This window comes from Papio anubis, chromosome 17 (assembly GCF_008728515.1).
Source record: "Papio anubis isolate 15944 chromosome 17, Panubis1.0, whole genome shotgun sequence".
NCBI classification, from domain to species: Eukaryota; Metazoa; Chordata; class Mammalia; order Primates; family Cercopithecidae; genus Papio; species Papio anubis.
In genome coordinates, this window is record NC_044992.1 from 49362057 (window position 1) to 49647411 (window position 285355).

Below are 285355 nucleotides of genomic sequence, written 5' to 3' on the forward strand. Positions count from 1 at the left end.
GCCAGTCACAGTGGATTAGAGGTCCTACCCCACTCTAGTATGACCTCATCTTAGCTAATTGCATCTGGAAGGACCTTATTTCCAAATACAGCCACATTCTGAAGTGCCACGGATAAGGACTTCAATATATGGATTTTGGAAACACCAGTAACAGGTGTCTTTGACTGGAGTTGCAGTAAAATCTTGTCCTGCTCCTGCTTAAGAATGTCCTATGCCTCTGTTACCTACAAGATAAAGTGCAAAGCCTGATGATTTGTGAGAGCCTTTGGAGCTGGGCTGCACTGACTGTAACCGTGTTGCTTCCTGAGCCTCTCCACTCCCCACACCCTATACCCCATGATGCAACCATTCTGGATGACTCATTGTTGAAGTTCATATTCCCTGCCTTTTCAGCAGGATTGACTCCCACCCCTTCCTAGCTGGATTCTGCTCCTCTATGCAGCTTGCCTTCCTTTCCTTTCCTTTCCTTTCTGCTTTTCTTTTTCTTTTCTTTTCTTTTTTGGACAATGTCTTGTTCTGTCGCCCAGGCTGGAGCGCAGTGGCCCAATCATGGCTCAGACTCAAACTCCTGGGCTCAAGCGATTCTCTCGCCCACCATACCCCGCTAATTTAAAAAACTTTTTGGAGAGATGTCTCACTCACTATGTTGCCTAGGCTCGTCTCGAACTCCTTGCTTCAAGCGATCCTCCTGCTTTGGCATCCCAAAATGCTGGTATTACAGGCGTGAGCGCTGCAACCGACCGGTTGCAACCTTTCTCGCTCTCCTTCCCCTTCCGCATCTCTGGGTGAAGTCCCCGCTACAGAATGCCTAGCAGAGCATCGTGGGGGTCCCGCATGCCCCGATCCAAGCATGCACCTGTGCAGTTATCTCTGTGCCCCAGGGCCTTGCACTGGGAGCTCCCCAACCAAGAGTGTTTTCGATTCAGCCAGGCAAAAGCCAAGGCTGGTGCCTCAGAGCCGGGCTTCCAGGCCCTCCCGCCCTCCGCAAGATGCTCTGCCGCCCCATAAGGGCAGGACGCGACCGCACAGGAACAGAGACCAGTCACACGAATGGAGACTCGTCTTTATTGCCGTTTTTCTGGGGGCTGACGCTGGGTGGGCAGAGGGCAGAGGCCTGGGCCAGGACAGGGCCCGAAGAAAGACTCAGATCCCGGACTGTCCCCCGGGCGCGACGGATGTGGCGGCCGCAGCGGGACAGTGGCGCCCGAGGCAGGGGCGAGGCTCTGGCTCTGCGCCTGCGCGGCGGCCCATGGTCAGGATGCCCGCGGCGTGGTTGCCGCTGGCCTGCAGGAGGCGCTGCAGCCGACCCTGGAGGCCAGGGGGCCCGGATCGCCGCTTGCCCAGCGTGAGGATGCCGGCCGCGTGATTGCCCGCGCCATGCAGCAGCTCGTAGAGGCGGCAGGAGCACGTCTTTTGACGACAGCAGTCGGGCAGGGGCTGTGCAGCCGCCCCGGGCGACAGCAGCGCGGGCGGCAGCAGCAGCAGCAGCAGCAGTAGCGTCACGGCGGCCCAGCAGACCTAGGGGAACGGAGACAGGGCGCTAGGGGTTTTCCCACGGCGCCCGCCACAAGCTCCCACGCCCAGGACCTACCCTGCTGGCTCCGCGCCCCCTCCGGGCCTGCACTTCTCTCTGGCTATCACTTAGTTCTCCTAGATTTGCGCCCTTGCTGGTATCGGGCTACTTTACCTGCTTCTCCTTCAAGATCCAGCAGAGCATCTCCTCCAGGAGGCCTTTTGAGACCCCCTGGGCAGAGTGAATCCCCCTCTCCTCTGGAGACTTAGGCCACTGTGCCCCCACTAGGGCACTTACCACTCCACCTGAAAACAGGTGTGTCTGTCTGCAGAAGAAGTTGTAAACTTGGGGAAAACCGGGCCCTACTGAGTGCCCGCCACCTCCTCTCCACAGCAGGGAAACACGTGGAAATCAGGAGCTAGCAAGACTCCAGAATGCTGTCCCATCTGCCTGCCCCCTTTCTGGAGTAACTGAACTCCGTGGCTTTGAACCAGTTTCCTGCCCTTTCTGAGGGCACAGCTCCCTTACCTGTAAACTGGGTATACTAGAAATAATTCCTACTCTGCAGGGCTGCTGGGAGGATGAAAAGAGCTGACAAAAAAAAAGAGCAAACAGAGCACCTGACACACAGTAAGAGCTCAGCAAACACAGGCTCTTAGCAAGACAGCACCCAACCCAGTGTGAGCCAAGGCAGGTGCTCCTGCCTCAGAGCACACCCGGGAAAAGACCAAGAGTGGAGACACCCTCGGCCTTTCTTCCAGCCCTCTGAGCAAGCGCTAGTTTTGCTTCTCCGGGATGGTGAATCACCCCTCCGTCCCTGGGTCTTTACCTTTGTGGAAGGAAGGTTCATGGTATCTGGTGCTCAGGGTGGGGCAGCCGGGAAAGGAGATGTCTGCGGTGGTTCAAAAAGCCAGGAACCTTGAGGCTGTCGATTGTGACCCTCTCCCAGGGGTCTGGGGTTTATAGTGCTCTGAGGTGGCAGGGAATTGACAGGCACTTGCGTCCACACCCGGGCCAGACAAAGGCAAGTCTAAGATTAGCCTCCTGCAGGGGGGCCGTCTCCAGGCTGGGCCCAAGGAATGGCCGCTGCTGCATTCAGAGGCCAGGGTTGGATCACTGTGCCCCTAATCACCCCCTTGTCTGTCCGCCTGCTCCCTGGAGATGGGGCGGTCTCCGGGCACTAATGAGGCCACCTTGCACCCAGGCATCTGGGAGCACAAAAGAGGCGCTGGCCTGGGACAATATGGAGGGAGGCAGCTACTAATTAGGGGCAGGAGAGAGGCAGACACGCAAGACCCCACATTCTGTGTGTAGGGGGTGGAGCAGCCAGCAGCAGTCCTCTCTCTCCCCTGCTTCTTGTCACTGCCCCTGGGGACTATTAGGCTCCAGGACCTTCTTCCTTCATGGAAGGTTCCTTAGCTGCCCCCCTCCCCCTAGCTTTCTTCTCTCCTTCTGCCCCTTCCACTAGCCTCTGATATGGAAAACTTTGAAAACCCAGCCTAGGCAGTAGGAGGTAAGAAGCTAAAACCAAGCCAAATTTCTCTTTCTTCTCTCTTTCTCTCTCTCTCTCTCTCTCTCTCTCTGTGTGTGTGTGTGTGTGTGTGTGTGTGTGTGTGACTAAATTTTGGTCTTGTCGCTCAGGCTGGAGTGCAGTGGTATGATCATCTTGGCTCACTGCAACCTCTGCCTTGGGTTCAAGTGATTCTCCTGCCTCAGCCTCCCGAATAGCTAGAATTACAGGTGCATACCACCACAACCAGCTAATTTTTGTATTTTTTTTTTTTTTTTGAGACGGAGTCTCGCGCTGTGTCACCCAGGCTGGAGTGCAGTGGCGCGATCTCGGCTCACTGCAAGCTCCGCCTCCCAGGTTCAGGCCATTCTCCTGCCTCAGCCTCCGAGTAGCTGGGACTACAGGCGCCCGCCACCACGCCCGGCTAGTTTTTTGTATTTTTAGTAGAGACGGGGTTTCACCATGTTAGCCAGGATGGTCTCGATCTCCTGACCTCGTGATCCGCCCGCCTCGGCCTCCCAAAGTGCTGGGATTACAGGCTTGAGCCACCGCGCCCGGCCAATTTTTGTATTTTTAATAGAGATGGGGTTTCACCATGTTGGCCAGGGTCGTCTCAAGTGATCCACCCACTTCGGTCTCCCAAAGTGTTGGGATTATAGGTGTGAGCCACTGCGCCCATCCTCTTTTTTTTTTTTTCCTTCCTTCCTTCCTTCCTTCCTTCCTTCTTGCATTTCTTTCTTTCTCTCTCTCACTCTCTCCCTCTTTCTTTCTTTTTTTTTTTTGAGACAGAGTTTCGCTCTTGTTGCCCAGGCTGGAGTGCAATGGCGCAATCTCGACTCACTGCAACCTCCACCTCCAGGGTTCAAGTGATTCTCCTGCCTCAGCCTCCTGAGTAGCTAGGATTACGGGCATGCGCCACCATGCCCGGCTAATTTTGTATTTTTAGTAGAGACAGGGTTTCTCCATGTTGGTGGGGCTACTCTTGAACTCCCGACCTCAGGTGATCCGCCTGCCTCAGCCACCCAAAGTGCTGGGATTATAGGCATGAGCCACCATGCCTGGCCTTCTCTCTTTCTTTATTTTCTTTCTTGACAAGGTTTGACTCTGTTGCCCAGGCTGGAGTGCAGTGGGGCAACCATTGCTCACTGCAGCACCGAATGCCAGGGCTCAAGCAGTGCTCTCACCACAGCTACACAAGCAGCTGGGACCACAAATGCGTGCCACCATCCCTGGCTAATATTTAAATTTGTTTGTAGAGACTGGGTCTCTCAGGCTGGTCTCAAATCCCTGGCTCAAGCCATCCTCCCCCTTTGGCCTCCCAAAGTGCTGGGATGACAGCTGTGAGCTACTGTGCCTGACCAAACTCGGTTTCTACCAGAAGCTGATAGAAAGCTTCTACCTCCCCAGCTTTCTCCCTGGCTCAGGCTACCTGGAGGGGAGGGATGTAGTCCCACTCTACAGTCACCACGGAGTGAGCCACCATGCAGTGAAGAACACATGTCATCTCCAGGTCTAAGCTTCTCTTATTCACAACCTCTTTTTTTTTTGAAGACAGAATTTCACTCTTGTTGCCCAAGTTAGTGTGCAAAGGCTCACTGCAACCTCCACCTCCTGGGTTCAAGCGATTCTCCTGCCTCAGCCTCCCAAGTAGCTGGGATTACAGGTTCACGTCACCATGTCCAGCTATTTTTTTGTATTTTTAGTAGAAACAGGGTTTCACCATGTTGGCCAGGCTGGTCTCGAACTGCTGACCTCAGGTGATCTGACTGCCTCGGCCTCCCAAAGTGCTGGGATTACAGGTGTGAGCCATGGTGCCTGGCCTACAACCTCTTTATTGAGCTCCTGCTGTGTGCTACACCAGGCACTGGGCATGGGGGCAACTGTGCACAGGACCTGGCCCAGTTTCCAAGGAGCTCATCATTCCAGGTGGGAGGCAGTTCAGGCATAAGGATAGTTCGGTGAAGGAGAGGACTTCTGCCCACGTGAGCAAAGTTGAGCCAGTCACTCTGCCTGGGGTGGGCCTGGTAGGGGGTCCTCAAAGGCCTTGCATGAAAGCTAGTTTACATCAGGGGCAGCGGGATGGAGGGCATTACATAGAAGGGACCACTTGAGCAAAATCCTGGAGTTGACAGTGCTTAACAACCCTTAGATGGGGGGTGAGGTGTGGTCCTTAGTCCAGGCCTTCTTTCCAGCAAGGGGAGAGAGGCAGCTGGACATGTAGGTGAGGGCCAAGGTCAAAGGGTTTAATAGGCCAAGCTGATTGGTCTGAATCCTGTGGGTGATGGGGGCTACCATGGGAGGATTTTTTTTTTTTTTTTTTCCGAGATGGTCTCGCTGTGTTGCCCAGGCTGGTCTTGAACTCCTGAGCATGAGCCATCCTTCCACCTCAGCCTCTTGAGTAGCTGGGACTACAGGCCCATGCCACTGTGCCCAGCTTCATGGGAAGATTTTAATAGGATGGAGTGACAGGCTGAGGTGGGGGCCGGGTGGGTATGCAGCGAGGCCCTGGATGTAGGACATGGAATGGAGAAGTCATTCAAAGGCATCTGGAACTGGTGCTGCCTCTACTTAGGAGGAGCTGCAGGGTCTTGGTCTGCCCCTCCCACCAGCCTCCAAGATGGAAAACCTTAAAAACTCAGCCCGGGCAGTGGGAGGGAAGGAAGCCAAAACCTAGCCCAGTTTCTTTTTTTCTTTTATTTTAGCCTCTACAACCTTGTGGAGGCTGCGTTTCCTCATTGGTATGGAACAGTGAACCCAGATGGTCTCTGGGGTTGCTTCCTGGGACGACGCCTTACGATGTGAAAAATAGCTGTCCCTTCCCCACCGCAGAAGTGGTTTGTGGGTGCTGGCCTGGGATGTGCTAGGAGTCCCCAAAGGCTCCTGTGTGCACATGCAGCCTCGCCAGGCCCAGACCAGAATGTTGGGGGAAAGTCCTGGAGCTCAGTGAGGGAATGGCTGGGCCGGGGTCCACTCCCCAGTTTCCCCAAAGCAGACTCTGAGGCAAGAATCTGGGTGCAAGAGGTTTATTTGGGAGCCATCCCAGGAAGCCCAAGTGGGGAGTGGGGAAGAGAGGGAAGGGAGGAGCAGGAAGTACATGAATGAGTGGGTTACTGCTGTGGGCAACTGGGACGCCATCCTGCTGGGCATCCTCTGAGAGTTTATGTAGAATACACTTCAGAATTGTCCTGCTCAAGGACAGTGAAGCTGAGGTCCTGCTCCTTATTGACTCAGGGTTGCTCCTGGAGACATTAACCCCCCGACACTTCCAGCTTGCCCAGTGCACTGACTGAGCACACAGCAGTGGCTGCCAGAGAACCCCCTTGGGCTGTGATACAGGAAACCATTGGTGTGCATGGTAACTCTCTAGCAGTGTCCTCCATGCCTGGACACAGGGACACGGGCAGGCACTGCTGGTGTCTACTAACCCCAGAGGCCCATACCTTAGAACTAGTCAGCTGGGCCAAGGCCTCCCTAAGGTCCAGCGGCTCTCATGGGCAAATGTCAGGTGACAAGAGTCAGAAACCCCGGCCAAGGACTCCCCATCCAGAGAGGTCCCAGAGGGAGGAGCAAGGTGGCCTCTGGGGGAAGCTGGGTGGTGGGGCAGGCCTTGACTCAGGACACCACCCTCTCCTGCAGGCACTGGGCCAGGTGCCTGTGCCGAAGGACCCGGGGCATCGCAGGCGGGAACGGGGAGGAGGGGCAGGCAGCGAGGGCTGCCCGGAGTGCTCGGAAGGCCCCTTGCCCCACCAGGTGGACTCTGGCAGGGCCCACGCTGCCCCAGAACCGCAGGGACTTGTAACGGGGAGAGGCTTCCTGAAGGCAGTGGTCCAGCTGGGAACAGAACAGCGTGAGTGAGCTGGTGTGTGACCATGAGTGTGCACACGAGGCATGTGTGGCTGTGTCCAGGCTACATGTGTTTAGAAGTTTTGCGTGGACAGGTGTGTGTCTGTGGGACTCAGCGCTCCCCTCCCAGAGCCCCAGGGAGCTTCCCCTCTGCTGCCGCTCTCCTCCCCATCAGCCCTGATCTCCACGCACCCTGGGAGTGTGCAGAGTGAAGGGCTCTACAGTCAGACCCTGTCCTCGTCTCCTTTACCTTGTCTCGATTTTCCTCCGACAGATTCCTCAGCCCCCTCAGCGCCACAAACACCTCGTAGTGGGGAGCAGAGCCCGCAGAAGAATCTGTGAACAGACCCCATGTGCACACATACTTCCAGTGAATGGGCAACTGCCAAGTCTAGTGTCCTCTGCCCCATCTGTTCTTCCCCACTCTGAGGTTTTAGGGAAAAAAGAGTTTCCTGGTGGGGAGTGGGATAAATGGAGAGGAACCTAGAGTTTGATCCTAAATAGGAGACAGATCAGGAAAGAAAATGGGTAGAGACTGCAGCAGGATGGATGAGAGTTAGATGCAGAGAAGGACTTTTGTAGGAGTGGTAAAAGAGGCTGAGTGTTACCTCTTTCCTAGCAGTCCCCTGGCAGAGGAGGTAGAAGTTGAAGGGTAGCCCAAGGATGGTAGGCAGGAGCCAGTGGGGAAGCTCACCCAGAATGCTGCTCTCCACACAGCCGTGGTCCAGCAGCTTGGCCCCCGGCCACTGCCCCACTGCCCGGCCCAGGGCCTCAGAGAACAGGTCCTCGCCAATATCTTCCCCTCGCACACTCAGGGTCTGGCCCAGCCTGAAGAGGAGGAAGGGAGAGGCAGTGGAGCCCAGGACACAAGGATGGCCCTTTAGCTCCCCGGGGTCACCTACCTGTAGATGAACCTGACGACTGGGCACTGATTGTAGACACCAACCACTCGCACCACATCACCCAGGCGGCACCTGATGGGGTGCAAGTGGGAGTGAGGTCGGGCCCAAGGGCTTCTGAATTCACGCGCCAGGTCCCCAGCATGGTCCCATAGGGCCCCAGGTAGCAGGGACTGTGCAGCTGATCACCTGGTGAGGCTGGTGTGGTCCGTCAGCACCAGCTCATACTCCTTGCCCTGCTGGGCCTCGGTCAAAAGGAGGGTGGAGGCAGCTTCCTTCTGGGTGCCTTCCTTGACTGGGAGCAGCTCGATAAAGGGGGCCCCGGGGGGCAGTAGGTAGAGTCCATAGGGTTGCTCTGGCTGTAGGTTTAGGCCCAGTACCCCTGTGGAAGCAAAGCAGCCTCCTCAGTGTCTGCTGGTGCCATTGCTTTCTGCCAGGCAGTAGCCCCTCCTGGACCCCAGGCCTGATCCTCTGAGCACCCGATCATCCTGCTGCCCTTCACCGCATCCTTCCTGGCTCTGCTAGGCTCAGCAGGCTGCCTCTTAGGCCCTCACTGGAAAGAGGCAGAGTGCTGTGGTCCTGGAGGGGGCAGACCTGAGAGTGAATCCTGGTGTCACATGAATTTGTGCAAGACTCTTTTTTTCTCTCTTTTTTTTTTTGAGACAGAGTCTCGCTCTGTCACCCAGGCTGGAGTGCAGTGGTGCGATCTCGCCTCAGTGATTCAGTGAGTCCTAGGTTCAAGTGTTCTCCTGCCTGAGCCTCCTGAGTAGCTGGGATTACAGGCGCCGGCCACCACACCTGGCTAATTTTTGTATTTTTAGTAGAGACAGGGTTTCACCACATTGGCCAAGCTGGTCTCGAATTCCTAACTTCAGATGATCCACACGCCTCAGCCTCCCAAAGTACTGGGATTATATGTGTGAGCCACTGCCCCGGCCTTTTTTTTTTTTTTTTTTTTTGAGACAGGGTCTTGCTCTGTCATCCAGGCTGGAGTGCAATGGCGCGATCTCAGCTCACTACAACTTCTGCCTCCCAGGTTCAAGCAATTCTCCCGCCTCAGCCTCCCAGGTAGCTGGGATTATAGGCATGCACCACCACGCCCCGCTAGTTTTTGTATTTTTAGTAGAGATGGGGTTTCACAATGTTGGCCAGGCTGGTCTGGAACTCCTGACCTCAAGTGATCCATCCGCCTTGGCCTCGCAAAGTGCTGGATTACAGGTGTAAGCCACTGCGCCCAGCTACAAGATTCTTAACCTAGGTAAGCCTGAATTTCTTCACTTGTGAAAGGAGGCTGCTGTCCCTAGCATGCAGCTTGTTGGGGAGGATTAAATGAGATGATTATGTAGGGCCCAATGCATGGCTGTTAGCCATGTGACCTCTGACCCTTGCCCCCACCTCGCTGCCCTTGAGTCCCACTGACCTCCCGAGGCAGCATAAGCAGGAGAGAAGAAAGCTAGTCCTTGGCACCACAAGGCCCCGAGGGCAGCCACAGCCTCGGCCTGGCCTCCTGCATCCAGAGTCACCACCACCTGCAGCTTTGGCCAGAGCCGAAGGGCCAGTCCGCGGGGCCCCTGCTCTAGGGCCTCCCGCAGCTCAGCTGCCCGTTCAGGGAGAGGTGCTCCAGGGTTCCCGGCAGCTATCGCCCCAGCCAGCTCTTCACCGTCAGCCTCCAGACCCAAGAAAACATCCAGGAGTTCGACCGCCGTCCCAGCCTCCAGTGCCCTCAGCCCTGGGGACCTCAGTGCGTCCAGCAGCAGGGCCCTAGGGTCCTTGGTTCCACGGGTGCCCACCCGGTCCAGGGTATTCCCAGGCCAAGGCAGGGGTTGGGGCCAAGGGGATGTAAGGGTCAGGCGGGCAGTGCCTCCCTGAGCCAGCACTTCTGGGTAGGCCTTGTTTAGGGCTACCAGACCCAGCACGGTGGCCTGGAGGAGGAAAGAGAGTGTTGGTCTGGTGTCAGAACCAGACCCAGAGCCCCCATTTGAGGGTTCTTTGCCCACCATGATGGGAGGGTTTGGTTGCAAGTCAGAGGTCTCTGGTGGGACTGGGCTCTGGCCATCCTAGATTACCTGCAGAGAGGCCTCCCCCAGGTCCTGGTTAGAGGTCGGGGGCAGTGGCTGCTCTCCACTCTCTTCCTCCTGGGTCTGGCTGGCCTTGGTCAGAGGGAGATGATTCCGGAAGGTGCTTATGTCTATAGCCCCAATGACAACAGAAACGCCTCAGGAAGCCAGTTTTCCAAGAGTTTCAGGCAAGACTGGTGAGACCCTTGAGGGAGGCACTGAGAATAGGCCTGGGGTAGAGGGGCTGTAAGGACCCAGCATGGGAAATTGATCTTGGACAAGAGAGCCAGTGCTGGGTCTCTGTGTCAGGCCACTCGGGTGGCAGTGGAGGAGGTATGGGGGCCTTCAGGCTCTGGAATCTCATGGTCCTGTGGGATTTCTTTCTCTTTGGGTCACCTCCCCAGACCCTGGGAAACACACCTGTGAAGGAACAGTGGGGGCGCTGGGCTCCCTGTAGACACCACCTCAGGGCCTGCTGCTGGCTCTCGTGCACGTGGAGCGTGCTCTGCTCCAGCCTCCATCGCTGCCAGGTGGCTGCCCAGACCAGGGCCCCCCATGCCACTCGGTGCTGGAGGCCAGCAAGCCAGGACAGCCTGGCATCCTGGGACCGCTGCTGCATGAGCAAGGCCAATGTTGGCAGCAGCAGCAGCAGCAGCAGCAGGAGTGGCCACAGCAGCATCTCTAAGCAGCTCCTGGGAGAAGGAAGGAACCCAGATATGGGGGCATGCGGCAATTACCCATTCCTCCCCCCACACTCTACTGCATACAGGAAAACCAAGGAAAAACGAAGTTTTGGAAGAAGGCCGGGCCCTGTGGGACAGGTGATGCGGAGGAGAGACTATCAAAGCTTTGGAGTCCCACTGACCTGAGTTCAGATCCTGCCTCTGCCGCTTGTTAGCTGTAGGGCCCTGAGCAACTTAGCGGGCTGCACTGAGCTCCATTTCCTGATCTGCAAAATGGGAATAAGAATAAGAATGCCTCTTTCAGAAGGTAGGGATGGGCCGGGCAAGGTGGCTCACACCTGTAATCCCGGCACTTTGGGAGGCTGAGGCAGGAGAATCACTTGAGCCCAGGAGTTCGCAACCAGCCTGAGCAACATAGGGAGACTCCATCTCTACAAAAAACTGAAAAACTAGCCCAGCATGGTGGCACACCCATAGTTGCAGCTACCTGGGAGGCTGAGATGGGAGGATCCCTTGAGCCCAGGAGGTCAGGGCTGCAGTGAGCTGAGATCATGCCACTGCACTCCAGCTTGGGCAACAGAGTAAGACCTTGTCTAAAAAACAAACAAACGAAAAAAAAAAAAAAAAAAAAGAAAGAAAGAAAAAAAAGACAAAGAAAAACAAGAAGGCACCGGAAGGGAAGGCACAGGAAGGGTTTGACACAGGGTTGATCGGGCCACAGCAGCTGCGTAACGACATCTCTTGCCCACTCCCGAGCAGCTTTGCTTTCTCTCGGGATCCACCCTGTCCCAGCTCCTTGTCCCTCCTGAGCCCCGGGCTGTGGAGTCTATGCCCACATGCACCTGTCACAGCCCACTTCTGCCTACTCCCGGCACGTGACGGAGACCCCTGGGTGACTCTGGGTCTCAGCACACATCCGGCCAGGAAGAAGGAGCGATGGCTTTAAAGGGCTGGGTCCCAACTGGGAAATCCGGCCGCCAGGCCTGAAGGAGGAGCTGGAGGAGGGGGGTGCTCTTAAAGGGGCAGGTTGCCTACGGGACTGCGGGTCAGGTGCTAGCCCAAGTTGGCAGTTCGGGGAGTTAGGGCCAGACTAGCATGGTCCTGCAGGTGAAGGAACAGAAAGGTGTGTGTGGGAAAGAGCCACATTAAGTCACTTGAGCTGAGAGAGGGGCAAACTTTACCTTCAAGCAGGCTCAAGCTTGAGAACTCTTAAAACCCCAACGCGGCTGGGCACAGTGGCTCATGCCTGTAATCCCAGCACTTTGGGAGGCCGAGATGGGTGGATCATCTGAAGTCAGGAGTTTGACACCAGCCTGACCAACATGGTGAAACCCCATCTCTACTAAAAATACAAAATTAGCCAGAAGTGGTGGCACATGCCTGTAATCTCAGCTACTTGGGAGACTGAGGCAGGAGAATCGCTTGAACCGGGAGGCAGAGGTGCCACCATGCCTGGCTAATTTTTGTATTTTTAGTAGAGACGGGGTTTCACCATGTTGGCCAGGCTGGTCTCAAACTCTTGACCTCATGTGATCCACCCTCCTTGGCCTCCCAAAGTGCTGGGATTACAGGTGTGAGCCACCATGCCCAGCCAGTCACATACAGTTTATCTTAACTTTATGTGGTTATTGGGTGACCATCTGCGTTAGCTTACTGGCTTTATCCCAAGGAAAATTACAAACTTTCTTTTTTTTTTTTTTTTTTGCAGAGTTTTGCTCGTTGCCCAGGCTGGAGTGCAATGGCACGATCTCAGCTCACTGCAACCTCCACCTCCCAGATTCAAGCAATTCTCCTGCCTCAGCCTCCCGAGTAGCTGGGACTACAGGCGCCCGCCATCTCGCCCGGCTAATTTTCTTGTATTTTTAGTAGAGACGGGGTTTCACCGTGTTAGCCATGATGGTCTTGATCTCCTGACCTTGTGATCCGCCCGTCTCGGCCTCCCAAAGTGCTGGGATTACAGGCTTGAGCCACCGCGCCCGGCCTTCTTTTGTATTTTTAGTAGAGACGGGGTTTCACCATGTTGGCCAGGCTGGTCTCAAACTCCTGACTTCAAGTGATCCACCTGCCTCGGCCTCCCAAAGTGCTGGGATTACAGGCGTGAGCCACTGCACCCAGCCAGTCACATATAGTTTATCTTAACTTTACCTGGTTATTGGGTGACCATCTGTGTTAGCCTTATTGCCTTCTCCCCAAGGAAAATTACAAACTTTTTTTTTTTTTTTTTTTTTTGAGACGGAGTCTCGCTCTGTCGCCGAGGCTGGAGTGCAGTGGTGCAAACTCGGTCAGCTCACTGCAAGCTCCGCCTCCTGGGTTCACACCATTCTCCTGCCTCAGCCTCCTGAGTAGCTGGGACTACAGGTGCCCACCACCACGCCCGGCTAATTTTTTTGTATTTTTAGTAGAGACGGGGCTTCACCACGTTAGCCAGGATGGTCTCTCAATCTCCTGATCTCATGATCCACCCGCCTTGGCCTCCCAAAGTGCCGGGACTACAGGTGTGAGCCACCGCGCCCGGCCTGTTTTTTGTTTTTGAGACAGGGTCTTGCTCTGTTGCCTAGGCTGGAGTGCAGTGGTGTGATCATAGCTCACTGCAACCTCAAACTCCTGGGCTCAAGCCATCCTCCTGTCTCAGCCTCCCGAGGGGCTGGAACTACAGGCACGCACCACTACACTCAGCAAATTTTATTTTTTGTTGAGACAGGACCTCCCCATGTTGCCCAGGCTAGTGTGTTCTTGACCTAGGTTCTCAAAACACTAAAACCACTCCCTTCCTCCCCTCACTTGCCCCTGGATAACTTTGAGAAGAGAGCTACTACTTGCTGAATACCTCTCTTCTCTTCACAGCTGAGCTTCTTTCAACAGGTGTGTTCTCACTCTCTGGCTCACTCACCTCACTTTTACGTTTCTTCTTGCTGAGATCTTGCATTTGCTTTTATTATTAATTTAGAGACAGGGTCTCCCTCTGTTGTCCAGGCTGGAGTTCAGTGATCTGGTCACAGCTCATTGCAACCTTGAATTCCTGGGATCAAGTGATCCTCCCACCCTAGCCTCTGAGTGGCCAGGACTACAGGCATGTGCCACCACACCCAGCTAATTAAAAAAAATTTTTTTGTAGAGACAGGGGGTCTCACTATGTTGCCCAGACTGGTCAGGAACTCCCGGTCTCAGCAGTCCTCCTACCTTAGCCTTCCGAAGTGCTGGAATTACAGATGTGAGGCACTAGGCCTGGCCCAATAACAACTTTATTAGATATAATTCACATACCATACAAATCACCCAGTTAGTGTACAATTCAAGATCTAGTAGATCCAGAGATATGTGCAACCAACACCAGAGACAATTTTATAACATTTTCATTACCTCAAAAATAAACCCTGCGGAGTCTCTCTGAGCCTACTCTGCCTCGGGAGACTGCCCAATTTGTTAAATAAATAAAATAAAATAAAATACCCCAAACATGGGCTGGGCGTGGTGGCTCACACCTATAATCCCAGAACTTTGGGAGGCCGAAGCAGGTGAATCACCTGAGGTCAGGAGTTCAAGACCAGCCTGGCCAACATGGCAAAACTCTGTCTCTACTAAAAATACAAAAATTAGTTGGGCGTGGTGGCGGGCACCTATAATCCCAGCTACTTGGGAGGCTGAGGCAGGAGAATCGCTTGAAACTGGGAGGCGGAGATTGTAGTGAGCCGAGATGGCGCCACTGCACTCCAGCCTGGGAGACAGAGTGAGACTCTGTCTCAAGAAAAACAAACAAACAAAACCCCCCAAAAAACCCAAACCCTGTATCCTTTCACTATTACCTCCAAACTCCTTCCCAGCCTCTAGGCAACCTCAAATTTACTTTGTCTCCATAGATTTGCCTATCCTAGACATTTCCTATAAATGGCATCATATAATATGTGGTCTTTTGTACTTGACTTTCCTTTTTCCTCGCTCTGTCACCCAGGCTGGAGTGCAGTAGCATGACCACAGCTACAGTGATCCTCCCACCTCAGCCTCCTGAGTAGGTGGGACTACAGGGGTGCACCACCACGTCCAGCTACTTTTTGTATCTTTTTGTAGAGATGGGGTTTCACTGTGTTGTCCAGGCTGGTCTTGAACTGCTGCACTCCAGTGATCCCTCGCCTCAGCCTCCCAAAGTGCTGAAATCCCAGCCGTGAGCCACTGTGCCCGGCCTGGTTTCTTTCATCTAGCATGTTGTTGTCAAGGTTCATCCATGTAGTCCTGTGTGTCAGCACTTCACTCCTTTTTATGGCTGTACATTCCATTGTACAGATATACCATAATACATTTTGTTTATTCATCAGTTGATGGGCATTTGGGTTGTTTGTTTCTGCCCTTTGGCTATTACGCATGATGCTGTTATGAACATTTATCAGTGTTTCTGTAAATATATGTTCTCATTGTTCTTATGTAGATACATACAAGTGGAATGGCTGGGTCTTTTTTTTTGAGAAAAGAGTCTTGCTCTGTCGCCCAGGCTGGAGGGCAATGGCGCAATCTTGGCTCACTGCAATCTCTGCCTCCCGGGTTCAAGCGATTCTCCTGCCTCAGCCTCCTGAGTAGCTGGGATTACAGGTGCGTGCCACCACACCCGGCTAATTTTTTTGTATTTTTAGTAGAGACGGGGTTTCACCATGTTGGCTAGGCTGGTCTCGAACTCATGACCTCAGGTGATCCACCCACCTCGGCCTCCCGAAATGCTGGGATTACAGGCGTGAGCCACCGTGCCCGGCTCTATTTGTTCCTTAAGAGTCAGCTCCAGGCTGGGCATGGTGGCTCACGCCTGTAATCCCAGCATTTTGGGAGGCCAAAGCGGGTAGATCACCTGAGGTCGTGAGTTTGAGACCAGCCTGGTCAACAAGGTGAAACCCCATCTCTGCTGAAAACACAAAAATTAGCCAGGAGTGGTGGCACCTGTAATCCCAGCTACTCAATTAAAACAAAACAAAACAAAACAAAACAAAACAAAACAAAAAAACTTCGAGTTGCGCAGTGTCCTTCCTGCATGTTCTTTTGCATAATGACTTTGGGATGCCTTGATTGCAGCAGGAACTGATACCCTAGCATAATCAGTTGTGGTAGCTGCCTTTCTCCAACTGTGAGCCTCTGCCGGGAAGGAACAATTTCTCATCCCACACACAATGCTGAACTCAGGGTCAGATACTCTAAATGTGCTGAATCTCAAGGACAAGCTTTCGGCTGGGCGCGGTGGCTCACATCTGTAATCCCAGCACTTTGGGAGGCCGAGGTGGGTGGATCACAAGGTCAGGAGATCGAGACCATCCTGGTTAACACGGTGAAACCTTGTCTCTACTAAAAAATACAAAAAAATTAGCCAGGCGTGGTGGCGGGCACTTGTAGTTCCAGCTACTCAGGAGGCTGAGGCAGGAGAATGGTGTGAAGCCAGGAGGCAGAGCTTGCAGTGAGCCAAGATCACGCTACTGCACTCCAGCCTGTGTGGCAGCTGGAAAAAAGAGAAAAGAAAAAAGGACAAGCTTTCTGGAGTCAGGAGGCAAGAAGATGAGACCATCATTCTAATTTTCAAAACATCACATGAGCAGGAAGGTATGAAAGACCCCATCTGCCATCAGAGCTAATGACGTGCCCTCTGAGGCTGCCAACTCCCAACCACCCAACCAGTTCCCTTTTTCAGGGTCACGCTGATGATTTGAAACTTATCCCTGTGTTCAAGCTGCCCTCCCTTGGCACGTGACAGAAAAAAGTAAAAACAGGACTCAATACCATCCCTTCAGAGGAAGCCTTTATTGTAACATAAAATACACAACTTTGTGACTGCCCCAAATTGTACACAATACTTTTTTTGGGTGGCTAAATAACTAATCTGCCTTGACGCTAAAATATGTATCTGAAATAATTTCACAAAGTTTTAAAAAGAAAAATTATAAAAAGTATACTTTCATTTTAAGTTATATTCATTTTGGTCTCTCCCTACCCCCTAGAAAAACCCTGCACATCCCACACACGGAGCTGAAACCTTTGAGGACTTGTGTGTCTGGGAGTGCGTGAGAGGCTGATGGGGTCAAGACACACCACTACCTTTTCTTGTGATTTGCAGGAACAGGGAGGAGAGAGAAGATAGAACGCAGAGAGCGAGCACACCTTTCATCAAAAATCTCTACTCTCTAGGCACAGCCTCAGTAACACCGAGGACAGCTCACAACTGGAACTGGACAAGCAGGGGAACCCCACGCTCAGGGAAGCCACACTCATCAGCTCTCTTCCTCCCCAACCCAGTGCCAACTGCAAAGTGAGCTCGAAGCGGCCCGGGACGGCCTGGCTGCTCTGTCCTCAGCAGGCCCTGGGGTGGGTCCACTCCCAACCTGAAAGTGTATCAAGTCTGACCCCCCACCAGGGTTGCTGGAACAGACAGCGAGGTCTCAGAGGCAGGTGTCGGTGAAGCATCTCTGGGTGACGGGCAGGGAGGGGCTCTTTGAGCCTAGGTCCCTGAATAGGCAGGCTCTCCTTCTCACCCTTCCCCAATGCGCCCATCCTCACGGTTGGAATTTTCATCAAATCTTGAGGGGTAGGGAGGGACTGAGTGGGATGTGGGTAGCCTGCTCCTCAAAGGCAGAGAGACTCTACTGCCTGGCATAGAAAAATAAATCAGTGTATGAAACCAAGCCAAGGCAAACGGCAGCTTTAAAAAAGTCATCTTCCAATAAATAATTTACTATAGAGGAATATTTTTCTTTAACAGCAAAACACTGATAAATTCAGAAGTTATTTTTGTAAAAAAAATATCTGTTTATTTACTCTCATGTATAAAAATAAGGTTTTTGGGGCCATCCTCTCCTGGGGGTGCTCATGCCCTTCTTTTGGAGAGGGGGCCGAGGGGTGACCTTTTAGGCCTTACCCGTAAGCTATTTTAATACACCTGCTCACCCCCGCTTCCCCCACTGCCTGCTGTAGCCCATTCCTTCCTTCTGGTGTAAAGCTACAGAAGAAGTCGTGGAACAAAATTATACCGAGGCTTTTGTTTTGTTTTGTTTTTATACTTTCATCAAACTCCCCAGCAAACCTGCTGACTGCATTTCCTCACATTACCAACACCCGCCAGGACCCCACAGCAGGGTGACCCACTGAGCAAGCTGGCCTAGGTTCAGCCCACACTGCTGCCACCTACTCTTCAAGACATCAGGTGTGAACAGAGAATGGGAATGAGGTGACCTGGGTTCGAATGACCCAGGGCCCAATGCACAAGAGAGAATTTTGATGTCAAATTAGGGTGGGAAGGGGAAAACAAAAAAGATCCAACTTAGAAACAGAAACATGATTCAACATTTGCAAAAAGCATTATTAATAAGCCTGAAGAACACCTCCGACTGTGCATCCGCTGGCTCAGAGAAAGGCTGGGCAGCCGGAACAGCACCTTCCTGGGTAACCAGGCAACAGTCTCAGCGCCCAGGAGTCAGGGCTGTGCGCTCCACTCTGGCCAGAACACAAACGGCGGCACTGTAAGCGCTCAGTTACATGGCCCTCTTTTCTCTCCTCTATTTCTCCAAACATGTGTGCACACCCAGAGGAACTGAGTGGCAATTCCAGGGTTTGGGCAGGCAGGAGGGGAGAAAGGACAAAGAGAGAATGTTAAGATGAGCTAAGTGTTATGTGAAAAGCCACCGCCCATCCGAAAGCCTGTGATTTCCCTTGCCCCAACAATCTTTGTAGGTTGCCCCCTTTCCCATTCCTACCCAAGAACACAGGGGTAGGGGAGAGGGAAGGCTCTCTTTGTCAAAAAGCAGTTATCTACATTTCAGAAGAAAAGCAGAGACAATCACGGTTATATATCAATTGCTTGGCAGAGTGACGAAGACTCACTGGAGCACACGTGCTTTCTCCTCCCTTTGTCCGTCTCTTACTCAAACAACCACATGTCAAAGTCCAGCCACTCTTAAGACACATGGCCAACTTCCAGGCTTCACGAAACTCACTGCCTTTTTGCACAAAGTAAAAACCACCACAGCCTCTGTCTGTGGCCTCTTTGCTACAACTGAACTCTTGGACAGTGAGAGGGAGAAACACCATAATGTGCAAACACACACACACACGCACACACACAAACACACAAACACATACTCGCACTCCCTTTGCTGGTGCCACCATGCACAGAAACACTAAGGTCACAACTAGTATTAACACTTCACATTATGAGTATTGTTTCCAAAGAGAAGCGATTCATGGAATTAAAACATCCACAAGAGTGATTCCTCTGGTGAGGATGAAGAAGCTGAAGACGGAGAGGTCGCGGGGTCACGACTGTGCGTGTGGGATCCACTGACTGTCCATTGGCCGGCCCAGGAGCTCCTCCACACGCCGTGCCACGTCCATTGTGTCCTCCAGATCGAAGTCCCCATCGGTGTCAAGGACTGAATCAGGGCTTGGGAGGGAAAGAGGGATGAAGGGAGGGGGAAAGGCTGTGAGAGACCACCCCAAGCCCCACAGGCCACCAGGGGAGCAGTCTGAGCCAGCCTATGCCCTCAGCCTGGGGCTTCATGGGAAAAGAATGACCATTCGAACAGCTGGCTACACAGCAACTCAGACTGAAATGCCCTCCCCAGTTACCTCTCACAACGGCTGTCCAGACACAGCATAACTCCACTCAGTCCTTAGAGCAAGAAAAATCTCCATTTTGAGAGAGGGGAACAGATGACATTTGCCCAACCCAACTCTAAACCACCAATCACTTCTGGTCAAATCTCTCCCTCCCAAAGGCCAGAGCCCAGGCCAGGGCTGCCTGGTCTCAGATCTAGAGGAGCTCTGGATTCCTTTGCCCACCAGCCCTCCAGGGGTCCAGCCTGGGGCCAAGCCCCCAGTTCCTCCCCTGTGGCCCCCAACAAGAACGCCACCTACTTCTGTGGGTACATGTTATAGTGAGCCTGGGGGCACACAGCTGGGGAGGGGGCCTGGTCCATGTACGTGGCGCTGCCGCTCCCGGCATCTGCAGATGCGTTCACAAACCTGCAGAAGGAAGAGAACAGCTTCAGCCGCCAGGGAGGCCGGGGCAGCTGACGGGGAGGGGACCGAGGGGCATGTTTGTCTTTCTCGGGGTGTAGAAGGACAAAGTGCCCACTTGGCCCTGGAGCTCCAGCTACAGGAGTGGGCACTCAGGTACTGGCACAGCGTGACCAAGCCCAGGTCCCTCCCCAGGGCTGAGACAGGTTTCCTGGGGGAGCAGAAAGCTGGGCCCAGGATCAGGGTGGGAGGCAGGGTCTGGGGAAGGAGGAAAGAGGCAGAAGGAGGGCCAGAGCCACCTGGCCACTTACTCAGGGACCACTTGCTTGATCTGTGGCTTCACGTATCCATCAACGGCTTTAGCTGCCAAGGGGAGAATGTGGTGAATCAAAGTGCTCAAGTGAAATAAAAATGTGATCTTCCTTATGAATCACATCTTTTCTTAGGACAGAACACAACCACCTAACTTATCTAAGGATATGACACAAGCCCTTAATATTTCTTTTTTGTTTTGTTTTTTGAAATAGTCTCACTCTGTCATCCAGGCTGGAGTACAGCGGTGCAATCTCGGTTCACTGCAGCCTCTGCCTCCCAGGTTCAAATGATTCTCATGCCTCAGCCTCCTGAGTAGCTGGATTACAGATGCACCACCACACTTTGGCTAATATTTGTATTTTTAGTAGAGATGGGGTTCCACCATGCTGCCCAGGCTGTTTTCTAACTCCTGACCTCAAGTGATCTGCCCACCTTGGCCCCGCAAAGTGCTGGGATTACAGGCGTGAGCCACTGCACTTGGCCAAGCATTTAATATTTCAATCTGTTAGGAAGACCTGGTAAAGGAGAAGGTCAGCACTAAAACTGAAATTCAAGATGTCTTCCAAATTGGCTTGGATGTTTCAATAAATTCTTCAAACCACGGAAACTATGTACTTCAATACAAATCTAAGTCAAGCACTAATTGCGTACTAATTAAAAAAAAATACCTTGAAAAGCTTAAAGTCCAAGATGCAGCAGAGAGACAGGATTTGCTCTACCTGACCCAGGGGATAAAATCAGGACCAGGAGGGGCAGGTCCTAAGAGGACAAATGTTCAGCCATGTAGGGAAGGATGTTCTAAGTAGAACTGCCCAGAAAAGAAATGATTTATCTTAGGAAGGACTGATTTCCTTGTCACTGGAGGTTTTCTTTTTTTTCTTTTTTGACAGAGTCTCGCTCTGTTGCCCACGCTGGAGTGCAGTGGTGCGATCTCAGCTCACTGCAACCTCCACCTCCTGGGTTCAAGTGATTCTTGTGCTTCAGTCTCCCGAGTGGCTGGGATTACAGGTGCGTGACACCAAGCCCAGCTAATTTTTGTATTTTTGGTAGAGATGGGGTTTCTTCATGTTGGTCAGGTCTCAAACCCCTGACCTCAAGTGATCCACCGTTTTGGACTCCCAAAGTGCTGGGATTACAGGTGTGAGCCACGGTGCCTGACCATCATTGGAGGTTTTCAAGCAGAAGGTGCATATGCACTGGTCAGGGATCCTATGGAAAGGCCTAGGCACTGGAGAGCCACTGATCTGACCTGATGATGTCTGAGGTTCCTCTAACTCTGAGTGTCTAGTCTTTCAGGGAAGGGAAGGCTACTTTTCCCAGCACGTGCACGCTTCTTCACGCCTGGTGCTTCCGCATTTGGGGTACTTTGATGTCACTAGTCCCAGTGAGTGATGTTGGTGCCAAGAATGCGATGTGTCCTTTGCTTCCCACAGAATCCCCACTGGGATGTGGCAGATGAGCAGATAAACCTGCACATGATCTGGATGACCAGTTACCTTTTCAGAAGGCTGACTATGGAAATCCAGGTAAGCAGGTAGTAAGAATGTGATATCTGACATGGGAGAATGAAGTCTTGTTTCTGGGTATGTGAATACAGGAATCAGTACAATGTTAATTATACTAGGCAAGGACGATCCCACTATGATTACAGGACAAAGAGCTTGTCATTTAAGTAGCCCAAGAGGGTGAAATGCTGCAGGGTTCACCAATTGCTTGTTACCCTAATCTTCTTCTTCCAGGGCTTCCAGTGTCAGGAGTGACCTTTTCATAATACCTCATTTTTTTTTGTGCTTTACAGTGTATAGAGAATTTTATAGATTGGCTAAGAAGCTAAAAACCAAAGAAATGCTGCCAGAAATAGGACTTTTTTTTTCTGAAACAGGATCTTACTCTGTCATATATGCTACAGTACAATGGCACAATCATAGCTCATTGCAGCCTCTAATACCTGGGCTCAACCAATCCTCCAGCCTCTGCCTTCTGAGTAGCTGGGACTACAGGCATGTGCCACCAAGCGCAGCTCACTTTCATTTTTGTAGATATGGAGTCTCACTATGTTGCCCAGGCTGGTCTCAAACTCCTAGGCTCAAGCAATCCTCCTTCCTTGGCCTACTAAAGTGCTGGAATTACAGGCATGAGACACTGTGCCCAGGCCCAAATTATAAGCATCTTAAATAACGAACATGTAACTCACCATAATACAATGGGACTGTAGGCAATCATCAAAATGGTGTTGGAAGATTACATTTACTGAGCTGCAACTCTGCACAGGATATATATATTTTTTTGCGGCAGTCTTGCTCTGTTCCCAGGCTAGAGTGCAGTGGCGTGATCTCGGCTCACTGCAACCTCCGCCTCCCTGGTTCAAGCGATTCTCTTGCCTCAGCCTCCTGAGTAGTGGGATTACGGGTGTCTGCCACCACGCCCGGCTAATTTTTGTATTTTTTTTAGTAGAGACGAGGTTTCACCATGTTGGTCAGGCTGGTCTCGAACTCCTGACCTCAAGTGATCTGCCTGCCTCGGCCTCCCAAAGTGCTGGGATTACAGGCGTAAGCCACCATGCCCAGCTACCTAGGATATATTTCCAAGTGAAAAAAATAAAAAGTCACAAAAAATTATATATAGTATGGTCCAAACCCCAACCTTTTACCCTGAACTCCAAGGCTGGAGTGCTCTGACCTCAGCTCTTACCACTTATCTTCCCTGCTGAACAGGCTCCAGCCTCCCTGGCCCTCCTGAGGCTTTCCAGACATGCCCATTCTCAACCCAGGATTTTTGTACTTGTTCTCTTGGCATAGAATGTTTTTTCTCTAGATCTTTGTATGGCTAGCTTCCTCACTTCATTTATGACTATTCAAATATCACATCCTGGCTGGGTACAGACTCACGCCTATAATCCCAGAAACTTGGGGGACTAAGGAAGGAGCACTGCTTGAGCCCAGGAATTTGAGACCAGTCTGGGAAACATAGCAAGACCCCAGATCTATAAAAATAAAATAATTAACCAGGATTGGTGGTGCATGCCTGTAGTCCCAACTATGTGGGAGGCTCAGGTGGGGGGATCCCTTGAGCCTAGCAGTTGGAGACTGCAGTGAGCAATGTACTCCAGCCTGGGCAACAAAGTGAGACCCTGTCTCAAAAACAAAAACAAAAACAAAAAAAACATGTTCTCAGAGAAACCCCCTTTGACCACTCTAGTAAAATAACACCTCCATTCTCCTCCCTGCCACTTCTCTATCCCTCTACCTTGCTTTGTCTTCAGAGCACCCATCACTAAATGAATACATTTGTGTTTTGTTTGTTTGTTTTTGAGACAGAGTCTCACTCTGTTGCCCAAGCTGGAGTGCAGTGGCATAATCTCGGCTCACTGCAACCTCTCCCTCCCTGGTTCAAGTGATTCTCCTGCCTCAGCCTCCCAAGTAGCTGGAATTACAGGCACCCGCCACCACACCCAGCTACTTTTCGTATTTTTAGTAGAGATGGGGTTTCACCACATTGGCCAGGCTGGTTTCAAACTCCTGACCTTGGGTGATCTACCTGCCTCAGCCTCCCAAAAGGCTGGGATTACAGGCATGAGCCACTGTGCCTGGCCTGAATATATGTTTCCTTGTTTATGGTCTTCATTCTCCTGCTAGATTTAACCTCCAAACAGGAACTTCAAACATCAGGTGATGCAATGTATAATATATACCTGTTTAGAGAGTGCAAGAATAGTCACTAAATCATCCATAGAGGTTAATCTCTAGATGAGAGATGTTGTGTGGTATCTGTTTTTTTGTTTTTGTTTTTGAGATGGAGTTTCACTCTTGTTGCCTAGCCTGGAGTGCAACAGCACGATCTCAGCTCACTGTGACCTCCACCTCCTGGGTTCAGCCTCCCAAAGTGCTGGGATTATAGGAGTGAACCACCACGCCTGACTTTCTTTCTTTTTCTTTTTTTTTTTTTTTTGATCCTGAGTCTCACTCTATTGCCCAGGCTGGAGTGCAGTGGCACAGTCTCAGCTCACTGCGATCTCCACCTCCCAGGTTCAAGTGATTCTCATGCCTCAGCCTCCCGAGTAGCTGCGATTACAGGTACCCACCACCACACCTAATTTTTGTATTTTTTGTAGAGATGGGGTTTCACCATGTTGGCCAGGCTGGCCTGGAATTCCTGACCTCAAATGATCCACCTGCCTTGGTCTCCCAAAGTGCTGGGATTACAGGCATGACCCACCGTACCTGGCCTGTTTTCTTTTTCATGCCTTTATGCGTCTTCTGAAAATTTTATAATAAATATGTAACACTTCTAAACTCAGAAAGCAATAAAACTATCTCTGGCATGAAAAACAAAATTTTACCTCTCTAATTTTGTTTGATCTAAGCTTGTATTAAAAAGAATGTTTTCTTCAATTTGATATTTGGGATTAGTGGCAGATGTGTTTTCTGCACGACTGAAGAATCCAGCCCAGGGTTTACATCTGCCCTGGAAAATGCTCAAACTGCTCTCACTGAATGGTAATTGTGTGGGTTTTCATGCAAGAGAGATAACACACGCACACACGCATGCACGCACACAGGCACGCGCACACACACACACAAAATCAATTCAGAATGCGAACACTGTTACCAGTAGCAGACTCGCAGGGAACTGGTGTGTAGTATTTGGAGTATACTTCATCTTTCGGCCGATCAGGAAACACGTAGATAAGGTAATTCAAGTCTCCCAAGCGGTCGGCTAGGGACCGAATGGAGAAGTCTCTGGTGGTAAAAGGCATCAGATTCCAAAACATTCTTTCCTCTAGATCAATAAACAGAACAATCACATTCTAAACATTGATTTCTGAATAGGAAATCTTAAAACCCAAACATACTATAAATTCAAACTTGCCATTATAATGGCTCCAATAGAAATCTCCATTTAAAAATAACCATGGGTTACAGGTGAAGTATTTTTATTCATTTATTTATTTACTTATTTTGAGATGGAGTCTTGCTCTGTTACCAGGCTGGAGTGCAGTGGTGTGATCTTGGCTCACTGCAACCTCCGACTCCCTGGTTCAGGCAATTCTCCTGCCTTAGCCTCCCAAGTAGTTGGGATTACAGGCACGTGCCACCACACCCAGCTAATTTTGTATTTTTAGTAGAGATGGAGTTTCACTATGTTGGCCCGGCCTGAAATAGTTTTAAAAGCCATGGGTAGGGGCCAGGCATGGTGGCTCACACCTGTAATCTCACACTTTTGGAGGCCTAGACAGGTGGATTACCTGAGGTTAGGAGTTTGAGACCAGCCTGGCCAACATGATGAAACCCCGTCTCTACTAAAAATACAAAAATCAGCCAATTGTGGTGGCGCTCATCCGTAGTCCCAGGTACTATGCTGAGGCAGGAGGATGGCTTGAGGCTGGGAGGTGGAGATTGCAGTGAGCTGAGATCATGACACTGCACTCCAGCCTGGGTGACAGAGACTCCATCTCAAAAAATAAAAATAAAAGCCATGGGTAGATAAGCAGGTAATACACCAATCACTTTCCAAGAGATCCAATAATCTCAGACGTTTCAAGTTCAAACAGTATTCCGGTCCTCAGTAGAAGAAACAGTTCTTACTGACCCCCGATCCCTGATTCCCTATACAAAGATATATAAGAGCTAGGAAGCATGCCCACAACCAGAGAAAGCATAAGAGCTATTAAAAGTGATTTTTTTTTTTTTTTTTTTTTTTGAGATTTAGTCTCGCTCTGTCGCCCGGGCTAGAGTGCAGTGGCACCATTTCGGCTCACTGCAAGCTCTGCCTTCTGGGTTCATGCCATTCTCCTGCCTCAGCTTCCCAAGTAGCTGGGACTACAGGTGCCCACCACCACACCCGGCTAATTTTTTTGTATTTTTAGTAGAGATGGGGTTTCACCGTGTTAGCCAGGATGGTCTCAATCTTCTGACCTCATGATTCGCCTGCCCTGGCCTCCCAAAGTGCTGGGATTACAGGCGTGAGCCACCATGCCCAGCCTTTTTGTTTGTTTGTTTATGAGACAGGGTCTTACTCTGTTGCCCAGGCTGGAGTACAGTAATGTGATCATGACTCACTGTAACCTTGAACTCCTGGGGTCAAGTGATCATCTCGCCTCACCCTCCAGAGTAGTTGGGACTACAGGCGCACACCATGAGCACCACCATGCCCAGCTAATTAACTTATTTATTTATTTACTTAGAGACAGGGGCTTGCTATGTTGTCCAGGCTGGTCTTAAACTCATGGCCTCAAGAGATCCTCCCGACTGAGGCTCCCAAAGTGCTGGGATTACAGGCATGAGCCACCGCACCCAGCCAAAAGTTAATAAAAACTTTAATTCACAGAAAACGAACTAGCAAGCTACCCTTATTGTGAGGGTCAGAGGTGAGAACTAACATTCTTGATGCCCTGGTGCAGTGGCTCACGCCCGTAATCCCAATACTTTGGGAGGCCGAAGCAGAGGATTGTTTGAGCCCAGGAGTTCGAGACCAGCCTGGGCAACATACAAACAATTTAAAAATTAGATGGGTGTGGTGGTGCATGTGTGTGGTCCCAGCTAATCAGGAGGCTGAGGCAGGAGGATTGCTTGAGGCCAGGAGGTCGAGGCTGCAGTGAGCCATGTTTGTGCCGCTGCACTCCCGCCCAGGCAAAAGAGTGAGACCCTATTTCAAAAAAAGAAAAGAACTAACATCTTGGGTAGAATGATTGATGGCAATATCCGTATGTTAAAAGGAATATTTTTACTACTGTAAGAACTCCAAATCATCCAAGTAATTCTTCACTGAAATAAGCTTTATGCAGAGTAATACAATAAAGCAAACATTTTAAGAGGGCAGCAACTGAGATTCTGCACAGACTCTTGTATCATAGGTAGCCATGTCATGGTTTAACTTTCATGTATAACCATGTTGCCATATACTTTCATGCATAACCACATTAGTAACTGTGTTTCCCATATTAGTATTTTTCATAGGCTGCCTTATTAAAAGTATGTCATGGCTATACATTTGTGTTTCCCATAATTAGAACTGACCCCAACAAATAGTAAGTACCCACTAAATTATTTGTTAAAATAATTTTGTAACGAAAGCAGCAAACTTTGGACATAAGGGAGGGGCACTCACGAGAATCAAACTTCCAAGCAATGGTGATGCCGCCAATTTCTGAGTCACTGAATCTCAGCAGGAAGGTCCCATCTGGCTTGTTAATGAGTAGGTCATGGGCCTGTTGCTTGTTTACAAACCCCAAAATGGCCCTGGATCACCAAGGACAAAGGACAGAAGCAGAGTGTGACTTATGATGCCAGAAAGAAGACCTTCAGACTCTGTTGGTGCCTTAAGAAATAATGATTCTCACCCATCATTCCAATGAGGCTTGAGATGTTTTTTTAACACTTCCATCACACCGTCAAACCACTGCCAGAAAGTGTAATTCCGTCCTGGTAAATTCTCCTGGTTGGAGATACAACAGTAAACACAAGAAAACAAGAGTAACACTTGGAATATTATACATATATTTAATTGGAAAAATTAAATGGGGAACAAACATCTACCCTTGTCAGAAGTGTACAAACATCCCCACCTACCTGAGTTTTACCTAATGGTCCCATGGAGAAGAAAAGAGGCAAGAAGGGGAAAATACCACACTGCAGTTACCAGCACCCAGTGGGGTCCTGCTACAGACACTTTTACCTGGGGCTGGGCTGACCCGTCCCTTGCTAGTTTTGATGTGTGGTCTGTGACCAGCAGCATCAGTGTCACCTGGGAGCTTCTGAGAAATGCACATTGTTAGGCTCCAAATTAAAGACATTTAAAATACCTTGGGGGTGGGGGCGGGCAGGAAAAGAAACAAAAGTTAAATTAAAATCAAAGTGACGCTGGGCGTGGTGGCTCATGCATGTAATCCCAGCACTTTGGGAGGCCGAGGTAGGCAGATCACTTGAGGTCAGGAGTTTTGAGACCAGCCTGGCCAACATAGTGAAACCCTGTCTCTACTAAAAACACAAAAATTAGCTGGACATGGTGGCGGGTGCCTGTAATCCTAGCTACTCAGGAGGCTGAGGCAGAATTGCTTGAATCTGGGAGACGGAGGTTGCAGTGAGCCGAGACCGCACCACTGCACTCCTTGTGACAGAGCGAGACACCATCTCAAAAATAAATAAATAAACAAAAATAAATAGGGTGGGTGCAGTGGCTCATGCCTGTAATCCCAGCACTTTGGGAGGCTGAGGCAGGCAGATCACCTGAGGTCAGGAGTTCGAGACCAGCCTGATCAACATGGAGAAACCCCGTCTCTACTAAAAATACAAAATTAGCTGTGTGTGGTGGCGCATGCCTGTAATCCCAGCTACTTGGGAGGCTGAGGCAGGAGAATCACTTGAACCCAGGAGGCAGAGGCTGTGGTGAGCCGAGATTGTGCCATTGTAGTCCAGCCTGGGCAACAAGAGTGAAACTCTGTCTCAAAAATAAATAAATAAATAAAAATAAAATCAAAGTAACATCTGAATTAGCAGATGCTAGAGGAGAAGTTTCTTTCATCAGCATCCCTTTGCGTGGGCTGAGGGTCCCATAGGAGCCTGATCTGGCATTATACATGGGGAACACAAAAGAGTGAAGGGGAGAGAGGCCCGGAGTTCGCATCCCCTCAAAAGCTTTGCTTCTCATGAGCTATGTTAACGTCTGTTTTGCTCTATTTCCTTTACAAAGGAAGAAAATGCGGCCGGGCGTGGTGGCTCAAGCCTGTAATCCCAGCACTTTGGGAGGCCAAGGCGGGTGGATCACGAGGTCAGGAGATCGAGACTATCCTGGCTAACATGGTGAAACCCCGTCTCTACTAAAAATACAAAAAACTAGCCGGGCGTGGTGGCGGGCGCCTGTAGTCTCAGTTACTTGGGAGGCTGAGGCGGGAGAATGGCGTGAACCCGGGAGGTGGAGCTTGCAGTGAGCCGAGATCACGCCACTGCACTCCAGCCTGGGAGACACAGCGAGACTCCGTCTCAAAAAAACAAAAAAAAAAACAAAAAAAAAAAAACAAAGGAAGAAAATGCGTTAACTGTAGACGTTTTCTACATGTGACCTGGGTAACTCTCAAGTTGTCCATCTAGTCAGAAGCTTCTAATACTTTTGGTACATTTTATTACAGACATGAAGAATAAGGGCCCAGGGCAGGGAGACTCCTGAGAATGTCTAGTTGGGAGGGACAGATCTAACAGCTGCTGGTGGCCGGGCCCCTACCCTGTTGAACTGGGACCAGGACACGGACAGGCCGCTGTAGTCCTCCAGGTGGCTGCTGCTGTTGTTGAACAGTTTCTGCGCCAGGAACACAAGGTTCTCCTTGGTCAGGCCCCGGTTGCTCTGCACTTCGGCCTTGAATTTCATGTTGAGCGCCTCACACAGCTGTGGCCACAGCACTTTGTCAGGCACGGCAAATGGCACCCTGCCCTGAGAGGGAGAGAGGCCAGAATCTGATGAGAAAACAGTTGCATGATTTATTCCCTCAAGCCACAAAAGAAAAACACTGATGGCTGGGAGTGGTTACAAACATTTGTCTTGCAGGGCCTGAGGATAAATTTGGACTCTGCCGGGGTACATAGTTCTGTGAAATTCAGAAGGTTCCGTTTCACCTTCTTTACACACAACTAGAAGGTAACCCATGCTATCCATGTTGTTTTGTAAATGAGCTGCTGAACTAACAGTCAAATCCTTTGTTCTAACAGCCACAAACCAAAACATAACCAAGGTCCGGCTTTTAGACTGTAAACACCTTGGGAATTTAGAAATCTGAAAGACTGGTTCTCTAGGTACAAACAGAGAGAGTATGTGCATATGTGTGTACACATGTCGGCATGTGTGTACACAAGTGGAATCCTTGCCCTCAACTCCTTCTGCCAAGAACTCTAGCTCAAAGTAAAACAACTTGGTATGGAAGAGTGGAAATTTTGAGTTGGATGGATTTATTGAGAAATAGGTTAGAACATTAACTTTTAATAAACTGCTTTTCAACCCGTTCGACCACAGTATTCCATTTTATTTTGTTATAAACCTTTTTTTCAATAGGTCATTTTCACATTATTTAAAATTCAAAAAGCATAGATGGCTATACAGTGAAGTCACTCCCTATCCCTGTCCCCCAGCAACCCAGTTCTTTTCTTTAAAGGCAGCTAACACAGTTTCTTGTGTATCCCACCAAAGATATTCTATGCATGCCAGCGATGACATATACTTTTTCCTTTTCTTCATAAATGGTAGCACAAAATCCACATGTTCTGCATTTTCCTCTTTTCACTTAATCCTCTATCTGGGAGACCTCATATCAGCACATAAAGAAATTTCACCAGACCCCCATAGATGGGCATCAGTGTTATAGCCTCATCTTTAGCTATTAACTAACAATGATGCAATGTTCTTATGTTATTTGACCCATAGGACACATAGGCAAATACATCTGAGGAATCAATTTCCACAAGTATTTTATTTTATTTTTTAGGTAAGATCTCGCTCTGTCATCCAGGCTGGAGTGCAGTGGCCCAATCTTGGCTCATTGCAACCTCTGCCTCCCCGGCTCAAGCAATTTTCCTACTTCAGCCTCCCCAACAGCTGGGACTACAGGCGTGTACCACCATGCCTGGCTAATTTTTGTGTTTTTTGTAGAGACAGGGTTTTGCCATGTTGACAAGGCTGGCCTCGAATTCCTGGGTTCAAGAGATCCACTTGCCTTGGCCTCCCAAACTGCTGGGATTGCAGGCATAAACCACTATGCCTGGCCACAAGTCTTTATTTTTTATTTTTTAGTTTTTTGAGATGGAGTCTCACTGTGTTGCCCAGGCTGGAGTGCAGTGGCACCATCTCGGGTCACTACAACCTCTACCTCCCGGGTTCAAGCGATTCTCCTGCCTCAGCCTCCCGAGTAGGTGAGATTACAGGCACGCATCACCATGCCCAGATAATTTTTGTATTTTTAGTAGAGATGAGAGTCTCACCATGTTGGCCAAGCTAGTCTCAAATTCCTGACCTCAAATGATCCACCCGCCTTGGCCTCCCAAAGTGCTGGGATTACAGGTGTGAGCCACCGTGCCCAGCTGCAAGTCTTTATTTTAACATAACATAAGGTCAGCTGGGTGCAGTGGCTCACGCCTGTAATCCCGGCACTTTGAGAGGCTGAGGTGGGTGGATCACTTGAGGTCAAGAATTCAAGACCAGCCTGGCCAACATGGTGAGACCTGGGCTCTATTGAAAACATAAAACTAACTGGGCGTGGTGGCATGCACCTGTAATCCCAGCTTCTCAGGAGGCTGAGGCAGGAGAGTCGCTTGAACCCAGAAGGCAGAAGCTGCAGTGAGCTGAGATAATGCCACTGTACTCCAGCCTGGGTGACAGAGCAAGACTCCGTCTCAAAAAATTAAAAAAAAAAAAATAGGGCCGGGCGCGGTGGCTCAAGCCTGTAATCCCAGCACTTTGGGAGGCCGAGACGGGTGGATCACGAGGTCAGGAGATCGAGACCATCCTGGCTAACACGGTGAAACACCGTCTCTACTAAAAATACAAAAAACTAGCCGGGCGAGGTGGCGGGCGCCTGTAGTCCCAGCTACTCGGGAGGCTGAGGCAGGAGAATGGCGTGAACCCGGGAGGCAGAGCTTGCAGTGAGCTGAGATCCAGCCACTGCACTCCAGCCTGGGCGACAGAGCGAGACTCCGTCTCAAAAAAAAAAAAAAAAAAAAAAAAAAAATAGCATAAGATGTAAGTAGTCATTAACATAATTGAGAATGTCAAAAATGTTTATTTATTTAGACAGGATACTTCAGTAATTACATGGTGCAGGAGATGCCAAAGGTACACAGGGAGTGAGATCTGTGGACAGGCAGGGAAGGAAATGAGAGATGTAACAATCTTATCCAGTAGGCTTATTAGGACAAGAGGCAGACAGATAGTTTCAAACAGGAGCTTCTAATTCAGAGTCTGTAAGTGAAGCATGGTAGAATATCTTTTAAAAATCTCACCTTTGCAGTGAAATACTTTTTCTCTAAAGAGGACTGTTGGAAACGTTAAGCCTCTCCACATGAGCCAGAAGGTTCTATTTCACCTTCTTTACACACAACTGGAAGGTACCCCATGCTATCCATGCTGTTTTGTAAACGAGCTGCTGAACTAACAGTCAAATCCTATATTCTAACGGCCACAAAACAAAACATAATCAAGGTTTGTTGGATATACTTAGAGAAGGACATACTCTTATGTCCCAAATGATAACCCTTTTATCATGCTTTTACGGGCTAATCTCTACTGGAAACATGTAACAAATGACTTTTGTCTACTAAAAAATTTTTTTTCTTTGAGACAGGGTGTTGCTTTGTCACCCAGGCTGGAGTACAGTGGCGCAATCTTGGCTCACTGCAGCCTAGACCTCCTGGGCTCAAGATCCTCCTGGCCTCAGCCCCCAAGTAGCTGGGACGCCAGGCTGGTGTACCATGCCCGGGTAATTTTTTGGTATTTTTTGTAGAGACCGGATTTTGCCATGTTGCCTAGGCTAGTCTGGAGCTCAAGGGATCTGCCCGCCTTGGCCTCCTGGAGTGCTAGGATTACAGGCGTGAGCCACTGCACCCAGCCTATGAGATCTTTAAAATGCTCATCGAGCAGCAGGCTAGTGGGATTCAGATAACACTTGGGGGCATAAATCCACCAAATTATATCTTCCTTGATACAAAGCATCTCATTCTTCATGAGACCTGGAATGAATCACAGAAACTAAAATTTGGAAAAGACATTTAATAGCATCTTCATTTATTGAAAGGAAGAGGATATGAAGCAACTTCTATGCTAAAGTAAGCCTCTCGAGAGATCTAACCTCTGGACTGAACCTGGGAGTCCCAAATCCCATTCATAGTTTCACCCAAGGATTCAAAATAATATTGACTGGGTACTGACTGTGTGGCAAGCATTTTCTATGTTATCTAATTTAATCTTCCTAACAGTGCTGTGGAGCAACAGTATCCCTGTGCTGCAGACACCTGCTGGAAGCTCAGGCTCAGAGAGGTAAAGTGAACTGCCCGTGTGTTCATGGAGTGAGGAAATGGTGGAGTCTCAGTTCAAACCCTGGCCCGACGTCAAGCCCATGTTCTTTCCACTTTCCACATTCTTTCTATTCTGCCTCCCACTAAAGAAAACAGCGTCTTTTTTCCTATCCTTTTTTTTTTTTTTTTTTGGTTGTTTAATTGAGATGGAGTCTTGCTCTGTCACCCAGGCTGGAGTACAGTGGTGTGATCTTGGTTCACTGAAATCTCTGCTGCTCGGGTTCAAGTGATTCTTGTGCCTCAGCCTCCCAAGTAGCTGGGATTACAGGTGTGTGCCATGATGCCCAGCTAATTTTTTGGTATTTTTTAATAGAAATAGGGTTTTGCCATGTCGGCCAGGCTGGTCTCGAACTCCTGATCTCAGGTGATCCACCCGCCTCGGCCTCCCAAAGTGCTGGGATTACAGGTGTGAGTCACTGTGCCCGGCCTTTTCCTGTGCTTTTTAAAGGGATAATACGTGAATGAGATTCATGACACTGGCATTGATTTGGGGACCCACATGCCCGAGGAATCCACTCACAGGCTCTGCAAAAGCATTGTCCCAGAGAACGGTGGCCGTTGCATTGTTGTCCTGGCTGCCATGAACGATCACCACCACTGGCAGGGACAGGGTCTAAAAAGACACAAGAGAAGGCTGAGCGCCCACGAGCCTCAAGTTCTTCTCCTTCCCTGCTTTTTTTTTTTCTTATTATTACAACGCTTTTATTTTCCAAGTTTCAGTTAATGTTCCCCTCACACACAGAATCTAAATGGCCCCAGGAATAATATGACTTTTCACACTGGCACAATCTTAGAAATTTTAAATATTTTACAAGCAATGTTGCTTAGGTATTTCTGAAGGATAAAGTTTCTCAAAGTTACATGGAGAACAGGAGAGAGAAAAGAGACTATTGGAGACATTTCTGGGAAAAAATACAAATAACAAATTTAAAACTTACCATAATTTTTACTCAAATTCATCCCGAGTAATGCTTCTCATAATCCATTTTGTAGTCTCTCTCTCCAGCTAGTTCAGTTCATTATTGTTTGTTCATGTTTTATTTTTTATTTTTATTTTTATTTTTTTGAGACGGAGTCTTGCTCTGTCACCCAGGTTGGAGTGCAATGGCGCAGTCTAGGCTCACTGCAACCTCTGCTTCCCAGGTTCAAGTGATTCTCCTGCCTCAGCCTCCACAGTAGCTAGGATTACAGGCACATACCACCACACCCAGCTATTTTTGTATTTTTTGTAGAGACGGGGTTTCACCATGTTGGCCAGGCTGGTCTCAAACCCCTGACCTCGTGATCCACCCGCCTCAGCCTCCCAAAGTGCAGGGATTACAGGTTTGAGCCACCATGCCTGGCCTATTTTTTATTTTATTTATTTATTTATTTATTTATTTATTTTTGTCGAGATGGGGTCTCACTATGTTGCCTAGGCTGGTCTGGAATTCCTGAACTCAAGCAAAACTCCTGCCTTGGCCTCCCAAAGTGTTAGGATTACAGATGTGAGCCACTGCACTGGGCCTTGTTTGTTCGTGTCTTTTTTTTTTTTTTTTTTAAAGACAGGGTCTCACTCTTTTGCCCAGGCTGGAGTGCAGTGGCACAATCTCGGTTCATTGCAACCTCAGCCTCCCAGGTTCAAGTGATTCTCCTGAGTAGCTGGGATTACAGGCATGTGCCACCAAGCCTGGCTAATTTTTGTACTGTTTAGTAGAGATGGGGTTTCACTGTGTTAGCCAGGCTGGTCTTGAACTCCTGACCTCAAGTGACCTGCCTGCCTCAGCCTTCCAAAGTGCTGGGATTACAGGCATGAGCCACTGTGCTCAGGCTTTGTTCATATCTTAAGAGAATCTAAGTGATACAGTTCTCAGGGTGAGGTCGGTCTGTTTTCAGTTTACCAGTAGTCAAAAAGAAGATGCTATGTGATTAAAAAAAATTATTTTGTAACATAAAGTACACCACATACACACACGCGCGCGCACGCGCGCACATGCACACGCAGAGCTTAGGGAAGGCTTTACCTTGACTTGAAAAACCAGCTCATTTCCACCAACACTGAACTGGGATTCAAACAGGATTGTAAATTTTTCTTCTGTCACTGACTCTGCCCCACGACGGTCTGATCTCTTAATTCGTTTCAGGGACTGCAAAGGAGAAATACAAGATGAAACATCAGATGAAAGTTGTTCTCCTCAAAGAACAGGGAAAAATTCATTCTTCCTCTTCTTCCACCCTCACCATATTCCTGAAGTGGGCACTAAGAGTGCCTGTGGCTTGGTGGTACTCCATGACACAGCAGTTGTTCAAGATCTCGCCACTGTAATCACTGCAAATCAGAGAGAGACCAGCTCCAAACCCATGCCAGGGTCTCAGGCCATGCGGAGTCAATAATATAATTTGGGGTAGCAGGAAATAGAGAAGTTTGCTAAAAATGTACGTCATTTAGAGGAAATGTTAGCTACATAACATATACATGTAAGGTTCTCGGACGTATCTCTACAAAATGAAACAAGATCAAACTATCTTTACAGAAAACAGTTCCTAGGAGAACTTTTCTTTTCTTTTTTCTTTTTCTTTTTTTTTTTTTTTTGAGACAGAGTTTTGCTCTTGTTTCCCAGGCTGGAGTACAATGGTGTGATCTCAGCTCACTGCAATCTCTGCCTCCCAGGTTCAAGGGATTCTCCTGCCTCAGTCTCTCGAGTAGCTGGGACTACAGGCGCCCACCACCATGCCCGACTAATTTTTTGTATTTTTAGTAGAGATGGGGTTTCACCATGTTGGTCAGGCTGGTCTTGAACTCCTGACCTCAGGTGATCAGTCTGCCTCAGCCTCCTAAAGTGCTGGGATTACAGGCGTGAGCCACTGCGCCAGACCCAAGAACTTCCTTATATTCCTTTGCTGATGCCCAGAAGAGGCCAGAAGGGCAAACAGGAATCTGACACAGGAGGCAGAATTCTTTTTTTTCCTGTTGCCAGGACACGAGACAAGTAGCAGGGAATGAGAAGAAGCTGCACAATTACTTGCGCGTGTTCTCGTTCTTGAGCAGAGACTTGGCCTGCTGCTCACTGATGATGGTGGCCTTCACCTGGGGCGGGTTCATGTGCACGTTCAGCTTCCCGCCCACCAGCAGGCGCACGGTGGCTGCAAACTTGGTCTGGGTCTTCAGGACCTGAGGAGGCTGCTTCTCAATGATGAATGTGCTGCAGGGGACACAGGGACAGACGTACGATGAGGGGTTGGCACAGGGGAAAGGGCTCTCAGTCCTCCTGTGGTGGGGGTGGGTCTGCCTCCCGCGGGGCTCAGGAGGTGAAAAGCACGGGCACAGCCTCTGTTCCTGGGGAAGCCATGAGAGTCCAGGGAAAGGATGGAGAGGGGAGTAAGATAACACAGCAGCTGGCATGGGCTGCGGCCCAAGGGCATCTCTTGCAGTGTCCACAGGAGAAACTGGGCAAGGGCGGCACCCAGCAGCCACAGCAACTGGAGACGGAGTGGGGAGGGATGAGAGGCACAAAGCGAATCTGCTGGTCTGGAAGGCACCTGCGGCCCCCCACACGCAGTCTGGAGCTGCCCCAAGCTCCTGGGCATGGCCAACAGGCAGCAGTCACCTGGTCACCAGGGCTGAGATGATGTCCGTGATGGTGGCGTTGACCTCAGCCAGCATCTCCTCCACTGGGCCAGGGATGGGCAGCTGCTGGCAGAGGTGCTCAGCCCTGCGGATCTGCTGCCGGTTCTGCCAGATGATCTCGGCCAACTTCTCACACCTGCACGGGAGCCCCAAGGCCAACAGGAGGACAATGGCTTCTCCGCACAGACGCCAGGCCCCAAGACACAGCTCCCCCTCCTGCAGGAAGGCTCTGTGCTTTCACCACACCTCCCACCCATGGGAAGAGCAGAGCTCTCTGCCTCCCAGAATTAGAAATGTACACAGGAGGGGCGACCCTGTCTAGGCCCAAACAGCCCGAGCATCACCCCACACCCCCGAGCTCTCTCCCACCCCCAGGACAGCAGCCCCCTTCCTGGGGGAGGTGCACAGGATGGGGGACCAAAGTCTGATTCAGGAACCAGGCCCCCTGGAGAAACAAGAGCTGTCCCAGGATGGAGGGGGCCTGCTGCAGGAGCCAGCACAGGAGGCAGAAGCAGCCAGGGTCCCCACCAGCCCCTCCTGCCCTGCCCTCTGGCCACCCCACACCATTACCAGGACTGTAGCACGTCCAGGCTGCCCTCGGGGGGCCCGCCGTTCCCGGCCAGCTGCTGCCGCCGCTTCCACTGGATCAGCTCGTCATCTAGGATGATGGTCTGCTGCTTCCGCAGCAGCTGCAGGGTCTTCTGGTGCTTCTCGGCCAGCTCCTAAGGGAAGGGAGGAGAGCAGCCCCTTCTGGGCTCCCAGAGAACACTGCGGGGCCTCACTGGGAAATGGCAGAGCAGGGCCCAGGCCATTTCCTCTCCCCAAGCTGCTCTGCCTTGCATGGCTCCCAGAAAAATATGCCTCCTGCCCTCCCAGGTTCTGCTCTCATCCGGGCCCCAGCCCTCCCTCAGGTCCCCAGAGACTGACTTCATGGCACCCACGCCCAGGAGAAGACCAGGACCCCACTCACCACGCGGTACTGCTGCAGCGTCTGTGCCTCGCGCTGCAGCCACGCCTCCAGGGACACCTGCTTCTGCTGGAGGGCTGTCTCCCGGCTCAGACGCTCCTGGGGGCTCAGCTGGGCCAGCGGGCCAAACTGAGCTAGAGGAAGGGATAGGAAACTATGACCGTCACCTCCCAGTGTCCAACAGGAGGCCCAGGGAAGCGCACTCACCCGTTCTGGAGCGAGACTCTCCCAGGCTCAGATACTGCATCAAGGGCAAGTCAGGGTTCCTGACAGACAGCGGGGGCAAGATGAATGGGCGCCTCAGGAGGTGCCTCTGGGCCCTGCTCGCCGGCCTCCTGACTCTGAGCGTCCCCTCTGGGGGTACCCAGGTGCTGGGGCAGCTGGGGAAGAGGCCCGCCTGTCTGCTGCCCACCTGCAGCACAGAGCTGCCAGCCCTCTTCTCACAGCCCGGCATTGGTCTAGGCTGTCTGGGGTGCAAGTGTGCCCATGCCCAGGGTGAACCTGGGCAAATCACTTTCCTTTCTGTGCCTTGGCTTCTCCACATGTAAAACAGGAGATTCTTGGCACCTGCCTCAGTGGGGCGCTTGAAGATTAAATACATGAGGACATGGAAGATGCCAGAAAGCTTCCTGGCATGGGTGAGCTCTGTGTGAGGTTCGTCCTTCTTGGTTAATGGGGAACAGGACAGAGAGAAGAGGTGACAAGATAAGCAGTTGCTCGGCCCCATCCCTCCCGCAGCAAGGCCTCCTCAGGGGCCCCCGGCCCCGGCAGCTCTGTCTCGTCCCTGAGCACAGCAGTCCGTCCTCAGGAGAGGATGAGATTCTCGAGGGGCCGGAAGGGGCCCAGCATGTTTGTCCAGGTTGGCTCACTGTTAGCCCAGCCGACCAACCAGGGGAGACAGACAGACAGACAGCAGAGGAGAGCATGTCCAGGGCCACTGGGGATGCAGAGCCACCAAGATTCTCTCAGGAAAGGGAGGCCGGAGGGAGGTGGCTTTTCTCCACACCATCTGTGAGGAGTCATTGATGGTGGGGCAGGGAGTAAGTCAGGCCTCACTACCTTTTAAAAATTACTATGAAATAGGTAAGACACAGGGAACATGGAACACAGGAGCACCTGTGTATCAATAACCCAGCCTAGGCCGGGCGCAGTGGCTCGCGCCTGTAATCCCAGCACTTTGGGAGGCCAAGGCGGGAGGATCACGAGGTCAGAAGATGGAGACCACCTTGGCTAACACGGTGAAACCCCGTCTCTACTAAAAATACAAAAAATTAGCCGGGTGTGCTGGCGGGCGCCAGTAGTCCCAGCTACTCGGGAGGCTGTGGCAGGAGAATGGCGTGAACCCAGGAGGCGGAGCTTGCAGTGAGCCGAGATTGCGCCTCTGCACTCCAGTCTGGGTGACAGAGCGAGACTCCGTCCCCCCTCCCAAAAAAAAAAAAAAAAAAAATAACCCAGCCTAAGAAACTAGACATGTCCACAGTTACAGCCACCACTAGCAGACCCACCCCACCCTCCCAACAACAGCCCCTCTCCACCACACTGGGACTATTAATCCCTTCCCATTTCCTTCTCAACAGCCCAGCATCCTTGCTTGAGCTGAGTCAGAAGATGCGCGCATCAGCATGTCTCAGTACTCCTGGCTGGCCCCTGAGGGTCATGTCACCCTGACCCCAGCCCTGCCCCATGGGATGCACAAGCTGGGACAGACAAAAGCAATTCTATGTAGCCAGGAACAGCCCAGAGCTAGAACTCAGAAATATGGCTCCAATATCACTGCAGGTATCAAGCAGGAAGAGGATCATCCAGGCACGGACGGATCCGAGGTGTCTGCATGGCTACCACGGGAATCCTGCCCAGCCACAGGGAGGGTGGTGGTGATCCCAACACCTGGGCCCAGCCTTCCTATGCAAGGGGCCCAATTAGGTCTCTCCTGGAAATTTGCAGAAGCTTTTGGGAAGGAGACCAGGGATACAGGAAGCAATTTCCCTACTCCTCTGGAGGTAGCTGAGCCTTCCCTGGCAAAAGCGGATCAACAGTCTTGTGTTTCTGCTGAGTGAACTTGACAAATGGGACTGAGAAGACACTGCATGATGGATCCAAACCTAATCCACCACCACACACAGGAAACAGAAAAGTCAGGCACGGGATCAGAAATACTGTCGACAGTCTAAGGACTTGGGTAGGAATAACAGCCCCAAATCTTCTGTTTCCATTCTCAGAAGGAGCTGCCCTTCTTCTGGGGCCAGTCTAGGATGGGTTCAGATAAAAGGAAGACATGCTAGAATCATCCTTTCAACCTTTACTCAATAACTCTTATGTTTCAGGCATTGTGCTGGCCTCAGGGTACACAGATAAAAGATATAGTCCCTTCTTCAAGATTTATGTTCCAGTGGAGAAGAGAAAGAGTAAATAAATAATATCACTATAGACATAAGATGGAACCTACATACATGGAATTAGAGGAGCATGTGCTATGTGTGTGTGTGTGCTGTGTGTCTGTGTGCGTGGTGTGTGTGTGTGTGCTATGTGTGGTGAGTGTGTGTGTATGCTGTGTGTCTGTGGAGTGTGAGTGTGCTCTGTGTGTGTGTGGTGTGTGTGTGCTGTGTGTCTGTGTATGGGGTGTGTGTGTGCTGTGTGTGTCTGTGTGTGTGGTATGTGGTGTGTGTGTGTGTTTGGAGGGGCTGGGTGGTTGAGCCAAAGCTTCTCTGAGACTGAGCTGGGCATGGAAGCATAGAGAGGAAACTATTAAAGCTCAAACTGCCAAATTGCTACAGGGTCAAGAGGGGGCGCTGGTGGGGCTCCACAGCCTCACCACAAACTGAAGCTCTTTGTGCTCTAAGTACTAAGCAGGATTTATACCAGGCTAAGGGAGCTTTGTCCATAAGGGCTACCTAAGGAGCGTTAAGTGTACTCTGCTCCAGGAAGACCTTTGTGAATAACTGCACAGAACATTAGAAATCAGTTACTACAAATACGGGTCCTTAGTACTTACACGTCCCTGCTTAGAAAGGTTTCTTTTCCTCCTTAGAGATAGGGTCTTACTATGTTGCTTAAGCTAGTCTGAAACTACTGGCCTCAAGTGATCCTCCTGCCTTGGCCTCCCAAAGCACCAGGATTGCAGGTGTGCAAAACCACTCCCAGCTTATAATTTTTTTTTTTTTTTTTTTTTGAGACAGAGTTCTGCTCTTTTTACCCAGGCTGGAGTGCAATGGTGATATCGTCACTCACTGCAACCTCCGCCTCCCAGGTTCAAGGGATTCTCGTGCCTCAGCCTCCCAAGTAGCTGGGATTACATGCATGCACCACCATGCCCAGCTAATTTTGTATTTTTAGTAGAGATGGGGTTTCACCATGTTGGCCAGGCTGGTCTCGAACTCCTGACCTCAGGTGATCCACCCGCCTCACCCTCCCAAAGTGCTGGGATTACAGACGTGAACCACTGTGCCCAGCCAGAAAATTTTTTAAACATGTAATTATATAATTTATATTTATCATTTCAGTAACGCTCAACTTATAATATGCCTACTATATACAAAAGTATTGCCTGCTAGTGTTTATTTAGACTGTGAGCTCCTTCTCAAAAGAGGAAATGTCTTCTGTGGCAGCTCAGAAGCTTCCTGGATGTGGGGACCTGAGTGAGACACGCACTCAAGGGCAGGCGCCCTGCCATCTCCCCTTCCTACATCTCATCCTCTCAGTACTGTCTTCAATGCAAATAAATCCCTGCTACTCAGAGAAAGGTTGCTGCCTCCGAATGGAAAATGGGCTTTCTCCCAACCCCACTGGAGCTGCTTTCCAGTCCCCATGCCCACCCTCAGGATGCACACTGTGCCTCCACTGCGCCTCACCTTGGATCCTCAGGCTCTCCTGGTACTGGATGATGAAGTACTCCTGAGTCTGCTGCAGCTTCTTCAGCTCATTCTCTGTGTCCTGCGTGACCAGTCGCAGCTCCTCAAATGTCTGGTTGATCTGGAGGTGTTTCTGGGACATGGCGTCAGCAAGGCTTCCAGCTGGAGAACTACCCTGGGAACAGATGGGGGGCAGTGCAAGGTGGTGGGAATGGGAGGAAGCCTGAGGCCTTAATCCCCAGGAAAAGCCTATGCCAGATCCTGCAACTGGGCTAAGACCCCAAAAGGTAAATTTTGAGTCGGGAGGAATAGCAAACGTCATCTGTGAGACACAGGGTGGAGTGGGAAAAGTGAGAAACAGGGGAGCGGACAGATCACGGTTCAGATCACAAAGCATGGGAGAAGCTTCCATTTCAGATCTGACCTCCACCAGAGTATCCTAAACGGGGTCCATTGAATTACCTTTGGAGAGACTAGAACATAACCTGTTCCAGTGTCACGTGGGTTTTCCTACTAATGAGGAGGTGGAGTGATTCCTCTTCCACTCATTGACCCAATGCAAGGACAGCATTAAGCATTAAGGAAGCCATGGGGAGCAGGGCCGTGTGAATACACATCATCTGTGTCCTCACTCAAGATATTCTCATGATGGAATCATTTGCTTCCACCATGGAAGAGGCCAGACCTCTCACAGGCATCCTGGAGACCCCAGGATGAAGTGATGGGGTGGGCATAAACAAGGTCTCTGTGGACCCAGCCCTGTAAGTGACCTGGTCAGACCACTCCTTCCACACCTGATTCAGGGCTAGGGAAAAGTCTTTCCTAAGTATTCTCACCTGAATATGAAGACGCCTTTACTAAAAAATTACTCAGTTGAGGTTAAATTACTTTGCACTTGTTCATATTGTTTTGTGGTTGCAATCTCATCAAGGTTATAAATCAGTTAAGATCAAAGACCATATCTTCTATTTCTTTTCTTTTTCTCTTTTTTTTGAGACACGGTCTCATTCCATCACCCATGAGTGCAGGGGTGTGATCATGGCTCACTGCAGCCTTTATCCCCTGGGCTCAAGGGATCTTCCCATTCAGCTTTCCGAACAGTCAGGACTACAGGCATGTACCACCGTGCCCAGCTAATTTTTTTTTTTTTTTTTGTATTTTTGGTAGAGACAAGGTTTCACTATGTTACCCAGGGTGCTCTTGAACTCCTGGGCTCACGCAATCTGCCTGCCTCAGCCTGCCAAAGTGCTGGGCTGCAGTCAGTCACATCTCCTATTTCTTTTGTGCCCCTTAGGACGATGCTCTCTTTAAAGAGACACCAGTAGTGCACCCTGAGTCACCTTGACAAAGGTGGGTCTAGAGGGAGGTGGGTAAGAAGAGACTTCCCGACTGCCCTCCCCACACATATGGGACACTCACATTGTTGGCTTCTCGGACCAATCTCTGCTCATTGTACAATATATGGCGGATGCAGCGGACCAGCTCCATGGGGCAGCGGTCATACGTGTTCTGAAAGAATCCAACAGCAGACATCAATTTGTGCCATTCCATACTATGGGCCCTAACCATGCCTCAGGATGGGGAGCCTCCTGAGGGACCTCGTGAATCACAGGAGACACTGTTCCTCCAACACCAACAGGAATAAGAAGGCACATCATGGAAACCCAATTACAGTGAAAAGGTAAGACTGTTTTACTTCTTTTTTCCTTTTTTTTTTTGAGACTGAGTCTCACTCTGTTGCCCAGGCTGGAGTGCAGTGGCACAGTCTTGGCCCACTGCAACGTCTACCTCCCGGGTTCAAGCGATTCTCCTGCCTTAGCCTTCCGAGTAGCTGGGATTACAGGCGCCCGACACCATGCCTGGCTAAGTTTTGTCTTTTTAGTAGAGATGGGGTTTCACCATGTTGGCCAGGCTGGTCTCAAACTCCTGACCTCAGGTATCCACCGGCCTTGGCCTCCCAAAGTGCTGTTTTATTTTTTGCATCTTAATTTGCCTAAAGTATCTGGGGAACATTCTTAAAAATGGAATAAATAAGTTTTAAAAGCCTCGCCAGAGGAGACACTGGACACCACCCTCAACTGGGCAATCAAAACTACTACCACCAATGAGGGGACGAGGGACACTGCCCGTCTGGATGTGATACCCGAGAAGGACACAGCGTCACCTACAGTTGTCCCTTGGTATCTTTGGGGGCTGGTTCCAGGACCCTCTTGGATACCAAGATCTGCAGATGCTCAAGTTCCTTATATAAAATGGCATCATTTTGCATAGAACCCATGCAATCCTCCCATACACTTTAAACCACCTATAGATTGCTTATACTATCTAACACAAAGGAAATGCTATATAAATAGCTGTTCTGTCATATCTTTGTATTTTTTAAATCGTTGTATTGTTACTTTTTTTCTTTTCCTATTTCTGAGCTGCGGTTGGTGGAATCGGAGGATGCAGAACCCACGGACGTGGGACAGTCAACTATATTTAAAAGTCGGCTCGGAGATGTGCAACGTTAATGTAATCATGAGGAAACATCAGACAAACCCCAAATGAGGAACATTTTATCTTTAAAAAGCAGGGGGTACATGAATTATTATTATTATTTTTTGAGATGGAATTTCGCTCTTGTCACCCAGGCTGGAGTGCAATGGCACGGTCTCGGCTCACTGCAACCTCCGCCTCCCAGGTTTAAGCGATTCTTCTGCCTCAGCCTCCTGAGTAGCTGAGATTACAGGTGTCCACCACCGCACCCAGTTAATTTCTGTATTTTTAGTAGAGACGGGGTTTCACCATGTTGGTCAGGCTGGTCTTGAACTCCTGACCTCAGATGATTCGCCTGCCTCGGCCACCCAAAGTGCTGGGATTACAGGTGTGAGCCACTGCACCCAGCCTACATTAATTATTTTAAAATGTCAATGCAATGAAAGACAAAGTAAGGTTGCAAAACGGTTCCAGATTAAAGGAGATTAAAGAGGCATGATGACTAGATGCAGTATGTGGTCTTGGACTGGATTCTTGGCTGCAGCGGGAAAATACCCTAAAGGACATGTTTGCCAGAAGAGTACCTAAAAGTATTATATCAATGCTAAATTTAGTGGAGTTGATCAGTCTATTATAACCACACAAGACAAGGTTCATTCTTAGAAAATGCACAGAGGGGCCGGGCAAAGTGGCTCATGCCTGTAATCCCAGCACTTTGGGAGGCCAAGGCAGGCGGATCACCTGAGGTCGGGAGATCAAAACCAGCCTGACCAACATGGAGAAACCCCATCTCTACTAAAAATACAAAAATTAGATGGGTGTGGTGGCGTGCACCTGTAGTCCCAGCTACTCAGGAGGCTGAGGCAGGAGAATCACTTCAACCCGGGAGGCGGAGGTTGCGGTGAGTCGAGACTACGCCACTGCACTCCAGCCTGGGCAACAAGAATGAAACTCCACCTCAAAAAAAAAAAAAAAGACAATGCACAGAGGGACCGGGCATGGTGGCACATGCCTATAATCCCAACACGTAGGGAGGTTGAGGTGCGGATCACCTGAGGTCAGGAGTTCAAGACCATCGTGGCCAACATGGCAAAACCCCGTCTCTACTAAAAATACAAAAAAAAAAAAAAAAAAAATTGCCAGGCATGGTGGCGGGCGCCTGTAATCCCAGCTACTTGGTAGGCTAAGGCAGGAGAATTGCTTGAACCCAGGAGGCGGAGGTTGCAGTGAGCTGAGATTGCTCCACTGCACTCCAGCCTGGGTGACAGAGCAAGACTCCGTCTCAAAAATAAATACATAAATAAATAAAAATTAAAAAAAGAAAATGCACAGAGGTACTTACTGGTGCAGGGACACAAGGTATGCAACTTACTCTCCAGTGACTGAAAAACGTGTGTGTAGAGACAGCGAGGAGTATATGACAACATAAAAGTCAACAGTAGGTGAATATGGGCATATGTGGGGAATCTTTGTATGATTCTTGTAACTTTCTGGAAGTTTGAAATTATTCTCAAATAAAAAGTAAAAAAAAAAAAAAAAGACCAAAACCAAACGACAAGAACCTTATGCATGTACATATAACTCAACAATGCTGGACTGAAGGAGAGAAAGAAAGTCTCTACAGGAAGAAGACCCCTGAGGGAAGATAATTAAGTGTGACCCCAGAGCCCACGCCCACCTGGAGCTGCGTGGCGTAGTGCCCCAGCTTGATCTTCAGTAAAAACCCATCTTCCCCGACCTGGTGCTCCGCCTTCTTCTGCAGCTCCTGCACCAGGCCCTCCAGGAGCTGGGTGGCCTTAATGTTCTCCTGTGGATTATCAAGATCTATTGAGTCCCTAGGGGAAAAAAATTACATAATCTGTATACATACATGCACATGAGCCTGTATAAATGCAGCCTCAACACATCCCACTTTTTCTTCAACTAAAGTGATTTTTTTAGTGCTCACTGCAAATTTTAAGAAACAGCCCAACAGAAATGGACTCAATGCCTATATTAATCTATTTGTAATTTACTAAATAGTTGGATTATACTGTAGCTTTCATTCTTTTTTTAAAAAAATTTTTTTTAACAATGTGCTGCCCTTCCTCCTTTCTCTCAATGATGTGCTTGGTGCTTATGCTATTTGCTCCGAGAAATGCAAGGAAAAGGAAAGGGTTCTGTGTGCTCTGAAGGAAATAAGGACTTGGATAATTTCCTATTTATAGTTACCCCTCACGGGTGGAAAGGAGGCACAAGGCCAAGACTCTTCTACATGTCCTTTCCAGCCTCGAGGAGTTTGGTATCTGCAGGTTTCTTAGGTAGAGATAGGTGAAAGAAGCTATTGCTACTTCTAAGAAGCCCTGGAAATGAGACATTCAGGCAGACGGTGCCTACAAGCATTTATACGAGTCAGACATATCACTAGTTGCAGACCCAGGACCTGAAGGCAATGCCAACTTCTCCGGTAAACAAAGGAAACCACGCTACAGACGCTGCATTGATTTCGAGCTATTAAACTGATGACAGGGATTCAGATGGTCTCCCTCCCTCCTTTCTTTCCTTTTTTCTTTCTTTCTTTCTTTCTACAACTTGGGCAACAATTGACACTGGGAAGTACCAAATTACTTAGTCACTGAAGAAACCAAACAGCTGTCAGACTGAAATAACATTCAATAACTGCTGACTGGGTCTGCAGCCAAACAAGATAGTGGTAGCTAAAAGGCTCTGCCATCCCTAAGTCCCTGAAGATAGCAACTAATTTCAAAAAGAGGCACCAACAGGTGTATCAAAACAGTGATACCGGCCCAGTGTGGTGGCTCACGCCTGTAATCCTAGCACTTTGGGAGGCTGAGATGGGCTGATTACCTGAGCTTAGGAGTTGGAGACCAGCCTGAGCAACACGGTGAAACCCCGTCTCTACTAAAATACAAAAGAAATTAGCCGGGCATAGCAGCGTGTGCCTGTAGTCCCAGCTACTTGGGAGGCTGAGGCAGGAGAACTGCTTGAACCCGGGAGGTGGAGGTTGCAGTGAGCCAAGATCGTGCCACTGCACTCCAGCCTGGGCAACAGAGCAAGACTCTGTCTCTACAAAAACAAAACAAAACAAAACAAAACAAAACAAAACAAAACAAAGCAGTGATACCATACCCCATCAAATAGTACACCCTAATCTGCACCTTGAGAAGGCAGTTAAAGCAAGTCAGATTTTAAATATGTGTGCCCTATGTATTAAATAGAATATGTATTAAATGAAAGGCTGGAAGGAATGAGGGCAGCCTGTACCTCTGTTTCAACTGGCAACAATGCCCCTGGTCTGGAAACCCACTCTTTTTTTTGAGATGAAGTCTCACTCTGTCGCCTAGGCTGGGATGCAGTAGCACGATCTCAGTTCACTGCAACCTCCGCCTCCTGGGTTCAAGTGATTCTCCTGTCTCAGCCTCCCAAGTAGCTGGAATTACAGGCGTGCACCACCATGCCCGGCTAATTTTTATATTTTTAACAAAGATGGGACTTTACCATGTTGACTAGGTCTCAAACTCCTGATCTCAAGTGATCCACCCGCCTCAGCCTCCCAAAGTGCTGGGATTATAGGCATGAGCCACCACACCCGGCCAGGAACCCACTCGAGAGGATCCAGTCTTTAAGCAAAACTCATAGAAGTCACGTATTTGTTCTTTACTTGAAACCTTAATTCTCTGTTAAAAAAAGACTTGCTTAGATGGCTTAAACATAAAGAATTGAAGATTTGGCTGGGCCCGGGGGCTCACACTTGTAATCCCAGCACTTTGGGAGGCCGAAGTGGGCAGATCACAAGGTCAGGAGTTAAGAGACCAGCCTGGTCAATATGGTGAAACCCCGTCTCTATTAAAAATACAAAAATTAGTCCGGTGTGGTGGCAGGCACCTGTAATCCCAGCTACTTAGAAAGCTGAGGCAGGAGAAAGGCTTGAACCCGGGAGGCGGAGGTTGCAGTGAGCCGAAATCAAGCCACTGCAGCCTGGTGACAGAGGGAGACTCCGTCTCAAAAAAAAAAAAAAAAGAAAAAAAGAATTGAAGATTCTTCATTAAAATCTTTATATTCTTAAGAAAACCAAAGCTAAAAAAATTTCAAGTTCTCCTTAATATCAACACAAGTCTTTTAATTCATTCAGTGAGAACACCAAACGGGAACTCTGCTAAGTGAAATCTGAAATTAACAGAAACTTCCTACTCATGTTTTTCTAAATCCTCCAAATCAGGAAAACAGGAGAGAAAATGAAAAGGGAGGGGAAAGCACTAAACAAGGTACAGCTGACATTCTCATATTTAACTCATTTTTTCCCCTCACTTAATTACATGAAGCTGAGATTTTTTTAATTGCCTAGAAAATTGCCTTTCTTTGGTGATCTTTAGTTTCTGAACGGAAATTTGCTACTAACACTCATTGTGATTATTCTAAGGCAACATTACTGATAGGTAGGTATACGGCCCTCTGCAAATAGCAGCATCAAAGCTGGCTTCTCTGAGGGACTGTAAAAGAGGACCCCTGGCTAAGATGGTGAGGCTTGAAGTATCAAATGAATATGCCAGATCGACTGACAGACTTTAACTAAGCAGCAAGCTCCCAGACCCTGAGCAGTGTACATCCTGCTGCCTGGTGTGTAATAATGATACTAATTAAAAACCTGCGCTGTTAGTCGACTGCACTGTACTAATTCTAAAAGAAATTTAAAACAACTCTCCCCTCCCCCAAGTATGTAATCAGTAATCTGGAAAATAAAGAAAAATTGGCCGGGCGCGGTGGCTCAAGCCTGTAATCCCAGCACTTTGGGAGGCCGAGGCAGGTGGATCACGAGGTCAGGAGATCGAGACCATCCTGGCTAACATGGTGAAACCCCGTCTCTACTAAAAATACAAAAAACTAGCCGGGCGTGGTGGCGGGCGCCTGTAGTCCCAGCTACTCGGAGGCTGAGGCAGGAGAATGGCGTGAACCTGGGAGGCGGAGCTTGCAGTGAGCCGAGATCGCGCCACTGCACTCCAGCCTGGGTGACACAGCGCGAGACTCCGTCTCAAAAAAAAAAAAAGAAAAATTAAAAAGCTTGTCAAATCTACCACCAGAATGTAATTAGTGTTAACATTTGGGTATATTTTCGTTTAGTGTTTTTTGTTTTTTGGTTTTTTTTAAAAAGGCAATCTCACTCTGTTGCCCAGGCTGGAGTACAGTGGTGTGATCTCGGCTCACTGCAACCTCTGCCTCCCGGGTTCAAGCGATTCTCGTGCTTTAGCCTCCGTGTGGAGTAGCTGGGATTACAGACACCCGTCACCACGCCCAGCTAATTTTCTGTATTTTCAGTAGAGACGGAATTTTGCCGTGTTGGCCAGGCTTGTCTCAGAACTCCTGGCCTCAAGTGATCTGCCTGCCTCGGCCTCCCAAAGTGCTGGGATTACAGGCATGAGCCACAACACCCACCTAATTTTCTTTTAGTCTTTATGTGTATATATAAAATACATATAAATTAAAAACACCAATGTCTCCACTGTTAAATTATTTTTAGTTTTTTGTTAGATGTAAATTTATTAAGAAATGTAAAATAATTTACATTTAATAAAATAAACTATAAGAAATAAATTATAATTAAATTATATGCATATTCACACCTATCTGCCCCATTAAACACAAATTATTATTATTTTTTTGACATAGGATCTCGCTATGTTGCCTAGGCTGGCCTCAAACTGCTGGGGTCAAGCAATCCTCCCATCTCAGCGTCCTGGGTAGCTGGGATTACAGATGTGCACCACCACGTCCAGTGAAACACTGAATTATTTGGAGATGAGGGCTTTAATTTTGTTTGTTTGTTTGTTTTGAGACAGGGTCTTGCTCTGTTGCTTAGGCTGGAGTGCACTGGTGTGATCATAAGTTACGGCAACCTCTGCCTCGCAGGCTCAAGCGACCCTCCCACCTCAGCCTCCCAAGTAGCTGGTACTACAGGTGCACACCACCACACCTAGCTAATTTTTGTATTTTGTACAAAGACAGGGTTTTGATATGTTGCTCAGGCCTTCCTTGAACTCCTGGGCTCAAGCAATACACCTGCCTTGGCCTCCCAAAGTGTTGGGATTACAACACAAGGCTGGGCTTTAATTTTTTTCATACAAATTCTATTACTTAGGACACTGCTAGGCATCCTATGGGCACTCGAAACATATTTGTTGGCTGCTCTTTATTAGCAGTAATATTCTTTTTTTTTTTTTTTTTTTTTGAGACGGAGTCTCGCTCTGTCGCCCAGGCTGGAGTGCTTTGGCGCGATCTCGGCTCACTGCAAGCTCTGCCTCCCGGGTTCCCGCCATTCTCCTGCCTCAGCCTCCCAAGTAGCTGGGACTACAGGCGCCGCCACCTCGCCCGGCTAGTTTTTCTTCTATTTTTTAATAGGGACGGGGTTTCACCGTGTTAGCCAGGATGGTCTCGATCTCCTGACCTCGTGATCCGCCTGTCTCGGCCTCCCAAAGTGCTAGGATTACAGGCTTGAGCCACCGCGCCCGGCCCTATTAGCAGTAATATTCTAATGCTTTTAGACAGTATTTACTATTAAAGGGAACAAATCCTATTTTAAAAATCCCAACAGTTATTCCATCCCCTCAATCTAAGATGGGGTTAAATACTTTTCATGTATAAAAAGAAAATTTTTAAAAAATACCTTTTTATGGATCACATTTAAAAATGTTTAAAAATACAACTTTGAAAGTTGCCATCATGACATCTTTCTAACCAAACTCCAATATTCTTGTGTTTCACAAAATATGATGTAAACATCCTTGTTCACCTACCAGGCTTGGCTTTCAATCCACTGGGATAAATAATGCCGCACCTCAATGGGAAAATGCTGGCCGTACAACGCTTGCATCTGATGAAGGGCTTCTCCTTGGAGCTGCTGAGCTTGTATCCACACAGCCATGGTTTACAATCTGTTGAACAAACAATCAGTGCTTTCGGTGTTTTTTCTTTATTTTCCCCTTACATCCACCAGAGTAAATATTCACATAGTTACCAAGGTAAATGTTTTTATTTTATTATTTATTTTTATTTTTAATTTTTTGAGACAGTCTTGCTCTGCCGCCCAGGCTGGAGTGCAGTGGCACAATCTTGGCTCACTACAACCTCCGCCTCCCCAGTTCAAGCGATTCTCCTGTCTCAGCCTCCTGAGTAGCTGGGATTATAGGCGTGCATTACCATGCTCGGTTAGTTTTTGTATTTTTAGTAGAGATGGGGCTTCACTGTGTTGGTCGGGCTGGTCTTGAACTCCTGACCTTAAGTGATCCTCCCACCTCAGCCTCCTAAAGTGCTGGGATTACAAGCATGAGCCACCATGCTCGGCCAAAGTAAATGTTTTTAGCCCTTTTGATAGACTGAAGACAGTATTCTTGATTTTAACTTTAAAACGTTTTCAAAATGTAGACACTCGGCCTGGTCATGGAAAGATACACAGTTGGGTCTATGAAGCTCGGACTATGAAACGCACTAAGGTCTTATAAGCAAAAGTACAAAAGGAGTATTAGGGAAAGAATTGCTAACTTTGACATCGTAGACATATTCTTTACTTTTGTTCAAAATTGTCAGCCATGGTAAGCAGCATTTCAACAGTAATAAATAATTAACAGAGAGTTTTTTTTTTGAGACAGAGTCTTGCTCTGTCGCCCAGGCTGGAGGGCAGTGGCACGATCTTGGCTCACTGCAACCTCCGCCTCCCAGGTTCAAGCAATTCTACTGCCTCAGCCTCCCAAGTAGCTGAGATTACAGGTACCCACCACCACACCCAGCTAATTTTTGTATTTTTAGTAGAGATGGGGTTTCACCAGGCTGGCCAGGACAGTCTCGAACTCCTGACCTCAAGTGATCCACCTCAGCCTCCCAAAGGGCTGGGATTACAGGTGTGAGCCACTGCGCCCAGCTGAGAGATTTTTTTTTAAAATCACGTGTTTTAGATTTGTTATTTTGACTTCAGAAATATAACAAACATATGTCGTTTTGAAAAAGCCCAGTAAAAGAAAAGTAAAAGCATCTAAAGCGTGGATTGAACTCTATGCATTATCACTGGTTACCTAAGCAGCAATGCTTTGCACACACAGAGCACAGATTTATCTGGAAAAAATGCCCCAAGGTTCACCACCTGAGTTACTGCTAAGGAATTTATGAAGCAATGTTCTGTTAAATTATAGCATTTACAAATCTTTCAGACACAAAAACAATACATTCCACCTAAGAGTTAGAAATATGAACCATTATGCTCCAATAGCAGGTAGTCTCTTTATTTTTTTTTTCTGAGACGGAGTCTCGCACTGTCGCCCAGGCTGGAGTGCAGTGGCATGATCTCGGCTCACTGCAAGCTCCGCCTCCCGGGTTCACGCCATTCTCCTGTCTCAGCCTCCTGAGTAGCTGGGACTACAGGTGCCCGCCACCTCGCCCGGCTAATTTTTTCTATTTTTAGTGGAGATGGGGTTTCAGTGTGTTAGCCAGGATGGTCTCGATCTCCTGACCTTGTGATCCGCCCACCTCGGCCTCCCAAAGTGCTGGGATTACAGGCTGAGTCACTGCCCCAGCCAGTAGTTTCTTTTTTTAACATGCTCTTGATTTAAAAAAAAAAAAAAAAAAAAGGCTTTATAAAACTACCATGATGCCCCCTCAGACTCACCTGACAATTTTTAACTCATTTGGCAGACACTCTTCAGGTTTGACCAGATTAGAGCAGAAACATTTGGGTAGACTGGGAAGGGACTTCAAGTAACTATAAGGACTGAAAATGAATCTTGCTCTAACACTATTTTCCATAATGTAGAGTTTGGTATAAGGCAGGGTTATCTTGAATTCCATCCCACATGATTTGGCTACTGATTTGCACAACTCTCCTAAGAACTAGGTTACAGTTAGGGGCTGGTGACTTGGACTTGGATTTTGTTTACTACCAGAGACTGCACAAGTGTGTTAGGAAGCAAAAATCTCTTCTGTTAGTTGTAGTTGTCTGATCACATAACACTGAGCTATTTATGGGACAAGTCAGTTAGCCAACGATGAGGTGTAGGGGAGTGCCAGTCATCTATTTCAGACTTCTGCAATGCTATAGAACACTTGAGAAGTGTATAATTTTATTTAGGGCTTTTAGGCATTAAGGCTGGGATCACTGTAAGACCCAATTTGACCCAAGACATCAAATTTCAGTGGCTGTGAGTTCACCAAAACACTTAGGAAAAACAGGTCTTTCCAGAAGCAATTCCACTTTATAATTAAACACTGGAAGTCACTTAACTGCACAATGTATTTTTTAATCAAATAAATCATATCACAAGATTTTGGAAAACTAGAACAGATACCAAATCATGATTTTTGGATGAACGATAAGGAACGGATGGCCAGGCATGGTGGCTCACGCTTGTAATTCCAGCACTTCGGGAGGCTGAGGTGGGCAGATCACCTGAGGTCAAGAGTTCGGGTCCTGCCTGGCCAACATGGCAAAACCCCGTCTCTACTAAAAATACAAAACAATTAGCCAGGTGTGGTGGCATGTGTCTGTAGTCCTAGCTACTCAGGAGGCTGAGGCAGAAGAATCGCTTGAACCTGGGAGGCAGAGGTGGCAGCGAGCCAAGATTACGTCACTGCACTCCAGCCTGGGCGACAGAGCCAGATTTTGGCTCAAGAAAAAAAATTATATAAGGGATGGATGAATGAAGGTGCTTAGGCACTTAAGTATATGGAAGAGTGATAAAAGAATGAAGAGAAGAATTCAGGTGTTAATCTTCCTAAGTAGTAAAGAATAAGAAGTAGGACCTCACCATAGCTCTCAATGAATATATGAGTGATACCAACAGATACATTCTCTTGCATCTGCATTCATTAGGTGAAATGACTCAAGAGACAAAAGAAGGAAAGCTATGAAAACTTTTATCTCCCCAGAGACTCCTTCCCAGCCCACTCAAATAAAATGGCATTCTGGTCACTCTCTATCCTCTTAATCTGCTTTATTTTTCTTCTTATCATTTAGCAATTCCTGATATTGATCATATATTTGCTTACTCACTTCCCACCAGGGTGAAATCACCATGAACACAATGACTTTGTTTTGTTCACCATGCTTTCTCCTGGGTCTAGAACGGTACCTGGCACATAAGCATCATAATTATTTTGTTGCATAAATAAAAGTATACATACAATTTGACCGACTCCATCGGCTCTTTTCAAAGTTATAATAGAACAATATACCAGTATGAAATACCAAGGCATGAAAACAGAACAGATTTCCATTTAAATAATCAATTATTTAATTTATTATTATTATTACTATTATTTTTTCAGTCGGAGTCTCGCTTTGTTGCCCAGGCTGGAGTGCAGCAATCTCAGCTCACTGCAGCGTTTGCCTCCTGGGTTTAAGCGATTCTCCTGCCTCAGCCTCCTGAGTAGCTGGGACTACAGGCACACACTGCCACGCCCAGCTAAGTTTTGTATTTTTAGTAGAGATGGGGTTTCACCATGTTGGCCAGGATGGTCTTGACCTCCTGACCTCATGATCTGCCCTCTTCGGCCTCCCAAAGTGCTGGGATTACAGGCATGAGCCACCACGCTCAGCCTGGAGCACATCTTATTCACGACTGTGTCCCCAGTGTCTAGTATGGTGGCTTGCCCATGAAAAGTGTTCAAAAAATACTTGTGGAGTGAATACATAAACAAATATTTAACATGCCCTGCTGGTCAAGCATATTTAGGAGCCTATTACTGTTTTAGGAAAGAAATACTGTGGTGATATACCATACATGTAGGGGTATTAAAAAATGTCACTCTATTTTGCCTTAAATTTTAGATTATTTCTTAGTTTTCATCAAAGAGTAGAACGCTGAGCTCTTAGAATTTGTCAGAATATTTTTACGATTCTAGTTGTGAACATGCCATAATAATTATTTTCTAAAATAGCATGCCATTTGAAGGATAATAGCTGGTAAATACCAAGTGGCAATCACCTTATTTTGATAAATACAATATAGTTTCACTACACATAAGTGCTTTGATAGAGTTGGAGAGTAGATTCTGCTCACTGCTACTCAAAAGTATAAAATAAAAGTACACTAACTAGTACAGAGTCATTTTTATTTTACTGTTAAACTGAAAATTATCTATATGTGAAATATGAGATGACTTACTGAGACTATCATAAAATTCTAAATACCCAGTTTAGGAAAAACCCAACTGTTTTCCCAGTTATGTGAATAACACCTAGAAGCTATGTAGTGGTTTTTTGTTTGTTTGTTTTTTGAGACGGAGTCTCACTCTGTCGCCTAGGCTGGAGTGCAGTAGCATGATCTCAGCTCACTGTAGCCCCCGCCTTCCGAGTTCAAGTGATTCTCCTGCCTCAGCCTCCTGACTAGCTGGGACTACAGGCGCCCGCCACCACGCCTGGCTAATTTTTTTTTTTGAGACGGAGTCTCGCTCTGTCACCCAGGCTGGAGTACAGTGGTGTGATCTCGGCTCACTGCAAGCTCCACCTCCCGGGTTCACGCCATTCTCCTGCCTCAGCCTCCCGAGTAGCTGGGACTACAGGTGCCCGCCACCACGCCGGCTAATTTTTTGTATTTTTAGTAGAGATGGGGTTTCACCGTGGTCTCGATCTCCTGATTTCATGATCTGCCCACCTTTGCCTCCCAAAGTGCTGGGATTACAGGCGTGAGCCACCGTGCCCAGCTGCCTGGCTAATTTTTTTTTTAGTACAGATGGGGTTTCACCATGTTGGCCAGGCTGGTCTTGAACTACTGACCTCAGGTGACCTGCCTGACCTCCCAAAGTGCTGGGATTACAGGCATGAGCCACCATGCCTGGCCGCTAAGTAGTATTTTTCTTCATACATGTCAGAACACTTCACCCCCTTATCAGGCTATGTCCACATGCCTGACATGAGTGGCATTCATCTAGCCGACATTCATTCTTCTAACTGGCATTCATCCAGCCATCGAACGCTACTCTGCATCCACAAGGACTGTACCTCTGTCCTCAGGACCCGCCCTCTTCTGCTTATTTACGGGTAGCTCCAATTTCAGTGCGTGATGTTCAGACAAGGGAAGTGGTTTGTTCTTTGGTAAACCATCACAGGGGATTCTCTAAAGACTGGGAAATGGATTCACAATCTTATTTTTAGGCCGAAGATAAGAACTATTTGAGCTCGAATGAGTTGCACTCTGTGTTCACAAGCATTTCAGAACAACCTAAAACAGCCTTGGATGCAGAACACTGTACTTTCTGAAGGCATAAGGCACCTACCTCAACCTTATATATCTGGATATACCCATGGGCTTGGAGAGCCAAATAAATCATTCGGGCCCTCAGGCACTTGTTAATAAAAGTTTCAAAGTCTAATAGCTCATAATGTTACAGGCTTACTGAAAAACCATAAAAATGAATGTCTACCACATAAATAAATGATATAAGTGAGTGGGATTTGGAATAATTTTGTCTCAGTCATAAATATCTTTTCTCAGATGCTTTTCCTTTCTAAAAGTAAAATATAAACTATAACAAAGAAAAACATCACTCTCTCTGAGGACTTCCAGAACACTGTGACCCAAGGTCTTGCCCTAGCTAAACTGCAGTGGAGAGTAGTGTATGACATTAGAAGGCCCACCGTGTATCTGCCAACTCAGCAAGTGAATTCTAGCGTGGGGTGGGAGTAGAGGATTAATATGAATAATATTATGAACAATATGAATATAATAATATGAATAATATGAATCTAGCAGATTTGGTCTGCTGGATTCGTGTGTATAATTTAAAGCATTTTATAATTCCGATTCTCCATCCTACCTCCCCATCCCAGGGCCAAAGTCTCTAAACTGGGGTTAAACTTTTAGAGATAATGCTGAACTCACCTAAACATGGTTCTGTCAAAGACAGCCCGTTAAGTCTCTCTGTGCCTCAGTTTTCTTGTTTGTACAATGGGAATAATAATACTTATGCCCCTTAGGAGGCTGCTGTAAGAATGAATTAGTTTTATGTACATACCTAAAACGGTGTCTGGCTAAGAGCAGGTGCTCTGTAAGTACTCACTACTGTTCTTACTGTTGCCTTAAACTTACAAAACCAGCTTCTCTCTCCCATCTCTAATTTTAACTCAATTTAACAAACTTTCCAAAAATCAATCCTCCACAAATAGCTCTTGCTATCCTTCTCTTTAACCAGTATCTCCAGTATAAACGTTTCCATCCATCCATCCATCCATCCATCCATCCATCCATCCATCCGAGACAGGGTCTTACTCCATCACTCAGGCTGGAGTGCAGTGGTGTGATCATGGTTCACCACAGCCTCAAACTTCTGGGCTTGAGGGATACTCCTACCCCAGCCACCCAAGTAGCTGGGACTGTGGGCACATGCCATCACACCTGGCTAATTAAAGAAAAAAATTTTTTTTTTTTTTTTTTTTTTTGTAGAGACAAGGTCTTACTATGGTGCCCAGGCCAGTCTCAAACTCCTCACTCAAGTGATCCTCCCAAGTCAGCCTCCCCCAAAGTGCTGGGATTACAGGCATGGGCCATTGTGCCTGGCCCTTTTTTTTTTTTTTTTTTTTTTTGAGGCAGAGTCTCGCTCTGTTGCCCAGACTGGAATGCAGTGGTGCCATCTCGGCTCACTGCAACCTCTGCCTCCCAGGTTCAAGCAATTATCTGCCTCAGCCTCCTGAGTAGCTGGGATTAGAGGTGCCCACCACCATGCCTGCCTAATTTTGTATTTTTAGTAGAGACGGGGTTTCACCATGTTGGCCAGGCTGGTCTTGAACTCCTGACCTTGTGATCCACCCGCCTCAGCCTCCCTAAGTGCTGGGATTACAGGCATGAGCCACCGCACCCGGCCGTACTGGGCCCTTTTAAAAGATGGTATTCTTATTTCTTAATCAATTTCACTGGCACAAGGACTTCTACAGACAGGAACTTTTGGGAGGTGGTGGAAAGGTACTGTGAAGTCTGTTCTCTTATCTTTGAATGAAAGAATGGAGAACTGTGAAGGGTGAGGGTAGTACAGTAACAGCAAGGCTTTGATTTTGCCTTATGCATACTAAACTCTATTTTTTTTTTTTTTTGAGACGGAGTCTCGCTCTGTCGCCCAGGTTGGAGTGCAGTGGCTTGGTCTCGGCTCACTGCAAGCTCTGCCTCCCAGGTTCACGCCATTCTCCTGCCTCAGCCTCCAGAGTAGCTGGGAATACAGGCACCCGCCACCACGCCCGGCTAATTTTTTGTATTTTTAGTAGAGACGGGGTTTCACCATGTTAGCCAGGATGGTCTTGATCTCCTGACCTCATGATCCACCTGCCTTGGCCTCCCAAAGTGCTGGGATTACAGGCGTGAGCCATGGTGCCCAGCCTAAACTCTTTAAAAAAAAGAAGAAGAAGAAGAGGCCGGGTGCAGTGGCTCATGCCTGTAATCCCAGCACTTTGGGAGGCCGAGGTGGGTAGATCACGAGGTCAAGAGATGGAGACCATCCTAGCCAAAATGGTGAAAACCTATCTCTACTAAAAATACAAAAATTAGCTGGGCGTGGTGCCATGCTCCTATAGTCCCAGCTACTCAGGAGGCTGAGGCAGAAGAATCGCTTGAACCCAGGAGGCAGAGGTTGCAGTGAGCTGAGATCATGCCACTGCACTCCAGGCTGGTGACAGAGCAAGACTCTGTCTCAAAAAAAAAAAAAAAAGCCTGTAATCCCAGCACTTTGGGAGGCCGAGACGGGCGGATCACGAGGTCAGGCGATCGAGACCATCCTGGCTAACACGATGAAACCCCGTCTCTACTAAAAGATACAAAAAACTAGCCGGGCGTGGTGGCGGGCGCCTGTAGTCCCAGCTACTCCGGAGGCTGAGGCAGGAGAATGGCGTGAACCCGGGAGGCGGAGCTTGCAGTGAGCCGAGATCGGGCCACTGCAATCCAGCCTGGGCGACAGAGCTAGACTCCGTCTCAAAAAAAAAAAAAAAAAAAAAAAAAAGAGAAGAAAACTATCCATTCCTTCCAATATGTTCTTGAACAGAGAAGGCTAAGCCAGCAGGGAGCCATGCCTTTACCTATTCCTTCCAAGGACATATCTGACTTTTACTAATTAAAGTACAAAAAACAACTAATGAAATTTGAAGTTTTCATTTATTATACTGCTTTATGAATTATTAGCAACAAACATTCCAATTCATCTAATAAATAAAAATAAACTTCAGAAATAGGATGAGAAATAAATAACAGTTATCAGTGTTATTATTATCCCCCATCCAGATTTAAGAGCTAGCTAAGCACTTCCTATATTACTTATAACAAGTGCTTTTATGAATCTACTCTTAATCCTAAATCCCTCAGACGTAGGCACTATTGTTATCCCCACGTTATAGATGAGGAAATTGAGGGTCATCAAGATTAAGTAGAATTGTATCGTGGTGAAACAGTTTTAGAAAACTATCTGGCAATTCTACAAAAGGGTAAACATACAGTTACCACATTTCCAGTAGTTCCACTCCTAGGTATATGCCTAAGAGAACTGAAAACATGTGTCCCCAAAAAGTGGGTATACAGGCCAGGCGCAGTGGCTCATGCCTGTAATCTCAGCCCTTTGGGAGACTGAGGCGAGTGGATCCTGAGGTCAGGAGTTCGAGACCAGCCTGGCCAACATGGCAAAACACCATCTCTACTAAAAACTTTTTTAAAAATGAGCCGGGCACAGTGGCGGGTGCCTGTAATCCTAGTTATTTGGGAGGCTGAGGCAGGGGAATTACTTGAATCCGGGAGGCGGAGCTTGTAGTGAGCCAAGATCTGTGCCACTGCACTCTAGCCTGGAGGACAGAGCGAGCAGAGCAAGACTCTGTCTCAAAAACAAAACAAAACAAAAAAACAAAAAACAGATACACAAATGTTCACAGCTGCATTATTCATAATCATCCTCATAATCACCCCAAAGTGGAAACAATTCAAATGTCCACCAAAGGATAAACAGATAGGAATGGATAAATACAATGAATAAGGTAGAATATTATATAGACGTTAAAAAGGAATGAAGTACTGACGCATACTACAGTGTGGATGACCTTGAAATCACTATGTAAAGTGAAAGGCATGCAAGGGAACATACTGTAAATTCCATTTTTATGAAATATCCGGAATAGGCAAATCCATAGAGACAGAAAATAAATTGGTGGTTGCCAAGGGCTGAGGGGAGGGAGAAATGGGGAATGATTGCTAAAGTGTATGGGCTTTTTGAGGGGATGATGAAAATGTTCTGGAATTAGACAGTGGTGATAATTGTATAACTCTGAGAATATACTTCAAAGGGTGAATTTTGTAGTACATGATTATATCTCAGTAAAGCTATTTTTAAAAAAGAGGTGAACCACTTGCTCCAGGTCGGTCCCATACTACTAAGGGGTACTATCTGGGCTGGACCTACCTGAGAACCTGCACTTACTTGTACCACTGCACCAGGCTGCATGCATGTTGAGGACTTAAGGTGGCCTGCCATTTTCTATGTACTTTTCTTATTTTTTTTTTTTTGAGACAGAGATAGAGACGATAATATTCTGGGAAGACAATCAGTCATTAATCTTTGTCACAGCCAAATCATTGCATATTATAATGGGAAGAACAGAGAACGGAGGAGAGGAAAAGGGTAAAGGAGGGAAGAAAGGAGAAGGTAGAAAAAGGACCTACTTACTAAATATAAAAATCAAGTTTCAATCAGCAGGTTACCATATATTTAAAACTCTCATCTAAATATAGGATATAAAGTCTTGGCCAAAAATGCACAATCTCAAAAATAAAGAGAGTAGACTCAGACAAGGATCATCACAGCTGCTAAAACCATTAGGTGACAGTTGTTGGGGAAGAACATTTAGTCTCAAAGTACTACTCACATATTACTTATTATTCACAAAGGGGAAAAGAGGCATTTCCGTGGATAAATCTGGAGGACAATACTTTAACCGAGTGATCAAACATCCCCAATCATGGGATAAACTGACATGATGTGCCTCCAGATATGATTTGCTGAAAAGAATACACAAACTAAATCATGAAGAAACAATCAGACAAATCCAAATTGTGAGACTCTCATCAACGATCCCACGCCCACCCAAAACAGGTGGAACTGTTCTAGGTTAAAGGAGACTGCAGAGACACAACCACCAAGAGCGTAATTCAAAAACAAAAACACGACTGGACGAGGTGGCTCATACCTGTAATCCCAGCACTTTGGGAAGCCAAGGCCGGCCGATCACTCGAGGTCAAGCGTTCAAGACCAGCCTGGCCAACATGGTGAAACCCTGTCTCTACTAAAAATACAAAAATCAGTTGGGCGTGGTGGCGCACGCCTGTAGTTGCAGCTACTCGGAAGGCTGAGGCACAAGAATCTCCTGAACCCGGGAGGCGGAAGTTGTAGTGAGCTGAGATTGCGCCACTTGCACTCCAGGCTGGGCAACTGAGTGAGACTCTGTTTCAAAACAAACAAAAACATCCACAGCTCTAAAGTCCATTATATCATTATATATTAGATGTTGTTATATCACTGCTGAATTTCTTGTGACAATGCCATTGAGGTTGTGTAGGAGAATGCCCTTGCTCAGAGTAGATACAATGTCAAGTATTTGAGGGTAAATGGTCATGACGTCTACAACTTAACTTTGGAAGGAGAAACGGAAGAGTGACAGTGGTGGGGAGTGTGGGAAAGTAAATCTAACAACTGTGAACACTGGCTCAACCTAGGTGAAGTATATGTGAGTACTCATTGTTCTATTCTTTCCACTTTTCAGTCATTTACAATTTTTTCAAAATCAAAATTAAGGGCAAAAATTCCAAAAAAGAAAAACAAAGCAATGAGAGCAGAGGTTTGACTCTCACTGTGAAACTGTCCCTGGTGGTAAATAAAAATCTGGACTTCTGAGGCATTGTGCTGCAGCTTGTAGGCTACCAGCATGCAAGCTGGGCTCTCTCATGCCATGGTGGCCCACAGTGTATGTGTGTTATCATTATCTCCATGTCCAAATCCAGCCAGCAACTTCAGCCATCCCTTTGGGAAGAAGCTACATCTGTATCACTTTCCAGATGACTAAAAGCACTTGCTGTAGCCCAAAAATAATGACCATCTCCATTATGGAAAAATAAGAAATGATTTGAAGCTGGCATGTAGTCCTATGTTAGCTTCAGAATTTTTTTTTTTTTGAAACATAGTCTCACTCTGTCGCTCAGGCTGGAGTGCTATAGTGTAATTGCTGCTCACTGCAGTCTCAACCTCCTGGGTTCAGGTGATCCTCCTCCCTTAGCCTCCTGAGTAGCTGGGACCACAGGTGTGTGCCTCCATGCCTGGCTAATTTTTTTTTAAGAGATGGGGTCTTGCTATGTTGCCCAGGCTGGTCATGAACTCCTGGGCTCAAGCGATCCTCTTACCTCGGCCTCCCAAAGTGCTAGGATGACAAGTGTGAGCCACCGCACCCAGCCAGCCTCAGAATTTCTAGTGAAGGTTTATATTTGTACTGTAATTCAAGATCAACTCATCCTAGAATGTGTCTCTTGGACAATTCAAATCTTTTAGTTCAGGAAAAAAACCCCTCAGCTACTACAATACCGTTTCTATACTACTTAAATGAAATATAATCCCTTTCCTCTTGTTTGAAAGTTAAAAACAAACAAAACAGGCAATTTATTAATAAATCTACATGTTACCAATATTTTCCCCATTAAAGTTCACGGCCTCCCTCTTACCATTGAGAATTACAATATTAATTTCTACCTAGCAAAATTTTCTTTGACGAGTGCCTTGATTTAGGCCCATTCCCAGGGATATATACCATTGGGAGAAACCAGAAATAACCAAAATGTCCAGAATAGGGGGATGATTAGACTATAACATATTAATCTAACAGGATATGGTGCAACCAGTTAAATTAAATGTAAAAACTATGTTGAAATATAAAACCATGTAGATGCATTTTTAAATTTTGATTTGATTTGATTTATTTTTTTGAGACACAGTCTTGCTCTTTCAACTGGGTTAAAGTGCAGTGGCACGATCTTGGCTCACTGCAACCCCCACCACTCGCATTCAAGCAATTCTCTTGTCTCAGCCTCCTGAGCGGCTGGGACCATAGGCACCTGCCACCAATGCCCAGCTTATTTATTTATTTATTTATTTATTCTGAGACGGAGTCTCGCTCTGTCGCTCAGGCTGGAGTGCAGTGGCGCCATCTCCGCTCACTGCAAGCTCCGCCTCCTGGGTTCACGCCATTCTCCTGCCTCAGTCTCCTGAGTAGCTGGGACTACAGGCACCCGCCACTTCGCCCGGCTAGTTTTTTGTATTTTTTAGTAGAGACGGGGTTTCACCAGGTTGGCCACGATGGTCTTGATCTCCTGACCTCGTGATCCACCCGTCTTGGCCTCCCAAAGTGCTGGGACTACAGGCTTGAGCCACCGCGCCCGGCCTATTTTTATTTTTTTTTTGAGACGGAGTTTTGCTCTTGGTGCCCAGGCTGGAGTGCAGTGGCGCGATCTTGGCTCACTGCAACCTCCGCCCCCCAGGTTCAAGCCATTCTCCTGCCTCAGCCTCCCGAGTAGCTGGGATTACAGGTGCCCGCCACCATGCCCGGCTTTTTTTTTTTTTTTTTTTTTTGAGATGGAGTCTCACTCTATCGCCCAGCCTGGAGTGCAGTGGCCTGATCTTGGCTCACTGCAAACTCCGCCTCCCAGGTTCAGGCCATTCCCCTGCTTCAGCCTCCTGAGTAGCTGGGACTACAGGCGTGTGCCACCACCCCTGGCTAATTTTTTGTATTTTTAGCAGAGACGGGGTTTTACCGTGTTAGCCAGGATGGTCTTGATCTCCTGACCTTCTAATCCGCCCGCCTCAGCCTCCCAAAGTGCTGGCATTACAGGCGTGAGCCACCGCACCCAGCCATATTTTTTGTATTTTTAATAGAGACAGGTTTTCACAATGGCAAGGCTGGTTTCAAACTCCTGACCTCAGGTGATCTGCCCACCTCGGCCTCCCAAAGTGCTGGGATTACAGGCGAGAGCCACTGTGCCCAGCCCTAATTTTTTTATTTTTAACAGAGATGGGGATTCGCCATGTTGGCCATGATAATATCCAGGTTATAACACTGTCTTACCTGGGCAGCCTTGATTTTTTTTTTTTTTTTTTTGAGACGGAGTCTCCCTCTGTCGCCCAGGCTGGAGTGCAGTGGCCGGATCTCAGCTCACTGCAAGCTCCGCCTCCCGGGTTCACGCCATTCTCCTGCCTCAGCCTCCGGAGTAGCTGGGACTACAGGCGCCCGCCACCTCGCCCGGCTAGTTTTTTGTATTTTTTAGTAGAGACGGGGTTTCACCGGGTTAGCCAGGATGGTCTCGATCTCCTGACCTTGTGATCCGCCCGTCTCGGCCTCCCAAAGTGCTGGGATTACAGGCTTGAGCCACCGCGCCCGGCCCTTGAGCCACTGCGGCCGGCCACCTTGATTTAAGTAGAACATGAAAACGGTAAAAATTCAGAATTATAAAAAAAAATTTTAAAGAAATGCAATTATTTCACTTTCAAATATATAGTGCCTTAAATGTGTTTTCAAGTAGTGATTTAAGACTGTTAATAATAGATTAATTTGTAATTCTGACATATATTTATATATATTAGTGGCTCTCTTTCATCTTTGGTATGATTAAGCAAACTTGTACCAACTGTAAACATGACGAAATACACAGAAATCCACTCACAACAGTACCAGAATTTCTTTAAAATAAAAAACTTTCTAGCTGGGCATGGTGACTCACTTCTGCAGTCCAAGCTACTCAGGAGGCTGGGACAGGAGCGCTCCCAGGAGGTCAAGGCTGCAGTGAGCTATGATCACGCCGCTGTGCTCAAGCCTGAGCCACAAAGCGAGACCCCATTTCTAAACACAAACAAACACATCTCTTACCTCTAATCACATACCTGAACACAATTGGTTTATGTGAAGGCCCTTGACAGTTCAAGAGTAACAATTCAAGGCCTCTAGAAAGCTATCGTTACAAGAGCAGATCACAGGAAACCTCAGCTGTTGGTTCCTAACTTTGCTCCTACTCAAAGGCCAACAGAACTGGGGGGATATCTTCCTGTTTTGTTGATATCAATTTATTTTGTGACAACCTATACCTAAAACCAACACAGGGTTTGCATTCCCCCTGGATTCTTCATTACCCCAGGAAAGTGGGACAGATCAGACCAGTTTCCAAGAATAGAAGCACTGCAGGGCAATCTTGCTAAGGCGGCCCTGAGATGTTTCTCTCTGTACTAATCTCTACGTCTTCTATGTACATCAACACAAACCTTCACCCAACCATCTCTGCCATCAACAGCAAATCTAGGGAAGAGACCAATAATACCTTAGAAAAGCATACCTATCCACCAAACCAAAACTAAACGCAGAAGGACATGGCAGTTCGCCCCATTTTCCAGGTAGCTGTGTTCTCTTAATTTGCCATGAACTAAAATCTGTTTCATTTTTACTTAGACATAACTTGAATATGTCACTTAAAATAAAATAAAAACTGAACTGAGTATGTTTTAATTAAAACAATACAAAACTGAAATCTCTTTTAAGAGAGAAATGCCTCATCAGCCGGTTAGTTTCCTTGTTTGCTTACTGGGTGATATGAAACCTAATTATAGCTTTCTGAAAATAATCCCAAGTTGTGGGGTGTCCAACTACCCGTGTTTAAGTAAAACAAGTCCTGCATAAAAAGTGGATCCAATGAGTAGCAGGTTTGTTAAGAAACTAAACATTGGCCAGGTGTAGTGGCTCACACCTGTAATCCCAGCACTTTGGGAGGCCGAGACAGAGGATCACCTGAGCTCAGGAGTTCAAGACCAGCTTGGGCAACATATCAAGGCTCTGTCTTTACAAAGAAAGCAAAACAAAAAGTAGTAGCATATGGTGGCACACACCTGTAGTCTTAGTTACTTGGGAGGATGAGGGGAGAATCACTTGAGCCCAGGAGTTAGCAGCTGCAGTGAGCTATGACTGTACTACTGCATGCCAGATGGATGACAGAGCCAGACTCTGTCTCTAAAAAAAAAGTATGAAAGAAGCAGCTAATTCTGGGCCAGGCATAGTGGCTCATGCCTGTAAACCCAGCACTCTGGGAGGCCGAGATGGGAAGATTGATTAGGCCAGGAGTTTGAGACAAGCCTAGGCAACATAGTGAGACTCCATCTCTAAAAAAATTTAAAAATTAGCCCCGTGTGGTGGTACATGCCTGTAGTTCTAGCTACTCAGGAGACAGGCAGGAGAATTGCTTAAGCCCAGGAGTTTGAGGCTGCTGTGAGCCGTGATTGTGCCGCACTCCAGCCTGGGTGACACTGTGAGATCTTGTCGTAAAAAAAAAAAAAAAAAAAAAGAACCTTATTTTAATTCTGAGAAGATCTTAAATAAGAGCTTATGTCTTGGCAAATCGAAATGTTTGTCCTCCTAGGGAAAAAAAAAACAAACAAACAACAGCAGATATCCAGGTACAAAAAGCAATTAATTACCAGGACATTTAACATTAAGATGAACTGAAATTGTGCACAAAATAATTGTCCATATTTACTATAGCACTCATAGTGGGAATAAATAAAATGCAATTACTTTTGCTAAAGTAAACTACTTTTTCTGGTAACAGACTGTCTCTCACTATACCTCTAATAGTGCATCTACACACAACTTAGCATGGTGTAGGAACTTGAGTGCATGCTCTTACAGCACACAACAGATGCACTGAAAGGCTCCCACCTCAACTAACAGCTAATGCTGCAAGGCATCAGCCAGGATAACGGCAGAGCCCTTCTGTGTATGTGTTCTTTCATAGGCAGCACTGTTACCGGAAGAAGCAAAGAGCAGCGATTTCCTTCCAAAAGGTCAGCTGCCTCAGACAGACCAAACAGAAAGCAGCGAATTCTTGCCAACTTCCCCTCCTGCTTCTGCAGCTAGTACGCAATAGCATTTAGTTTCCAGTAAAGCTCCAGATAAAAACAAAGCAAATGTGAGACCCAGAATCTATGCAATGTCAGTGTCTCGCTTGACTGAATGAAGGGCAGTAAGATCATACGGAGCTATACCTTTTCAACAGTGGTGGAAGTGTTAGGAAGGTGAGATTAAACATGAGGAAAAGGTCAGGACTGGAACCATCTAGATTTTATACCAATGTCCAGAAGTCTCCATCTAAAAATAAGACGGTAGGCTGGGTGTGGTGGCTCAGGCCTGTAATCCCAGCACTTTGGGAGGCCAAGGCTGGTGGATCACTTGAGGTCAGGAGTTTGAGACCATCCTGGCCAGCATGGTGAAATCCCGTCTCTACCAAAAATACACGAAATTAGTTGGATGTGGTGGCATGCGACTGTAATCCCAGCTACTCGGGAGGCTGAGGCAGAAGAATTGCTTGAACCTGGGAGATGGAGGTAGCAGTGAGCCAAGAATGCGCCACTGCACTCCAGCCTGGGCAACAGAGCGAGATTCCATTTCAAAAAAGAAAAAGAAAAAGAAGATAATATTTTAGAGATAATAAATGCAGCAACAGATAAGGTCCCTAGTCGACTGATAAAAAACGAATAAATTTTGAACTTTCTTATTCTCACAATAAAGTCAAGTCAGTCATTGTACAACATGCTAGGGCACAGGCAGGGTTCAATGCTGACAACCAGTAGGCATATATACAATGAATATATAAGTTTCTTAGATTAGACATGGAGAAAAGACTGCAAAACACATAACAAAAAGGGGAAGAGAATAGAAAATATAATTTTTTTTTTTTTTTTTGAGACAAGGTCTCACCCTGTCACCCAGGCTGGAGTGCAGTGGCGTGATCTCAGCTCGCTGCAACCTCCGCCTCCCAGGCTCTAGCAATCCTCTTGTAGTCTCCTGAGTAGCTGGGACCACAGGTGTGTGCCACTATGCCTGGCTAATTTTTTGTGTTTTTGGTAGAAAGGGGGCTTCATTATGTTGCCCAGGCTGGTCTCGAACTCCTGAACTCAAGCGCTCCACCCACCTAGGCCTTCTGAAGTGCTGGGATGAGAGGCATGAGCCACTGCGCCAAACCCAGACTTCTTTAAATTAAGAGAGTTTTAAACTACATGAAAGCCTATGCATTCAATCTTCCTAGAGGAGCAAAATTAGGCCCTTCTGAGTATAAAAGTGTAGGAGAAGGAAGGGAAAATGATGATTTTAAACGTTTTCTCAACCAGATCAGTTCCGGGCTTAACTATCTACATAAAACTTGCGAGAAAATGTTACGGGCTCCTACCGAATGTCGTGGGCTCTGTGTGGTTTCTAACTCGTTAGTTTCAGGTTGTGGTGGCAACAGAGATACCAGGGTTTTTGTGAGACAAGCAAGATCTTCTAAAAAGTTTGGGCTTTGATGATGGAGAGTATTTTAACCCCACTCTGAGAATACCTAGTTTGAAATGAAGATAGTATGGAGTTCAAGGAAAAACGTATTAGTTTGTTATGTTAAATTAAGCTACCCACACACCCACACTAGAAACTGTTTTGTGTTGGAAACAAAATAAATGACTTCATTTCCAAGCCCTTCCTATATTTAATCACCAAACCTTAAATAACAGCAAAGCATGGGAAATAAGAAAAATAAAGTACTAGTAGCAGTAGTAATAGAATTATAGTAACAGTAGTAGTAATAAATATTCAAGGAGTTTTGTCCACCTTCGGAGCTCAGGCTGTGAACCACAGTGCTTTAATTATTGAAAATCATCACCAGGCTGGGCGCGGTGGCTCATGCCTGAATCCTAGCACTTTGGGAGGCTGAGGCAGGCAGATCGCGAGGTCAGGAGATCGAGACCATCCTGGCTAGCACGGTGAAACCCCATCTCTACTAAAAATACAAAAAAATTAGCCAGGTGTAGTGGCAGGCACCTGTAGTCCCAGCTACTTGGGAGGCTGAGGCAGGAGAATCACTTGAACCCAGGAGGCGGAGGTTGCAGTGAGTGGAGACTGCGCCACTGCACTCCAGCCTGGGTGACAGAGTGAAGTTCTGTTTCAAAAAAAAAAAAAAAAAATCATCACCTAGTCAAATGAGTTTTTCCTGACAGAGATACTTGCAGTTTAAGATTCGTTTATAGCATGTGCCACAAAATAAATTATCACAAAATGCAATTCACAAATGGATACAAAAAGATTATTTGACAATCCAAAAACAAGGCTTTAAATGAGACTCCCCTCAGGGTAAGCAACAAGAACACAAACCTCCAAACACAACCAAAGGACGCCATATTTGGGGGGTGGGGGTTCACCTTCATTCTTTTAAATCAATCAGAAATTAGCCAAAAGCTTTAGATTGTAAAAGTGAGTGGGAGGAGAATAACGAGAACTGTCCTGGGCGTGGGTAACTTTCCCATAAGGCCAAAACCTAGATCCTGACCACTTGTGGTCAGAATTAGCAATGCAACATTTCCTATAAGAAGCTGAATTGTTAACTTTGTTAAACTTGTTCGCAAATTCCTTAATGGGTTTCCACTAGTTACATTATTATCCATCACCAATATTTATCATAGAACATCTGAAACTCAGGCTTTCTAACGGCAGAAAACATTTTGCATACAGGGGGCAATATCATTAATAGAAATGAGAAAGCAACTTGTAAAACATTCCAGTGTGTAAGACAGGATAACAAAGGATACTGAAGTTAGCTGCCATCTGGATACCTGTTCACATGATACCAATAACTAAACAGCAACTTCCCTGATGCTACTGTGCACTGGGTTGGAGACAAGGTATATATGATAAATTCCTACTATAATTAATACATGTTAAAATGAAAATATACAAATAGATTGTGCACAGTGGCTCACACCTGTAATCCCAGCACTTTGGGAGGCCAAGGCGGGCGAATCATAAGGTCAGGAGTTAGAGACACGCCTGGCCAACATGATGAAACCCCATCTCTACTAAAAATACAAAAAATTAGCTGGGCATGGTAGTGCATGCCTGTAATCCCAGTTACTGGGGTAGCTGAGGCAGGAGAATGGCTTGAACCCAGGAGGTGGAGGTTACAGTGAGCCGAGATTGTGCCACTGCACTCCAGCCTGGGCTCTGTCTCAAAAATAAAGAAGAAAAGAAAATATACAAATAACTATGTTACTATTGATGTACATTAAATATGAGTTGAATGCTAGGAGATCATCTGGGTTCTCCAAGCTATGCCATCAAGACAAAGAAACTCTGATACAGAAGGCAACATCTGAATTTAACAGTGCTGTGCGATATGTCAAGGGGAAATTTGGGACAAGGACGCCTGGCAGTTCCATAAGCCTAGGAAAGGTGCCTCAAACAATCTTTAACACCTTTAGCTAGAAATAGAATCAATACAATATTTGTATCCAATGTCTTTGATCATTTTGATCATCCTATTTTTAAAAGATGGGATGTTTTCCTCCTTTAGAATTAGAATTTACCCTACACTCTGGGCATAAGAACCAAACAACTAAGTTATCTGCTGGCCAACTAATAGACTGTAAGCCATCCAGGAGCGAGGACCATGTCTCTCTGATTCATTTTGATCTCCCTAATATAGTACTTCACACACATGGTTGGTATTCAGTAATTGTGTATGGAATACAATTTTTATAGACCTCCATGTTACAAAAAGGACCTAAATTGGGGGAAATGGATGGTAGGTCAGTTATTTCCTTCAGGATATTTTTAACACTGTGGAGGTCATTAACTTGAATCCTTATTACAGGAATAATGGGAGTGAATCACACTTTATAGAAACTATGACGGAGATTTTGACTCATCATTGGTGCTAATCAAGGTAAACATAAAGATTTTGACTCATCATTGGTGCTAATCAAGGTAAACATAATAGCAAGCTGTGCCACCCTCGTAAACATCGTGACAAGTTTGTAAAATAGAGCTAACACTTTATTGCAGCAATTTCAAAGAGAAGAATTACATGAAATATGATGATGCTAAGATGAGCTGAAATTCCAAAGAAAGCATCTTCTCTAAGCAAACTAACCTTTCTTTTAATTATATCTCAAGAAAGAAGCTGAGTATAAATGAAAAGCACATTTGTCAACAATTCACTCCTTCAGTTACCATGTATGCCACTAACTACAATCCAGAAAGATTTATGATTGTGCCAAAACAAGATGATGAGGTTCTATACCCAGAATGTAGATTAATGTTAGAAGGATGACTCAGGACTTATGGCATCAGTCTGATAGACACTGAACCTCTTTCTTTCTTCTTTTTTTTCCATCTCTGTGAGTTCTTCAATTATAGGATAAGAATGCCAACTTAGGAAGATAATTCAGTAAACACAGCCACCTTTGACTACAGACTAATTTTTATCCAAGATGTATTTTCATGTAGCAAAGTAAATTTAGCAAATGAAAATATAGTCCTGACTTGCTATGGATGTCCCCTATCTCTGCCAAAAATGACAAGCTGCTTGCTCAAAAGCTGTCACTAATTAGCAGCTGCTGCTGTAAAGAAAACCAAAGTAAGTGCCAATAAAAGCATATTGAACTGAAAGAGGGCCCTATGACAAGAAATGGGAAATGCAAGAATCTATTTGTGACTAGTAAACTTACATAAATACTAGCAATCTAAATTTGGGAGAAGTAGAGGCAGGGCAATAATGGCAATACATACCTATTCATATTTAAACAGGAAGGACTGAAAGAGTCTCCTAACATCCTGAAAGCCAGAAATATCAAGGTATGGGTGTTGCTGAATTCCACCACAACCATTTCCACCTTTCCAGTAAGAGCCGGTCTTGGTTTTGGATGATGATGATTATTTTTGGAGACAGGGTCTTGTTCTGTGGCCCAGACTGGAGAGCAGTGGCATGAACACGACTCACTGCAGCCTCTGACTGCTGGCCTCAAGTGATCCTCCCACCTTTGCCTCCCAAAGTGCTGGGATCACAGGTGTGAGTCACCGCGCCTGGCCTGGTTTTAGATAATTTCTCGTTGTCAATACTTCTGTCTCTGGCACTTTAACACCTGCATTTGTAGACATTGTAAAAATAAATTTTAAAAATAACTTTCCTATTCTATGGGCTTTGGCCTAAACTCTGATGGTTCTGAACTACCTGTTGACCCTTCATGTTACAGGTTGAAACTATGAAGTCAAGCAGAAGTGATCTGCCCAATGTAAATGAGCACAGATACAGTGACAGAAAATCACTTTACTAACTCTATTTCAAGAGGCTCTAAAGGAGTCCACAACATCCCAGCACTTTGGGAGGTTGAGGCAGGAGGATCACTTGAGGCCAGGAGTTCAAGACCAGCTTGGGCAACACAGCAAGACTTCATCTCTACAAAACAAAAATTAAAAAGTAGCCAGTCGTGGTGGTATGTACCTGTAGTCCTAGCTACTCAGAAGGCTAAGGTGGGAGGATGGCTTGAGCCCAGGAGTGTGAGGCTACAGTGAGCTATGATTGCACCACTGCACTCTATCTCTTAAAAAAAATAATAATAATAAAGTAGTCTACAGCCCAAGATCCTGCTTTAAAGCTAAATTCCATAGATTACTTTTCAAATAATTCTTCAAAGCTCTCCTCTTTCTCTTTGTTCCTACTAATCAGAACTCCCAGTATATTTCTCTTTTTCCTCAACGAGTTAGTTTCTGTCCTTAAAAAAAAAAAAATTAAGAATATTTCCCCTTCATTTTGGTTCTCTTACTCTCTTTTTCTCTCTCCCTCCAGGTGAACTGCTAGAGAGCTATGATTGTTTCACCTATATTTGGACCCCTCAGGTCAGGCTGTGTCTTTAGCAACTACTCAGAAAAATGAGAATGAAAAAGAAAGAAAAAAGGAAGAAAGAGAGAGAGGGAGGGAGGGACAAACTGGAAGGGAAGGGAAGGAAAAGTAGGAAGAAAGGAAGATGTAATGAGAATAGAAAATTTTTAAAAATGAAAAACAAAAAAGAAGAAGGCCGGTGTGGTGGTTCACACCTGTAATCCCAACACTTTGGGAGGCTGAGGCAGGCGGATCACGAGGTCAGGAGATTGAGACCATCCTGCCCAACATGGTGAAACCCCGTCTCTACAAAAAATACAAAAATTAGCTGGGCGTGGTGACATGCGCCTGTAGTCCCAGCTACTCCGGAGGCTGAGGCAGGAGAATTGCTTGAACCCAGGAGGAAGAGGTTGCAGTGAGCCAAGATCGCGCCACTACACTCCAGCCTGGTGACGGAGCAAGACTCCGTCTTAAAAAAAAAAGTTTCATAACTGTCACTTCTTAATGACACGCAATCAGAACCTTCCCTGCAGCTGAGGCCCCCTGTGGAGAGTATGTCTCATTGTCTGTATAAACAATTACAATAACGTACCTGTAATTTTCCAGTTCATAATCAGGCTGTAAGAATGAGAACAATTCGTTTTATGAAACATGGAGAAAGACTAATCTTTGCTATTACTGTCAGTGCAGGTTTATCAGCAAGACTTGAAGTAGATAAGCCACAGACATAGAGATGAGGAATCACATTTTCAAAGCTTTAATAACCCCCTAGTGGTATGCAACAAGCTGCTGAATTAACTTGTCTTTGCATACTTGTTGCACATGCATCACTGGCCAGGTCTAGGTACAAAGCAAAAACTAAACAATCAAAGGAAAGGAAAACTGTGAAGTCTCCAAGCAAAAGGATCATATTGAAAAAAAGGAATGAACACAAAGGGGCAGACAGTGTATGATTCCACTGATATGAGATGCCTGGAGTAGTCAAACCATCATAGAGACAGAAAGAATGAATGGTGGTTGTCAGAGCCTGCAGGGAGGGGCAAATGGAGAGTTTTATTCTCATTACTGTTTAATAAATACAGGATTTTAGTTTAGGATGAAAAAATTCTGGAGATGGACCAGGTGCTGACGGTCACACAACAATGTGAATGTGCTTAATGCCACTGAACTGTACTTTAAAATAGGGAAATGGCCAGGCGCAGTGGCTCACTCCTGTAATCCCAGCACTTTGGGAGGCCGAGGCGGGCGGTTCACCTAAGGTCAGGAGTTCCAGACCACCCTGGTCAACATGGTGAAACCCCACCTCTATTAAAAATACCAAAATTAGGCCGGGCGCGGTGGCTCAAGCCTGTAATCCCAGCACTTTGGGAGGCCGAGACGGGCGGATCACGAGGTCAGGAGATCGAGACCATCCTGGCTAACATGGTGAAACCCCGTCTCTATTAAGAAATACAAAAAACTAGCCAGGCGAGGTGGCGGGCGCCTGTAGTCCCAGCTACTCGGGAGGCTGAGGCCGGAGAATGGCGTGAACCCGGGAGGCGGAGCTTGCAGTGAGCTGAGATCCGGCCACTGCACTCCAGCCTGGGTGACAGAGCGAGACTCCCTCACAAAAAAAAAAAAAAAAAAAAATACCAAAATTAGCCAGGCATGGTGGCGCGCACCTGTAATCCCAGCTACTTAGGAGGCTGAGGCAGGAGAATCACTTGAATCCAGGAAGTTGGGGTTGCAATGAGCTAATGCCACTGCACTCCAGCCTGGGTAACACAGCGAGACTCCATCTCAAAAAAAAAGGTTAAAAATGGTAAATGGGCCGGGCGCGGTGGCTCAAGCCTGTAATCCCAGCACTTTGGGAGGCCGAGACGGGCGGATCACGAGGTCAGGAGATCGAGACCATCCTGGCTGACACGGTGAAACCCCGTCTCTACTAAAAAATGCAAAGAACTGGCCGGGCGAGGTGGCGGGCGCCTGTAGTCCCAGCTACTCGGGAGGCTGAGGCAGGAGAATGGCGTGAACCCGGGAGGTGGAGCTTGCAGTGAGCTGAGATCCGGCCACTGCACTCCAGCCTGGGCGACAGAGCAAGACTCCGTCTCAAAAAAAAAAAAAAAAAAAAAATGGTAAATGTTATGATATATATATATCTCCACAATCTTTAAAATGGGGTTAAAAAAAAGTTCTTGCCTAATAAACTCACATTTTTTTCCATCTTTAATTCTGAAATCCAAAGGAAACAAAGAGATATTTGCTGTCCCCTCTCTCTTCTCCCCCATCCCCCCAACTTTTTTTGAGATAGGGTCTCACTCTGCAGCCCAGGCTGGTCTCTAACTCATTGGCTCAAGTGATCCTCCTGCCTCAGCCTCCCAAAGTACTGGGATCATAGGCATGAGCCACTGCACCCAGCCCCCTCTCTTTTCTTTCTTCCACAGTAAAAGGCACACGTTCAGTCCTTCTGAAGGTTGAAGCTCTCTGGACACACCTGCTATATTGAGATTAAAGGGGAATACAGTAGTCTTTCCTTATCTGAGATTTTGTTTTCTATGGTTTCTGTTAACCACAGTACAGCATAGTAAGATACAGTATTTTAAGATAGACTACATTCGGCTAGGCGCGGTGGCTCAAGCCTGTAATCCCAGCACTTTGGGAGGCTGAGGTGGGCGGATCACGAGGTTAGGAGATCGAGACCATCCTGGCTAACCCGGTGAAACCCCGTCTCTACTAAACAAAATACAAAAAATTAGCCGGGCGTGGTGGTGGGCGCCTGTAGTCCCAGCTACTCGGGAGGCTGAGGCAGGAGAATGGCATGAACCCGGGAGGCGGAGCTTGTAGTGAGCCCAGATTGCGCCACTGCACTCCAGCCTGGGAGACAGAGCGAGACTCTGTCTCAAAAAAAAAAAAAAAAGATAGACTACATTCACATACCTGTTGTCACAGTATATTGTAATACTTGTTCTATTTTATTAGCATTCTTAATCTCTTACTGTGCCTAATTTATAAATTAAACTTTATCATAATTATATATGTATAGGAAAAAACTCTCTCTCTCTCTATATATATATATAGGGTTCAGTATTATCTGAGGTTTCAGGCATCCCATGGGGATAAGGCAGGACTACCATACTTATTTAACAGATACTTATTGAGTAACTATTACATGTCAGGCTCTGTTCTAGGTACTAAGAATGCGGCAGTGAACAAAAGACATGCTTTATGGAACTTAGATTCTGGTATGTAATATTAAATACTTTAAATAAATAATTGCACCCCTGCTATACTTTCTAGTTTTTGTTTTTAATCTTCTTCTCTTTATTTCTATCGGGGGAAAACAGATACCACCTGACAACTGAATCTTACAGGTCAATAACAAAGTCTGTGCATTTAAACCAGTATCTGGAAAAAAGTTGTAAAAGCATCTCCACAACGTCAGACTAACAGGGGGATTACTGGCTTTTGTGAAGTCTTGGAGTTGCAAAAGCAATTTCTGATAAAATCAGAACATCTGTTCATCTCTGCTGAAAGCCGATCATCTTTATGGAGCTATTGTATGTGCAAAACAAATGGGGTCCAATCAAGGATTCCACAGTTAAGATCATTTCAGTGTGGCATTATTCCAGCTTTGGTCCAGGATGTACAGTTTTATTTAGAGGATAAGTTTCATGCTTGCCACAATCAAATCAAATCCTCTATTTTTCAAAGATGATTTGCAGATTCAATCTTCACAAAGCACTACAACTATAGAGCATGGAGTTAAAAATTCCCAATGGGATCACAAACAAATAGCAGTACAGAGTGGCAGATGGCTAGCCAATGTTTACTTTCTTCTTTTTCCCATAGAATAAAATATAGGTCAAATTCTACTAAAACGGCAAATACCATCACAGTGAAAACCTAGGTATAACAAAAATATTTTGAAATACTTAAAAATGTCCATGTGTGGCCGGGCGCGGTGGCTCAAGCCTGTAATCCCAGCACTTTGGGAGGCCAAGACGGGTGGATCACGAGGTCAGGAGATCGAGACCATCCTGGCTAACATGGTGAAACCCCTTCTCTACTAAAAAAATACAAAAACTAGCCGGGCGAGGTGGCGGGCGCCTGTAGTCCCAGCTACTCGGGAGGCTGAGGCAGGAGAATGGCGTGAACCCGGGAGGCGGAGCTTGCAGTGAGCTGAGATCTGGCCACTGCACTCCAGCCTGGGCGACAGAGCGAGACTCTCTCCAAAAAAAAAAAAAAAAAAAATGTCCATGTGTTTCTTAGTTCAACACAATATACTTTTGTAGAATCGATATAATGAATTTTGTGAGAGTGCTGAATCCTAACCACTAGACAACCAGGGAATTATAATGAATTTTAAATCAAAAGAATGACTCCTTAGAGCATAACAACTTCATGTCTGCTCTTTAATTTTCATCTTTAGGGACATATTTTAAATATTTCAAAACAGGTTGTCATAGTATATTTGGAAGAAAGGAATTTGTTTCCCTTTATGGAAATCATCCTCAAATTTATTGAGGAATAATTAATTTTACGTTCAATAAATTACATCAGAATGTTTTTCAATGTTATAATGAACCTACTTTTGGCAACACAGTAAAATAAAGGGGTCCCTAAAGCCCACCCGTTAGTAAAAGTTATTGAATATTTTATTTAACATTAAAAGGTCAACTAATTTGGCTTAGATGCCAGGCATATCCAAAGAAACACAAAAGTTCTAGCCATTTCTTCAAAGGTTCCTTCTGAAATCAGGTATCCTTTAAAAAGACCATTAAGGCTGGGCATGGTAGCTCATGCCTGTCATCTCAGAACTTTGGGAGGCCAAGGCTGAAGGATGACTTGAGGTCAGGAGTTTGAGACCAGCCTGATGAACATGGCGAAATCCCGTCTGCATTAAAAATACAAAAATTAAGGCCGGGCGCGGTGGCTCAAGCCTGTAATCTCAGCACTTTGGGAGGCCGAGATGGGCGGATCACGAGGTCAGGAGATCGAGACCATCCTGGCTAACACGGTGAAACCCCGTCTCTACTAAGAAATACAAAAAATAGCCGGGCGAGGTGGCGGGCGCCTGTAGTCCCAGCTACTCGGGAGGCTGAGGCAGGAGAATGGCGTGAACCCGGGAGGCGGAGCTTGCAGTGAGCTGAGATCCGGCCACTGCACTCCAGCCTGGGCTACAGAGCGAGACTCCGTCTCACAAAAAAAAAAAAAAAAAAAAAAAAAAATTAGGCCAGGCGTGGTGGCTCACGCCTGTAATTCCAGCACTTTGGGAGGCCGAGACGGGCAGATCACGAGCTCAGGAAATCGAGACCATCCTGGCTAACACCGTGAAACCCCGTCTCTACTAAAAAATACAAAAAACTAGCTGGGCGAGGTGGCAGGCGCCTGTAGTCCCAGCTACTCAGGAGGCTGAGGCAGGAGAATGGTGTAAACCCGGGAGGCGGAGCTTGCAGTGAGCTGAGATCCCGCCACTGCACTCCAGCCTGGGCAATAGAGCCAGACTCCGTCTCAAAAAAAAAAAAAAATTAGCTGGGCGTGGTGGCACATGCCTGTAATCCCAGCTATTGGGAGGCTGAGGCACGAGAATCACTTGAACCCGCGAGACAGAGGTTGCAGTGATCCGAGATCATACCATTGTACTCCAGCCTGGGCGACAGAGCGAGATTCCATATCAAAAAAAAAAAAAAAAAATTAAGATAAACTAAGTAGGAAGTGGCATTACCTAGATTCCAGAATCTCTCTACAAATCTCCTTTCTGAAGCTCCGTTTGTTCAGTATTCCTCACACAGTGGCGTTACCAGTCATGGTGGGAACTTGGCAGTTTAGGGAGGCTACCGCCTCATCTAAGGGAAACTAAAAATGATTCCCCTCCCTTAAGTATCTCCTAAGACTACAGCAACTCTGGGGGAAACTCTCTTCTGAAAGGAAAAATTTCACCTGTAACTAGAGCCCCAATTTTAAGCATCAACTTGATGTATTTCATAAAAATGAAGAGTAGCTAAGACCAAAAGGTGAATATGATCCTTTTCTAGACAAACTCAGTTTCAAAAATAAAGTAAAACAATACTCTGAAACAAAACAAAAATAACAAAACACCCTGCCTAAAAGTGATTTGACAGTTGAGTTATACCTAAAACAGGGTGGCCTGCTTATTTTTATTTAGAATTTTGTTTTCAGAGATGGGATCTCACTATGTTGCCCAGGTTGACTTGAAACTCTTGGGCTCAAGCGATCCTCCCACCTTGGCCTCCCAAAGTGTTGGGATTACAGGCGTGAGCCACTGCACCTGGCCAGAGAGGGCTTTTCTACTCCCAAGAAATGAGAGGTCCTCTGAAAGCAGGAGCTCCAAGGACGTGGGTAATGCTTCAGTCATGCAAGGGTGCAGCAGTTTTCAAACAAGAGGGTGCATCTATGGATGTCTGGCTGTGTCTTGGGGGTGGCGGTCTGGTAAGAAGCTTTAAGGGCATCACTTTCTTTGGGTAAGAGATACTTATGTGCTGGGCACGGTGGCTCACACCTGTAATCCTAGCAGTTTGGAAGGCCGAGGTGGGTGGATCACCTGAGGTCAGGAGTTTGAGACCAGCCTGGCCAACATAGTGAAACCCCATATCTACTAAAAATACAAAAATTAGCTGGGCATGGTGGCGGGCACCTGTAATCCCAGCTACTTGGGAGGCTGAGGCAGGAGAATCACTTGAACCTGGTGAGGGAGGCTGTGATGAGCCAAGATCATGCCACTTTACTTGGCAAAAGAGTGAGATTCTGTCTCAAAAAAAAAAAAAAAGAGAGAGAGAGAGAGACACTTTTGTTCCCTACAGAGCAGCGGCTTCACTTCCCACAGGGCAAGAGACCCTATTTGTTTTGCTTTAAGTTCCAGGATACATGTGCAGGATGTGCAGATTTGTTACACAGGTAAACATGTGCCATGGTGGTTTGCTACACCAAGCGACCCTATTTGTATTTGTTGATTGTAAGCCAGATGTTATAAAACAGGAGACAGCCTATATTTCATTTCCCTTCGTTAGAAGGCCTATAACCACACTGTCTATTATGGTAGCCTCTAGCAGCATGTGCTACCTAAGCACTTGAAATGCAGCTAGTGTGAGTGGGGAACTGAATTGCAAATTTCATCTCATTTTAATTAACTTAAATGTAAACCTGGAAACTGGTGTTCAATTCAATACTTGGAAAACCTTTCAGTATGTTTGGAACACCTTGAGTATGTGAATCTCAATCAACTAAAAGTTTTATGAAATCTGAACACAGTTCTTGCATTTCTGGTGGAAATTTGGTGGCTAAATTGAGAGATTTTATAAGTGTAAGATAAACAACAGATTTTGAAGCACTCATACAAAAAAAGGAACGTAAAATATCTCTGTGTTTTTGTGGTTTTTTGGTTTTTGTTTTGTTTTGTTTTTTTGGTTTTTTTTTTGAGATAGGGTCTCACTGTGTTGCCCAGGCTGGAATACAGCGGCACAAACATGACTCACTGCAGCCTTAACCTCCTCGGCTCAAGTGATCCTCCCACCTTGGCCTCCCAAGTAGCTGGGACTACAGGTGCACATCACCATGCCCCGCTTTTTTTTTTTTTTTTTTTTGCTAGAGACTGGATCTCACTATGTTGCCCAGGCTGGTCTCGAACTCGGGGACTCAAGTGATCCTCCTGCCTTGGCTCCCCAAACTGGCCCAAAATACCTCATTGATCAACAATTTTTATATTGATCACATGTTGAAATGACAATTTTTATATATTAAGTATATTGTTAAAATTAATTTTATGTTTATTTTTACTTTTTATTGTGATACTGACTAAGAAAATTACAATCGGAGCTCACATTATATTTGTATTGAACAGTGCTGGTCTATAACATAAATATTCTACATACTCTGCACAATTCTTGCTTAGTTTCCTAGTTCTAGTTTGTAAGTCTCACTTTTTTTTTTTTGAGACGGAGTCTCATTCTGTTGCTGAGGCTGGAGTGCAGTGGTGCAATCTCAGCTTACTGCAACCTCTGCCTCCTGTGTTCAAGTGATTCTTCTGCCTCGGCCTCCTGAATAGCTAAGACTACAGACATATGCCGCCACGCCTGGCTAATTTTTGTATTTTTAGTAGAGACAGGATTTCACCAAGTGGGCCAGGCTGGTCTCGACCTCCTGACTCAAGTGGTCTGTCCACCTCGGCCTCCCAAAGTGCTAGGATTACAGGCGTAACCCACCATGTATGGCCAGAAAACATAATTTTGAATTAAATGACATTATCACGTTTTTAGGAAGCAGAGGAGGTAAGAGGTGATAAGCAAAAAAGAACCAAAAAGAAGAGAATGATTTATTTATGTAGGCATATTGAACAATATATGTTTATAGTTTTATCTTTAATACAGAAAAACACTTATTAACTTCCTGCATTTTAATTAACTACTTTATGGATTTAGGTTTTAAAAGCACTAAAAAGTACTATGTGATTTTTAAAAATGTTTCGGTATTCCCCAAACTGGCTTAAAATAAAATTCTGTTATAGCAATTTCACTATAATAAATTACAAGGCACAATCCAAGTTAAGATAGATCTTTTATTTTTTATTTTTATTTATTTATTTATTTATTTAATTTATTTTTTGAGACAGAGTGTTGCTCTGTCGCCCAAGTTGGAGTGCAGTGGCCTGATCTTGGCTCACTGCAAGCTCTGCCTCCCGGGTTCACGCCATTCTCCTGCCTCAGCCTCCTGCCTCAGCCTCCCGAGTAGCCGGGACTACAGGCGCCTGCCACCATGCCCGGCTAATTTTTTGCATTTTTATTAGAGACAGGGTTTCACCGTGTTAGCCAGGATGGTCTCAATCTCCTGACCTCATGATCCACCCGCCTCAGCCTCCCAAAGTGCTGGGATTACAGGCATAAGCCACCGTGCCCGGCCTATTTATTTATTTTTGAGACAGGGTCTCACTCTGTCATCCAGGCTAGAGTGCAGCGGTGCAATCTCAGCTCACTGTAACCTCTGCCTCCTGGGCTCAAGTCATCCTCCCACCTCAGGCTCCCCAGTAGCTGGGACTACAGGCACGCACCAACACGTCCAGCTAATTTTTGTATTTTTATAGAGATGAGGTTTCACCATGTTGCCCAGGCTACTTTTGAACCCCCGGGCTCAAACAATCAGCCCACCTCAGCCTTCCCAAGTGCTGGGATTAAAGGCATAGGCCACCACGCCCAGCCAGATATTTTCTTAATATAAAAATAAAGATGGGATCTCATTATGTTGTCCAGGCTAGTCTCGAACTCCTGGCCTCAAGCAATCCTTCCCCCTCGGCCTCCCAAAGTGCTAGGATTACAGGTGTGAGCCATCTCACCTGGCCTAAAATAGATTTTTACTTAAATTTTACATGAAATAAGTAAGTCTACTGGGCTCAAAAATGTCTATTTTTAAGGTTGTAATTTCATTTAAATTCTCTTAAAATATCAACTCATAATTTACTTTCATTCCTCTTCTTTAAACTCCATAAAGTGTTAAAATTCTTTTATTTTTATTTTGAGACAGGGTCTTTCTCTGTCACCCAGGCTACAGTACAGAGGAGCAATCACAGCTCAGTGCAGCCTTCACCTCCCAGGCTCAAGCAGTCCTCTGACCTCAGCCTCCTGAGTAGCTGGACTATAGGCGTACACCAGCACCCTGTGCTAATATTTTTCTTGTTTGTAGAGATGAGGTTTTGCTATGTTGTCCATACAGGAAAATTCTTTTAAACACTAATTCTAGTTACAAAGAAACTATTTAATGTAAATTTAATTAAGGCAGAACATAAATCTCTGGTATTAGCAATGACTTATACCCAAGAGAAAATATCTTTCACTAGAGATTTCCTTTACCAGATATTCCCAAATGAGTACCATAATAAACATTTAGAGAATTCATTAAGTGTGACTAATGGAGTTATAAGAAAAATAAATTCATAGCCTAGCAGCCTTCAAAGGTACTACGATGAAGGGGAAAAGCCAATGCAGAAAATATATTGAAATAATACAAAGTTCAAGGTTAAAACAAACTCGACCATTTTTTTCAAAACATCTTCAATATGAAATGAATAGCTTAGCAGAGCATCTATATATATATAAAACCAAAAACAACAGTTTTTTTTTTTTTTGAGATGGAGTCTCGCTGTGTCCCCCAGGCTGGAGTGCAGTGGCTCAATCTCGGCTCACTGCAAGCTCCGCCCCCCGGGTTCACGCCATTCTCCTGCCTCAGCCTCCTGAGTAGCTGGGACTACAGGCGCCCACTACCACGCCCGGCTAATTTTTTGTATTTTTAGTAGAGATGGGGTTTCACCGTGGTCTCGATCTCCTGACCTTGTGATCCGCCCGCCTCGGCCTCCCAAAGTGCTAGGATTACAGGCGTGAGCCACTGCGCCCGGCTTTTTTTTTTTTTTTTTAAAGAGAGACAGGGTTGCCCGAGCTTGGGAGTACAGTGGCACCATTATAGCTCACTGCAGCCTCCACTTCCCAGGTTCAAGCAATCCTTTAGTCTCCCTAACAATTTATTATATTATAAAACAATAGAATTCTCCATACACTTCTGTGTAAAAATATACAGGCTACCACCAAGCATAGGAAATAACACAGTCCTGAATTTCAAATTATTTTAACTCTAAAAATGTTAAATGAAATTATGATGATTTTAATATAATTCGACAAAAGATGTCAAAGAACAGGATACTACACCAAATAATTAACAAAAACATCACAAACTCCTTTTTCTGCTTCTAAAAAGAAAACACTGAAAACAAAAAACAAATTCTACATTCTAAGACAAATCAACACACACAGTCATTTTAAAGATAACCTTTTTTTCCTGATTACAAAAGGATTCCCTGTATTACCATCTGGTCTTTTGTTTTGTTTGTTGTTTTTGAGACAAGGTCTCGCTCTGTCACCCAGGATGAATGCACTGGCTCGATCACAGCTCACTGTAGCCTCGAACTCCCAGGCTCAGCTGATCCTCCTACCTCATTTTCCCAAGTAGCTGAGACCACAGGCATGTGCCACCACGCCCAGCTAACTTTTAAATTTTCTGTAGAGATAGGGTCTTGCTATGTTGCCCAAGCTGATCTTGAACTCCTGGACTCAAGTGATCCTCCCACCTCAGCCTCCCAAAGTGCTGGAAATATAGGCATGAGCCACTGTGCCCAGCCATAATCTGTTTATTATAGAAAAATGGAAAGATACTACAAAGCACGTGCATGTGCGCACACACACGGAACTCCACGACCCAGAAGAAATCTTTTTTCAGCACCTGTTCTTTTTTCCAGGCACAACTGTATATGATTGTTTGTAATTTCATTTTTAGTAATACACAGTGAATTCTGTGTAGGTCATTAAATATTGTTTTATAACATAATTTAAATAGCTGGACAGTATTCCATTGGATAGCTATACACAGGTGTAATAAATGATTTAGTTTATTAAACCTCTAATGGAAACAGCAAGATTTTTCCAATTTATTGCTATTTTAAGATTTGTCCTTTTTTTTTTTTTTTTTTGAGACGGAGTCTTGCTCTGTCGCCCAGGCTGGAGTGCAGTGGCCGGATCTCGGCTCACTGCAAGCTCCACCTCCCGGGTTCACACCATTCTCCTGCCTCAGCCTCCCAAGTAGCTGGGACTATAGGCGCCCGCCACCTCGCCCGGCTAGTTTTTTTTTTTTTTTTTTTTTTTGTATTTTTTAGTAGAGACGGGGTTTCACCAGGTTAGCCAGGATGGTCTCGATCTCCTGACCTCGTCATCCACCCGTCTCGGCCTCCCAAAGTGCTGGGATTACAGGCTTGAGCCACCGCGCCCGGCCTAAGATTTGTCCTTTTGTACAAATCTTTAAACGTATTTCAGATGTCCTAGAATGAAATTCATCTAAATGAAACTGCTAAGTCAAAGGGTATGTACTTTTTTTTTTTGAGACGGAGTTTCACTCTGTCACCAGGCTGGAGTGCAGTGATGCGATCTCGGCTCACTGCAATCTCTGACTCCCTCAACCTCTGACAACCTCAGGCTCCCGAGTAGCTGGGATTACAGGCACGCGCCACCATGCCCAGCTAATTTTTGTATTTTTAGGAGAGATGGGGTTTCACCATGTTGGCCAGAATAGTCTTGAACTCCTGACCTCGTGATCTGCCTGCCTCAGCTTCCCAAAGTGGTGGGAATACAGGCGTGAGCTCCCATGCCCGGCCTGAGTATGCACTCTTAAGACTCTCAATACATATATCAAACTGCCCTCCAAAAAGAGCACCAATTTACATTTCAACCAATGAGCATGAAAGTATCACATTCCCAAGCAACACTGCCCTTATTTTTCAATATTTTTAGTCTTCATAAATCTGTTAACTGAAAAAACTTGTCATTTTTATTTGCATTTCTTGATTTCTAGTATAGGCGAATACTGTTTCACATGATTATTGGCTATCTGTAGTTTTTCTTTTGTTCATTTTCTATTACTACTTATATAGATTACTTATATATTACAAATATTTACCCACAATGCTTTGTCATATATGTTAGAAATATTTTTCTTATTTTGTCACTTAGCTTTGGTTTCTGGCATTTTTTGGCATAAAGAAGTTTTAAATATTTATGTATACATATAAAAAGATGTATGTATATCTATAAGAAGATATATCTTCTTTTATTAGTTATTTATTAAAGCCACTTATATCCTGTTCAAATTTACCAACAAAACTGGAATGTAATGTTAAGTTCTGTGCAAACTAGACCTCTTCATATTTGGGTAATAAAAATTCAAAACTAGCCAGGCTCACTGGCTCACACCTGCAGTCCCATCTATTCTGGAGGCTGAGGTGGGAGGATCACTTGAGCTCAGGACTTTGAGACCAGCCTGGGCAACATAGTGAGACCTCACTCTTTAAAAAATAATAATAATAAATTAAAATAATAAATAAAATTCAAAACCATACATTTTGAGAATATCACATTTTGGACAAAATTTTAAATGTGTGTCTAAAGTAATAAGTTTTCTTATTTAAGGACCCATTCCTGGCACACTTCACTCATCCTGGGCAACAGAGCAAGACACTATCTTAAAAAAGAAAAAAAAGAACTCATTCCCTTAAAATTATATGCTTTTTGGCCCAGTGCAGTGACTCATTCCTGTAATCCCAATACTGTGGGAGGCTGAGGTGGAGGTGGGAGGGATCTCCTGGGAGACACAGCAAGACCCCTGTCTCTTTTTTTTTTTTTTTTAATTATATGCATTTTTCTGGTATTGCAAAGTCAAGGGATGTTGCTTCATCACCAACTCAGCATGTGAATTGTAGCCATGCCACTCAGGAAGCCAAATATTTTCTATTTTGTTTTGATACCTTCAACATGAGGAGAAAGGCCAATCTCTTCATACATTAAAATGAAATTAGTATTTTTAGTTGACATCTGAACTCACAGCAAGATGGCCCCATTTGTAAAACATGACTACACTCAGGGTGGGTTTCCATATATGTAGTCAGGTACCACGTAATGACGTTTCAGTCAATGACAGACCACATATATGACTGTGGTCCCAAAAGATAATAAAATGTAGCTGAAAAATTCCTATCCTCTAGTGACGCTGTAGCCATCATAATGTTGTAATGCAATGCATGACTCACGTTTGTTGCAATGCTGGTATAAACAAACCCACTGCACTGCCAGTCATGTGAAAGTCTAGCACATACAATTACGTGCAGTACATAATACTTGATAATGATAATAAATGCCTATGTTACTGGTTTATGTATTTTCTATACTTTTTATCATTATTTTAGAGTGTACTCCTTCTACTTACTAAAACAAAAAAGTTAACTGTAAAACAGCCTCAGGCAGGTCCTTAGGAGGCATTGTTATCATAGGAGATGACAGCTCCATATGTGTTACTGCCCCTGAAGACCTTTCAGTGGAACAAGATGTGGAGGTGCAAGACAGTGATACCGATGACCCTGACCCTGTGTAGGCCTAAACTAATGTGTGTGTTTATGTCTTCACTTCTAAGAAAAAGTTTGTGAAGTTTTGAAAAATTAAAATTTTTTTAAAAAGAGATAAAGTAAAAGAATAAAAACATAAAGAAAGAAAATACTGTTGTACAGCCGTACATGTTTATGTGTTAAGCTAAGTGTTATCACAAAAGAATTTAAAAGTATAAAAAAGCAAAGAGTTGGCCGGGCGCGGTGGCTCAAGCCTGTAATCCCAGCACTTTGGGAGGCCGAGGCGGGCGGATCACGAGGTCAGGAGATCGAGACCATCCTGGCTAACACGGTGAAACCCCGTCTCTACTAAAAATACAAAAAGAAATTAGCCAGGCGTGGTGGCGGGCGCCTGTAGTCCCAGCTACTCCAGAGGCTGAGGCAGGAGAATGGTGTGAACCCGAGAGGCAGAGCTTGCAGTGAGCCAAGATCGCACCACTGCACTCCTGCCTGGGCAACAGAGCGAGACTCCATCTCAAAAAAAAAAGTAAACAGCTGGCCGGGCACGGTGGCTCACATCTATAATCCAAGCACTTTGGGAGGTCGAGGTGGGTGGATCACCTGAGGTCAGAAGCGCCACTGCACTCCAGCCTGTGCGACAAGAGCAAGACTGCATCTCAAAAAAAAAAAAAAAAAAAGTAAAAAGTGTACAAAGTAAAAGTATTACAGCAGGCTAAGGTTAATTTATTATTGAAGAAAGAAACAATTTTCAAGATACATTTAGTGTAGCCTAACCAGACGTATTTTTAAAATGTACAGTAATGTACAGTAATGTCCTAGGCCTTCACATTCACTCACCATTCACCCACTGAGTTGCCCAGAGCAACTTCCAGTCCTGCAAGCTCTGTTCCTGGTAAGTACCCTATACAGATGTACCATTTTTTATCCTTTATGCCATGTTTTTACTGTACCTTTTCTATATTTAGATATGTTTAGATACACAAATACTTACCCTTGTGTTACAATTGCCTACAGTACTCAATACAGTAACATGTTATATGGGTTTGTAGTCTAGGAGCAATAGGCTTTATCATACAGCCTAGGTGTGGAGTAGGGTTTACCATCTAGGTTTGTGTAAGTACACTCTATGATGGTACCACAATGACAAAATCGCCTAATGCATTTCTTAGAACTTTGTCACCATGTATCATTAAGTGACACACGACTATAGTTATATAACAATAACCAAAGGAAAATACAAAAAGAGGGACTATTTACATTGTATCCTTACATATTAAACCTTCCATACCTTTTGGGATAAGAATCTAGTATCCAGTTCTCACTACACATAGCTTTCCCTCACTTTCTATCAGAAATGAGATAGGAGTCTCACCTTTCTGGCATCAGAAACAGATCACAAATCCTGAAAACAAATTCACAGGGTAAACTGTTTCATTTTTAAAGAGCTGTAGATTTCTGTAGATCTCTAATTTGCTACTTTTCCTAAATCTAAAAGATGGCCAAAAGATTTTTAGAAACACTAAACAAAAAAAAAGAATTAGCATTATTTCTAACAGAATATTTTACCTATTTAAATATACTGTAGAATGAATGCTATATTACAAAACTGATGAACCAATTTTTAGTACCTTAACAGATTAAATGTTCAAGTGTCTTTTTATACAGGCTACAATGACATGTATTAATGTAGCTTAACATTTAGCCCAGGTTAGATTTTTTTAAAATCCCACTCCTCCAAAAACAGTGACTTGCCACCAGCTATAGGTTCTGAAATTATTTATTTTATTTATTTTTTTGAGATGGAGTCTTGCTCTGTCTCCCAGGCTGGAGAGCAGTAGCGCGATCTCAGCTCACTGTAACCTCTGCCTCCTGGGTTCAAGTAATTCTTCTGCCTCAGCCTCCTGAGTAGCTGGGATTACAGGCGTGCGCCACCACACCCGGCTAATTTTTGTATTTTCAGTAGATATGGGGTTTCACTATGTTGGCCAGGCTGGTTTCCAACTCCTGACCTCAAGTAATCTGCCCACCTTGGCCTCCCAAAGTGTCAGGATTACAGGCGTGAGCCACTGGGCCCGACCTAGGCTCTGAATTTTAGACAACAGAAAATAGTTTTTCACAAACTTTTTAACTTACTCTCACCTAAAGGCTGGAAAACCCCAGTGAAGGCTTTTAAAACTCATCAGACACAGAAAAAAAGAAACAGCTTCAATTGTAGGATCTCACTGACACAAACATAAGGAAATTCTGAGTTATAGATACCTCACATTAAGCTTTTTCCACTGACATTGTAACTTCTGTCAACATTCAAAGAAAATTCAACCCTGGTCAAAGGTGACAGTTGACAATCCTGGAAGCTAACATCCTCTGTTTATTTGAACAAGTTTATACTCTCTGCACAGCGAACTGAAGTTCTTCTTGTCTGTGACTTGATCTCCCCAAGTTAAAGCACTACACTTTAGGGTTGTGAATTCTGTCTCCAAGACTTAACTTCACAATCCACTCCCAAGGAAAAGTGCTGAGAGAAAGTAACTATCATAAATGGAAAAAAAAAAATAAAAAAATCTGAGACTATTTTCTAATGGCCTTTGCAGAGCTCTAAACATAAAATAGTTCAGTTGTCTTAAAAATTGGCCCAAATAGGCCGGGCGCAGTGACTCACACCTGTAATCCCAGCACTTTGGAAGGCCGAGGCGGGAGGATCTGAGGTCAGGAGTTCAAGACCAGCCTGGCCAACATGGCAAAACCCTGTCTCTACTAAAAATACAAAAATTATCTGGGCATGGTGGCACACGCCTGTAGTCCTAGCTACTTGGGAGGCTGAGGCAGGAGAATCTCTTGAACCCAGGAGACAGAGGGTGTCCAGCCTGGGTGACAAAGCGAGGCTCCATCTCAAAAAATAATAATAATAAAAAATTACCCCAAATAAGTAAAATTCTTAAATCTATCTCAGAAATCATGACTAATAGCTCTAAAAAGCTTTAATGCAACAAGAATCGGACCAGAAATCCCCTCAAAATAAAGTTGTAAATAAAATGAGTAGGATTGTTGAGTTCTCAGTACAGATGTGTATGTCAACACAAACCCACTACACTGGCACAAATGATCCTTTTGTTTGTAAACAGAGGCCAAGGAGACAGCTTATAGCTCTTCTTCTATGATGTATATGGTAATGCTAGGGGAAGAAGAACGAAAGACAACTTATAATAAAAATTAAGACTTTCTCTGCTTTAATATAATTTCCACCAGAATTATATACCTTAATTGGAAAAATATTTATCACCATCTTCATCAACATTAAAAAAATCCTAAACATATAAAAATATTTTCTATTCAAAAACCAACAAGACTCCATTTGGGAACACAAAGAAATATAAGCCTCAAAGAAACAAAATGCCTTATAACAAAGCGGCAGTGGCCAGCTTGCCTTTGCTGTACACTAGGTTAGGGATGCAGCCTCTGGAATCAGCCCTGCCAAGACCAGTAATGTGACCTTGGACAAATTACTTAACTTCTCTGTGGCCATTTCTTCATCTTCCATCTGGGAATAATACCCACTCCTCTGAGAATCACGAGTTAACACACGGCCAGAACTGAAAACAATGTCTGCCCAGCACACTGTCAGTGAACGGTAAGCATTAAGTAATATTTTTATTATTTTCATACTTGAAGGCATTGGAACATTTTCTCAAACTCTAGGTTTTGAACATAATTTGAAGGAGTTGTTCATTGTCTGCTCACCTCTTGAAAGATGGCATCATAATGATTAGATACATAATCAGAATATTTTCCCAGGTGAGCCGTGGTAAGCAGAGCTCTAGCCCAGAATGATGAATACTTATTTTTAATACAAATCATGGATGTGGCTGTTACTGGCAACTTCGGCCTGATTTCCCATATGCAAAGAAATCCCCTACCAGGGGAAAACAAGCAATGTTAGAAAGCTGTTGGGTTTGTCCTGTTATCATTACAGGGTAAAGCCAAATTCACATTTAGTAGCCTGATGGGCATTAAAAGTATTAGTCACCAAATTAATCCCAACAAATAACAATAATTGATTGGCTCATTGATGTATTTCCCCTTGTCTTCCCCAACCTTTCTCTAACTAGTCAGAAAGGAAAGTTTTCATATTTTCTGAGAATCTCATTACTGCTCTCAAACCATGCTCTGTATCTTAGTATAATTTAAAAAATGAGTCAGCACAAGCACCTCAAAAAACTAGCATAGAATATGAAGCTATTTCTCTTCATAATAGGTGCAAAAATTTTTAAAAAGGTTATTCAGGGTACTAAAGGTAATAGAAGAATACATGAAGAGTGAATGTTGTAGTAGATTTTGCAAGCTAGCTTCCAAAAGCAGGTAGAAAAAGATGAATGTTCCTTATCAATCAATACAAGTATTCATCATCTCAATGGTGTCATCCATGTGAAAATGGACATAGTCATTAAGAATAAACCTAAAGAAGAAACTATCTTGTATGTGACAAATTATAACTTCTCCTTTCTTGAATATTGGGGCAGCAGGGGAATAGGAAGTCAAGATACTCCAAGTATTAACTTCATTTGCAAATTGAATTCTACATAATTATGCACCATGCTAATGCAATACTGTTTTTAGTAATGTGATCCAAATGAAAATTTAGAAAAGGTAAACTCCCCCTGAACTGCAAACACATCTGAATGTCAATTCAATTAGGAGTCTATTTAGTCATTACACTTCTTAGAATAAAGCGAGTTAAAGGCCAGGAAAAGAACACTTGCTTTAATCACTGAAACAATCTACACATATTTCTCAAGGTTCCACTTAACTCATCCTGCAACATTTATATTAAAAGTGACCTACCATGGCTGGCGTGGTGGCTCAAGCCTGTAATCCCAGCACTTTGGGAGGCCGACAGGATCAATGAGGTCAGGAGATCGAGAGACCATCCTGGCTAACACGGTGAAACCCCGTCTCTAATGGGCTAAAACACAAAACTAGCTAGGCGAGGTGGCGGGCGCCTGTGGTCCCAGCTACTCGGGGAGGCTGAGGCAGGAGAATGGCGTGGGGAGGTGGAGCTGCAGTGAGCTGAGATCTGGCCACTGCACTCCAGCCTGGGCAGCCTGTGAGCGAGACCTGTCTCAAAAAAAAAAAAAAGTGACCTACCACATAAGTTATCCAGGAGAGTCAGGGAAGAGTTTTAAGGCTGAAGGTGATTCCTCCTCGGCTCTACTACCATACCCTAAATTTCGCCTCGTTCTTAACTCTTTTCCATGACACTGTGTATGGCTTTTAGGCGAGTCCAGAAAAATGGCTATCATTACTACTTAATATAAACCATGGGGTTCTGTATCATGTAAACCCAGGGCAACTCCTCTTTTAAGCACCGACATTCAAGGCTCTACATAACATGTTTCAACTCTATCTTAGTGCTGTACATTTTCCAAGTACCTGCGAGGAAACAGATAGCAGCACCTCCATTTTTCTGTTAATTGTGCTTTTGTTGCTGTTCTAAGGCTGTTAAACTTTGAAGAGAGTTGGGAAAAGACAAGAACATCTTGCCTTCCCGATTGGGTATTCAGGCTTCACTCAGTAAAGCTGTCATGAAGTAGCGCAAAGGGTCAGAGACAAACCACATGGCATCTGATGTTTGTCTGTATAAGTTTAAAATAAAAATGTGACACTACAAGAAGGTTAACATGTGGACCTAATTTTGAAAATACAAACAGGAAGCACCCCCACCCCAATATTACCATTTAAAAAAAAGGAAACCAAACCTCAAAGATACCTTCCAAGGAAGTGAAGGGTGTGACCCAAACTAACAAAAGTAATAAATCGTCGTTTCAACTCTGAAACCATCAAAAGTGAGGGTCTCATTCAACCAACTAAAAATCTAACACCTGTAAATTACTCTTCTCTTTTGATTGGTAAAAACGGCATAGATTTAGACGTGCAAAATCTTCTCCAAACTGACATAGGCTTTTCAGTAGCAGAGGATCATCACTAATAAAACACCCAATGTCAAGATTTTACTTCAAATAAGGCCACTATAATTAAGAGTGAATACAGTTTTTAAAAATGTTTATCACTCTGATGCTTACAACTTAAATTTAAGTACAAAAACTGTCTGATCAATGGAAACTAGATTGTTAAGTTTGACTTTCTTATTCCCAGAAACAAGCATAAAACTGTTGTTTTTCCAACATTGCAGGGGAAAAAAAACACTTCTGATTTTAGAAGAGTTCTATTCACAAAGCGCAGAATTAAAAACATTTTCTTCCTTTAAATACCACACGTTTGAGGACAGCAATAGTGTGGAGCTAACTCTGAAGCATTACTTTTATTAAGTTGCACAGTTAAAGTATTTTGATACTTTGATACGTCATAGTATCAAAATAAAAGGATATTCTTCTGAAGAGTCCAGTAACCTGGAATTGCCAGATAGCTTTTTAAAAGAATAAGTTTCAAATTATCAGAAAAATCATACAAACTAGGGTTATTTTGCTTCCTTTTGTAGGAATAATGCAGTAATCTACACTCTTAACAGAAAGGGAAAAAATGTGTCACAGAGAGAATGTCCAGAAATCTGTGAATAACTTTATGAGATACAGACATGTTTGTAGGACATGAAAACAGTCTTCCTTCGATTCCACCTGTAACCTGCATCTAATCTTGAGCATGTTATTTACCTATCTATAACGTCTTCCTTTTACCATAAGACTACTGTGTCACCTGCCTACATAACAACAAGCCAAATAAACCACAACAAATGGATTCATAATATATAAGCCTAACAAAAATTACAGACAATTTGAATACTAACAATACTATGATGTGAAAAAACTAGACTTAAGTATCAAAAAGTAATAAGCGGCAACTTTAGTCTTGATGTGGCTTTTACATATGTAAATGACATAAAAACAATCAAGAGAGGAAGAAAATGGAGATGAGATGAAAAGTCAGAGCAGGATAGGAAGTGTTGACCAAAATATTTATGTTGTAACACTCCAAACGATGATAGCACATTTTTCTCCTACTGTCATACATACTAGGAAGTACACACCTTAAATTTCTTAACACAATCCATATTAACAACCTGTGGGCAAAAAAAATGCAAGCACTGAAAAGGTGAGAACTGATGAGAAGGTGGGATAGTTCATTTAGTTGGGTATACAGCAAAGATTTTGTGCAGAGTTTAGCTTCAAGTTATGCAATAACCAAACTGCTGGTGACAGAAATCAACTTTTTTTTTTTCTGATGGTTTGCTTTACAACAACAAAAATCTCCATTCCTTCCCTGTGTCTCAATCTGGAGCTTGAAATTTCATCTTCCAGAGGCTACAGTAGCAAACAAGTCATCTCCTAGATAACACACTTACCTGACCCAAGGCGTGGTGTTGTTTGAATTAAATGTAACAGATAACACAAATTGTCACATAGGAAGTTTTTCTTTAAATCCACAGCCCCTTCTCTCATTTAGCCCTGTCCATTCCAACAACTATGATCTTCCATGAGATGGAAACTAGTACCCAAATGAATAAACAAAACAACCCGAAGCCTTAAAATAAAATCAATCAATAAGATTCTCCTCATTTGAAATGATCAGAACCACTCCAATATTTACAGTGTCACAAAATGAAATTTTAAAACAAGAAAGGCACACTCAATAAAATACATCCTCACGTAGGAACTGACAGGCAATGAACATAACGCAAATGGACAATAACAGAATGTTGGGGAGAGAGGCACAGTTCTATTATCTTAATTGAACGATAACAAAATTATCTGAAATAATGTAGACCCAACAGCTGAAAGCTTATTATGGCCCAGGCAGCTATCCAACAGCTTTGGAAACCTAAGATCCAAGCAGATCATAAACACCACTTGAAGACTGAAAAAAATGACATAAGCCCAAGCATGATATTCGGTGTCACGCTGGCCCTTTCAAAGGGCATTCCCTGAGGACACTGCAGAGAAAATGTATGGAATTGTATCTAGGCAAAGATCTATATACTGCATGGTGCTTTGGGAAGAGCACGAATCTCAGTCCTTGAAGTTTCCTGGATACTCAACAAACAGCCATGTCACCCGAGCAGGTCACTTACTCCACCTATCTGGGCCTCAGTTTCCTCATTTGTACAAGAATGTGGCATCATCGCTGGGTTCCTTTCCAGCTCTAACATTCTTTGACCCACTTTTGGCACCATTTATTTGATACAAGCTATGGCGGGATCACAGGGACCAAGAAGAAAAGAACTGACTCTGGCTCTTTGGGAAAGAGAGAATCGGTATCTCTTTTAGCCTTTAAAATTCTTGTGGTTTTCATTAATCCCGTCTTCCTAAAAGCTGGCACTTGTTTTTCTTCTTTGCCTTTTCCATCACTGCTGGCTACAAGTGTTTGCAACCGCCTCTTGCTCCGTGTGAGTTCTTTCCTCTTTGATCACCCCGACCATCTTGCCAGATTCCTTTAGCCTCAGACCAGCTTTTGTGATACAACAACTCCCCTTCCGACTCTCCATATCTACCCCCGACACCAGGAGCACTTTTAACCCTTTATCCCTGACTAGAAAGAAAAAGCACACTGCATCCCACGGCCACACGAACGAGCCCAGGCCTGGCGGGTCCTGATGTGGGATCCCGCCCCCCAGAGTCTTATCGAAACGTTCGTATTTGTTGTCTTGACTCCTTATAAGGCCCTGTTTCTTGAAGCTTTGCTAATACCCCCCACCGCACCAGGCACCCCCGCAGGCTCATCCCATCCCCGGAGTCCCGGGCACCTCTTTTGAAAAAAAGAAGTTAAAGCAAGGAAGACGGCTGGGGCTATTCGGAATTGCAACGTGAAAGTGTGAGGCGGCTGACAGCAGCCCCCTGAGCTCCTAGGAGGTCGGCGCGGGGTCCCCACACACCCACTCGGACACACGCGCACGCAGCCTTTAAAGCGCACGCCCCCCAACGCGCCGCGGCGTTCGCACGTCCCCCTCGCGCGCCCCGCATTGCCCCCAGCCTCCCCGGCAGCCAGCCCGGACCCCCTCTCCCCGCGCGCGCCCCTCGCCCAACGCGCAGCCACCGCGGCCCGGGAGCGATGGCGGCGGCGCGGCCCTGACGGGTGGCTGAGCGGCTGGAGAGCGGGCCCCGCCCGGGCTGGCTCCCTGGCCTGGCTCCCCCGGCCCCGGGCCCCGGGCTCGCCCCGCAGCGCCTACCTCGCTCGGCCCCTCGGGCGCCCGCGGCTGCTCCGGCCCCGCTGTCTGGCTTGCCCGACCGCCCGCTCGCTCCCTCCCTCGGCCGGGCCGCCGCGCGGAGTCGCCTGCGCTGGGTCCCCGCCCGGGGTGACGGCTCCGGCCGCCGACTCTCCTCCCGCCGGGGCCCGCGGGGGCGCGCGCGCCGCTCACGCGCGGAGGCCCGGGTACGCGCGCCGCTGGCAGCCCGGAGCGCGCCCCGCTTCCTGGTTCCGCCCGGCGCGCGCTCGCCAGCCCTCGGTCGCTCTTAGTCTCTCGCGCCCCCTCCGTGGCCGCTCCTGAGGGACCCGGACCCCCTCGGCGCACCCGAGGTGGCGGCGCGCTCGGCGGGGCGGTGCCGGCGCCGCGCGCACCCCCTTTCTGCGACGGTGGGGTGTCTTCCCGGCTCGGCTCCCTAGCCGACCCCGCACCGCAAGCACATGCTGCTTTGTTTGGGTTGAGTCGACCACCACCGGCAGGGCTAGGGCGCACTGTCGTGGTCGTGTTGATTGGCCCCCTCCGCGGCCCGCCCACCTCCCTCCCTGGGAGCCCAGGCCCGCGTTCCGGGTCCTCTCCCTCCCAGGCCGAGGTCAGAAGTCCACAGCGGCCCCGATCAATAATTATCCTGGGTTTGCCCCCGGGAGGGCGTCTCAGCCAGGGCTCCTGCCGCCTGCATGGGCACGGCAGGAGTTCACATTCACCCAGGCCGAATGCACCTGTCAGTGTTCCAGGGTGAACCTACAGGGTACGGGGCGTCTGGGGCCGGTTCCCTTCCTGGAGAAATCTGGCTGGCTCCCACCAGTCAGAGCTGCGGGAGGGACTGCTCTCTCTAGAGAAGAAAGAATAAACAGGGTCACCTGTAGGATCCAGGGGAAGGGGGTCCCCCAGATCCTTTCCACGTGCTGGGTAAGGGGTTGTGGTGTGTGGGAAGCCAGCCTGAGTCACCCACTCTCCTCCCCTCTGCTTCGTCTCTCTCCCGGAGCTGGCCAGCGGTTTCCCTGGCAACCCTCCAAGGACTAGCACCAAAGCAAGACATAGGAAAGCTCCAGAAGCCCAGCTGCATGGGCCAAAAGAGAGAGAAGGACCCCTCCTGGCCCCACTCAGACGCACACAGCTCCCCTGTGTGTATGCAAAATGTTCATGTCCAGAGATGGCCCAGAGTTGCAAGTTCTCCCATAGTCCTCCCTGGGCAGCTCTTTCCAGCGGCTTTTTCTTCACCTCCAGAATGACACCAACCACAAAGGTCTCCAGCTGGTCAAAAAACCCTTGTCCCCTCCCCAGGCCACTGCTCCAGTCCCACACTCTGGGCCAACACCTGGCACAGTGCTTTGCACAGAGTAGGTTCAGGGAGCTTGGAGGCCGGAGAAGGAAGCAGGAAGCAGGATGGATGGGCCAACCAACCCCAAGCTCTCTGGCAACCTCCCTGACAGTCACTGCCCATGCATGATGTTTTGACACTCAGGCGCTCCATGTTCTCCTTATTTCTTTTTTCTTTTCTTTTCTTTCGTTTTTTGAGACGGAGTCGCTCTCTGTTGCCCAAGGCTGGAGTGCAATGGTGAGGTCTCAGCTCACGGCAACCTCCGCCTCCCAAGTTCAAGTGATTCTCCTGCCTCAGCCTCCTGAGTAGCTAGGATTACAGGCGCATGCCACCACATCCGGCTAATTTTTGTATTTTTTTAGGGGTTTCACCATGTTGGCCAGGCTGGTCTCGAACTCCTGACCTTGTGATCTGCCCGCCTCAGCTTCCCAAAGTGCTGGGATTACAGGCGTCAGCCTCCGCACCTGGCGCATGTTTCTCTTTCTTGTGAGCTTTCATCCCTGCACCATGCTGTTCCCTCTGCCTGGAATGTCCTGCCTTCTTGTTGCTTGCAATTCCGTGACATTTGCTTCAGGCAGCATGACCTCCCTCCTTGTTTCCCACTGCGTTGTTCATGTCTCTATTACAGCGCTGCTTGTGTTGAAGGACAATTTCATGTTTTCATGTTTCTGTCTCTATCCCCAAGGGCAGACACAGTATCTTATTCACTTTTAAATCCCCCTACTCATGTTCAAGCCCAGAACAGACACTCAATAAATATTTTTGGTACAAATCTTATGCTCTAGGAATGGAAATGGAGGCTACAAGGACTATGCAGTCATTAAGAGTACAGGGTCTAGCCCAGTGTGGTGACACACACCTGTGGTCCCAGCTACTGAGGAGGCTAAGGTGGGAGGATCACTTGAGCCCGGGAGGTCAAGAGTGTGATTATTTTTTTTTTTTTTGGAGACAGAGTCTCACAAAAAAACGTCTCAGTGTGGTGGCACAATCACAGCTCACCGCAACCTCCTGGACTCAGCAATCCTCCTGCCTCAGCCTCATGAGTAGCTGGGACCATAGATGTGCACCACTACTCCCAGATAATTTTTTTAAATTATTGTAGGCTGGGCGCGGTGGCTCACGCCTATAGTCCCAGCACTTTGGGAGCCCAAGGTCAGGTGTTCAAGACCAGCCTGGCCAATATGGCGAAACCCTGTCTCTACCAAAAATACAAAAATTAGCTGGACATGGTGGCATGCGTCTGTAGTTCCAGCTACTCAGGAGGCTGAGGCAGGAGAATTGCTGGAACCCGGGAGGCGGAGGTTGCAGTGAGCCGAGATTGCGCAACTGCACTCCAGCCTGGGGCGACAGAGTGAGACTCCATCTCAAAAAAAAAAAAAAAAAAAAGATTTGTAAAGACACGGTCTCACTATATTGCCTGGGCTGTTCCAGAACTCATGGCTCAAGCAGCCGTCCCCCCTCAGCCTCCCAAAGTGCTGGAATTACATTTGTGAGCCACTGTGCCCAGCCTGAAGCTGTAATGAGCCATGATTGTGCCACTGCTCTCCAACCAGGGCGACAGACAGTGTGAGACCTGTCTCAAAAAAAAAAAAAAAAAAAAAAAGTACAGGTTCTCAAACCAGACTCTGTCAATTCCTTGAGCCAGGTAATCATGAGTGTGTTTTCCTCTATCTTCTTGTTTGTAATGTGGTGATAGAGATAGTACCTACCTCATCGGGTTGCGAGAAGTAAGTGTTTACTACACGAAGGTGCTTCCCTGTAAAGCACTATATAGTGGTTAACTATTACTGTGGTGTTTAGTAGCAGCTAAGATGAATACTCCTCTTCCCAAGACCCGCCAAGGTCTAGGACTCAAGCCAGCTGGTTTGTTTAAATGTCCTGAAGGGGACCAGGCGCGGTGGTTCACACCTGTAATCCCAGCACTGTAGGAGGCTGAGGAGGGTGGATCACCTGAGATCGGGAGTTCGAGACCAACCAACATGGAGAAACCCTGTCTCTACTAAAAATACAAAATTAGCTGGGCATGGTGGTGCCATTACAGGATTACATGCCTGTAATCCGAGCTACTTGGGAGGCTGAGGCAGGAGAATCACTTGAACCTGGGAGACGGAGGTTGCGGTGAGCCAAGATTGCACCATTGCACTCCAGCCTGGGCAATAAGAGCGAAACTCCATCTCAGAAAAAAAAAAAAAAAAAATGTCCTGAAGGGTGGGTGGGAATGCCTCTTGATTCTTCCATCTCTAGGCACATCTCTGACTGATGGTCACCGGCACCAAGCTAGACCTGGCTGAGCTAGACCTGGCTGGGTGTGTGCACAGATGCCAAGGACAGAACGTTCTGGGTGACTACCTCAGCAAAACAGAATGTTGTCATCCTGGGACGGGAAGGCCTGACACCTGCTTCTCTGCTTGACAGTTCTGATGGGGTGAGACCCTCTTCTTCTAGGCCTCGGGAACATATTCCCTTAAGTTGAGGGGACACCAGACTTAAGACATGACAGAAAGAAAGAAATTGAACAGGAAGCTAGGATCCTGAAAGACCCCACAGTCCAACCCAGAGGGAATGACCCAAGGAGGTACCTGGAAGATGCAGCAATGTCCACTGGAGAGCCTCATCCCTTAGTGCACTGGCCTGAGCCAGGAGAGAGGCTTGGGGGAAGAACCTGGGGGTCTAGTCCGCAGCTCTTGTCCATGCATGCCCCTGCTCTCATCCAGGACTGCCCGCAGCCTCCTCCCCTCTCTCTCTCATGGATGAACACATGGCTCTCAGAGCAGGCAGCTCCCCTACTTCACATCTTCCCTCACTCCTGCCTCAGAGATCATGAGGTCATTTTCTGGGAACATCATTGAAGCCACAACCATGATCCCCTGCGGCCAGAAACCAGAGACCTTTGTTATTGTGGCTTCCCTCCTGCATCCCAGGAGTCAGGCTGACCCTGGGCGACCACTGGCCACACATTTGCTAAGAAAGGGCACTGTGGGAACATCCCTTTTTCCCTATGGGGATGAATCCTTCCATAGGGGGATAGGTCAGTACAGGACCCTGGAGCCATGTGGATACGATATAGGACACTCAACAGATAAGAAGGTGGGGCCACCAGATCTCCAAGGCCTCAGAATGGCGTGGCCTCGGTTTGGAACGGGCTCTGCAGTTTTGGAGGGCTCTGTCAGTGCCCCTGCTTACTTCTGCCAGAGAATTGGTGGTGAGAAGTTAGATCTGGTTCTAAATCCCAGCTCTGCTAACTTACTAGCTGTGTGACTTTGGTCTAGGTACTTAATGTCTCTGAAGACCTCAGTTTCCCATCATGTGTAAGTCATAGTGTGGAGGTAAAGTGTAATATCTGTTTTAAATGCACAGAATCCTTCTGTGCATTTAAATGCACAAAAGACCCTAGCAACTGTTGTTGCCCCTCCAGAAAGGCCCTGGGGGACAGGAAAGGGCAGAGACTAACTTTTCACCACATACCCTTTTGAATCTTTTGTTACAAAATACATACCCCATGTGCAGATGCTCCCTATTAAAACATTAGGAAAATGCACGGTTTTTTTAAAGGAAAAAGGAGAGTATTTGTGAAGGCAACTAAGCACCGTGCCTGGCACTTGATAAAAAAGTATTTTCTGTCTTTCTTTCCCTCAGCCCAATCCCAGCCAGTGTGCTGGGCCAGGAGAGAGCCGGTGCTTTGTCACATGGAGGGGAGGGGAGAGGGCAGGAGCGATGGATGTGCAGATGCATGGAGGACTCGCCACCTGGAGAGTCTCACACACCCGCTCTCAGTCTTGCTCCTGTGTGTCTCACCGATCTGGGCTCCCTTCCAGTCAGAGCTAAAGGCTAAAGGGTTGGCTCTCTGGAAAGGCCAAGGATCCCCGACCCCGCCTCTTGGGACAGGGTCACTGGGCCCTCTCCACCCAGAGTCCTGGGGAGATGCAGCATTATCCAGGGAGGGTGGGGCAGACACAGAGGAGGGAGCAGAGTGCCACTGCAGCCAGTATCTTGCTGGCTTGCTGGGCAGGTTAAGAACTCAAAATTCAGCCCAGCACCAGGCAAAGATGAGGCTGCTGCCGCCACTGTGGATGGAAAAGCAGGTCAGTGGGACCAGAGCAGGCAGAGGCCAGGGCAGCCGGAGGGGAGCCTTCTGGGAACCATGGTGGGGGCGGTCAGTGAACAGGGGGCTGCCCTGAACTGTCAGAGCTCCGGAAGTTCTGTGCTGTTTTAGGGGCCTTCATTAATCCAACAAATATCTATGAAGCCTCTATTGTGGACAAGCAGTGGGACATAGCCCTTTAGGCAGTGTGTTAGGGCCATAAGAAGGGGCCTGTAATACAGGTGGGATTGAAGGGCAGAGGAGAAAACACCCAGCTCTACTGGCCAAGGCCTCTGAGCACCTACAATGCACCAGGCACTGACTCTTTTTTTTTTTTTTTTAGACAGAGTCTCACTCTGTCACCCAGGCTGGAGTGCGGTGGTGCGATCTCAGTTCACTGCCACCTCCGCCTCCCAGGTTCAAGTGATTCTTCTGCCTCAGCCTCCCAAGTAGCTGGGATTACAGGCATCTGCCACCACACCTGGCTAATTTTTTTATTTTTAGTAGATACAAGGTTTCACCGTGCAGAGTCTGCGCCAGGTTGGTCAGGCTGGCCTCAAATTCCTGACCTCAGGTGATCCACCCGCCTCAGCCTCCCAAAGTGCTAAGATTACAGGCATGAGCCACTGCGCCCGGCCTGTGACTGGGTCTTAACAGAAATCCTGGCAGTGGGTCTTGCTATTTCTTTACAAGTGGAGGACGCTTAGATCCAAGAGGCAGACTCACTCATTCAAGATCCTACAGCAGAGCCAGGGTCTGCACCAGGACCTTATGACTCCAAAGCCTTTGTGTTTTCCTCTAGGCCACACTAACCCTAGGAAAGATGAAGCCAATTTTACCAGGTGGCCAAGGGAGGAATGACATTCCAGGTAGATGGAATGAAAGGGGCTAGTGCTTAGAGTTGAGAGGCCAGTGTAAGGGGAACGGCCTGGCTGAAGCACTTTTTTGAGGCTTGGAGCAAGGAAGATGTGGGTAGATCTGAGACTAAAGAAACGAAGAAACAATGAGAAACAGATTGTACAGAAAGGAATCCCCTCCAGTCATAACAAAGGAAAGTGGCAGTGTACTGGGAGGTGTCGTGAAAGATGCTCAGCCCCCTCGCACACAACCCTCAGAGGGCTTGAGATCGGGTCCTGGGCCTGCCGAGGCACAAAAGATTTCTTGTTGGGCTGTAAGGAGGAGAAACTAGCTCAGCGGGAAGAGAGGCCTGATAGTCATCATGGATGAGGATGAGAAGCCAGGTTTGACCCAGGGCCGTTCAGGACACTGCCAATTCCACTCAGCTGCCTGGCTCTGTGTGCCCTCTCTCATCTCTCCAGGATCCTGGGCCTGGCCCTGCGATGAGGGGGCTGCAAAGGGTGGGCTCCTCCTGCCCACCTGACTGGCTGGGAAATGTGAACCTGGCACAGACTCTGCATCCTCTTCTCTTTGTCCAGAAAGAAACCGGCCTACAAGCCTCTCCCCCAGGCAGGCAGGCTGGGCAGCTGGGCAGAGGAGGCAGGACTCCCCTCCTACCCACCCTGTCCAGCCCCACACCCTTCCCCTCACGCTATTCCCAGAAACAGAGGACAGTCACTATGCCTCAGGCAGGATGGCCTGTGTTCTCTTGGTGACTTCATTGTAAGGCGACTTCCCTGAAGAGTGGTGGATAGGGGACAGCTGCAGGAACGGGCTTCACCCGAACTCCAGCAGCTCCTTCCCTTCCCCCAAATGTGCAAGAATTCCTCACCCTTTTCATATAAACACACACCCTCCCTAGGTCCTGCTCTGTCTTCATGGACAAGAATAGGGGTGGCATTTCTACAGGGAGGTCCCAGGGCCTGGCCTCAGAGGTGGGGTGTACTCTGAGCATGGGCCCATGGCCCCACTTCTAGAAGCCTTCTCCGGAAGGGCTGGCGTGCAGGTAGACTGTCCAAGCAGAGGCAAGGTGGGGGTGAAGCGGATGTTTAAGTGCTCCAGGGCTTCTCCCCTCTGCCGCAGGGCAAAGAGATACTTCCTAGAAAGCCTCCAGCTTTCTTGGGAAGGCCGTTCACCCCCACCCCACCTCCCCTCTGGCTCCCATGTAACAGGAACTCTCCTTGAAGAAGGGACTTGGAGCACAGGAAACAAAGGCATCTCTGTACACCTCCCTCCACCCCCAAGGAAGGTCAGGTCAAGGTGACCTCAGTCTGTTCTCCCCAGGGTAGGGGCATGGGCAGACCTGATCGCCAAGGGCAAGGTAGAAAGGGGACCTGGGATAATTCTCTCTTTTTCTTTTTTGAGATGGAGTTTCACTCTTGTTGTCCAGGCTGGAGTGCAATGGCGCAATCTCAGCTAACTGCAACCTCCACCTTCCTGGTTCGAGTGATTCTCTTGCCTCAGCCTCCCAAGTAGCTGGGATTACAGGCATGCGCCACCACGCCCAGCTAATTTTTGGATTTTTAGTACAGACGGGGTTTCATCAGGCTGGTCTTGAACTCCTGACCTCAGGTGATGCACCTGCCTCGGCCTCCCAAAGCGCTGGGACTACAGGTGTGAGCCACCGCGCCTGGCCCTTTGGGATAATTCTTTTAATCCATAAACTCAAACCCACCTTCATGTAAGTGTGCACAGAGCACACTGTCCCACTCAAGAGAGCAGAGGTGTAGGCTGGGTGAGAATGGAGGTGCTATGCTCCGCACCACAGAAGAGTGGTGGGCTAGCCCAGCCCAGGGAGGCCTCTTCACTCTCCTGGTGTGTGCCTGGCTTGGGGAACCCTAGAAAGGTTATACTGAGACCCTGCTAACAAGGCCTGGCAACTTGGATCCTGGTGCCATATGTGCACTTACTGGCCAAACAGCTTTGGGCAGGTTTCTTTCATGGACTAATCAAAGGGTGTGATTCTGGCTCTGACTGCCTTCAAGGTTATTGAAAGGATCCATTGAGTTGAAGAGCACAACCATGTTTGTACACAAATGCGCCTCAATGTAGTTCAGGATACGAATATAGTGTGCCAACTGCAGCCTAGGCTGCAGACTATTATTATTCCTAATAAAATATAGGAGGTCTTCTTTTGGAGAATATATTTCTTTTTTTTTTTCTTTTTTCTTTTCTTTTTTTTGAGACGGAGTCTCAATCTGTTGCCCAGGCTGGAGTGCAGGGGCACAATCTCAGCTCACTGCAACCTCCGCCTCCCGGATTCAAGAGATTCTTGTGCCTCGGCCTCCCAAGTAGCTGGGATTACAGGTGCGTGACACCACGCTCGGCTAATTGTTTTATATCTTTAGTAGAGACGAGGTTTCACCATGTTGGTCAGACTGGTCTCAAACTCCTGGCCTCAAGTGATCCTCCCACCTTGGCCTCCCAAAGCGCTGGGATTATAGGAGTGAGCCACTGCACCCAGCCTGGGAAATATATTTCTGTAAGATTTCTAAAATCTTTCCTCACTCCCCATCTAATGCTGTGACTTGGATTTGGGGGTGAAGAGCAATTAGGGGCAAGGAGGCCAGCCTCAGACCCCAGCTCAGTAAGACCCTCGACAGTTTCTGATCTTCCTGAACCCCCATCCCGTGGCCTCAGTTTTCTCCTCCACAGTCTGGTTCCCCAGAACCACCAGGGTACTTTGTGGTGGGAAATCGCAGAGGCCAAACCAGGGGACTGAAAGCAAAAAGAAACCCCAAATTTGACATTTTCAGGTAGTTGTGTTATCTCAAGCCACGACTACAGTCACCTCTTCCCTTAACCCAACTCTGACACCCTTCCCTCTACTCCCTTGGGTGCCCTTTGCCCATCTTGGGAAAGTTCCGCAGCTCCTCCTCCTCCCCACTGCATCTCAAAGGGAGAACAGGCACAAAGAAATGGAGAGAAACCTAGACAGAATCAGAGAACCAGATGGAGACCTAATGAGACAGGGAGAGACACAGAGAGAATAAAAGCCAGAGGAGGGGCTGGGCGCAGTAGCTGATGTCTGTAATCCCAGCACTTTGGGAGGCCGAGGCGGGTGGGTCACCTGAGGTTGGGAGTTCAAGACCAGCCTGACCAACATGGAGATACCCTGCCTCTACTAAAAATACAAAATTAAAAATACAAAATTAGCCAGGAGTGGTGGCATATGCCTGTAATCCCAGCTACTCGGGAGGCTGAGGCAGGAGAATCGCTTGAACCTGGGAGGCTGAGGTTGCTGTGAGCCGAGATCGAGCCATTGCACTCCAGCCTGGGCAACAAGAGTGAAACTCTATCTCAAAAAAAAAAAAAAAAAAAAAATAGCCAGAGGGGGAAATATGCAATGAAAGACACAGATATTCGGGGCCTTATAGTCAGAGACCAAATGAGGAGACTGTCAAACAAGGGCACAGCCACTGGGCACAGGGTCAGGGGGTGGGTGGCATAGGAGGGCTCTGAAAACACAGCCACACACCCTTTTAGGCCCATCCTTCCCGTTCTGTTCTCTGGCATCTCAATGCTAGCTTTTTAGGACCTAGGACTACCCACACTAAAGCCAAGCCCAGCCCAACCAAGACAGATGTTTGGTGGGTAGGGCTGCCTGCTGGAGCAACAGGCCTCTGCAGGCCCTGGAGGAGGAGTCTAGAGAGGCAGCTGCCTGGAAGAGAGCAGGCAGGACCCCCTCTCTTAAGCAGGCACCCCCACCCTGTCAGGTGCCCAGATGTCAGTGCATGGCAAGGGTGGCCCTCTGCCCTCCAGACCTGGCCGAGAGGACTTGAAAACCTGAGGAATCTGCTCCCATCAACTGACTTCCACACCTGCCTGAAGGGAACTGCTGGAGGGCACAGGTGCCAAGTGGGATCCACCCAAATGTGGCAATGGGTTTGTATCCAGCCACCGACAGGCTGCATGACAGTGGCGAAGTCACTTCCCCCGTCTGGCCTTTGTTTTTCCACTTGTAAATCATCTTTATGGTCATTTCCAGCTGTGGCACTTGGCTTTCATTCCAGGTGACCCCCTAGCTCTGTGTCTGACCCTCCCCTGCCAAATCCATTGCTCAGAGTGGGAAAGGAGAGGAGAGGGGCTATACTTCCTCCTCCCTGGGGCCCCCTGCAGAGTATCTGGGAAGCAAGGCTTCCCTACATCCTCCATGCACCCCCTTAGAGTTTTCAATTCCTTTCCTCGTGATCCTGCCAACGAAGACACTGTGACCACACAGGGAAGGTGGGGAGAACCCAGACATTTTGGCTTCTGCAGCTTTAAAGTTCTTTTTTTTTTCCTCTGAAGTTAAAAGAATGAAACCAGGAGAGGTAGTAAGGGGCAAGAAGGGAGAGTGGGAATGGAGAGAAAAGGGCAGCTCTGAGAAGCAGATGGGGAGGGAGGCAGATGAGATGCACCCGCCCCCCACCCCCAGCCCAGGACATGAAGTCTTGGCTCAGCTGTGCTGTGAGTGGGCAGCTGGGCTGGCCCCTCCTCTGGTGCTGCCAACCCGCTGCCAGGCAGAGGGGAGGCCCAGAGGAGAGGGAAGCTGGGCAAAGGGGATGGAAGGCGTCCAGCCCGACCTCACCAAACCCCTTGGGCCTCGTGGGAAGGGGCCTCTTGGAGAGGGGGACTGAGACTGTAGACAGGATGTTCACTGCTGTGGCAAGGCCTGTAGGCAGTTTCGAAGTTGGGAGGACTCAAGACGGTCCCTTCCTGGACTTTTCTGAAGGTAGAACCAGCCTCATAAATAACTAGGCTGGGTGAACGGGGGCTTTAGCTAGTTTATGGATCACAGTCGGCTGGTGAGGTCACGCGCCCACTGTGTGGCCCTGGGTGGCCCTGGGCAAGCCCCTTCCCCTCTCTGGACTTCCACTTCTTACCTGCAAATTATGGAGAGGGGGAGGGCTGAAACACATGACTGCCAAGGTTCTTTCCAGTTCCTCCGTCAGGGTTGAGTTTAGATGGCGGGAGTAAAAGAAGGAGGGAGGTGCTGCGGTGGTGGGCTTCTCTAGAATCCCCAGTCCTTCCCCTCCCTACAGTTTTGCCTCTGAGGTCACAAAACTTGTGGCCCCCAAGACACACACGCGCACACACGCGCGTGTACGCACACACCCCACACATTTGTTTTTTAATCTAGGGGCTCAAAAGATGACACTCGTCAGAGCTGGAAGGCATCGCCAATTGGTCCACCCTTCCCTCCTCCCTTTTTGCGGATGAGAAAACTGAGGCCCAGGTTTGGGATTTCCAGAGCCCGGGATTTCCCAGCGCCCCCTACCAACCACATTCCCCCGGCTATTCTGACCCGCCCCGGTTCCGGGACGCTCCCTCGGAGCCGCAGCCGAGGGCCGGCTGGGACTCCCGGGGGACCCCGCCGTCGGGGCAGCCCCCACGCCCGGCGCCGCCCCGCCTTGCAGCCCGCCGGAACGGCAGCCGCTGTTGCGCACTCGCAGGGGAGCCGGCGACCGAGGGCGGAGGCAGGGAGGGAGCGAGCGGGGCTGGGAGGGGTGCTGGCGCGGGCTCGCGCGCTGTGTATGGTCTATCGCAGGCAGCTGACCTTTGAGGAGGAAATCGCTGCTCTCCGCTCCTTCCTGTAGTAACAGCCGCCGCTGCCGCCGCCGCAAGGAGCCCCGGCCGGGAGCGAGAGCCGCGGGGCGCAGAGCCGGCCCGGCTGCCAGACGGCGCGGCCCCACCAGGTGGGTGGCCCGGTGGCGCGTCCTGGGCGGCGCGCGGAGAGGGGACACTCGACTGCCGCCCCGGCACCTCCGACACCCGGAGCCCGACGGCCGGGCGCAGCGCGGGGATCAGTCGCGGGCACCGCGAGGGAGTTGGCACAGCGCAGACAAGGGAGGAGGGACAGGGGTCGGGGATGAAGGGCGGTGGCCAGGGAGGGCGCCGTCCTGGCACGCATCGTAGAGGGAGCACTGTCGGGCTGGACCCGGGGAGACACTAGTGCGCAACTGGGGGAGCAGCTAAAAAGGGGAGCGCCCAAGTCCCCAGCCCTCTCTCCTGAACAGCCCCAGCCACGTGCCCGAAAAGCCCTAGCCGTCGAGTGGGAGCTGTCGGCGCTGGCCTAACTTTGGGTTGGAATATCTCCCCTTCCCAGAAACTGGGCCCGAGGCGGGCTGGGGGGATCCTTGCAGCCCTCTCCAGAGGGCCTGTGGGCCTCCCGCCTTCAAGTTTCTCTTTCAGTTTCTAGCCGTACCCCCCACTGGGGAAGCTCCGGTGGGGCAAGGGGAGAGGAAGACGGGGAGGGCACCTGCTTCTGCAGAGCACCTTCTCCTCCCCTTCAACGGGTTCCTCGTTGGAGGGGATGGGCTGCCCTCCATCTCTGTTCCCGAACAAGAAAGCTGTCTGTGGGAAGGGAGGGGCCTGGCCTGACCGCGGTCCAGGGATAGGTAGGCATGGCAGGGCCAGGGGCAGGCCCGGTTCCTTGGCCTCTGGAGAGGAGAGCACTTCAGCGCTCGGCTCGCCCTAGGTGAACAGCCATGGCAGGCTGGATCCAGGCCCAGCAGCTGCAGGGAGATGCGCTGCGCCAGATGCAGGTGCTGTACGGCCAGCACTTCCCCATCGAGGTCCGGCACTACTTGGCTCAGTGGATTGAGAGCCAGCCATGGTAGGCACGTCCCGCCCTGCCCCTCCTCAGAGGGTCCCTACCATCCAGGCCCTTTGGCCTCTAGTTCTACTCATGGTGGTTTGGTGTGACTCTGGTCCTGCCTGTCCTTCTCTGTGCGGAAGGGGTGGTGTCCCTGTGAAAGGGGAAGCCTGGGAGGACAGAGAATGGTTTTAGACTCGGATGTCTGTGGAGCTGCTGGGAACAAGTCTTGTGGGCCCTGGAGTGCCCTCGGTCATGAGCCTGGGGTCTCCACTTTATTCTGGGTCTCTGACCTCCTTGCCCAAGGAGGTGCCACAGTAGATTTTTCTCTCCTGCCCCGCCCCAAGGGATGCCATTGACTTGGACAATCCCCAGGACAGAGCCCAAGCCACCCAGCTCCTGGAGGGCCTGGTGCAGGAGCTGCAGAAGAAGGCGGAGCACCAGGTCGGGGAAGATGGGTTTTTACTGAAGATCAAGCTGGGGCACTACGCCACGCAGCTCCAGGTGGGCGTGGGCTCTGGGCCACCTACGGGGAGGCAGCATCATCTTGTTCCAGCATCAGAACCCCTGGGTTTTTTCCTGGCCTGGCCACTGACTCACCATGTGACCACGAACTTATTGGGAAGTTTTCTTTGATTTCCCCCACCCCCTCTTTCTAAATTAGACCTGTCAGATTTCTTTAGCATATTGCAAAGCAAGGGTGGGAGGTGTTTATTGCCAACAGAGGGAGATGGGTGAACTGGCCTTGTGGAAGCAGCAGAAGGGATGGAGGGAGACTGAGTCAGGATTCCTGGGTTGGAGAAGGGAAGACCAGCACTCTAGAAATGAGGCAACCAGACCTCCCTCTTGGGCTTTTTTCAAGGTGAGAGAGGAGCTGTCCCAGAGACAAGAGCTGGACACAAGGGCTTTGAATTGAGGGTTTAGAAATAAGATGTAGCTTCTTCTTTACTTGAGGAGTAGGGGTGTGGAGGAAGAGAGGGAGTTTTTGTGGAAGCAGGAAAGGGGTGTGGGTAGTGATCACAGTCAAGCATTTATTGGAACTCACTTATGTTTCCTAGAGAGCCCTTCAATACAGACAGCGGGGTGCCAGGGAAATACAGGTTCATCCCAGAAGAGGGGAAAAACAGGAGAAACCTGAGGGGAACCAACATAGGAGGCCAGGGGCAGGGTGGTGGGAAGTACCTTGACCTTGGCATCAGATGTCCTGAGTCTGGAGTCATCTGCTTTCTCACTTGGTTGCATCTGGACAAGTACATAATGTCTCTCAGTATCAGTTTTCTCATCTGTGAAATGGGGATTATAGTTTCTGCTTATGTCCTAGGGTTTCCATGCTGTTAGTGCAGTGGTCCCCCACCACTTTTTGGCACCAGAGACCGGTTTCATGGAAGACAATTTTTCCATGGACCGGGATTGGGCAGGGAGGTGGTTTTGGGATGATTCAAGGGCATTACATTTATTGTGCACTTTATTTCTATTATTATTACATTGTATTATGTAATGAAATAATTATACAACTTACCACAATGTAGGATCAGTGGGAGCCCTGAGCTTGTTTTCCTGCAACTAGACAGTCCCATCTGGGGGTGATGGGAGACAGTGACAGATCATCAGGCATTAGATTCTCATAAGAAGTGCATAACCTAGATCCCTCGCACGCGCAGTTCACGATAGGGTTAGCATTCCTATGGGAATCCAGTGCCACTGCTGATCTGACAGGAAGCGGAGTTGAGGCTGTAATGCGAGCAATAGGGAGCAGCTGTAAATCAGATGAAGCGTCATTTGTTTGCTCACTGCCACTCACCTCCTGCTGTGTGGTCTAGTTCCTAACAGGCCACGGACCTGTACCAGTCCATGGCCCAGGGGTTGGGGACCCCTGTGTTAGAGTCAAAAGAGATGGTACATTGAAAGTGCTTCATAAGACCAGGCGCGGTGGCTCACGCCTGTAATCCCAGCACTTTGGGAGGCCGAGGCAGGTGGGCCACCTGAGGTCGGGAGTTCAGCCCGACCAGTGTGGAGAAACCCCGCCTCTACTAAAATACAAAATTAGCTGGGTGTGGTGGTGCATGCTTGTAATCCCAGCTACTTGGGAGGCTGAGGCAGGAGAATCGCTTGAACCCAGGAGGCAGAGGTTGCGGTGAACTGAGATCACGCCATTGCACCTTTAGCCTGGGCAACAAGAGCAAAACTCCGTCTCAAAAAAAAAAAAAAAAAAAAAAAAAAGGGAAAGTGCTTCATAAACTGTGGGTTTTTAATTCACTCCAAACCAGATATGAAGATGTTGGAGGGGAAGATGAGGATGAGGAACAGAAAGATAGAGGTGTCTGGGAGGCTTTCTGGGAAAAGCTGAGGCAGAGGCTGAAGGAGAGGAAGGGCTGGGCATGGCATGGGACTGGCATGGCTGGAGCAGAGGTTGGCTGCTGGAGGCTGCTGTTGGATTCTTTCAGAACACGTATGACCGCTGCCCCATGGAGCTGGTCCGCTGCATCCGGCACATTCTGTACAATGAACAGAGGCTGGTCCGAGAAGCCAACAATGTGAGTGTCCCTTGGGGATGGGGAGGGGTGTTGAGAAGTCCTTCCATATGCCTTTCTCTCCAGAAACAACTGTGTTTATAGAAAACAGCAGCACGAGGAGAGCACCAAGAAGATGAGGGACGTGGGCAAGTGTGAGAGGTGGCAGCATTGCACGCCAGGGTGGAGTGACCCCCTAGGTCCAGTCCCTGGCTCTACCACTTAACTAGCTGTGTGACTTGAGCAAGTTGCTTAATCTCTCTGAGCTTCTGTTCCTACTGTCTTTCTTTCTCTGTCTCTCTCTCTCTCTCTTTCTCTTTCTTTCTTTCTTTCTGCCTCTCTGTCTTTTTGACACAGAGTCTTGCTTTGTCACCCAGGCTGGATCTCGGCTCACTGCAAGCTCCGCCTTCCAGGTTCATGCCATTCTTGTGCCTCAGCCTCCCGAGTAGCTGGGGCTACAGGCGCCCACCACCATGCCCAGTTAATTTTTTGTATTGTTAGTAGAGATGGGGTTTCACTGTGTTAGCCAGGATGGTTTCGATCTCCTGACCTCGTGATCCACCCGCCTTGGCCTCCCAAAGTAGTGGGATTACAGGTGTGAGCCACTGTGCCCGGCCCCTACTGTTTTTTTTTCCCCTGAGACGGAGTCTTGCTCTATTGCCTAGGCTGGAGTGCAGTGATACGATCTCTGCTCACTGCAACCTCCGCCTCCCAAGTTCAAGCAATTATCTTGCCTCAGCCTCCCGAGTAGCTGGGATTACAGGTGCCCACCACCATGCCCAGCTAATTTTTTTTGTACTTTTAGTAGAGACAAGATTTCACCATGTTGGCCAGGCTGGCCTTGAACTCCTGACCTCGTGATCCACCCGCCTCAGCCTCCCAAAGTGCTGGGATTACAGGTGTAAGCCACCACGCCCGGCCTGTTCCTACTCTTGTAAAATGGAGATAGCAATCCTACCTATCCGTGTCAGAAGAACTAACACAGGCAGGCTCAGAGAAGTGAGGCCCTGGCAGGGGTAACGGGGACGCATCTCCCCGGTTCTGAAATAATAAGAGCACTGGGCATCTACACGGACAATGGCACAGTGCTCTACTATCTGCAATAGAGCAAAAGGAATTTCACAACATGACGTAACAGTTAGAAATCTTAGAACAGTGACCACAGCAAAGGTCATATTATTTATTTATTTATTTATTTGTTTATTTTTGAGACTGAGTCTTACTCTATCATCCAGGCTGGAGAGCAGTGGTGTGATCTCGGCTCACTGCCACCTCCGCCCCTTGGGTTCAAGAGATTCTCATGCCTCAGTCTCCGGAGTAGTTAGGATTACAGGGACCCACCACCATGCCTGGCTACTTTTTGTATTTTTAGTAGAGACAGGGTTTTACCCTGTTGGCCAGGCTGGTCTCGAATTCCTGACTTCAAGTGATCCACCTACCTCGGCCTCCGGAAGTGCTGGGATTACAGGCATGAGCCACTGTGCCCGGCCTATTATTTATTTATTGTTGTGGACACGATTTCAGGATTTACTCAGTAGACATTTACTGAGGTCTTACTGTACATCTGATGCTGGGCTATCATCAGAGAAACACGTAAAGCCCTGGTTCCTGCCTGGAAGGAATTCTGGCAGCGATGGATTCTCTAGAGATGAGCTGAGTGCTAAGCGGGCCTACGTGGAAAAAGCACCCAACTCAGATCGGGGCAGGCTGGCAGGGGAGCGTCCTGAGGACAGGCATGTCTGAACTACAGTGGAGAAAGGCAGGAGAGGAGGGATGAATTTTCTAGTGAAAAGACAGCAGCTGTGAGAGCAGGAGGGCATGAATCTTCTTATCACGTTGGAAGACTTGTAACTGGTCAGTGTAACTGGGGAGAAGGAACCAAGTGGGGGGTTGCCATGGATAAAAATAGATAGAGACACCCAGGCGCGGTGGCTCACGCCTGTAATCCCAGCACTTTGGGAGGCTGAGGCGGGCGGATCACCTGAGGTCAGAAGTTCAAGACCAGCCTGGCCAACATGGTGAAACCTGGTCTCTACTAAAAAATACAAAAAATGAGCTAGGCATGGTGGCGGGCGCCTATACTCCTAGCTACTCGGGAGGCTGAGGCAGGAGAATCGCTTGAACCCAGGAGGGGGATGTTGCAGTGAGCCAAGATTGCACCACTGCACTCCAGCCTGGGCAACAGAACGAGACTCTGTTTCGGAAAAAAAAAAAAAAAAAAAGAGAGGGGTTAGAAACCAGGTCACAAAGGGTCTTCCAGCACAGCCCCCATGTCCGTGACCTGTTGCCATCACAGAGCTACATGCAAACCTAAAAATGACTTCAGCCTCATTGACAAATCCATGTCCATGGTGCTGGTGGTGTCATGGTCTGGCAGCTCATTCCTTCCTCCAGCCATAAAGCTGTTCCTGAACACCGCTGGTGTTCTAGGCCTTGTGGATTCTGTAGCACACAGGAAAGACAAGGTCCTAGCCCTTGGGAACCTCACAACCTTGTGCAGGCAGACAGACAGAAACACGTAAGCAAACACAAGAACAACACACTTTCAGCCAGGAGCAGCACTACTGTGAATTGGCTCATCAGAGATGACCCCTCTGCAACGGTACCAGTTAAAGTGCTTTGCCTCAGGAGGATCTGATACCAGAATGTTCCAGACTGTTGGAACAATAAGTGCAAGGGCCCCAGGGCAGGAACATGCCTGTGTGTTCAAGGAGCAGACACAGAAAGCACACATTCCCAGGGAGCTGGAGATGGAGGTAGGCAGGGCTATGGCCAGCAGACACCATGGGAAGGGGTTTGGATTTTATTCTGAGAACAGTTCATTGGAAAGGCTCTGAGGACTTGGTCACCTTCAGCCATGCGCTGCCTTCCTTTGTGACCTGGTTTCTACCCCACTCTATTTTTGTGTGTGTGTGTGTGTGTGACAGAGTCTCGCTGTGTTGCCCAGGCTGGAGTGCAGTGGTGCAATCTCGACTCACTGCAACCTCCCACTCCTGGGTTCAAGCGATTCTCCTGAATGTGCTGAAGGAATGGCTGGATCCAGGGAGAGCTTGTTGATGCCTCTCCCCTAACTTCATTTCGGGGTCTCCAGGATGCCTGTGAGAGGTTCAGCCTCTTTCCTCTTCCTTCGATCACAAGGAGGTCTTAAGTGAGATGACGTGTGTTCACAGAGCCCTGTTCTTCCCTGTGTCCCTAGGATCTACTGCAGTCCACGGCATTGGGTCAGCAAATAAATGTAGAGCGAGGGGTCATCATCATTAGTGGGAAAACCCAGGTGACACCTGGGACGTGTTGAGTTCTAGTCCCTGGGAGGGAAATTAGATGGGCCCTGTTTGGATACTCTGGTGGAGGCAGCTCTGACATAGACGTTTGTACTTTGAAGGTGCCGTTATCTGCTGTTATCTGCCAGGTCACCTGTTTCTCCTCTGTCTTTCCCTTTTCTATCCCAATTCTGGCAAATGACTCCTTCTGATGCAAATGACCCTCCCTTCTTGCCCTACTTTGGGGTTTGGAGTCTGTAGTATTGGTGTTTCCTCCCATCCTCTTTTCCCCGAGTTATTTCCACTCCGTCTGTCTCCAGTGCAGTTCTCCGGCTGGGATCCTGGTTGACGCCATGTCCCAGAAACACCTTCAGATCAACCAGACATTTGAGGAGCTGCGACTGGTCACGCAGGACACAGAGAATGAGCTGAAGAAGCTGCAGCAGACTCAGGAGTACTTCATCATCCAGTACCAGGAGAGCCTGAGGATCCAAGGTGAGGCGCGGTGGAGGCACAGTGTGCATCCTGAGGGTGGGCGTGAGGAACATTCTATGGGCTCCTGGAGGGTAGGTCTTGGTCAGTGTCCATCTCCTCAGCACTTTGCCCAAAGCCTGGTAGAAGCAATGGCTCCCGGTGACTGAGCCCCTGCCGTGGGTCACACTTGGCACACATTATTTAATTCAACCCTTTCAACAATCCTATGAAGTGAACAGTTGTGTTATCCTTTCTTTGGTAAAAATGAGGTTCAAAGAGAACAAGTAACTTGGCCTAGGTTGTCTGTAAGTTACAGAACTGGATCTCAGCTAGAGATATATCGTAAAATTCCTATACTTTATTAACCAATATTCTCTCCTTAATGGTATATATTCTGTAAATATCTACATAAATAGGTAAATATGAACTGTGCTCCCTAACCAGAGGGAGGACTTGGATTGGAAGTCTTCTGGTTGAACCGGGCTGGGAGAGGTGGAACTTCCAGAGTGGGCCTTCTTGAGCCTCACGGATAGGATGTGGGCCTGGGAGAAGAGGTGACAGTAGAAAATTCTCCTGTGTCCTAGGTCCATAGTTTGCCAATGGCTCCCATGATAAAGATGTAGGGAAATAAAAAAATCAAGTTAGCTTGGAAGGAATTAACCCCAGGTACAATTTGAGGAGTCATGGGACGTGGTCCATCTATTAATATGTCCCATTCCAGACTGACCCCAGAAATGTACCACCCCTTCTTAGTGAGAACAAGGGGCATCAAACTGCTTTTTCCTTTACTCTTTTTAATCTGGTTTCTTAAGGTAGACCTTAAGTCATTGATTTTAGACCTTTCTTCTTTTCTTTTCTTTTTTTTTTTTTTTTTTTGAGACAGTCTTGCTCTGTCACCCAGGCTGGAGCACAGTGGCACGATTTCGGCTCACTGCAGCCTCTGCCTCCCAGGTTCAAGCAATTCTCGTGCCTCAGTCTCCCGAGTAGCTGGGACTACAGGTGCAGGCCACCACGCCCGGCTAATTTTTTTAGAATTCTATTGTAACTATTTAAGCTCTCTTCCTAACCCTGCACTGTCAGTGCTTTTTGTATACTGAGACCAGCTCAGTGCCTGAATGTTGTAGCTATTATGTAAATACTTGCAGGATAATTCTAAATATTTATTTATTTATTTATTTATTTATTTATTTATTTATTATTGCCCACGCTGGAGTGCAGTGGCATGATCTCAGCTCACTGCGACCTCTGCCTCTCACGTTCAAACTCTTCTCATGCTTCACCCTCCTGAGTAACTAGGACTACAGACATGTACTACCACGCCTGGCTAATTTTTTTTTTGTTGTTGTTGTTTTTTTGTAGTTTTAGTAGATACGGAGTTTTGCCATGTTGGCCAGGCTGGTCTCAACCTCTGGCCTCAAGCGATCTGCCTGCCTCAGCCTCCCAAAGTGCTAGGATTATAGGCGTGAGCCACTGAGCCCAGCTAATACTGGCAGGATTATTCTTTTTTTTTTTTTTTTTTGAGACGGAGTCTCACTCAGTCGCCCAGGCTGGAGTGCAGTGGCGCGATCTGGGCTCACTGCAAGCTCCGCCTCCCGGGTTCATGCCATTCTCCTGCCTCAGCCTCCCAAGTAGCTGGGACTGCAGGCGCCCGCCGCCACGCCCAGCTAATCTTTTGCATTTTTTGTAGAGACAGGGTTTCACCATGTTAGGCAGGATGGTCTTGATCTCCTGACCTCATGATCCGCCTGCCTCGGCCTCCCAAAGTGCTGGGATTACAGGCGTGAGCCACTGCGCCCAGCCCTGGCAGGATAATTCTAAGAGAACTTCCCCTCATCTGAATCTATCCCAGACTGACCCCAGAAGAAGGGCAGCTCCTTCTGAGAATGGAAATGGAAGATTTGGGGCTGTTATTCCTACCCAAGTCCTTAGACTGTCGACAGTATTTCTGATCCCGTGCCTGGCTTTTCTGTTTCCTGTGCTGCGTGGTGTATTAGGTTTGGATTCAGGTTGGGTTTGGATCCATCATGCAGTGTCTTCTCAGTCCCATTTGTCAAGTTCACTCAGCAGAAACACAAGACTGTTGATCTGCTTTTGCCAGGGAAGGCTCAGCTACCTCCAGTGGAGTAGGGAAATTGCTTCCTGTCTCCCTGGCCTCCTTCCCAAAAGCTTCTGCACGTTTCCAGGAGAGACCTAAGTGGGTCCCTTGCATAGGAAGGCTGGGCCCAGGTGTTGGGATCACCACCACCCTCCCTGTGGCTGGGCAGGATTCCCGTGGTAGCCGTGCAGACACCTCGGATCTGTCCGTGCCTGGATGATCCTCTTCCTGCTCGATACCTGCAGTGAGATTGGAGCCATATTTCTGAGTTCTAGCTCTGGGCTGTTCCTGGCTACATAGAATTGCTTTTGTCTGTCCCAGCTTGTGCATCCCATGGGGCAGGGCTGGGGTCAGGGCGACATGACCCTCAGGGGCCAGCCAGGAGCTCGACTGAGACATGCTGATGCGCGCGTCTTCTGACTCAGCTCAAGCAAGGACGCTGGGCTGTTGAGAAGGTGATGGGAAGGGATTAATAGTCCCAGCGTGGTGGAGAGGGGCTGTTGTTGGGAGAGTGGGGTGGGCCTGCTGGTGGTGGCTGTAACTGTGGACATGTCTAGTTTCTTAGGCTGGGTTATTGATACACAGGTGCTCCTGTGTTCCATGTTCCCTGTGTCTTACATATTTCATAATGGATACTTTTTGGTTTTTTTTTTTTTTTGAGATGCAGTCTTGCTTCTCCTTGGCTGGAATGCAGTGGTGCTCTCGGCTCACTGCAACCTTTACCCCCCAGGTTCAAGCAATTCTCCTGCCTGGGCCTCCTAAGTAGTTGGGATTACAGGCATGTGCCACCATGCCCAGCTAATTTTTGTATTTTTAGTAGAGACAGGGTCTTGCCATGTTGGCCAGGCTGGTCTCGAACTCTTGACCTCAAGTGATCCGCCTGCCTCAGCCTCCCAAAGTGCTGGGATTACATGCTTGAGCCACCACACCTGGCCACATGATGGATACTTTTTTTTTTTGAGACAGAGTCTCGCTTGTGTCGCCCAGGCTGGAGTGCAGTGGCCCAATCTCAGCTCACTGCAAGCTCCACCTCCCGGGTTCACACCATTCTCCTGCCTCAGCCTCCCTAGTAGCTGGGGCTACAGGTGCCCGCCACCACACCCGGCTAATTTTTTGTATTTTTAGTAGAGACGGGGTTTCACCATGTTAGCCAGGATGGTCTCAATCTCCTGACCTCGTGATCTGCCCGCCTCGGCCTCCCAAAGTGTTGGGATTACAGGCGTGAGCCACCGCTCCCGGCCCCATGATGGATACTTTTTAAAAGGTAGTGAGGCCTGACTTACTCCCTGTCCCACCATCGATGACTCCTCACAGATGGTGTGGAGAAAAGCCACCTCCCTCCAGCCTCCCTTTCCTGAGAGAATCTTGGTGGCTCTGCATCCCCAGTGGCCCTGGACATGCTCTCCTCTGCTGTCTGTCTGTCTGTCTCCCCTGGTTGGTCGGCTGGGCTCACAGTGAGCCTACCTGGACAAACATGCTGGGCCCCTTCCAGCCCCTCGAGAATCTCATCATCCCCTGAGGGGGGACTGCTGTGCTCAGGGACGAGACAGAGCTGCCGGGGCCGGGGGCCCCTGAGGAGGCCTTGCTGCGGGAGGGATGGGGCCGAGCAACTGCTTGTCTCTGTCACCTCTTCTCTCTGTCCTGTTCCCCATTAACCAAGAAGGACGAACCTCACACAGAGCTCACCCATGCCAGGAAGCTTTCTGGCATCTTCCATGTCCTCATGTATTTAATCTTCAAGCGCCCCACTGAGGCAGGTACTGAGATTCTCCTGTTTTACACGTGGGGGAGCCGAAGCACAGAAAGGAAAGTGATTTGCCCAGGTTCACCCACAGTCAAGGGCACGGGCACACTTGCACCCCAGACAGCCTAGACCAATGCCGGGCTGTGAGAAGAGGGCTGGCAGCTCTGTGTGGCAGGTGGGCAGCAGACAGGCGGGCCTCCTCCCCAGCTGCCCCAGCACCCGTGTGCCCCCAGAGGGGACGCTAAGAGTCAGGAGGCCGGCGAGCAGGGCCCAGAGGCACCTCCTGAGGCGCCCATTCATCTTGCCCCCGCTGTCTGTCAGGAACTCCGACTTGCCCTTGATGCTGTATCTGAGCCTGGGAGGGTCTCGCTCCAGAACGGATGAGTGCGCTTCCCTGGGCCTCCTGTTGGACACTGGGAGGTGATAGTCATGGTTTCCTATCCCTTCCTAATAGCTCAGTTTGCCCAGCTGGCCCAGCTGAGCCCCCAGGAGCGTCTGAGCCGGGAGACGGCCCTCCGGCAGAAGCAGGTGTCTCTGGAGACGTGGCTGCAGCGCGAGGCACAGACGCTGCAGCAGTACCGCGTGGTGAGTGGGGTCCTGGCCTTCTCCTGGGCGTGGGTGCCATGAAGTCAGTCTCTGGCGACCCAAGGGAGGGCTAGGACCCAGATGAGAGCAGAACCTGGGGAGGCAGGAAGCATTTTTTCCTGGGGGCCATGCGAGGCACAGCAGCTCGGACCTGCCCTGCCATTTCCCAGTGAGGCCCCGCAGTGTTCTCTGGGAGCCCAGAAGGAGCTGCTCTCCTCCCTTCCCTCAGGAGCTGGCCGAGAAGCACCAGAAGACCCTGCAGCTGCTGCGGAAGCAGCAGACCATCATCCTAGATGACGAGCTGATCCAGTGGAAGCGGCGGCAGCAGCTGGCCGGGAACGGCGGGCCCCCCGAGGGCAGCCTGGACGTGCTACAGTCCTGGTAATGGTGTGGGGTGGCCAGAGGGCAGGGCAGGAGGGGCTGGTGGGGACCCTGGCTGCTTCTGCCTCCTGTGCTGGCTCCTGCAGCAGGCCCCCTCCATCCTGGGACAGCTCTTGTTTCTCCAGGGGCCCTGGTTCCTGAATCAGACTTTGGTCCCCCATCCTGTGCACCTCCCCCAGGAAGGGGGCTGCTGTCCTGGGGGTGGGAGAGAGCTCGGGGGTGTGGGGTGATGCTCAGGCTGTTTGGGCCTAGACAGGGTCGCCCCTCCTGTGTACATTTCTAATTCTGGGAGGCAGAGAGCTCTGCTCTTCCCATGGGTGGGAGGTGTGGTGAAAGCACAGAGCCTTCCTGCGGGAGGGGGAGCTGTGTCTTGGGGCCTGGCGTCTGTGCGGAGAAGCCATTGTCCTCCTGTTGGCCTTGGGGCTCCCGTGCAGGTGTGAGAAGTTGGCCGAGATCATCTGGCAGAACCGGCAGCAGATCCGCAGGGCTGAGCACCTCTGCCAGCAGCTGCCCATCCCTGGCCCAGTGGAGGAGATGCTGGCTGAGGTCAACGCCACCATCACGGACATCATCTCAGCCCTGGTGACCAGGTGACTGCTGCCTGTTGGCCATGCCCAGGAGCTTGGGGCAGCTCCAGACTGCGTGTGGGGGGCCGCAGGTGCCTTCCAGACCAGCAGATTCGCTTTGTGCCTCTCATCCCTCCCCACTCCGTCTCCAGTTGCTGTGGCTGCTGGGTGCCGCCCTTGCCCGGTTTCTCCTGTGGACACTGCAAGAGATGCCCTTGGGCCGCAGCCCATGCCAGCTGCTGTGTTATCTTACTCCCCTCTCCATCCTTTCCCTGGACTCTCATGGCTTCCCCAGGAACAGAGGCTGTGCCCGTGCTTTTCACCTCCTGAGCCCCGCGGGAGGCAGACCCACCCCCACCACAGGAGGACTGAGAGCCCTTTCCCCTGCGCCAACCCCTCATCGTACGTCTGTCCCTGTGTCCCCTGCAGCACATTCATCATTGAGAAGCAGCCTCCTCAGGTCCTGAAGACCCAGACCAAGTTTGCAGCCACCGTGCGCCTGCTGGTGGGCGGGAAGCTGAACGTGCACATGAACCCGCCCCAGGTGAAGGCCACCATCATCAGTGAGCAGCAGGCCAAGTCTCTGCTCAAGAACGAGAACACGCGCAAGTAATTGTGCCTCTCCCTTCCCCTGCCCAGACTTAGGTGTGGGGGACCTGCACCCCCTCTCTTTGTCCTTGCATCCAGCCATGTCTTGTCCCCTAGTTTACCATGTTGCCCAGGCTGGTCTCGAACTCCTGGACTCATGCAGTCTTCCCATCTCAGCCTCCCAAAGTGCTGCGTTGACAGGCGTGAGCCACCACGCCCAGCCGAGTATCAGTTCTTTACCCTGGGGATGGCGTGGCTGCCGGAGAGCTGAGGCTCACTGCCACTGCCCAGCATTGTGAGAGACTGTCATACCACTTTCTCCTGAAAGTGTGTTGCTTCACACCATTGTAAATTCAATCATGTCAAACCATCATTAAATCTGGACAGATGGTACACTGCCCTCCTCCTACTCAGAGACCATCCCGGTTCCTGCAACAAGCATGGTGCTAGGCTAGATGCGGTGGCTCACCCCTGTAATCCCAGCACTTTGGGAGGCCAAGGTGGGAGGATCACTTGAGCCCAAAAGTTTGAATTGGACAACACAGGGAGACCCTCATCTCTACAAAAAATTTTAAAATTAGCTGAGCATGGTGGTGCACGCACCTGTAGTCCCAGCTGTTCAGGAGGCTGAGGTGGTAGGATCACTTGAGCCTGGGAATTTGATACTACAGTGAGGTATGATTGCGCCATGGCATTCTAGCCTGGGCAACAGAGTGAGACCCTGTCTCGAAAAAAAATCACACAAAGTATGGTGTTGCAGCCGTGTTCTAGAACCTGTGCTACGCACCGAGGACGAAACTGTGATCCCAACAGAATTGGGCTGTCTCCTTGCTCAGCGCCTTGACCAGCAGAGCAGGCAACAGATGCTGGGAAATGCCTGATGGTGTAGCCATGTGGCAGGGGGACGTGTAGGGCACTGAGAAAGGGGGTCTTGATGCAGGAGTAAAGAAATGACAGTCTTAGGCTCCTGGTGGAATTAGAGGTAGCTAGTGATAGGGAGGGAAGTAGCAGAGAGAGAGGACTTTCAGGCAGAGCCCATGTGCCGCGTCCTGAGGGAAGAGTACAGAGAGGCTGTGTGTGGCAGAGTGGGGAGGTAGTGTCCAGTGTCAGGGCAGGCCACCCACAACATATGCAGGGGGTGAATGAATGAGTGAGTGAATGAGTGATGTGGAAGACATGGCCCCATCCCCTGTCATCCAGTTAAAAATGTTTACTGAGGCTGGGCGAGGTGACTCACGCCTATAATCCCAGCACTTTGGGAAGTGGAGGCGGGTAGATCACTTGAGGCCTGGAGTTCGAGACCAGCCTGGCCAACATGGTGAACCCTGTCTCTACTAAAATACAAAAATTAGCCGGGCTTGGTGACATACACCTGTAGCTCCAGCTACTTGGACCTCTAGTCCCAACTACCAACTACTCTGAGGCAAGAAAATCACTTGAACCCAGGAGGCAGAGGTGGCAATGAGCCAAGATTGTGCCACTGCACTCCAGCCTGAGCGACAAAGCGAGGCTCTGTTTCAAAAGAAAGAAGGCCGGGCACAGTGGCTCATGCCTGTAATTCCAGCACTTTGGGAGGCCGAGGCGGGCGGATCATGAGGTCAGGAGTTCATAACCTGCCTGACCAACATGGCGAAACCCCGTCTCTACTAAAAATATAAAAATTAGCCCGGCGTGGTGGTGGACGCCTGTAATCCTAGCTACTTGGGAGGCTGAGGTAGGAGAATTGCTCGAACCCAGGAAGTGGAGGTTGCAGTGAGCCAAGATCGTACCATTGCACTCCAGCCTGGGCAACAAGAGCAAGACTCTGTCTCAAAACAAAACAAAAAAACGAAAACAAAAAAACTTTACTGATTTCCTACCATGTGATCTGGGGTGAAGATGAAGACAAATGATCTTCTCACTGCCTTTGAGCTTGCACTGCAGCTGGGGAGACTGATGAAAATACACTTTAAAAGATCAGGCAGGGCCAACCCAATGACAGACAGTGGAAAAGAAGTTAAGACAGAGCAATCTAGGCCGGGCGCGGTGGCTCACGCCTGTAATCCCAGCACTTTGGGAGGCCAAGGTGGGAGGATCATTTGAGGTCAGGAGTTCGAAACCAGCGTGGGTAACATGGCAAAACCCAATCTCAACTAAAAATACAAAAATTAGCCAGGTGTGGTTGCACGTGCCTGTAATCTCAGCTATTTGGGAGGCTGAGGCAGTAGAATCACTTGAACCTAGGAGGTGGAGGTTGCAGTGAGCCGAGATTGCACCATTGCACTCCAGCCCGGGCAAAAAGAGCAAAGCTCTGTCTCCAAAAAAAGAAGAAAGAGCAATCTGCTAGCATTGGAGATGTGTTAAAGGCGGGGGTGAGGGAAGGTCAGCCTGGTAAGCTTCACCAGATAAGTGGTCCAGGAAGGCCTTTCTGGGGAGCTATCTGGGCTGAGACCTGAAGGAGGAGAAGGCTAAGAGCGTTTGGGGTGACAGGAAGAGCAAGGGCCAATGTCCAAGCCTGGCATGTTCAGCAGACAGCCAGGGCCAATGGGGCTTGCGTGTCCTGAGTGAGGGGAGAGGAGTTCAGTGAGGCCAGGGAGGTGGGTAGGTGTTAAACATAAGGATACTCATAGACTGTGGTTGTGGTTTTTATCTTAAGTGCATTAGAAGCTACTGGAAGTCCCCAAAGCCCCTCACATCAATCTTTGTATCTGAGGAATTTCTAATAATAGATCCAGACCTCACCATTGGAGACCTTGCCTTGGGTGCTGGGCACCAGGTTGATGGAGAAGTCAACCCAGAAAGATGCCAAGAAACACTCTTAGGGGATGGGGGCAGGGGCTTTTGGCAGGGCTGACCTGAGTGAAGACCCCAGCCCAAGGTGTGGACAGGACCATGCTCCTGGCCTGGGGCCTGTGTGGAGCTGGGACTCCCCTCTCCATTGCAGCGAGTGCAGTGGTGAGATCCTGAACAACTGCTGCGTGATGGAGTACCACCAAGCCACGGGCACCCTCAGCGCCCACTTCAGGAACATGGTGAGGACAGGGCCCACCCTCAGAGGGCAGGTCTGCCCAGAGCCGAGTCCTTGTAAGCAGCCGCAGTCTCCCTGTTCCTCTGTCACCTCCCACCCTGCAGTCACTGAAGAGGATCAAGCGTGCTGACCGGCGGGGTGCAGAGTCCGTGACAGAGGAGAAGTTCACAGTCCTGTTTGAGTCTCAGTTCAGTGTTGGCAGCAATGAGCTTGTGTTCCAGGTGAAGGTGAGGCCCCCAGCCCTCCTGCCCCAACTGCTGCAGTTCACCCAGGAGGTGGAGGGGCCTGCCTTGGGACTCCTGGCTGCATTGCCACCGGACAGCCTGCTTTGACTCTGTGGGTACCTGTTTGCTAGGTTATAATCTGGGACTAACCCAGACAATTTAGGCAATGGGCTAAAAAGAAATTGGTTGTAGTTTTTGTTTGTTTGCTTGTGCCTACGTTTTGTTGGGAGGGGTTTGTGTTTGGAACTGTGGGTGAGGAAAGTGGGTTGGGACCAGGTGTGGTGGCTCTCACCTGTAATTCCAGCATTTTGGGAGGCAGAAGAGGGAGGATTCCTTGAGTCCAGGAGTTCAAGATTAGCCTGGGCAGCATAGTGAGAACCTGTATCTACAAAAAAAAAAAAAAAAAGTCAGGCATGGTGGCATGCACCTATAGTCCCAGCTATTCTGGAGGCTGAGGCAGGAGGATCACTTGAGCCCAGGAGGTCGAGGCTGCAGTGAGCTGTGATTGCACCATTGCCCTCCAGTCTGGATGACAGAGCGACACCCTGTCTCGAGAAAAAATAAAGTGGATTGCGGCCACACGTGGTGGCTCATGCCTGTAATCCCAGCACTTTGGGATGCCAAGGCAGGTGGATCACCTGAGGTTGGGGGTTTGAGACCAGCCAGACCAACATGGAAAAACCCTGTCTGTACTAAAGATACAAAATTAGCCAGGTGTGGTGGCGCATGCCTGTAATCCCAGCTACATGAGAAGCTGAGGCAGGAGAATCGCTTGAACCTGGGAGGCAGAGGTTGTGGTGAGCCGAGACTGTACCATTGCACTCCAGCCTGGGCAACAAGAGTGAAACAATGTATCAAAAAAAAAAAAAAAAAAAGCATTAAAAAAAAAGATTGGGCACATTGCTTAAGCAGAGGGCACGTGGTGGTCACGCCCCATCAACTTGGGTTCCTCTGACTCCTGTAGACTCTCTCCCTACCTGTGGTCGTCATCGTCCATGGCAGCCAGGACCACAATGCCACGGCCACCGTGCTGTGGGACAACGCCTTTGCTGAGCCGGTGAGTCCCCGTGGGAGCCCTACCCCAGCCCCCCCACCCCCCGGGCCCTAGGACTTGCCTGGGGTCAGCCCCACCCCAGGGCCAGCCCAGAGGTGAGGTGAGGCCAGAAGGGCCGGGGTGCTGGGCGCCTACCTTCGGCCATGGCCTTGGTACTCTGTCTGGGTTCCAGGTTCCTGGACTGGGGTCTGTGAGGTCTGTGAGTTTGGTCTTTGGATCCTGGTCTGGGATCCTCCTTTGGCAGATGGCTTGGGTCCTTGCTGTCTGTCCTCTGTGCCCCCACCCCCTGCATCAGCTTTCTTCCCTGCAGGCTGGGGTTGCAGCGCACGCTAGTGTATAAAAGCCGCCGCATTTCGTACCCTTGCATTTGTGTCACCTTTCTGGATATGTCTCAGTCTCCCCCTGTCTCTCAGTGTCTGTGTATCTCGTGTGTGTGTGAACATTTCCAACTCCCTTAATCTACCTTTTCCCCTCTCTTCTCTCCGTCTCAGGGCAGGGTGCCATTTGCCGTGCCTGACAAAGTGCTGTGGCCACAGCTGTGTGAGGCGCTCAACATGAAATTCAAGGCCGAAGTGCAGAGCAACCGGGGCCTGACCAAGGAGAACCTTGTGTTCCTGGCGCAGAAACTGTTCAACAACAGCAGCAGCCACCTGGAGGACTACAGCGGCCTGTCCGTGTCCTGGTCCCAGTTCAACAGGGTGAGGGACCCGGCCACCAGCCGTCCACCAGGGCCCATGGGGGTCTGTCGCTCCTCTGCCTCACAGGTTACTGCCTGGTCTAGCACCCCACTCTCCACCCCCAACTACCCTCTCCTACAACCAGGAGAGATGGGGGCCCCTAGCCTCAGGAAATGCAGGCAGGGGCTATAGGAATTGTGCTCAGTGATGAAGCCAGAGTGAGATGACGGAGGGCCCCAGGGCTGGAAGTCGGGATCCTTGGGTTCTGGGCCTAGATGTGTTTGCTAATTTTCTCTTTTTTTTTCACAGACAGAGTCTCACTCTGTCACCCAGGCTAGAGTGCTTACTGCAACCTCTGCCTTCTGGATTCAAGTGATTCTTGTGCCTCAGCCTCCTGAGTAGCTGGAATTATAGGCGTCCACCACTATGCTGGGCTAATTTTTGTATTTTTAGTAGAGACGGGGTTTCACCATGTTGGCCAGACTGGTCTCGAACTCCTGACCTCAGGTGATCCGCCCACCTTGGCCTCCCAAAGTGCTGGGATTACAGGTGTGAGCCACCACGCCTATGGCTCTGGTTCTGCTTCTGCCTCTTTCCTCACTAATTTTTGAAGACCCATCCATTCTCTGTGCCTCAGTTTCCCCACCTATAAAATGAGGGGATGACTTTGGAGGCCCCATCCAGCCTGGATTATTTTCTTTCTTTTTTTTTTTTTTTTTGAGACGAGTCTCGCTCTGTCGCCCAGGCTGGAGTGCGGCAGCTGGATCTCAGCTCACTGCAAGCTCCACCTCCCGGGTTCACGCCATTCTCTTGCCTCAGCCTCCCGAGTAGCTGGGACTACAGGCGCCCGCCACCTTGCCTGGCTAGTTTTTTTTTTTTTTTTTGTATTTTTTTAGTAGAGACGGGGTTTCACCGTGTTAGCCAGGATGGTCTTGATCTCCTGACCTCGTGATCCGCCCGTCTCAGCCTCCCAAAGTGGTGGGATTACAGGCTTGAGCCACCACGCCCGGGCAGCCTGGAGTATTTTCTACACCTCTTACTCCCACCCATGGGCTAGTCTTGGACCCTAGTGTCTTAGAAGCAAGTTTCCTCTCTGGGTCCCTAGGGTACAAGTTGGGGGCTGTGTCACTTTATGGTCTGCTGGAGTGTGGTGGCAAGCAGGGGTGAAGAACTGGGAGAGGGCTGGGTGGGGGCAGGAGGGCCCTGACTTTCGTGGGCTACCTGTGACCTGGGGCACCAGCCCTGACTCGGGGGTTCCTGGGCCCTCAGGAGAACTTGCCGGGCTGGAACTACACCTTCTGGCAGTGGTTTGATGGGGTGATGGAGGTGTTGAAGAAGCACCACAAGCCCCACTGGAATGATGGGTAAGGAACGGGGGCCACAGGGTCAGTGGGCACAGAGGGACTGTGGCTGTGGCCCAGTGGTGACGCTCAATGCTCCATGCACCCAGGGCCATCCTAGGTTTTGTGAATAAGCAACAGGCCCACGACCTGCTCATCAACAAGCCCGATGGGACCTTCTTGTTGCGCTTTAGTGACTCAGAAATTGGGGGTATCACCATTGCCTGGAAGTTTGACTCCCGTGAGTGCCCGCTTTGCCCACACTCCAGCCCCAAGGCCCAGTCTCCTGTTCCCTTGCCCCCACCCCCTGCCCTCCGCATCGGGCTTGTGTCCTTAGAAGGTACCCAGTGGGAAGCTTAGTATGAGAGGGCTGTGGCTTGGAAATTCCCTTTCTATCGTTTTCCATTCTGGAGAACCTGAAGTCCCCAGCCCCATAGACTCCAGGACGGTTGGGCGAGTTCTCCTGCAGTTTCAGCTCTCCCCGCTCTGCCACAACCCAGCCTTGTTGGTATCTGCTCATCTGGTTTGCTGAGTAGAACATCCTGCATCGGCTTTCTTCCCTACAGGCTGGGGTTGCAGCGCAAGCTCGTATATAAAAGCCCATATTTCTCTTGCAAGCCTGCCTTAAAGCCCCACAACCTTGGTCCTCCTCCTGCTGCTGGTGGATTATGGGAATGAGGCTGTTCTTTTCACAGCGGAACGCAACCTGTGGAACCTGAAACCATTTACCACACGGGATTTCTCCATCAGGTCCCTGGCTGACCGGCTGGGGGACCTGAGCTATCTCATCTATGTGTTTCCTGACCGCCCCAAGGATGAGGTCTTCTCCAAGTACTACACTCCAGTGCTGGGTGGGTACTGCCCCAGGACCCTGCCGGCTGACTCCCCCGGGCTCTTCCCCAGCCCATAGACAAAGCCTTGGGTTGCGCCGTGGGGACTCCCCAGGAGGAGCCCAGGGGCCATGTCCCCTGTGGGTTTTGGCCCATGGGGTGACGGAGAGGACTTCAGGGCTCACAAATGAGAGGGAACGACAAACCTGTCCCAGCTCTCTTCTCTGCAAAGTGAAAGCTGCATGGATTCTCACTTCTGCACCCTCGGAGGAAGGGGTGGCAGTGCTGTAGGGAGTGGCCGGGATCATTCGAGCCCACAGATAGTGCTCTGCTCCCCACCTCACCAGCTGCTGTCTCCACACCCTGCTCACAAACCTTCCCCCGAGTGGAGTGCAGGCAGCAAAAGGGAGAAGTCTTTTTTCTTCCAGCTGCCCCAAATCCATTGATTGGGTTTGCTTGTTCATTCTCTCTCTTTGACGGGTGAGGGCAGGGAGAGGGAAAGCAAATGGCCAGAAAAGGAACCAGGAGAAGGGATGGGATTCAAGCCAGGGGTCTCAGTGACCCTCAGGCAGGATTCATCAGCTGGTGTTTACTGGGGGCCCTTGGGAACGCTCATCCCAGCTGAGACCACAAGGTGATGTGGACAGGAGGGAGACTGCATGGGGCATGGACTTCTACCCCACTTGGGAGTTCCCAGAGACTTTGGTTCTCACTGCGGTTCTCCCCTTGGCAGCTAAAGCCGTTGATGGATACGTGAAGCCACAGATCAAGCAAGTGGTCCCTGAGTAAGTGGCCAGGTGGCTCTGGCCCTCCTTCTGCCTCTTTCCTCCTTCCCCAGACCCTGCCTCCTGCCTCCCACCCTGATCCTGGGCCCAGCTTTCTGCTCCCCGAGGAAACCTGTCTCAGCCCTGGGGAGGGACCTGGGCTTGGTCACGCTGTGCCAGTACCCGAGTGCCCACTCCTGTAGCCGGAGCTCCAGGGCCAAGTGGGCACTTTGTCCTTCTACACCCCGAGAAAGACAAACATGCCCCTCGGTCCCCTCCCCGTCAGCTGCCCCGGCCTCCCTGGCGGCTGAAGCTGTTCTCTTCCTTCTGCAGGTTTGTGAACGCATCTGCAGATGCCGGGAGCGGCAGCGCCACGTACATGGACCAGGCCCCCTCCCCAGCTGTGTGCCCCCAGGCTCACTATAACATGTACCCACAGAAGTAGGTGGTGTTCTCATGGGGGTCCGCAGGGGAAGAACTGGGGGCTTGGCCCCAGGCTGGACCCCTGGAGGGCTGGTGGGCAAAGGAATCCAGAGCTCTGGTTAAGCCCCGGTCCAGGAGGAGTGAGATCAGCCAGGAAGACGGAGCATTTTGAAGCTAAACATAGCAGGGTCCAGTCCTCACTCTAGGACCAACTGTGCAATCTTGGGAAAATGATTGAGCCTCTCTGAAGCTCAAGTTTCCTTACGTGTAAAACGGAGGCAAGAATGCTTGCCTCATGAGAACGGGAGGAGCATTAAAATGAGACACTGTGGGTGAAGCATTTCCACAGGGAGGGGCTTGGAAGGGCTTGATACAGGGTAGCTATGAATGGGGTGGTTGTTCTTGAGTCTGGTGGGAACAAGGTAGAGAATTAATTCCCTTCCTCACTGTGGATGGCCAGGGCTGGATGTCTGGGAGGTACCACCTTCCAGTGGGACCACTGAAGATCGCAGGTTCCAATCCGGAGTCCACCACCTCCCAGCCAGGTGGCCCAGAGCAAGCTTCCTGACATGGCCTTGTTTCCTCGTCTATAAAACGGGGTCAATACCCACTCTCCAGGTGGCTGTAAACATTGGAGTCATGTGCCTACCACGAAGCTGAGCATAATTGCAGGTGGGCGGAGCCCACTGTGTCAGTCACCTGGTTTTACAGATGAGGACAGGGAGAGGGGAAATGAATTCCCTAAGATTATTCAGTGAGTTAGCAAGAGATGGGAATAGAGTGGGGGTCTGCAGAAGCCAGTGGGCTGCTACCCAGCTCAGGGTGGGGTGAGGGCATCCAGCCAGAACTGGTCCTGTTCTCATGAGACGAGTTTGAGTGGAGAGCAGGCTGGAGGCTGTCCCCAGGGAGCTTGAGGCTGTGAGAAATGCCAGCTCCCTCTGACATCCCCCTCTCTTTACCAGCCCTGACCCTGTCCTTGACCAGGATGGAGAATTCGACCTGGATGAGACCATGGATGTGGCCAGGCACGTGGAGGAACTCTTACGCCGACCGATGGACAGTCTTGACTCCCGCCTCTCGCCCCCTGCCGGTCTTTTCACCTCTGCCAGAGGCTCTCTCTCATGAATGTTTGAATCCCACGCTTCTCTTTGGAAACAATATTCAATGTGAAGCGTTCGTGTTGTGAGCTTAGTATGGCTGTGTACACCGACACCTTTGCAGGCATGCATGTGCGTGTGTGTGTCCTTGTGCATGAGCTACGCCTGCCTCCTCTGTGCAGTCCTGGGATGTGGCTGCAGCAGTGGTGGCCTCTTTTCAGATCATGGCATCCAAGAGCGCACCGAGTCCGTCTCTGTCGTGGTAGACACTGAGCCTCTGTCACTGCAGGCACTCAGCGCAGTCAAACCTATTCCTTCTGTGCCCTTCATCTGCTCAGCAGCTATTTGAATGAGATGATTCAGAAGGGGAGGGGAGATGGGTAACGTTTCTAAGCTGAAGTTTCACTCCGGAGTGAGAAGCTTTGCCCTCCTAACACAGTGTGTGTGTGTGTGTGTGCACGTGTGTGTGTGTGCGCGTGTGCGTGTCTATGTAAATGCATCTGTCCTCATGTGTTGATGTAACCGATTCATCTCAGGAGGGAGGCTGGGGTTCATTTTTGAGTAGTATTTTATACTTTAGTAAATGTGGACTCCAGACTCTCTGTGAACCCTCGGAGAGCGCGTCTGGGCCTGGCCATGTCCTTAGCACAGCAGGGCCGCTGGTTTGAGTGAGGGTTTCTGAGCTGCTCTGAATTAGTCCTTGCTTGGCTGCTTGGCCTTGGGCTTCATTCAAGTCTATGATGCTGTTGCCCACGTTCCGCGGGATATATATTCTCTCCCCTCCTTGAGGCCCCAGCCTTCTTACCTTGCCTCTCTGTTCGTAACCTTGTCTATGAAGAGGAAGAAAAGATTGGGTCTAGGATATGGTGGGTGGACAGGGGCCCCGGGACTTGGAGGGTTGGTCCTCTTGCCTCCTGGAAAAAAAAAAAACTGCAGTGAAAGACAAGCTGCAAATAGCCATGTGCTGCGTGTCTGTGGAATCTGGAGTGAGGGGTAAAAGCTGATTTGGTTTGACTCCGCTGGGAGGTGGGGCCAGGAGCAGGCCTTGCGATGTTGCATAACTGGCTGTGATCTGGGAAGGCCTTGCTCCCAACCACACACGCGCCTCCCTCTGAGGCTGTAGGACTCACAGTCAGGGGCAGCTGACCATGGAAGATTGGGAGCCCAAGGTTTAAACTTCTCTAAAGGGAGGTGGGGATGAGAAGAGGGATTCTTTTGTACTTTGTACAAAGACTACACATTTGTGTAAACAGTGTTTTGGAATAAAATATTTTTTTCATAAATTTGCTGCTATGGCTCCTGGTTGGGGTGTTGGTGGCCTCCCTGGGTGATGGGAACCCCTGGAGCTGGGTTGTTCTGTTCCTTCCCCCGTGCATGCCTGACGCTGTCATTTTTAGTCTTAAATTTTAACTCTGCCCGCTTTGCTGTGGTTTTCAGGGTGCTGGCCACCCCTGGAATACTGTCAATGCTTCTCAGAGGGGTGAGGGGCCAGTTTAAGGGGCACAGATTCCCTAAAATGCAGGGGACTCGAGGTTTGGGGAAAAGATGGAGATGGGCACGGGTGGGCAGAACTCTGACCCAGGCCTCTCCTTAGCAGCTGCTGCTCCCAGCAGCCTCGAAGCTGGCGGCTGAGGGCCCGGGGCCAAGATACTTCTCAACCCTCCAGGCCAGGGGCAGTCCCAGAGCCACAACGTCCCATCCTCCTCCTTCCCAGAGACCAGCAGGTGGCACCACGCGGCTGCGCTTTCAGCTGGCTGCCGGCGACTGTGTGAGGCGGGGGTGCAGGAGGGGGACTGGCTCGCCCCGGCTGGACCCCCGCGCCGCTGGCTGCGGCCAGTCTCTGCTGTCGGTGGGGCCCTTGGGCGCAGGAACACGCGCTCCCCGGGCGGGGCTGGGAGCCAGGTTTGCGGGCAGGTTCCTTCTGAGCTCAGAGCTCAAGTAAGGGAGGGGGGCGGCTCGTGGGCCCCAGGAGGGAGGCGCAGGGGGCCCAGAGCAGGGGGCAGGCGGGGGTGGGAGAAGAGAGGAGGGGAGGGGAAGGGCAGGTGCCACCGCCCCACCGGGCTAATCTGCTCCATCTCTGCAAGGGAAGGCGCTAGCTCCTAGCTCCCAGGCGCGTCTCCAGGGCGCTGGGGCATGTGTAGGGGTGGGGAGAAGCCCTGTGGGTCCCCGTGTAGCTGAGATCAGAGCGCCTTTCCCTGCATTATCACCGCTGGCTGCCTGGAGGCCCTGCAGCCACCACCGGGTGTCTGCCTGTTGTCCCCACTGGGTGAACTGAAGGCAAAGTGATAAAGGAGCCAACTGTGGAAGGGGAAGCCTTGGTGCGGTGGGAGTATCTAACCCCCAACCCCGCTTAGGTGGCTTATCTGACTCCAGACAGGACGAGGCCGCTCTAGGGGGTAGGAGGGGGCCGGGGAGGGAGGCCTCCACTCTTACACCTTTCTGCCGTTGGACTATTGACCTCCTGCTCCTCCAGGCACCCCTTACCTCCGGGCTGGTGGCTAACATAAGGGGGTGGGGTGGGGGACTAAGGCAACCACCTCCTCTCAAGACCCTTTCCGGCCCCCATCCCAGGCCCCGCCTGTGTGTGAGGCCTCCTCAGAACTTAGGCAGGGGAAAAGGAAGCCTCCACCAGCCAGACAGAGCTGCCATGCTATCAGACGGTTCCTATATAACGTTTATTTCTGGAAGTTAAAGTAGATACAGCAATATACCAAAAAAAAAAAAAAAAAAAAAAAAGACAAAAAACCCCACAATAATATAAATTTTTACACTATGAAGTACACATTGGAATTTGAATGCAGTGGCCAGGACAGCAGCTTATAAACCACCTTATAGGTAGGTAAGCAACCCACGGGATTCCCTCAGCTGGGCTGGGGACGGGCAGGGGGGCAATGGACAGGAAGCGGGCAGGGCCTGAGGACCCTGTTCTTTAAGGGGCCAGAACAAGGCTCAGCTCCTCTCAGAACTTTTGCTACAATCAGAGTTAAGACCAGATACACAAGCTACCTAAGGCCATGAACTTGACAATATCTGCTCCAGAGAAGCCCAAACCCTTTCCCGAGGTCCCTATGATTTAAACCCAATGGTAAGCCCAAGACTCACCTTCCTAAATATTCTCTCTGTTTATCAGTTAAGCTTATTATGTACTGAAGAGTGTTGCTGGAGAAGCAAGAGCTCTGCAAGACACATCAACTGTCTCCAGGCAGGAGGACTGGGGCGAACCCGGTTCATCTTAGAGAAGGTCCTCTCCCACTTAATTCAGAGACCAGCTAATTTGATCTAACAATCAGAATTCCACAGAAACTCTGATCCGCTGAGGCAAGGTGGTTTTGAGTCGCCAAATTCGGCCATGCCTCTGGGTCAGAGGCAGCCCACCCAGCACGTGCTAGGTGTTCCCATACGCACAGGAGAGGCAAGCTAGCTGGCCAAGGCGGGCAGACGGGGAGGCCCTCTACCTGTTCTGCCTCACCTGTGGGGCCCCAGCAGGGAGGAGTCACCAGCCTCAGAGGGAGGCCAGCTATAACCCTCATATGAGGGCAGACTCAAGTTTATCAGTAAGCCTTTGCCCTGCATGAACTGAATGAAGACGCCATTACAAATGCCGCTGGAAATCACCAAGAAACTGGGCTAAGAACCATATTCCCTGAGCTCAACCAGACACGTCGCTGGGGCCCCATAATCTGCATCATATCCAACTGGTAACTTTCTCCCCCTCTTCTTCCATGAGGTCCTGAGACCAGGATTCCTAAAACAAACAGGACGAGGGACCTTCAGACATGGGAGGAGACATGCCACTAGCAGGGTCAGGGGAACTGGGGTCGGGAGGGCAGGGCTAGAAGGAAGCCCAAATCAGAAGTATCCCAGCCCTGATAAGGCACCCATAGAAACAACCTAGCCTCTGAAACAGCAGATCAAGTCCAGGGAGAAAGGGAGTCAAGGTTGTAAGCACCCTCTGCCCAGCCTTACCCACTAAAAGACCAATACATTACAAAGGAAAATAAAAGTCTATTTATAAAAAAAAGTCTAAAATGCTTAGATTCTCCTTAAACCTTCCTATTTCAACACCAAAGGCCAGGCTGCAGCTTCAGATGTCTTTTAAGGGTTTGACCTGAAGTCTGTTTCAGGGGTTATATAAATTATCAACCTGAAGGAAGCTGAATGCTTAAAGCACCAAGGAGGCTGTTAACTGAAGTTTCTTTTTCTTTTTCTTTTTTTTTGAGATGGAGTCTCACACTGTTGCCTGAGTTGGAGTGCAGTGGTGTGATTTTGGCTCACTGCAACCTCCGCCTCTTGGGTTCACGCCATTCTCCTGCCTCAGCCTCCCGAGTAGCTGGGACTACAGGCAACCGCCACCACGCCCGGCTAATATTTTGTACTGTTAGTAGAGACGGGGTTTCACCGTGTTAGCCAGGACAGTCTTGATCTCCTAACCTCATGATCCACCCACCTCGGCCTCCCAAAGTGCTGGGATTACAGGCGTGAGTCCCTGCGGCCGGCTGCTGAAGTTTCTTAAATACAGAAAGGCTATGCTGAAACAGTGTTTTTTGCCCTTTAATTGTTCTTATTTCTTAATTTAAAAAGAAACCTAGGGCTTAGATAGTCCTATCTTCTATTTGGATGTCAGCAAGGTTAAAAAGTGCAATGCCAGGAGTATGTAGCTACAGGTGGCCTGTGGCATTTGCTTACAGAAACAGGCAGAAGGATGCCGCGGGCACCAGGAGGCACTTGTCTAAGAACAACAACAACAATAACAAAAAGCTGCTGAGAAAGGAGGGCAGGGGAACAAAACAACACAAGACATTTCCTTTTTCTCCCTCTAGCCACCCCCCGCCACATCCCCCGATCAGGGGTCTCAGAGAACACATCCTTATTTGCATTTAGATAAAAGCAGATCACCCACATTCACTCATTTCTCTATTTTTAAAAGTGCCCAGATTGCTCAAAGATAGCAGAAGTAGGAGATTAAAAAAAATCTGGAACCACAAAGTTAGTAGTTTCAGATGATCTCGGGTTTGGCTGTGTGAGGGGTGGCGGAACACAGGTAGGCGCCTCAGTCGTATCTTTCTGCAGCTTCCGTTCTCAGCTCCTCACATGGGGGAGGTAGCACACTCCGAGGTCAGCTCCATGTCAAAGGTGAGGGACTCTGGAGGGGCAGACAGGGAAAACTAGTTCAGTTGTCCACCCTCTGCAACTGGCAGGCCACGCCCCCAGCCCTTCAGAGGATAGGACCCAGGCTACAACTGCTATCCAATCTCCTGTCCCTTAGGGCCCAGGGATGGTCAGAAAAGCCAGATTTACTCTCCTCCCTAGAGGACCCTGCCTCTGGAAGGGCCCTTTCTCCTTCCTCCCTTAACCAATTCCCAGATCTCCACGTTTACAGAAGATCTAAGGCTGTCCTTAGATCTTCTGTCCTTGATCTACTGTTTAATTCAGGAGCCCCGAGACACACGTGGCCACCAAGCATTTGAGATTTGGTTTGTCCAAACTGGGCTGTGCTGTGGCTGTCAAAAGCCCACCGGATTTTAAAGACTTAGTATGAAAAAAAGAGTAAAAAAAAGGTCTCAACTTTTTCTTTTCTTTTAGTTTAATTTTGTTGTTTTGAAATGGAATCTCACTCTGTCACTCAGGCTGGAGTGCGGTGGCACGATCTCAGCTCACTGCAACCTCCACCTCCCAGGCTCAAGCAATCCTCCTCCCTCAGCCTCCCGAGTAGCTGGGATTACAGGCATGCGCCACCACGTCCAGCTAATTTTTGTATTTTTAGTAGATATGGGGTTTCACCATGTTGGCCAGGCTAGTCTTGAACTCCTGACCTCAAGTCATCCACCCGCCTTAGCCGCCCAAAGTGCTGGGATTACAAGCGTGAGCCACCCACCCAGCCTCAACTTTTTCTGAAATGTTAAATTTTTTTTTTTTTTGAGAGGGAGTCTTGCTGTCACCCAGGTTGGAGTGCAGTGGCGTGATCTCAGCTCACTGCAAGCTCTGCCTCCAGGGTTCACGCCATTCTCCTGCCTCAGCCTCCCAAGTAGCTGGCATTACAGGCGCCTGCGACTGCGCCTGGCTAATTTTTTGTATTTTTAGTAGAGACAGGGTTTCACCGTGGTCTCGATCTCCTGACCTCATGATCCGCCTGCCTCGGCCTCCCAAAGTGCTGGGATTACAGGCGTGAGCCACCAAGCCTGGCCTGAAATGTTAAATTGACAGTATGTTGGATTTACTGGGTTAAATAAAATATACTGTAAAAATTAACTTCGTCTATTTCCAGTGTGGCTGCTAGATTTATACCCGCACGTGGCATTCATACCATTCCTTTTGGAAAGCAATGCTCTAGAACCTCCTACCATTCCGAGTGACCAGCTCTCGGTGTGTACATGTGAGAGCATCATACAAAAGGGACCAACTTCCCTTACAGGGACAAAGTCTGTCAACCAAATACTCACCAAACTGCCCTCCTGCTGAGGGTTCAGCACCTTCACCATTATTTCCAAACTGCATCAATGAATCTAAAGTGCGGGGGGACATCGGCAGGTCAATGGTATTGCTGCAGGTCGTTCTGTAGGAAATGGGGGGCAGCAGGAGGGGAAACGGGGGGTTGACAAGACACAATGGAAAAAAAAAAAAGAACAAAACACACACACACAAGCCATCAAACTCTGGTCTCCAACAGAAAAATAAAAGCTCAAGCTTTTTAAACACACAAGGTCACTGTGAGTACTAAACATAGCCCAGGGGCTTCCGAACCTCAGCAGATTAACTCTCACCCAGTGTCCTACTCCCAGGGATAACTGAGGATATTAGAAATGAAGGCAAAATTGGGAAAGGAAGCCACTTACGGTGTCACACAGATAAACTTGGTCTTCAGGTATGGGGCGGCGCCTGGGAAGAAGAAAACCAGTTTTCTTACTGACTGTGACTTCGCATTCAGTAAGCAGAGCCGGAGGAAGCCATCTGCCTCAGCTGGACTGATGTGAAACTCACTCCATCCTCATGCCAAGATTGTCTGGAAAGCTCCATCCGCCCCTCAGCGTTGCCCGCCCTCATCTATACTATTTGATGTCCTAGGCACTAGCAGCTTTGAACCTCAGTTCTTTGCACAAAGCTGTCCTGAGCTGCAGAGGCTTTTCAGCATAACCTTTTCCCACCTGAGCCTAGACTAATGCCAACCTTGTGTCCATTCTTTCCCTAGATTATGTAAAAGTTTAACAGCCTCCATGTAGTCTAAGGATTCTATTCTAGCCTGGTCATATCTCTTAGATAACTTCTCTGAATGCAGGAACCAAGCCTGCGTAGTCTTTGCATGGTGTACCAACATCACCGAGTCTTTAAAGAACATGGAGACTGCTAATGCTTGTGGTTCCAAAGCTGGTTCCTATTCCCACCAGCACTAATCTGGCCTCTACCACATTTTTGGATGAGGGCATAAGTAACTTCCTAGTTGGATAAATACATCAATCAGGAAGCACCAAAGAGAATATGACTTTGTAGGGCAGTACAATTGCTTCAACTAGACCGGAGACCTGGGTCCAGGTACATCTTCAATAGCTAAGAGACCTGGAGCAAGGCATGGTCTCTCTTTTGTTGTTGTTGTTTTGAGACAGAGTCTCACTCTGTTGCCCAGGCTCAAGTGCAGTGGCACAATCTCAGCTCACTGCAACCTCCTGCTCCCGGGTCAAAACCATTCTCCTGCCTTAGGCTCCCAAGCAGCTGGGACTACAGGTGGCGCCACCATGTCTGGCTAATTTTTGTCTTTTTTTTGAGACAGAGTCTTGCTCTGTCACCCAGGCTGGAGTGCAGTAGCGCCATCTCGGCTCTCTACAACCTCTGCCTCCAGGGTTCAAGTGATTCTCCTTCATCAGCCTCCTGAGTAGCTGGGATTACAGGCATCCGCCACCATGCCTGGCTAATTTTTTTTTTTTTTTTGTAATTTTGGTAGAGACGAGTTTTCACCATGTTGACCAGGCTGGTCCTGAACTCCTGACCTCAGGTGATCCGTCTGCCTCACCCTCCCAAAGTGCTGGGATTACAGGCATGAGCCACCACGCCCGGCTTAATTATTGTATTTTTAGTAGAGACGAGGTTTCTCCATGTTGGCCATGCTGGTCTCAAACTCCTGACCTCAAGTGATCCGTCCACCTCAGCCTACCAAAGTGCTAGGATTACAGGTGTGAGCTATCATGTCCCAGCCTTGGCCACAACGCCCAGCCCATGTTCTCTTTTATGTATAAAATAAGAGGGAGGGGGAAGAAAAGGTTCCAATTTTCTATGAGCTTTGTCATTTATAATTCTTGTTCTACAGTTAGAAATGCAATGACGGGAATAAAATGAATTTTAGATGCTGAATGCTTACACCAAGAGGTCAAGGAACCTTGGAGATACTGACATGAAATCTGGGGAATTCAGATGAACAAACCATTGAGAAGGCATGGGGCAGGGTGGGGTGGGCTGAGAACAGCACAGTCATAAAACATGAGGCTTAGAGAGAACCTGAGGGATCAGAAAGCATGATGACCATGTGAAAGAGGGCACTGCAGAGTGGCTCTTGGGCCGCCATCTGAGTTTACTTTGGGCCAAGAAACTGAACAATTCAGTGCAGAATTCAAAGGAGCTACTGAGGCTGGGCTCCAGTGTCTTATAAATGCAACCGTTTTGGCCCAGCCCTTAGGGAGCTGACACTCTAGACAGAAAAAGATTTAATTTTCCAGCAATCAAGATAGCTGAGGCCGGGCACAGTGGCTAACGTCTGTAATCCCTGCACTTTGGGAGGCTGAGGCAGGTGGATCACCTGAGGCCAGGAGTTCAAGATCAGCCTTGCCAACATGGCGAAACCCTGTTTTTAATGAAAATACAAAAAGTAGCTGGGCGTGGTGGCATGTCTGTAATCCCAGCTACTCGGGAGGCTGAGGCAGGAGAATCACTGGAACCTGGGAGGCAGAGGCTGCAGTAAGGTGAGATCGCACCACTGCGCTCCAGCCTGGGAGACAGAGTGAGACTGTTAAAACAAAACAAAAACAAAAACAAGGCCAGGCACCATGGCTCACGCCTATAATCCCAGCACTTTGGGAGGCCCAGGTGGGAAGGTCACTTGAGGTCAGGAGTTCGAGACCAGCCTGGCCAACAGGTGAAGCTCTGTCTCTACTAAAAATCCAAAAATCAGCCAGGCATGGTGGCACATGTCTGTAATCCCAGCTACTCAGGAGGCTGAGGCATGAGAATCTCTTGAACCCGGGAGGCAGAGGTTGCGATGAACCCAGATCACACCACTGCACTCCAGCCTGGGCGATAGAGTGAGACTCAGTCTCAGAAAACAAAACAAAAAAAAGCGGAGAAAAATGGCTTCATGTGTGGCTGTGTACAAGGCTGTAAACATACTTTATCTAATTTGTGAGTGGCTCCGAAACTCTCCCTCAAGCCATAAGGAAATGCTGTGTGGGCTTCCAGTAGAGAAGGAAGACAGAAGAGTCTTGGGACGATAATCTAACCTTGGGACTCTCATACCATAATACTCTTATGATGGAAATAGAGAGGAAATGGTCACATGCTCATCTTCCTGAAGGCACCCATTTTATAATAACACAGGGACACCGCCACACCCGTCACTACACTCACACGGAGTCCCTCAGGGCATACTCCTCTCAGCAAGGCAGGCAAATTACTCAAGTAATTAGTTCCTTTCTCCTGATGAGTGCCTTGGCCCCTGAGGAAAGGCTGACATTGCTGGGCAGGAAAGGACCTGGCCTCCCAGCCCACAGGAAGGGTGATGGTAATGGAGGATGCGGCCTCAGACTGGGAGGTGAGACTGTGAAAGCAAAATGAGTCAAAAGGACCAGCCGTGGGACCCCAATGTCCTCTGCAAAAGGAACAAAGAGCCGTGTGGCAGGGGCTGATAAACAGATCTCCCAACTGAAGCACACGTGGAAAGAGAGATAGGCGGCAGACAGGAAGTGAGCAACTCCTACAGCGGGAACAAGACTCAGGACCCCAGCAAAGGAGAAAGGCAACGGTCAATTAGCTGGAACTCCCTCTTCCCCATTCTACCCCATCCCAAGAAATCCCTTGGAAGGAATTCCTAGGAAAAAGTGGGGGGGAAGTTTGCAGGTTTCTGTGTGTATGCCATTTGGACAAAAACAGTTTTTTCAACAGCAACTGGGGCAAGGCACCAACCCTAAAGGATCACATTATAAGAGCCCATCATTAGGCCAGGCACAGTGGCTCATGCCTATAATCCCAGCACTTTGGGAGGCTGAAGCAGGTGGATCACCTGAGGTCAGGAGTTCAAGGCCAGCCTGGCCAACATGGCGAAACCCCTTCTCTACTAAAAATATAAAAATTAGCCGGGCGCGGTGGGGGACGCCTGTAGTCCCAGCTACTAGGGAGGCTGAGGCAGGAGAATGGCGTGAACCCAGGAGGCGGAGCTTGCAGTGAACAGAGATCGTGCCACTGCACTCTAGCCTGGGCAACAGAGTGAAACTCTGTCTCAAAAAAAAAAAAAAGAGTCCATCATTGGCTTTATGATTATAGAAAGTTAAATAAAACAAAGAATGGCAAATCAGAGACTCCCCATCAGGACCTGCACAGAGAACCCAGAGAGTCAAAACAGCAAGTGCTGAATGGGAACAGACAGGGCCGCCCCCCCGACACTGAGGACAGCTCCAGAGATTATGGTTTTTTTTTTCTTTGTGTGTGTGTGTGTGTGTGTGTGTGTGTGTGTGGTGGGGTCTTGCTATGTTGCCAGGCTGGTCTTGAGCTCCTGGTATCAAGCGATCCTCCTGCTTCAGACTCCCAAAGTGCTAAGACTACAGGTGTGAACCCCCATGCCCAGCTGAGATTACAGGTTTAATGTGTTTTTAATTTCTGGGTTTTCAATTAATTCAATTAATTTTAATTTCAGTGTTTTTAATTTCTGGGTTTTTTTTTTTTTTTTTTGGTGAGACAAGGTCTTGCTCTGTCACCCAGGCTGGAGTGCAGTGGTGTAATCACGGCTCACTGCAGCCTCAACCTCCTAGGCTCAAGCACCAATCCTCCCACCTCAGCCTCCCGAGTAGCTAGGACTACAGGCACAAACCACCACACCTGGCTAATTAAAAAAAAATTTTTTTTTTGTATAGATAGGGTCTCACTATGTTGTCTAGGCTGGTCTCAAACTCCCAGGCTCAAGTGATCCTCCCACCTGGGCCTCCCAAAGTGCTAGGACTACAGGCATGAGCCACTGTGCCCAGCTAAAATAATTTATACGTAACATATAAATACATATCCTCTTACACATTAAAAAATACCTTATTTTCAATAGTTGCACATTCTAAATACCAATCCCTTGCCCCTCCACCCAGTCACTGTCTTCCTCTTCAAACATGATGCTCCCAGCTCTTCTACTCTGGTGTAAACCATACTCCCATGCGGCTAATAATAATTTCCTCCAGAAACCCTTTCTTCAGACCACCTGGCACACTGACATGGTTCAGTGACAGGCAAAAAGCCATAGGCTGGGCTGAAATCTGGGCCTCAAACCTTCTAGCATCGACTAAGAAGCACTGTGCCAGCTGAGCATCCTGTTAACTGCCCTCACTTTCTCTTCTCGTGTTTTTGGCATGTTTCGGGGGACGTATGTGTATTAATCCCCTCCTTATTTGTATTTTTTGACACAGTGTCTCACTCCATCAGCCAGGCTGGAGTGCAGTGGCACGATCACCGCTCACTACAGCCTTGAACTCCTCGGCTCAAGTGATCCTCCCACCTCAGCCTCCCAAGTAGCTATGACTACAGATGCGCGCCACCACACCGGGTAATTTTTTTGTATTTTTTGTTGTCCAAGCTGTATCCCCTCTTTAGACTCATGCACTCTCTGTGGAGCAGGAACTGCACTAGTCTAACTGATTCTGATTCTCCTCTCAAATCCCATCGGTCACCCCAACAAAAGCACTCACTACAGTTCTTTCCCATAAGGAGAAATAATGATCCCCCAGGTTATTCAGGCATTTGCCTATCTATCCTCCAAGGATCCCCAAATTTCTAACTTTTCCCAAAAATTAAATGCCAGGAACGTGGAAAATCAACAACTACCTGGGTCAGCTTCAGGATGCTCCTGGCTCTCTGGCCGACAATACTTTCCGAATGCCTCCTCCTTGGGAATGTCAGGGTAGAGATAGACCAGCGGAGACACCAGAATATTGGTAGCATCCATGATCTTATAGCCCATGATGATTTCAGCAAATGACATGTTGTTCAACTGCTGCTTGGTGTATGGTTCCACGGACTGGATCTGGGTCTTACCTGTCACGGGACATGGGAAGGAAAGATCATGGAACCTACAGCTAGGTCATCTCAGAGAAAACTGCCCATTTTTTCTTTCCTCGAAGGGGAAAAAACTTAAGCCACCCTAGTGTTGAGACCCTGAACACCCTGTTCAGTGAGTGGCCTGGCACAGTGTAAATGTTCAGGCTGGCTTCTAATTTAGAAGAGGCTACCAGTTGGGTCATAGAAAATAAACTTGAATGTAACTACTTGTGTAAGATATATTAACAGGACTAAGTAGAAAAAGGGATGAAGAATACAACTTAAATTGCAAATTTCTCAACAAATAGTCACTGGAGCAAGCAAAACAAAGACAAATCAATCCTTCAGCTAGAAGGATTTAGAAGTCACCCAAATGTGTTTTGCGAGTCTGAGTGAGGCAGGGAGTCGGGGCCATCTCCAACCACAAGGGGGCAGTAGGTGCTCAGAACTAGCAGCAGTGATGAGGCCTCAGCAGCCGCCAGCAGGTGGGGTGGGTGGGAGCCTCCCTTACCACTGATGTCCTTCTCCACCCAAGTGAAAGTGACGCCGCCTTCTTTGCTGCTTTCACTGAATCTTAGCAGAAAGGTGCCTGGAGGCTTGGTGCTCAAGATGGCCCGCTCCCGCTCCTTACTGATAAAGCCCATGATGTACCTGGAGCCAAGGAGGAGGAACAGTGTTGTTACTGCTAACAGGGCATCCATCCCCTGCCACTGGCTTGCTGAGAGCAGGGGACTTGGTTACATCTGTGCACACTCTGTCCAACCTACCCTTCGTTCCAAAGGGCTAGGATGTACTTTTTCACAAGATCAATGATATTGTCCAGCCAGACCCAGAAGGAGAAGCCCTTGCCAGCCATGTTTTCCTGCAGAAAAGAGTAATGGGAAAGCCAAGTCTGCTGCCATCCCAGCCTTTCCCTTCCTAGGGGCACAGTGCACCACCCAACTCCTCAGGCCCGTCTACCCTCAGGCAGGTCCTACTGGCTGCTGGACCGAGAGTTCAGGGCCTTCAAGCCAGACAGCCGTGCAGGTAGGCATTCCCATTCCCACGAGAATTTTACAAGATTGCTTACTTTGCAAAATTTAGCCCATGTGATCTGACACCCTGAATAATTCACGCCAGGTCCTGAAGGAAAAGAAAAAGAATCAACTAGTACATTTTCCGCTTGGGGTCAAGAGGTTATTTCTTAAAGTAGAACACATACACACATTGGTCCCACAATGGGCCACAAAATCATTGGCTTTCACATCTTTGAGCGTGGCCACCGTTGTGTGTGTGCACACATGAGGACAAACGCTACCCCATCATTTGACCCACTTTTGTTGTTGGGTAGCCCAGCACGGATAGGGGGTGATGTAACAAGTCCCCCTGCTCTTCCCAGCCTCGGGTGGCGGGCTGGGGACCAGCAGCAGCACTAACAAGCTGACATCAGGTGTCAGACAGGTGTATTTGGTGGCAACAGCTTTATTAGGACAAAGCTACTTCTAGCCCAGGTAGCACATAAAATATTCCACTAATTCTTTTTTTTTTTTTTTTTTTGAGACGGAATCTCGCTCTGTCGCCCACCCACCCTGGAGTGCAGTGGTGCAATCTCGGCTCACTGCAAGCTCCACTTCTCGGGTTCTCGCCATTTTCCTGCCTCAGCCTCCTGAGTAGCTGGGACTACAGGCACCCGCCACCGCGCCTGGCTAATTTTTTGTATTTTTAGTAGAGACGGGGTTTCACTGTGTTAGCCAGGATGGTCTCGATCTCCTGACCTCATGATCCACCCACCTTGGCCTCCCAAAGTGCTGGGATTACAGGCGTGAGCCACCACGCCCGGCCTAGGCTAGGTTTTTAAAAAATAATTAGTGGAGGCCGGGCGTGGCAGCTCACGCCTGTAATCCCAGCAATTTGGGAGGCCGAGGTGGGCGGATCACGAGGTGAAGAGATGGAGATCATCCTGGCCAACATGGTAAAACCCCATCTCTACTAAAAATACAGAAATTAGCTTGGCGTGGTGGTGGGCGCCTGTAGTCTCAGCTACTTGGGAGGCTGAGGCAGGAGAATTGCTTGAACCCAGGGGAGGCAGAGGTTGCAGTGGGCCGAGATCGCACCACTGCACTCCAGCCTGGGCAACAGAGCGAGACTTGTCTCTCAAAAAAAACAAAACAAAACAAAACAAAAAAACCTAGCCTGTAGTTTATTAAAGAAATGGACAGGGAATGTCAAGCCTTTAGCGCCACCTTCCAACACACATTTAAAAGATCTTCTAAGGTCAGTTGGAGTGGGTGAATGAGACAGCAACCAGGAGAAAAGAAATCCACCTCCCACCTCAAAAATGATCACCTCGACTGAAAACTGCAAACTGTCTCTGCACCCCAACTCCCCAACTCGATGGAGCCCCTGTTTCCTGGCACCAGCACAGCACCTTGCTCAGGAAAGAAACATGGCCTAACGCTCAGTAGACATGACCCAAATGAACAGCCCTGTGGGCCGGATCCCTTTTCTGGGCGGGCAGGAGGGAGAAGGGGTGAAACGCAGACCCAAGAGTTTCTCCGCCAGTGTAGTCAGCTGCTCGATGCTCAGTCCTCGCTTGGTGGTGGAGGAGAACTGCCAGCTCAGGACCTCAGCCACTTGATCCCAGGTTCCGATTGGGGGCTTGGTAAAAAAGTTTACGTTCTATTGGAAAGAACACATTTGCTTGTTTAGATGAGGGATGGTGCTCATTGTCTGTACTAGGTACCCATACATCGCAAGAGATCCCGGGGTACCAACTAAAAGGAGGGGGTACTAACCTTGGGGTTGTTGGTCAGCATGTTGTACCACAGGATGGACGCCCAGGCATTTGGCATCTGACAGATGTTGGAGATCACCACAACTGGCAAGGAGTGGGTCTGCAGAGGAAGTGGGGACTGAGCTGAGGAGGCAGAGGGGCTCTCACAGACTCGGAAATCTCTTTGCCCATATTTCACGGGGCTCAGAATGAAAGGACATGCCATAAACCACACCTGCTGCCAACTCTAGGCGAGGAGTGTGAGTGAGTCAGCTCAGTCAGCACTCAGAGTGGAAAGAATGCCCAGCGTGGCCACACAACTCGGGCTGCTGTTGGAACATACCGGTCCCTTGTAAAACCTGACTTGCTCAAAGCTTGACTCACAGTCCACAGATTCCCCATTTTTAAGACCTTGGAGGCATTTTCCAAGGCTTGAAGCTGTATCTTCACATGAAACAGGGAGGTCTCAGGAATCAAAGACCAGGATTCCCGCTTTTCTAGGTCTATCTTAACTTAAAAATCAAGAAAGTTGGGAAAAGAGAATGTCATCGCCACAATTTTCTGTACACTAAACACAATGGCTGCTAAGACTCTTATGCCCAAACTTTATAAAATCAGCTCCAATCAATTTCTTTTTTTTTTTTTCTTCTATTTTTTGAGACAGAGTCTCACTCTGTCGCCCAGGCTGGAGTGCAATGGTGCAATGGCACAATCTCGGCTCACTGCAACCTCAGCCTCCCGGGTTCAAGTGATTCTCCTGCCTCAGCCTCCCGAGTAGCTGGGTTATAGGCACATGCCACCACGCCCAGTTAATTTTTGTATTTTTAGTAGAGATGGGGTTTCGTCATGTTGGCCAGGATGGTCTTGAACTCCTAACCTTGTGATCCGCCCGCCTTGGCCTCCCAAAGTGCTGGGATTACAGGGGTGAGCTACCACGCCCAGCCAATCAATTTCTAAATAGAGATTTTCATATCAAGTTTGCTGAAAGCTGAGTATACACACATCTTCTAAGCACTCAAGCAAGACTTTATTCTCAGATGGGATGCCAAGGATTTTTTTTTTTGAGAAAAGTAAGCAAAAATAAATGCAGTGTTAAGCACACAGTAATCATTCCACCTTCTCTTATAAAAATACCAGTGGAAGATTTTGTCCTGAGTCACCTCTGCATGTAGCCTCTCACCAATTCTGCTGCAGAACTCACCTCTAGGTCAATCTTGAGGCCTTGGTGATATACCTCTGTCTCAAAGGTGATCAGGTGCAGCTCCTCAGTCACAATCAGGGAAGCCTGCAGTAACAAGAAGGACACTCTTAGGCCAGCTGTGGTGGCTCATGCCTGTAATCCCAGCACTTTGGGAGGCCAAGGCAGGAGGATTGCTTGAGCCCAGGAGTTCGAGACCAGCCTAAGCAGCACAGCAAAACTCCATCTCTGCAAAAAAATATAAAAATTAGCTGGGTGTGGTGGTGCACACCTATAGCCTCAGCTACTCGAGAGGCTGAGGTGGGAGGATGGCTTGAGCCTAGGAAATGGAAGCTGCAGTGAGCTATGATTGTACCACTCCACTCTAACTGGGGCAACAGAGTGAGACCCTGTCTTAAAAATATATATATAAAAATAAAAGGCTGGGTGCGGTGGCTCACGCCTATAATCCCAGCACTTTGGGAGGCCGAGGTAGGCGGATCAAATGGTCAGGAGTTTGAGACCATCCTGGCCAATAATTTGGTGATTAGCTGGGCGTGGTGGCGGGCACCTGTAGTCCCAGCTACTTAGGAGGCTGAGGCAGGAGAATCGCTTGAACACAGGAGGCAGAGGTTGCAGTGAGCCGAGATCGCGCCACTGAACTCCAGCCTGGGTGACAGAGCGAGACTCTGTCTAAATAAATAAATAGATAGATAGATAGACAGACAGACAGATAGATAGAGAAGGATGCTTTTCCTCAGAGAGAATGGCATTCAGTACTAACAGTCACAGCCAAGAAAAGGGACATGCCAAGCCTCACCACACCAAGAAGTGTTAAGTCACCATGTGGTCACAGACAAAGTGCCAGGGACACAACTTGCTTGGCACTTAATCTCTTCAACACCAAGAAACTCCAATGCTATGATCCTCAACCTAATCCTTTACTCAGTTTGTATTATAATATTATATAGATCCAATCGGTTATTTGTAAAATACGTAAGGCACAAAGAATAACAAAACAATGTGAATCCACCATTCAATTTCAGGAAAAGTCCATCACTCCTGAAATTCCCTGGGTGCCCTTCCCCAACCCCATCCCCCTCCCTCCTCCCTCAGAAATAACTGCTATTTGTCTTTTGGGTTTATCATTTCCTAGCCTTTTTTTTTTTTTTTTTTTTTAACAGGTTTACCATATTTGTTTATCTAAGCAATGTAGGTATTGTTTAGTTTGGGACGTTTGTGAACCTTACACATATGGACTCCAATGAATTCTTTTGTGATTCACTTTTCACTTGATGTGAAATGAAGCCACATGGTTATGTGTATCTGCAATGTATTCCTTTTCACAGCTGCGTAGTATTCCATTGTGTCTACACCACAAATTATGTATTCATTCTAATGTTGATGGGTATTTATTTGGGTTGCATTTAGAGCTTAGAATCAGGCTGATTTCCACTTTATACATGTCTCCTGGGACATATATGCAAATATTTCTCTGCTATTAAATCCTAGGAATGGCACTGTTGGCTTACAGGGTATGTTCATTTTTATACCGCCAAATTGTTTTCCAAACTGACTATAACAATGTCTCACATCAGTACAGCAACCTTATTTTAAATAAGAGTTGTCAATGAATTCTCAGAAATTGAATTCTAGGCGGGGCACAGTGGCTCATGCCTGTAATCCCAGCACTTTCAGAGGCTGAGATGGGTGGATCATGAGGTCAGGAGTTCAAGACCAGCCTGGCCAATATAGTGAAACCCTGTCTCTACTAAAAATGCAAAAATTAGCCGGGCATGGTGGCGCGTGCCTGTAGTCCCAGCTGTTCGGGAAGCTAATGCAGGAGAACTGCTTGAACCCAGGAGGCAGAGGTTGCAGTGAGCTGAGATCATACCACTGCACTCCAGCCTAGGCAATAGACTAAGAATCCGACTCAAAAAAAAAAAGAAAAAAGAAATTGAATTCTAATTCATTTTTAATACTCTTTTTCTAATTATAAAAGTAATATATTCAGTTTAAAATGCAAATATCACAGAGACAGTCTAGAATAGCCATGGACACAAACAGCAGCACTAATACATAGCACTGCTGGGTGTATATTCCTCCAGAATTTCTTAATATACATATGAATACACATGAGAGTTTAGTGTATTTTTAAAACACATATACTAATATACTATTCAAATTATTTTACATTTTGCTTTTTCTAAACATGTCATGTACATTTTCCTGTATCATTGCATACAGGTTACTTCACTCTACTGTCAAGTAAAATTCCACATTTTTTAAAAGGATTGCTATCTTATTTTATTTCATTTTATTTTATTTTAGAGACAGAGTTTCACTCTGTTGCCCAGGCTAGAGCGCAGTGGCAAAATCTCGGCTCACTGCAACCTCCACCTCCTGGGTTCAAGTCATTCTTGTGCCTCAGTCTCCCTGGTAGCTGGGACTACAGGTGCGCACCACCGCACCCAGCTAATTTTTGTATCTTTAGTTGAGCCGGGGTTTAACCATGTTGGCCAGGCTGGTCTCGAACTCCTGACCTCAAGTGACCAGCCTGCCTTGGCCTCCCAAAGTGCTGCTGGGATTACAGGTGTGAGCCAGCATGCCCAGTTAGAACTGCTACATTTTAAAGAGGAAGAATTGTTCAGGGGACAAATGTGAGAAAAAGAACAGGACATCACAACTTTTAAAAATGATTAAAAACTAGCTTTCAGTCACATTTACCTTTTTTTGTTTGTTTGTTTTTTAAAAGTTTATTCTTGACAATAAGAAGCCAATAATCTGAATCAATGAAAAGCAGAAAATAAGGGGGATAAAAAACAAGATGGGTTTTTGTTTGTTTGTTTTATTTTATTTACTCTTTTCCTAAGCAAGCTAACACAAGGTGGTCATTTATTTTAAAGTTTAACTCAGATCTGTTGATTTTACACCCTCTATCCCACCTCAGTGGGAGAGAAAAACAGGGCACTAAAAACAGAGCCAAGCAGGGTCAGCCGCAGGAGCTGGATGGGGAATTTGGAAAGCCCCAGGCAAGGTGGAAAGCTACTTTATAACACATGGGTGTGGAGAACAACTCAGCTAGGGACTTTCCACTTCTCCTTAAGGAGGAGCCAACTCCCAGACATTCATGGAAATGTTCCAAGCCAGAGAGCTTCATGGCACATGGAACTTCTGTTCATGTCACTCTGGCCTGCACGGACTTTCTGGAATAACTACAGCTGAAAGAACAGGTTGATGTTTCTAATTCTGGGGATTAAGAAGGATCTTTACCCCTTTCTCCCTCAAGGAAAACACCCCAGTTGTCTTTCATCCCCAACAAAACTTACATCACAATTGGCTCGGCCCCCATTCCCACATCTCTGCTCCCTCAGGGTCTGTAAGAAAAGAAAAAGCCAGGTGTCCTGTGAGGCTCTCCCCAGCCCACTCCCTCAGCCAGAGGCCCTTTGTGAAGGCGAGCTCCTCCCACATACCAAGTGTTTGAATTCTGCAGAGAGGCTGCCGTTGTTGGACTCTTCCATGTTCATCACTTTGGTGTTTGTGCCCAGAATGTTAAATTTCCGGGATCTGAATCACAGGAGAACAATCAACTATGTAGGCGACCGAGTAGCCAGAGGATGAAGTTAGGTTAAATGGAACAAAAGGAAGCCTCTAGGCTGAACTTACCCTCTGAGAGCTGCAACATCCCCAGAGTCTCTGTAAGAACACAGACCACTGTTAACAAAACAGGCTCCGTATTTCTTCAAAAAGCCTACTGTGACCACCTGTTATTTACTCTCATGAAAAAACCTCTGTGCTCCTGGGCATTTCTTTAAAAAACGTAACACCTTTGTGTAGTAGGCACAGTTGATTGCCTCCCCATAGGAAGGGGGGGGACCTATGTTTCATATTGCATATGTACTTATTAAACCTATCACCTTCATCAACTCCCTGATTTCATTATTTTCCAGTGCATTCTCATGAAATTTCCAGATAATTATATCAACTAAAAGTAAGTATGCATTTTCTCTTTTCTTTCTTTTTTTTTTTTGAGACAGAGTTTTGCTCTTGTTGCCCAGGCTGGAGTGCATGGCGTGATCTTGGCTCACCACAACCTCCACCTCCTGAGTTCAAGCGATTCTCCTGCCTCAGCCTCCCAAGTAGCTGGGATTACAGGCATGCGCCACCACACCCGGCTAATTTTGTATTTTTAGTAGAGACAAGGTTTCTCCATGTTGGTCAGGCTGGTCTCGAACTCTCGACCTCAGGTGATCCGCCCGCCTCAGCCTCCCAAAGTGCTGGGATTACAGGCGTGAGCCACCATGCCCGGCCACATTTTCTCTTTCTAATGTCTTCAAAGGGTATGTGTATTTTACATCCTGAAAGGTATTATGAAATTTTGAGTATTCCAATATATGGTAAAGTGCGGAACAATTAAAAAAAAAGAGATCTATTCTTTCCACATGCTATGTATGGAAAGAATATATAACAACGTTTCAGTCAACAACAAACTGCATATATGAAGGTGGTCCCATAAGATTATAATGGAGCTGAAAAATTCCTTCCTCATTGAGATGTGTTACAATTGCCTATGGTATTCAGCACAGTAACATACTGTACAGGTTTGCAGCCTATGACCAGCAGGCTCTGCTACATAGCATAGGTGGGCAGTAGGCTCTGCCACCCAGGTTTGTGTAAGGACTATATACTCTACAATGGTTGCACAACAAAATTGCCTAACGATACATTTTGCAGAATGTATCCTAGTCATTAATTAACACATAATCTCAGTCTTATATATAACATGCATGAATGACACGTACAAGTAAAAAACTAAATAAAGAAAAAGAGGGACTGGTAGTCACAATAGCAACCATAAATCAAATCTGTACCCCCAGCTTTGTGGCTTTGTTCAGGCACACAAATGACAATGCACCCCAAGCCTTTTGAAAACTTTTGTACACAAAATGAAGATCTCTGAATAAAGACAGAGTCTCTAGTTCAAATGATGTCTGTCAAAGTACTCATTTTTCCATTCCTCATTTGAAAAAAAGAGCTAAGATAGAAGTACTTACTTGTCAATGCACACTTTAATTTTAAGTTGATAATTTAACTCAGGGAATTTGACCAGCAACCTATTTAAAAAGAAAAAATCCAATGAAAAAAAAAGTCAGTAGACTCTTCCATAACTTTTCTTAAAGAAATGTAAAATTCCTAATTCTTCATTTCTAATAGGTAAATAGGCCAAGCTGTCTGTAATTATAGACTCACATCTATAATCTCAGCACTGTGGGAGGCAAAGCTGGGAGGATCACTTGAGCCCAGGAGTTCCATAACAGTCTGGGCAACAAAGCGAGAGCCCACCTCTATAAAAAATGTAAAAATTAGCGGGGTGTGGTAGCATGTACCTGTAGTAGCAGTTACTCAGGAGGCTGAGGCAAGAGGATCACTTGTGCCCAGGAGTTCAAGGCTACAGTGACTTATGATCATGCCACTGCACTCTAGCCTGGGTGACAGAGCGAGATCCTCTCTCTCCCGATCTCTCTTTTTTTTCTTTTTTTTTTTTTGAGACAGAGTTTCGCTCTTGTTACCCGGGCTGCAGTGCAATGGCACGGTCCGTTCACCACAACCTCTGCCTCCTGGGTTCAAGTGATTCTCCTGCCTCAGCCTCCCAAGTAGCTGGGATTACAGGAGCGTGCCACCACATCCAGCTAATTTTGTATTTTTAGTAGAGACAGGGTTTCTCCGTGTTGGCCAGGCTGGTCTCGAACTCCCGACCTCAGGTGATCCACCCACCTCAACCTCCCAAAGTGCTGGGATTACAAGCGAGAGCCACCGCACCCGGCCCCATCTCTCTCTTTAAAAAAATTAAAATAGGGCCGGGCACGGTGGTTCATACCTGTAATCCTAGCACTTTGGGAGGCCAAGGTGGGTGGATCACAAGGTCAGGAGTTCAAGACCCGCCTGGCCAAGATGGTGAAACCCCATCTCTACTAAAAGTACAAAAATCAGCCAGGCGTGGTGGCAGGCACCTGTAATCCCAGCTACTTGGGAGGCTGAGGCAGGAGAATCACTTGAACCTGGGAGGCAGAGGTTGCAGTGAGCCAAGATCATACCTCTACACTCTAGCATCGGTGATAGAGCAAGACTCCATCTCGGGAAAAAAAAAAAAATAGGCCAAGCATGGTGGCTCACACCTATAATCCCAGTACTTTTGGAGGCTGGGGCGGGTGGATCACCTGAGGTCAGGAGACCAGCCCGGACAATATGGAGAAACCCTGTCTCTACTAAAAATACAAAAATCAGCCGGGCATGGTGGAGTGTGCCAGTCCAGCTACTCAGGGAGACTGAGGCAGGAGAATCGCTAGAACTCGGGAGGTGGAGGTTGCAGTGAGTCCAGTTCACACCACTGCACTCCAACCTGGCCGACAGAGTGAGACTGTCTCAAAAAAAAAAAAAAAATTAGCTGGGTATAGTGACAAGCACCTCTAGTCCCAGCTACTCAGGAGGCCGAGGCACAAGAATCACTTGAACCTGGGAGGTGGAGGTTGCAGTGAACTGAGATCACACCACTGCACACCAGCCTGGGTGAGAGTGAGACCCTGTCTCAAAAACAAAGGATGAGTATCGCCCCTTCAAGCCAAAGGTACTGAGAAAACGCCTGAGAACTAACAACTTAAAGCTGTGAGAGGCCGGGCGCGGTGGCTCAAGCCTGTAATCCCAGCACTTTGGGAGGCCGAGACGGGCGGATCACGAGGTCAGGAGATCGAGACCATCCTGGCTAACACGGTGAAACCCCGTCTCTACTAAAAAATACAAAAAACTAGCCGGGCGAAGTGGCGGTTGCCTGTAGTCCCAGCTACTCGGGAGGCTGAGGCAGGAGAATGGCGTGAACCCGAGAGGAGGAGCTTGCAGTGAGCTGAGATCCGGCCACTGCACTCCAGCCTGGGTGACAGAGCGAGACTCCGTCTCAAAAAAAAAAAAAAAAAAAAAAAAAGCTGTGAGAGATTCGCAAAAGGACAATCAAAGCCATATAATGAAAAATATTACAGGAACACATGCTGGCATTTTGTTCTATTAATCCTGAAACCCAACACCATACTAAGTTTCTGAGGAGGGAAATTTCGCTGCAGAAGGTCAAAACGCCAGCACACCTGTTCTGACTTGAGTGTGAAAGTAACACCTCACCCTACAGGCCCACCACCCACCTGCCCTGGGGCCTCTCAGCTTCCCCATCACTAAGCCTTACTCTTTCCCTTAAAATCCACAGGGAAGCATAGCCTCAAAGAACAGAAAATAGATGACATTATTTTGTCCCTTGGGCAGAAGAAGAAGCTGTGGTCTGAGACTCCAGGTCTGCAATCATAGGAATATGCCCAGGTACCTTCGAAAAGATGACTGCTCTTTTGCTTTTGACATCAGAATCAGAGAGCAAGCAGCTAGTATGGAAACAAATTTCATCCGCACAACAGTGTACTGCCTGTGACACCACACCTGGAAAGAATGACCCTGGCCACCAACTCTACCCTAATGGTGTCCCTCAGTAAAATCTCTACTGGAAACAGGAGTGGCGTGGCCTACCTGACTTTGGTAGTGAACTGGACGCCGGTCTTGATGACAAGGGGCCGGTCAGGATGCATGGGCATGCAGGGCTGCCGCTCCACCACAAAGGCACTGAGGAAAGAGAAGACAGGCTCACACGCCACGGCCGCGACCGGAAGTCAGCCCGCCTCTCACTCTACCACATGAGTCTTTAGGTGTTTTTTAGATGAGGGAAAGGGACAAGGATGCTAAGTTACCTTTTCATTAAGTTTCTGAACAGCTCCACGATTCTCTCCTCCAGCATCGGCCGGTGCTGTACAATGGGGTCCCCTTTGTAGGACACTTTTTGCTGCAACTCCTCCAGTTTCTTAATTTGTTGACGGGTCTGAAGTTGAGATTCTGCTAATGACGTTATCCTGCCAATAAATTAAGAAAGGTGTTAATTACCAAAGTGAATGTATATAGGTGAGATGGAGAAGGGGCAGGAAATACTGGAGACATGGAGACCCCTACAATAAGAACAAGGAATATTTTTAATTGTGGTGAAATATACATAGCATGAAATTTACAATTTTTTATCTTAAGTTTACAGTTCAGTGACATTAAGAAAAGAGGAATTATTCACCACGTTGGGTGGATGCTGAAAATAAATAAATAAATAAATAATTTGTTATTATTTGTTTACTTATTTTTTGAGCTGGAGTGCAGTCGTGCAATCTCAGCTCACTGTAACCTCCACCTCCCAGGTTCAAGCGATTCTCCTGCCTGAGCCTCCTGAGGGATTACAGGTGTAAGCCACTGTGCCTGGCCTATTTATTTATTTATTTATTTGAGACAGTCTCACTCTGTTGCCTAGGCTGGAGTGCAGTGGTGTAATCTCAGCTCACTGCAACCTCCGCCTCCCAGGTTCAAGTGATTCTCCTGCCTCAGTCTCCCAAGTAGCTAGGATTACAGGCACCCACCACCACTCCTGGCTAATTTTTGTATTTTTAGGAGAGATAGGATTTTGCCATGTTGGCCAGGTTGGTCTTGAACTCCTGACCTCAGGTGATCCACCTGCCTCAATATCCTGAAGTGCTGGGATTAGAGGTGTGAGCCACTGCGCCTGGCCAGAAAATAATTTATTTTACCTTTTATTACTAGTCCCTTCCTAAAATCTCAAATCTCTAAGAGGGGCCTGGGCATAAAAGTATTAAAATTTCATGGAGTTATCATTGGAAAATGACAAGCATCTGAGCCCAGATATGCAGAACATGAAATATGAAATTTAGCACTTACTTAATTCATCCTAACTTGTCTATGAACATAGACAGCTCACAAAGATGGATTTGAGCCAGCTCTGTCACACACTATCTGTGCAAGTTTTGCCAGGCCCTTCACCATCATGGGCCTTAGCTTCCCCTCTCATGAAGAGAAGGGCTTGAACTACATGAGCCCTTTATTTTCTTTCTTTTTTTTTTTTGAGGCAGGGTCCCACTCTGTGGCCCAGTGCAGTGTAATGGCATGATCATAGCTCACTGCCTCCTCCAACTCCTGGACACAAGTGATCCTCCTACCTTGGCTTCCTGAGTAGCTAGAACTACAGGTGTGTGCCACCATGCCTGTTTAGTTTTTTGAGATAGAGTTTCACTCTTGTCACCCAGGCTGAAGTGTAATGGCACATGTCTAGTTTTTTAAATTTTTGTAGGAATGGGACCTTACTTTGTTGCCCAGGCTGGTCTCAAACTCCTGGGTTCAAGCAATCTTTCTGATTCTGCCTCCCAAAGCACTGGGATTTACAGGCGTGAGCCACGACACCCAATCCCCATAAACCTTTTCAATGTCAGCCTTCAACTGATCAAAGGACACAACATTATGTTTCAAGACATTGATAACATGCACAAGGAATAAGTGAATAGAGAGTAAGAAAAAGCTCATTAAATCTATCTCCAGGAATAGAGAATATTAGGCCAGGCACAGTGGGTCACACCTGTAATCCCAGAAATTTGAGAGGCCGAGGCAGGTGGATCACTTGAGACCAGGAGTTTGAGACCAGCCTGGCCAACATGGTGAAACCCCATCTGTACTAAAATACAAAAAAATAGCCAGGCATGGTGGCATGGGCCTGTAATCCTGGCTACTTGGAAGGTTGTGGCTAAGAATTGCTTGAACCTGAGAGGAGAAGGTTGCAGCAAGCCATGATCGTGTCACTGCACTCTAACCTGGGTGACAAAGTGAGACTCTAGTCTCAAAAAAAAAAAAAAAAAAAAAAGAATAGAGAGGTTTAGCATCATTCCATCATTCTTTGATGGTTTATCACTAGTGTAATAAACCAAAAGACCAGAAAGAAAGTGAAAGGAGAGGGAGGAGGACTGCTGCAGGGATTTCTGAACTCCCTAACTCTGTTCTGGCACTTCTATCCTCCCATTCCCAGAACTTAAGCTTCTTCGTTCCCTGGTCAGGAAGCATGTAAAACTGCTTTCAGTAAATTAACAACACTCGGGGTTAGTGAGGATATGAATAGACAGGCATTCTCATGTAGAGTTGCCCTAAATTTCCAGTTCAGGCTCTGTATCTCAAGTGTCTCCTAGGGCAAGCTGGTGCAACATGCTCACTATAGGGCCTTGCACATGAAGGGTGTGCAGTAAGATTTACTGGATGAAGGTAAAAGTGCAGATTACAGAAAAGCATATAAAGATCCTGGGCTGGGCACAGCAGCTCACATCTATAATTCCAGCGCTTCTGAGAGGCCGAAGTGGGATGATCCCTTGAGCCCAGGAGTTTGAGACCAGTCCAGGCAACAAAGTAAGACCCTGTCTCTATAAAAAATTTAAAAATTAGCCAGGTGTGGTGGTGCACACCTGTAGTCCCAGCTACTCAGAAGGCAAAGGTGGGAAGATTGCTTGAGCCCAGGAGGTCAAGGCTCCAGTGAGCCATGATTGCATCACTGTACTCTAGACTGGGTAACACAGTGAGACCCTGACTCCAAAAAAAGAAAAAAAAATGATCCTGCTAATATAAACTGTATAAATTTCTGTCTTTATGTGCATATACATAATGACAGATGTCTAGACTGCACGTCAACTAAAATTTTAACTACCAGTACTGCTGATGATTTAATTTAAAAATCTTTTCTTCGGCCAGGTGCGGTGGTTCACGCCTGTAATCCCAGCACTTTGGGAGGCCGAGACGGACGGATCAGGAGGTCAGGAGATTGAGACTATCCTGGCCAACACGGTGAAACCCTGTCTCTACTAAAAATACAAAAATTAGCCGGGCATAGTGGCGGGCGCCTGTAGTCCCAGCTACTTGGTAGGCTGAGGCAGGAGAATGGCGTGAACCTGGGAGGCGGAGCTTACAGTGAGGGGAGATCACGCCACTGCACTCCAGCCTGGGCAACAGAGCGAGACTCCATCTCAAAAAAAAAAAAAAATTTTTTTTCTTCGCTTGATTAATTTTCTGTATTTGGATTTTTCCCCTTAAAAAGGGCATGCATTGTTTTAGATTACTAAAATAACTAAAATTAAAAGTTTTGTTTATCTGTTAAATACAGTTAAACCAAAAGCCTTAATTGAATCAAGTAAAATATACTTAAAATATAATAATATAAATACATTTTTTTAAACAAAGTTTCTCCAAATAAAGTAAAAACTTTATTTTATTTTTATTTTTTTGAGATGGAGTCTCACTGTGTCGCCCAGGCTGGTTGGCATCTGGTAGTGCGATCTCGGCTCACTGCAACCTCCATATCCCAGGTTCAAGTGATTCTCCTGCCTCAGCCGCCCAGAGTAGCTGGGACTACAGGCACGCACCACCATGCCCGGCTAATTTTTATGTTTTTAGCAGAGATGGGTTTTCACCATGTTAGCCAGGCTGGTCTCCAACACCTGACCTCAAGTGATCCGCCCATCTTGGCCTCCGCCCAGCCGAAATAAAGTAAAAACTTTAATTATTGGGTTAAATTTGAATATGGAAAAGTCCCCACGTTGGAGATAGAGTACCAATTCTGTGGGCCTGCAGTTAAGATCAGAATTCAATCTAGCTTTCGAGAAAGAAAGGAAAAGCTTCTTTCATCCTTTACCAGTTTTCTAGCCGATCTAGGCAGATGTTGGGCGGACCTCCAATGCAGGCAATCTGTTGCCGCCTCTTCCAGTCAGCCAGCTCCTCGTCTGTGAGAGTTTTCTGTACGTACTCCATCGCTGACAAAAGCCCCGCCAGCTCACTCACGATGCTCTGGTTGGAAACCAAAACAAAGTCAGAAAACATTTCCTCAGACAGTCTCTAACCACATTCTTTAGTCAACTCCAGAGCAGGAACTTCTTAGAAACCAAGCAAGTTCTGCCACAAGATGCTGAAATCCCGCAAGTGAGCGAGACACATAGGGGAAGTGGTCCGACCGATGCCCTTACTCTCCGCATCTGGTCCAGCGCAGTGAGCATCTGTTCCAGCTGCTGCATCTTCTGCCTGGTCACTGACTGGTTGTTTCCATTCAGATCTTGCATGTCTGCGGAGGAAGGAAAAACTCCTTGACCTGAGGGAATACTCCTGTCCTTAATGACCAGGCTCCTTTGAGCACCCGTAACTCCCTTGCGCCCCGACCGCCTTAAGATCTAAGAGTTAAGACAAATGACTCTTTCAACTCAACAACACAAACTCACTTTCTAGAGATTTTAACGTCTCTAATATTCACTTGCCTCCTTGACTCTTGAGGGTTTTATAGTTGAAATCAAAGTCATCCTGGAGATTCTCTACCACTTTCATTTTCTGTTCTAGATCCTGTTTAAAATAAGTAAACAAAAAAACAGAAGTAAAAAAAGATTTCCTTGGGAACAGAAAAAATAACGTATCGGAGGAGAATTCAAATGAAGCCAAAACCTCAAAAAAGATACATGGAGGACTTGCAGGCAGTATCCCCAAGAGGAGGCTCCCTGGTGGCCAGGCGCAGTGGCTCATGCCTGTAATCCTAGCACTTTGAGAGGCTGAGTTGGGAGGATCACTTGAGCCCAGCAGTTTGAGATCAGCCTGGGCAACACAGGGAGACCCCCATCTCTACAAAATTTTGTTTTAAATTAGCTGGGCATGGTGGTGCACGCCTGCGGTCCCGGTTACATGGGAGGATGAGGTAAGAGAACTGCTTGGGCCTGAGAGGTCAAGGCTGCAGTAAGCTGTGATCATGCCACTGCAGCCCAGCCTGAGCAGCAAAGCAAGACCTTGTCTCAAAAAAAAAAAAAAAAAAAAAAAAAAAAAAAAAAAAAATTAATAAAAGCTCCCTGCCCAAGGCTTGTAACTTGCATCACCTGTACTCTCTTCCGGACATCCTGAAGGTGCTGCTCCAGCATCTGCTGCTTCTCTGTCACCACAGCTGCTGTGGGGTGGTTGGCCTGGCCCCCTTGCTGCCAAAAAGGAGGTCAATGCACATGTGAACACAGAAATATGGGGAGAGGAATACCCCATATTTGGCTTGAGATGCTGCTGCCATCATGAGAGGAAGGGAAACAGAGGCAGTGGTGCTGTCACTATACAGGTGACACTACATAGGTCATACCATAAACCCCCTCTATGAACTGCACTAAGAGACCACATGTTCAGCTAAGATATGGTCTATGCCTTCGAAAAGCTTATGGGCAAGCATGTCAAAAAATTCAGAACAATTTATGATAGCAGATGTTGGATGTCTACTTAAACGTGGTGTCCAGTATATTTCTGAGGGATAATAAAAAAAAGTCCTGCCCTAGGGATGAAATTCCATATCAAAAGATATCTCAGGGAGAAGGGGAGGCTGGTACCTTGGAAAAGGTCAAATAGCACACGGAAAAAGAAAAAGAAGAAAGAAGACCAGATGTAGCAGCTCATACCTATAATCTCAGCACTTGGGAAGGCTGAAGTGGCAGGACTGTTTGAGGCCAGGAATTCAAAACTAGCCTAGTCAACATAGTAAGGCCCCATCTCGAATGAATGAATTAATTAATTAAAGAAATAAAAAAAAAAATAGCATATGAAACTTAAAAATTACAGGTTTGTGGCCGGGCGCGGTGGCTCACGCCTGTAATCCCTGAACTTTGGGAGGCCGAGGTGGGCGGATCACGAGGTCAGGGGATCAAGACCATCCTGGCTAACACGGTGAAACCCCGTCTCTACTAAAAATACAAAAAACTAGCCGGGCGTGGTGGCGGGCGCCTGTAGTCCCAACTACTCTAGAGGCTGAGGCAGGAGAATGGCGTGAACCTGGAAGGCGGAGCTTGCAGTGAGCCGAGATCACGCCACCGCACTCCAGCCTGGGCGACAGAGTGAGACTCCGCCTCAAAAAAAAAAAAAAAAAAAAATTACAGGTTTGTGCCAAGTGCAGTGGCTCATGCCTGTAATCCCAGCACTTTGGGAGGCCAAGGCGGGTGGATTACCTGAGGTTTGGAGTTTGAGACCAGCCTGACCAACATGGAGAAACCCCGTCTCTACTAAAAATACAAAGTTAGCTGAGCGTGGTGGCGCGTGCCTGTAATCCCAGCTACTTGGGAGGCTGAGGCAGGAGAATTGCTTGAACCCGGGAGGTGGAAGTTGTGTTGAGCCAAGACTGTGCCACTGCACCCCAGCCTGGGCAACAAGAGTGAAACTCCATCTCAAAAAAAAAAAAAAAAAAAATTACAGGTTTGGGCTGGGCATGGTGGCTCCCACCTATAATCCCAGCACTTTGGGAACCAAGGCAGGAGGATCACTTGAGGCTGGGAGTTTGAGACCGGCTCAGGGAACATAGAGAGAGACCCCATCTCAATCAAAAAAAAAAAAAAATTTTTTTTTAAATTAGCTGGGTGTGGTGGCATATACGTACTAGCTACTTGGGAGGCTGAGGTGGGAGGATCACTTATGTCCAGAAGTTTGAGGCTGCACTAGAGCCAGTTTTATGGGCAACCATTCTCTTCCTTTCCCATGGTCCCTATCCAAGCCCATAGAATACAAACTTCTTAGGCCGGGCGCGGTGGCTCAAGCCTGTAATCCCAGCACTTTGGGAGGCCGAGACGGGCGGATCACGAGGTCAGGAGATCGAGACCATCCTGGCTAACACAATGAAACCCCGTCTCTACTAAAAAATACAAAAAAAAACTAGCCGGGCGAGGTGGCGGGCGCCTATAGTCCCAGCTACTCGGGAGGCTGAGGCAGGAGAATGGCCTGAACCCGGGAGGCGGAGCTTGCAGTGAGCTGAGATCCGGCCACTGCACTCCAGCCAGGGGGACAGAGTGAGACTCTGTCTCAAAAAAAAAAAAAAAAAAAAAAAAGAATACAAACTTCTTAGAAGTTTTGGGAAGGTGACCCATGCCCCTACCCCTACTACTTCCCACAGTGACAGTGACTCACCTGATTGGTAAGATGGAGAGAAAGACTCTGTGCACACACAGATCTTCAAAGAATCCAGCACCAAGCTGGTGCCTCCCTCCTCTCACTCTTGCCTTACTAGGGCCCACCACAAGCAAGAGCAGCAGCCTGGTTGCTAGAAGCAGGTCTAGAGGCCTATCCCTCTGCCTTCAGTGAATGTTGGTCTATGGCGGCTGAAGCTCCATATGGATGGCTGGGGTGGCGTGAGGGTGCTGCTCTGCACACCCAGGCTCTCTCCACACCAAGATCTAACTCAGGGCACAGGCATCGGAAAGCCCCTATGGTTACCAGCTCAAGCCACACTTTCCATTCTAGTTTTACCTATACAGCTGATGTTTTAATCTTCATTCCACTCCCATGTCTATTTCTCAAGTAGGACTACACTTAAAGGGGGAAAACATGTGATTGATGATCACCCACAGAAACCCACCTCTAATACCTTTGTAAAAAACTTCACTGACTCCCCACTGCTTCCAGCTGTAAACATCTCAGGCCAACACAGAAAGCTGTTTCACACAATTGATAACTTAAACTTTCCCTCCCTGTGCTTCGGTCGCCCCAAACTCCCCACTCTTTCCTGCATGCAATGTGTTTCCACACTCCCTCCCCACCCGCTATCCACTCAGCCTGGCCTGGGCTTTAGCCCAAACACACCTGAACTCACTCACCTTCAAATTCAGTTCAAATGTTTCCTTTCCTGCAAAATCTTATTCAACTTCCTTAGACAAAATGACACACATCCTCTTCTGTGTTTTTCTCACTTTGAGTGTTTGTGTACTTACAATCCCAACTAGCCTGACAGCCCCTGGTAGCAGGGATTACATCCATTCTTCTATCTTTAACCCATTCTAGACACTTAAGAGCATGCCAGATATCATAAACAGAAAAAATAGCAGTGAGGCCTGGGTTGAGGCCACAAATATCCAACTTACAGCTTCGTATCAGGGGTTGCAAACTTTTTCTCTAAGGGACAGAAGGTAAATATTTTTGGCTTCCTGGGTCATATAGTCCCTGCCACAAATAGCCCTGCCACTGCAGCACAAAAGCAGCCACAGATAATGCATAAATAACCGAGTGTGGCTGGGTTCTGAAAAAACCTCATTTACAAAACAGCAGCAGGCTGGATTTGGGCCACGGTCACAGTTTGCAGACCCCTAATCCATCCAATTGAAAACATCCTTGGGATACCTTTGGCTTTCCTACCTCCCATGGTAAGTTGGAGTCTCTATCCAAATTGACTTAAACCACATATTTTTATATTGTGGAGCAGGATAAAATACAAAGGTTTTCCGTAACAGAAAATCCTAGTGCTGCCTGGGCAAGTGCCTGTATGCTAACCTCTTGGGCTAAAGGGCACTGCACAGTAAGTGTTATCTACCACCTCACTCACACCTGAGCATATCAGTTTTCTGCTTAAAATTCCTCACTGGGGCTGGGCACAGTGGCTCATGCCTGTGATCCCAGCACTTTGGGAGACCGAGGTGGGCGGATCACCTGAGGTCAGGAGTTCGAGACCAGCCTGGTCAACATGGTGAAACCCCATCTCTACCAAAAATACAAAACATTCTTCACTGGGTCCCCATTTCCTACAGTAATGGTGAGGGTGATGATAGTGATGTCAGCAGCAGCAGAAAGCAGTTAAATTGTTTTGCATTTATGTGTCAGATACTGTTCTAAGCATTTTACATATATGAATTCTATGAAGAAGGTATAATTATCACTCCCACTGGAGGAACAGAGAGAGTAAAAATTGTTTACTTAAGGTTACAGAGCAAGTGGCAGGGCTGTGGGTTCATATCAAAGCAGTTGGCTCCTTGTGGTAAACTGCTCTTCCAGAGCCCCATTGCTTGGCATGACTAATTAAAACATCATCATGAGCCTTGACTAGCTCATCTTCCCGACCCAATCAGATGCCGAACTTTCCATACTTCTCCCAAGAATACATGTTTCTGTTTCTGTCTTTGAACATGATCTTCTTTCTGCCTGGAGAGCTCTCTCTCATCAGTTGATGAGCCCAGGAGTTCAACACCAGCCTGGGAAACACAGCAAGAGCCCACCTCTACCAAAAAAAAAAATTAGTTGGGCATGGTGGCATATGCCTGTAGTCCCAGCTACTCATAAGGCTGAGGCAGGAGGATCACAAGGGTCCAGATGGTTGAGGCTGCAGTGAGCTGTGATCACACCGCTGCACTACAGCCTGGGTGACAGAGTGAGACTGTCTCAAAAAACAAAAGGTTACAATGGTAAATTTGAAATGTAATGTTATGTGTATTTCACCACAATTTTTTAAAAAGCAGGGGGTCAGGGAGAAAAAGAAAAAATGTCCCTGATTATAGGATATTAAAGAAAGTAAAACCCCTCACAGAAGGTAAAAAAGTCTCCTATGACCACCTACTTTAATGATTTAGTATGTATGTTTCCAGATATTTTCCCATACATACCAATAGTATATGCAAATTGCATACATTTCATTTTACTATTATGAATCAGATCTTTGCTCTTTTTTTTTTTTTTGAGACAGAGTCTCACTGTGGCCCAGGCTGGAGGTGCAGTGGCCGGATTCAGCTCACTGCAAGCTCCCAGCCCCGGTTTACTTACTCTCCTGCCTCAGCCTCCTGAGTAGCTGGGACTACAGGCTCACCACCCTCAGCTTGGCTAGTTTTTGTATTTTTAGTAAAGACGGGTTTCACCAGAAAGTTAGCCAGGATGGTCTCGACCTGCTGACCTCGCGGATCCGGCCTGCCTCGCCTCCCAAAGTGTTGGGATTACAGGCTTGAGCCACCGCTACCGCCTTTTTTTTTTTTTGACAAGTCTCACTTCTGTCAGCCCCAGGCTGGAGTGCAGTGGCATGATCTTCAGCTCACTGCAACTCCTGCCTCCCAGGTTCAAGCTGCATTCTCCTGCCTCAGCTTCCTGGAGTAGCTGGGACTACAGGCCAGGCTCACCATGCCCAGGGGCTAATTTTGTATTTTAGTAGAGATGGGGTTTCACCATGTCGGCCAGGATGGTCTCAATCTCTTGATCTCGTGGATCCACCCACCATGGCCTCCCAAAGTGCTGGGATTACAGGTGTGAGACACCATTGCCTGGCCCAGATCTTTACTTTCATTACATCTTCTAATAGGTTACTAATGCCACCGTATAGAGGAACTGCAGATTCTGAAAATATTTATCTTGTATGCAATAGCCTTTCTAAACCTTGCTAGTTCTAATTGTTATTGTTAGTTTTGTTTCTCTTGGATCTTCTAGGAAGACCTGTCTATCTGTAAATAATAAGAATTCTGTCCCTTGCTTTCCAATATTTGTACCCTCATTTCTTTTTTTTTTTTTTTGGATAGGCTGGATCCTTCAGGAAAGTATCAAGAGTAAAAGACATCCTTATCTTTCGCAGTTTTACTAAGAATAGTGTTTCACTACTGTGCATCATGCTTAATTAAGCCAGGCGTGGTGGCTCACACCTGTAATCCCAGCACTTTGGGAGGCCGCAGCAGGTGGATCATGAGGTCAGGAGATCAAGACCATCCTGTCTAACAAAGTGAAACTTCGTCTCTACTAAAAAAAATACAAAAAATTAGCCAGGCGTGGTGGCACACACCTGTAGTCCAGCTACTCGGGAGGCTGAGACAAGAGAATCACTTGAACCTGGGAGGCGGAGGTTGCAGTGAGCCAAGATGGCGCCACTACACTCCAGCCTGGGCGACAGAGCAAGACTCTGTCTCAAAAAAAAAAAGAAAAAAATAGAGATGAGGTCTCGCTATGTTGCCCCAGCTGGTCTTGAACTTCTGAGGCTCAGCAATCTGCCTGTCTCAGCCTCCCAAAGTGCTGAGATTACAGGTGTGAGCCACTACTCCTGGCTGTTTTTTAGGTTTTGATATGAGGATTTTTCCAGCCTTATAAAATAAGCTGGAAACATCTCTTGTTTTCCTATACTTTGGAAACGTTTGAATGATATTGGAATAATCTGTACTATGAAAGTTTGTCAGAACAAGCCGGGCATGGTGGCTCACGCCTGTAATCTCAGCACTTTGGGAGGCCGAGGTGGGCGGATCACCTGAGGTCGGGAGGTCTCCAACATGGAGAAACCCCGTCTCTACTAAAAATACAAAATTAGCCAGGTGTGGTGGCGCATGCCTATAATCCCAGCTACTCAGGAGACTGAGGCAGGAGAATCACTTGAACCCTGGAGGTGGAGAGCCGAGATCGCGCCATTGCACTCCAGCCTGGGTAACAGGAGCAAAACTCCGTCTCAAAAAAAAAAAAAAAAAAAAAAAAAGTTTGTCAAACCAGTGGGTCTGTTGGATTCTTTTGGTGGAACTTTCTTTTTGTAGAGTTTTTTCAATGTATTTTGGGGGGTGGAACTTTCTTTTTTTTAAGAGTTTTTCGATGTATTTTTATGATTATTGATCTATTTAATTTATTTTCTTTCTTTTTTAGTAGATCTAATAATTTATCTCATTATAAAGTTGTTTGATTTTCCATTCCTCCCAGACCAGGGATTTGTTTTGTCTCAGGTCTCACCTGGGCCGCAGTGGCTGCAGTCTGTAGGAGGCGTGACTCTTCCCACAGGCACCGGGCCACAATCCGGGCAATCTCCATTGGCTTCTCAAGATACCTGCTCTGTAAGTAGGAGAGAAAGAGAATGAAAATCAGTAGCAGACCATGGAGATGTGGACTGAACTGCGGCACCTTAAAACTAATGTGTTCATCAAGGAAAGCATTTACTCTAGGAAAGAACAGAACAAAGGCTTCAGAGCCTGGGTGAAGGCTCTCTGTGGGTGGGCGAAGGGGAGGTCGTTACTATTTCTGTAACAGAAGGCACACTAGCCTGAGTCTTTTTTTTTTTGAGACTGGGTCTCACTCTGTCCACCAGGCTGGAGTGCAGTGGCGCAATCACAGCTTACTGCAGCTTCGACCTCCCAGGCTCAAGTGATTTTCTCACCTCAGCCTTCTAAGTAGTTAAGACTACAGGTATATGCCACCACAACTGGCTAGTTTTTGAAAAAAAAATTCTGTAGAGATGGTGTCTCGTTATGCTGCCCAGGCTGGTCTCAAACTCCCGGGCTCAAGCAATCCTCCCACCTCAACCTCCTAAGGTGTTGGGATTACAGGCGTGAGCCACCATGCCTGGCCTTGTCTGAGTCTTTACACAGTATGCTATCCTGCTCTTGCAGGGAAGCAACTGACTTATTCAAGAAGTATCCCATTACGGTCAAACCTTTAACATGTTAACAGTGAGAGTCATCTTCCTATCAGTGGACCCGGTTAACATGCTAACATGTATGATTAATGTAACAATCACTTTATGGTCAGGCATGGTAGCTCATGCCTGTAATTCCAGCACTTTGGGAGGCCGAGGTGGGTGGATCACGAGATCAGGAGATCGAGATCATCCTGGCTAACACGATGAAACCCCGTCTCTACTAAAAATACAAAAAATTAACCAGGCATGGTGGCGGGCGCCTGTAGTCCCAGCTACTTGGGAGGCTGAAGCAGGAGAATAGCATGAACCCGGGAGGTGGAGCTGGCGGTGAGCCGAGATCATGCCACTGCACTCCAGCCTGGGCGACAGAGCGAGACTCCGTCTCAAAAAAAAAAAAACAAAACAATCACTTTATTACTTCAACTATGACAAGAGAAGTGATTCTCAGGTAATGATGCTCACGGGTAAGTATACAGAGCTTTGAGAAAGGGCTAATTACTTCTCCTGTAATTGAAAATACAAGATAAGATTCTCGTTATTTAGCCAAATGAGAAAAGAAATGCTTCCAGGAAAGAACGCTAACACCCGACTCTACGGGTCCTGTTTCTCCTTGTCCTCAGTTTCTCATCATACCTGAAGAAACTGCTTGATTCTTCGTAGATTGTGCTGATAGAGAACATTCGACTCTTGCAGGAAGCGGCTATACTGCTGGTCAATCTCGCCCAGGAGATTATGAAACACCAAAGTGGCATGTGATTCTTTGCTGGCCGCATATGCCCTAGGAAAAGGAAGAATGATAAAGAATGGCTCTGAAGCCGACACATACACACAAACATAGAAATCACCATCAAGAAAGAGGAAAAAAAAAATAAAGCAAACCTGATGCTATAACCCATTCATCATTTTAGATTCTTCTTGCTCAGCAATCAAATGCCATCAATTTAATAATTGTTAATAATTATTTCAGGCCGGGCACGGTGGCTCACGCCTGTAATCCCAGCACTTTGGGAGGCCGAGGCTGGCGGATCACCTGAGGTCAGCAGTTCCAGACCAAACAAGCCAGCATGGTGAAACCCTGTCTCTACTAAAAATCAAAAATTAGCCGGGTGTGGTGGTGAGCACCTGTAATCCCAGCTACTCGGGAGGCTGAGGCAGGAGAATCGCTTGAACCCAAGAGTGAGTGAAATTGTGCCACTGCACTCCTGCCTGGGCTAGAGCTAGACTCTGTTTCAAAAAAAAAAAAAAACAACAAAAACCCACAACAAAACAAAAAAACAATTATCCTAGATATTATCCACTCTCATAATCTGTATTTGTAAAATATTTGAGCAAAGTAGATAGCTATGCTGTTTTTCTTTAAACTCTCAATTAACTCTGGTCAGATTTATTAGTATAAATAAGTAATCCCAGGCTGGGATGGCCTATCTCCAGCATCTGGGAATCACCTCCTGGCCCTTCACCAAATCAGGATATGCATTCTGGAAAAACCAGGTCATATTAACACTGGCCTGAATTAAACCAAAATCAGTAGGTGAGCCTGAGCATATTAAAGTGAAGGAAATAGTTGCTGGACTTCTGTGCCATTATCTCCTCTATGAATGGAATCTATTTCCCTTATCCTGTGATCTAGTTTGGATCTACATCTCTGCCCGAATCTCATACTGAAATGTAACCCCCACTGTTGGAGGTGGGGCCTGGTGGAGGGTGACTGGATCATGGGGGTAGGTTTCTCACGAATGGTTTAGCACCATCCCTGTTGATACTGTCCTCGAGACAGTGAGTTCTTGTGCGATCTGATCGTTTAAAAGTGTGTGGCGCCTCCCCCTTGCTCTCTTGCTCTTGCTCTGGCCATGTGACCTGCCTGCTCCCACTCTGCCTTCCGCCATGATTGGAAGCTTGCTGAGGCCTCCCTGGCAGTGGATGCTGCTATGCTTCCTATACAGCCTGCAGAACTATGAGCCAATTAAACCTCTTTTTTTATAAATTACCCAATCTCAGGTATTTCTTTACAGCAAGCTGAGAACAGACTAATACACCCCTGTGGCTCCTTCCTTTAACTAAAGGGGAATTACAAGTATCAACCCAAAGTTCTAGCTATGACAGAACTCACATTCAAAGAAAAAATATATCTACCACATCGCTGGATTATCAGAATATACAGAGGATGTGCCCAAGTAAATGAGGTCCAAATCAACCTTCAAGACATCTACCACCATACAGGCAGTTCCAATGTGTCAAAGACAGTTGCCCACATGCCCTTCTAATATAAAAAATGCTTTACAAGACCAAAGGGTGTCACTTTATCTCCTGATCTCATTTTCCCCATCACCTGTACCCATAAATTTTTTAATTAAACAGCAAAGCATGACATTAAGAGTTCATGTCTCTTGACTCAAACCGAAACCTAACAATGTAGAGAGTCTCTTAAGGACTTACCAATCTTGACTCTCGATCCAAGGGGCCAGAAACTGCCGCAGCTCCATTGGGAAGCTGTCACTGTAGAGCTGATGGAGCTGCTCCAGGTACCGTGTGTCAAGCTGCTGTAGCTGATTCCATTGGGCCATCCTGCTAAAATCAGGGGTCCCAACTGTAAACCAAAGTGTGCATATGGTCACCACAAGTCCCAGTAGGGGTAAATAATCTAGAAGTAGCCATTGCCCAACACAGGTATCAGGTCTATGACTAGGGATAAAGATGTTCTGGGGAGGACCCTGCTTCTTTCTCCCAGTTTATTTTTAAAAACTAGAGATGAGGTCTTCACCATGTTGCCCAGGCTGGCCTTGAACTCCTGGACTCAAGTGATCTCCCACCTCGGCCTCCCAAAGTGCTGAGATTACAGGCATGAGCCAACACACCCAGCCTGTTTCTCCCAGTTTAGAACAATACAAACACATTCACAATCTCCATCTTGGGATAATCACAGCTTTTTTTTTTTCTTATTTTTTAAAGACAGAGTCTTGCTCTGTGGCCCAGGCTAGAGTGCAATGGCATGATCGTGGGCTCAAGAGATCCTCCCACCTCAGCATCCCAAGGAGCTGGGACTATAGGCACATACCACCATGCCACGCTCGTTTTTTACAACATGTTTTGTGAGACAAACAAAACATGCCCAGGCTGGTCTTGAACTCCTGGGCTCAAGTCATCCTCCTGCCTCGGCTTCCCAAAGTGCTGGGATTACATATGTGAGCCACCGCATCTGGCCACACATCTCTTTTTTTTTTTTTTTTTTTTGAGACAGAGTCTCGCTCTGTCACCCAGGTTGGAGTGCAGTGGCTGGATCTCAGCTCACTGCAAGCTCCGCCTCCCAGGTTCACACCATTCTCCTGCCTCAGCCTCCGGGTAGCTGGGACTACAGTTGCCCGCCACCACGCCCGGCTAGTTTTTTGTATTTTTTTAGTAGAGACGGGGTTTCACCATGTTAGCCAGGATGGTCTCGATCTCCTGACCTTGTGATCCGCCCGTCTCAGCCTCCCAAAGTTCAGGGATTACAGGCTTGAGCCACCGCGCCCGGCCCACCACACATCTCTTTTACACTGGGATGACAAGTGGCTATTATGCCAGGTTCTATAATCCATTATCTACCAGAGGTGTGTGAAATTTAAAAATTACTAAACTCCCAGATTTCCATTCCCTTATCTATAAAATAGAGATAATATTTCCCACTCCTCAGGGGTATTGAGATATTCCTACAGCATCCAGCTCAGTGCACGGCACACAACAGATGCCCAGCAAATGTCGGTTCCTTTCTTTCTACTCCACAGCCCTTTTAGTTATACACAGTAAACCTGTACTGTGGCCAAAATGTAGAAAGTGGATGTTTGGGGTGGGGGGACAGAGAGCTAATTCCAGGACTACAGGTTTAAAAGTATAAATGAGGATCTAGGAAGATCTGCCTGAGATTCTCCTACTCAACAAATAGTAACTATTTTAAAAATTGCTTAGTCTGGGATAACAGAGAAGGAAAGAAAAATGCCAGGCATAAAAATTGTCCCAGGTTCAGGAACACCCCAGTGAAATGCTCTGGTATGAGAAACCCAGCCAGCTAATCACCTATAATCCTCTTTCTGAATAGTATGGGTCATGGAAATATCAGTAGAGGCCAAGTCATTTTAAGAAGTTCTAAAATTAGGCCAGGGGCAGTGGCTTAAGCCTGTAATCCCAGCACTTTGGGAGGCCAAGGCAGGCAGATCACCTGAGGTCGGGAGTTCGAGACCAGCCTGACCAACTCGGAGAAACCCTGTCTCTACTAAAAATACAAAATTAGCTGGGCATGGTGGCACATGCCTGTAATCACAGCTACTCCAGAGGCTGAGGCAGGAGAATTGCTTGAACCCGGGAGGCGGAGATTGAGGTGAGCTGAGATCGCACCACTGCATTCCAGCCTGGGCAACAAGAGCAAAACTCTGTCTCAAAAAAAAAAGAAAAAAAAAATTGTTCTAAAAATAATTACAAGTCAGAGCCTAAGATGAAGGTATATACAGACCAAGGTCCAACGAGATGGTTCTCTGGGATAGTGAGAACATTTAATGAGAGATTGAACACACGCAAACACACTAGAGTTCTTGACTCTCAGAGAAGGCACGAAGAAGTACCTAGTTAGCACTGGCTCTTTCATAAAAATGACTGAGCAAACTGGCAACAAAACCAACAGGTCTTCTGTTCTCAAGGCAGCAAATGTAATGGAATGAAAGGTGCAATCATGGAACCTCTAACTCCTGCAACCTCTAACTCCTGGGCTCAGGCAATCCTCCTACCTCAGCCTCCCAAGAAGCTGGGAGTCTCGCTACGTTGCCCAGACTGGTCTCGAACTCCTGGGCTTAAGCAATCCTCCTGCCTCGACCTCCCAAAGTGCTGGGATTACAGGCGTGAGCCACCACGCCTGGCTTGGGATCAGGTTTTTGTTTTTTTGTTTTTTTGTTTTTTGAGACAGAGTGTCTGTCACCCAGGCTGGAGTGCAGTGGCGGGATCTCGGCTCACTGCAAGCTCCGCCTCCCACGTTCACGCCATTCTCCTGCCTCAGCCTCCCGAGTAGCTGGGACTACAGGCGCCTGCCACCTCGCCCGGTTAAGTTTTTGTATTTTTTTTTAGTAGAGACGGGGTTTCACCATGTTAGCCTGGATGGTCTTGATCTCCTGACCTCGTGATCTGCCCACCTCAGCCTCCCAAAGTGCTGGGATTACAGGCATGAGCCACCGCGCCCAGCCTGGGATCAGGTTTTCTAACAGAACCTGAGAGGGCTGCACTTCTCCCTCCTTCTTTGGTGGACAGACTCAAAATACCCCTTTTGCTACTGTGAAGACGGCTGGTGGAGCTCTCAAGCACATATTCAGGGAAGTGCAGGAAGTACCTACCAGCAGTCTTTACACTGAATAATTAATAATCTAAGGCAGCAGCATCCAACAGAAATAGAAGACAAGCCACATATGCATTTTAAATTTTCTGGTAGCCATATTTAAAAAGTTAAAAGAAACAGGTGAAATTAATTTTAATAATGTATTTTATTTCGTTTAATATATCCAAAATGTTATTTCAACATATGATCATACAAAACTTCTTCTTCTTGTTTTTTTTTTTTTTTTTTTTTTTTTTGAGACGGAGTCTCGCTCTGTCGCCCAGGCTGGAGTGCAGTGGCCGGATCTCAGCTCACTGCAAGCTCCGCCTCATGGGTTTGCACCATTCTCCTGCCTCAGCCTCCAGAGTAGCTGGGACTACAGGCGCCCGCCACCTCGCCCGGCTAGTTTTTTGTATTTTTGTTAGTAGAGACGGGGTTTCACCGCATTAGCCAGGATGGTCTCGATCTCCTGACCTCGTGATCCACCCGTCTCGGCCTCCCAAAGTGCTGGGATTACAGGCTTGAGCCACCGCGCCCGGCCAAAACTTCTTCTTCTTATTATTATTTTTTGGAGACAGGCACTCTGTCACCCAGGCTGGAGTGCAGTGGCTCAATCACAGCTCACTGTAGCCTCAACTTCCCGGCTCAAACGATCCTCCCACTTCAGCCTCTCAAGTAACTGGGACTACAGATGCACACCACATCTGGTTAATTATTTTTGTAGATACGGGGGTCCCATTATGTTGCCTAGGCTGGTCTCGAACTCCTAGACTCATGCATCTCAGCTTCCCAATGTGCTGAGAGTATAGGCTTGAGCCACCGTGTCCAGCCCACAAAAATTATTGAGATACTTTACACTCTTTTTGCTAGGAAGTTTTCTAAATCTCCTGTGTACTTTACATGTGCGGCACAGATCCAAGGTATTTTCCCTCCTCATGTATCAAGGGCTTAAATTCCACTGGCAAAAAAACTCAGTAAAGCAAAAAAAAACAAAAAATAGAATGTCAGAATAAGCTATTTGCCCCAATTAGGCCAATATGCTTCTATAAATTAACTAAATATTCCAACAATGTTATTTTTTTTTTTTTTTTTTTTGAGATGGAGTCTCACTCTGTTGCCTAGGCTGGAGTGCAGTGGCGCAATCTCAACTCACTGCAACCTCCATCTCCCTAGTTCAAGCGATTGTCCTGCCTCAGCCTCCCAAGTAGCTGGGATTATAGGCATGCACCACCACACCCTGCTAATTTTTTAAATATTTTTAGTAGAGACAGGGTTTCACCATGTTGCCTAGGCTGGTCTCGAACTGATAAGAGTTCAGAACTCTTATCAGTTCAAGACCAGTCTGGCCAAAACAGTGAGACCCTGCTTATAATTAATTAATTTTAAAATGTAGGCCAGGCACGGTGGCTCACACCTGTAATCCCAGAACTTTGGGAGGCTGGGGTGGGTAGATCACGAGGTCAGGAGTTCAAGACCAGCCTGGCCAACATAGTGAAACCCCATCTCTACTAAAAATATAAAAATTAGCCGGGCATGGTGGTGGCCGCCTGTAATCCCAGCTGCTCAGAAGGCTGAGGCAGGAGAATCACTTGAACCTGGGAGGTGGAGGTTGTAGTGAGCCAAGACTGTACCACTGCACTCCAGCCCAGGCAACAGAGCGACACTCCATCTCAAAAAATAATAATAATTTTAAAAGCAATATTACTTGCCATCTTCCACCCTAAGATTCACCTGCCACAGGACAGATGCTGCCTGGGCAGTGGTACAGGTACACTAAGCACTAGCTGGAGTAAAAGCAGTGGCTGACGTGCATGCTATATGCTGAAGCATTGTAACCGTGGCATGTATTGATTGCCCTCCGTAAAAAAATCAAAGGCCATTAGATCTCTCTTACAATATTTGCATTAGGGCCAAGTTAAAATCTGCCTCACATGGAGGTTGCAGTGAGCCAAGACTGCGCCTCTGCACTCCAGCCCGGGTGACAGAGCGAGACTTTGTCTCAAAAAAAAAAAATCTGCCTCACAGACTAAAAGCATCATGAACTGACTTATGCTATGCAAGAACTGATGTGCATACAAAGAAACCTGCATAATACGCCAATTTATGAAGATTCTATTGCATACAAATTTACTGAAACCTGAAACTCTAAACCTACAGAGTCCAGTATGGAGTCACTAGCCACATGTAGTTACTGAGCACTTGAAATGTGGCTGCTTCAAACTGAAATATGCTATCAATATAAAATACACACTGGATTCTGAGGACGTACTGAAAAACAAAAGAATGTAAAGTATCTTGTTCGTGTTGAAATGATAATATTTTAGATATACTGCGTTAAATAAAATATATTATTAAAATTAACTTCACCGATTTCTTTTTACTTCTTTTAATGTGGCTACTAGAAAACTTAACATTGGCAGGGAGTGGTGGTTCATGCCTGTAATCCCAGCACTTAGGGAGGCCAAGGCATGTGGATCACCCGAGGTCATGAGTTTGAGACCAGACTGGCCAACATGGCAAAGCTCCATCTCTACTAAAAATACAAAAATTAGCTGGGTATGGTGGCGCATGCCTGTAGTCCCAGCTACTTGGGAGGCTGAGGCAGGAGAATTACTTGAATCCGGGAGGCAGAGGTTGCAGTGGGCCGAAATCGTGCCACTGCACTCCAGCCTGGGCAACACAGTGAGACTCCAAAAGACAAAAAAATAAAAAAGAAAAAAATAAAAAAGAAAGAAGAGAAAAGAAAAGAAAACTTAACATTACATATGTGACTTGGATCTTATTTTTATTGAACACTGCTACCCTAGACAATGTAGCCAAAAAGGGGTGGTTCTCCTAAAAAAAAAAAAAAAAAAGATTTAAAAAAAGAACCATCTGCTTTTTGTAATAAACTCCAGTGTTTAAAATTAATTTTAAAAACAGACTTTATTTTTTGAGACAGGGTCTCTCTCTGTTACCCAGGCTAGAGTGCAGTGGCAAATACAGATCACTGTAACACTGTAACCTCCAACTCCTGGGCTCAAGCAATCCTCCTAACTCAGGGACCCGAGTAGCCAGGACTAGGGGCACAAGCCGCAGTGTTCAGCGAATTTTTTGTAGTTTTTGTAAAGACAAGGTCTCACTTTGTTGCCCAGACGGATCCTGAACTCCTGGCCTCAAGCGATCCTCCCACCTCAGCCTCCCAAAGTGCTGGGACTGCAGGCATGAGGCATCATGCCCAGCCAAAAATAGATTATTTAATTATTTGTCTTGGATACAAATGCAGAGGCATCACAGTCTACTCCCTGAAGATCCAAGTTAAACCATAACACAGCATCCCACTATACCTGCTCCCTCACAGATTAACACTGGGGTCAGGCATGAATATTTGCATTTTCAAACTAACATATCCCAAAAACGTGTAAGTTACTGAAAATTATCTGATTCATGTCCAGTACATAACTAAGGATTTTTTGGTTGTTGCTGTTCTTATTTTTAGCTGGGGACAGAGGAGGGCTAGTAAGTAGTACAATAATTGTTATTTCTTTTTTTTTTTTTGAGACGGAGTCTCGCTCAGTCGCCCAGGCTGGAGTGCAGTGGCGCAATCTCGGCTCACTGCAAGCTCCGCCTCCCGGGTTCATGCCATTCTCCTGCCTCAGCCTCCCAAGTAGCTGGGACTACAGGCGCCCGCCGCCACACCCGACTAATTTTTTAAAATATTTTTAGTAGAGACGGGGTTTCACCGTGTTAGCCAGGATTGTCTCGATCTCCTGACCTCGTGATCCACCCGCCTCGGCCTCCCAAAGTACTGGGATTACAGGCATGAGCCACTGCACCCAGCTTTTTTTTTTTTTTTTCCTTGAGATGAAGTCTCATACTGTCGCCTGGGCTGGAGTGCAGTGGTACTATCTCAGCTCACTGCAGCCTCCACCTCCCAGGTTCAAGCGATTCTCCTGCCTCAGCCTCCTGAGTAGCTGGGACTACAGACATGCACCACCACACCCGGCTAATTTTTGTATTTTTGGTAGAGATGGGGTTTCACTATGTTGGCCAGGATGGTCTCGAACTCCTGACCGTGTGATCTGCCCGCATTGGCCTCCCAAACTGCTGGGATTACAAGCCTAAGCCATCGCCCCAGGCCTGTTATTTCTTAAAACAGAAACCAGCTAGTAGTTTTTTCCATAAAATTAAAGCACCAGGCTGGGCACGGTGGCTAACACCTATAATCCGAGCACTTTGGGAGGCCGAGGTGGGCGGATCACAAGGTCAGGAGTTTGAGACCAGCCTGGCCAATATAGTGAAACCCTGTCTCTAGTAAAAATTCAAAAATCAGCCGGGTGTGGTGGTGGGCGCCTGTAGTCTCAGCTACTCAGGAGGCTGAGGCAGGAGAATCGTTTGAACCTGGGAGGCAGAAGTTGCAGTAAGCCGAGGTCGTGCCATTGCACTCCAGCCTGGGCAAAAGAGAGAGACTCTGTCTCAAAAAAAAAAAAAAAAAAAGAAAAGAATGATTTTATGTTTTACTTCTTAGTCTAATCACCGTAGGTAATACTTTAATAGCTATTCCACATGGGGAAAAAAAAAGTATAACTTAAAGCCAAAGACCAGCTAGTATTTTCAAGGAGAGAATATGCAAATACTTCCATAGTCTTCTCCTTATAGGCTGCTTAGCTACAAACCATATTTAATTAACAGCAGTCACAGGAGACGACCAGCCAAAGTGTCTAGGAAAATCACTGCCAACCAGCTTTACTATAACTGTTTTACTGGAAAAGACCTCAAAGAGCCCATGTTATTTCACAATTTCAATTTTGGTTTTTCAAATTACAAGTTAATCTAAAGCACTCCACTAAGTTCTAACTACTTTACTTCATATCTATGGAATAATTCTAAGCCTGTGGGTTTTAAAAAACATTTTATTAGAAGGTCTAGAATTGGGCAACATTTCATTCAATGCCATAGAATAAATGTTCTCCCCAAGCCTGTGATTTAATAACTACTTCACTGAGACCCAGAACACAGAAAAGATATTTGAGTAACAACTTGAGTGCTAAGTACCATTCTGGGTAGGAAAACATAGGGGAGAAGACAATTCTTCTCCTAGGAGAGAAGACAATTCATTACTCCATATAGGCTGCCTTAGGACATTATATGGGACTCAATTCAAAGCATTTACTCGGGTTAAGTCAGCAGATAGTAGATGTTACTGTACAAAGTCAAGGTGGGTGTAATCCTGTTTTCTATAACTGAAAAGAAAAAAATGAAACAGCAAGTCATCAAACTTTTTGGACTTTTCAAAACAGGAATTTCTCAGCCCCTTGGGGATAACCTACCAACAGCAAGTCATAAAACAAACAACTATTGTCTAATGGGGAACTTATTACTGTAAAGATGACTGAAAAAATCTGTCCAAAGTTACAGTTCTCATTTATATACCTGAATCTAATGAAACCAAAAGATATATTGAGAAACGCAGTCAAGACCACTTACAAAAGGGATTTACTACACAGCTTCATAAAACTTTTTAAAATTAAGACTTGTACTTCACATCCATGCACTAGCGGATTTACAACTAGGGTGAGGGAAGGTGGAAAGAGAGATGAAAATCAGGCTCATACAATAATCCAGAACAGAAAGTGATCTGAAGATAATTTCTGTTCCACTTTGCAATGTGTCACAAGATTTTCCTCTGGGTACCACCTATGCTTTTATTATAAAGACATGCATTTTAAATAAGAGTATACTTGTGTTTTCTCTGCTGCCTACACTAACCTCTTCTTTGCTACCAGGAAAGGCCCAGTGATCAAGGCAACCAAAGTATAAAGTAATACAGAAGATTTCTTGCACTGCATTCTATAGGAACCAGTCCTTTTAAGAGGTATGTTTGAAAGATTATAAAATAATGTTCACTGTGGAAAATTTAGAAAAATATAAAAAAGAAAATAAAAGATAAAAACATCCATACCCCACTGTCCCACTATCCAGAATAAAAACTGACATGTTGCCAGGTGTGGTGGCCTGTGATCCCAGCACTTTGGGAGGCTGACAGGGGAGGATCACTTGAGGCCAAGAAGTCAAGGCTGCAGTGAGCTGTGATTGCACCACTGTACTCCAGCCTGGGTGACAGAGCGAGACCCTGTCTCCGAAAAAAAGAAAGAAAAAAAAAATTGACATGTTTATGTAATTCCTTTGAATCTATTTCAGAATATGTGTGTGTGTGTGTGTGTGTGTGTATTTTTTTTACATTGGAGTCATAGCATTAATACAGCTTCGTATTCTTCTAAAGTTTATTGTGTAGTAAACATTTTTCTATGAAAAGAGTATTGTGTTTGTTTGTTCAAATAGAGAGGATGTCTCGTTATGTTGCCCAAGCTGGTCTCAAACTCCTGGTCTCAAGTGAACCTTCTGTTATGGCCTCCCAAAGTGCTGGGATTATAGGTGTGAGCCACGGTACCTGGCCTGAAAAGAGATATTTTGTTGTTGTTGTTGTTGTTTGAGACAGAATCTCACTCTGTTGCCCAGGCTAGAGTGCAGTGGCATGATCTCAGCTCACTGCAACCTCCATCTCCTAAGTTCAAGTGATTCTCATGCCTCAGCTTCTGGAGTAGCTGGGATTACAGGTGTGCGCCACCATACCCAGCTAATTTTTGTATTTTTAGTGGAGACGGGGCTTCACCATGTTGGCCAGGCTGGTCTCAAACTCCTGACCTCAGGTGATCTGCCTGCCTCAGCCTCCCAAAGTGCTGGGATTACAGGTTTGAGCCACTGCGCCTGGCCTGAAAATAAATTTTTATTTAAAGTACACAAAAGAACTATTTTGTTTCTGCTGGTGTTTTCAATACAGTCCTGCTAATCCCACTGAGGGCCACATAATTTATTTAGATTTGCAAACCCCAATTTATTTGTTCTCACCATACCATGTTCTAAAAATAATCAAGTATCTGCAAGTAGATTAGGAAGGAAAAAAATGAGAAAAGTAAGAGAAAGCAATTCATGCTAGAGAAAAAACATTCAATCTTCATAAAATTTTCACCACAGGATAAACAGCATAATGGATGACAGAGAATCCACATTTAAGTATTGTAGGCCAGGTGCGGTGGCTCACGCTTGTAATCCTTGGGAGGCCGAGGATGGTAGGTCACCTGAGGTCAGGAGTTCGAGACCAACCAAGCCAACATGGCGAAAGCCTGTCTCTACTAAAAATATAAAAATTAGCTGGACATGGTAATATACACCTGTAATCCCAGCTACTTGAGAGGCTGAGGCAGGAGAATCAGTTGACCCCACGAGGCAGAGGTTGCAGTGAGCCGAGATGGTGCTACTGCACTCTAGCCTGGGCGACAAGAGGGAAACTCCATCTCAAAAAATAAATTAATTAAATAAATAAATACTGTACCTTTAAACTATTAAGAGTCATTCATAATTTAACCATTCATAATTACTCTGGACATTAAGAATGGAATTTCAAGTTTAAAAGATAACTCAAAATAAGTACACTTATATAGTAAGCACATAACTTCATAGTTTTAAGTCCAAATAGTACCTTTATAAGATTTAAGACTAGATACTTGCAATAAGAAGTCTATATATAAATCTAGTTTTGATTTCCTAAAGAGACAAAATATTAACACTTGAGTGCCCAATCTGAAACAAATTACTATAATTACTGTAATGTTCAATTACATATAACAGGATTTGTTTTAAAGTTAAAAACCAATGAAGATCAAGCTTGTAAAAATGAACACCAAGCTATAAGAAAACTTGAATTATAGTTCCCTACTAATATGATAAAATTTGAATACATGAAAAAAGTAAAGTCCAGACATGGTGGCTCATGCCTATAATCCTAGCACTTTGAGAGGCCAAGGTGGAAAAGGGATCACTCGAGCTCAGGAGTTCAAGACCAGCATGGGCAACACAGTGAGACCTTGCCTCTACAAAAAGTTTTTTAAAAATTAGCCTGGCGCTGGGCACAGTGTCTCAGGCCTGTAATCCTAGCACTTTGGGAGGCCACGGCGGGCGGATCATGAGGTCAGGAGATCGAGACCATCCTGGCTAACACGGTGAAACCCCGTCTCTACTAAAAATAAAAATTAAAAAAAATCAGCCAGCTGTGGTGGCATGCGCCTGTAGTCCCAGCAACTCGGGAGGGCGAGACAGGAGAATCGCTTGAACCCGGGAGGCAGAGGTTGCAGTGAGCCGAGATCGTGCCATTGCACTCCAGCTTGGGCAACAGAGTGAGACTCAGTTTCAAAATAAATTAATTAATTAATTAAATTAAAATTAAAATAAAAAATTAGCCTGGCATGGTGGCCCATGCCTGCAGTCCCAGCAGTCCCATGGAGGCTGAGGTGGGAGGATCACTTGAGCCCAGCAGATTGAGGCTGCAGTGAGCTGTGATCATACCACTGCACTCCAGCCTGGGTGACAGAACTAAACCCCATCTCTAAAGAAGGAGCAAGAGCTTAACAAACCTAATTCCCTCTAAATTGAAAGTAACAAACATGATTTGTCAATTACTAAGTGCACAGTTGATTGTTAAAGCTGCCTAAGAACAGGTCTGAGCTCTACAAAAACTAAAACTAAAACTAAAAAACCCATAAAACAGACCAAATTTGTGCATCAGATGACCTCCCCACTTGGGAACACTTCCACTTCCCCAACCAGACACACTCCTCTGTATCAGTGTGATATAAGGGAAAGGACACTGGAGACAGGGGGCTGGATGGGCCTGGGTGCAAAACCCTGCCTGCCATTTATCAGCTATTTGTCTTTGGGAATGGTATTTGACTACCAAATGGGGTTTCTCTTCAGTAAAAAGGGAACTCTCCCTCCTTTGAAGAACGGTTTGTAAAGTTAAAATCAATAATGGCTGCACAGCATCCCTCCGTGCTGGTGCTGGTGCTGGTGCTGCTGGTGCTGCTGGTGCCGGATCCTCAGAGCTGCAGTTATTGTTCCTTTCCCCCAGGGTCTCCCTTTCATGGACACTTCTTTTCTTTTCTTTTTTTTTTTTTTTGAGATGGAGTCTTGCTATGTTGCCCAGGCTGGAATGCAGTGGCACGATCTCAGCTCACTGCAAGCTCTGCCTTCCGGGTTCACGCCATTCTCCTGCCTCAGCCTCCCGAGTAGCTGGGACTACAGGCGCCTGCTACCACGCCCGGCTAATTTTTTTTCTGTATTTTTAGTAGAGACGGGGTTTCACCATGTTAGCCAGGATGGTCTCGATCTCCTGACCTCGTGATCTGTCTGCCTCGGCCTCCCAAAGTGCTGGGATTACAGGCGTGAGCCATCGCACTGGCCAGACATTTCTTATCTTAACTCATTTCCTCAATGCCCTGGAAAGCAGGTTAATCCATCAGATTCACTACGGGTTAAGTGTGATAACCACCAATCAGCTTTCCCTGCTAAGTAAAATACATGCATTTCAATGCACACTCTTATCATATCTGGAGGGAAGGAGTTAGTGATGCTGTGGTTTGGCATGTTAATTTAAGGAGAGAAGGGAGGTCAGGAGAGCTGGGTGGTGACCTGATCAAATATCTCCATGCATATTTCACCTAGGATGGCTCTAGGTCCTAAAGAGAGTAAAAGGTGAAAACACTAAGTGATATTCAAAACAAAAGAAAAAGATGAAAAATAAGAACCTTGGTTAAAGAGCAGTCGAAATAAGTAATGATTATAGCTAAAATTTATATAGCACTTTTTACCAGAGGCCAGGTGCTGTTTTAAACACTTGACATATTTATTTGCTCTTTTCATACTTGTAACAACCCTCTCAGACAGATACTATTTTTATCCCACTTTACAGAGGAGAAACTGAGGCACAGAATTTTAAGTGATTTATCCAAAGTCACAACACAGGTAGTGGTAGTAAAGGCATGGAGCTAGAATCCTAGAGCAGTCTGTTTTCAGAATGTCTGTTCTTCACCACTACAGGAGTCTTGTTTTTTCTTTTTTTTAAATTAGAGATGGCATCTTGCCATCTTGCCCAGGCTGGTCTCGAACTCCTAGGCTCAAGCGATCCTCCAGCCTCAGCCTCCCGACCTCAGGTGATCTGCCTGCCTCAGCCTCCCAAAGTGCTGGGATTATAGATGTGAGCCACCATACCCAGCTACTACAGAAGTATTAGAAAGCGGGAATTTTGGCCAGGCGCAGTGGCTCGCGCCTGTAATCCCAGCACTTTAGGAGGCTGAGGCAGGCAGATCACCTGAGGTCGGGAGTTTGAGACCAGCCTGGCCAACATGGAGAAACCCTATCTCTACTAAAAATACAAAATTAGCCGGCCATGGTGGCACATGCATGTAATCCCAGCTACTCAGGAGGCTAAGGCAGAAGAATTGCTTGACCCTGGGAGGCAGAGGTTGCAGTGAGCCAAGATTGCGTCACTGCATTCTAGCCTAGGCAACAAGAGCGAAACTCCGTCTCAAAAAAAATTTTTTTTAAAAAAAGGGAACGTTACTTGATTTTCAAGTAACCCACAAACCAAACACTGTAACTAGCCAATGTGATCTTATGGTATTTTAATAGACATACTAGTACTTGGATTTTGAAGGATCTAGTAGTCTAGCTGTAACAGACCCACATCTGGATGCTATTCTAATTCTGTGTATCAAAATTGAAATGGAACACTAAAAAAACCAAACACATCCAGGGAGGAGCAACCAGGGTGTGAGGAGTTGAAGACCTTGAACATTTTGCCCAGCAAGAAGATGCAGGCAGCAGGAGTGAGGTTAGGACAGAAAAACATGAATTACAGAAGAGTGGCCCCTCAAATACCTGGAAATCTGTACAAGAAAGGATAAATCACTCTAGGACTAGAACCTGTCTCCTCATAGTATCTTCTTCCAAATTCTTCCCTGTGAAGTAATTGCTTCTGTCTACAGAGGTCTCCATGCTGGCTGATACTAAAAAATATATACAGCAAGAAAGATGCTTGAGAACCAAACCAGTGCCAAATTGGAACCTCTGAGAGTGGGACCAGGTTTCAAATTTCAAAAGCTACTGCTGGGCACGGTGGCTCACGCCTGTAATCCCAGCACTCCTAGACCTAGGCAGGTGGATCACCTGAGGTCAGGAGTTCAAGACTAGCCTGGCCAACATGGTGAAACCCCATCTCTACTAAAAAAATACAAAAAAATTAGCTGAGCATGGTGGTGGATGCCTGTAATTTCAGCTACTTGGAAGGCTGAGGCAGGAGAATCTCTTGAACTCGGGAGGTGGAGGTTGCAGTGAGCTGAGATTGCGCCATTGCACTCCAGCCTGGGCAACAAGAGCAAAACTCTTGTCAAAAAACAAACAAACAAAAACTCCTCAGATGATGCTAATATGAGGCCAAAGAATAATAATACATTTATTCATGATCATAAATAAATATAACAAGAACCTCGAAATCAGAGCAGAGATCGGGGCTCAACTCTGAATACACCTTAGAATCACCTGAGGAGCTCTGCAAAGCCAGATGCCAGTTTTAGCCCAGAACTAGCAAATAATAATCTCCAGGGTTCTAATGAAGCGGTACACTGTAGAGACTGTACAAGGAGACCACAGCAGGAGAGGAGGCTGGAGAAGGCTCTCCTGTCAAGATATCTGAACTTTCTTCCAAGGGCAATGGGGTAAGTCTTTGAAATGCTTTAAACAGTGATAGTTTGATTTCCATTTCAAAAAGATCCCTCAGGCTGCGATAATCCTGGTGGGAGGTGGTGGCCGCCCAACTTAGGTAGCAGCATTAGAAGTGTTTTGAGGCGGACATCCATATTCTGTGACATTAAAGAGCTAGGGGCCGGGCACCGTGGCTCAAGTCTGTAATCCCAGCACTTTGGGGGGTCGAGACGGGCGGATCACGAGGTCAGGAGATCGAGACCATCCTGGCTAACACGGTGAAACCCCGTCTCTACTAAAAAAAATACAAAAAAATTAGCCGGGTGTGGTGGCGGGCACCTGTAGTCCCAGCTACTCGGGAGGCTGAGGCAGGAGAATGGCGTAAACCTGGGAGGCGGAGCTTGCAGTGAGCTGAGATCCGGCCACTGCACTCCAGCCTGGACGACAGAGCAAGACTCCGTCTCAAAAAAAAAAAAAAAAAAGAGCTACATGTGACGGGACTGGGTGACTGATTGAAGGGCAAAGGTGACTCAGAGAAAGGGAGGAGTAAGTGACAACCTCCCAGGTTCCTGTGGCATTTGGCATTCAAATGGAGGTTACATGCTCAGCATGGTAAATTTCATGGCAGGAGTGCCAACACTGAGAGGGCAGTCGGGCCACATGGTCTCTAAAAACTGTTTGGTCTATAAATTACTATCAGGCTCGATTCCCTCAAGACATTACAGCTGCAGCAACCCAAGAATAAGTGCTGTAGTAAAATAAAGTAGATATTTAACCAAGAAGGGTTCAGGGTTTGTCCTCCAGCTGACTGGTAAAACCTGCCATCCCCTCAGGAAAAGAGGCAGAAGCAAGAGAAAAATCAGGCAGAAACATCAGAGCCAAAATGCATAGGGGGCCACAGCACAGCAAGAGCTGTTAACTGTCTCCCAACGTCTGTGTGCTTGCCTCCAGGCCATTTTCCATACTGTGTAGAATGACCTTTTCAAGACACAAACTTGATCTTGCCACTCCCCTACTTAAAACTCCCCTGATGACTACTCTGTTCTAAGGCTAAAAAACAGGATTTGTTATCTTAAGGCAGAATAGCATGGATTTGAATTCTGGTTCCACCACTTAGATCACTTAGCGTGTAGCTAGTGCCAGTTATTTTATCCTCTTTGTGCCTTAATTTCCTCATCTGTAGAAAGGAGAGAAAACAGTGCTTACCTCACAGGGTTGCTGCACAAATTCACCCAGCTAATGTACACATAGCACTTAGGAGCCCACTAGCATGCAGCATGTAAGTGTTTGTACTCATTACTAGCATGACTGATGTCCTGGCTGGCTCTGCCCCTCTTGTATGGCTGGTACCAGCTGGTGGCTAAGTTCCTGGCACTCTGCTTCTTCTTCAGGTCCTCAAAAACACCAAGCTCCTGCCTGCCACTGGCCCTCACAAACGCCTTCCTTCTATCACCATCACCATGACTTGCACCCAAGTATTGTGACTCCTTAACTTGGACTCAACCACTATGCTGGACTGAAAGCCCCGTGAAGACAAGAAGAGTCTTGGCTTTTGCTCACTGGTGTGTCCTATCCCGAACCCTGGCATCCAGCATAGTGTCTGGCTCATAATACATGCTGAAAAAGTAAGTATTGAATTACAACTAAACTGTGTAGCCAGGTTCTCCCAAGTGAAGACACTGCGCCCAGTTAGGAAATATTCTGAGGAATAGGCCAACTCTTTCAGTTTTGCTGTTTGAAAAATTCAAGAATGATCAAGAATCACTCATTCAAGAATAATCCTTCAGTGACTTTTCAGTAAGAGCACTCTCCAGCTCAAAAACACACACTAACATCTCATTGTCCAATGCAAAATCTTTACCCTTGTCTCAGGCTCTCTAACTACTCAGCCAACTTTAGCCCCTTCCAGTTCCTCTCTCCAGCCTACAGATGACTTTCTTCTTTTGAAACAGGGTCTTGCTCTGTTACCCAGGCTGCAGTGCAATAGTACGATCACAGCTCACTGCAGCCTCAACCTCCCGGGCTCAAGCAATCCTCCCACCTCAGCCTCCTGAGTAACTGGGACTACAGGCACATGCCACCATGTCTGAATAATTTTCTTTTTTTTTCTCTTTTTTTTTTTTTTGGTAGAGACTCAGTGTCACCATGTTGCCCAGGATGGTCTCGAACTCCCGGGCTCAAGTTGTCCTCCTACCTCAGCCTCCCAAAGTGCTGGGATTATAGGCATGAGCCATGGTACCCAGCCTCCAGGTGACTTTCATAAGTGCTGTCTTCCTTCAAGTCAACTTATCTCCTTCTTGCCCACCACCCACAGACTTTGTTCCTTTTTCACGTTTGTTCTTGCCTAAAATGCTTTTTCCTCTGGGTGGCATTATCCGTCCCTTTCCTGTGTCTGTTAGACAGGCTCTCCCTAACTCCACCCCTAGTCCCATGACTGCTTTCACTCTGAATGCCCACAGTACATATACATATGCATCTGAGGCTCTTTCCTATCGGCTTTGATTCTACCTCCTTCATTTGAGGAGCAGCTCTCTGCTGGCAACCACGTACCACCCTGATTTAGAACTTCCCACAGGCTAACTTAAGACACCGAATAAACACACACATAAACACCACCTCTCATTACAGAAGTCTCTACTGAACAGATGATGGCCACGCTGCTGAAAAGCATGGCATCAACATGACAAATGCATCCTGAACGATCAGCTCTAGCCTATAGGTTTGGTTGTCTTGAATTTCAAGTTTGGAGAGAAGCAAAGTATTTTTCTAATAAATTGTGAATGCTGAGGAATTCACCTTCATAGGAGTCAAACAGGCTGCCAAACTTTTCAAAAAAGAAACAGTGGTAGGTTGAGCAAGCACATTGTCATGTCAGATTTTCCAGGCTCGAGGGCCACTGAAGGGAGAAGGGCAAGTAGCTGGAAAAAACCTGTGGGTACTGTTATCTTTGGCCAAAGCCCAAATAGAAGAATCACAAAAACATCCACTGATCTAAAATGTTATGTAAGTCATTAACATTCATCTAAGAGAGGCAACTGAAATAAAGCAGATAAAGAGAACGTAAGCCATTCTCCTGCCTCAGCCTCCCAAGTAGCTGGATTACAGATGCCCGCCACCATACCTGGCTAATTTTTATATTTTTGTAGAGATACAGTTTCACCATTTTGGCCAGGTTGGTCTCAAGTGATCTGCCTGCCTTGGCCTCCCGAAGTGTTGGTATTACAGGTGTGAGTCACTGAGCCTGGCCAAGAATTTAAATTTCTGAGTCTCAAAGTCATAAATCTATAACAGTTCAATGCTTACCTCAATACTTACTGGAGAGAAGGAAGATTCTTTTCTCAAATTTATTCAGGTCACTTTCCCTATACGAGATACTAAGGTGGTCCTGGTCATTTACATGGAACAATATACCTGGGGCTGACGATGCTTGGATATATAGAAGTCGTTCAGTCAAACGAACTATGAACTTTTGAGGCAGAGTCTCAAATTCAGAAGGCATTTGTGGTGGTTGAATAACATGGCCCTAAATTCTCTCATTACGCCCCACCCTCTGAGAGGAGGGGGTCTTTGTTCCCTTCCTTTCAATCTAGCTAAGTCCATAACTGCTCCAACCAATAGAGTATGCTGAAAGTGGCGAGATGTCATTTCCAACTGATTTCATTGGAAGGCTCATTCTCCAGAATGAGCCACATTCTGTGAGAAACCCAAGGCAGAAGGGGAGGCCACAAGTAGGCACGTGGTCTACAGTCTCAGCTGAAATCAGCCTTTGAATCATCACAGCCCAGATATCAGATATAGGAGTGAAGAAAATTCCAGATGATTATTGCCTCCAGCCCGTTGAGTCTTCTCAGCTGAGGCCTCAGACATCACAAAGACAACCATCCCTGCTGTACATATCTAAATTCCTGCCCATGGCATCTTTTAACATAGTCAAATGATTGCTGCTTTAGGCCACTAAGTCTGAGCTGGTCTATTGCATTCGGCGACTAGAACATTTTTACTAACATAGTGATTGAATGTAGACTTCATAATGAAAGAGTCCAATTTCTATAAGAAAAATATTCATAATTTTAAAGGAAAAGGCTTTGCTGTTAAAGTTTTTTGTTTTTTGTTTTTTTTTTTTGAGACGGAGTCTTGCTCTGTCACCCAGGCTGGAGTACAGTGGCGTGATCTTGGCTCACTGCAACCTCCACCTTCTGGGTTCAAGTGATTCTCCTGCCCCAACCTCCCGAGTAGCTGGGACTACAGGTGCCCGCCACAATGCCTGCCTAATTTTTGTATTTTTAGTAGAGACGGAATTTCACCATATTGGCCAGGCTGGTCTCGAACTCCTGACCTTGAGATCTGCCCACCTCAGTCTCCCAAAGTGCTGGGATTACAGGCATGAGCCACCATGCTTGGCCTGTTAAAGCTATTTTAATAGTAAACTTCTTTTCTCCCTGCACTCACTTTCTAAATTATTCAGCCTCACTTTCTTTCAAAACAATGTCTATACACTGACAATTCTCAAATTTACGTCTCTAGCCCCATCCGCTAATATGAACATCAGACACCTATAGCCAACGGCCTCTTCAATATCTCCACCTGGATGTGTAAAATGCATGTCAAACTTAATGTATCCAAAGCCAACCCCCTCATTAAAAACCTCGCCCAGCCGGCTTCTCCTCCAATCTCCCCATTCTAGCAAGTGACAACTCCATTCCTGCACATGCTTAGGCTAAAAACCTTGAAATAAGCCTTAACTTCAACTCCAGTCTCTCTCTCTCTTCCTCCTGCCACACCTAATCCATTAACAAATCCAGTTGGCTCTATCTTCAAAATATATCTGGAAGTGACCAGGCATAATGGCTCAGGCCTATAATCCCAGCACTTTAGGAGGCTGAGGCGGGTGGATCACTTGAGCTCAGGAGTTTGAGACCAGCCTAGGCAACATGGCAAAACCCTGTCTCTACAAAATACACAAAAATTAGCTGGGTATGGTGGCGCAAGCCTGCCATCCCAGCTACTTGGGAGGCCGAGGTGGGGGTATCGCTTGAGCCCAGGAGACGGAGGTTGCGGTGAGCTGAGACAGGACCACTGCACTCCAGCCTGGGCGACAGAGTGATATAATGTCTCAAAAAAAAGGAAGGTGAGCCCTTCTCACAACCTCCCACTGGTGCAACCTTAATCTAGACCACCAGCATCTCTTACCAAGACAGCTGGACTAGGCTAACTGGCCTGGATGCTTTCATCCTTGTTCCTCTACTTTCTATTCTCCACATTGCAGATCCTTTCAAAATAATAGTCCTGGCTGGCACAGTGGCTCAAACCTGTCATCCCAGCACTTTGGGAGGCCGAGGCAGGCAGATAACTTGAGGTCAGGGGTTTGAGACCAGCCTGGCCAACAAGGTGAAATTCCGTTTCTATTAAAAATACAAAAATTAGCCGGGTGTAGTGGCAGGCACCTGTAATCCCAGCTACTCAGGAGGCTGAGGCAGGAGAGGTCGCTTGAACCGGGGAGGCGGAGGTTGCAGTGAGCTGAGATCGCGCCACTGCACTCTAGCCTAAGTGACACAGCAAGACTCCATCTCAAAAAACATAAAAGTAAATAAAAAATAAAATAAAAATAAAAACAAAAATTCACCAGGCGTGGTGACCCAAGCCTGTAATCCCAGCTACTCGGGAGGCTGAGGCAGGAGAATAGCTTGAACCCAGGAGGTATTTGTTACAATGAGCCAAGACTGCACCACTGCACTTCAGCCTCGGCGACAGAGCAAGATTTTGTCTCAAAAAAAAAAACAAAAACAGAGTCAGATTATTTCATTCTCCTGCTCAAAACCCACTCAGGAAAAAATCCAAAGTCCTACCACGGCCCACCAGGCAATCCATTTTGCCCCAGATGCCTCTCTTTGCCTCCTTCCCTACAGCTCCCCCCTAGCTCACAGCTGTCCTCTCTCTGCTCCTGGAAAACACCTTGCCCATTTCTGCCCTAGGACTCCTCTCCACCAATAGGCTCTTTCCCTAGATATCTCCATGGCTTGCTCCCTCACTTCGTTCAGGTCTCTGCACAATGTCCCTTGACACCCCTCTATCTAAAACAGCAACATCTCCCCTGCTGAATTCTCCTTTACAGTACTCATTACCCTCCACTGTTCATATGTTTCTTTTTTCATGTATCTCCTTCCACTATGATCAGCTAGGAACTTAAGCCCCATAAGAATAAAGACATTCTTCAGTTCACTGCTATTTCCCCAGCAACTACAGAATGCTCAAATATTTGAATAAATGAATGAAAATTCAATACGTTTCTCAAAAATCTGGAACACACTTTTAGCATAGAAAAAACTGAAGTACCATAGGAGGCTAATTAACTTCATATAGCAGCATAAACTGCCCTTCCTTAAGTAGGAGACAATAGGTACAATAATGCATGCAAATGTAAGTGGTAAAGCAAACATACAAAGTTTCCCAATAGAAGAGTTTAAATTAAAATCTAAACTTCCAGCCAGGAGCAGCAGTGCACGTCTGTAGTCTCAGCTACTCAGGAGGCTGAAGCAGGAAGATCACTTGAGCCCAGGAATTCGAGGTCAGCCTGGGTAACATACGAAGACCCCATGTCTAAAAACATAAAAATAAAAATCTAACCCTCAAAGGAAAAAAAAAATTAAACAAAAGGCATTTCCTATAAACTGTTGCAGAATTGTTTTTCTTAAACTGCAATAATGAGACTTTAGCACTCTGTTGTCCTCTAAAAGAGATTATTTCACGACATGTGCCCATTGGTAGTATCTGAGAATCTAAGAAAGTAGATCACACTAAATATTGATATGCAGATACTAAAATCATACAACCACTTGGATGAGTAGGTTTGAGATATTCCCAAAGTGACAGGGTTTTTTTGTTTTTGTTTTTGGTTTTTTTTTTGGAGACAAGGTCTCGCCCTGTCGCCCAGGCTGGAATGCAGTGGTGCAATCTCAGCTCACTGCAACCTCTGCCTCCTGAGTTCAAGCAATTCTCCCACCTCAGCCTCCCTGGTAGCTGGGACTGCAGGCATGCGCCACCACACCTGGCTAATTTTTGAATTTTTAGTAGAGACAGGGTTTCTCCATGTTAGCCAGGTTGATCTCAAACTCCTGGCCTCAAGTGCTCTGCCTGCCTCGGTCTCCCATTGCGATCAGCCTATTTTTTTGTTTGTTTGTCTGTTTTTTACTTTTATTTTAGGTTTGGGGTTACATGTGCAGGTTTATTATATAGGTAAACTCGTGTCAGAGGGGTTTGTTGTATAGCTTATTTCATCACCCAGGTATTAAGCCCAATACCCAATAGTTATCTGTTCTGTTCCTCTCCCTCCTCCCACTCTCTAACCTCACATAGACCCCAGTATCTGTTGTTTCCTTCTTTGTGTTTAAGTCCTTATCATTTAGCTCCCACTTATTAAGTGAGAACATGCGGTCTTTGGTTTTCTGTTCCTACATTACTTTGCTAAGGAAAATAGCCTCCAGCTCCATCCATGTTCCTGCAAAAACATGATCTCAGCTGGGTGCGGTGGCTCACACCGGTAATCCCAGCACTTTGGGAGGCCGAGGCAGGTGGATCACGAGGTCAGGAGTTCAAGACCAGCCTGCCTGACACGGTGAAACCCCGTCTCTACTAAAAATACAAAAATTAGCCTGGTATGGTGTAGGGCACCTGTAATCCCAGCTACTCGGGAGGCTGAGGCAGAGAGTTGTTTGAACCCGGGAGGCAGAGGTTGCAGTGAGTTGAAATCGCACCACCTGCATTCCAGCCTGGGCAACAGAGCAAGACTCCATCTCAAAAACAAACAAACAAACAACAACAACAACAAAAACATGATCTCATTGTATTTTATGGCTGCATAGTATTCCACAGTGTATGTACCACATTTTCTTTATCCAGTCTGTCACCGATGGGCATGTAGGTTGATTCCGTGTCTTTTCTATTGTGAATAGTGCTGCAAGTAAATCTCTTTAAATAGCAAATCTACTGCCTGCTTTTCAATGTTTTATCCTCAAGAAACTTGGGCTACAACTCAATAACAAAAAGCAGCTTTTTTGTTGTTGTTTTTGTTTTTAATTCAGTTTCGTTTTTTTGTTTTGTTTTGTTTCTAAGAGACAGGGTCTCACTCTGTGGCCCAGGCTGGAGTGCAGTGGCAGGATCATTGCTCACCATAACCTCAAACTATCAAATTCCTGGGCCTAAGTGATCCTCCCACCTCAGCCTCCTGAGTAACTAGGACTACAGGTACATGCCGCCAAACCCAGCTAATTTAAAAAAATTTTTTTGGCCGGGCGCAGTGGCTCACGCCTGTAATCCCAGCACTTTGGGAGGACGAGGTGGGCGGATCACGAGGTCAGGAGATCGAGACCATCCTGGCTAACACAGTGAAACCCCACCTCTACTAAAAATACAAAAAATTAGCCAGGCATGGTAGCAGGCACCTGTAGTCCCAGCTACTCGGGAGGCTGAGGCAGGAGAATGGCGTGAACCTGGGAGGCGGAGCTTGCAGTGAGCCGAGATCGTGCCACTGCATTCCAGCCTGGGCGACAGAGCAAGACTCCATCTCAAAGAAAAAAAAAAATTTTTTTTTAGTGATGAGGTCTTCCCTATGTTGCCCAGGCTGGTCTCAAATTCCTGGACTCAAGCGATCCTCCTGCCTCAGCCTCCCAAAACATTGGGATTATACAGGTGTAAGTCACTGCACCTTGGCCATGTGTTGGTTTTTTGTTGTTTTTGTTTTGTTTTGTTTTGTTTTTTGAGACACAGTCTTGCTCAGTCGCCCAGACTAGAGTGCAGGGCGCGATCTCGGCTCACTGTAACCTCCACCACTTGGTTCAAGCGATTCCCCTGCCTCAGCCTCCTGAGTAGCTGGAATTACAGGCGCCCACCACCATGCCCAGCTAACTTTAGTATTTTTAGTAGAGATGGTATTTTGCCATGTTCAGCTGGCCTCAAGTGATCCACCCACCTTGGCCTCCCAAAGTGCTGGGATTACAGGCAAGAGCCACCACACCGGGCCCTTTTTTTTTTTTTCTTCCTTTGGACAGAGTCTTGCTCTGTTGCCCAGGCTAGAGTACAGTGGCACGATCTCAGCTCAGCTCACTGCAAGCTCCGCCTCCTGGGTTCAAGCAATTCTCCTGCCTCAGCCTCCCAAGTAGCTGGGATTACAGGTGCCTGCCACCATGCCCAGCTAATTTTTGTAATTTAGCAGAGACAGAGTTTCACCATATTGGCCAGGCTGGTCTCAAATTCCTGACCTCGGGTGATCTGCCAGCCTCGGCCTCCCAAAGTGCTGGGATTACAGGCGTGAGTCACCACGCCCAGCCATCTTCTCATTTCTTTGGTGAGATTATGTTTGGTTTTTGCTTCTAAAGATTTCCCTGTTTTTCTTTTTTTGTTTTTCATGTTTTTTTCTTTTTGAGAGACAGAATCTTGCTCTGTCGCCCAGGCGGGAGCGCAGTGGCGCGATCTCAGCTCACTGCAAACTCCGCCTCCCAAGTTCAAGCGTGTACCACCTACAGGTGCGCACCACCACACCCAGATACTTTTTATTTTTTATAGAGGCGGGGTTTCACTATGTATTGGCCAGACTGGTCTCAAATTCCTGACCTCAGGTGATCCGCCCACCTCGGCCTCCCAAAGTTCTGGGATTATAGGCGTGAGCCACCGCACCGGGCCTCCCTGTTTTTCTTAAAAGCCCAGTTTATCCAGCATTTCTAGGTGTTTTGTACAAAAGAGTTTTCAGGGGATCTAGCCTAACATAGAGCAGAAACAGAAGTCAGGATGAGTCAAGTAACAGTATTTGAGAAAACTTTAGAGGTAAAACCAACAAGACTTGCTGAGGCTTTGAATGAAAGCAGAGATAAGACAGAACAGGGGATTTAAGGATGATTCCTAGATTTCTGGCTTGCAAAAAGGAGCAGATGGTGGTCTACCATTTATTTAGATGGGGAAGTCAGACAGGGAGAGAGGCACAAACTTGTGGAGAGAAAAGTTTTAAGAGTTATATTTTGGGCAAGATAGACAGGAGACAACTACAAGTTACCTGAGGGAAGATGTCAAGTCTGCAGCAGGATGCAGGAGCTGCGAGCCCAGAGTGGCTGGGCTGCAGGGCCACACTTGGTAGTCATCACAGTGGCTAAAGCATCTTCATAGTAAAAGCCAAAATAGGCGGCATACGGTGGCTCAAGCCTGTAATCCCAGCACCTTGGGAGGCTAAGGCGGGTGGATCACCTGAGGTTGAGAGTTCAAGACCAACCTGACCAACATGCAGAAACCCCGTCTCTACTAAAAATATAAAATTAGCCAGGTGTGATGGCACATGCCTGTAATCCCAGCTACTCGGGAGGCTGAGGCAGGAGAATCTCTTGAACCCAGAGGCAGAGGTTGTGGTGAGCAGAGATTGTGCCACTGCACTCCAGTCTGGGCAACAGGAGCAAAACTCTGTCTCAAAAAAAAAAAAAAAAAAAAATTGAGGCCAGACACGGTGGCTCACGCCTGTAATCCTAACACTTTGGGAGGCCAAGGCAGGTAGACAGCCTGAGCTCAGGAGTTTAAGATCAGCCTGGGTAACACGGTGAAACCCAGTCTCTACTAAAATACAAAACAATTAGCCAAACATGGTGGTGTGCACCTGTAATCCCAGCTACTTGGGAGGCTGAGGCAGGAGAATCACTTGAACCTGGGAGGTGGAGGCTGCAGCGAGCCAAGATCGCGCCACTGTACTCCAGCCTGGGCGACAGAGCAAATCTCCGTCTCAAAAAAAAAAATTGAGACTGGGTTTCACTATGTTGCCCAGGCTGGTCTTGAACTCCTGAACTCAAGGGATCTTACTGCCTGGGCCACCCAAAATGCTAGGATTACAGATATGAGTCACTGTGCCCAGCCATAAATAATTTTTCTTTTTTTTGAGATGGAGTCTTGCTCTGTCACCCAGGCTGGAGTGCAATGGCACAGTCTTGGCTTACTGCAACCTCCGCCTCCCAGGTTCAAGCAATTCTCCTGCCTCAGCCCCCCTAGTAGCTGGGATTACAGGTGTGCACCACCATGCCCAGCTAATTTTTTGTATTTTTAGTAGAGACAGGGTTTTATCATATTGGCCAGGCTGGTCTTGAACTCCTGACCTCAGATGATCCCCCCACCTCAGTCTCCCAAAGTCTAGGATTACAGGCGTAAGCCATCATGCCCAGCCTAATTTTTTTTTTTAAACTAGGCAAAAGATCTAGGCCAAGCATGGTGGCTCATGCCTGTAATACCAGCACTCTGTGAGGCCAAGGCAGGCAATTGCCTGACCAGCCTGGGCAACATGGTAAACTCTGTCTCTATTAAAAATACAAAAAATTAGCTGGGTGTGGTGGTGCTCACCTGTAGTCCCAGCTACTCAGGAGGCTGAGGCAGAAGAATCGCTTGAACCTGTGAGGCGGGGAGGTTGCAGTAAGCCGAGATCACACCACTGCACTCCAGCCTGGGCGACAGATCGAGATTCTATCTCCGAAAAAAAAAAAAAAAAAAAAACCAGGCAAAAGATCTGAATAAGCACCTCACTATAGACGATATACAGATGGCAAACATGCATGTGAAAAGATGCTCAATATCAAATGCCATTTGGAAATTACAGATTACAACGACAACTTTGGCTGGCCATAGTGGCACATGTCTATAATCCCAGCACTTTGGGAGGCTGAAGCAGGCGGATCACAAGGTCAAAAGTTCGAGACCAGCCTGGCCAACATGGTGAAACCCTGTCCCTACTAAGAATACAAAAATTAGCTGAGTGCAGTGGCACGTGCCTGCAATCCCAGCTACTCGGGAGGCTGAGGCAGGAGAATTGCTTGAACCCGGGAGGTGGAGGTTGCAGTGAGCCAAGATCATGCCACTGCACTCCAGCTTGGACAACAGAGCAAGACTCCATCTCAAAAAAAACAGAAAAAATACAAAAAATTAGCCAGATGTGGTAGCACATGGCTGTAGTCCCAGCTACTTGGGGTGGGGCTGAGGTGGAAGGATCACTTGAGCCTGGGAGACAAAGGCTGCTGTAAGCTCTGAACATGCCACTGCACTCCAGCCTGGGAGACAAAGGGAAACCTTATCTCAAAAAAAAAAAAAAAAAAAAACCCACACCATTGCACTCCAGCCTGGGCAACAAGAGCAAAACTGCAAAACTCTGTCTCCAAAAAAACCCAATTTTAATATGTATACCACTATACACCCATTAAAATGGCTAAAATCCAAAACACTGACACCACTAAATGCTGGTGAAGATGTGGAGTAACAGGAACTTTCATTCATTGCTGATGGGAATGTAAAATGGTACAGTCACTTTGAATATAGTTTGATAGTTTCCTACAAAACTAAACACACTCTTACCATATGATCTAGTAATTGCACTCCTTGATATTTATCCGGACGAGGTGAAAAGTCCTGCACTGGAATGTTTATAGCAGCTTTATTCATAACCGCTCAAACTTGGAAGCAACCAAAATGTCTTCAGGTGAATGTTTGATGAACAACATGTGGTATATCCATACAATAGAGTATTACTCACCAATGAAAAGAAACAACCTATCAAGCCACAAAAGACATGAAGAAACCTGAAATGCATATCATTTAGTGAAAGAAGCCAATCTGAAAAAGTTACACACTGTACATCCAATTATATAATATTCTGGAAAAGATAAAACTGTGGGGATAGTATAAAAGATCAGTGGTTGCCAGTGGTTCAGCAGAGGCAGGTGAGAGCACAGGGGTTTCTAGAGCAGTGAAACTATTTTATATAATTGTGTACTGGCAGATATACATCATCACACATTTGTCAAAATCCATAGAATGCTCAACATAGTGAAATGTAATGTAAACTATGGACTTTAGGCCAGACAGAGTGGCTCACACTTGTAATTCCAACACTTTGGGAGACTGAGGCAGGAGGATTGCCTGAGTCCAGGAGTTTGAGGCTATAGCAAGTTATGATGACGCCACTGCATTCTGGCCTGTGCAACACTGTGAGACCCTACCTCTAAAAAATAATAATAAAATAAAAATAGAAATAAAATAAACTCAGGAATTTGGTTAATAATAATGTATCAAGTTGGCTCATCAGTTGTAAGGGATGTACTACACTAATGTAAGATGTTAATAACAGAAGTTGTGGGAGAGAGTAAGGGGTATATGGAAACTCTCTGTACTTTCCACATAATTTTTCTATAAAACTAACACTGCTCTAAAATATAAAGTCTAGGCTGGGAGCGGTGGCTCATGCCTATAATCACAGCACTTTGGGAGTGGTGGGCGGATCACTTGAGGTCAAGAGTTCGAGACCAGCCTGGCTAACATAAAACCCCATCTCTACTAAAACTACAAAAACTAGCCAGGCGTTGTAGCGGGTGCCTGTAATCCCAGCTACTTGGGAGGCTGAGACAGGAGAATCACTTGAACACAGGAGGTGGAGGTTGCAGTGAGCCAAGATCACACCACTGCACTCAGCCTGGGTGACGGAGCTAGACTCCATCTCAAAAATAAAATAAAATAAAAATAATAAAGTCTATTAATTTTTAAAATATATTAATTGAGCTTTATGGTTCAGTTTTTAAAAAGATAAATCTGACCCATAAAGTTTAAATAATAGTCAAGATGGAAGATGAGTGATCTCCCCAAGGAGACAAGCTTTTCTATGAAAATCTTATCAAAATGTACAATATACTTAGAAAACTAAGCGACCTCATTACACATCATAGTTTTGCATGATGTAACCACTCTTCAGAGAATACCTCATTTCGTCCATTAGCTCCCACACAAGAGAAGGTTAAGAAAATTCCACTACTCATGAAAATTATAATCCCACAATGTAAATGAAGTGGTGGCAGTGCCTAGGAAAAAAAGAGAATACATACTTAGAGAGAATTTAGAAAGAAACACTATCCAGTTTGTGTTGGGGATAGACCACGATCTAAATTCTAAAAAGCACACCCATATAGAACCTAGTCTGGGCCAGGCATGGTGGCTCACGCCTGTAATCCCAGCACTTTGGGAGGCTGGTAGTGAGGATCACCTGAGGTCAGGTTCAAACCAGCCTGACCAACACAATGAAAACCCCATCTCTAAAATACAAAAATTAGCCAGAGCATAGTAGTGCATGCCTATAATCCCTCAGGAGGCTGAGGAGCCAAGGAGAATCCTTGAACCTGGGAGGCAGAATTGCAATTACCACTGCACTCCAGTCTAGGCAGTAAAAGTAAAACTCTATCTCAAAAAGGCCAGTGACAGTGGCTCAAACCTGTAATCCCAGCAGCACTTTGGGAGGCCGACAGGCCGGATCAAGGTCAGGGAGATCGAGACCATCCTGGCTAACCATGGTGAAACCCGTCTCTACTAAAAAATACAAAAGAGCTGGCGGTGAGGTAGGAGGTACCATGATCAGCTACTCGGGAGGCTGAAACAGAAGAATGGTGAACCCAGGAGGCTTGAGCTTACAGTGGCCGGAGAATCAGCGCCACTGCACCTCAACCCTGGGTGACAGAGGAACTCCGTCTCAAAAAGAAAAGAAAAAAAAGAACCTAGTCACAGTACTTGAATTCACATTACGTTTTCCAGTCAATCATTCAGCCAAAGAGAACCTTTAGGTGGCCAAGATAATGTAACAACCCTATCAAGTAGGTGTTATTCCCATTTACAGATAAGGACAGAAATGTTAAGTGACTACACATGGATGCAAACTTGGAGTCTTCAAACTCACAGGCTAGCAGCCAAATTACCTGTTTTTAAATCTCATCTCTGCTATGTGATCTCTGTCAAGCAAATTTCCCTTAGAATTTGTTATGCAAACAGGCCGGGCGCGGTGGCTCAAGCCTGTAATCCCAGCACTTTGGGAGGCCGAGGCGGGTGGATCACGAGGTCAGGAGATCGAGACCATCCTGGCTAACATGGTGAAACCCCGTCTCTACTAAAAATACAAAAAACTAGCCGGGCGTGGTGGCGGGCGCCTGTAGTCCCAGCTACTCGGAGGCTGAGGCGGGAGAATGGCGTGAACCTGGGAGGCGGAGCTTGCAGTGAGCCGAGATCGCGCCACTGCACTCCAGCCTGGGAGACACAGAGAGAGCCCCCCTATAAAAAAAAAAAAAAAAAAAAAGAATTTGTTATGCAAACAATTACGAGAATAAAGGAAAATGAGAGTTTATATACGTTACATGTAATAACTGGAAGTTAATTTTATTAAGACATCTGAAATAAATCAACACTTATAAAATTTAAAGGCTATTTTTTACCAGAATCGTCTGTAGAAATTAACCCAAGCAGTCAGAAAGTACCTTAAAACAAAACTCAACATTAATCTGGTAATGTCATGACTCTTTAGTCATAAAATATCCTTAATATTCAGGTACATGCATACCAAGAAGAGCAAACAGAATAAAAAGAAATCTCTAAAGCATTTTCCCTTATTCACTACATGACTACTCTTCCACTTACCTTTATCTCTAAAACAAAAACATTTTCCTTTTTTTTTTTTTTTTTTGAGACTGAGTCTTACTCTGTCACACAGGCTGGAGAGAGCCGTGACACAATCTCGGCTCACTGCAGCCTCTGCTTCCTGGGTTCAAGTGATTCTGCTGCTTCAGCCTCCCAAGTAGCTGGGATTACAGGCATGGGCCACCACGCCCAGCTAATTTTTGTATTTTTAGTAGAGACAGGGTTTCACCATATTGGCCAGGCTGGTCTTGAACTCCTGACCTAGTGATCCGCCCGCCTTGGCCTCCCAAAGTGCTGGGATTACAGGCGTGAGCCACCACGCCCAGCCTACAAAAACATTTTCTAAACCCTGTGGACATGACTTCACTAATCCAAAGACTTTATATTCTATGGTCCTTGTAAAGCCATGTTTCTCAAACTAAAGACCAAGGACCATCTGAATCAGAATATCTGCTATGCCTGTGAGGATGACCCCAGATAAACTAAATCAGACTCTCTTGGGCAGAAGATCCATAGATTCTTTCTTCTTTTTAAGCAAATAACTCAGGGATTCTTATGTTAAAACCTTTAGATCAACCTTTCTCAAACTCTTTGCTCTCAGGGTCCCTTTAATTATTATTTTTTAAGTTCAAAAGAAATAATAAGCAGGCCGGGCGAGGTGGCTCACACCTGTAATCCCAGCACTTTGGGAGGCTGAGGCAGGTGGATCACCTGAGGTTGGGAGTTTGAGACCAGCCTGACCAACATGGAGAAACCCCCATCTCTACTAAAAATACAAAACTAGACTGGTGTGGTGGTGCATGCCTGTAATCCCAGCTACTCAGGAGGCTGAAGCAAGAAAATCGCTTGAAATAGGGAGGCAGAGGTTATGGTGAGCCGAGATCACGCCATTGCACTCCAGCCCAGGCAACAAGAATGAAACTCCACCTCAAAAAAAAAAAAAAAAAAAAAAAGAGGCCGGGCGCCGTGGCTCAAGCCTGTAATCCCAGCACTTTGGGAGGCCGAGGCGGGCGGATCACGAGGTCAGGAGATCGAGACCATCCTGGCTAACACAGTGAAACCCCGTCTCTACTAAAAATACAAAAAATTAGCCGGGCATGGTGGCGGCGCCTGTAGTCCCAGCTACTCGGGAGGCTGAGGCAGGAGAATGGCGTAAACCCGGGAGGCGGAGCTTGCAGTGAGCCGAGATCCGGCCACTGCACTCCAGCCTGGGCGACAGAGCGAGACTCCGCCTCAAAAAAAAAAAAAAAAAAAAAAAAAAAAGAAAAGAAAAGAAATAATAGAGCTGGGCGCAATGGCTCACGCCTGTAATCCCAGCACTTTGGGAGGCCGAGGCAGGCAGATCACGAGGTCAGGAGTTCAAGACCAGCCTGGCCAACATGGTAAAACCATGTCTCTATTAAAAATGCAAAAATTATCCAGGTGTGGTGGCGGGCGCCTGTAATCCCAGCTACTCGGGAGGCTGAGGCAGGAGAATTGCTTGAACCTGGGAGGCAGAGGTTGCAGTGAGCCAAGATCACGCCACTGCACTCCAGCCTAGGAGGCAGAGCAAGACTCCGTCTTGAAAAAAAAAAAAAAGAAATAATAAAAAATAAAAATATTGTTTTGTAAAACAAAATATAAAAAAATGAAAAACTTTTTTAATTTTTTTTTTTAAAAGAGAAATGGGGTCTCACTATGTGGTCCAGGCTGGTCTGAAACTCCTGCCTTCAAGTGGTCCTCAACCTCCCAAAGTGCTGAGATTCCAGGCAGGGGCCACTGCCTCTGGCCTCAGGACCCCTTTACACCTTTAAATACTGAGGACTCCAAAAAGCTTTTGTTTACAAAGGTTACATCTATTACAAGTTATCTATTAGAAATTATATGTATTAGACATTAAAATTGAGGGGTTTTCTGTTTGTTTGTTTTGAGATAGGGTCACACTCTTGTGACCCAGGCTGGAGTGCAGTGGCATCATCACAGCTCACTGCAGCCTCAACCTCCCAGGCTCAAAACAATCTTCAGCCTCCCGAGTAGCTGGGACTATAAGCACACGCCACCATAACCGGCTAACTTTTGTATTTTTTATAGAGATGGGGTCTCCTTCTATTGCTGAGGCTGGTCTTGAACTCCTGGCCTCAAGCGATCCTCCTGCCTCAGCCTCTCAAAGGGCTGGGATTACCGGTGTGAGCCACAGTGCCTGGCCAAAAATGAGAAATTTTAAAAATATTTATCAATTCATTAAAAATATAAACTTACTGCATACTAACATAAATAACATTTTTATGAAAGGTAACTATTTTTGGCCGGGCACGGTGGCTCACACCTGTAATCCCTGTTACTTAGGAGGCTGAGGCAGGAGACTCACTTGAACCCGGGAGGTGGAGGATGCCCTGAGATCGCGCCACTGCACTCCAGCCTGGGCAACAGAGCGAGACTCCGTCTCAAAAAAAAAAAAAGAAAAAAAGAAGAAGAAAGGTTAATTTTTCATACTCAGGAGGCTGAGGCAGGAGAATCACTTGAACCTGGGAGGCAGAGGTTGCAGGGAGTTGAGATCGCAATACTGAACTCCAGCATGGGCGACAGAGAGATTCTGTCTTCAAAAGAAAAAGTAACTCTTTTTCAAAACAAAAAACAGTTAGTGGAAAGAGTAGCACTGTTCAAAGTTTAGGAAATCTCTCAAATGTCTGGCTTAATAGAAGACAGCTGGATTCTCGTAACTGTTTTTGCATTCAATCTGTTGTAATATGTTGCTTTGGTTGAATACATGAGGAAAATTTGACTTCACATAGATACACTAGTTGAAAAATGGAGGAATCTTTTTTTTTTTTTTTTTTTTTTTGAGACAGAATCTCACTCTGTCACCAAGGCTGGAGTGCAGCAGCATGATTTTGGCTCACTGCAGCCTCAACTTCCCAGGCTCAGGTGATCCTCCTACCTAGCCTCCTAGGTAGCTGGGACTACAGGTGAGCACCACCACACCCGGCTAATTTTTTGTGTTTTTTGTAGAGATGGGGTTTCGCCATGTCGCCCAGGTTGGTATCAAACTCCTGGGCTCAAGCACTCGGCCCGCTTCAGCCTCCCAAAGTGCTGGGATTACATGCATGATTCTGTAACATCATGCACCGGTCATGTGGAAAACACTGTTTCAGAGATATGCAGACCTTCCAAATGTTGGTGTATTTCATTATACACTATATTTGTCAACATCAAAAACTATATTCATTAATATAATAAAACTGTCAGACTCACAGAGGTGGATACAAGTTTTCTCAAATTCTGATTTTTACTCTAAAGCTCAAATTTTATCATTGGTAACAAATACTGTCAGTTGCTTTCCCTGAACAGACAACTTCCCTTCTTTCATTTTTGAGAAAATATCTGCCAATATCTCAGTTGTTTTATCAGTCATTCTTTCTTTTTTTCTGAGACAGAGTCTCACTCTGTCGCCTAGGCTGGAGTGCAGTAGCATGATCTTGGCTCACTGCAACCTCCACCTCCCAGGTTCCAGCAATTCCCCTGCCTCAGTCTCCTGAGTAGCTGAGATTACAGGGACTAGCCGCCACACCCGGCTAATTTTTGTATTTTAGTAGAGATGGGGTTTCACCATGTTGGCCAGGCTGGTCTTGAACTCCTGACCTGGTGATCCGCCTGCCTCAGCCTCCCAAAATGCTGGGTTTACAGGCGTGAGCCACCACGCCCAGTCTCATTCTTTCAAGAAAGAATGGTGTTTCATGGAAAAAGCATCCAATATGACATCACAACTTAGTTCACACACGCTTTTCCTTACCACTGTGATACTTCTCATTACAGAATATCAGAGAGTCCTCGAGGGTGGAGAATCATGAAATTAACATTGTTTACTGTTTCATCATGGACAATCCTAAGTGAAATCAGTGTTATTTGATTTACTGGCAGCAGTCAAAAACACAAATAACTATATTATGAAAAAAGTTTTGATCTAGGACCCCCAGGAGTCTACGGACTACACTGAAAATTGCTGCTATAGGCTGGGCCGAGTGGCTCACCCCTGTAATCCCAGCAAGGAGGCCAAGGAGGGAAGATTGCATGAGGCCTGGTATTTGATACCAGCCTGGCCAATATGGCAAGACTCCATATCAAAGGAAGGAAGGAAGGGAGAGAGAGGGAGGGAGGGTGGGAGGAAACACTGTTGCTATAGACAACTCAAATAGAAGCACCAATAAGCAACCCATCCATGAGAACAATATCAAAAAACAAATATCCCTCCTCCACTTGCCAAAGAAGCAATGGAATTTAGCAAAAGTTTTTTGTGTCTTGGTAATACAGTAATTGAGATTCATGGGCCTGGTCCTGGCATTAAAGGTATATGCATCTATGTTTGCATGTACACATACAAAGCAACTCTGAAAAAATAAATAATAGGTAACCAGCTGTACTTGGGAAAGGGGGTTCATATCAATAAGGTGAGCTTTAAAAAAATTGGGGATTTGGCTGGGCACAGTGGCTCACACCTATAATCCCAGCACTTTGGGAGGCCGAGGTGGGTGGATCACGAGGTCAAGAGATCGAGACCACCCTGGCCAACATGGTGAAACCCCATCTCTACCAAAAATACAAAAATTAGCTGTGCGTGGTGGCACACGTCTGTAGTCCCAGCTACTCGGGAGGTTGAGGCAGGAGAATCACTTGAAACGGGAGGCGGTAGTTGTAGTGAGTGGAGATCATGCCGTTGCACTCCAACCTGGCAACAGAGCAAGACTCCATCTCAAAAAAAAAAAAAAACCGGCCGGGCGCGGTGGCTCGCTCACACCTCTAATTCCAGCACTTTGGGAGGCCAAGTTGGGCAGATCACAAGGTCAGGAGGTGGAGACCATCCCCGCCTCTACTAAAAATACAACAAATTAGCCGGGCGTTGTGATGGGCGCCTGTAGTCCCAGCTACTCGGGAGGCTGAGGCAGGAGAATGGCATGAACTCAGGAGGCCGAGCTTGCAGTGAGACTCTGTCTCAAAAAAAAAAAAAAAAATGGGGGGGTTTCTGGATTTGTGGGGGGTACAATTCCTGCCTGTCCAAGTGACAGATTCATTTAATTGTCCCCAGGTTACTATTTAAGTGCAATGGGGTAAAACATGCACTCTGTTAACTAAAAAGCCACATTTCCAAATAGTATACACATTATGATTAAAACATTAAAAATATACGTGTACAGATTTATTCATATAAGCGCAAAAACAAATGTCAGAATATTCATTGCAACAATGTTTCTGTCTTTGGAACCTGACTTAAAATAAGGTTCCTGTTAGCTTCTTCCTGAGACACAGCCAACTCTAATTTGCCACCCAGGCAAATCATCTATGCCTATCATTAGGAAATCAAATTTATGATACCCATAGCCTAGAATACTACTATGTAGTTTTTTGGGTGTTTTTTTTTTTAGACAGAATCTTGCTCTGTCGCCCAGGCTGGAGTACAGCGGTATGATCTCAGCTCAATGCAACCTCCGCCTCCAGGGTTCAAGTGATTCTTCCACCTCAGCCTCCTGAGTAGCTGGGATCACAGGCACACACTACCACGCCTGGCTAATTTTATTATGTAGACTTTTTAAACATGAGGTATATATACATGTATTCGCATTAAGTATTCTCTAAGATAAAGTGACAAAAAGCAAAATACAGTTTGGTGTATTTGCTGCTATCTATGGAAGGAAGAAAATACCCAGAGAATAACATGTTTGCATGCATACACACGAAGTAACTCAGGAAAAATAAATAGTAGGTAACTAGCTGCCCCTGGGAAAGAGTTCCAAGGATAAGGTGCAGACTAATTTTCCACTTACTACACATCTTTTGTACTGATTCATTTGAAAATGTACTCTAAAATATTGGTATTACAATAAACAAAACTGGAGTCTAGAACTGAATGACAAAACTGATACATTCTTACTACAAATCTGTGGCTAAGATTAGCATTAATCTTTCCTAGGCAAAGGGGAAAAAGTTTAACCCAAAGACTGTATGGATCTTCTCTACCCTCCGTCTCCAGTCTCATTCCCATTACTCAGAAAATATTCTCACTGGGTATAGAGGTATGTACTCCCATTGGAAAACTTAGGGTAACCATCCACGGAATCTATGGGGCACTGCTGACCTGGGATATTTCTACAGAAACAGGAATTTTTTTTTTTTTTTTTTGAGATGGAGTCTTGCTCTGTAGCCCACGCTGGAGTGCAATAGCGCGATTTCAGCTCACTGCCAAGCTCCGCCTCCTGGGTTCACACCATTCTCCTGCCTTGGCCTCCCGAGTAGCTGGGACTACAGGTGCCTGCCACCACGCCCAGCTAATTTCTTGTATTTTTAGTAGAGACAGGGTTTCACTGTGTTAGCCAGGATGGTCTCCATCTCCTGACCTCGTGATCCGCCTGCCTTGGCCTCCCAAAGTGCTGGGATTACAGGCATGAGCCATCACTCCCAGCCTCCTAATTATGTTTTATTTTGGTTAATGTTTCAATAAATGTGCTTTCCCTAAATATACTGATGAAAAGAGGCCCAAATGCAAAACTGATTTGTCAAAGAAAGTCAGTCTGAGATGAAATTTTATTATGTCTAAATCACAAGTAGAAAAAAATTCAAAGGCCGACTATTTTAATGCTAACTCAATGCGACATTGCACTTTGTTTGGTTCATGGGAGAGACAATTACACAGCTAACACTGGGTTTGCAAGATTACATTGTGGGAGGAGAAGGGGAAAACAAGAAAAGTCTAATGCTTTTAGATTCTCTCAGAAAAAGTGTTTGCTAAAAAGCAAAACAAAATGAAGATGAGAAAAAAAATGTGAAAAACATGCATTTTAGGAAGCTTTCACTGAAGCAGGTGCTCAAGTTCACACTCAAATCTTCCAACTCTCATAATAAGAATGAGAGGTCAGAATACCACAAACTAATCACATCAGTCAAACAAAGCGGGAAACAGGTGGCTGACACCAGATTGGGCAGGGTTTTCCTAAATTGGGTTTACCTTCGCTAATCCAAATCAGTTTTCAGAAATGGCTTCTACAAAAACTACCCAAACATCCCCCTAATAATTTGCACTCCTCCTCCACAGTAGGGAAGCCAAGCCCTTTATTTCCCAGAAGGTTTACTTTCTCTTTCAAGCTCTGCTGGCTTCTTCCTGCCCCGCCGCATACAGCCAGGACAAAAGAAAAGCACTGCCTTTTCTTTCCTGCCTTCTCTAAAACTGGGGAGATAGGGTGAGGAACCTGTTTCATGGACAAGCTGGGTGGTTCTTAACTGCAACACTATTCTGAATATAGATTAGTTTGCAAAGGAAAGTTACAGGACAGGAATATAAAGGTCTACCCCTCCAACTACCTCATACACACGTACATTTGCATGTATACATACACACAGATGTGAGGGCACATTTAATTCAGCTGAGTAATGTGCAGCAATCAGCTCCCAGCTTCATATCCGGCCACTTGGGATTCCTCCTCACTCCTACCTTCCTTACCTGACTCAAAATAAGGTTCCTCCTGTTGGCTTCTTCCTGAGACACAGCCAACTCTAATCATTCCTCTTCCCCTCATATCTTCAATACTACCTGCACTTTCTGTGCAGGAGCAATTCCTTGGGTGGTAATCCATTTTTAATGTGTTAAATATTACTTAAAATAAGTGAGAGGTAATCATGGACTATGGACGATACAGAGATTTATCCAAAGGGCATTTGTGTAAACAGGAAACACTTTGCCTTACCTATTCCTTTTATATGACAGCCTCAATTTCCTCTAACAGAATGTAAATCCACCATCTCTATTCATTCAGTTTTTTTCCCATTAGGTTAATAATCTGCCAATTATTCTTTCTCTCCTTTGGGTCATTAGCGGCTGCCATGGATCATAATTTGCCTGACTTTGTTATATCTAACAGATATTACAATTTTATTTTAGTTTTTGATATGACAGTTTTTTGTTTTTCGTTTTCTGTTTTTGACACGGAATCTCGCTGTGTCGCCCAGGTTGGAGTGCAGTGGTGTGATCTCAGCTCACTGCAACCCCCATCTGCTGGGTTCAAAAGTGATTCTCCTGTCTCAGCCTCCCGAGTGACTGGGACTACAGGCGTCTGCCACCACAACCGACTAAATTGTATATTTTTAGTAGAGACGGGGTCTCACTATGTTGGGCAGGCTGGTCTTGAACTCCTGACCTCAGGTGATCCACCCACCTCGGCCTCCCAAAGAGCTGGAATTACAGGCATGAGCCACTGTGCCCAGTCTCCTAATTATGTTTTATTCCACCTGCCCCTATGTATCAGCATTACCACCCTAATTATGCTTTTTGTTTTTTGTTTTGAGACAGAGTCTCACTCTGTTACCCAGGCTGGAGTGCAGTAGCATGATCTCGGTTCACTGCAACCTCTGCCTCCCGGGTTCAAGCGATTATCCTACCTCAGCCTCCCGAGTAGCTGGGATTACAGGTGCCCACCACCACAACTGGCTAATTTTTATATTTCTTAGTAGAGACGGTGTCTCACTCTGTTGGGCAGGCTGGTCTTGAGCTCCAGATATAAGGTGATCCACCCGCCTCAGCCTCCCAAAGTGCTGGGATTACAGGCATGAGCCACTGCACCCGGACTGATATTATAGTTTTTAATAAGAGTAATTCAGCCTGGGCAACATGACGAGATCCCAACTCAAAAAAATTAAAAAATTAGGCTGGGCGTGGTGGCTCACGCCTGTAATCCCAGCACTTTGGGAGGCGGAGGCAGGTCAGGAGATAGAGACCATCCTGGCTAACACGGTGAAACCCATATCTACTAAAAATACAAAAAAAATTAGCCAAGCATGGTGGTGGGCGCCTGTAGTCCCAGCTACTCGGGAGGCTGAAGCAGGAGAATGGCATGAACCCGAGAGGCAGGGCTTGCAGTGAGCGAGATCACGCCACTGCACTCCAGCCTGGGCGACAGAGCGAGACTCCGTCTCAAAATAAATAAATAAATAAAAATTTAAAAATTAGCTGAGGGGCCGGGCGCGGTGGCTCAAGCCTGTAATCCCAGCACTTTGGGAGGCCGAGACGGGCGGATCACGAGGTCAGGAGATCGAGACCATCCTGGCTAACACGGTGAAACCCCGTCTCTACTAAAAAATACAAAAAACTAGCCGGGCGAGGTGGCGGGCGCCTGTAGTCCCAGCTACTCGGGAGGCTGAGGCAGGAGAATGGCGGGAACCCGGGAGGCGGAGCTTGCAGTGAGCTGAGATCGGGCCACAGCACTCCAGCCTGGGCGACACAGCGAGACTCCGTGTCAAAAAAAAAAAAATTAGCTGAGGGTGGTAGCACACGCCTGTATCCCCAGCTACCCCGGAGGCTGAGGCAGGAAGATCACTTGAGCTTGGGAGGTCAAGGCTGCAATGAGCTGTGATCTCGCCACTGCACTCCAGCCGAGATGACAGAGTGACATCCTGTCTCAAAAAATAAATAGTAATAATAGTAACTATTAGCACTTGAACGTTACCTATCTGCCCGGCACTATGCAAAGTACTTGATATGCATCATCTTGCTTCATCCTCTCAAGTACTCTACAAGTGAACCTCCTTTCCACAATTGTGGATAGAGAAACTGAAACCCAGAGAAGTGAAAGCAACAGGCCCAAGGTCTAAGAGAAGGCAGAGCTGGGATTAAAGCCCAAGAGGTCTGACCTGATGGTCTACTCTTTTAACTGCTATGGTAATTCTGGACCATGAAACCCTCAAACATAACAACCAAGTGTTTCAAAACTACAATAGCAATCACCTTAGGAAGACTAAAAATATAAGTTCTTTGGCTGATGCAGTTAAAAATTCGAAGGTCAGGTAAAAGGTCAGTGATGAGCAAGGTCATTTATTCTCAAGGCTGGGGGTAGCAGGAAGGAAAGCCGGATCATCCAAACATTATTGTCTTGTAGGGGCAGATTTACCTTCCTTAATATTCTTTTGCTGGGCTGTTAAAAGGAATTCGGAATAGATATGTCCAAGATAACCTGGTAAACAGAAAGGGCTGCAAAAAATCTGGAGAATAAAACCAACCCAATTAAGAGGATACATGTAAAACACACATTTTATATTTCTTCAAGTCTTTATTTTTTTATGATAGCATGTTATTACTTTTCTAAAAAGGACAAAATAACTTAATGACATTTAAACCCAATTATTAACAGAAAAGGGATAAGAACTGTGGTTCCTTGGCCTCCTTTCCCCCTTGGTTTGGTTCTCCTAAATTAAGAACTTCTACTTATAGCTCCCTAAACACACAAAGCTGTTTTTTTTTTTTTGAGACGGAGTCTCGCTCTGTCGCCCAGGCTGGAGTGCAGTGGCGTGATCTCGGCTCACTGCAAGCTCCGCCTCCCGGGTTCACGCCATTCTCAGCCTCCTGAGTAGCTGGGACTACAGGCGGGCCCGCGCCACGCCTGGCTAATTTTTTCGTATTTTTCAGTAGAGACGGGGTTTCACCGTGTTAGCCAGGATGGTCTCAATCTCCTGACCTCGTGATCCGCCTGCCTCAACCTCCCAAAGTGCTGGGATTTCAGGCATGAGCCACCACGCCCGGCCGACACAAGGCTGTTTTAAGCCTCTGCACACTCATGTTCCTTCAGCCTTGAATGCAACTATTTATAATGCAACTTTGTGGAAAGAATTCCTATTCATCCTATAAAACCCTATTCAGGTGTTCCCATCTGATAAAGCCCCTCAATAATGATGACTTTCTCTCACTCCTGAAGAGAATTAATCTCTTTTCTTGGATATTTAATAAGAACTTAGATTTACAGAGCTCTTATGTGCCAGGCACTATGCTAAGCATTTTATCCACATTATCGTACTGAATCATCAACAGTACCTACAAGATGGCCGGGTGCGGTGGCTCAAGCCTGTCATCCCAGCACTTTGGGAGGCCGAGATGGGAGGATCACAAGGTCAGGAGACCGAGCCCATCCTGGCTAAAACGGTGAAACCCCGTCTCTACTTAAAAATACAAAAAACTAGCCGGGCGAGGTGGTGGGCACCTGTAGTCCCAGCTACTCGGGAGGCTGAGGCAGGAGAATGGCGTAAACCCGGGAGGCAGAGCTTGCAGTGAGCTGAAATCCGGCCACTGCACTCCAGCTTGGGCGACAGAGCCAGACTCCGTCTCAAAAAAAAAAACAAAAACAAAAACAAAAACAGTACCTACAAGATAAGTACTGTTATCATCCTCTTTTACAGATAAGAAAACAGAGGCTCAGGTTCTTACTAGGAAGTGGCAGATCCAGGATTCAGTCCCAGATCTGTTTGACTTCAGAGCCTGAGTCTTGAACCACTCACTGCCCTGTCGTCTCCCCTGTCCTACTTCCATACTGGCACAAGACACACTTTGGTCCCTGCAACATCTCCAGTTTCATGAAAACGGACAATGTTTCATTATCCTTGGATCATGCCTGATGCAATACCTGACTCTCAATATGTTTGCTGATCTGAATTAAAGAGTTGCGGTAATCCTAACAGACAAATGAGAACTGACCACAATAGAAATTCATTCTTCCATATGTTATTCCCAGGCCTCATAACCTCTCCTTCCTCTGAAGACATGTAGCATTCAGTGTAGCACTGTCAGATAGAATGTCTCACTCTGTTGCCCAGGCTGGAGTGCAGTGGCAGGATCTCAGCTCACTGCAGCCTCCACCTCCCAGGTTCAAGCAATGCTCCTGGTTCAGCCTCCAGAGTAGCTGGGACTACAGGCGTGAGCCACCACACCTGGCTAATTTTTGTATTTTTAGTAGAGACGGGGTTTCACTATGTTGGCCAGGCTGGTCTCAAACTCCTGACCTCTAGTGATCTGCTCACCTCTGCCTCACAAAGTGCTGGGACTCCAGGCGTCAGCCACCATGCCCAGCCTGTTTTTGCTCTTTTTTTTTTTTAAAAGAAACAAAGTGGTCTCGCTATGTTGCCCAGGCTGGTCTCGAACTCCTAGGCTCAAGCAATCCTCTTGCCTCGGCCTTCCAAAGTGCTGGGATTATAGGCATGAGCCACTGCTCCTGGCCCGATATGCTATCCCTTTTAAAAACTGGAGACACTAATCCCAGCACTTTGGGAGGCCGAGACAGGCGGATCAGGAGGTCAGGAGATAGAGACCATCCTGTCTAACACGGTGAAACCCCATCTCTACTCAAAAATACAAAAAAACGCCAGGCGCGGTGGCTCAAGCCTGTAATCCCAGCACTTTGGGAGGCTGAGACGACGGATCACAAGGTCAGAGATCACTCATCCTGGCTAACACGGGTGAAACCCCCGCCTCTACCAAAAAATACAAAACTAGTCACAGGTGGCGCGGCTTGTGGTCCCAGCTACCCCGAGGCTGAGGCAGGAGAATGGCGAACCCGGGAGGCAGAGCTTGCAGTGAGCTGAGATCCGCCACTGACTCCAGCCTACACAGAGCCAGCACTCCAGTCTCAAAAAAAAAAAAAAACAAACTAGCTGGAAGTAGGAGCTGAACTAGTTATCGGGAGGCTGAGGCAGGAGAATGGCGAAACCCCGAGGCAGAGCTTGCAGTGAGCTGAGATCCCGCCACTGCACTCCAGCCTGGGCGCACAGAGCCAGACTCCATTCAAAAAAAAAAAAAAAACAAACAAAAACTGGAGGCACCTCAAACAATTTACCACCAAAGGACCATGTGGCCATACTGGGACTAAAGTGCACTACACTTTTTTTGTTGCTTACATCTTGTAAGCCAAGGTGTCTAACAAAGAGTATATAACCACAATATTAATTCTTTCCACCATAATCAATAAGGTCTGGGCCAGCCCAGCAATGTCATCCTCCCGGATCTCACTGAGGCTGCTCCAGAACACCAGAAGTCCTTCAGGATTTGGGTATGTCCCTCAAGTACTCTTTCAGTGGTTTTTATAAATGACCCAAAAGTTATGGTGAAATTTTTAAATGCAAAATACATAAAATATGAGTGGCTTATGCCTGTAATCCCAGCACTTTGGGAGGCTGAGGATTGCTTGAGTTCAGGAGTTTGAGACCAGCTTGGGCAACATGGTGAAACCCCCTCTCCACTAAAAATTTAAAAACTAAGCCAGGCCTGGTGGCGTGGGCCTGTAATCCCAGCTACAATCAAAAATCCTCAAAAAACACTTCTGCACTTAAGCACACTATGCTTTTTTCACCCAAAGTACCAAATCAAATTAATCAGGACACTTACCTTTGTACAATGTCGGACTCCAGTTAATAACTTCCCTAGGGCAGAGGGCATATGCACTGATTTACTTTGTACAAATTAACTAGCATAAGGCAATCAGGTCTGTGCCTGACACATAGTAGGCACTCTATGATTAAAGATCAGTGCTTTGCCTCCAAAGTTTTATTTTTTTTATTTTTATTTTTTTTTGAGACGGAGTCTCGCGCTGTGTCACCCAGGCTGGAGTGCAGTGGCGCGATCTTGGCTCACTGCAAGCTCCGCCTCCCAGGTTCACGCCATTCTCCTGCCTCAGCCTCCGAGTAGCTGGGACTACAGGCGCCCACCACCATGCCCGGCTAGTTTTTTGTATTTTTAGTAGAGACGGGGTTTCACCGTGTTAGCCAGGATGGTCTCGATCTCCTGACCTCGTGATCCACCCGCCTCGGCCTCCCAAAGTGCTGGGATTACAGGCTTGAGCCACCGCGCCCGGCCTCCAAAGTTTTAAAAGCTTCCCCTACAAAAGAACAGAACTGAAATTCCTTGGTCTTGTATTCAATGTCTTTTATAAGTAATCACTTCTCCCCTACTTACCCTCCTAGTCTACTGGGCTACCAGGAATCTTTTTTTTTTTTTTTTTTTTGGAGCTAGGGTCTTACTCTGTAGCCCAGGCTAGAGTGTGGCAGCGGGATCACAGCTCACTGCAGCCTCAACCCCCCGGGCTCGGGTGATCCTCCCACCTTAGTCTCACCAGTAGCTGGGACTACAGGCCCATGCCACCAGGCCTGGCTTATTTTTTTAATTTTTAGTGGAGAGGAGGTTTCACCATGTTGCCCAAGCTGGTCTCAAACTCCTGGGCTCAAGCAATCCTCCTGCCTCAGCCTCCCAAAGTGCTGGGATTACAGGCATAAACCACCACAAATTATTTACACCTATCAAATTCCACCCATTATTTGGGACCCAGTTGAAATCACTCCTTTGGCAAAAAGACTTTCTAGACAACTCCAGGCCTCATAACCTCTCCTTTCTCTGAAGACCTGCAGCATTCAGCAGTAGCACTGTCCAATAGAACATGCTATGATAACAGAAATGTTCTACATCTGTACTGTATATTCTTTTATGTAGAACAGCTACCTTGTTAGCGCAAGAGTAAAGTCTCACCATCTCTTTGCTGACAAGATGTTACACTGGATGGTTAAAACATTTATCAACTCCCCGAGTAGATGGAAATTTCTGTGAACAAGATACAACTTATTCTTCATAGCAACTCTGACAACATTGCAAAAGGTATATATTTGTTGGCCAGGCAAGGTGGCTCATGCCTGTAATCCCAGCACTTTGGGAGGCTGAGGTGGGCAGATCTCTTGAGGTCAGAAGTTTGAGACCAGCCTAGTCAACATAGTGAAACCCCACCTCTATTAAAAATACAAAAAGTAAGCTAGCTGGGCGTAGTGGCGGGCACCTGTAATCCCAGCTATTCAGGAGGCTGAGGTGCAAGAATCACTTGAACCTGGGAGAAGGAGGTTACAGCGAGCCAAGATCACACCACTGCACTCCAGCCTGGGTGACAGAGTGCAACTCCAACTCAAAAAAAAAAAAAAAAGTATATATTTATTGATTTGCACATCACCTAAGAAACCCATAAGCTAAAAAGGTGTCTGGAAAGTTGGTCACCACCTCTACGCCATCTCACATCTGAATGTCAAGAGACACGTAGAGGCAGGGTGGTTAAAGCAACTTTCTAGAGACAGAAATGACCACTGATCAAGCCACAATGCACTCTGGTTTAAATGACATTTAGGTCATGACTGTCCTTAATCTAAAATAAACCGCGATTAGTATTTCTTTTCATTAGTAAATAGCTGAATTCTGATGGTAAATTATGCTGACCAAAAACAGTTCCTCACTTCTCAAGTTAGACATAGCAATTAGGTAGAAAAATAATCTAAGCAAGCTCCATTTGTATTTCTTTTTTCACCTGTTTATTGAATATTTACCTCCCATAAAGTCTTTCGGCCTGTTGGTGGTATTTTACTGTTCAGATATATGTTAGAATTTCACTGATACTGGGTGCGGTGGCTCACACCTGTAATCCTAGCACTTCGGGAGACAGAGGCGGGCGGCTCACGAGGTCAGGAGTTTAAGACCAGCCTAGCCAATATGGTAAAACCCTGGTCTCTACTAAGAATACAAAAATTAGCCGGGCGTGGTGGTGCGTACCTGTAGTCCCAGCTACTTGGGAGGCTGAGGCAGGAGAATCACTTGAACCCAGGAGGCAGAGGTTACAGTGAGCCAAGATTGCGCCACTGCACTCCAGCCTGGGCGACAGAGCAAGACTCTGTCTCAAAAAAAAAAAAAAAAAAGAATTTCACTGATACTTTTCACAAAATATACAGAAGGCGGCACAAATTCCACCACTATGGCACTCTGCCGCCTTGGGCAAGTGTCTTGATCCTTTGGCCTCAATTTTCTTATCTACAATATTAGAGTAATTGTTATGTGAACTACCTACCTCACAAGTCCTTTGTGGGTCAATTCATAACTGTGCTGTGGGTATTTCTTTTTCTTTCCTTTCTTCCTCCTTTCCTTTCCTTTCTTTCTTAGAGACGGGTTCTCATTATGTTGCCTAGACTAGACTCTAGACCCAATTCCTGGCCTCTCACCATGTTGCCCAGACCAGACTCAACTCCTGGACTCAAGGAATCCTCCGGCCTCAGCTTTCAAGTAACTGGGATCAGAGATGTGCACCACCATGCCTGGCACTGTGGATATTTTTAAGTGATTATTCTTCCCAAATGAACTACATAAAAAACAAAAGATTCATGAATTTACTAATGGTTCTTTGTGATGGATGTGCTAATACAGAGACTAAAATCAAGGCTCCAACCTCTAAAACATTTTTTTTTTAATTCCAGACTTGTTTCCCCATCCCAATGTGCAAACTGAACAAAAACTGGGCTAGCACTCCCGTCTGGAACATGTAATAAGGAAATAAATGTGCTGACTCAGAGAACACAGACATATTTAATATAAAATAAAATAGAAAACTGGCTGAATCAAGTCATAACACAGTCTAAATCCACATATAAAAGATTGAGATGATTTTCTGCTTTGCTTTATTCAAGCCCAATGCTTTATCAGCACAGCCAGCCAAAAATTTACAACCCATGCACAGACTAGGTAAACCTTTAGTTGCACATACAGTAAGACCAGCAGGTACACACTATACACATTTTTAACAAAAAACAATGACTAACCACTGATTTTGTCACCACACTTACAACGACCTGATATGGCACAGAGTGATGTGTATCAAACATGGAAATACCAACTTGGGCGATGGTTTGAATCTTGTTAACTTCAGTGCAACCACACCCCCCTAAATGCAGGTAAACTTAGCACACATGGTTTTGTCAAGGCCAGCCTGTCTTTGTTTCCCTCTCCTCTGCATTTACCCAAGATCTTGGCTCTGAGACAGAGAACTCCCACTCTCGATTGGTTCATTCCGTCCTATGCAATTAAGCAACACCACAATCCAGTAAACGCAATGGCTCAATTATTTATCTTCTGGCCGACTTTACCAGGTATTTGGAAAAGAACATTGCCAAGAGATTTATTTCTGTCTCTAGAGCTGGCTTGACGGGTTGACGGGGATTTTGTCTTTTTTTCCCCTCTTTTTTACATGGCGGGGGCGTGAGGGGAGCATAGTTTAACCTAGAAAAAGATGGGAGGGAATTTAGAAAGAGTACCGGTCTGTCAATTTCCCTACAGGAAACTTGATTCTTATGCAATAAAGCCTACCCGCGACCAGCCAGCCCGTGAGGCTGCAGGGGACAGACACACCTATTCCTGCCTCCAGAAGGGCACAGCTGGCTCCTGAAGGAGCGGGAACAGGGCAAGCGGAGGAAGTGGCTCAGAGGGAGCCGCCGGCCAGGCGGGGAGGAGGCGCTTTCCGACCCCCACCCGTGCCGGTGATCCCCGCCGGCGTGACAGTCGCTCCGGCGGCCGGAACGCCCCAGGGCCCCAGGGAGCAGGAAATCGGGGGACTGTCCCTCACTCCTGCCGCCGCAGCCGAGTGCGCCCTCGCCCCACGGTGCCCCCTCGGGCGCGTTCTCACTGTTTCTCCGAAGAACGAAACTTCCCTCCAGCGCCCCGAGTCCCTTCCGAGGCCCGCTCCTGTCATCCCGAAGAGTCTTCCCTCAGGGCGACCCTCCGCGTCTCCTCATCTCTCCCCGCCCCACTGCAGCGTCCATCACAAAATCCCCAAGGTCCCAGAGGCCCCCAATCGCGGCGGCGCCCCCAGGTCCCCAGGCCTCCCCGACGGCCCCACCCTGCACCCCCTTCACCTGTTTCTCCAGCAGAGGCCGAGAGGCCGGGGCTGCGCGTGCGCCGGGGGCGGGCGACGGGGCTCCCTCAGGCCGGAGGGCTTATCCGAGCCGAGGGGGAGAGACAGCGCCGAGCCGGGGTGCCTGTCCAGGATCCGGTTGGGGCTTGTTCCCTCCGCTGCTACGTCGGAACCCCCGGCTCCCCCTCCCGGTCTACGCCGCCGCAGCTCCGGAAACCGCTGAATTACAGCCCCTTCAGCCAATCCCCGCCCAGCCCCAGCCTGGCCGAGGCACGCCGTCATGCATAATTCATGAACGGCCATTTCGCTCGGCCACCCAGAGGTCCCAGTGCGTGTGCGGTACCGACAAAGCCCCGCCCACTGACCAATGAAGAGAGAAGCTAGGAGAAAGGGCGGAGCCAAGAGAAGACTGATACGCCCCTGTGCTGGCTGTTCCGACAGTTCGGTACTCCTCCCTCCGCCACAGCAAGGGAAGAGCCGAGGACTTGGGCACAGAAGCCCGGGGGGAGGGAGGGAAGATGACCGGAATGTCCTGCTGAAAACTCAGCTGAGTTCCTGGCAGTGCGTGACGTCAAGGCACTTTAAATGCCCCTGATACAGCTCCCTCCTGTCCGCTCTCCCTTTTCCCGGCCCTTGGCACCACGTGGTGGCGAGATTGAGAGCCTCTTACCACGTGGGAATCAGCCAGTTAGACAGTCCCCAGGTATCTCCAGATCCTCTGGGGACCCAACACCTGAATTGGGTTCTGGGGACAACAAAAAGAACATGAGTGACTCCGCCTGCTTTGAACTTCAATTTCTGCGTGAGCAGGGACACACACACCCGGAAACATGACGTGGAAATAGAGTAAATACTAGAGTGCGTGGGGAGAAATAGTAGATTTAACCCCGTCCTCCGTTCCATCACTTCAAGCATCAAACTCCGACCAGCTAGCCCATTGGCCGGTACAGACGAATGCAGAAGACGGTGTATGCGAAAGTTGATACGTGTAGGGCTTGACATTTTTATGCGTCTGAATTGAAGTACATGAAATGTTCCGCCTTTTTCGTTTCCACCTTGCCTACTTGGTATGCAACTTTTGCTGAATTGAAGCCAGTGGTTCATAGGAAATGTAGACATTTTGCCTTTCATAATAGAGGATGAACTTTGCATAATGGAGTGATTTCTGTGTATGTGCTGATACTATCAGGGTTTTTAATTTTTATTTTTTTAGGGTCTTTAAAAATATGTTATTAATATTTGTGTTTGTTTAATACGAACCGGTATAAAGACAAAAATCTATAAAGGACCCATTATCTCACTGCTCAGATAACCCCTGACATTTTTTTTTTCAATGAAACTAATACATGTTCCTGTTTAGAAAATGCAGACCGTTCAGAAAGGTAAAAAATTTTAAATGAAAATCTTTCCCTACCCCCATCATTCCTTCTCCCCAAGGATAGCTATTCTTATTAATTTGTAGTGAGAAAAATCAATGACTCTTAACCTTTGAAGGGAGTCACAGATCCTTCTGAGTGTTTGAAGGAGACTAGATTCTAGCCCCAGAAACAGCACAAGCTTTCACTCACATGGTTCTCCAGATACCTGAAACCCGTCTAACGTCTACAGATTCAGACCATTCATACCACCTCATATCCAACGAGGGACAGAGGCACCTACAGGGCAATTCATAGGGTCACTGGTGCTGGGAATTGAGAACCTCCTATTGCCCTCTGGTAGACACAGCCCAATGTGGAAATTGCTGTATTTAATCTGTAGAGTGTGTGTGTATTGATTAGACTGTTTATCTACACCACAGGACAGATATCTCTCATCTCCACCTATATTCTCTTGTAACTGCGCTATCCCATGCCATTAACTTCCTCCCTGATAACATAGGGTCTAGGACTTGTTTAGTGATTTACTGCTTAAAAAGCACTTACACACCTTATACACTCCCTGCCTCGTTTCTTTCTCACAATCATGAGTAGCAGATAGGAGAGGCCATATTATCCGCTGATAGAAAACTAAAGCAAACATAATATGACATTTTCAAGATCACAGAGATATTCAGAAATATACCAGGTTTTGGGGCTTTATGTCCCATAGCTTTGTTCCATTCATTCAAACCCTGCCCTGACTTCTCAGGAGCTGGCCTCTGTTTCCCTCATTGGCCTCCCCACCAGTAACACATAAAATCTACCTCTGAGACTATCGGTTTGACCTGCAAAAATTCTCTTCAACCCAGACACTGGCCTTTCTCCATGTCCCGCCAAATTCCTCTTGGCTAAATGCTGCAGTTTCTGTCCCTTGGGCCTCTGCCTTAATCACCTGATAATTCTCTCCTTACTCTATCCTATTCTTCCACTGGCTGCCAGAGACATCATCCTAAAAATTAAATAAATAAATATATATTCAGGCCAAGTCGGGCGGATCACAAGATCAGGAGTTCGAGACCAGCCTAGCCAACACAGTGAAACCCCGTCTCTACTAAAAATACAAAAATTAGGCTGGGCACTGTGGCTCACGCCTATAATCCCAACACTTTAGGAAGCTGAGACGGGCAGATCACCTGAGGTCAGGAGTTCGAGACCAGCCTGACTAATATGATAAAACCCTATCTTTACTAAAAATACAAAAATTAGCTAGTCATGGTGGCTTGCACCTATAATCCCTGCTACTTGGAAGGCTGAGGCAAAAGAATTGCTTGAACCCAGGAGGTGAAGGTTGCAGTGAGCCGAGATCGCGCCATTGCATTCCAGCCTGGGCAACAAGAGCGAAACTCCATCTCAAAACAAAACAAAACAAAAGCAAAAATTAGCCAGCCATGGTGGCACGCACCTGTAGTCCTAGCTACTCAGGAGGCTGTGAGCCCAGATCCCTCCACTGCACTCCAACCTGGGTGATAGAGCAAGACTCTGGCTCAAAAAAAAAAAAAAAAAAAAAAAAAATTCAATCATGTCACAGTCAGTTTAAAAATCTCTATGGTTCCCTCTTACCGGCAAGATAAAATCCAAGTTAATTTTTTTTTTTTTTGAGACAGAGTTTCCTCTTGTCGCCTAGGCTGGAGTGCAATGGTATGATCTTGCGTCACTGCAACCTCTGGCTCCCGGGTTCAAGCAATTCTCCCGCCTCAGCTTCCCAAGTAGCTGGGACTACAGGTGCCCACCACCATGCCCAGCTAATTTTTGCATTTTTAGTAGAGACAGGGTTTTACTATGTTGGCCAGGCTGGTCTTGAACTCCTGACCTCAAGTGATCTGCCCACCTCGGCCTCCCAAAGTGCTGGGATTACAGACATGAGCCACTGTGTCCGGCCAATCCACGTTAAATTTTAAAAATGCTAGCCAGGCACAGTGGCTCATGCCTGTAATCCTAGAGCTTTGGGAGACTGAGGCAGGAGGATCATTTGTGGCCAGGAGTTCAAGATCAGCCTGGGCAACATGGCAAAACACTAACTTTACATAAAATTAGCCGGGCGTAGTGGTGGCATGCCTGTAGTCCCAGCTATTCTGGAGGCTGAGGTAGGAGGATCACTTGAACTCAGAAGGAAGTTCGAAGTTACAGTGAGCTATGATCGTTCTACTGTACTATAGTCTGAGCAACAGAACAAGACCAACCTGGTCTCAAAAACAAACAACAACAAAAAAAGCTGATCATTTAATTCAGTGCCATGGCTGGGTGCGTTGGCTCACGCCTGTAATCCCAACACTTTGGGAGGCCGAGACGGGCAAATCCTGAGGTCAGGAGTTCGATGAAACCCCATCTCTACTAAAAATACAAAAAAATTAGCTGGGCTTAATGGCAGGTGCCTGTAATCCCAGCTACTTGGGAGGCTAAGGCAGGAGAATCACTTGAACCCGGGAGGCGGAGGTTGCAGTGAGCCGAGATCACACTATTGTGCTCCAGCCTGGGCGACAAAGTGAGACTCTGTCTCAAAAAAAAAAATAAAGAAAGAAAAGAAAAAAGCACTATAATTCAGTGTCATGCATGTGGTAGGAGCTCAATTGATGTTCCTTCTTTCTCCCTCTTGATTTGAATCATAAAATCCTACAGGCCTGGTGCAGTGGCTCACACCTGTAATCTCAGCACTTTGAGAGGCCGAAGTGGGTGGATCACCTGAGGTCAGGAGTTCAAGATCAGCCTGACCAACATGTTGAAAGTCTGTCTCTACTAAAATTACAAAAATTAGCCAAGCGTGGTTGTGGGCACCTGTAATCCCAGGTACTCAGGAGACTGAGGCAGAAGAATCTCCTGAACCCAGGAGATAGAGGTTGCAGTGAGCTAAGATTGCGCCATTGCAATCCAGACTAGGCAATACAGTGAGACTCTGTCTCAAAAAAAAAAAATTTTCTACAAAGGCTGATCTGAATCCCCCCTTTTCTAACCTAGTCCTACAAACCCTATTAAATGTGCTACCTTCTTCCAAACATATCTACACCTTCTGCAACTTCATGCCTCTGTGGATAGTCTTCCTTCCACCTGTAATCTCTTCCCTTTCCTCAGTCCCTACCTGAGAACTCTTACTCATTCTTCAAAGCCCTGTTGCAACATCACCTCCTCTAGGCTTCCCTCTATTCTTACTGGCAAAGTTAATCTCCTACCAGACTCCCTCAGCAGGTTGTTTCCCCATCTAGAATATATTCTCTACCTTGAACTCTAATAAATCCATGTATTGGCCTACTTCCTGAAAAATAAACAGTAATTGACATTGATTAAGTAATCACTACTATGTTCCAGGAACTATGCTAAGCATTTTACATATATTATCTCATTTGATCCTCACCAGAACCCAGTGAGGTGGGTAATATTATAATTCTTATTTACAACTGAGGAAACGAAGACTTAGAAAGTGAAAGACTGGCTCGAGACTGGTCTCACAGCTAGAAACTGGGTGGAAACTCAGAATGAAAATCAGGTCTGGCTGACTCTCTGGCCACATGCTAACAAACACCTTCCCCTAACCTGTGGGTTCCTGGAAACTTGAACCCCTTCAGGCCTGTCTTCATAATCTCAGCATCTATCATCTAGCCTAGAGCTCACCTAAGACTGAATTAATTAAATATTAATAAATAAGTCTTGAGGCCCGGCGTGGTGGCTCATCCTGTAATCCTAGCACTTTGGGAGGCTGAGGCAGGCGGATCACTCCAGCCTGAGCAAGAGGGCGAGACTTGGTCTCAAAAAACAAAAAAAGGGCCGGGCGCAGTGGCTCACGCCCGTAATCCCAGCACTTTGGGAGGCTGAGGCGGGTGAATCATGAGGCCAGGAGATCGAGACCATCCTGGCTAACACGGTGAAACCCCATGTCTACTGAAAAAATACAAAAAAATTAGCCCAGCGTGGTGGCGGGTGCCTGTAGTCCCAGCTACTCAGGAGGCTGAGGCAGGAGAATGGCGTGAACCCGGGAGGAGGAGCTTGCAGTGAGCCCAGATTGCGCCACTGCACTCCAGGCTGGGCGACAGAGTGAGACTCCGTCTCATAACAAACAAGCAAACGAACAACAACAACAACAAAACAGAAAAAGAAAAAAAAATACTGAGTGGGGAGGACTGTTGAAACTGAAGGAAAGAGGCATCCCTGCATAACGATGCCTGAGGTGTTTTGGCAGAGAGAAGGCCCAAGGGGTTTGTGTTGCGCAGACCTGTTCTCCACTGTGATATTAGTGAGGGGGGTTTGGGCAGCTCTGGGTGAGCCTTTCTGTTGCTGAACCCCATGAAGATCTCATTACCCTCACAAGTTGCCCCTTACTCCCTTTGGTCACCGCAGTGACTTGTCACCCACTTACCATCCCCAAGGTTCTCTTTCTTGCCATGCTTTCCTCTTGACTTTGGGTTTTACTGCTAATTCCTTCAGGGAAGAGGTGAAGGAGTTCTCACAGGGTTAATGAGAAGTTTGGACACAAATATAGTTATCATTAAGGAAAAACAGATACTCAAGCTCTCAAATTAGACATGCTATACTTGAATTTGAATCCTGGCTCTGCCATTTACCAGCTCTGTGTTCTTGGGGAAGTGACTTAGCCTTAGGTAAGTCTCATTTTCTGCATCTGTAAAGTCACAGTATTTGCCTCATGGGGTTCTTGTAAAGATTAAATGAGTTCACAGATGTGTTACATGAATTACATGCTTAGAACGGTGGCTAGTACATAGTCAACACTCTGTGTTTGTTAATGCTGGTATCATTATTGAAGACCTTTTTTGGAGACAGAGTCTTGCTCTGTCGCCCAGGCTGGAGTGCAGTGGCAGCCTCCGCCTCCCAGGTTCGAGCGATTACAGGCCCGCACCACCACACCCTGCTAATTTTTTGTATCTTTAATAGAGACAGGGTTTCACCATGTTGGGCAGGCTGGTCTCAAACTCCTGACCTTGTGATCCACCCACCTTGGCCTCCCAAAGTGCTGGGATTACAGATGTGAGCCACTGCGCCCAGCCTCCCACTCAATGTTTTCAAGGCTATGATTTTTTTCCTATATCGCTTAACACATCATTCATACCATGTCCTTCTGTTCTTCCAGTCAATTCTCATGGGGCTTTGGATATAGTTCTCCTTTATCTCATCTCCTTCAAGGCCCTGCCTACCCCACCTACTTCTCTGCAGCCCATTAAATTCCAGCCAGTCCACTTCCCAGCTCAGAACCTTTGCATATGCTGTTCCTTTTCCTTCCCTGGCTTTGGCGTGGCTGTTTCCTTGTTACTCCAACAGGCCTTGTCTAACCACTCTTATCTAAGGTTATTTATAGCCTGTTACTCCCTATTTCTATATCCTGTTTCCTGTGGAATTCATCATAGTTCTTTTTTATGTATTTTTATTTATTTATTTATTTATTTATTTATTTAGAGACAGAGTCTCCCTCTGTAACCCAGGCTAGAGTGAAGTGGTGAGATCTTGGCTCACTGCAACCTCCGTTTCCCAGGTTCAAGTGTTTCTTCTGCATCAGCCTCCCGAGTAGCTGGGATTGCAGGTGGCCACTACCACACCCGACTAAGTTTTGTGTTTTTAGTAGAGACGGGGTTTCACCATATTGGCCAGGCTGGTCTCGAACTTCTGACCTCAGGTGATCTGCCTGCCTTGACCTCCCAAAGTGCTGAGATTATAGGCATGAGCCATTGCGCCCAGCCTTATTTTATTTTATTTTATTTTATTTTGTTTTATTTTATTTAAGACAGGGTCTTACCCAGGCTGGAGTGCAGTGGCATGATCTCAGCTCACTGCAACCTCTTCCTACCAGGCTTAAGCGATCCTTCCACCTCAACCTCCCAAATAGCTGGGACTACAGGTGTGCACCATCACCCCTGGCTAATTTTTCTATTTTTAGTAGAGACAGGATTTGGCACCTTTCTCTGTCACCCAAGCGAGTGTGCAGTGATGTGATCATAGCTCATTGCAGCTTTGAACCCCTGGGCTCCAGGCATCCTCCAGCCTCACCCTCCCCTAGTAGCTGGGATGACAGCTGTGTGCCGCCACACCCAGCTCTGTTTGCAGGGTTTCTTATCTGTCTCTCTCATTATACTGTTAGTTCCAGGAAGAGGTGTCTTCTCCGTTCCAGGCTCCCTTGACTCCCCAGTCAACATGCTCACGTAATAGATGCTCAATAAATAATGAATGCATGGAAGTGCTCTTGATCCCACCTCTCCCCTCTTTGAGTGTTCTCAGTTCTCTTCTCCTTCCTGACCTTCTCCACTTGTTCCCTTCTTTCTGACTTGAAGATCCTTCCTCTCTCCCATACTGACCTTGCTATTTCCTCAAGTTACCCCCATCACTTCACATTCATTGCCCCATGTCCTCATCCCCACTTGCTCCATCAGGGTGGTTTCTGCCCTCTCTTGTTCCTAGGACAGAACTCTTGAAGGCTAGCAGGGAGCTCCTCATCAATGTTGATATCTTTTTTTTCTTTTTTGAGATGGAGTCTCACTCTTTTGCCCAGGCTGGACTGCAATGGCGCGATCTCTGCTCACTGCAAGCTCCGCCTCCCAGGTTCACGCCATTCTCCTGCCTCAGCCTCCCAAGTAGCTGGTACTACAGGCACCTGCCACCACGTCCAGCTAGTTTTTTGTTTGTTTGTTTGTTGTATTTTTGGTAGAGATGGGGTTACTGCTAACAAGCCAGGATTGTCTCGATCTCCTGACCTCGTGATCTGCCCGCCTCGGCCTCCCAAACGTCGATATCTTTTTAGTCATTTTACTTAACTTCGTGTTGAATCTACAGCTGTTATCCTCCTCTTCCTTCCTACACGTTCTCTCCTCCCTTGACCATCACAGCAGTTGATAGAAGCAATTGCATTAAATTGAAAGCTGAGGGGAGCTGAGACGAGACATCCTGGCTCTGACACAGAAGCTGTGCAACCTTGGGCTAGCTCCTTAACCTCTCTGAACCTCAGCATCCTCATCTGCAAATAGAGAACACAATTCTGACTTCAGTGAATTTGCATTAAAGTGTTTTTTGTTGGAAGATACTCTCCAGCTGACCATGCAGCATAGCAGATAAGAGTCAGGTCCTAAGCCAGGTGTGATGGCTCACACCTGTAATCCCAGCACTTTAGGAGGCCGAGGCAGGTGAATCACCTGAGGTCAGGAGTTCAAGACCAGCCTGACCAACATGGAGAAACCCTGTCTCTACTAAAAACACAAAATTAGCTGGGTGTGGTGGCGCATGCCTGTAATCCCAGCACTTTGGGAGGGCGAGACAGGCTGATCAACCTGAAGTCAGGAGTTCAAGATCAGCCTGGCCAACACGGTGAAACCCTGTCTCTATTAAAAATACAAAAAATTAGCCCGTGGTGGTGGGCGCCTGTAATCTCAGCTTCTCAGGAGGCCGAAGCAGGAGAATGGCTTGAACCTGGGAGGTGGAGGTTGTGGTGAGCCAAGAGCATGCCCTTGCACTCCAGCCTGGGCAACAAGAGCGAAACACTGTCTAAAAAAAAAAAAAAATAGAGAATATGAAAGAGCCTGCCTCATAGGTAGTTGTGAAGATTAAATGAGACAATCTGCTAAGCATTTAATACAGCATCTGGCATATTGCATCTCCTCAATACATATTAGGCATTATTATCTTATACAAAAAGCAAAGGGGGAGGAGGGACTTGTTGGAGAGAAACTGAGACTTCTCATAAATTCCAGTAGACTTGAACAACCACACCTCGGGAACAGCAGTTCCAGGAACCTCAGCAGAGGGAGTTTGTGGAAAAGTTGTGCTTTTCCCCTGTCATGACTTGACTTGACGCTGCTGCTGAAAATGTTCAGTCTGTGTATGTGTCTGTTGGCCTGCAATTCTAAATTCCAGCCACAGAAAATTTCACTGTACCAGATCTTTTTTCTTTTTTCTTTTTTTTTTTTTTTGAGACGGAATTTTGCTCTTGTTGCCCAGGCTGGAGTGCAATGGCACGATCTCGGCTCACCACAACCTCCACCTCCTGGGTTCAAGCAATTCTCTTGCCTTAGCCTCCTGAATAGCTGTGATTACAGGTATGCACTGGGCCCATGCCTGGCTAATTTTGTATTTTTAGTGGAGACGGGGTTTCTCCATGTTGGTCAGGCTGGTCTCGAACTCCTGACCTCAGGTGATCTACCCACCTCGGCCTCCCAAAGTGCTGGGATTACAGGCGGGAGCCACTGCGTTGGCTGAGATAGTGCCACTGCACTCCAGCCTAGGCAACAGAGTGAGACTTATCTCAAAAAAAAAAAAAAAAAAAAAAGACCAGGCAGGCGAATCCTGAGGTCAGGAGTTCAAGACCAACCTGACCAACATGAAGAAACCCCATCTCTACTAAAAATACAAAATTAGACGGGCATGGTGGTTCGCGCCTGTAATCTCAGCTACTCGGGAGGCTGAGGCAGGAGAATTGCTTGAACCCAGGAGGCGGAGGTTGCGGTGAGCTGAGATTGTGCCACTGGACTCCAGCCTGGGTAACAAGAGCAAAACTCCATCACTCTCTCACACACACACACACACACACACACACACACACACACACACACACACACACAAAAGCTCTTTTAGTTCTAGCACACCAAAAATCTTTTTTTTTTCTTTTTCTTTTTTTTTTTATAGCTAGAATTTCGCTCTTGTTGCCCAGGCTGGAGTACAATGACGCAATCTTGGCTACCGCAACCTCCGCCTCCTGGGGGCTTCTCCTGCCTCAGCCTGCCTCAGCCTCGCGAGTAGCCGGGATTATAGGCATGTGCCACCACGCCCGTCTAATTTTGTATTTTTAGTAGAGATGGGGTTTCTCCATGTTGGTCAGCTAGTCTTGAACTCCCAACCTCAGGTGATCCACCTGCCTCGGCCTCCCAAAGTGCTGGGGTTACAGGCTTGAGCCACCGTGCCCAGCCTCACACCGTAATTCTATAATTATTAATCAAGTCTTCAGCCCCTATGCCTTTTTGCTTTCACGCTGTTCGTTTTGCCTGAACAGCTTCCCTGTCCTGTATCACTGCTTGCATTTCATTCACATGTATTGTGTACCTGCCTAGCTCACAGATCCTCTTTTCCTGGGAGTTGCCCCTCCTCCCTGCAATCAGACACTGAAACGGGCCCCTCGGCCACATCGGTATTATATGATCCTGTCCTCTTGGCCTTTGGTTATTTATGTTTTGTTTGTTTGTTTGTTTATTTATTTATTTTGAGACAGAGTCTCATTCTGCCAGGCTGGAGTGTGGTAGCACGATCTCGGTTCACTGCAACCTCTGCCTCCCAAGTCCGAGCAATTCTCTGCCTCAGCCTCCCGAGTAGCTGGGATTATAGGCGCTCATCACCACGCCTGACTAATTTTTTTATTTTTAGTAGAGACTGGGTTTCACCATCTTGGCCAGGCTGGTCTTGAACTCCTGACTTCCTGATCCACCCGCCTTGGCCTCCCAAAGTGCTGGGATTACAGGCCTGAGCCACCGTGCCCGGCGGGCATTGATTATTAAACTCAGGGCCAACACTAGTGTGAACTAGCTTACTCAGAGTCTCTCTGTCAGGAATTTGGAATGTTGAAATAGAGAGGTACAGAGCCTGGGAGCCCTTAGAGCTGAGTTCCATTCCTATCAGCACTTTAGGGAGCACTGCCTTTGCAGAAGTCCCTGGAAATCCCCTGATGCCTACTCTTTCTACTCTTCCACTAGGTAACATAAACCAATATAATTGTGTTTGAGACATTTTTAGGCTCTGGGGATGCAAATATCAACTAAAATGCTGCCTCTGGCCTCCAACAGTATCTATTGAAATCCTACCCATGTTTAGAATCACAGCTTAAAAGCCACCTTCCTCCTTTAAGTTTTCCCATATTCTCCAAGCGGGATTAACCCCTCTCCAGGGTATTGTCATTGCACTTTGCTTTACTTCTCTTACATTAAGTCATGTCTTTGAGCTTGTATTTACTTATGATGTATTTGTTTGATACCTTGAAGATCTTTCTGGATATTATTAGGTTGGTGCAAAGGTAAATGCGGTCTTTATCAAAGTAATGGCAAAACCCACAATTACTTTTGCACCAACCTAATAGTATTTATTTATTTAAAAATTTCTGTAGAGATGGGGTCTTGCTGTGTTGCCCACAGTTGTCTCAAACTCGTGGACTCAAACAATCCTCCCTCCTCAGCCTCCCACAGTGCTGGGATTACAGGTGTGAGCCACCATGCCAGGCCACTTTGAGCTATTTTGAACAGCTGCCTCTCCCAGTAATTGCAAACCCTTTAATATCAAGGACTAGATCTGGCTGTCTTTTTAGTCTCTCAGCTCCTGGCACAGAATCACAAACAGATCACTTGGAAAGACCATCTGTTGTTTTGTCTGCCCATGTTTCTCTCTCTTTTTTCTCCATCCTTAAAAAATAAATAAATAAATAGGCCAGGCACAGTGACTTATGCCTGTAATTCCAGCACTTTGGGAGGCCCAGGTTGGTGGATCATTTCAGGTCAGGGGTTCGAAACCAGCCTGGCCAACATGGCTAAACGCTGTTTCTAGTAAAATACAAAAATTATCTGGAGATGGTGGCGGGCACCTGTAATCCCAGCTACTCGGGAGGCTAAGGCAGGAGAATCGCTTGAACCTGGGAGACGGAGGTTACAGTGAGCCAAGATTGCAATACTACACCACCCTTGGTGAGAGTAAGACTCTGTCTAAAATAAAATAATTAAAAAATAGAGGTAGAGTATTGCTTTGTCATTCAGACTGGAATGCAATGGTTTGGGTCATAGCTCACTGCAGCCTGCAACTTCTGGACTCAAGCAATCCTCCCACCTCAGCCTCCTGAATAACGGGGACTACAGGAACACAACATCCTGCCTGGCTAATTTTTGTATTTTTTGTGGAGAAAGGGTCTTATTATATTGCCCATGCTGGTCTCGAAGTCATGGGCTCAAGCTATCCTCTTGCCGCAGCCTCCAAAAGTGCCGAGATTACAGGCAGGAGCCACTGCACCCAGCCTCCCTTTTCTATTGATAACTACATCCCTATTTTCCTTGGAGAAACAGCCCTTTTTCACTTGTGATTGTTAAGTTTAGGTCTCAACTTGACTAGATTAAGGAATACCTATGAGGTGTTTCCAGAAGAGATTACCATGCGAGTGTGAAGGAAGGAAGTGTGGAAGATCTGTCCTCAGTGTGGGCAGGCACCACCCAATCAGCTCCCCCTAACCCACCATAGAACAAAACACAGAGAAATAGCTGAGCTGGTCTCTCTCCTGGAGCTGAGATACTCTCCTCTTCTCCTGCCATGGACATTAGAACTCCAGCCTGTCTGGCCTTTGGACTCTAGCACTTACACCAGTGGCCTCATGGGTTCTCAGGCCTTTGGCCCCAGGCTAAGAGTTACACCGTCAGCTTCCCTGAGTCTGAGGCTTTCAGACTTAGACTGAGCCAAGCTGAGGCATCCCAGGGTCTCCAGCTTGCAGATGGCTCGCCATGGGACTTCTTAGCCTACATAATCAAATGAGCCAATTCCCCCATTCAATTCCCTCTTCTGTATCTACCTGTCCATCCATCCTATTGGTTGTCTCTCTGAAGAGCCCTGACGAATACCCCTCTTAATTCCACATTTCATGTGGGTTCTATAAGTAATCACATGACCTGTGTTTGGTCAGAGCCACAGTGGTTTGGACATGTGACCTGTCAGGGTATGACAGCTGAGATTCTGGCTGGACAAATCTGGAAAGAACCTCTCTTTACTGGGGTTACTCACCTGTTAGTCCATAAGCCTACTGCTATTTATGGTCACTTTTGCCACCACATGGGAAGAATCTGATTATTATTATTATCATCATTTTGAGACAGAGTCTCACTTTGTCACCCAGGCTGGAGGGCAATGGCGTGATCTCGGCTCACCACAACCTCCCCATCCTGGGTTCAAGCTATTCTCTCACCTCAGCCTCCTGAGTAGTTGGGATTACAGGAACCTGCCACCATGCCTGGCTAATATTTTTATTTTTAGTACAGATGGCGTTTCACCATGTTGGCCGAGCTGGTCTTGAACTCCTGACCTCAGGTGATCCACCTGCCTCGGCCTCCCAAAGTGCTGGGATTATAGGCATGAGCCACCTTGCCCAGTCCTCTTCTTCATCTTATAAAGTCACTGGTCTCATCATGGGAGACCCACCCTGGTGACCTTATCTAATGCTAATTACCTTGAAAAGGCCCCACTTCCAATTCTCATCAACATATGAATGTGGGGTTTCCAATATATGAAATTTGCCCCAGGCGTGGTGGCTCACACCTGTAATCCCAGCACTTTGGGAGGCCAAGGCAGGTAGATCCCTTGAGGTCAGGCGTTCAAGACCAGCCTGCCCAACATGATGAAACCCCATCTCTACTAAACATACAAAAATTAGTTGGGCGCAGTGGCACATGCCTCTAATCCTAGCTAATCAGGAGGCTGAGGCAGGAGAATCACTTGAACCCAGGAGGCAGAGGTTACAGTGAGTGGAGATCACACCGCTGCACTACAGCCGGGGTAACATAACAAGACTCTGTCTCAAAAAAAAAAAAAAAGGAAAAGAAAAGAAAAAAAGAAAGATATATAGGGAATACATTTAAACCATAGCAGTGCCCATCACAGGGTTGCGGGGAGATTGAAATATGCTGTGTAGATACAACTGGGGTATGTCATGCACTTTCTTTACCGATATTCAGCCCTCTGAGAGCCTTTGATTTTCCCCTCCCCTAGGCTGCTTCCTCCAGGCCTATGATTCCAAAGGGTATGTGTGTGGGAAGCTCAGGCTGAGTACAGTAACCGGGTGTGTCTGGAAGGCTAATGTCCTGACTACAGGGAAGTGGATGGGGGATGGGGGATGGGGGGTGGGGGGGACACAGGGTTACAGACCTGTATAGACACAGGGTTATAACCATGAAACAGATTGAGGATCCAGTTGCCTTTGAATCCCAGCGCCACTGCTTTCCAGCTATGGCACCTTAGACAAGTCACTGTTTCCTCATATCTAGACTGGGAATGATGATAGGCTCTGCCTAGTGGGGTTGTTATGACATTAAATGAGCAATTGCATACCAAAGTGCTCAGAACAGTTCCTGGCAGAGAGTAAGGGCTCAATAAATTGGCAATTATTATTATCTCCCTGGCCTTCCCCCACCCCAGGCAAGTGAGACAAGTTTATACCAACAGTTCTCCCTCCCTTTCTCCCTCCTTCCCTCCTGCCTTCTGTAAACCTATGTAACTGCCTTCAGAGAATACAATCGAACACAGATCCTTTTAGAAAAGCAGGTTTATTGGTCGGGCTGCTCACCAGGACACAGCAACATGAGAGGTTCCCCAAGCCCACAGAAAACTGCATCTGCCCACAGCTCAAGCCCCTTCAGGCCATCAGCACCAAGGGACCTTGTCCCACAATCCCCAGCCTCCCTCAGCAGAGGGGTCTTCAACCATTCAGAGAAGACAACCAAAAAGGAAAAGAAAGGAAAAAAGAAAAAAAAAAAAAAAAAGCAAAGCTTTGTATTGTATAAAAGGTTTGTGTCCCCAGGCTCCCTCCCCCAATCCCTTAAAACAATGAGCTGCAGTTCTAAAAAGCAGGGCAGAGAAGGTAAGGAGCAGGTGGGGGAAGAAGGAAGCCCTCGGGGCCTCCCTTCAGGCTGTGACTGGGGAGAGGGGCTGTTCTTGCTTCTGACAAACCCCGTTTAATGGGGAGGAACAAAGGGACTCCTGTCTTGAGAACCTGGTCTGAACAGAATCAGGCCTCTGGACTGGGAGCAATACTCCCTTCACCCCGAAAGATTCAGGAAAGGCACCCCAAGGACAAGGAAACCAGTGAGGCCTTGCCTAGCTCTGCTGCTTTAGGATTCTAGCTCTAGGGAAGGATTTTTTCTTTTTTAAACAGCGTCTTGCTCTGTTGCCTAGGATGAAGTGCAGAGGCACCATTAGAGCTCACTGCAGCCTCAAACTCCTGGGCTCTGGCGATCCTCCCTCCTCAGCCTCCCGAGTAGCTGGGACCACAGGCACGTGCCACCATGCCCAGCTAGGGAAGGAGCTTGAGAAGAAACTGCCAAGAGTGAACCAGGGCTGGCTGCTCTGTGATGTGCTCTCCCCACCTCCCCTCCAGCTCTCAACTTGGTGGCAGGGCCAGCACCTTGCTCTCCCTCCTAATTCCCAGCCTGCTGCTGCCCCCTTCTGGGACCCTAATTTTCTGGACTTTGAGAAATGGGCTGCCCCTGGGGGCGCCTCTGAGAGCCCATTTGAGGGATCGGGTGGGGCTGACCTCTTTGTCCTCTTTGGATCACCGCCTTCTCACACTGTCCTCCCTCTTGATTCTGAAAAATGGTCCTGCTGCCCATGGAGAACCACAGTAAGATGGACTTCTCATGCAGCTAGTGAGGGGACTTCCCTCTTCACCCATTTCCACCTTCTCCTAGTTTCCTTTTTTTTTGTTTTGTTGAGATGGAGTCTCACTCTGTCACCCAGGCTGGAGTGCGGTGGCGCGATCTTGGCCCACAGAAACCTCCACCTCCCGGGTTCAAGCAATTCTCCCCACCTCAGCCTCCAAAGTAGCTGGGATTACAGGTATGCGTCACCATCCCTGGCTAATTTTTGTAATTTTAGTAGAGATGGGTTTTCGCCATGTTGGCCAGGCTGGTCTCGAACTCCCGACCTCAGGTGATCCGCCCACCTGGGTCTCCCAAAGTGCTGGGGCTACAGGCATGAGCCACGGAGCCTGGCCAACCTTCTCCTATTTTCCCATTCTCCTTTCCAAAGCCATGGCCATGTGCTCCTGTGTACAGGTGCATAAACACATCAGTGTGCCATCCCTCACATGTCGTTCCCCACTCCTCCTTTCCAGGGCTTCTCTTGGCTCCAGCGTTCCTCTGGGTCCCTCTGCAGATACAGCCTGTGCTGGACCTCCAGCCAGGGTGAGGGCTCATTCTGCTCTCTTCCCCACTGCCTCAGTTTCACCCCAAAGCTGCTTTCACATCCTTCCAGTAGGGGGCCTCCCATGGGGGCAAGGATCCCCTTTAGGATTCAATCTTTTCTCTTTGGGCAGTTTTGGCTTTGAGTCCCCCAGGGTCAGGGTGAGAATGAAGAGCTCAGTGAGCGGAATGACAGCAGCTGGGTGGGTGGTGTGAGGAGAGGCTGAGGGGAAGGCAGCCCCCCGAAAGGGGTCTAACTGTGGAATCACTGCAATTTCCTCTGAGATCCCGGCTTGGATAACCAGGACAGGGATCGCCCATTCCCTTCCCATTCCACCCGGACTGTGACCAAGCGGGGGCTGTCCACTGCGGGGGCTGCCTCCCCATCGGGTCCTAACAGCTCTAAGACTGGGAGGGGAGATCCTGGAGGTGTTGGGGCGGGGCCGTGTTTTCAATTTAGAAAAATATCAGCCAGTTCGGGCCGAGAGAGAATGCGACAGAGGAAGTTCGGAAGGAGCGAGGAATGGGGTGGGTGGCGGCGGGGGCGGCTCAGTCGCTGTCGCTCTTGTCCACCAGCACGGCGTCGGACTCCTCGGTGATCTCCAGCAGCGCGTGCGCGTCGGGGCTGCTCCCGCGCCGCAGGTCGCCGGCCTCCCCGCGCTCCGCGCCGCCCTCGTCGTCGTCGTCGGCGCCCACCTCCACCATCTCGGTGGCCTTGAGCACCTCCACCTGGCCCTCGCGTATCTTCTTGACGTGGAAGGTGAAGGGCGGCACCTTGTAGACCGCGGTCTTGGAGCGCGCGTACACCACGTGGTCGGGCGTGAAGGATTTGCGCAGCTTGTCCCGCGACGTCTTCAGCTTCTCGCGCCGCTCGGCGGGCACCAGGCGCGTGCCCAGCTTGTTCATGCGCTTCTCCAGGGTGTGCCGCGTCTTCTCCAGGTTTTCTTTGGTCTTGAGGCGCGTCTTCTCCAGGTTCTCGCGGGTACGCACCTTGGTCTTCTCCATCTTCTCCTTGGAGAAGGCCTTCTTGAAGTCGTCCACGCGCCGCAGGCCACTGCGCTTGATGCGCTCAGCGCGCGACTCCTCGATAACCTCCTCAACCTCCACCGCCTCGTCCGACGACAGCTCCAGGGCCGCTGCGTCCTCCTCGGGCCGATCGCCCTCGCCCAGCTCCTCGCCCTCCTTCTCTGGCAGCGCCTCCGACTCTTTCAGCGATTTGCTGATGCTCACTTTGGCCGGCAGCTTAACTTCATCCTAAGGGAAGAGGAGAAGGGACATGAGAGGGGTGGGAGGAGGGAGACGTGAGCGAGCCTGAGTCTGGGTGGTGGCGATCCTGGAGAGAGGGGAGCACGGGACACGCGTGGTCCGCAGGAAACTGTCGGGCGCTCAATACATGTGTGTAGGCTCACGCACGTAACATTAGCGCTTTGGGAGACGGAGGCAGGAGGATCGCTTGAATCCAGGAGTTCGAGACCAGCCTGGGCAACACAGCCCCCATCTCCGGCACCCCAACCCCGTGTGGCCATTCTCTCTCTCTCTTTTTTTTTTTTTTTTTTTTTAGACGGAGTCTCGCTCTGTTTCCCAGGCTGGAGTGCAGTGGCACGATCTTGGCTCACCGCAATCTCTGCCTCCCAGGTTCAAGCAATTCTCCTGCCTCAGCCTCCCGAGTAGCTGGGATTACAGGCGCCCGCCACCATGCCCGGCTGAATTCTGTATCTTTAGTAGAGATGGGGTTTCGTCATGTTGGTCAGGCTGGTCTCGAACTCCCGACCTCAGGTGATCCGCCCGCCTCAGCCTCCCAAAGTTCTGGGATTACAGGTGTGAGCCACCATGCCCAACCTCGCACCGCCATTCTCTAAAAAATACATGTGTGTTGAACGAATGGTGACTATACAGACCGCGCGAGCAGGGGACCGAGCTTCGGGTCGGAGATGGGCTGCGTAATAATTGCACTTGGGCTAAAATCTCTGTAGTTGTCCAACCCTGTCCTGTGCCCCGTCCACCCGCAGATGATGTGAAACCACTGCGGCCCTCGGGAGACTTTGGAAATGGGCGAGCGCCCTCTGGTGCCGCAAATCGCACACTGCCCGAGCCAGGCGGAAAAGCAAGTGGTGGGAGTATCTGTTTAGGTTGAAAGCCGGTAGGGGTTTGAGCCCACAGCTAAACCTACCCACCCGAGCAGGTGAAGTAAAGGGAGTGCATTTTCCAGACTCAAGCTATTTCTTTTTTTTTTTTTTTTTTTGAGATGGAGTCTCACTTTGTGGCCCAGGCTGAAGTGCAGTGGCGTGATCTCGGCTCACTGCAACCTTCGCCTCCCAGGTTCAAGCAATTCTCCTGCCTCAGTCTCCTGAGTAGCTGGGACTGCAGGCATGCGCCACCACACCTGGCTAATTTTTTTGTATTTTTTAGTAGAGATGGGGTTTCACCATGTTGGTCAGGCTGGTCTCGAACTCCTGACCTCAAATAATCCACCCGCCTTGGCCTCCCAAAGTGCTGGGATTACAGGCATGAGCCACTGCACCTAGCCTCAAGCTATTTCAGAAGCAGCCTGAGAGATGGAGAACTGTGGTCCACCCTCCCCTACCTCCACCTTCCTTGACTCCTTCATACTGTTTGGCTCCGCCAGTGGTCTTTCTCCCGCTCCCTCACATTTAGAAACTGATGTTGGAAAGAGGAAGAAGCTGGCTGGGAGCCACGGACATGTTTTCTCCCCAGTCTGGACATTTCTTCTGGTTGTGACTTCCCTACCTTGGGATGGAAGAGAGATTACTTTTCAATTCTTGCTTTCCCCACCCCCTGCCCCCCACACAAAGCCTGAGCTCAGAGGTCTAGGAGTAGGATGAGTGGTCTCAGATTCTCCATGACCCTGGAGCTCAGAGCCAGTTCTTAGATTTTCTGTCTTCTCCTTGGAGGATTTAGTACCAGAACTGCTTTCCATTCTGGGAAGATTTTCCAAGATCTTGACTCTGGCCAACATTTCAGAATCTCTGGATCACTCCCTCCCCAACCTCCACCCCCATCAGAAAACAGGGGAGGCTGAGCACAGAAAGGGAAAGGGCAGACCAAGATCATCAATAGGATCTCCTCTTTGGCCCAGACTCCCTTTAGGGACTTCAAATGAAGAAATGAGAGACAGTTGCATTTCTAAAGGGTTTTCGGAAGACCATTTCCCAGAATTGTAAGAAAATTTCTGTCCCCTGAGAAAATGAGGCAACAAAAACTGAGTCCTCTCATAGACACACACCCCCTCCCGCCCCTATATAGGCCGCTCGGTATCTCTGCACCACCTGCTACAGAAATTCCTTCCCCAGCCCCCAACCTCTTTCCTCTTCCCTCCTGTCAACATCCCCCCAGAGTTTCCTGGTTTACACTGAAAACTAGGAACACCCTCTCCCAACTTCCTTCCCTTCTTGTCAATAGCATTAGCAGGGACAAAGAGGGAATGCTGGCTCCACCTCTTCTCTCATTTGGGCACCAGATCTGCTGGGCACCAAGCCACCTCCAGCTCTGTTACCCAACTACACCTCCCAGCAGGCAAGGTGACCTGGGCACAGGGCATGCTGGGACTTGTAGTCTCCCCCTGCCATAGGCGGCTTAGTGCAGATCACTAGGGCATTTTGTTTATCCCTCTGCCTCTTATTCACTGAGGCATTGAAGGGTGTTTTCCTTGTTCTGAGTGTAGGAGAGTCTAATCTCTCTTTGCATTCCCTCTGATTTCCAGTCATTCACTTTGGGGCTCCTTACCCTGCCTGCTACTGGAGTGTGTATCATTTTAGGATCTAAACCTTCTTCATCCATCTCCACCCAGAATTTACCTGCAGCCCCAGTGTGTGTGTGTGTGTGTGCGCGCGTGTGTGTGTGTGTGTATTTTATATATATATATATAAAGATCAGAGCTTATATATATATCAGATATAAGAGCTTAATATATCAGAGCTTATATATAAATATATATAATATATATTATATATATAAATATTCAGCTCTGATCTTTCCTTCATAACCTCCCAGACTAAAAACCCACCCACGCTCCACCAAAGGGTGGAGGAGAGCCCCTCCTTTCACTAAACTCAGACAATGTGAATAGGCTAGGGAGGGATTAAGGGTGACAGGCAGGGAATAGTCAGGAAACAGCCCCAGCTGCTGGAAAACAAATCCACTTTGTCTCTCTGCCCTACCCCCGGCATCCCCCACTTCTCCCCTGCCCCTGCTGCCTGCTCCACCCCTACCCCTAAAGGCTGAGCTGGCTGGTTTTCCTGGCCCCTGGCTTCCTAGATAAAGGTCTTTGCCAGCTGAACTTGGAAGTGAATGGGACTGGGGAGAGAGCTGCAGGCTTCTTACAGCCAGTGCCATCTTCCTAGTGCTCCATGAAAGGTCTCAAACTACAACATAAGGGAGCAGTCCTAGTGAGAGGAGGTTTTTTGCTTTTTTAGTGTTTTTTTTTTTTTTTTTTTGAGACGGAGTTTTGCTCTTGTTCCCCAGGCTGGAGTGCAATGGCGTGATCTTGGCTCACCGCAACCTCCGCCTCCTGGGTTCAAGCAATTCTCCTGCCTCAGCCTCCCAAATAGCTGAGATTACAGGCATGCGCCACCACACCTGACTAATTTTGTATTTTTAGTAGAGATGGGGTTTCTCCATATTGGTCAGGCTGGTCTTGAACTCCCAACCTCATGTGATCCGCCCTCCTTGGCCTCCCAAAGTGCTGGGATTACAAGTGTGAGCCACCGTGCCGGCCTTTTTTTTTTTGAGACATGGTCTCACTCTGTCAGCCAGGTTGGAGTGCGGTGGCGTGATCTCGGCTCACTGCAACCTCTGCCTCCCGGGTTCAAGCGATTTGCCTGCCTCAGCCTCCCGAGTAGCTGGGATTACAGGCATGCGCCACCACACCCGGCTAGTTTTTGTATTTTTTGGTAGAGACAGGGTTCACCATATTGGCCAGGCTGACCTCGAACTCCTGACCTCAAGTGATCTGCCCGCTTTGGCCTCCCAAAGTGCTGGGGTTACAGGCATGAGCCACCGCGCCTGGTCATTTTTGTGTTTTTGTTTGTTTGTTTTGAGATGGGGTCTTGTTCTGTCAACCAGGCTGAAGTGCAGTGGCATGATTACAGCTCACTACAGCCTCAACCTGCTGGGCTCTAGTGATCCTCCTACCTCAGCCTCCCAAGTAGCTGGAACTACAGGTGCACACCAACATGCCCAGCTAATTTTTGTAGTTTTTGTAGAGGCAGAGTCTCACTGTGTTGCCCAGTTTGGTCTTGAACTCCTGGGCTCAAGTGATCCCCTTGCCTTGGCCTCCCAAAGTGCTGAGATTTCTGGCATGAGCCACTGGGCCTGGCCAAGGGGAGGTTTCTTCTTGGATTTAGAAATCTCTCCAGACCAGTAGGGAATCTGGGGGCTCTAACCCCATTCATTGTAGGCTTCTCCTGGAGTGATGGCTTACACGATAGGAGTTGCCTTCTTTCTTTCTTTTTTTTTTTTTGAGACAGAGTCTCACTCTGTTGCCCAGGCTAGAGTGCAGTGGCGCGATCTCGGCTTACTGCAAGCTTTGCCTCCTGGGTTCACGCCATTCTCCTGCCTCAGCCTCCTGAGTAGCTGGGACTACAGTCGTCCGCAACCACACTTGGCTAATTTTTTGTATTTTTTTTTTTTTTTTTTAGTAGAGACAGGATTTCACCATGTTGGCCAGGATGGTCTCGATCTCCTGACCTTGTGATCCGCTGGCCTCGGCCTCCCAAAGTGCTGGGATTACAGGCATGAGCCACTGCGCCCGGCCAGGAGCTGCCTTCTTGGTGGAAGGTCAGGGGACAGAAGACGAAACAACTTGAACTGAATCCTGGGATGATGCCCAATAGGCTGGTCTGGAAAGGGTATTCCACCATTAGCTTTTCCCCTCCACTCCAAGCCAGGTTTCCCCCATGACTCACAGCCTTGGAGTGCTGTCTTGGTCCCACCCATCTGCCTGCTGGTAAAAACCATCACAAACACAATGCAAAATCATCTCCCTCCACCCTAGGCACACAGGCCAGCCACCCTTGTCCCACCCCTACTTCCCTGGCAGAGCTCCTAAGCCAAAGGAAGGATCTCAGGGGATGGCAAGGAGGGACGGCTCTGCTTGTTCTGTTTCCCGTTTTTATTAAACAAAACCACCACTCCCAACAGGCTTGGTTTCCAGAGTTACCTTTAATGACCAGGTCTGAACAAAAGCATGCACAACTCCCCCTGCCCTTTGCCAAGCATGCACAGCTCCTCAATCCTGGATGGACGTAGAGGAGCCACAGGGAGGCTCCCAGCCTCTTCCACTGCACCTGCCAACCATGCTGTCTAAACTTGCACTATGGCTTAGGAAGATTTTTATAAGATTATAATGTCATTGAGCACCTATTATGCATCTGGCCCTTGGCCAGGCACTTCATATTTGTTAGGGAAAAGGGACAGATGCCACATGGGTCTGGGTAGGAGGCTCTCTTGACTTACAGCTGACCAGCTCTAGGTCCCCAACCACTGCCTGGGAATGGCTGGAGGAGACCGGAGAGGTAATTCAGAGACCCAGGATCTGCTTAGAGTGTATGTTAGAAGAGGGTGCAGAGGAGGGGAGAGGTGAAGGGGAGAGAACGTCTTTAAAACTCAGGACCTCTGCTGGAGGTTGCTAAGACAAGGAGATGAGAGACCCCAAGGGCAGAAGTGTCCCTCCCTTCTGCTCTAGCATGCATTCTTGGCAGGGGTGAAACTGCCTCCAAAACGGTGAAAATTGATTCTTGGAGATTGGGAGGGGACTTAGATATCACAATGGTTTCTGCTACTCCCAAGAGCCACAGTACATAAAGGGATATACAGTGTATCTATTGTTTTAACATTTCATGAGGGAGATGAACAGCTTGGTTAAAAATATCTAAAAGGGGCCAAGTGTGGTGGCTTATGCCTGTAATCCCACCACTTTGGGAGGCTGAGGTGGGCATATCACGAGGTCAGGAGATCAAGATCATCCTGGCCAACATGGTGAAACCCCATCTCTACTAAAAATACAAAAATTAGCTCAGTGTGGTGGCACAAGCCTGTAATCCCAGCTACTCGGGAGGCTGAACCAGGGAGGCAGAGACTGCATTGAGGTGAGATCGTGCCACTGCACTGCAGCCTGGCGACAGAGCAAGACTTTGTCTCAAAAAAGAAAACAGAAAAAAAAAATCTAGAAGGGCCAGGCACAGTGGCTCACACCTGTAATCCCAGCATTTTGGGAGGCCAATGCGGGCAGATCACCTGAGGTCAGAAGTTTGAAACCCTGTCTCTACCAAAAAATACAAAAGCTAGCTGGGTGTGGTGGTGCATGCCTGTAATCTCAGCTACTTGGGAGGCTGAGGCAGGAGAATCACTTGAACCCAGGAGGTGGAGGTTGTAGTGAGCCGAGATCATTCCACTGCACTCCAACCTGGGTGACAGAGTAGGACTATGTCTCAAAAAAAAAAAAAAAAAAAAAAAAAGGCCAGGCACGGTGGCTCACGCCTGTAATCCTAGCACTTTGGGAGGCCGAGACGGGTGGATCACGAGGTCAGGAGATCGAGACCATCCTGGCTAACACGGTGAAACCCCGTCTCTACTAAAAATACAAAAAATTAGCCGGGCTTGGTGGCGGGTGCCTGTAGTCCCAGCTACTCGGGAGGCTGAGGCAGGACAATGCCATGAACCCCGGAGGCGGAGCTTGCAGTGAGCTGAGATGGCGCCACTGCACTCCAGCCTGGGCCACAGAGCGAGACTCCGTCTCAAAAAAAAAAAAAACAAAAACAAAAAAACAAAACTAACAGGGGGGTGATTATGAAAACAACAACAACCAACAACAACAGAAACTGACTGGGTGGGGCAGCTCACACCTATAATCCCAGCACTTTGGGAAGCTGACTCGGGAGGATCACTTGAGCCCAGGAATTCGGAACCAGCCTGGGCAACATAGTGAGACCCCATCTCTAAAAAAATTTTTTTTTAAGTTGAGAAACACTGAGCTATAGGAAAAGCCAGAGGACCTGAGCCAGAGCCAGCTAGAATGCCCCCCTCCTGGCCTCTCTGAGTTAGCAGCTTTTGGGCACCCCACCCAAGGCAGGATCTGGCAAACATAAGCGATCTCTTTGCAAAGCATTTTTTTTTTTTTTTTTTTTTTTTTTTTTTGAGACTGAGTCTGGCTCTGTCTAAAAGAAACTGGAAAAAATACGTGTAAATGTTTTCCTCAGCTGCAGGGAGCGGGTGGAGAGGGCACAGAACAGACCCCAGGCCTGGGCCTCAGGACGGCTCTCTCCAAAGAGGCTTTGGGCCAAGCTGGGTTGTCCCTGAGGAGGAGGCAGCAGGCGAAAGGCAGAACCAGAAGTCATGCGCCTTCATGCTGGGCAGCCTTCGGGTGCAGCTTAAGTGTAGGGGAGCATTTACTATTAAAAACAGAAACCAAGAAGTGGGGAAGCCCCTTCCCTTCCCCTCCCACCCCCCACTGTATACACCCCATTCGCCTGAACTCTGCATAACACCAGTGTTCTCACAGTACCCGGCACCCGTCCATAGTGGGCAGTGGCTGGGGATGGCAGCTCTCCTGGCAGCGATCACCACCAGGCTGTGGGCTGACAGTGGATTGGAGAGATACCCCACGCCCACAGAACGGGACCCCGGAGACCCTAAACACTCCCACCGGCTGTCGGCTCCTCTGGGGTGGGCCGGGGACCAGGCTCTGGGTAATATGGCAGTGCCCTAGGCATCTGGTCAAAGGGTGGGAGCTCAGGCACTGTCTCAGGCTTCAGGTCAAAGGGTTCAGTCTCAGGCAGGTCAAAAGGCACGATCTTGGCTGTGGCCGGGTCAGAGGGTGCATTCGGCTTCTTCTTGGGCTAAGATGAGGAAAAGGGGTTTAAATGGGGCTTGGGGTGGATGCGAAAGGAGTTGAGAAAAACGGTCCTTGGTGGCATGCAGAGTAAGGGCTGGTGAGTAGGGAGGGGAGCACAATATATTAGGATGGAAATAAACCACTTTTTTTTTTTTTTTTTTTAAGAAATGGGGTCTTGCTCTGTTGCCCAGGCTGGAGTGCAGTGCACAATCATAGCTCACCGCAGCCTCCAACTCCTGGGCTCAAGCAATCCTCTTACCTCGGCCTGCCAAATATCCAGGACTACAGGTGTATACCATCAAACCCAGCTAATCTTTTTTTTTTTTTTTTTTGGTAGAGACAAGGTCTCGCTATGTTGCCAAGGCTAGAAACTATTTTATTTTATTTTTTTGAGACAGAGTCTCATTCTGTTGCCCAGGCTGGAGTGCAGTGCACGATCTTGGCTCACTGCAACCTCCGACTCCCAGGTTCAAGTAATTCTCCTGCCTCAGCCTCCCAAATAGCTGGGATTACAGGTGCATGCTACCACGCCTGGCTAATTTTGTATTTTTAGTAGAGACCGGGTTTCACCGTGTTGGCCAGGCTCTTCTTGAACTCCTGGCCTCAAGTGATCCTCTTGTCTCGGTCTCCCAAAGTGCTGGGATTACAGGCAGGAACCACTGCACTTGGCCTATTTTATTTTATTTTATTTTGAGATGGAGTCTTTCTTTATCGCCCAGGCTGCTAAACTGTAGTGCAGTGGCGTCATCTCTGATCTCGGTTCACTACAACCTCTGCCTCCTGGCTTCAGTGATTCCCCTGCCTCAGCCTCCCGAGTAGCTGGGATTACAGGTGCGTGCCACCATGCCCAGCTAATATTTTGAATTTTTAGCAGAGACAGGGTTTCACCATGTTGGCCAGGCTGGTCTTGAACTCCTGACCTCAAGTGATCTGCCCTCCTTGGGTTCCCAAAGTGCTGGGATTACAGGCGTGAGCCACCATGCCTGGCCTAGAAACTCATTTTAAATGCTTCATCAAGAGGGCCCTGGGAGCTGGGCATGGTGGCTCACGCCTGTAATCCCTGTAATCCCAGCACTTTGGAGGCCAAGGTGGGTGGATCCCTTGAGCCCAGGAGTTCAAGACCAGCCTGAGCAACATGGCCCAGGTCTCTGCAAAAAATACTGTTAGTGGGGCCGGTGCCACACACCTGTAATCTCAGCTACTTGGCAGGCTGAGGCAGGAGAATCATTTGAACCAGGGAGGTGGAGGTTGCAGTGAGCTGAGGTCCAGCTCTTCACATTTTGGGCAACAGAGCAAGACTCTGTCTCAAAAAGGGAAAAAAAAAAAAAAAAAAAAAGAGGGCCCTGGGGCCAAAAGGGGTGGGGCAAACCCAAGCCCATGAATTAACAAACAGCTTCAATTGAACCCCTCCCTTCCTCCCTCTACAATATTCCCTAGTCCCATTCTTGGGCTTCCACCTTCAACCCCTCCCCAGCCATAATCATAGGAAGGCTATGGAGGCTGCTAGAGGTTATCCAAGGAGTTTTCTAAGAGGCCATTTGTTGGATTTTAACTGGGGAGGCTCAGATGAGTAAATATGAAGGCACACGACTTCACTGTCTTCAGAGTCAGACTCTGCCAATCCCAGTTTTGTTGTTGTTGTTGTGTTTTAGACGGAGTCTTGCTCTGTCACCCAGACTGTGGAGTGCAGTGGTGTGATCTTGGCTCACCGCAACCTCCGCCTCCTGGGTTCAAGTGATTCTCCTGCCTCAGCCTCCCGAGTAGCTGGGATTACAGGTGTGTGCCACCACACCCAGCTAATTTTTTTTTGAATTTTTGGTAGAGATGGAGTTTCGCTATGTTGGTCAGGCTGGTCTTGAACTCCTGACCTCAAGTGGTCCATCCACCCCAGCCTCCCAAAGTGCTGGGATTACAGGCATGAGCCAGCGTGCCCAGCTTAATCTGTTTTCATTCTTCCCTGGGGTAAGGTGGACACAGGGTGCTACCCCAAATGAGGAGAGGGATAGGCATGGAAGAGGGACATCCTGGCAATTTCCCTTTGGCCATGTCCCGGCCTTCTGTCTTTCTCACCACTCCTCCCTCTCGCTATCACTTAAGATATCATACACTAAAATGCACAGGGAAATCAGGATCCAAAACCAAGCTCTATTTTTTTTTTTTTAAAGATAGGATCTCTCTATGCTGCCCAACCTGGCCTCAAGTTCCTAGTCTCAAGCGATCCTCCTGTCTCAACCTATTGAGTAGCTGGGACTACAGGCACACATCACTGTGCCTGGCAAAACCAAGCTATTTTTATGACAGGTGAGCCTATGTCCCGGGGACCTCTGCAGCAGCCCCTAACTCTCTCTCCTGAGGGGCTTAGTTGCCAAAGACAATAGGCTTCTTGCTTTGAGCAATCAGAAGCCAGGAGAGAGGGACACTTGGGGGGCACTATTAGACTCAGGCGATAGCAGTATTCGACAAAGCCTGATAGCAGTATTCGACAAAGCCCGTAGTCTCAAAAAAACAAAGCAGCAGGTCCCAACCTGCCCTGCAGGGTACAAGGAGGAGGTGGCAGTGGCAGAGAGGCTGAAGAGAAAGGGAACCAACATGTCCCTCTCCTAGGCAGGTGTGGAGTCCCTGCCAGGGCACACCACGGCCAACCAGGAGCTCCACTCCTTCCCTACACCCCTCCCCTCCCACCATCACCAGGCCAGGTGACTACACATTGCCTCTACTTCAGCACTCACAAGGCTAAGCAGCTAATGGCCACTCATAGCCAACACCGCACACGCACACACACACCCATGCACACGCAAAGCTGCCCCAGCGCCAGGACTGTGCAACTAACTCCCTCAGCAAGTGGCGGAGCCACAGCTACCCCTAGGTTAGTCAGGGCTAGTCTTCACCCAGCTTTCTGCTGCAGAGCCCAGAACGGAAGGAGGGGGTGGGGAGCAGTCAGTGTAGCGGAAGGGTACACCTGGGTTCTGGCTCCAGTTTGACTCCCAATCACTTGAGTGACAATAGGCTAGTGACTTCCCCTCTCTGGGCCTCAGCTTCCTAAACCACAAAATGAAGGAGATGAAGTTGATCACAGTGTCGTCTAGCTCAAGAAATGGATAATGAGGCCAGGTATAGTGGCTCACGCCTGTAATCCTAGCATTTTGGGAGGCCGAGGCAGACGGATTGCTTGAGCCCAGGAACTGGAGACCCTGGGCAACATGGAGAAACCCCATCTCCACCAAAAAATACAAAAATTAGCTGGGTATGGCAGTGTACATCTGTAGTCCTAGCTACTTGGGGGCCTGAGGCAGGAGGAATGCTTGAGCCCAGAAGGCAGGGGCTGCAGTGAGCCATGATAGCTGCCACTGCATTCCAGCCTGGGCAACAGAGCGAGACCCTGTCTCGGAAAAACAAAACAAAACAAAAACCAAAAAAAAAAAAAAAAGAAAAGAAAAATTTAAAAAATTTATAATGACAGAATGATGATTCACAATGTTATATTTCCCAAAAAAAAAAGGCCCAAGCCACTCCTACTTCTGAGGTTAGTTGCTTAGCAACAATATCCCCTCCCCTCTTGCTATCAGTTGCCCACTCTTTGTTGTCTCTTCATGCTTTTGACTTTGACCTTTACAATATGAAAAATAAGGCCGGGTGCGGTGGCTCAAGCCTGTAATCCCAGCACTTTGGGAGGCCGAGGCGGGTGGATCACGAGGTCAGGAGATCGAGACCATCCTGGCTAACATGGTGAAACCCCGTCTCTACTAAAAATACAAAAAACTAGCCGGGCGTGGTGGTGGGCGCCTGTAGTCCCAGCTACTCGGAGGCTGAGGCAGGAGAATGGCGTGAACCTGGGAGGCGGAGCTTGCAGTGAGCCGAGATCGCGCCACTGCACTCCAGCCTGGGTGACACAGCGTGAGACTCCGTCTCAAAAAAAAAAAAAAAAAAGAAAAAGAAAAAGAAAAAGGCCGGGTGGCTTACGCCTATAACCCCAGCACTTTGGGTGGCCGAGGCAGGAGTATCACTTGGGCCCAGGAATTCAAGACCAGCCTGGGCAATAGTGGGGACCCTCTAGAAAAAAAATTTAGGCTGGGCACGGTGACTCAGGCCTGTAATTCCAGCACTTTGGGAGGCTGAGGCAGGTGGATCACCTGAGGTCAGGAGTTCGAGACCAGCCTGGCCAACATGGTGAAATCCCGTCTCTGCTAAAAATACAAAAATTAGCCAGTTATGGGGGCGCACGCCTGTAATCCCAGCTACTTAGGATGGTGAGGCATGAAAATTGCTTGAATCCAGGAGGTGGAGCTTGCAGTGAGCCGAGATCATGCTACTGCACTCTAGCCTGGGTGACAGAGCAAGACTCTGTCTGAAAAAAAAAAAGAAAAAAAGAAAAAATTAAAAAATTAGCTGGGCATGTAGATTCAGCTATTCAGGAGGCTGAGATGGTGAGATGGGAGGATTGCTTGAGCCTAGGAGTTTGAGGCTGCCGTGAGCTACGATAGCACCACTCCAGCCTGGGCTACTGAGCTAAGACCCTTTCTCAAAAAAAAAAAAAAAAAAAAAAAAAGGATGGAGGAGCCCAGGGATAGTATGATTTCCTTTGGTCTTGGGAACACCCCTAAAAATACCCTCCCTGCTTTGGACCCAGTGACCAGGAAAAACAACCCAAACTGAGTTTGGGAGGAAGGATGTATTATGCATACTCTCCATGGCCGCTGGGTTTTAGGGATGAAAGGGACTAAAGCCCTGGGTTGAGAATATTTTTGGACAAAGGTTTGGGGTTCTTCTGGAGCAAGGTAGCCCTAATTTGCATTGAATCCAGGAAAGAGGTACAGGATGGGCTGAGATTTGTGGAGGAGAAGCCATCAGGTTCTCGTTCCAGCCCTGGTCCCTCCCCTTCAATGCCCATGAGACACCTAATCTCTTAAATGCTTCCTGGCCCTTATCCCCAAGCACTTGGAGCAGGTCTGATGGTCTGTTGCTGCTGGTCCATATGTAAGTCACTGACTTTGCCTCCTCAAAACTGCTCCAGAACACATTTATAATCATGAGCCGCATAATGACGTTTCAGTCAATGGACGGCATACACAACCGTGGTCCCATAAGATTGTAATGGAGGCTGGTCGTGGTGGCTCGTGCCTGTAATCTCAGCACTTTGGGAGGCCAAGGCGGGTGGATTGCTTGAGGCCAGGAGTTCGAGACCAGCCTGGCCAACATGGTGAAACCCTGTCTCTATTAAAAATGCAGAAATATTAGCCAGGCATGGTGGCACACACCTGTAAATCCCAGCTACTTGGAAGGCTGAAGAAGAACAATCGTTTGAACCTGGGAGGCAGAGGGGTTGCAGTGAGCCACGATCGTGCCACTGCACTCTAGCCTGACATTGTAGCCGTCATAATCTGTTAGTGAAATGAATTTCTCAAGTGTTTGTAGTGATTACTGGTGTAAACAAACCTGCTGCACTACCAGTTGTATAAAAGTCTAGCCCATACAATTATATACAATACATAATACTTGATATCGATAATAAATCACTGTATTACTGGTTTATGTATTTACTATACTATACTATTTTTTGAGACAGAGTCTTGCTCTGTTGCCCAGGCTAGAGTGCAGTGGCGCGATCTCAGCTCACTGCAACCTCTGCCTCCCAGGTTCAAACGATTCTCCTGCCTCAGCCTCCCAAGATTACAGGCATGTGCCACCACGCCCAGCTAATTTTGTATTTTTAGTAGAGACGGGGTTTCTCCATGTTGGTAAGGCTGGTCTCTAACTCCCCACCTCAGGTGATTCGCCCGCCTCAGCCTCCCAAAATGCTGGGATTACAGGCATGAGCCACCGCGCCCGGCCCTGTATTTCCATTTTATCCCCACTTTCTGGATCTAAAAGAGCTCTACTCGGCCGGGCGCGGTGGCTCAAGCCTGTAATCCCAGCACTTTGGGAGGCCGAGACGGGCGGATCACGAGGTCAGGAGATTGAGACCATCCTGGCTAACACGGTGAAACCCCGTCTCTACTAAAAAATACAAAAAACTAGCCGGGCGAAGTGGCGGGCGCCTGTGGTCCCAGCTACTCGGGAGGCTGAGGCAGGAGAATGGCGTGAACCCGGGAGGCGGAGCTTGCAGTGAGCTGAGATCCGGCCACCGCACTCCAGCCTGGGCGACAGAGCCAGACTCAGTCTCAAAAAAAAAAAAAAAAAAAAAAAGAGCTCTACTCTGCAAATTGTTGCCTGGAGGGGATGGTTAATGGGTACAAAAATACAGTTAGATAGAAGGAATAAGATCAAATGTTCAGTAGCACAATAGGGTGATATAGTTAACAGAAATTATTGCATATTTCCAAATAATTAAAGGAGTGGAATTGGGATGTTCCTAACACAAGGAAATGATAAATGCTTGATATGACGGATACTCTAATTACCCTGATTTGATCATGATACATTGCATGCTTGTCCCAGAATATCACATGTACTCCAAAAATATGTACGACTATTATGTATCCATAATAATTAAAAATAAAGCCTTTTTAAATTTAAAAATAAACAAACTGGATGCACGTGGTAGTTCATGCCTGTAGTCCCAGCACTTTGGGAGGCCCAGGCAGGAGAACTGTTTGAACCCAGGAGTTTGAGATCAGTCTGGGCAACTAAGTGAGACCCCGGACTCTACAAATATGAAAAAAAAAACCAATTTGCTGAGCATGCTGTTGGGCACCTGTAGTCCTAGCTAATCGGGAGGCTGAACCAGGAGGATCACTTGAGCCCAAGAGTTCAAGACTGCAGTAAGATATGACTGTGTCACTGCACTCCAGCTTGGGCAACAGAGTGAGACCTTGTCTGAAAAACAAAACAAAAAAAACCCAAAAAACAAATTGTTGCCTGGAAGAATTGGCTCTTTAATGATAATAGCTCCACTCATCTGCATGGTATTTTATTTTATTCATTAATTATTATTATTATTATTTTTTTTGTTTTTTTTTTTTTTTTTTTGAGACGGAGTCTCGCTCTGTCGCCCGGGCTGGAGTGCAGTGGCCGGATCTCAGCTCACTGCAAGCTCCGCCTCCCGGGTTCACGCCATTCTCCGGCCTCAGCCTCCCGAGTAGCTGGAACTACAGGCGCCCGCCACCTCGCCCGGCTAGTTTTTTGTATTTCTTAATAGAGACGGGGTTTCACCATGTTAGCCAGGATGGTCTCGATCTCCTGACCTCATGATCCGCCCGTCTCGGCCTCCCAAAGTGCTGGGATTACAGGCTTGAGCCACCGCGCCCGGCCTATTATTATTATTTTTGAGATGGAGTCTCACTGTGTCGCCCAGCCTGGAGTGCAGTAACACGATCTCGGCTCACTGCAACCTCTGCCTCCTGGGTTCAAGTCATTCTTCTGCCTCAGCCTTCCGAGTAACCAGGATTACAGGTCCTCACCACCATGCCCGGCTAATTTTTAGTAGACAGGGGTTTCACCATGTTGGCCAGGCTGGTCTCCAACTCCTGACCTCAAGTGATCCACCTGCCTCGGCCTCCCAAAGTGCTGGGATTGCAGGCATGAGCCACTTCGCCCGGCCTCTGCATGGTATTTTGGAGCACCTGCCTCTATATTCACAATCTGACCTGATCCTCCTGCAGCCCTCAGCCCACTAACTCCTATAACTAGAAGAATTCACTTCTCTCATTCACTAACTGTTGCTAGCTAAGTGTCGCCTGATAGGATGCGATGTCAAACTGCTAGATTTTGTTTGGGAGACAGGGAAGGAAATGCCAGAGAAGGGCAGTGATGACTCAGAAGTGAGTTTAAGATGAGGGCTGTGGTATCTTGGGGTGGGAGGTGCTGAATTTCTTGTGTGTGTGTATGTGTGCATGTTCAAATGCAAACTTAAGCTGTGAAATCATTAAGTCTAGAAGTTCCCTGAATATGGGGTGGAGCCATACAAGGGATTCCCTCCTTTTCTCCCCAGGAATAGGGTATGGAAGGCCAGATGTCTGGATCCTACAACTGGAGACTTCCCATCCTTGGTGTTCTCCTCTGCCCTGCCCCCACTGCCATATCATCAACTCCCATCCCTGAAGTGGGGAATACAGCATCCCTTCCCCCATGGCTCCTCCAGAGAATTCACACCATCCCAGGAACCTTTCTCCAAATTTCTGTCTCTTTGCCTGGCCACCCAAGCATCCTCCCCCTTCAGCCGGACTTTACCATAAATGCTGCTGCCCCCAATCTTCCCTAATAGGCCTGCCAAGGCACAGAGCTATTTTTACCTCCTTCCCTTCTCAGGCCTGCAGACCTTGGGGAGGAGCAGGAGCAGCCTCTGCTTTCCTCCAGCAGCTGGGTCCCCACCCCATCGTCCCCACCTGGAACATCTGCTCTGCAGCTCAGGGAAGTTCTGCTTTCCCAAGCCTCACCCCATTTGCTGGAATCTTTTCCTTACTTCTGAAGTCCTCCCCAGGTGGGAGCCATTTTAGTTCTTAGTTATTCCCTCTGTGGGTTTGGGACTCCATTTGAGCTACTCTTACTACCTCAATTCTCTGTCCCCCACTGGCCTTGGTTTAGTGCAGATGCATTTGAAGTCACCTGTGATTAGAACACATTCCCTCCCACCCCCTGAAATATAGACATATCCCTTCAGATTGCTGGAGAGGGTGGAACAAAGGGATGCCACCGGCCTCTGCAGAGAAGTCTTTCTCCCTCCCTACCTTTCCTTCTTCTCTCAGAATCTCCATCTTTGGCATAGGGAAGTTTACCTTGAGGCCAAGACCTTTCCCAGGTTCTATGGTCTGGGACAGTTAGAGTGAGAAGGGTCACCTCTTGAGCTCTTCATGGTGGCCCTCGGCCACACCAGGCTCTGGAGGAAATATAGAGCTGGCTTGCTGTCCCAGATCCCTGTCTTGTTCCCCTCCTCTCAATGTCCCCAGTACTAAGCAGGTCTCTTAAAAACATCAAAGAAACCCTGTGCCTTCCTCCAAGCGAGGTTGGAGCTAAGTGGGAAATAGCTCTGGGCAAACATTTTCTATCCAAATAGTGCTTGAGCAGGGGAAGTAAAGCCTTTTTTTTTTTTTTTTGAGACGGAGTCTGGCTCTATTGCCCAGGCTGGAGTGCAGTGATGCGTCCTCCAAACCACTGCAAAAACTCCGCCCTGGAGTTTACCATTCTCCTGCCTCAGCCCTCCTTTGATGGCTGGGACTGGGAGCAGCGCGCAGGCACCTTTGTTTTTTTTTTGGGGTGAAATACCGTGCCGGAACGTGCAGTGGCGGATCTCCCAGCTGCGGTAAGCGCCACGAGGTTACGCTTCATTCTCCTGCCTCAGCGCCGAGTAGCTGGGACTACAGGCGCCGCCACCTGCGCCCGGCTAAGTTTTTATTTTAGTAGAGCCCGGGGTTTCACTGTGTTAGCCAGGATGGTCGATCTCCTGGCCTCGTGATCCCGCCCGTCTCAGCCTCCCCAGAGATGCTGGGATTACGGGCTTGAGCCACAGCGCCCGGCCACGCCCTGCTAGTTTTGTATTTTTTATTAGAGCCCGGGGTTTCACCGTGTTAGCCAGGATGGTCTCGATCTTCTGACCTCGTGATCCGCCCGTCTCGGCCTCCCAAAGTGCTGGGATTACAGGCTTGAGCCACCGCGCCCCGCCGGGAAGTAAAGCTTTTTAAAAGCCACGTATATGCCTCCTGGGAGGAGTCAGTCATCGGTGTAAGGGTGGGGAGGGGGACAAGTGCCATTTCTGCCTCTGTCTCACCACCTCAGATAGGTACCGGCTGACCCACCTTTCTGTCTCTACTCTTCCCAGATACTTGTCCGGATCTGCATCTATCTTAACTCCTCCTGGGGAGACCAAGCCAAGGACCCCCTCATCTCACCCCAGATGGTCACTCAGAACCGGCTCCACCAGGCCCCAGAGCAGTCAGCAGAGCCACAACTCCCGGAAAGGGGTCTTATAACTTGGAGGGTGTGAGAAATCCAGCCTTCCCTTTCTTTCCATCCCCTTCGGCAGGGAAAGGAAGGGGAGAGCGGAGCACAGACTAACCTCCCCGCCCCGCACGATCCCGCCTCACTGGGGTTACGAGCATCAGCAGGCCTTTGGGAGGCAGGGAGGAGCCAGGCTGGAACCCTTCCCGCCCAGCCCAAGATATTATCCACGATGGCACTGCGGAGGCGGCGTGGAGAGGAGCAGCATAGAAACCCGAGACTCCTAGGTTTATTGGGGGTTATGATCCAAAAGTTACATTTTTATCCAAGTGGGAGGAATGGGGAGAGGTGCAAAGAAAGCAACAAGTGGTTCCAGGCGGAGCCGGGGGTGTGGGGGCGCCAGCCTCCTCCCGCCCGCTGCGCGGCTGCGCCTGGCCCCCGCCCCCGCAGGCATGCGGGGTGATTCACCGCGCCCAGACTGCGCCCAGACCGCCGGACCCCGCAGAGGCTGTCCACCCACTCCTCCAGCCACCCTTGCACTCCTGACGCCCACTCTTCCCCGCCCAGCCCCGCCCGCTTCCAGGAGGCCCAGGGTGCCCGCGAGCCGCGGGTGAGGGTGTCCTCAAGGGCCTGAAAATGCCTGGAGGCCAGGAGCAGAGCGCAGCGAAGGGACAGGGGTGGGCCGCCGAGGCCGATGCGGGGGCGCGGGGGCGCAGGGTCGGGGGAGGAGGTTGGCGGTCGCGTCCCCCGCTTGGCACAGCTCCCTCTGGTGCGTGCCTGAGCCCTGAATCACCCGCTATATCAGGCCCGCAGGCGCGGAGGCCCCAGGCCCGGGCCCCGCAGCCAGTGTCCGCTTACAGCGGACCCCAACGATCGCCGGGGACCCCCGACTTTCCTAGAAACTTCCCCCAAGTAGGAAGAAGTTTGACAGAACCAATTAGGAGGGAGCAGTCTGCGGGAGGCAGCGTCCTCAAGTCCACCCGCTAATTCGGTTCTGCTACAAGTCTGGGACCAGAGGGAAGGATCTGAGTGGGGAGGTGCGAGGTGCAGAGCGCGCCCCTCTACGCGCCCCAGGAGTTCGCCGCTCCCTCCACCCCATCCCACCCCACCCCACCCCACCCCAGTCGCGCTCGCCGGAAGGAGGGTGGATCTCCTGGGCGCTCGGACCAGGCTGGGAAGGGAGCCGCGCCACGGGCAAGTCTCCCCACCCCAAATCCCAGGCCGGAGACGCGGGCCGGGCGCGGGAGCTCTGGGCGCCGTCCGCTCCGTGGGCTCACCTGGTAGATCATGACTTTAAAGTTGCGGCGCCGCAGCAGCTCAGCCTCGTTGACCTCCAGCTTCTTGATCTGACCCGCCTGGCGCTCCAGGCTGCCGCGCACGGTCTTCACGTTGACGCTGACCTTGCGCACCTTCTCCAGCAGCTTGCTCACCGTATTGCTCGTGGTGGCGTGCGCCTTGCCTAGCTTGCTCAGCTCGCCCTGGATGCTCTGCACGGCGCCCTCCATCTCCGCCTGTCGCTCCTCCAGCTGTGCTTGGGTTAGCTGGATCTGGTCTACGGCCCCGATGATTTTGTCCAGGAGGCTCAGCACCAGGACGCCGTTCACCTGGTCCGACTTGATCAGCTCTTCTGAGACGGCCCCCGACGGCTCCTCCGCCGCCTGCGCCCCAGCGGAGGAAAGCTCCGGGGCCTCGGCGTCGGGGTACCCGGGAAGCGGCCGCTCGACAATGTAGAGCGTGGGGTCCTCCATGGCTACCCGGAGCCGTGCGTGGCCCGCTGGGTGGAGCTGGAGCTGGAGCGGGAGACCAGGAGAGAAGCAGGAGCGGAAGGGGGGAAAGCAAGCGGGCGAGAGCCGAGAGCAGAGGAAACTCGAGCCACGTCCGTGCGCACCGGGACAGCGGCCAGAACTGCCGGGCGGGGGATCGGTGAGCTCCCCGGCTCCCCGGCCAAACTCCGTAGTCTGATCGCTCATTGGCTGGCCCCACCCCAGAAAGGGAGGGACCGGGGCAGAAGGGGAGATCGACGAAGGGGGGCGGCGGAGGGGGACCCAAGAGCCGAGAGCCCCACCCTTCCCGGGATGGTTGGAATAGTTGGAGCGGGAGACTAGGGCCTCCGCTGGCGCTGGCGGCGGGAGCGGGACGGGCGGAGGAATGTGATCTGAGGAAGGGAATCAGGTTCTAAGAGTGTTGATCTCTGTTTCCCTCTCACTTGAATTGCTCATCCGAAAATCCTCAAGATCTGGGAGTGGGGTGGACCAGGAGATTCTGAAATTATAGGCAAAATCTTGTATTTGCCTGTGCCTAGTGTTTTTTTTTTTTTTTTTTTTTTTTTTTGAGACAAAGTCTGGCTCTGTCGCCCAAGCTGGAGTGCAGTGGCGCGATCCTGGCTCACTGCAAGCTCCGCCTCCTGGGTTCACGCCATTCTCCTGCCCCAGCCTCCCGAGTAGCTGGGACTACAGGCGCCCGCCACCGCGCCCGGCTCATTTTTTTTTTTTGTATTTTTAGTAGAGACGGGGTTTCACTGTGGTTTTGATCTCCTGACCTTGTGATCCGCCCGCCTCGGCCTCCCAAAGTGCTGGGATTACAGGCGTGAGCCACCGCGCCCGGCCTACCTGTGCCTAGTTTTTGAGCGCAAAAGGACCCTTGCCCTTTACAATCTTTTTTAAGAGGCCTCTCGGATTTCCTCATCACCAACCCCAACCAGGTTACTAATCCAGGGGTAAGCTTAAGGGGTTGTTTGTGGGAGGGAAGGAAGAGAGAAGTACTTGGGGTCACGGTGGTGGTGAAGGGCTGCTAAGCTCCTCGAAGTTCCTTTTAGAATTGTCCTAATAGAGTAGAATTAAAATGGGCAATCACATGGAAAGTAAAGCACACCTCCCAACTCCCCTTTTTGAGACAGGGTCTCACTCTGTCACCCAGGCTGGAGTGCAGCGGTCCGATCACGGTTCACTGCAGCCTCGACCTCCTGGGCTCAAGTAATCCTCCCACTTCAGCCTCCTGAGTAGATGAGACTGCAGGAGCGTGCCACCACAACCAACTAATTTTTTTCTATTTTTATTTTTTTAGAGACGGGGTCTACACTATTTTGCCCAGGCTGGTCTCGAACTCCTGAGCTCAAGTGATCTGCTGGCTTTAGCCTCCCAAAGTGCTGGGAGTCACCGCGCCTGGTGTAAAGTCCTTTTTTAAAGCCCATCTCTCTTAGGCCGGCGCAGTGGCTCATGCCTGTAATCCCAGCACTTTGGGAAGCCCAGGCGGGTGGATCACGAGGTCAGGAGTTCAAGACCAGCCTGGCCAAGATGGTGAAACCCCATCTCTATTAAAAAAAAAAAAAATTAGGCTGGGCACAGTGGCTCATGCCTGTAATCCCTGCATTTTGGGAGGCCGAGGTGGGCGGATCACCTGAGGTCGGGAGTTGGACCTCAGCCTGACCAACATGGAGAAACCCCATCTCTACTAAAAATACAAAATTAGCCAGGCATGGTGGCACATGCCTGTAATCCCAGCTACTCGGGAGACTGAGGCAGGAGAATCTCTTGAACCCAGGGGGTGGAGGTTGCAATGAGCCACTGCACTCCAGCCTGGGCGACAGAGTGAGACTCTGTCTCAAAAAAGCAAAAACAAAAACAAAAACCCAAAAAACCCACCTCTCACCTCTCTAAAAATCACCTTTCCCTGTGTTCCCCCTCCCACCCTCCCTCAGAGGCAGCTGACACCAATCTCAGTGAGCAGGATCTAGGAGTCCATTCCTCTTTCAAGATTCTGGGGACTAACATTAAGCCATCGGAGAGACCATCAAATCCCAGCCCTTCATTCGACATCTGCAGAGGACAGGTGGCTTGCCAGAGATCACTTGCAGGTTAGTGTTGGCATTGGCACTTGAACCCAGGTCTGGACTCCTGCTTTTGTGCTCTTTCCACCTTAGTACTCTAAGCCTTCCACTGGGGCAGGGAGACAGGCACCCATGGCCACTCCCCAACCCCTACGTGCTGTTTCGGAGGATTAACCAAAGCGTATTTTCATCCATGCTGGGTACAAGGGAGCAGGCAATCTGAGCAGGCCCAAGGAGGGTTCTTAGTGCAGAAGTCCAGAAATAGGGAGGCTGCCCATCCTCCCCCATTTTGCTGTATAGCACAGCACTGGTGCTGTGAGTCTCTGGAGGGGCCCCAGCTCCCTTTCCCACAGAAAAGCGGCAACCCTTTTCCCTGCTTAGGAAACCACACTCAGGTTTCCCCAGCTGGCTGGATGATGGTCCTGGCAAAAGGTCACTTCTAGTCTGGTATCCACTATCATTAGGAAGAGTGAAAAACTGGTCTATGGGGACCCAGGGCCTCCTCAATCCAGACAGAGAACCCACCAACTCAGAAAGGAGCCCCACAGTGCAGGGACTGGGTTAGTGTCCTAACAACATTTTAGGGTTTTTTAAGGGTTTACACCACCATATTTGTTAGCTGAAATTCTCACAGAAAATGGAGCCATCAAATAGGGCTGTTTATCAGTTTATCCTGAAGTACTGTTTCTACTAGAAAGGCAAGATACATGGTTACTGGTAACCTCTTTTTTCCTTTTTTTCATTTGAGACGGAGTCTTGCTCTCTCACCAGGCTGGAGTGTAGTGGCGCAATCTTGGCTGACTGCAAACTCCGCCTCCCGGGTTCAAGTGATTCTCCTGCCTCAGCCTCCCGAGTACCTGGGACTATAGGCGCCCGCCACCACACCCAGCTAATTTTTTGTTTGTTTGTTTGTTTGTTTTGAGATGGAGTCTTGCTCTGTCACCCAAGCTGGAATGCAATGGCATGATCTTGGCTCACTGCAACCTCTACCTTCTGGGTTCAAGCGATTCTCCTTCCTCATCCTCCTGAGTAGCTGGGACTACAGGCATGCGCCACCACACCTGGCTAATTTTTGTATTTTTAGTAGAGACAGGGTTTCGCCATGTTGGCCAGGCTGTTATCGAACTCCTGACCTCAGACGATCCACCTGCCTTGACCTCCCAGAGTGCTGGGATTACAGGCGAGAGCCACCGCGCCCAGCCATTTTTTTTGTATTTTTAGGAGAGATGGAGTTTCACCGTGTTGGGCAGGATGGTCTCAATCTCTTGACCTCATGATCCACCCACCTTCCCCTCCCAAAGTGCTGGGATTACAGGTGTGAGCCACTGCGCCCCACCTTTCTTTTCCTTTTTTTTTTTTTTTTGAGACAGGGTCTCACTCTGTTGACCCTGCAGCCTCGACCTCCCTGGTTCAGGTGATCCTCCCACCTCAGCCTCCTGAATAACTGTGACTATAGGCGCACACCACCACACCCGGCTAATTTTTGTATTTTTTGTAGAAATGGGGTTTCACCGCCGGGCGCGGTGGCTCAAGCCTGTAATCCCAGCACTTTGGGAGGCCGAGACGGGCGGATCACGAGGTCAGGAGATCGAGACCATCCTGGCTAACACGGTGAAACCCCGTCTCTACTAAAAAATACAAAAAACTAGCCGGGCGCGGTGGCGGGCGCCTGTAGTCCCAACTACTCGGGAGGCTGAGGCAGGAGAATGGCGTGAACCCGGGAGGCGGAGCTTGCAGTGAGCTGAGATCCGGCCACTGCACTCCAGCCTGGGCGGCAGAGCGAGACTCCGTCTCAAAAAAAAAAAAAAAAAAAAAGAAATGGGGTTTCACCATGTTGCCCACGCTGGTCTCAAACACCTAGGCTCAAGGGATCCACCTGCCTTGGCCTCCCAAAATGCTAGGAATACAGGCGTGAGCCACTTCGGCTTTGTTTTCTCCAACTTTTTTTTTTTTTTGAGACGAGGTCTTGCTCTGTCACGTAGGCTGAGTGCAGTGGCACAATCACAGCTCTTGACCTCCTGGGCTCAAGTGATCCTGCCACCTCACCCTCTTGAGTAGCTTGGACTACAGGTGTGCCACCACACCGGGTACCCTAACACTTCAATAACTGTTTTCTCACAAACAAATGGCTTTCTCGTTTGAGGTTCAAGTAGAATGAAGCTGGTATATAAGATCATATATACACATATAACTGCTAGAACTGGCAGATTACCAACTTATTTTAGAATTTAGGAGAAATGTATTATAGTAATTTAAATTCCTTCTACTAGGGATTGAAAAAGTTTTTGGAAAAAAGAGGAGTGACAGTAGAGAACCTTATAGGCCCTTCATTTCTTAAATGTCCCATAAGGTCCTTAGATTATTATTATTATATATACTTTTTTTTTTTTTTTTTGAGATGGAATCTCGCTCTGTCATCCAGGCTAGAGTGCAATGGCACAATCTCGGCTCATTGCAACCTCTGCTTCCCGGGTTCAAGTGATTTTCCTGCCTCAGCCTCCCAAGTAGCTGGGATTACAGGCATGTGCCACCACGCCCAGCTGACTTTTTTTATATTTTTAGTAGAGACAGGGTTTCATCAGGTTGGCCAGCCTGGTCTTGAACTCCTGACATCAGGTGATCTACCCACCTCGGCCACCCAAGGTGCTGGGATTACAGGCATGAGCCACTACGCCTGGTCTCTAAGAAGTTTTATCTCTATCCCAGCAACTAGTTTCTTTTCCAGGATACATCAATTATTACTATTCTCTCTCTCTTTTTTTTATTTTTATTTTTCGAGGTGACATTGTGCTCTTGTTGCCCAGGCTAGAGTGCAGTGGCACCATCTCAGCTCACTGCAACCTCTGCCTCCTGGATTCAAGCAATTCTCCTGCCTTGGCCTCCCAAGTAGCTGAGATTACAGGCATGTGCCACCACACCCAGCTAATTTTTGTATTTTTAGTAGAGACGGAGTTTTACCATGTTGGCCAGGCTGGTCTCGAACTCCTGACCTCAGATGAGCCACGCACCTTGGCCTCCCAAAGTGCTGGGGTTACAGGTGAGAGCCACCATGCCTGGCCTATTATTACTATTCTCTTGCAGAATCTTCTATAGACTATTTCTGCATATATGATCATATATATCATATATATACATATATATATTCAGCACTTTCCTGTTTTCAGTTATTAATATGTTTTATGGATAGTTCCATATCAGTACATGTAGAACTGCCTTGTTTTCCAATATATGGGTCTACTATATTTGTTTAACCAGTTCCCTATCAATGGACACTTACAGATTACAATTTAAATCTCATGGGGGAGGAGTTGCTGAAGACAAGTGGGATTTTTTTGTTTTTGTTTTTTGCTTTTGAGGCAGGATCTTGCTCTATTGCCCAGGCTGGAGTGCAGTGGCTCAATCAGGGCTTACTGCAGCCTCGAACTCCTGGACTCAAGCAATCCTCCCAACTCAGCCTCCAGAGTAGCTGGGACCACAAGTACACACCACCACGCCTGGCTAATTTTTAAATTTCTTGTAGAGACAGAGTCCCAGCCATGGGGTTTTGCCATGTTGCCTAGGCTGCTCTTGAACTCCTGGGCTCAAGTGATCCTCCCGTCTTGGCCTCCTGAAGTGCTGGGATTACAGGAATGGGCCATAGTGCCCAGCCTTATCAGGAAAGTATTTCTATACCACTTCTTCAAACAGGAATGTCAGAATTTGTGGATGAGTCTAGTTATGTCCCAGAGGTAGTCCAGTGAATACATCTCTGACTCATTTAACGCCTCCTTAACAGATGATTTCTGTAAAAGGGCCCTACCCCTGCATGCCTATGTTGGAGAAAAATCTGCATCAACAAGTTTCTCTCACATTCCTTTTCTTACTAAATGCCAACTAAGTCCAACAGGTGGCATGCTGGGGCTCGGTGTACTAGCTCTAGCAGCACAGATGCCCCAATCTGGAGCAGAGCAGTCCTTTCCAGAGCATTTCACTCCATTCCAGTGAAAATAAGCAGTTTCTCTTCATTGGTAACTGCATTCAGCATGCCATTGCCTGCATTCAGGGTTGTTGGTTTGCATTTTCCATTGCTCACTCTATTTGCTTGCTGAAAGGCACACTGTTTCATTGTGTGCTTTCAGCCACTGAGACAGAATCCATAAAAGGGATAGTGAGGTCAAAGCAAACAACCCCTTTGGCCCAGAAAAAGGACACTAGGATGCAACATGTCAGCAGCTAGAATCTCACAGGGTGCTCTATTGTATTCTTCCATCCATCCACTTGTTCAATAAAACATGACTACTTAACACCGGACTGTTACTGGGCTAGGGACTTTAATGAGGATAAATCAAGTCTAGTCCTTTTTTTTTTTTTTTTTTTTTTGGAGACAGAGTTTCACTGTTGCCCAGGCTGGAGTACAGTGGCGCCATCTCAACTCACTGCAACCTCTGCCTCCCAGATTCAAGTGATTCTTCTCCCTCAGCTTCCCAAGTACCTGGGACCACAAGCACCTGCCACCACATCTGGCTAATTTTTGTAGAGATGGGATTTCGCCATGTTGGCCATGGCTGGTCTTGAACTCCTGACCTCAGATGATCCGCTTGCCTCAGCCTCCCAAGTATTGGGATTATAGGCGTGAGCCACTGCACTTGGCCTTTTTTTTTTTTTTTTTTTTTTGAGGTGGAGTGTCGCTCTGTCACCAGGCTGGAGTGCAGTGGTGTGATCTCAGCTCACTGCAACCTCCACCTCCCGGGTTCAAGTGATTCTCCTGCCTCGGCCTCCTAAGTGGCTGGGATTACAGGCGCACAGCACCACGCCCAGCTAATTTTTGTATTTTGAGTAGAGTTGGGGTTTCACGATGTTGGCCAGGCTGGTGTCAAACACCCGATCTCAGGTGATCCACCCGCCTCGGCCTCCCAAAGTGCTGGGATTACAGGCATGAGCCACCACGCCCGGCCACCCTTAGCCTTTTTTTTTTTTGAGACGGAGTCTCGCTCTGTCGCCCAGGCTGGAGTGCAGTGGCGCGATCTCTGCTCACTGCAACCTCCGCCTCCCGGGTTCACCCATTCTCCTGCCTCAGCCTCCGGAGTAGCTGGGACTACAGGCACCCGCCGCCACGCCTGGCTAATTTTTTTCTATTTTTAGTAGAGACGGGGTTTCACCGTGTAAGCCAGGATGGTCTCGATCTCCTGACCTGGTGATCCACCCGCCTCGGCCTCCCAAAGTGCTGGGATTACAGGCGTCAGCCACTGCGCCTGGCCTTTTTTTTTTTTTTTTTTTTAAAAAAAAAGACAAGGTCTCATTCTGTTGCCCAGGCTTGAGTGCAGTGGTGCGATCTCGGCTTGCTGCAGCCTCGACTTCCTGAGCTCAGGTGAGCCTCCTATCAGCCTCCCATGTGGTTGGGACTACAGCTGTATGCCACTACACCTGGCTATTTTTTTTCGTAGAGATGGGATTTTGCCATGTTTCCCAGGCCACTCTTGAACTCCTGGGCTCAAGTGATCTATTCACCTCAGCCTCCCAAAGTGCTGGGATTACAGGTGTGAACCACTGCACCCGGCCAGGTGCATAGTTTCTGACACAGCTGAAAGCTCCCCACCAGCATAGGGAAAGCAGTCACTACTCTCAGGAGGAATGGGGAAGGGTTCACAGGTGAGGATAGGTACAAAGGAGGGGGAAAGGACCTCCTCCCAAACCCAGTATCTTGCGGCGTGAAAGGGCACTGGGGAATAGCCGAGCACTGCTCATCTCCTCTTATCATGGTTCTTATCAGTTTGCATTTAGGGAGATCCAGCAAAGGGTGTAATATGTAATTACGTTCTGTTCAGTTTTGGATCGATGCTGGGAGGGATCCCAGGGAGATGTGTGTTTTGTTAATAATAAACAGTTGGGACAAATGACGTGTCTTCACATTGAGGCAACCGTCTCGCATGGGAGGCTAGCCCTCAGCAGCTGGCTCACAGCTGCCACAAACAACAGTGATTTTTTTTTTTTGGCCAGCTTTATAGGCACTATTCTTGTCTCTCTGATACACGTATATGAAAAATGCCTATAATATTCGTATATTTCTCTTCCTCAAAATCCTTCCTTTCTTTGCCTTCAAATATTAATATATAGGGTAACTTCTCTGAACCACAAAACAGTCAAAATTATTTATTAAGTGCTAATTTATGCATAGTTTGGTGCTAGAACCCATCCAAAGGACACAACCAGCACTTTTGCTGTGGAGTGGGAATTTTAGTTTCAGAAGAGCAGTGAATCAGGCTAACAAACAGAAAATATAAAAAAACAGGAGAAGGGGGCTGCAGAAAATAAAGCAAAATACACATTGTTTTAAGAGCCTGGGCAACGTGGTAAAACCCTGTCCCTACTAAAAATATAAAAATTAGCCAGGCATGGTAGTGTGTGCCTGTGGTCCCAGCAACCCGGGAGGCTGAGGTGGGAGGATTGCTTGAACCCAGGGGGCAGAGGTTGCAGTGAGCCAAGATTGCACCACTGCACTCCAGCCTGGGTGACAGAGTGAGAACCTGTCTCAAAAAAAAAAAAAAGCAGGCCGGGCGCGGTGGCTCAAGCCTGTAATCCCAGCACTTTGGGAGGCCGAGACAGGTGGATCACGAGGTCAGGAGATCGAGACCATCCTGGCTAACACGGTGAAACCCCGTCTCTACTAAAAATACAAAAAAATAAGCCGGGCGAGGTGGCGGGCGCCTGTAGTCCCAGCTGCTTGGGAGGCTGAGGCAGGAGAATTGCGCGAACCCGGGAGGCGGAGCTTGCAGTGAGCGGAGATCTGGCCACTGCACTCCAGCCTGGGTGAAAGAGCGAGACTCCGTCTCAAAAAAAAAAAAAAAAAAGCAAAACTAAGACACCCTAGATTCCACCAATTATTTCTGCTTTTCTTTTCTTTCTTTCTTATTTTTTTTTATGTTGTTGCCCAGGCTGGTCTCAAACTCCTAAGCTCCTGTCTTTGCCTCCAAACTGCTGGGATTACAGGCATGAGCCACCACACCTGGCTTCCTTTTCTAATTTTCTTTGAACTCTGTGATTTAGCACTGCTGACCAATTTATCTTTGAGATTCTTCCCTCTTAGCCTTGGACACTGTACTATTTTTATTTATTTCTTGTCCCATTTGCTAGCTTATTTTTTCTTCCTTTCATTTTCTTTTTTAAAATAGCTTTATTGGCCGGGCGCGGTGGCTCAAGCCTGTAATCCCAGCACTTTGGGGGGCCGAGACGGGCGGATCACGAGGTCAGGAGATCGAGACTATCCTGGCTAACCCGGTGAAACCCCGTCTCTACTAAAAAATACAAAACGGCCGGGCGCTGCGGCTCAAGCCTGTAATCCCAGCACTTTGGGAGGCCGAAAGGTGGATCACGAGGTCAGAGGATCGGTGACTATCCTGGCTAACATGGTGAAACCCCGCTCACTAAAAATACAAAACTAGCCGGGCGCAGGGCGGGCGCCTGTAGTCTCAGCTACTTGGGAGGCCGAGGCGTGGAGAATGGCGGAACCCGGGGCGGAGTTTGCAGGAGTCGAGATCACGCCACCGCACTCCAGCCTGGGAGCACAGCTTGTGACCCGGCCTCAAAAACAAAACAACAACAACAACAAAAAACTAGCTGGCGAGGTGGCGGGCGCTCGTAGTCCCAGCTACTCGGGAGGCGGAGGCAGGAGAATGGCGTGAACCCGAGGCGGAGCTTGCAGTGAGCTGGAGATCCAGCCACTGCACTCCAGCTCTGCTGGGTAACAGAGTTTAGACTCCGGCCTCTCAAAAAAAAAGCTTTATTTATTTATTTTTATTGAAACAGGGTCTTGTTCTGTTGCCCAGGCTGGAGTGCAGTGGCAGATCACAGCTTACTGCAGCCTCAACCTCCTGTGGTCTGCCAACTTTCCCACTTCAGCCTCCCAAGTAGCTGGGACTACAGGCATGCACCACCACACCTGACTTATTTTTGTATTTTTGTAGAGACAAGGTCTCACTATGTTCTCCGGGCTGGTCTCGAACTCCTGAGCTCAAGCAATCCGTCCGCCTCAGCCTTCCAAAGTGCTGGGGTTACAGTCGTGAGCCACTGTACCCAGCTAATTTTAAAAAATTGTCGTAGAGAAGGGATCTCTGCTGTTTCCCAGGCTGGTCTCAAACTCCTAGGCTCGGCTTCCCAAAGTGTTGGGATTACAAGCATAAACCCGCATTATTTTGGGGAAAAAAAGCTTATCACTACTTTCAGGCCGGGCGCCGGGTGGCTCAAGCCTGTAATCCCAGCATCTTGTAGCCGACGGGCGGATCACGCAGGTCAGGAGATCGAGACCATCCTTGGCTAACACGGTGAAACCCCCGGGCTCTCTACTAAAAAATACAAAAAACTAGCCGGGCGAGGCTGGCTTCGTAGTCCCAGCTACTCGGGAGGCTGGGAGGCAGGAGAATGGCGAAACCCGGGGGCGGAGGCTTGCAGTGAGCTGGAGATCCCGCCACTGCACTCCAGCCTGGGCACACAGAGCCAGACTCCATCTCAAAAAAAAAAAAAAAAAAAAAAAAAAAAAAAAAATACTACTTTCAGAGGTTAAACAATAGAACTTTATTGAGGCAGAATTAACATACCACACAATTCACCTAAAGCATACAACTGGATAGATTTTACCATATTCACAAAGTTGTGCAAAGAATCAACTTTCATCAGCCCCCAAAAAGGGGGGAGACTTTATTCTAAAGAATGTTTGCAAGGAGGGGAAAGAGATTGTTGCAATAAGGGGAGGGAGTCAATTGCAATAGGGAGAAGGATCTGCCCATAAGGTCTGCAAATGTCTTCAGGGCTAGACCTTTTTCCTATTACAGAGAGGAGTAAACAAAGCTAGAAAGAACTGGGTGGGGTGTAGAGAATAGGAGGAAAGTGGCCTGATGAGAGAATAGATCAGAGAATGTTTTACCCTGAGGTCAGGCTATTCTCAGGAGGGATTGTGTGCTGGCTCTCGGCCAGAGTTCAGGGCCTGGAGGAAGAAGAAAAGCTTAAACAACATGTGTTGTTGTTTGTTTTGGAAACGGAGGAGTTTCGGAGTTTCCCTCTTGTTGCCCAGGTAGGAGTGCGATGGCACGATCTTGGCTCACAGCAACCTCCGCCTCCCAGGTTTAAGAGATTATCCTGCCTCAGCCTCCCAAGTAGCTGGGATTACAGGAATGCGCCACCACGCCTGGCTAATTTTTTGTATTTTTAGTAGAGACAGGGTTTCTCCTTGTTGGTCAGTCTGGTCTTGAAGTCCCGACGTCAGGTGATCCGCCCGCCTCAGCCTCCCAAAGTGCTGGGATTACAGGCTTGAGCCACCACGCCCGGCCATTTTTTTTTGAGACGGAGTTTCGCTCTGTCACCCAGGCTGGAGTGCAATGGCGCGATCTCGGCTCACTGCAACCTCCGCCTCCCGGGTTCAAGTGATTCTCCCACCTCAGCCTCCTGAGTAGCTGGGATTACAGGCACATACCATCACGCCCAGCTAATTTTTATATTTTTGTAGAAACGGGTTTCACCATGTTGGCCAGGCTGGCCTTGAACTCCTGACCTCAGGTGATCTGCCCACCTTGGCCTCCCAAAGTGCTAAGATTACAGGCGTGAGCCACCTCGCTGAACCAACAAAATGTGTTTAATGAGCATTTTGTTCATTGTGATCAGTGTTGGGAAAACCAGTTTAGCTGGTCATTCATGAGGCAAAGAATAAGAATTTGAAGTTCTATGTCTATCCCTGTCATAGGTAAACAATGGGGGGCATCTGTGAGTCACATGGGGAAGGGTGGTTCTTGGCAGTAAACAAAAACATGGGGGACTCCTTTAACCTTGGATGTTTTCCAAGAGCACAGGGCTCAGGTGAAATTCACCACTGTTACCCCACACCCATTAGCTGTCACTCCCCACTCCTCTCTTCCCCTGTCCCCTAGCAACCAATAAGTTTTAAGTCTCTATAGATTTTGCTGTTCTAAACACTTCATATGAATGGAATCATACAATTTGTAGCCTTTTGTGTCTGGCTTTTACTTAGCGTGTTTTCAAGGTTGATCTATGTTGTAGCATTTACCAATACTTCATTCCTCTTTATGGTTATATTCCATTGTATAAATATGCCCACGATGTTTATCCATTCATCAGTTGATGGATGTTTGAGTTGTTTCTATTTTTTTTTGGTTTTTTTTAGAGACAGTCTCCCTGTTGCCCTGTTGCCCAAGCTGGTGTGCAGTGGCACAATCATGGCTCACTGCAACCTCAAACTACTGGTCTCTAGCCATCCTCCTTCCCCGGCCTCCCAAGTAGCTTGGACTACTGGTCACAACTGGCTAATTTTTTTTTTTTTTTTTTTTTTTAAGATAGAGTCTTGCTCTGTCGCCCAGGCTGGAGTACAGTGGCACCATCTCGGCTCACTGCAACCTCTGCCTCCTGGGTCCAAGCAACTCTCCTGCTTCAGCCTCCCGAGTAGCTGGGATTACAGGTGCGCACCACCATGTCCGGCTAATTTTTGTACTTTTAGTAGAGACGGGGTTTCACCATGTTGGTCAGGCTGGTCTCAAACTCCCGACCTCATGGTCCACCCACCTCAGCCTCCCAAAGTACTGGGATTACAGGCATGAGCCACTGTGCCCGGCCTAAACCAAACGTCTTTCCTCAAAAACTAGAATGCTTCTTGGTTTATTTCTGTTGATGGTGGGATCATCCTATCAATCACCAGAGACTCCAACCTTAGAATTATATTTATCTCCTCTCTTTCTCTCACCTACTAAAGCAAATGAAATCCCAAGTCCTGCCTTCCTTCCTTCATTATCACTCCCCTGTAATTCCCATTCCTGTGACTGTCCCTCTGATCCTGTTACCAGCTGATGGCTGCACTGTTACTGTACTTTCCTAATTTGTCTCTGTGTCTCCAACCTTTTCCTTCCAATTCATACTGCATTTTAGAATGAAAATTGATTTGAAAAAATGTAAATGATAGTTTGGAAGGGGCTGGGACTAGAAAAAAGGAGATCTAACAGGAGACTACTGCAATAGTCCCAGCAGGGGAAGATGATCATTTGAACTACAGCAATACAGGGCACAGAGAGAGGACTGATGGGTGAGCACTATAGCATGAAAACCATTAGGGCTTGGTGAATGAGTACATGTAGACACTGAAGGAGAAGGAGGAGTCTAAAATATTACAATTTTGGCTGAGCACAGTGGTTCATGCCTGTAATCCCAGCACTTTGGGAGGCCGAGGCAGGCAGATCATTTGAGGTCAGGAGTTCAAGAACAGCCTGACTAACATGATGAAACCCCATCTCCACTAAAAATTAAAAAAAAAAAAATTATCCGGGTGTGGTGGTGCATGCCTGTAGTCCCAGCTACTCTGAAGGCTGAGGCAGGAGAATTGCTTGAACCCAGGAGGTAGAGGTTGCAGTGAGCCAAGATCACACCACTGCACTCTGGGCAACAAAGTGAGACTCTGTCTCAAAAAAAAAGAAAAAGAAAAAAAGAAAAAATTGGCAAATAAAGGGAAACAATGAAGCATTGTTAATCCTACCTTTTCTGGCCAGGTGAAGTAGTTCATGCCTGTAATCCTAACGCTTTGGGAGGCCGAGGCGAGTGGATCACTTGAGGTCAGAAGTTCAAGACCAGCCTGGCCAACATGGTGAAACCCCGTCTCTACTAAAAATACCAAAATTAGCTGGGCATGCTTGTGCACGCCTGTAATCCCAGCCACTCAGGAGGCTGAGGCAGTAGAATCGCTTGAGCCTGGGAGGCAGAGGTTGCAGTGAGCCAAGATTGTGCCATTGCACTCTAGCCTGGTGGACAAGAGTGAAACTCTGTCCAAAAAAAAAAAAAAATTTTTTTTACCTTTTCTGTTTGAATTGTACCTCTGCGTAACCAAATAGTGGCTGGGTGAAGGAAAGCGTTTATTTTTTTAATTTTTTATTTTTTTTTTTTTGAGACGGAGTGCCTTATACTCTGTAGCCCGGCTGGAGTGCAGTGGCCGGATTCTGCTCACTGCAAGCTCCGGCCCGGCTTACGCCATTCTCCTGCCTCAGCCCGGAGTAGCTGGGACTACAGGTCGCCACCGCCTCCGCTAGTTTTTTGTATTTTTAGTAGAGACGGGTTTCACCGTTAGCCAGGATGGTCTCATCTCCTGACCTCGCGGATCCGCCCGTCTCGGCCTCCCAAAGTGCTGGGATTACAGGCTTGAGCCACCGCGCCCGGCCGGAAAGCGCTTATTTATATAACAATTTCAGCTCATGAATAAAGAAGGAATGATGGATTTAGAATGTCACTATTTTGTGGCCTCTAGTAAAAAAATGAGCTAATGATTGTTAATGCCCGCTAAAACTATTAGGCAGAAAATTGATGGGGAACTCTATAATTATTATATCAAAGTAACAACTCAACCCACTCATTAATCTTTTTTTTTTTTTTCTGAGGCGGGAGAATGGCTTGAGCCTGGGAGGTTGACGCTGCAGTGAGCTGGGCTTGTGCCACTGCACTCCAGCCTGGATGACAGAGTGAGACCCTATCTCAAAAAAAAAAAAAAAAAAAAAATTAAGTATGATAGCAGCATTGTGGTTATGTTTTTTAAAAATTCGTGCATTTTTGAGATATATACTGAAGTATTTACAGATGATATGACATCACATCTAAGATTTGATTCACAATAATTCTGGCGGAAGTAGATGGGATACAAATGAAACAAGCTGGACTATTTGTTATGATTATGGTTGAAGCTGGGTGATATGTACATAGGGATTCGTTATCCAGTCTACCTTCTGTATCCTTAGGTTTCACACCCATGGATTCAACTAACTGTGGATAGAAATTATTAGTAAAAAAAATTTCCACAAAGTTCCAAAAAGCAAAATATGAATTTGCCAAATACTGTGTTGAATCCACAAAAATGAAGTGATGTGTGGGTATTGTATTAGGCCTAAGCTAGAGATGATTTAAAGTATATGGGAGGATGTGCATTAGGTTATATGCCAATACTACTGCCCTGCCTTTGCCTTTGCCTTGCCTTGATTTTTTGAGACAGGGTCTTACTCTGTCTCCCAGGCTGGAGTGCAGTGGCATGATCTCGGCTCACTGCAACCTCCAACACCTGGGTTCAAGTGATTCTCCTGCCACAGCCTCCCGAGTAGCTAGGATTACAGGTGCCCACCACCACACCCGGCTAATTTTTGTATTTTTATTAGAGACAGGGTTTCACCATGTTGGCCAGGCTGGTCTCCAACTCCTGACCTCAAGTGATCTGCCCGCCTCAGCCTCCCAGAGTGCTGGGATTACAGATATGAGCCACCACACCTCACCTGAAGTTTCCCATAATAAAAAATACTAAGGTTGTTTTGAGGATGAAATGTGTTGACATCTGTAAAGGGACATATCAAAATGTTTGATACACAATGTGTGGTAAGTAATGTGCATGACCCTTTTCCCTTTCTCTCACTTGAACCAATTGAGAACTGCTGTTCAAAGAGACTGTTTCTGTTAAACCCATTTTGTTGCACAAGAGAAGAGCCCCTTCCTTTCAACTTTCCAGTTGGAACCAAGACCAGATCTTTCAAACGAGCCACTCTCAGTAAACGCAGTAAGTGTTTTGCAGCTGTGCATATTAAAGCAAAACCATTTCATTTGTGGAATCTGGCCCTTTTCCCAGGAAACGGTGTTTCCATTTCACAACCTAACAGAACAGGAAGAGTATAAACTCTTGTTCAGATACAGATTCCTTGTGCTCCACTTAGATTTCCACATTTCTACTGGGCTCTGAGTGTGAGAGTCCAGCTGTGCGTTGGTGGAGTGACTCATTTTTCCATGGAGACATGTATTCCTATGAATCCCAGGGGCCTCTGATTGGTATGAAAGAACAATCAGCACAGATGTAGTCCATGGAACCATCATATGACTTAAGAGAGATGATTTAAACGGCTTTTCCATGGGCTTAAATTGAAAGAGGCAACTGAGCTATTCAGATTATTCATATGCTCCAAACCCTTTAGTGTTTACAAGTGGCTAAGAGTGGCTACTTGAGACCACAAAGGAATATTAATACAAGAGAAGCAAAAGCATAATCTGTATTATTTGGATGTTTAAAAATCTCAATGAGGGCTGCGCGTGGTCACTCATGCCTGTAATCCCAGCACTTTGGGAGGCCGAGGCAGGCAGATCATTTGAGGTCAGGAGTTTGAGACCAGCCTGGGCAACATGGCGAAATCCCGTCTCTATTAAAAATACAAAAATTAGCTGGGCATGGTGGAGCGCGCCTGTAATCCCAGCTACTCAGGAGGCTGAGGCAGGAAAAGGTTGCTTGAACCTGGGAGGCAGAGGTTGCAGTAAGCCAAGATCATGCCACTGCACTCTAGCCTGAGTGACAGAGTGAGACTCTGTTTCAAAAAAAAGGCCAGGTGCAGTGACTCACGCCTGTAATCCCAGCACTCTGGGAGGCCGAGGCAGGTGGATTGCTTGAGGTCAGGAGTTTGAGACCAGCCTGGCCAACATGGCGAAGCCCCGTCTCTACTAAAAACACAAAAAGTAGCCAGGCGCGGTGGTGCATGCCTGTAATCCCAGCTACTTGGGAGGCTGAGGCAGGATAATTGCTTGAACCCGGGAGACGGAGATTGCTGTGAGCCAAGATCGTGCCACTGCACTCCAGCCTGGGCGACTGAGTGAGACTCCGTCTCAAAAAAAAAAAAAAATCTCATTGAGGAAATAAATGCTAAGAAGTTAAGAAGTAGAAGAAGAATTCCCAAACAGGCAAATTATATCAATCAATGTTTAGCAGCTCCAGGATAAGAGTAATCAAAATTGAAGTGGCTATCTGGAAAAACAATTCACTTTCATTGTTTTGTTGTTTATTTATTTTTTGAGATGGAGTTTCGCTCTTTCACCCAGGCTGGAGTGAAGTGGCACAATCTCAGCTCACTGCAACCTCTGCCTCCCGGATTCAAGCAATTCTCCTGCCTCAGCCTCCGGAGCAGCTGGGATTATAGGCACCCGCCACCACGCCCAGCTACTTTTTGTATATTTAGTAGCAATAGGGTTTTATCATGTTGGCTAGGCGGCTGGTCTCGAACTCCTGACCTCAGGTGATCTGCCCACCTTGGCCTCCCAAAGTGCTAGGATTACAGGCATGAAGCACTGCGCCCAGCCAAAAAATTCACTTTTAAAATGCTTAAATTATTTTAAATTTACAGAGGTTTTTTTTTTTTTTTTTTTTTTTTGAGATGGAGTCTTGCTCTGTCGCCCAGGCTGGAGTGCAGTGATCTTGGCTCACTGCAACCTCTGCCTCCCGGGTTCGAGCAATTCTCCTGCCTCAGCCTCCTGAGTAGCTGGGATTACAGGTGCATGCTGCCACATCTGGCTAATTTTTTTGTATTTTAGTAGTGACAGGGTTTCACTGTGTTGCCCAGGCTGGTCGTGAACTCCTGAGCTCAAGCAATCCGCCCGCCTTGGCCTCCCAAAGTGCTGGGATTACAGGCGTGAGCCACTGATCTCAGCCCAGAATTGTTTTTTAAAGCACAAAAATATTATTTCTTCATGAACTATTTGCAAGCAAGTTGACAACCTGACAAGTTTTATCACCCCCAAATATTTAGTGTGTATTTTCTCCAAACACACATACATAACCACATAGACAACATACATTTCGGAACCTTAATACAATAATCAATATCAGGAAATCAATCCTCAGCAGCTGATAAAATTTCACCATTTATCCCAATAATGTCTTTTATGCATAAATGATCCAATTAGACGCAATGCTTAGCAGTTACTGCACTGCTTTAGTCTCCTTCAGTCAGGGAAATAGTTCCTCATTCTTTCTTTGGCTTTCATAACCTTGACACTTTTGACGATCATAGGACAGTTAATCTGCAAAATGTTGCTCAATTTGGTCTTGTCTGATGTTTCCTCCTGATTAGATTTAGGATATGTATTATCTTTGGCAGGAATAGCATGAAAGGGACGCTGTGCTCTCATTGCATCCTGTCAGGTGGTACACAATTTTGATTTCCCCATTACTAGTGATGTTAGCCTTGATCATTAGGTTAAGGTGGTATCTGCCAGATTTTCCAGTGTCAGGTTATCTTTTTTTTTTTGAGATAGAGTCTTGCTTTGTTGCCCAGGCTAGAGTGTAGAGACACGATCTCGGCTCACTACAACCTCTGTAGCCTAGTTTCAAGTGATTCTCCCACCTTGGTCTTCCAAGTAGCTGGGATTATAGGCAAGCGCCACCTCCCCTGGCTAAATATATATATTTAGCACATACACATATACATATATGTGTGTGTGTATATATATATTTATTTTGGTAGAGACGGGGTTTTGCTATGTTGCTCAGGCTGGTCTAGAACCTCTGGGCTCAGGCTGGGTGCTGTGGCTCAAGCCTGTAATCCCAGCATTTTGGGAGGCTGAGGTGGGCAGATGACTTAAGGCCAAGAGTTTGAGACCAGCCTGAGCAACACTGGCAAAACCCTGTCTCTACTAAAAACACAAAAATTAGCCAAGTGTGGCGGTGCACACCTGCAGTCCCGGCTGCTCAGAAGGGTGAGGCAACAAATCATTTGAGCCTGAGAGGCAAAGGTTATAGTGAGCCTAGATGGCGCCAGTGCACTCCAGCCTGGGCAACAGAGGAGACTCCATTGCAAAAATAAATACATTAAATTAAATTAAATTAACACAATAAATAAAACCTCTGGGCCCAAGTGATCCTCCTGCCTCGGCCTCCCAAAGTGCTGGGATTACAGATGTGAACCACTTCACCCGGCCTTATTTATTTATTTATTTGAGATGGAGTCTCACTCTGTCACCCAGGCTGGAGTGCAGTGGCACAATCTCGGCTAACTGCAACCTCTGCCTCCCGGGTTCAAGCAATTCTCCTGCCTCAGCCTCCCGAGTAGCTGGGATTACAGGCGTACACCACCATGCCCAGCTAATTTTTGTATTTTTAGTAGAGATGGGGTTTCACCATGTTGGCCAGACTGGTCTTGAATTCCTGACCTCAAGTGATCTGCCCTCCTTGGCCTCCCAAAGTGCTGGGACTACAGCCACTGTGCCCAGCCCTTATTTATTTTTTTGAGACAAAGTCTCACTCTGTTGCCCAGGTTGGAATGCTGTGATATGAACATGGCTTACTGCAGCCTCAACCTCCTGTGCTCAGAAATCCTCCCACCTCAGCCTCCCAATTAGGTAGGACTAAAAGTATATGCCACCTTACCTCACTAATTTTTTTGTGGGTTTTATTTATTTATTTATTTATTTATTTATTTATTTATTTATTTTTGTAGAGACAGGATCTCCCAGGCTGGTCTCAAATTCCTGGGCTCAAGCAATCCTCCTGCCTTGGCCTCCCCAACTGTTGGGATTACAAGTGTGAGCCACTATGCCCACCTTATTTTTAAAAAAAAATTTTTTTAGAGAGTTTTCTGGTGAAAACCTGCTAAACAGATTCTAAAAGAGCTGTAATACTTGATTTATTTGACATTTTAATTTTTAGTCTGAAATTTTCATTTCCAAATTTTCAATTTCTATTCACAAAATTCTTTTTTTTCTTTTCTTTTCTTTTCTTTTTTTTTTCTTTTTTTTTTTTTTTTTTACAGTTTTTCCTCCTCTGCTGAGGTTTCTTTTCTTTTTTCTTTTTCTTTTTTGAGATGGAGTCCCACTCTGTCACCCAGGCTGGAGTGCAATGGCGTGATCTTGGTTCACTACAACCTCCACCTCTCCGGTTCAAGCGATTCTCCTGCCTCAGCCTCCTGAGTAGGTGGGATTACAGGCAACTGCCTTCATGCCTTGCTAATTTTTGTATTTTTGTAGAGATGGGGTTTCACCATGTTTGCCAGGCTGGTCTTGAACTCCTGACCTCAGGTGATCTGCCCAAGCTGGCCTCCCAAAGTTCTGGGATTACAGGCATGAGCCACTGTGCCTGAGTGGAAAGTTCTAAAATTAATTGCGGCTATGGTTGCACAATTCTGTGAGTATTAAAAATTGTTGACTTGTATGCTTTAAATGGGTGAGTTGTATGGTATATGAATTATATCTCAATAATTACAATAAAAGATTCATCAGTTTTTAAAATAGAACATATATATGCATTTTTTTTCCTTTTCTTTCTTTTTTTTTCTTTTGCAGAAACAGGAACTATGTGTCCCAGGCTGGTCTCAAAATCTTGAGCTCAAGTGATCTTCCTGACCCAGCCTCCCAAATCGCTGGGATTACAGGTGTGAGCTACCATGCCTGGCCTGAAAATAGACTATATGGAAATAAAATGATAAATTCAATACATGAAATCACCAAATTTGGAGGAGACCCTAAACTGAATGAAAACAGAAATTAACTCATGTTACAAATGAACACCAAAACTGTACTGAAGCAGAAGTGGTATGGGAATAGTAATTGAGAAACTATGTTGAGCATATTATAGAATTAAGCAAATGATATATAAAAGAAGGTGGAAGCTAGAGTTCTCACTGTAGGAAAAAAGTAGATTTAGATACGAATTAGGGAATACAAAGGAGTCTTAGATGGGTGGAACTGGAGTTAGAGGCATCAGTATAAACCCATAATTTCATATACATCTATAGAGATAGAGCTAGAGGTTCAGCCTCTGTGTGTTAAAGGCTTAGAAGTACTAACACAATGTAACAATGAGCAGGCTTGGTACCAAGATCTTGGTTTCTAAATATTATTCCTCACAACAAAGAAACAGCTTCTTAGAGAAATGGATGACTTTAGGGCTGGAACAGGGAAATTATAAGGTAAGCTTGAAATATCCTGTTATGATAGAAATTAAGGAAGTCCCTCCCATCCCCTGCCACCCCCAACACCCTAGCAAAATGATGGGAATATGTCAAAAAACACAAGAGGAAGTTCCATTTCCAATCATGGCTGAGTAATTCCCATCACACCAAGTCTTCTGTAAAAAGGAATGATATACTCAGAGCAAAATATTAAAGAACAAACAAACAAAAACTACCTGAAGTCATTAGCAAGCAAACAACAGGAGGAATATACTGCACAGAGGTGGATACCTGGAAGAGAAGAGGACTGAATGGATTTCCCGTGTTTTACAGCTTTTAGTCTAAGGGAAGTCCAAAGTCTGCAAAGTGAGTGGTTAAAACAAAGCTGGGGGTAGTGGTGTGTGCCTGTAGTCCCACCTACTCAGAAGGCTGAGGTGGGAGGAAACCCTGAGCCCAGGAGTTCAAGGCTGTAGAGCACTAAGATTGTGCCTGTGAATACCCACTGTATTCCAACTTAGGCAACACAGTAAGACCTCATCTCTTTCTCTTTTTTTTTTTGAGACAGAGTTTCACTCTGTTGCTCAGGCTGGAGTACAGTGGTGTGATCTCAGCTCACAGCAACCTCTGCCTCCCAGGTTCGTGATTCTCCTGCCTCAGTCTCCCGAGTAGCTGGGACTACAAGCACCTGCCACCATGCCCGGCTAATTTTTGTGTGTTTTTAGTAGAGACGGGGTTTCACCATGTTGCCCAGGCTGGTCTTGAACTCCTGACCTCAGGTGATCCACCCATTTCAGCCTCCCAAAGTGCTGGGATTACAGGCGTGAACCACTGTGCAGGAGATCTTATCTCTTAAAACAACAACAACAACAAAAACAAAACAACAAAAACCCAAACCCCCGCAGTCTTACTAGCTTGAATTGTTCAGGGCAACCCCAGCAGGTGGCAATAATGGGAGGAAATCCTATCAAAATAAGAGCCACAGAGAGGGAGGCTCAAATTCTGTGCATAAACTATAGTCCCAGCTACTCAGGAGTCCCAGTACCTGTAGTCCCAGCTACTTGGGAGGTTGAGGTGGGAGGCTCGCTTGAACCCTGGAAGTCAAGGCTGTAGTGAGCTGTGATGATGCCACTGCAAGCCAGCCTGGGTGACAGAGTGAGACCCTGTTTTTAAAAAAAAAAAAAAAAAATTCAGAACTTTAAAAAAATCACCCTGAAAAGAAACCCCGTGCCCTTTTATTATTTTTTTCACTTTTTTGACTTTATTATTTTTTCTTTAAAACAATATTTATTCTTTTTTGTTGAGACTGGGTGTCACTATGTTGTCCAGGCTAGTCTTGAACTCCTGGGCTCGAGACATCCTCCTGCCTCAGCCTCCCAAAATGCTGAGATTACAGGTGTGAGCCACTGTGTCTGGCCAAGAAACCCTTTAGCCATCACGTTCCATTCTCTCCATCACCCCAGCCCTAGGCATTAATAATCCACTTTTTGCCTCTATAGATTTGTCTACTCTAGACATATCATAAAAATGCTATCATATATGTGGTCTTTTTTGACTGACTTCTTTCACTTAGTATGTTTTCAAGGTTTATCTATGTTGTAACATGTATCATTACTTCATCCCTTTTTATTGCTGAATAACATTTCATTGTATGAATATACTACATTTTATTTATCCATTCATCCATTGTGGAACATCTGGGTTGTTTCCAATTTTGGGCTACTGTGTATAATGCTGTTATGAATATTTGTGTACACATTTTCTTTTTTTTTTTTTTTTTTTTTTTTTTTGAGACGGAGTCTCGCTCTGTCGCCCAGGCTGGAGTGCTGTGGCCGGATCTCCGCTCACTGCAAGCTCCGCCTCCCGGGTTCCCGCCATTCTCCTGCCTCAGGCTCCCGAGTAGCTGGGACTACAGGCGCCTGCCACCTCGCCCGGCTAGTTTTTTGTATTTTTTAGTAGAGACGGGGTTTCACCGTGTTAGCCAGGATGGTCTCGATCTCCTGACCTCGTGATCCGCCCGTCTCGGCCTCCCAAAGTGCTGGGATTACAGGCTTGAGCCACCGCGCCCGGCCTGTGTACACATTTTCTATGGACATTTAGTTTTTTTTTCTCTTGGGTGTATACCTAGGAGTGGAATTGTTGGATTATATGGTAACTCTATGATAAGCCCTTCAAGAAATTGCCAGAGTATTTTTCAAAGTAGTTACCCCATTTTACATCTTCACCAGTAGTGAATGGGGGTTCCAATTTCTGCATATCTTCACCATGAATCTTTTTAAGAAAACAGATTATTGACCGGAGGTCAGGCATTCGAGGCCACCCTGGCCAACATGGCGAAATCCCTCCTCTAATAAAAATACGAATATTATTGGCCTGGGGTGGTGGCTCACGCCTTTAATCCCAACACTTTGGGAGGCCGAGGCGGGCGGATCACGAGGTCAGGAGACTGAGACCATCCTGGCTAACACAGTGAAACCTCATCTCCACTAAAAATACAAAAAATTAGCCTGGTGTGGTGGCGGAAGCTTATAGTTCCAGCTACTTGGGAGGCTGAGGCAGGAGAATCGCTTGAACACAGGAGGCGGAGGTTGTAGTGAGTTAAGATCATGCCACTGCACTCCTGCATGGGTGACAGAGTGAGACTCCATCTCCAAAACAAAACAAAACACAAAACAAATATTAGCGGGCCATGGTGGTGCATGCCTATAATCTCAGCTACTCAGGAGGCTAAGGCGGGAGTATCGCTTGAACCCGGGAGGCAGAGGTTGCAGTGAGCTGAGATCGTGCCATTGTTGCCTGGGCAACAAAGCAAGACTCTGTCTCAAAAACAAAACAAAACAGGTTATTGATATATAATTCATATACCACACAATCCACTCAAAGAGTGCAATTCAGTGGTTGTGGTATATCATGTTAATTTTTAAAATTGTGGTAAAATACGAAAGTTGCCATTTTAACAATTTTTTATATACATATATATATACATACACGTGTGTGTGTGTGTGTGTGTGTGTGTATATATATTTTTTGAGACGGAGTCTTGCTCTGTTGCCAGGCTGGAGTGCAGTTGCGCGATCTCGGCTCACTGCAACCTCTGCCTCCCGGGTTCAAGCAATTCTCCTGCCTCAGCCTCCCAAGTAGCTGGGACTATAGGCACATACCACTATGCCCAGCTAATTTTTGAATTTTCAGTAGAGACAGGGTTTCACCATGTTGGCCAGGATAGTCTCGATCTCTTGACCTCGTGATCCTCCTGCCTTGGCCTCCCAAAGTGCTGGGATTACAGGCGTGAGCCACCGTGCCCAGCCATATATATATATATATATATATATATAATTTATTTATTTATTTATTTATGTATTTTTGAGACAGAGTCTCGCTTTGTTGCCCAGGCTGGAGTGCAGTGGTGCGATCTCGGCTCACTGCAAGTTCTGCCTCCCAGATTCACACCATTCTCCTGCCTCAGCCTCCCGAGTAGCTGGGACTACAGGCATCTGCCACCACGCCTGGCTAATTGTTTTGTATTTTTAGTAGAGACAGGGTTTCACTGTGTTAGCCAGGATGGTCTCGATCTCCTGACCTTGTGATCCTCCTGCCTCGGCCTTCCAAAGTGCTGGGATTGCAGGCGTGAGCCACCGCACCTGGCCTATATATATATTTTAAATATAGAGATGGGGCCTTGCTATGTTGCCCAGGCTACTTTTGAACTTCAGGCCTCAATCTATTCTCCCGCCTCAGCCTCCTAAAGTTCTGGGATTGTAGAAGTGAGCCACTGTGCCTGGCCCCCATTTTAACCTTCTTTTTTTTTTTTTTTTGAGATGGAGTCTTGCTCTGTTGCCCAGGCTGGAGTGCAGTGGCATGATCTTGGTTTACTACAACCTCCACCTCTTGGGTTCAAGCAATTCTTCTGCCTCAGCCTCCCGAGTAGCTGGGATTACAGGCACCCACCATCACACCCAGCTAATTTTTGTATTTTTAATAGAGATGGGGTTTCAGCATGTTGGCCAGATAGTGCTTGAACTCCTGAGCTCAGGTGATCCACCTACCTCAGCCTCCCAAAGTGCTGGGATTACAGGTGTGAGACACCATGCCCAGCCTTAACCATTTTTTAATGTACAATTCAGTGGCATTAATTACACTGACAATGTGCATAACTATCACCACTATTTATTTCCAAAATAAAAGAGAAACTCTGTTCCCATTAAGCAATTCTCCATTCCCCCCTTCTCCTAGCCCCTGGTTACCTGTAATCTACTTTCTGTCTCTACAAATTTGCCTAGTTTAGTCTAGATATTTCACTTAAGTGGAATAATACAATATTTGTCCTTTTACAATCTGGCTTATTTCACTTAGCATGTTTTCAAGTTTCATCCATGTTGTAGCACGTGTCATACTTTCATTCCTTTGTTTTCTTTTTGAGACGGAGTCTCGCTCTGTCGCCCAGGCTGGAGTGCAGTGGCGTGATCTTGGCTCAATGCAAGCTCCACCTCCCAGGTTCACGCCATTCTCCTGCCTCAGCCTCCTGAGTAGCTGGGACTACAGACACCCACCACCATGCCCGGCTAATTTTTTATATTTTTATTAGAGATGGGGTTTCACCGTGTTAAGACAGATGGTCTCGATCTCCTGACCTCGTGATCCGCCCACCTCGGCCTCCCAAAGTGCTGGGATTACAAGCATGAGCCACCGTACCCGGCCCATTCCTTTTTATGAAATTTAATTTTAATATTAAAGACTATTTCAGTCCAGGTGCGGTGGCTCATGCCTATAATCCCAGCTCTTTGGGAGACTGAGGTAGTCAGATTGCTTTGAGCTCAGGAGTTCAAGAACAGTCTGGGCAACATGGCCAAATCCCGTCTCTACTAAAATACAAAAATTAGCCGGGCATGATGGCAGGCGCCTGTAATCTCAGCTACTCAGGAGGCTGGGGCAGGAGAATCGCTTGACCCTGGGAGGCAGAAGGCGGAAGTTGCAGTGAGCCGAGATTGTGTCACTGCATTCCAGCCTGGGCAGCAGAGCAAGACTCTGCCTCAAAAAAAAAAAAATTATGTCGTCAGAGTCCTAGAAGGAGTAAGAATGTAAGACCAAAGAAACATTCAAGAAATAATGGCAGAAAATTTCTCAAATTTGACAAGAGACGTAGAACTACAAGTTCAAGAAGCTGAGAAACCACAAACATGATAAGCTCAAAATCTATGCCAAGACACGTAATAAATCTAACTCCTGAAAACTAATAACAAAAGAAAAAGAATATTGACCAAGCAGTAAAAAGAGAAAAAGAAACATCAGCTACAAAGGAAAAACAGATTGAACCACAGTAGATTTCTCATCAAAAACTAAAAAAAGGGCAGAAGAGTGGCACAACGTTTTCAAATGCTCAAAGAAAAAAACTATCAAAAACAGAAAAGAAATCAACATATTTCGAGATGAAAAACTAACAAATTTGTCATCTGTAGATCTACCATACAAAAATGGCTAAAAAGGAGGGGCCAGGTGTAGAGACTCACTCCTGTAATCCCATCACTTTGGGAAAACGAGGCGGCGGATGCTTGAGACCAGGGTTGAGACCAGCCTGGCCGATGTGGCAAACAGTCTCTACTAAAAACACAAAAAATTGCCAGGCATGAGGTGGCACATGACTATAGTTCCAGCTTCTCTGGAGTCTGGGCAGGAGAATCAGTTGAACCTGGGAGGTGGAGGTTGCAGTGAGCAGAGATCCACACCCACTGCAATCAGCCTTGATGACAGAACAAGACTTCATCTCAAAAAAAAAAAGAAAGAAAGCTAAAAGGGAAGTTCTTGAAGGCCGGGCGCAGTGGCTCAAGCCTGTAATCCCAGCACTTTGGGAGGAGGCCGAGACGGAGATCCGCGAGGTCAGGAGATCGAGACCATCCTGGCTAACGGTGAAACCCCGTCTCTACTAAAATACAAAAACTAGCCGGGCGAGGTGGCGGAGCGCTGTGGTCCCAGCTACTCGGGAGGCAGAGGCAGGAGAATAAGCACAAACCAGGGAGGCGGAGCTTGCAGTGAGCTGAGATCCGGCCACTGCACTCCAGCCGGGCTACCACACAGAGCAAAGACTCCGTCTCAAAAAGGAAGTTCTTGAAAAGAAGAAAGGGAAATGATAAAAGGGACCTTGGCTGGAGCGCGGTGGCTCACGCCTGTAATCCCAACGCCGGAGGCTCCAGGAGCGAAGGATCCGCGAGGTCAGGACATTGAGACCATCCCATCCTGGCTCACACAGTGAAACCCCGTCTCTACTCAAAATACAAAAAACTAGCCAGGCGTGATGGCGGGCGCCTGTAGTCCCAGCTACTCGGGAGGCTGAGGCAGGAGAATGGGGTGAACCCGGGAGGTGGAGCTTGCAGTGAGCCGAGATCGGGCCACTGCACTCCAGCCTGGGCGACAGAGCGGGACTCCGTCTCAAAAAAAAAAAAAAAAAAGAAAGGCCCTTGGAACATCAAGGTTGAAAAAAGGACACGGAAAGCAAATATATGAGTAATTACAATATGCTTTCCTTCTTGTATTAGTCACCTAGGGCTTCCATAACAAAATATCGCAGACTGGGTAACTTGACCAACAGTATTTATTTTCTCACCGTTCTGGAGGCTGGAAGTCTAAGACTAAGGTGTTGGTAGATTTGGTTTTTCCTGAGGCCTATTTTCTTGGCCTGTAGATGGCCACCTTCTTGCTGTGTCCTCCCCTGGCCTTCTGTATGTGTGTGACCACTCCTGGTGCCTTTTCCTCTTCTTAAAAGGACACTGGGCCAGGTGCGGTGGCTCACCCCTGTAATCCATCACTTTGGGAGGCCAAGGCAGGCGGATCACCTAAGGTCGGGGGTTTGAGACCAGCCAACATGGAGAAACCCCGTCTCTACTGAAAAAACAAAATTAGCCAGGCGTGGTGGCACATGCCTGTAATCCCAGCTACTCAGGAGGCTGAGGTAGGAGAACTACTTGAACCCGGGAGACGGAGGTTGCGGTGAGCCGAGAGTGAAACTCCATCTCAAAAAAAAAAAAAAAAAAGGACACCAGCTGGGCTCGGTGGCTCACACCTGTAATCCCAGCACTTTGGGAGGCCGAGGTGGGAGGATCACTTGAGGTCAGGAGTTTGAGACCAGCTTGGTCAACATGTTGAAACCTCTGTCTCTACTAAAACAGAAAACGACAACAAAAAAAATTAGCTGGGTGTGGTGGCACACGCCTGTAATCTCAGCTACGCAGGAGGCTGAAGCAGGAGAATCACTTGAATCCGGAAGGTGGAGGTTGCAGTAAGCTGAGATTGCACCGCTGCACTCCAGCCTGGGCAACAGAGCGAGACTCCGTCCCCCCCACAAAAAAGGACACCAGTCCTGTTGGATTAGTGTCCCACACTTATGGCCTCATTTAGTCTTTATTTATTTGAGATGAGGGTCTCACTCTGTTGCCCAGGCTGGAATGCAGTGGTACGATCTCAGATCACTGCAACCTCCGTCTCCCAGGTTCAAACAATTGTCCTGCCTCAGCCTCCCAAAGAGCTGGGATTACAGGTGTGTGCCACCACTCCTGGCTAATTTTTTTGTGTTTTTAGTGGAGACAGGGTTTCACCATGTTGGTCAGGCTAGTCTCGAACTCCTGACCTCAAATGATCTGCCCATCATGGCCCCCCAAAGTGATGGGATTACAGGTGTGAGCCACTGCGCCCAGCCCTCATTTAATCTTAATTACATCTTTAAAAGCCCTGTCTCCAATGTAAAGGGGTGAGGGGTTCAACCTATGAATTTGGGAAGACACAATTCAGTCTATAACACTTCTCTTTAGTTTTCTCAATTATGTTTGATGGTTGAAGCAGACTGTATAACATTGCCCAATGTGGTTTAGGAAATATTTAAGACAATTATGTCTTAAATGGGAAAGTAAAAAGACTGAAACAGAGGTAAGAGTTTTATACTTAAGCTGATAAAAATGTGACACCATTTGACTGTGATAATTTATATATGTATAATATGAAACCCATTACAACCACTTAAAAAATCTATACAAAGAGATACACTCAAAAACACTATAGGAAAATTAAAATGGGATTAATAAAAAAAGGTACAAGTAACCCACAGTAAGCCAGAAAAAATAAAACACAAAGACAACAAGAGGAACAAGCAGAAAACAAAAAATGAAACTGCAGACTTAAGCCTTTTATTTATTTACATGCTTACTTTTTTAGCAATGGAGTCTTGCTCCAAGGCTAGAGTGCCAGTGGCATGATCGTAGTTTGCTACAGCTTCGGAATTCCTGGGCTCAAGTGATCCTCCCACCTCAACTTCCCAAGTAGTTGGGACTACAGGCGCACATGCCACCACTCCTGGCTAGTTAAAAAAAATTTTTTGATCTTGCTATGTTGCCCAGACTGGTCTCAAACTCCTGGGCTCAAATGATCCTTCTGCCTCAGCCTCTCAAAGTGCCGGGGTTACAGGCATGAGCTACCACACCTGGCTTTTAAGCCTTAACATATCAATAATTACATTAAATGTAAACAAAGTGCAGAAATTAAAAAGCAGACTTTGGCCAAGCACGGTGGCTCACACCTGTAATCCCAGCACTCTGGGAGGCCAAGGCAGGCAGATTACTTGAGATCAAGAGTTTGAGACCAACCTCATCAACATGGTGAAACCCCGTCTCTACTAAAAATACAAAAAAATTAGCTGGGTGTGGTGGTGGGTGACTGTAATCCCAGCTACTTGGGCGGCTGAGGCAGGAGAATCACTTGAACCCAGGAGGCAGAGGTTGTGGTGCGCTGGGATGGTGCCACTGCCTCCCAGCAGGTGACAGAGCAAAGACTCCAATCTCAAAAATACAAAATAGGCCGAGACGTGGCTCACGCCTGTAATCAACACTTTGGGAGGCTTGGGGCCCAGGATGGATAGCCTGAGGTTAGGAGTTCAAGACCAGCCTGACCAACATGGTGAAACCCCGTCTCTACTAAAAATACAAAAATTGGCTGGTGGTGGCTCGTGCCTGTAATCCCAGCTGCTTGGGAGAGCTGAGGCAGGAGAATTGCTTGAACCAGGAGGCGGAGGAGTTAAGGTGAGCCAGTGCACCATTACTGCACTCCAGCCTGGGCAACAAAGGCTTGAAACTCTGTCTCAATAAATAAATAAATAAATAAATAAATAAATAAATAAATAAAAATAAAAAAATAAGCAGACATTGACACTGGATTAAAAATATAACACAACAGGCGGTGGTGGCTCAAGCCTGTAATCCCAGCACTGGGAGGCGAGGCAGGCCCGGATCAAGTCCAGGAGATCGAGACCATCCTGGCTAACAAGGTGAAACCCGTCTCTATTAGAGAAATACAAAAACTAGCCCGAGGCGAGTGAGCCTGTAGTCCCAGCTACTCAGGGGAGGCTGAAGCGGAGAATGGCGTGAGCAGAGGGCTTGCAGTGAGCTGAGATCCGGCCACTGCCTCCAGCCTGGGCGTGGAAATGAGACTCCGTCTCAAAAAAAAAAATATATAACACAACAATATGCTGTTTCTTTTTCTTTCTTTTTTTTTTTTTTGAGCGAACCTTGCTCTGTTGCCCAGTAGCGCGATCTCAGCTCACTGCCTTCCGCCTCCCAGGAATAGCCGATCTCTTGTCTCAGCCCCCCTAGTAGCTGGGATTACAGGCACGCATCACCATGCCCGGCTAATTTTTGTATTTTTAGTAGAGACGGGATTTCGCCATGTTGGCCAGGCTGGTCTCAAATCTCTGACTTCAGGTGATCCACCCGCCTCGGCCTTCCAAAGTGCTGAGATTACAGGCGTAAGTCACTGTGCCCGGACAATAATATGCTGTTTTCAAGAATCTCATTTCAGGCCAGGTCCAGTGGATCACATCTGTAATCTCAGTACTTCAAGGGACTGAGCAGGGAGGATCATTTGAGTCCAGGTGTTTGAGTGCAGCCTGTGCAACATAGGGAGACATTGTCTCCATGAAGAATCAAAAAATTAGTCTGGTTTGGTGGTGTGTGACTGTGGTCCCAGCTACTCCAGAGGCTGAGGCGGGAGGACTGCTTCAGCCTGGAAGCTGAAGGCTGCAGGGAGTCATGATTGCACCATTGCACTCCAGCCTGGGCAACATAGCAAGAGAGTCTTTTTAGAAAAAAAGAAATGGGTTGGGTGCCATGGCTCATGCCTGTAATCCCAGCACTTTGGGAGGCAGAGGCAGGCAAATCGCCTGAGGTCAGGAGTTTGAGACAAGCCTGGCCAACACGATGAAACCCTGTCTCTACTAAAAATACAAAAATTAGCCAGGTGTAGTGGTGTGCACCTGTAATCCCAGCTACTCGGGAGGTGGAGGTTATGGTGAGCCAAGATTGCGCCCCTGCACTCCAGCCTGGGTGACAGAGCAAGACCCCATATCTTAAAAGAAGAAAAGTTTACTAAGTATATACTGAATACCAGGTACCAAAATAGGCAGTGAGAATACAATAAGTGAGATACGCAGGGTCCCTTCTCTTGGAGCTTTATGTACTACTGAAAGTTAGATCTCTCCTTTGACCATTGAATCAACTAGATTTCTCTATTAGAATTTTCCAATGTATTCATTCCACGTCTCCCTTTCTTTCTTGAAGTCACTAGAAACCCAATATAGAAACATTTGACAGATTTTCCACTTCAGAAATCTCCAACTAGTTTCTCACTTTCCTGGACAAATATTTCAGGTCTAACGTCGCAGACGTTTCTCGGCCTTGTGTCACTCAGCCCTTTCCCTCGTTCCCATCCCAAGATTTCTCATGTTTTCCAAATTTAATTTCCTTAAAAAGCCTCTTTGCATAGCATTCTTAACTTCCACAACTTAAGAGGCTCACTGCCTCATGTGTCTGTCACAGGCGTCATGAGGATTGCATAAAATGTCACATGCCTTAGGCTCATTTATATCTCCTTGTCCATGCAATCATTAGCAGAGCTTCAGGGGAAGTCTCAAAATCTATTAGGTTTTTACTTTTTACCAAAAGGCCTTTATCTTAAACACTCACAGGCTTTGAAAGTAAAAGCAGAAGTATTTTAAGGAACTCAGAGTAAAGCTGTAAAAGGGACTACTTCTATGGAAACAAACTGCTAATCAACAGGTCACCTAAAGGTTGTAATAGTAGAATTCTCTCAATGAATGCTCAAATCAGATTCTTGGTAGAACAGTTTAAGAATCAGAATCCATTTTCACATAAAAAGAAAACTTTAAAAAATGGAATTTTGGTTGCAAAAAGGAAAATATATGCCAGGTGTGGTGGCTTACGCCTGTAATCCCAGGACTGTGGGAGGCCAAGGAGGGCAAATCACTTGAGGTCAGGCGTTCGAGACCAGCCTGGCCAACATGGTGAAACCGTGTCTCTACTGCCAGGTGCCGTGGCTCACACCTGTAATCCCAGCACTTTGGGAGGCCAAGGTGGGTGGATCACCTGAGGTCAGGAGTTTGAGACCAGCCTGGCCAACATGGTAAAACTCTGTCTCTACTAAAAATACAAAAATTAGCTGGGCGTGGTGGTGCATGCCTGTAATTCCAGCTACTCGGGAGGCTGAGGCAGGAGAATCACTTGAACCCGGGAAGAGGAGGTTGCAGTGAGCCAAGATGGCACCACTGCACTCCAGCCTGGGTTACAGAGACTCTGTATCAAAAAAAACAAAAAACAAAAAACAA

The 285355-nt window shown here is 47.6% G+C and overlaps 6 protein-coding genes and 1 pseudogene across 27 annotated transcripts; 1 reads left to right on the forward strand and 6 right to left on the reverse strand.

Moving 5' to 3' along the window:
* Window positions 1–1049: 1049 nt before the first annotated feature.
* On the reverse strand, window positions 1050–2363 carry HCRT (hypocretin neuropeptide precursor). The gene is made up of 2 exons (XM_021928139.1): window positions 2343–2363; window positions 1050–1518 (listed from the first exon to the last, which is right to left on the reverse strand). Exons 1-2 carry the CDS (start codon window positions 2361–2363, stop codon window positions 1144–1146), a joined length of 396 nt encoding a protein of 131 aa, XP_021783831.1. The 3' UTR covers window positions 1050–1143.
* Window positions 2364–6030: 3667 nt separating this feature from the next.
* On the reverse strand, window positions 6031–11733 carry GHDC (GH3 domain containing). Of its 5 annotated transcripts, none has more exons than XM_021929194.2 (10): window positions 11348–11733; window positions 10688–10771; window positions 10243–10514; window positions 9832–9953; window positions 9186–9687; window positions 7955–8147; window positions 7769–7840; window positions 7561–7694; window positions 7117–7291; window positions 6031–6854 (listed from the first exon to the last, which is right to left on the reverse strand). In XM_021929194.2, exons 3-9 carry the CDS (start codon window positions 10499–10501, stop codon window positions 7155–7157), a joined length of 1419 nt encoding a protein of 472 aa, XP_021784886.1. In that variant the 5' UTR covers window positions 10502–10514; window positions 10688–10771; window positions 11348–11733; the 3' UTR covers window positions 6031–6854; window positions 7117–7154. The 5 variants fall into 5 exon arrangements, with proteins under 5 accessions (XP_021784886.1, XP_003913122.1, XP_021784885.1 ...); XM_003913073.4 differs by having other exon boundaries at window positions 7117–7202; window positions 11348–11729; XM_021929193.2 differs by having other exon boundaries at window positions 7117–7202; window positions 11177–11729.
* Window positions 11734–16255: 4522 nt separating this feature from the next.
* STAT5B (signal transducer and activator of transcription 5B) lies at window positions 16256–106825 on the reverse strand. 5 transcript variants are annotated; one of them, XM_017950755.3, is made up of 19 exons: window positions 106718–106825; window positions 50534–50671; window positions 45424–45580; window positions 42687–42776; window positions 41268–41442; window positions 37423–37553; window positions 37023–37174; window positions 36433–36588; window positions 35848–36027; window positions 35066–35153; window positions 34849–34971; window positions 33366–33458; window positions 29013–29219; window positions 27136–27230; window positions 26904–27034; window positions 24405–24575; window positions 19793–19844; window positions 19380–19487; window positions 16256–18906 (listed from the first exon to the last, which is right to left on the reverse strand). In XM_017950755.3, exons 2-19 carry the CDS (start codon window positions 50659–50661, stop codon window positions 18780–18782), a joined length of 2364 nt encoding a protein of 787 aa, XP_017806244.1. In that variant the 5' UTR covers window positions 50662–50671; window positions 106718–106825; the 3' UTR covers window positions 16256–18779. The 5 variants fall into 5 exon arrangements, with proteins under 5 accessions (XP_017806244.1, XP_003913120.1, XP_021784891.1 ...); XM_003913071.3 differs by lacking the exon at window positions 106718–106825 and adding an exon at window positions 95542–95752; XM_021929199.2 differs by lacking the exons at window positions 33366–33458; window positions 106718–106825 and adding an exon at window positions 95542–95752.
* LOC100998364 (signal transducer and activator of transcription 5A) lies at window positions 106797–131331 on the forward strand. Of its 3 annotated transcripts, XM_003913066.4 has the most exons (19): window positions 106797–107530; window positions 108313–108450; window positions 108777–108933; window positions 110874–110963; window positions 114520–114694; window positions 118967–119097; window positions 119327–119478; window positions 119913–120068; window positions 120474–120653; window positions 123556–123643; window positions 123744–123866; window positions 124828–124920; window positions 125409–125615; window positions 126864–126958; window positions 127045–127175; window positions 127630–127785; window positions 128498–128549; window positions 128862–128969; window positions 129914–131331. In XM_003913066.4, the coding sequence occupies exons 2-19, from the start codon at window positions 108323–108325 to the stop codon at window positions 130074–130076; spliced, it is 2385 nt and encodes a 794-aa protein (XP_003913115.1). In that variant the 5' UTR covers window positions 106797–107530; window positions 108313–108322; the 3' UTR covers window positions 130077–131331. The 3 variants fall into 3 exon arrangements, with proteins under 3 accessions (XP_003913115.1, XP_031513483.1, XP_017806243.1); XM_017950754.3 differs by lacking the exon at window positions 106797–107530 and having other exon boundaries at window positions 107559–108450; XM_031657623.1 differs by lacking the exons at window positions 108313–108450; window positions 108777–108933 and having other exon boundaries at window positions 107416–107530.
* A 1373-nt stretch (window positions 131332–132704) lies between these two features.
* Window positions 132705–216445, reverse strand: STAT3 (signal transducer and activator of transcription 3). Of its 12 annotated transcripts, none has more exons than XM_009190673.2 (24): window positions 216156–216439; window positions 168749–168880; window positions 166946–167090; window positions 165631–165729; window positions 159045–159140; window positions 158442–158523; window positions 158157–158251; window positions 157829–157980; window positions 154026–154184; window positions 153808–153900; window positions 151302–151361; window positions 149914–149943; window positions 149721–149814; window positions 149577–149624; window positions 146272–146355; window positions 145093–145191; window positions 144841–144976; window positions 143388–143440; window positions 143086–143180; window positions 142830–142969; window positions 142106–142315; window positions 136882–136924; window positions 136489–136551; window positions 132705–135191 (listed from the first exon to the last, which is right to left on the reverse strand). In XM_009190673.2, exons 1-23 carry the CDS (start codon window positions 216434–216436, stop codon window positions 136527–136529), a joined length of 2451 nt encoding a protein of 816 aa, XP_009188937.1. In that variant the 5' UTR covers window positions 216437–216439; the 3' UTR covers window positions 132705–135191; window positions 136489–136526. The 12 variants fall into 12 exon arrangements, with proteins under 12 accessions (XP_009188937.1, XP_009188933.1, XP_031513480.1 ...); XM_009190669.2 differs by having other exon boundaries at window positions 136489–136601; window positions 142103–142315; XM_031657620.1 differs by having other exon boundaries at window positions 132797–135191; window positions 168749–168877; window positions 216156–216440.
* Window positions 216446–230809: 14364 nt separating this feature from the next.
* Window positions 230810–253349, reverse strand: CAVIN1 (caveolae associated protein 1). Its single transcript, XM_003913072.4, has 2 exons — window positions 252459–253349; window positions 230810–233714 (listed from the first exon to the last, which is right to left on the reverse strand). Exons 1-2 carry the CDS (start codon window positions 253149–253151, stop codon window positions 233010–233012), a joined length of 1398 nt encoding a protein of 465 aa, XP_003913121.1. The 5' UTR covers window positions 253152–253349; the 3' UTR covers window positions 230810–233009.
* Window positions 253350–272382: 19033 nt separating this feature from the next.
* Window positions 272383–272436, reverse strand: LOC116271117 (annotated as a pseudogene).
* Between the last annotated feature and the right edge of the window lie 12919 nt (window positions 272437–285355).

Excerpts from the sequence above, each read along its gene's own strand:
- HCRT (XM_021928139.1), bottom strand. The coding sequence starts at position 2,363 with ATGAACCTTCCTTCCACAAAG. Across the intron at positions 1,519-2,342 it reads TGAACCTTCCTTCCACAAAG|GTCTGCTGGGCCGCCGTGAC; the intron begins GTAAAGACCCAG and ends CCGTTCCCCTAG.
- GHDC (XM_003913073.4), bottom strand. The coding sequence starts at position 10,501 with ATGCTGCTGTGGCCACTCCTGCTGCTGCTGCTGCTGCTGCTGCCAACA. Across the intron at positions 9,954-10,242 it reads CCCCCACTGTTCCTTCACAG|ACATAAGCACCTTCCGGAAT; the intron begins GTGTGTTTCCCA and ends TTGGGGCTATAG. Across the intron at positions 7,841-7,954 it reads GACCACACCAGCCTCACCAG|GTGCCGCCTGGGTGATGTGG; the intron begins GTGATCAGCTGC and ends GCACCCCATCAG.
- STAT5B (XM_017950755.3), bottom strand. The coding sequence starts at position 50,661 with ATGGCTGTGTGGATACAAGCTCAGCAGCTCCAAGGAGAAGCCCTTCAT. Across the intron at positions 35,154-35,847 it reads AAGAACGAGAACACGCGCAA|TGATTACAGTGGCGAGATCT; the intron begins GTAATTGTGCAG and ends TCTGATTTGCAG. Across the intron at positions 27,035-27,135 it reads AAGCCTCATTGGAATGATGG|GGCCATTTTGGGGTTTGTAA; the intron begins GTGAGAATCATT and ends TTGGTGATCCAG.
- LOC100998364 (XM_003913066.4), top strand. The coding sequence starts at position 108,323 with ATGGCAGGCTGGATCCAGGCCCAGCAGCTGCAGGGAGATGCGCTGCGC. Across the intron at positions 108,934-110,873 it reads ACTACGCCACGCAGCTCCAG|AACACGTATGACCGCTGCCC; the intron begins GTGGGCGTGGGC and ends GGATTCTTTCAG. Across the intron at positions 119,098-119,326 it reads CGCTGCAGCAGTACCGCGTG|GAGCTGGCCGAGAAGCACCA; the intron begins GTGAGTGGGGTC and ends CCCTTCCCTCAG.
- STAT3 (XM_009190669.2), bottom strand. The coding sequence starts at position 216,436 with ATGACGGCGTGCCTCGGCCAGGCTGGGGCTGGGCGGGGATTGGCTGAA. Across the intron at positions 144,977-145,092 it reads TGCTGACCAACAACCCCAAG|AACGTAAACTTTTTTACCAA; the intron begins GTTAGTACCCCC and ends TCTTTCCAATAG. Across the intron at positions 143,181-143,387 it reads CATGGGCTAAATTTTGCAAA|GAAAACATGGCTGGCAAGGG; the intron begins GTAAGCAATCTT and ends TCTTTTCTGCAG.
- CAVIN1 (XM_003913072.4), bottom strand. The coding sequence starts at position 253,151 with ATGAGCGATCAGACTACGGAGTTTGGCCGGGGAGCCGGGGAGCTCACC. Across the intron at positions 233,715-252,458 it reads TTAAAGTCATGATCTACCAG|GATGAAGTTAAGCTGCCGGC; the intron begins GTGAGCCCACGG and ends CTCTTCCCTTAG.